Source organism: Jaculus jaculus, chromosome 9, assembly GCF_020740685.1.
Source record: "Jaculus jaculus isolate mJacJac1 chromosome 9, mJacJac1.mat.Y.cur, whole genome shotgun sequence".
In the NCBI taxonomy this organism is placed as follows: domain Eukaryota; kingdom Metazoa; phylum Chordata; class Mammalia; order Rodentia; family Dipodidae; genus Jaculus; species Jaculus jaculus.
Genome location: NC_059110.1, coordinates 129,211,661 through 129,435,844, shown reverse-complemented (window position 1 = coordinate 129,435,844; position 224,184 = coordinate 129,211,661). Strand labels below are relative to the sequence as shown.

General features: G+C 42.5%; 1 protein-coding gene across 3 annotated transcripts; it reads left to right on the top strand.

Annotated features, from left to right (window-relative positions):
- The first annotated feature begins 64,483 nt into the window (after positions 1–64,483).
- Positions 64,484–208,295, top strand: Map2k6 (mitogen-activated protein kinase kinase 6). Of its 3 annotated transcripts, none has more exons than XM_004655144.3 (12): positions 64,484–64,769; positions 161,695–161,761; positions 172,865–172,913; positions 173,874–173,987; positions 177,532–177,651; positions 178,112–178,228; positions 179,032–179,083; positions 181,887–182,014; positions 183,460–183,537; positions 184,894–185,033; positions 201,620–201,665; positions 207,645–208,295. In XM_004655144.3, exons 1-12 carry the CDS (start codon positions 64,754–64,756, stop codon positions 207,720–207,722), a joined length of 1,005 nt encoding a protein of 334 aa, XP_004655201.1. In that variant the 5' UTR covers positions 64,484–64,753; the 3' UTR covers positions 207,723–208,295. The 3 variants fall into 3 exon arrangements, with proteins under 3 accessions (XP_004655201.1, XP_045015246.1, XP_045015247.1); XM_045159311.1 differs by lacking the exon at positions 64,484–64,769 and adding an exon at positions 122,701–122,807; XM_045159312.1 differs by lacking the exon at positions 64,484–64,769 and adding an exon at positions 157,842–157,958.
- Positions 208,296–224,184: the final 15,889 nt, after the last annotated feature.

The window sequence follows — 224,184 nt, the reverse complement described above, 5'->3', positions numbered from 1 at the left end:
TAAAAATCAATTGCAAAAAAGATTTTAATAGGGGCTGGAGAGATGGCTTAGCGGTTAAGCGCTTGCTTGTGAAGCCTAAGGACCCCGGTTCAAGGCTCGGTTCCCCAGGTCCCAGGTTAGCCAGATGCACAAGGGAGCGCAAGCGTCTGGAGTTCGTTTGCAGAGGCTGGAAGCCCTGGCGCGCCCATTCTCTCTTCCTCTATCTGTCTTTCTCTCTGTGTCTGTCACTCTCAAATAAATAAATAAATAAATAAATTTTTTTCAAAAAAGATTTTAATAAAAAATAGATAAATTTGGTTAAAAAATGTTACTAAATTTACTTTTGTCCCAGCTTTGCCCTAGAACTGCTCACTGATATCTTTAATCTGCTTTAACTTCTGAAGTCTGTCCAGCATTGTGTTTCCTGAGTTGATCCATGTAATGTCCTGTATCAGTCTGTCTTTTTCCACGTTAGGTCTTACTTCGAGGTAGCATGACCAAGAGGAGGGCATGGTGGTGCACACTTTTACTTAAAGCACCCAAGAGGTTGAGGTAGGAGAACTGACATGAGTTGAAAGCTAGCCTGAGTTTACAGAGTGAGTTCCAGGTCAGCCTGGGCTAGAGTGAGACCCTACCTCAAAAAAAAAAAAAGAAAAGAAAAAAAAACACAAGAAGGCTGGGGAGATGGCTCGCCAGTTGCTTGGAAAACTTGATGGCCTGGGTCTGATTCCCTAGTACCCCACCATAAATCCAAATGCATAAAGTGGCACATGTCTCTGCAGTTCGTTTGCAGTGGCATTAGGCACTGATGTGCTCATTCTCTTTCTTTCTCCTTGCAACAAAACAAATAAAAGATTTTTAACAACAACAAAAATACAAAACAAGCATAGCATGACCAAAGCCAGTTCTCGAAAATTCTCATTGCCTGACAAAATGACCTCTCCTCTCAACTTCACACACTCTATATTACTCCCCTTTAGGAAAGAGAGAGAGAGAAAGAGGGAAAATGAGCACACCAGGGCCTCTTGCTGCTGCAAACAGACTGGGTGCATGCACCACTTAGTGCACCTGAATTTACATAGGTACCAGGGAGTTAAACCTGGGTGGGAAGGATTTGCAAGAAAGCCCTTTAACTACTGAGCCAACTCCCCAGCCCAAGAGCTTTTGCTTATACCAATTTAAATTTATCTCTCTTATGTATCATAGTATATGATAAATGTTGATAATACCACCCTACTCAAACATATAGAAAATTCTTAAGGGCTAGACTTCCAGCTTCATGTCAGAGTGCATAAATCCTTGGATTTAATCCCCAGCAACACACACATAAAATCTTCTTATGGGGTGAATGACAAAATTATGACAGTAATGAGCTTGTGAGAATAAAATAAAATAGTAAACACTTTAAAATACAAATATTTTAAGCCAGGCGTGGTGGCACACGCCTTTAATCCCAGCACTCAGGAGGCAGAGGTAGGAGGATCGCCATCAGTTCAAGGCCACCCTGAGACTACATAGTGAATTCCAGATCAGCCTGGACCAGAGTGAGACCCTACCTCGAAAATCCAGAAAAAAAAAAAAGAAAAGAAAAAAATAATAAAATAAATAAATAAGAAATATAAATATTTTTACAAATTAATGTGAGGGCCATGTGAGATTTTACTGTCTCTGAGCAAGCTGTTTCTCACACTGCTTTGTATCTTGTGAGCAGGTTAGCTACATGATCTCAATCTAAATTTCTATAGTTACCAGTTTTTAGTACCAAACAAGCAACTGACGGGAAGATGTTTCTTTCTGCATGTCTGTATGTAGAAAGCAGAAACAAGTCACATTGCTTGGTTGTCATGGTGGCAACCGAAATCCCCACATCTCATTAGCAGATTGTTCAGACAAACAAAAATCACATGGGAGTACGTGCATCATCGTTACTCTAGCTTCAGCTTTAACAAGTGCCTAGCTGTATAAAATGAACAGCTAACCACTATTGTTTGACAGGATTTAATGTGGAGAAAGAGACTAAAGCTTGCTACCCTGAGAACTAAACTCCAGCTGTGAGGAACAGATTCTGTGTCCATTATGTTTTTGCTTGCTAGACACCAAAGGTTTATTTTAGTAGAATTTCTAGGCCATTTTGGTACAATAAGGGCAAAACTACTAAATCATTGTAGCAACCTTTTGTCTAATGTCAAGTTAACATATAATTTTTCATGATTATGAATACGTTGAAAATTATATATGCCATTCTAAAATCTATTATTAACTAAACACTTATTATTTGCCACTTCTGCAAGCTAAGAAATGTTCCAAGAGAACTCATGTGTGACTTCTGGAGTAGGTATAATTTCAAGGAATTTCAAATTGGTAGCTTGTTCTCGATAAGGCAAGATAAATAAAGCAACACAGATTTGGCTGACAAAATAGAAACAGAATCAATTGTCTGTAATGCTAGAGTTCCTCTAGCATGCAAACTGTGGCAGAAATTAATGTCATATAGCTTGAGGGAGAGATGAATAATTTTGAGAGGTTGGAAGGGAGGTAGACAAGGAAATGAATGAGGATAATTTTAGTTTGACTTTTATAGCAATAACAATTACTAATGTCACCATTATTTCTATTCCACAAAGAAAAAAAAAATCAAGCATTTCATTTGTTTTTTTTTAAATTTTTTGTTTATTTTTATTTATTTGAGAGTGGCAGACAGAGAGAGAAAGAGGCAGATGGAGAGAGAGAGAATGGGCGCTCCAGGCGTCCAGCCATTGCAAACGAACTCCAGATGCGTGCTCCCCCTTGTGCATCTGGCTAACATGGGTCCTGGGGAATTGTACCTCGAACCGGGGTCCTTAGGCTTCACAGGCAAACGCTAAACCACTAAGCCATCTCTCCAGCCCAAGCAGTTCATTCTTTGTGCTCCTTCAAACAGAAAAATTTATCAATAACCCTAACATTTGAAAAATATAAAGGCAGATTTGATACTTGAAACTCAATTACCCAACAACTTGTTTGTTCCAGTGTCTTGGTTGTCTTGGTTTTGGTTGTTGGTGGTGGTTCGTTGCTTGGTTGGTTAGTGTCTTTGTTGTCTCTTTGACAATGGGTCTTATGTATACCAAGCTGGCCTCTAACTTGCTAAGCAGCCGGCAATGACCTTGAACTCCTGTCTATACTTCCCAAGTGCTGGGATTACATGCATGTACCAGCATACCTGCTTTAAGTGATAGTGGGGATCATGCATGCTAAGCCAGTTGAATTACATCTCCAGCCCTGTGTTTTACTTTTATAAGGCAGGGTTTCATGTAGTCCAGGCTATCATCAAACATGCTATTTAGACAAGTATGTCCATGAACTCCTGATCTTCCCTCCTCCTTCTTAATGGAGAGGTTTACAAGCTCGAGCCTCCATACCAACAAGTACATGAGAATTCCAACAAGACCAGGTGCGGTAATCCTAGCACTCAGCAATTACTGAAGCCAGAGGCATATGAATTCAAGGTCAACCACATCTACATAGACCCTATCTCTAAATCAATCAATCGTCAAGTAATCAACCAACTTAAAAACTACAACCTTCCAAGTGAACTAAAAAGTGGCACACACCTATAGTCCCAGCACTTAAGAGAGTGGGACAAAATCACTTGAATCCAGGAGCTGGAGACAGGTACAGACAATTAGTGAGTCCTGCATCCCCCAAACAAACAAAAAGCAACAAACAATGAAAGATAATATTTGTTCCCTTTTAAATTATATGGTGCAGATTGTAAAGAGCTCTAGGAAAGTGACTGGGGCAACTCAAAACTCACTGAAGTGCTGAAAAGAAGAAGTAACAATGGAGGTTGAGGAAGTGGCTCAGCAGTTAAAGGCCCCACTTGCAAAGTCTGTGTGCCTGGGTTTGATTCCCCAGTACCCACATAAAGCCAGATTCACAATGCAGTGCATGCATCTGGAGGTCATTTGCAGCGGCAAGAGGCCCTGGAATACCCACATTCTCTCTCTCCCCACTTTCTGTCTTTGCAAAAGAATTATTTATTTACAAATTAAAAAAAAAAAACACGATGTAGGGCTGGAGAGATGGCTTAGCAGTTAAGGTGTTTGCCTGCAAAGCCAAAGGATCCTGGTGCAATTCTCCAGGACCCATGTAAACCAGATGCACAAGGGGGTGTGTGCATCTGGAGTTCATTTGCAGTGGTTGGAGGCCCTGGCTTGCCCATTTTTTTCTCTCTCTCCCTCTCAAATAAATAAAGAAAGTATATTTTAAAACACATGATGTGACAGTGGAGTGTTCAGCACTAAATGTGGCATATCTATCATACCACTCAAGTTCAAGGACGATTGCAGAAGAGGTGAATTTAAGATCAAAGGAAGGGGATGATTGCTTTGCGATACTGTCCTCCAGACACAAAGTGGCCTTGATATTCAGGACCTCACAGTGGCTAATGTTACCTACAAAGACCTGCATAATAGGAAGCACAAAAAAAGATGATATTAAATTAGAAGGGAGACTAGTTGCAAAGAAGGAATTCAGTAGAGGGGGAATTTAGTTAAGGGAAAAGAGAGGGTTGGGAGACAGGATTATGATCATGCTATATTTTGTTTATATTTATGGAAAGTTGTCAGGAAAATGTTGAAACAAGAAAAGTGAATGAAAGCTAGAATTACTTTGCAACTTCCATAGGCAAAGGAGAAAGTGGTGTAATTAGAAGGATGCATTAGAAGGCAGAGAGGAATCCCCTCTGTGGGTATAAAAACCGCAGAGTTAGCAGTTTACCTAAGAGAATTAGGTAAAGACTGAGAACAGACACCTCAATTTGTTTCCTTTCCTACTTTGGAACAGAAAATGGGCTCTAAATTGATAAAAGTGAAATAACAGAAAAATCAATGAAACTTGAGATACGTGAGGAGGCAGGGAAAGAAGACCTATCGATTTCAAATAAGTTCATGTGTCAGGCACAAATTCCATACCCCAGCTGTTCACAGGTAACCTAAGACCCATTGCTGCTCACTGTAAAATGTGAAAAAGAAAACAGATCGCTTTCTTAAAAAACAAACAAAAAAGACCAAAAGGTAGACACTGAAAACATCAGAACATAAAAGCTTAATTCCAAAACATATATTAAATACATTAGTGAACACTAGGAACAAGACACATTAAAATATGTCATATCACTCTTCTTTTCTCTTTAAATATTTATTGATTTATTTGGCAAACATAAAAAGACAAAGAGGGTGCGAGTCAGAGAGAACAGGCACACCAGGGCCTCCTGCCACTGTAAACCAACTCCAGATGCATGTGCCACTTTGTGCATCTGGCTTTATATGGGTGCTAGGGAATCAAACCTGAGCTGTCAGGCATTGCAAGAGAATGTCTTAACTGCTAAACCATCTCTCTAGACCCATACCCATACCTCTTCTTTCTTTTTTAAAAAAAAATCTGATCTTTGAGCTTATGTAGAATTTTATAAACATGATATAAATTAATTTCACCACCACAATTAATTCAATCTTTTATGATGCTTTTGTGGAAAGGAGCCTAAAATAATGGCTTGATATCAGCATAGCTAGGCAAATTCAAAGCTAATTGGATTTCACACCCAGGTCTTTTTGTGTATTTTTTTTCATAAATTACATTAATGAAGACAATTCATTCTGACCAAATCCAAGAATTAAACAAAAATTTATATAATATATAAAATATGGTCGAAGATAGGAATAGAAAATTAAATTATTTTATTAGACAGAGTTGAACTCTGGGCTAAAAGCTAAAACTTAACAGAAATATAGGGAAATGTCTACATTCAAACTGAACAGTAAAATTACATGAGTAAGAAATTAGACTGGATTCTTATTTAGTATGGACAGAAAGATCCAGATGTCTTCATGCCAAGTGGGATTTGTCTTTTGTTTGTTTGTTTTGAGATAGAGTCTTTCACTTTGTAGCTCAGTCTCGCCTGGAACTAATTATGTTGCCCAAGCTGGCCTCAAACTCATGGCAATCCTACCAGATCAGTCCCTCAAATGCTGGGGTGACAGCCAGGAGTCTTCCAAAAGCACATTTATAATATATCACAGGTCCATGCAAGTATGCCTTTTACATTTCCACTTGAAAACTACCTTCATCTTTTCTCTTTCTTTCATTCCCTGTCACTACTCTCTAGAATTCACTATTTCCCCAGAATAATCAGAATAATGAACCTTCAGTAATGTCTATGCCATCCTTCTGGGTGTGTTGGCACACACCTTTAATCCCAGCACTTGGGACTCCAATTTAGGAGGATCACTGTGAGTTCAAGGACAGCCTGAGAACTACACAGTTAGTAAATTCCAGGTCAGCCTGGGCCATAAGGAAACCCTACCTCAAAACTTCACCTTCCAAAAAGGGTCTACATCCTAATGTTAGAAATTGGGAAGGTTATCATCTTAAGTGGGAAATTGGAATTAGTATTACAGATGGAATCAAGGTTTCTCCACATTTATTCTCATGGACATATCCTCATGTCATAAGGACGTCTAAAAGGGCAAAAAAGATTGAGAAAGTGCTGAAACTAATGAAACCAGCCCATCAGAGACTCCGGACTTTAAGAATAAGAAACTACCCAAACTAATCCAGATCCTGGTTTGTAAATTTGTCCTCAAGATAGAGGAAGCCAGAATGGGTCAGTGAGAACTCAGTCTACCATATTGGCTATAAAAGGGGGGACAGAATGCAGGGCCCCTAGACATTGGGAAAGGCTTGGAAATCCACCCTCACCTAGAGCCAACAGAAATAAACAGAACCTGCTTATGACCTTTATTTCATCCCAGAGGGCCCTGTGTGTTACACATTAAGCTTTTAGAACTATAAAGGAGTAAGGTTGTATAGTTTAAAGTCATTGAGGTTTTAACAACTTGTTATAGTCATAATAGAAAATTAGCAGACCCCTTAGAACTCTTATCATTGATTCCCATTCTCTGTATGATAGCACTGTGATATGTAGAACCTAGATATCATTTCTTTTTAGAATACATGATAATGAAAGAAGGACATAAGATAGTAAACTATCAAATACAGTGGATTCAGAAACTAAGTCACTGATGTGCCTTTATTATTATATGCTACTTAGAACTACCTTCCATAATCATTAGGTGTTCTAAATTTGTGTGTGTATATATATGGTGTGTGTGTGTTGTAGGCCATCCATATTGCACATATGGAGGCCAGAGAACAACCTTGGGATATTTTTTTTTCTCTTTTCTACCTTCTTTTTAAACAGGGTCTTCCTCCCTGAGAGCTTCCAGGTTCTCTGTGCCCAATCTCATTGCTAAGGCTCATATTTGGGTTACAAACATGTGACATTTTGTATCTGGCTTCACATGCATGCTGGAGAGGGTCAAACTCAAGCCTTATAAGGCTTATAAGCAAATGCCTCTAACCATTCCCCAGCCCATTGATATTTTAATTTGTAAAGTAGCCATCTCCTCACTGACTAGGTTGCTTCAAGGAGCTCAGGAAATGAGTTGCATAAAATAACATAATTCAACTGTTCAGCACACACTATGTGCTACATGCTGTTCCGTATGACTTATATAGTCTTTTGTTTAGTCTCTATGAGGATGATGTGAGTGTGTCCTTATTTTTCCATCAGTGAAGTAGAGAGAAGCTAAGTAACTCCAAAGACTAAGAAGATTTACGATTGCAAACAAAAGGGACATCATGTAGGAAGTAAGTACACAGTGAAGAAAAAAGTTTTCCATACTAATAATTCCCTGGAAATACTTTTTGTTTTTCATTTGACTGATGATAACTTTCCTCTCTTTGTTCCTTGTCCATCTCCATCAGTTACTTACTTCAATAACCTGTCTACCCACTCAGTAAATGTCTGCGAGGAGCACATTGTATGCCAGGACGTAAGTACGTGGGATCGAACCATGGATGAGACAGACACAGGACCAGTGGTCAGGCAGTCTGTCATGAAAATGGGAAAGAGGAAGTCGCAGAGGAATGGTCCATATAGTCAGAGTGACACTCTGGAAACACATGAATGATTCATCTCACACAATGCCCTGGGCAGTACAGGAACTGACATCTCATTTAAGAGCTGAAAGCTGAGTGGGAGCTAAGCACCAGGGAAGGAGAGAGTACCCTGGAGAAAGACCTTGATCTTCATCCACACCAACATTTTTTTCCAACTTTCTCTGAACTCAAATAGATCCTGATTCAAGGTGCATTACCAAAATATAATTTGACATTGAGAGGGAGACAGGAACTTTTTTTAGGAACTTAGGGTGACTGGGTCCCTGAAAGTAAAAAAAAATTAAAAAAAAGCAGGAATATCTTTGGGCCTTTGAGGTCTCCACTTTGCTAGAGATCAAAGCAGGATGTGACTTGTTACCCTTTACCTAGATGCTTTTCCACAAACAACCTGGGAGGTCTCTTCTAGGATTTAAATCTAGTCCTAACGTGGTGGCTGGTCAAGTACAGCGCCCAGCCCTACCTAATCAGCTGTCCCACTGGTTCACCTGGGCCAGAAGGTAGGTCCCACCACCATGAGGTTATAAATATGTTTGCATGGGGAGGACACGCCCCCTCTGTGGTTCGCCTGAACCTCCAGCTGCGTGTTTTCCCTGTTCTCCGCCCAGGCCCCGCCAGCAGAGCCCAGGGCGGAACACCGGGGCTTTTTATGCCCTCCAGCTTCCCATACTACAGGAACTCTTTGAATTTTTCTTTCTTTTCTCTCCACAGTTTTTCCGGGCCCAACACATGGACTCTGAAGCCATATGGGTGTCTTTCCTTGGTTCTGTGTTTCCCTAAGTAAATATAATAATTTAATAATTATCTTTCTCAGTCTTACTCAATTATGTGAAATTTTCAAATATTTTAGAATTAACAAATCCTTGTAACCCACTTACTATTTTAACTAATACTCACTTAGTCCAAATTCTTTCTATTACTTTATTTCCCAGATGGTTAGAATATAGTGGTCTGTTGTGAGTTTAAGCCTAAAATAAGTAACAAGTGAAAAATAAGAAAATGTTTTCTGTTTAAACTCATTCCTGCGGTTTCCTTCTCTTGCCACTAGATGGTACTTGTTTGCTTGAGAGAGGAGTGCTGGTGAGTTGCACCCAGGGGAGACTAATGAAATTAACCAATCAGAAGAGCAGAACTTGAAGAAGTGACTATCCAAAATTGAGTGATTCTAGTTCTTAAATTCATTCCTAAATATTGAGGCAGCCATGTCCTTTCTCTTTGAATATATATCACTTTAAGAAACTAATTTTTTTCTTTTGGATTTTCAAGGTAGGGTCTCACTCTAGCCCAGGTTGACCTGAAGTTCACTGTGCAGTCTCAGGGTGGCCTCAGGCTCACAGTGATCCTCCTACCTCTGCTGCCTGAGTGCTGGGATTAGACTTTCTGTCCCTTTTTCTTTAGATACCTTAATCATTCTTCAAATTTCATTTCAACTAGTATACCTACCAGGAAGTTTTCCTGTTACTTTTACACCATTATAAAATACCTTCTACAGATTCCCCTTTCATTCTTTCAGCAAGTTGAGTAATTTGTTTAGCAATAAAGGCAGTGAGCATTATTCTGAAGAGCTATGACCATGTTTGTAGCACGGGGGGACCTTCTTCCCTATGCTTCCTCGTGAGCCTTTCTTCCTCAGTCTCTGATCTGTGGCATGCTGGCCTCTGGTTTGCAGGCATTTCCTAAGACATCAGCACATCCTTCAATATTTAGCAGATTGCTATTCATTGAACCTGATTTTAATGATGATATCCATCAAACTACTATTCAAAATTCAAAATTCAAATTCAAAGATTAGGGCTGGGGTGGTAGCTCAGCACTTAAAGGCACTTCCTTGCAAAGTCTTTGGCCCAGGTTCGAGTCCACAGGACCCATGTACCAGATGCACAAAGCATCAGTGGCAGAAGGCCATGGCACACCCATATTCGTTCTTTCTCTCTCTCTCTCTCTCTCTCTTTTCTTGCAAATAAATAAATAAACATATTAAAACCCTCAAAGATTAGCATAATGTTACGTGTGGTCCACGTGAAATTTACTGGTTATATTTGTGGAACCAAATTATCTTTCTGCATAGAAGTGGCAGTCACAGGAGTCCAGTAGCACAGTCAGTTAGCGATCTGCACTTACACAGAAGTGGCTCCTCTTTCTCCTATTACATATCCACAATTGATGGAGTATAGAATCTTAAAGCATAACTATGAGCTCAAAACAGAGAAAGCAAAAACTTCAGAGACCCACAATGAAGAAAATCAAAATCGAGAAATAGGAGTTGAGGTTTTAACATCATTTATTTCCAAAACTGTGGTCCTAAATCCACTTAAAAGCAGCTATAACTAACCATATATGTATGTATGTATGTATTATGTATGTTGTATGTGTGTACTGTATATGCATATATATACATATATATAACATACATAACTCTATTCTTTAAAAAATTTTTTTGTTCATTCTTATTTATTTATTTGAGAGTGACAGAGACAGAGAGAGAAAGAGGGAGAGAGAGAGAGAATGGACGTACCACGGCCTCCAGACACTGCAAATGAACTCCAGACGCGTGCTCCCCCTTGTGATTCTGGCTAACGTGGGTCCTGGGGAGCCGAGCCTCGAACTGGGGTCCTTAGGCCCTCACAGGTAAGCGCTTAACCGCTAAGCCATCTCTCCAGCCCAATAACTCTATTCTTGTATGTATATCTCGAAAGAGTCTTTAGCTTTCTGAAGCCTTAAGGAACTTGTTGAGAAGCTTAACTTCTACCCTTGCCATCTAAGTTGCATGAGGATCTGGGAATGGTTAAACTGCAAAGTCTCAAGCTATAGAACTCCAATTTTACATCATCACTTGAAACAGAATCTCAAGCTCATTAACATAGTAATTTTCAGGTACCCACAGAAGCAAATATAAAAAGTTTTGATGACAGCTGCCTAACTCAGGGTACAAGTGAACCTTACAGAATAAACTGGAATGACTAAATAAATAAATAAATAAATCTGCACTGCATAAAGAAATAATTCCCAAGGTAGAGTAAATTGGCAGAACAAATCCAGCTGTCTGCACTCCCTAAATCCGTGTTTTATCCTAAGTTAATTAAACAACTTGAAAGTGACTACCAAAGAAAAAAATCATAAAATAATTGAACTCATAAAAGAATAAAAAATTATAAGAAAGATAAGATTAAAAATGAAAACATTTGAAAAATAGGAATTTATTGACTTAATACACTTGAAATATATATTTTTTAAAATTCATCAAGCTCTGTTACTGTTCTAGGTACTAAAGATTAAAAGGTGGTTAGTGGGCTGGAGGCATGGCTTAGTGGTTAAGCCGTTTGCCTGCAAAGTCAAAGGACCTATGTTCAATTCCCCAGGGCCCATGTTAGCCAGATGCACAAGGGGGTGCACATGTCTGGAGTTCGTTTTCAGTTGCTGGAGGCCCTGGTGCACCTATTTTGTCTCTCTCTCTCTTTCTCTGTCAAATAAATAAATAAATAATAATTTTTATTTAAAAAAAGAACATTTTAAAGAAATAAAAAATAGGTGAATAACACATAAAAATTCCCTATTAACATGCAGCTTATATTTTATTATAAATTTAAAACCCAGTAAATGAGTTAAACAGATGATCTAGATACAATAAAAGAGATGATTTATTAAGCAGGAAAATATGTCTGAAGAAATTACAAGCAGAATTTTAAAAAATAGAGTCATTTAATTTCCTTAATGATTAAATAAGGAGATCCAACATGTATCTAATAGAAAATTTATGATACAAGGAGAAATACTGTATTGAGTAAGAGACTGATGAAAATGTTAGGGAAACTAAGTAGATATTAACATATAAATGACACATTATAACCAAGAAAATGAAAATACTGTAACATGAAAGAAGTCAGAGTTGAAACAATCTCCAATTCTATTTTTTGGAGGAATTCAATAGTTAATGATTTTAGCGTGATTTTAAAATTAAGTATGAATGACAAATTTTTCAAGAGTGATAATTTCTGAATATCTTGTCATTGCATTATTTTAGAATAAGAAATTCTGACTTGCGAATGCAAACCCATGGCAAAGTGGTTCATGAGGCCCTAGATTCTATCACCAGAACTGAAAAAGAAGAAAGTATTCTTTTTTGAAATGAAAGAAAAGAGATATATGGATATGTTAGTTACAAAATAAGTCAACCACAGGAGTAATGAATATGTTTGTATGTATATAGCCAGGAAGGAATGGAAGAATCAGGAAAGCACTGAATATTCAGTAGCCATATAAAGCACAAATATTTGTGAAAATCCCACTGAGGCTCTATAAGTCCTCTTTTGAAGATAGTTGGGTAACCTCCATGATTATCAGCAAGTTATAAGTCACAACCATAGCCAGGTACACCAGTCCCTGAGTCTTTCTGGAAGAGAAAATAAGAATTGGCAGTGTACACTTTCTGCTTACTGACCCTTTTTTAACTTGATCTGAACTCTGGTCTTTGCAATCATAATGCTAGCAAGAAAATTGAGGCAAGAGAGCAGAAGACCAGAACACATGAAAATTTTGTAACATCAAATTCAAGTAATTTGGGTCCTTCTATACCAATTGAACCCTTTCCTAAATACACCAGTAACATATCCAGTCTATTTCCTCAAGCTTCTTGCTGTAAACTTTAAATTCATTCAATAAAGTGTGATTTCAGTATTTTACTTTGGTCTGTGATCCTCTCTAGGCTGCTGTCCTATGGGTGAATTTACAGGCTGCCATTGCACCATGACAAGTTCCCATTGGCATTTCATTTAAAAGTAGAGAGATAGAACTTCAAAATTACTGAAAAGGTAAGAAGAAGAAAATCATTCAAAATACAGGCATTATGGACTAATAGAATTAAGAAGTAAGAGTATTTAACTCATTCAAACTTAATTACCTTTTCTCTTTTTCAAGGATATACCATAATTTCTTTTCCATTGGCATGTCTTCTCACAATGATTCATTATTGACTGTATGGAAGACTGGACTCAAAGAAGGGTTTTAAAGCCAAATCCCATGTCAGTGAAAATGAGTACTTTCATCCACTAACAAGATCTGCCAAAAGACACTGGAAATGAGAAGAAACAATATTAGAAGCACATGTCTGTCTTTCTTGATCCAAGTTTTCAATGCTTTAAAATGTCATCAGGGCTTTAAAATTCTTAGAGATTTCAAAAATCTAAGTATATATATGGTGTATGTGTAGTGTGAATGTGATATGCATGCAGATGCATGTATCCCATGCACACACATGCAGAGCCCAGAAGAGAATGTGGGGTGGCCTCCTCTATCACTCTTCTTTATTATCTTGAGACAGAATCTTTTTCAAAAATATTTTATTTATTTATTTATTTGACAGAGAAAGAGAGAGAGAGGGAGAGAGAATGGGCATGCCAAGGCCTCCAGCCACTGCAAACAAACTCCAGACTTGTGTGCCCCCTTGTGCATCTGGCTAATGTGGGTCCTGGAAAATAGAATCAGGGCCCTTTGGCTTTGCAGGTAAATGTCTTAACTGCTAAGCCATCCATCTGGGCCCTTGAGACGGAATCTTTTACTGAACTTGGAGTTACCATTTTGGATTGGACTGGTTGAATTGGCTGACCAATCAGCCTCAGAAATTCTCTGGTCTCTACTCCTTACAGGACTGGTCTTTTATAGGTGTATATAGCTACACCTTGCTTATCTTATGTGGGTGCTGGGAATTGAACTCAGGCCCTCTCATGCTCCGTGCTTGCAAGGCAAGTGCTCTTACCTATTGAACTGTCATCTCTCCAGGTCCCCAATTACATAGTTTAAGTGCTAAATACGTATTTTAATGTATATTAATTTGGTGCTTTAAACCTAATCATTTTACACATACGAAAGAAAACAGTTACTTTCATACCATTAATTCAAATAGGAATGCCTAACAATTTGCACAACTCTGTCAAAGTTTATCCAAATGAATTCCACAAATGGTCATCGACTTGTTACTATTATATGTACAAGGCATTGTGATAGAGGATGCAAAATCTAAAAATTATCAGTGCTCTCAGGAAACTTAAATGATATACACAAAGTATGATATCAGTGGATCCTCAACCAGGCATTAGGTTCATCTGATAATTTTTTGTTTGCATAGTATTATTTAATGTTGATTATTATAACCCATCCAATATCTGAAGAAGAATGTCTGGGTTATGGAATTTGTGTGTGTGTGTGTGTGTGTGTGTGTGTGTGTGTGTGTAGATGGATGTGCCCATGCACGTGCTTGCAAAGGTCACAGGTCACAGGAGAATATTACACGTCCTCCTCTATCTCTTGTTCCTGTGTTTCCTTGAGATAGAATCTCTCACTGAACCTGAACTGCTCCTTTTTCTGGTTGGACTGGATGCCCTGTGAGCCCCAGTGATTCCCTTTTCCACATCCCCCACAGGGCTGGTGTTACAGGTAGACATGGCTATATCTAGCTGTTTACATGAGTGCGGGAAATCAAACTCAGAGCAAATCAGGATCTCTCAGGTGCAAATGCTTGTGTGATCAGCCTTTTGGACCATGTCCCTAGCTCAGAATCTTGAGAACTATAGGCTTAAAAGGGGCTTTCCAATGATTCTGCTTTCTTAGTCAAGTTTGTGAGTCATCATGAGAAATACTGTGTTATTAATACTTTGGAGAGTGTGTCTGTATTAGTCAGGGTTCTCTAGAGGAACAGAACTGATAGAACGAATTGGTATTATAAAGGGCATCTATTTGATTAGTTTACAGTAGTCCAAAAATAGCTGTCTGCAGGTTTTAGCATCTAGGAACCCAGTGGTCTCTCAGACATGTCAGTGGCTGGATGCCTTAGCAGTACCAATCCAGCACTGAAGGCCTGGAGGGTTTCTGGAGAGCCATTGGTCTTCAGCCCACATTGGAAGGTTGAGGAAAATTGGTTCCAGTGCTGACAAAGGATAGCCAAGCAGGGTGGATGTGGGAACAATGTAGGTACTAGAAAAGAGCAAAGAGCAGCCAGGTAAAAAGCCCTCATCAGTGAGCAGCACAGGCAGCCACGTGAAGAGGAGGTGTGACCTCTCAGAGCTTCCTGATACATAGCCCACCACCAGGGGGCTGCTCCTCTGGCGGAGGGACTCACTCTAGAGAAAGGACTTCCTCCTTCAGCGCATCCTTCCTGAAAACAAGTTCAGTGACCCACCTAAGAGGCAGGAATATCACTGGATTCCTAAGCTGATCCAGTTGACAACAGAACTTGACCATCCCAACAATTTATGTAATTGGAAATCAGAGCAGCTACGGATGGTCTGGGGGGTCAAGGGTTCTCCAAGAGTTCAGAGAACTAAATCCCTAAGATAATGTTTGGAATCTGTAGGATTCTGGGAGGAGTACCTAGGAAAGGATTAGACAGAGCATATCAAAAAAGGGAGTCTATAAAGGGCGTGATAGTGCATTAGATCTGATCTCTGTAGCAATCAGCTGGGCTACTGAAGCAAGAAAGTCAGAGACAGAGCATCATCATGAGCATGGCAGTGCCAACCCAACTTTGTTGATGCACACAAATATCTCAATTGTTCCTTTATTCTCAAACACTAAAACCACAGACAACATTCTTAGTTGGCGGCCCATGCAAAATAGGACTTGGTTTGGATTTGGTCCTTGGACTGAAGTTTGCCAACCTGCTCTAGAGATGCTCAAGTAGGAGGAAGGAATAAAGAAGCATTAGAGGCAAAGGAAAGATTTTATTTGACTGTTTATTTACTTATTATTTTTGCCATGTTAAGGACTGAACCTAGGGCCTCAAGCGTATGAGCTACCCCCCCAGCCCAAACTCTTCACATGATGAGGGAATCAGTAAGATGTTACAGCTCTGAGATGGCTAAAAGGTTAAGGTGCATGCTTGCAAAGCCTGATGGCCCTGGTTCAAGTCCCCAGTACCCACTTATAGCCAGCTGCACAATGTGACACATGCGTCTGGAGCTCATTTGCAACTGCAGGAGGCCCTGATGCCCCCATATTCATTTTCTCTCTTTCTCTCCCTCTGGTGTGTGCACATGCACTTGCTCCCTTCTTGCAAAACAAACATATAAACATATTTTTAAGAGATGTTGCAGCTGCTTCAAAGGAAAAGTCAAACACCACACATACCAACATAGCAACCAGAAATGTTGAAACAAACTTACTAATGGATGCAAAATTGGCCAGGGCAATGATAACTTGTGTTCCTCTGGGGAAAAAGAAATTATTTGCATTTCTAGAGGCAAGAATCATCTGCCACAGATGGTACAGGGACACATGCCTAGAAACCTAGAACAACAGTACTCACAAGGTAGAGGCAAGAGGGTCACAAGTTAAAGGCCAATTTGGCCTGCATAGTGAGGCCATAATCCCACCCCACACACCACTCCCTCATCTGTCAAAAAAACCCCACAAGGGTTGTCTACTGTGTTAGGAAAAGTGGGAAAGAAACAAAAGGGAAGACTTGGCTCAAGAGCAGAGACAGGCTTCATTCAGGAATGCCTGAGAAGGGCGCTGACCAGCCATGGTCAGAAGCCCCTTCTCTTACAGACTAGGGGATACTCATGGGGCTATGGGGGATCACTGGAATCCCTTGGTTGCAGAGCAGTCCACCTTGCCTCAGGGCTTGGGCCACTACAGCAAAGTGAAAATGGGGATGGATGGTCAGGGTAATTCCAGGAATGTGATAATTGGGAGGGGTGGTTGGGTCACTCTTGGGAAACAGAGATACAATGAAATGTCAGAGTCCAGAAGTGGAATCATTCTGGTTCTAACATACTAGTTATTCTAACAGAGTAGTTATCTTATTGTTACTGGTATAGAATGCCTGACAAAGATCAGCTTAAAGGAGAAAGGGTTAATTTCAGATGACAGTTGGAGGCTACAGTCCGTCATGATGGGAAAGGCGTGACAACAGGGGTTTAAAGAAGCTGGTCACACTTACATAGCCCACAGTGAGGAAGCAGAGAGTGGTGAAGGCTGGTGCTCAGTCAGCTCTCTCCTTTCTATACAGTCCTGGGCCTTCTCAGCCCACGGAATGGTGCCACCCACTGTTAGGGTGAGTCTTCTGAGCTCAATCAACCTACTTAAGATAATCCTTTACAGACCTGCCCAGAGGCTAACTTCATGTGGATAATCTCTCACAGGTGATTCCAGGTCCTGTCCAGGTGAAAATCAGCATAAACCATCACAGGTCGCTGAACCCTGATTTGTGCCGTTTGCCGTTTTGCAAAGCTGTAAAATGTCTCAAAGACAATGAGAAATTCAGGTTCTGTTCACAGCTGTACTAAAGAAAGTGTGAGGGAATACTCATAAGGCTTCTTGGTTATACAATCAGACATGTTGCAATATCAAGCATGTGACTGGTTTCAAAATATCAAATTGATACCTTCATACTGCTTTATGGGGAAAGCAAAAATGATTTCTCTCCATTTTGTTTACAAAATTTTCTAACATTTTCATAACATAATAGCCACGGAAACATTCCGGCTCCTTTGTCCCAAAGATACTTCCAGTATTAGCCTAGAGAATGGTGCAAGGTCAGAGGGAAAAAAGTGGGATTCAAGATGCAAGTTCAAATCACAGGCCCGGCACACACTAGCTGTGTAATTCCACAGAAATAAATGAACATCTCTCAGTCCTAGTTTCTCCCTCTGTAAAATGATAATATTAATGGAATCTTATTTATAGTGTTATTGTGAGAATTAAATGAGGTAAGACAGTCCTAGCTCACAGCCTGTCACAAAGGAATCATGCAAGATTGTTATTTTGGTTTTAGATCAGTCCTTGATAACCTCTCATCTAAAATTTGTCAACACGCATATTGCAGTTACCTTCTTGGTGCTGGGACAAGACACTCAAAGCAGCTCATGGTAGGGAAAGGTTTACTTTAGGCTTACAGGCTCTAGGAGAAGCTTCACTGTGGCGTGGAAAAGCATGGCAGAGCAGATCCTGGGCATCACATCTTGCTGCAGCAGCTGGGAAGTAGTAGCCAGAATGAGCTGAGTTCCAGCAAGTGGGGAGGAGCTTTGGATATCACCCCCAAGGTCCACCCTAAGCAATATATTTCCTCTAGGAAGTTTCTACCTCCCAAATTGCCACCAGCTGGGGATTAAGTTTGAGACTAAGTCACACACACATAGGCTGTGGGGGACATTTCACATTAAAACCACCACAATGCTTATCATTTTAGACAGTCTTGATGAAGCTGTTGCTTCCTATTTTTATGTCACAGTTACGTATTATTAGAGAAAGTTCTGTCTTGGACAGAGGGAGCTACCAACATATTTAGTTCTCTATGTCTTGGGTGAAATGGTGAAATGTGGGGTCACAAAATCACCATGGTTTGCCAGCTACTGGATTGTAATTTGGTCCCTAGAAAGGGGAGAAGACACCACATACCTGCTATAGGAACCCACATGTTCTTTAGTTTATACACAAGTCTTTTCTAAATGTCTCCATTGAAAATATATACATTCCAGCCTGCATTCAGCTGTATTAGACTCATAGAAGGACATTACAGTTGTTAGAGTTTGGTATCAGGATAGAGGCACCAAAACAGTTTCTTGTCTGCAACTTTATTGTAAGGGATAAGAGATAGTGGAAAGGAGAGAGAGAGAGGAAAAGAAAGGGAAGAGAGATGGGAAAGAGCTGAGAGGTACATGCACCAGGAGCAGGAAAGACAAAGAGAGAGGGAGAGGGGGTCAGAGAGGGAAAATGTTCTTTAAGGGAGGGACCTTGGGTGATATGCTGAAGGGTCAGGGGAAGGGAGTCCCTCTTCTCAGTCCAAAGGTGTCCTCAATTACTCTACAGGAGGTGGTTCTAAAAATCAAGACCTAGTCTAGGCATGGTTAGGTGGGAGAAAAGAGCTCAGGGATTCTTACAACAATGGCCACAGAAGAATTAACTTTGAAACAGATTTCATTCCTAGTAAATAAAACACATTTAATTGCACCCTCTCTGTTCAGTTTAAAGCACATTAGACATGAAGTAATTAGAACAACACCTGTAATTGTAAATTTAACCAAAGGAAAAAGTATCATAACTTTTTTTTCTATCCCATAAAAGTGACTTTTTTTCCTGAAATGCAACATATTTTGTAGGAAAGCTGGCATTTTTATTCTATCCACTTATCACTGACCAAATTACCATTCTAATTCCTCAAATCAGTGGTTTATTGGTTTGGATTTTATTTTCCATTTATGGCATATAAAAGCCAGTGTAGAATTATAAAAATAACTTGAAGATGCAACTCAAAGCTCTTAAGAAAAATTTTTGGACAGAAGACATCTCCACTTGGGTTTTCCATGAAACAAAACCCCATTAACATTGACTTTTGAAATACCCTTTGTTTGACATTGGATTGTCCTATTGGCCAGCACAGGTAAATTGAATTATCTGTTTTCTTCATTCTATTACCAACTCGGCAGGCCCCTCATCCAGGAAACCCAATCAGAGTTCAGGGAACCCAGGAGGAGAGAATGGCCTTGGAAAAGCTAAAATGGTGAAAACAGCTTGAGAATGCCATGAGGCAAGGGTAATTGACGTGAAAGATATTTTCATCTCCAGTGAGTTGGTGCCAACTCGGGACAGAGTTAGGAAAACAGTGCATGGTGTGCTGGAAAGTGATACTGAATGGAACAGGTGAAAGAAGATTGAAGTAAGAGTGGAAAAGTGAGTCAGACACCAGGTCACAGCATCAGCGTGTGTCATGATAATTGTCACAGCACTGCCTGACAAATTCTGTTACTACTTAACAGTGAAAAGAATTTCTACTACAGATATATGCATCTTGTGGAGAGCACACCGTACTGTGCGCTTAGTTAGGAATTCCAACCCAGCTCAAAAAAACCACTTACCTGTAGTTTAGGCTGAAGGACAGCAAATTCTTGTTCCTGAAAAATGTAACAGTTTGGGGCTGGAGAGATGGCTTAGCAGTTAAGACACTTGCACATGAAGCCTAAAGACCCAGGTTCGATTCCCTAGGACCCATGTTAGCCAGATGCAGTAGGTGGCACATTCATCTGGAGTTTGTTTGCAGTTCTTGGAGGCCCTGGCGTGTCCACTTTCCTGCTCTATCTTTCTCCCTCCCTTTCTCTCTCTCTAAAAAAAGTACATATTTTTTAAAGTGTAGCAGTTTAAGTGTCCCACTTCCGCCACACACACAGCAGGATTGTGGTTACAAATGTGGGTGCCCAGGTGCAGCTGTTTGTACGGGAGCTAGAGAACTGAACCCACTCGGGCTGCCTCAGGCCCCCAATGCTTGTGTAGTAAGCACACCTGCCCGCTGAGCCACCCCCTGCCTCTATTTCTTATACTGCGATGGTGAGCTCCTGCCTGGACATGCTGCGGCAGTAGCTTCTCTGGCTTTATGTGCTTCCAAAGCACTGTAAGCAGCACGATTTCAGGAACAAATGAAGCAATCACTCAATGCAGTTAAAATAGCAGTGTAATTCTGAAAGACACGGCTTTTATGCTACCCCGGTTCTTTCATCTATTTGCGTGGCTTCGACTGTTACCTCAATAAATGAAGCTCTCCAGTCTGAAACCTTGAAAGCCCAGTGCAAATAAATCCCTGACCCAGCTTTCAAGCACTAGAGATGCATCGCCATCAAGCATTGACCATTTCCTCCAGGGGATTCGTTTGGTTGTCAGTTTGTTCATTTTGCAGTGCAAGAGATCAGACATGATAGGCAAGCTTTCTACTACCGAGCTACAGGCCGGGAATCCCTCTGTCTGTTTTGACAGAAACTGTCACCTTCATGGAAATCGTTAACTCCCTGATGATCCAATTCTCTGTTTGTGACATCACCCCACTCACTTTTTCAGCCATGTCACCAGAATTCAAAACATAATAGAAGGACTAGCCAAAATTGTTTTTTGTAGCATTTTTAATGTTTTATTTATTTAGGAGAGAAAGAGGCAGATAGAGAGAGACAGAGAAAGAGTGGGTGTGCCAGGGCATACAGCCACTGCAAACGAGCTCCAAACACATGCACCACCTTCTGCACCTGGTTTACGTGGATCCTGGGAAATCAGACATGGGTCCTTTGGCTTTGCAGGTAAGCACCTTAACCACTAAGCAATCTCCCCAGCCCCACAATTGTTTATATATATATATATATATATATATATATATATATATATATATATATATATATGATATATGATAGGTATAGATATATGCATACATATTATATATATATTCTTGCATTAAATGTATACAGGCTTATCCTAGCATATACTAATTTCATGTAACAAATGTAAAGCCTTTGGAAAAATATATCATTTGATTTTTATCTATGTTCATAAATAACAAGAGTGTTATATATAGTCATCTTTGAAAAGTATTTGTTTTGTATAAACAAATGCTCACACTTCATCTGTAAATACATAACTTTCCCTGATATTCGTCCATTCTCCCTCATATGTGTGTGTGTGTGTGTATATATATATTGACAACTTCTATACTTGTAGAAAACAAACCATGGTATTTCCCTCCCCTGCTTTCCCCCATTTTCCCCTTCATAACTCTACTCTCTATCATATTCCCTCCCTCTCTCCATTAGTATCTCTTTTAATTTGATGTCATCATTTTTTCTCCTATTACGAGGGTCTTGTGTGGGTATTGCTAGGCACTGCGAGGTTTTAGATTCTAAGGCCAAATTCTGTCTGGACAGTTGTATGTAAGGTGTTGTACCTTCCTTTGGCCCTTACATTCTTTCCGCCAGCTCTTCTGTAATGTTCTCTGAGCCTTGAAGAGTGTGCATTCTCTCTTGGGTTTGATCCTCAAGTACTAATGTGAAGTCAGGGGTGCAAAGTAGCACATGTGTCTGGAGTTTGTTTGCAGAGGCGGGAGGCTTGGTATGGCTATTCTCTCACTGTCTCTCTTCTTGCAAATAAATAAGTAAATATAAAAACATTAAGAAGTGGAGCCTGAAGTGGTGTAGGATTCTGGGTCCACAGAATGATTGAATTCCATAAAGATGCAGGAGATCTCAGGCCCATGAACCCAACTTCTGGGTCCTTATCTGAAGTAGCAAAGAACTGGAAAACACAGATGTTGAGAAGGGTAAATCATGAATTATGGAGTCTATTTGAGGGACAGTTAGGATCCAGAGAGAAGACTAGCAGGAAGCCTCAAGCCCCAAAGGGGTTTTCCCCATTAAGGGGGACAGAAGCTCACACACTTGTGTCCAGATGGGTGCAGAGGAAAGAGGGAGACCATGAGGAGATTTACACACATGCTCAGGCTCCTTTATGTGGATTAAACATCCAATTAGGATGAACCTTGTCATCAAATTCAGGTGCATAAATGAGAGGCCCGATGGGTTGGTGGACTCAAGAGGCTGGCTGAGGAGGGGCCAGGCCGCCTGGGTGTGCTAAGTGAGGAAGAAGCAGGAAGCTCCTGCTGGGGAGCGTTGCTCGCAGACATCTTGGATGATGCTTGGTCAGACATGAGTTCTAGTCCCTCTAGGGGAGGCAAGGGTGGCATTTCCTTGGTCCCTGGCTGACTGCCTATACAAAAGCTGTCTTGGGGCTGGAGATATGGCTTAGTGGTTAAGCACTTGCCTGTGAAGCCTAAGGACCCAGGTTCGACTCCCCAGTACCCACGTAAGGAAGAAGCACAAGGTGGTGCATGAGTCTGGAGTTCATGTGAAGTGGCTGGTGGAGTGCCCCTTGTCCCTTTTTGTATCTTGCCTGTCTCTCTCTTAAATAAATAAATAAATACATTTTTCCTTAAAAAAAAAAAACAGTTTTGCTCCTATTCTCCTTCAGTGGCATCGTCTGTGACTTAGACATAGACTGGCGCTGTGGACTGAGGCTTGTGCTCCTGCCCAGCCCGAATTCCAGTGTGTTGATGCTGGCAGGTAGGACCTGTGAAAGGTGGTGGTGTCGTGATCATGGAACCCTCCTAAATGGGTTCCAGCTATTGTCCAGAGGCTTGGAAGAGATCAGAGCTTTCCGCTTTTCTTCCTGGGAGGTCACAATGAGAAGATAGGAATCAGGAGCCTGGAAGAGGATCCTCCCCAGACACTGGATCTGCGGTACCTTGATCTTAGACTTCTCAGCCTCCAGAGCTTTGAAAAACAAATGTCTGTGGTTTTAAGCCATCAAGCCTGTGGAATTTTGTTACAGAAGCCTGAGCAGACTGGCTCTTCACATTATTTTCTAGCTCCCCATTTTCATGACACTCACTGAGTTACAACCTAGACATGACCAGACACAAATCCTTCAAGTCATTCAGTGCCCAGGTTGTCTTTCTGAAGAGGCTGTGGAAGGGGAGTTTGAAATCAGCATTTCAAGAATGGGCATGCGTAGAAAACCCTCCCTATTGTTTGCTCCTGGTGAGAGAGGTACCTTGGAAGACAATTGCCTTATGCCGGAAAACTCTGTCCCCTCACCCGTGCAAATAATTTCTCAAGCCGAGTGTGCATTATCACAACGACAGACGCTCTCTGTTGCAAAAGGGGGATTGCAACACTTCTCTTCCATGTTCAGCAGATGTGCACCACTCTTGGAAGAGTTAGGTGACCTTCCCCCAGTACTGATGATCCGTTGACTAATTAGCTTCTACTTGAAAGCACAGAAATGCTTTCTCAAAATCAGATTGGAAGTTTTTTAAACAAAATGAATCCAAGCATCAGAGCTCTCTAACCCAGTCGATACCAGGGTCCTTGGTAGTGTTGTTACACATTGGGAACACAAAGAAACAGGTCAGTGAGTCTCTGGGACTTTCCAACTTATTAAAGCATTTAAATGGTAAATGAAGTTGTACTGATTCCCTGTGTTTGCACTCAACAGTTTAAGAGACAGAAATATGACTCAACTGGAATAAAAATGTGCTACCTTGAGTCAAATCGGAACATGGTTGAACTTTTAATTGGAGTATTGTAGCACTCAGTTAACCATTGGATTAAATGTCAGATCCATCCTTAATTTACAAAATCAATGTTTGTATCTGTAATTGGAGTGATTTCTTTGATCATGCATTTTTAAGTCAAGGGAATACTTAGACTTAATTAAAAAGAGAATGCCAGTGGGTGAGTTTGTCTTTAGAAAAAGCCTTCTTGCATATATATTAAAGCAGATAATCAGCTCAGTAAAAATCTTATAGTTGGAAGACATAGTCACAATTTAAAAGTGATTATAATTGTGCAATGTGAATTCTTGATATTTATCCTGATGGGAGAAAATTGCTTTATAGATAACAACACAGTCTGTGGTTTTACTCTACATTAGTACCTCAGGGAATTTTTAAAAATTATTTGAGAGAGGTGGGGGGCAGATAGAGAGAGAGAAAATGGGCGCACCAGGACCTCTGGCAACTGTAAACAAAGTCCAGACACATGCGCTACCTTGTGCACTGGGTTTAAATGGGTACAAGGGAATCAAACCTGAGTCCCAAGACTTCACAAGCAAGCACCTTAATCGCTAAACCATCTCTACAGCCCTCAGGGAATTTTTCTAGTGGTGTTTCCTTCCACTTATTTTTATCTTAGAAGGGTAATTCAGTAATATAGTTAAAGGTAATTTTAATACACAGGTTTTAATTTTTTTGTTTCTTCCAATTTAGTAATACAGCAGGAGAAAACTGAATTTCTCTACTCTTCTTTTGGCTCAGCTAATAGCCAACTCTTCTTAAGGGCAAATTGCTTAACCTTAGACTCTTTCATGTATAAAATATGAGGTTTGATCTGTAATATTTGGTCAAGTTCCAATATTCTACCGTTATGTAGTTTGTGAAGCACTTGTCTAGAATGTATAAAATCTTGAGTTCAATCTCTTTTTAAAAGTTTTATTTTTTTGAGAGAGAGAGAGAATTGGCATGCCAGGGCCTCAGCCACTGAAATTGAACTCGAGATTCTTGTGCCACCCTGTGGGCATGTGTCACCTTGTGCTTGCTTCACCTGTGGGCGTCTCTCTTGCATGGAAGCTGGAGAGCTGAACATGGGTGCTTAGACTTTGCAGCTAAGCTATCTCTCCAGTCCTCAAACTCTATAAATTAAAGTCTTTTTACCCCCCCCCACACACACCTCAAGCCAATCTTTTCTGGCATGTGGACATGTGTGCCCATTTGTCTGTATGTAGGCACCTGGTGCCTGTGCATACATGTATATGTATGGGCCAAAGGTTGACTTCAGGCATGACTCCTCAGTCTCTTTGTAGCTTTTTCCTTTTGTTGTTGCTAATTTTTATTGACTTACTTGCACACGTGTGTGTATGGGCATGCCAGGGCTTCTTGCCACTACAAACACTATATATATACTTGTGCCATCTTTTGCATGTGGCTTAGGTGGGTGGCTGGGAAGTTGAACATGGGCCTATGGGCTTTGTAAGGAAGCACCTTTAATTGCTAAGCCATGTTCCCAGCTCCTCTCCCCAGATTCTCTTACTGAATCTAGAGCTTGCTGACTCTGCTGAACTAGACAGCCAGCAAGATCCAGGGGTCCTTCCCAAGTGCTGGGGCTACAGGCTCGTGCCGCCACCACGCTCATGCTGTTAGATGAACGCTGGGCGGCCACGCGCTCCTCATTTGTGCTGGGCAAGCACTTTACCCACTGCAGCATCTCTCTTGCCAAGCTTTGTATTATTTTTATTTTTTTCAGGTAGGGTCTCACTCTAGCCCAGGATGACGTGGAATTCACTATGTAGTCTCAAGGTGGCCTCAGACTTACAATGATCCTCCTACTTCTGCCTCCCGAGTGCTGGGATGGAAGACATGTGCCACCATACCCTGTTGATCTTTTATCTTAATATGTTGACATCTGACTTCTGTAAAGCTAGAATAATGATGAGAGACTTAAAAATACTCGGAAAAAAAAAAACTATTGCTATCCTGTCTAGAGCAAGTTATCAGACAATGTCTTTAAGCTCCTTTATAACTTCATAAGCCAAAACACTGTTTTGTAGTTACTTTCTTGTCGCTGGGACAGAACACCTGACCAAAAGCACCTGATGGGAAGAAACAATTTATTCTGCCTTACAGTCTCCAGGAGCAGCTTCAAGATGGCAGGGAAAGATGGTGGAGCAGAGGCTAGACATCACTTCTGCCACAGCAGGGGAAGACAGCAGCAAGAGCAGGAGCTGAGCTCTGGCAAGGAGGAGCTGCCTAAAACACCCTTAAGCCCACTCCCAGCAAAACACCTTCTCCGGCAAGGCTTCACCTTCCAAATTGGCACCATCTGGGGACTAAGCATTCAAAACAACAACACCACATATATGTGTGTGTGTGTGTGTGTGTGTGTGTGTGTGTGTGTGTGTGTATGTATGTATGTGGGATAGGGGCATCTGATTCATACCACCACACAGTGATCACATTACAAATGATTTATGTGTACAGAAGTGCAAATTGTTCCTTCGGATAAGCAATGTACCACTACGATAACTAAACATAATGTGATCTTCTCTAGGTGAGTGTGAATCCAGGAGCACAACCAGAAGATAGAAGAGTGGAGGCTTACTTATCACCTGCAGAAGCACTTGAGTTATTCCAAAGCAATGCCCTCTTCGAACAAAGGAAACATATATATGTACACACACACACGCATGCATGCATGCATGTGTGTATTTGTGTGGGAAAGCACTTTGGAAGTAGCCACATCCCTGAGCATGTTCAGTTTAAGATGTAGATCACTGACCACACTCAGTTTAAGGCCATGCTATCTTAGAAGGGAAGTTTACTGGTGGGATCAGACTTCTTTTGTCCAGGTTCCTGTTCTCATTGATAAAAGAGTTTAGAGATGGAAATAGAGGACCAGCAAGCATGTGATTTATTTCAAAGAGGAAGTATCTTTGAAAGGAAAGCATCTACGCTACTGGGGAGCAGCGCAGTGAGTCTCACTAATGACCATATTGGGGGAGATGGAATGTTACTGTTATGGGCTCAGAGATATTGAGGAGAAGGGAGTGTTTAGTAGGGATCATTTGAATACTTCCAAATCTTACTTATTCATTTATTTATTCAATTAATTTGAGTGCATGTGAATGTGTGAGTGTGAGTGTGTGTGTGTGTGCACGCTCGCATGTACTCCCCAGCACTCCTGGTCTTTTGCTGCTGCAAATAAATGCCTTACATGGATGGCTGGGGAATTGAACCCGGGTCATCAGGCTTGATAAACAAGTGCCTTTAATTGCTGAACCATCTCTCCATGCCCTTGTTCCTCCTTTTAAGATAGCTAAGTTGTACTTATTGGTTACTTAGGGTGCTGATATTATTAGGATGTGCACGACCAAGCCAATTATCCCTTAACTTTACCATTACTTCTCAAAGTGCCCCCAGATTAAGGAATAGCAGTATACTTGTCACCTGGTGGAGCTTTTGGGAACTGCACATATTCAGAGGATTTATAGTTGGCAGTGACTTTAAGGAACCAAGAGAGCATTTGGAGAGCTTAGTGCACTTCCTTTCTAGTTGGCTGAGAGGGACAGATGTTGTGTCTCGATGTATATAGAATAAGTTAGGCATAAGATAATGAAGGAATTGGCTTTTGGCCCTGATCCCTGACTTCCTGTGTGGTAATCCTTTCTTAATTGTTTAAGATGGAAAGATTATGGATACATTCCTGGATGCACTTATTTCAAGGTCATGAAGCAGGTTTGAAAGGTTAAAATGGTAGTTGGGAACACTGCTGGGCATGCTCAGTTCATGTCATAATGGTGACAGATAAAAACTACTGGCTGTGGTCAGCTTCTTTCTTCCAAAACTGTGTCTGGCTGAAAGCAATGGAGAAAGTTCACCTCTGAGGGCACCTGCCTCTCCAAGCTGGTGACATCACTTGTATTTGTATCTACTTGTAAATTCATTCTCATTATTTTAAGATATACATGTATTTACTTGAGAGAGAGAATGGTCCTACCAAGGTGTCCTCCTGTTGCAAATGAATAACTCCTGATGCATGTGCCACTTCAGGCATCTGGCCTCATGTGGGTATTGGGGAACCAAAGCCAGGCCATCAGACTTGGCAAGCACACGCCTTTAACTGCTGTGCCATTTCTCCAGTCCCTCATAACTTCATGCTCAGTACTGCACTGCTACATATGCGTAGTCTTTACATTTTCCACTGGAACAGTAATAAGGTCTTACTGGTTTGCCCATTGATAAGTTAAGTATGTTCTTGGCTATGTGCTCATCTGATATTTACGTTAAAGCCATACCTTTAGTCTCTCCAAAACTATCCTTTGTCTGGGAATGCAGCTCAGTAGCAGAGCATTTTGCTTAGTGTGTGTGAGGCCCTGGGTTCAATCTCAACACTGAAAAAAACAATCCTTTTATTTACTAAATCACTATATTATCTTGAGGATGAAATGATGAGATGCATCACCTGGCACAGTTATAATAATTATAATAATTTTCAGTTTACAAATGTGCTTGGGCTTCATTTTCAATACTTCCCAAATCCATGAAGGGGCTGGAATTTCATTGGCCCCTAAAATGCCCAGGATTCAGAGACTCTAGAAAACTATCTGTAAAATGAACAGGAAAATCTGAAAGGGGCCATGCCTGTAATCCTGCCTCTTCCAAAGTCACCCACTTACAGAAGATTAATGTGTGACATGGATACTGCCCCATGGGAGAAGATACAAGAGGCAAGCGTGGGAGGCAGAGGGAGTAGCTGAGTGATAGGGCATCTATTCCGCGTGTAGAGGCCCTGAGTCAATCTCCAGTACAGAAAAGAAGGATTTTTTTTTTTTTTTTTTTGACAGGCTGCCCTTGAACTCTCTGTGTAGCCAAGAAGTACCTTGAACTTCCAAGTGCTGGGATTACAGGTATTACTTCCACACCAGGTGGATTTCGTTGGTGCTGGGAGTGCTTCCCCGTCCTCATGTACCCTAGACAGGCCCTCTGCCCACTCAGCTACATCCTCACTTTCCAATTGTCTGAAGCTTTCTCCTTATAGCTTATGTGCTCATTAAAAAAGGCAGACTTTGCAACGTAGAGGATTGAAGAATAGTGTGTGTGCGCGCGCGCTCTCCCATGGAACACAGAAGTCTGAGCTGGTTAGGGACAAACATACCTTTGTGTAAACAGGACCTGATCACAATCTTATCACAACAGGAATGGATTTTCTACTTATAAGACTGTTTTCATCAGAAGACATGACTTCAGTTAATTGAGATGACTGAGAAAAGTGGCCACAGAAAAGTCCAGAAAGAATTTCTCTCCTACAGAGCGTGAAACACAAGCAAACAAATTCAACTCACAGTTATCAAATACCACATGCCAGGCGTGATTCTTGGCTAGATAAAAACTCGTGTTCTCGGGAGGTTTGCCTCTTGGGGGGCGGGGTGGGAGCAGAGTAGGAGAGACAAGCCAGAAGTAACAGGAAGGGTCGAGGTTCAGACGCTTTTGAAAACGGCAGGGGAATGAACACACCCAGCAGGGGGGGCGCAGAGCTGCCCTCAGGGAGGGGGCTGTTTGGGCTGTGCCCCTGGAGGGGAAGAGCAGTCCCTGAGGACGAGGGGGAAGCTCTAGGTAGATAAGACCCTGAGGCAGATAAACACCTGGGCGAGAAGAAAGACAAGACCAGGTGGCTGAGCAGAATTCTTAAGATCTGGTAACAGTGGGCAGCCAAGGAGCCGAGAGGCTGAGTGTGGAGGGAGAGAGACCCCAGGGACCCATGAGCGGTGGGGACTGGAAAGCGCCTAGCCTTGTTGGCTCTCCCTGGACCCAAGTAGGGAGACTCTGGAGAAGGTCAAACAATTTAAATTTAAAGGCACAGACCTGGGCTGGAGAGATAGCTTAGCGGTTAAGTGCTTGCCTGTGAAGCCTAAGGACCCCGGTTCGAGGCTCGGTTCCCCAGGTCCCACGTTAGCCAGATGCACAAGGGGGCGCACGCGTCTGGAGTTCGTTTGCAGAGGCTGGAAGCCCTGGCACGCCCATTCTCTCTCTCTCCCTCTATCTGTCTTTCTCTCTGCGTCTGTCGCTCTCAAATAAATAAATAAATAATTTTTAAAAAAAGCACAGACCTTTTCCCCAGCAAAGTCTGATAACACTATGTACATCTGTTACTGTTACTGAATCTGAATGAGAGAAGGTTTCTTTAGGCATTGAGGTATAAAAAACAAAACATCACTTTCAAGATGGGGGAGGAAAAGTTTGAGGGGGCATCTTCCTTTTTTCCCCCTTCTTTCTTTCCCTTCCCTTCCCACTTCCATCTCCCCATTCTCTACCTTTCCCTTTCCCTTTCCCTTTCCCTTTCCCTTTCCCTTTCCCTTTCCCTTTCCCTTTCCCTTTCCCTTTCCCTTTCCCTTTCCCTTTCCCTTTCCCTTTTCCTTTCCTTTCCTTTCCTTTCCTTTCCTTTCCTTTCCTTTCCTTTCCTTTCCTTTCCTTTCCTTTCCTTTCCTTTCTTCTCTCCTTTCTTTTCCTTCCCTTGCTTTTTTTCCCTTTCTTCTTCTTGTGATAGGGTTGAATCCAGAGCTCCGTGCACACTAGGCATGCACTTTACTCATAAACATGTTACTTACAGTGGGGTCATTAGGTTGGTAGAAGAGGTATTACCGGGAAGCTTGTTAGAAATGCAGAATGTCTGTCATGCACAATGCCAGGCTTGCTGAATCCACACTTTGAACAAGCCTTCAAGTAATCTCTACTCATACTAAGTTGGAGTGTCTACAAAATGCTTATGGAAAAAAGATATACAATAGGTTTACCTGATTGTAGCTGCTCTGCTATCCTATTTATAAGGTCATATTTTATTTTGTTTTCTCTGAGCTAGGTTCTCACTCTAGCCTGGACTGACCTGGAACTCACTTTGTAGTCTCAGGCTGGCGTCAAACTCACAGTGATCCTCCTTCCTCATCATCCTGAGGAGGTCTGGGACTAAGGGATTGGGGTAGCATGCCCCAGTTTAAGATCTTATTTTCAAACCATGAAATTATTTAGGAATTGGCACCCATGAGCCCTTCAGAATGCTAGATAACACAATTCAGGTATCTCAAAAATAAACAAATAAATAAATAATTTCTGGACTAAAGAATCTGGAAGTGAAATGTAGCATTAACTTTGAATTCACCTGAACATAAAGCAACACAGCCATGAGAAATTATTGTCAAGAATTAATACATAATGTAAAATGATATGGAAGATGGGAGAAATATTGAAATCTTTCACAGGAGATAGTCCTTAATACTAACATTGAAGGAAGTTGTGTTCTAAAATAGTCTACCATTCATAGGTCAAAATCAGAATCATCTGACATTCATGGGTTCACTTACAATACCACAAACAAACAAATAGACAACATTAAACTCCAAAGAAATGTCACAATGACTCCTATATCTTAATATTTTTGTTTATACTTCTGCTTAAAAACAAAATTTAACCTTATAGACACATTTTAGGAAATGAATCTTTTTGTGGTAGAAACATGAAGAACAACATTTTTTTTTCAATTTCACTTCCTGTTATTTCTTTTATACCAAAATAAGTAAATTTAACATTTTAATTACAATAGCATTTATAGCCCCTTTTTTTTTATCAATCCGTCACAAATCTTTCATCTGTATTTATGCAAAAAGGGTGCATATGCATTAGTGATATCTGCAATTATGGTTAATGTTGACAATAGAATTATTTAAGTTTTATGCCTTTATAATTCTTCCTTGTCTAAGTTACTTCAAAAGAGCACATGCAATTTAAAAATAATCTAGTAAAACAATCATTACAAGTACAAATATTAGTTAATTATAGGTGATAGAAAAAGTAGTTGTTTTCTACTTTAGATCTTAGAATAGTTTTTACTTAAACATTTTAAAGAAAAAAAAGTGACATTTGCAAGAAAGTGGAAATCATTATGTTATGCAAAATTAATCACACTCAGGAAAAGAAATGTTTTCATTTATTTTTTTTTAAAATACTTATTTATTTGCAAGCAGAGAGATAGAAAACAGACAGAGAGAGTGGGCATGCCAGTGCCTCGGGCCACTGCAAATGGATTTCAGATGCTTGTGCCTCTTTGTGCATCTGGCTTTATATGGGAACTGGGGAATCAAACTTGGGTTGTTAGGCTTGACAGGCAAGCACCTTAACTGCTGAGCCATCTCTCTAGCCCAGTTTTTTTTTTTTTTAAATCATATATAAAATCTAGAGGGGAGTGTGTGTGTGTGTGTGTGTGTGTGTGTGTGTGTGTGTGTGTGTATGTGCATGTATGTCTAGGTCATGAAAGTAGAAAGGGATCTGTGAGAAAAAAAGATCTTAGGGAAGGAGGGGGAGCAAAACAGAGAGAGTAATGGAATGCCTGTGTCCCAAAAGCAGAAGGGGAACTATATGGAAAGACAGGGGCCAGGAAGAGGGAGTAAGGATAGGTGGACGTAGGAGGGGAGGCGGAGGAGAGAGAATAAAGCAAAGTGCCATCAGTATGAAAATGCATGAAACTCAGACAAAAAGCTTAAGCCAGACATGGTGGCATATACCAGCATCGCCAGCACTCACAGTGAGTTCAAAGACAGACTGGTCTACATAGTTAGTTCCAGGCCAGCCACAGCTACGTAGCACTGATAAACTATCCAAACTGTATTCTAGGATTTTAAAGAGTCTTTCTTTCTTTTTTATTTTTAAGATTTGTTTTTATTTATTTATTTATTAGAGACAGAGAGAGAGAGAGAGAATGGGCGTATCAGGGCCTCTAGCCACTGCAAATGAACTCCAGATGCATGTGCCACCATATGCATCTGGCTTACACGGGACCTGGAGAATCAAACCTGGGTCCTTCGGCTTTGTAGGCATGCACCGTAACTGCTAAGCCATCTCTCCAGCCCGAGTTTTTCTTTTTTTGTGCTGCTGGAGAACAAGCCCAGAGTTTTGTATATGCTAAGCAAGTGCATGGAGATATGATCCCTCTTGTTTTGTTCTGTTTGTGCGGCACAGGTTCTCAATGTGTAGCTCAGGCTGGCCTCGAGTTCCAGATCCTCCTGACTCTACCTCCCAAGTGACAGGATTATGGTGTGCCCCACCGTGCCTATCTAAAAGACAGTTTTGGCCTCAAAAATTAGTATTTGCCGACTTGTTGTTCTTGGGCCTCCGTTCTTTGGCTTTAAGTAGAGGAGCCGGAGGAAGAAATCAGGAATGAAAGTATGTTTGCGGCAGAGTGTCTTAGAGAGAGCCCTCCCTCCCACATGAGCTCAGACTCCCAAAAGAAAACCATCTCAGTGTAAAAGCAGTCTTCCAGACTTCCCCAGGGTCCATCTTTAGAGTTGCCTTGGCAAGGGAGAGAAGAAAATGGAATGAAGATGTGATTATTATTCTTGACAAGACATGATTACAGACCAGCAGCTCTGCATCCTGTGTATGGGCCATGGAATCCCAGGCCTTGAACTGTGTTTGCAATCTTCCTCACGTGTGTGCTGGCAGATTAAGGGTTCTTTCAGAAAGAGGCCACCATTATTATAGGCATTAGACAATCCCTCAGTGCCTTTTGAGAACAATGGCCTTATTCATGCTTTTTCTTATTGCTATGACAAAATACCTGACAACAACCAACTTATGGGAGGAATGATTTATTTTGGCTCATGGTTCCAGAGTGTCGAGTTCATCGTGGAGGGAAGCTCGTGGAAGTGGGAGCCAGGTGGCTGGTCGGTCCTCCCACCTCTGCCTCCCCAGTGCTGGTGTTAAAGGCGTGCGCCACCCTGCCCGGCTGACCTCACATATTTGAAACAAAGCAAACAATGCTTCCAAATGAATAGCACAATGGCTCTAAGTAAAAGCTCAGTAAGTGTGCTAGGAAAGAGGTAAACAAAATAGAAAGGGCACTGGGAAGATTGAAGTGATCTGTATTTCAGCACAGAGAAAAATATGAAAATGCAGCTGATGTGAAATCTAATATATATTTGATCCGCTAAAGGAGAGGAGTAAAGGAAAGAAAAAGGTCCTATTCGAAGAGATGATGGTGAGGATTTTCCAGAAAAGCTGAAGATGTGAGTCTTCAGATTTAAGTGGGTAAGTTAATTCCAAGAAGGCAAGAAAGATAAACATAACCACAAACAACAGAGTCTGTGACCTGAGAGGAAGCTGTTGTAAACACATTGATATCAGAGAAGGCAGGCTTTACAATAAAAAGCATTAGTAATGCATGGGGTGTATATTTTTAATACTGCCTAAAAACGTATAAAGAAAAAAAAGAAAGACCCACAAGAAGAAATAAAAAACTATAAATAATATTTTGAAGTTAAAATCAAAAACTGAAGTTCTATAACAAATAAGAGGAATTAAAACTTGGAGGAAGAGGGCTGGAGAGATGGCTTAGCAGTTAAGCACTTGCCTGTGAAGCCTAAGGACCCACGTTAGCCAGATGCACAAGGGGGCGCACGCGTCTGGAGTTCGTTTGCAGTGGCTGGAGGCCCTGGCAAGCCCATTCCCTCTCTATCTGTCTCTTTCTCTCCCTCTCTCTCTGTCACTCTCAAATAAAAAAATAAAAATGAACAAAAAATATTTTAAAAACTTGGAGGAAGAGTGACACATAAGATATGAAAATATGAATAGCAAATGATCAACTAGTAGATATTTGTAGACCATACCTTGCAATATCAGTGAAATACACATTCTTTTCAAGTATGTAAAATGTACTTAAATATCCAGGACATTCCTATAAACTCAATACACAACTGTCTACATTATATATAGATTCAAAATGCCCATTGCATCATTATTTATGAGCCCAAACCCAGGAACAACTGAAGCATCAACATTAGAATGGTCAAAATTTGAGGCAGATCCTTAAAAAAAGTGGTGTCGGGACCACACATGCTGGCGCAAACTTACCTGAAGCTCCAGCACTCACAAGGCAGAGGCAAGAGGATCGTGCATTGGAGGTCAGCCTGAGCCTTGTGACCGTGTCCTTAAAAAAAGTATTAAATGATGAAAATCAGACATGCAGCACAAATATACTAAACAAACCTAACTTTGAGTAAAATGCACAAACAAGAAAAAAATACAGTATTACTTTGATTTCTTTGAAATGCAATAAAAAGTAGATTTTAAGTGGAAGTCTAAACAGTTCTGTTTGATAGTGAGAAAACTACAGTGGTGATTTTAAGTAAGAATGACAAGATAGGGGCTGGAGAGGTGGCCCAGTAGTTAATGTTGCTTACTTACAAAGCCTGCTAGCCAGGGTTTGCTTAAAATCAGATGCAAAAAGTGGCACCAACACCTGGTGTTCATTTGTAGTGGTAAGATACCCTGTTGGATCTACACACCCATGAACACCTGCAATTGCAAACATGTGCACACACACGTGGTAAGATACCCTGTTGGATCTACACACCCATGAACACGTGCGATTGCAAACATGTGCACACACACACACACAAATACACATGTTTTAGAAAATTAAAGATAACTAGATAATGAATATTTATAAGGGGTGGCCATGGGTTGTTATCAGAAAGATGTCATGGGGGAGAGGTTTCTGCAGTGTGATTTTTTTTTTCTTTGTTTTGGTCTTTCAAGGTAGGTCCTTGCACTAGCCTAGTAGCCCAGGTTGACCTGGAATTCACTATGTCATCTCAGGCTTGCCTAGAACTCACAGTGATTCTCCTACCTCTGCCTCCCAAGTGCTGGGAGTAAAGGCATTCTCCACCACATCAGACCAAGAACAATGTTTGATTTCTTAATGTGGATGGTTGTTTACTTCCAAGAATTTGTCAAAAGTTGTTTGTATCCATTGAATGAAGGTGTTTGCATCTATGTCACATTTCTTTGTGCATTTATTGTATTTGCATTTGTTTATTTATGTATGCAGTATGAATAGTGTGTGTGTATGTATGCATGTCCATATGCAGATGCACGTGCCTTATTTCTCTGGGGCAGAGTCTCTCACTGGACCGGATGCTGTGTGTATTTTTGGCTGAGATGGCTGATCTGAGATCCCCAGTGCTCCTCCAGTGCCCGCCTGCTTCAGTGCTGGGGTCACAGGTACCCGAGAAGCCATGCCCGGCTTGTTACATAGGGCTGGGACTCGGGTCCACATGCTGCGTAGCAAGTGCTCTTACCCACCATGCCATCTTCCGTGCCCCTCTTTTCTTGCTTTTGCATTTTAGTATCTGAACCATTTTTAATTTATCTTAAATATTTAAGTATGGTCCACAGTTTTTTTTTTGGGGGGGGAGGGTTCAAGGTAAGGTCTCACTGTAGCCCAGGCTGACCTGGAATTCATTATGTAGTCACAGGGTGGCTGTGACTACATGACAGTCCTCCTACCTCTGCCTCCCAATGCTGGGATGAAGGATGTACACCACCATGCCTGGCTAACTTGTGACCCTTTTTCATATGCCTATCCAGATATCATCATCCTCCTGATTTAAGCAAGTGCTCTATACACCCACGAAGACCAGTGCCAGCTGGCACGTCTGATTTGACAGTGTGGTGATTAGAATACGAATTCCTCTATAGCCTCAGCTAATTTTTTTTTTTATGATTTTTGAACTTTTGCCATGGATCTACGATGGAGTGAGCCAGCTTTCGCTGCCGTGATGAAACTTCCCCTCAAAGCTATAAGCCTGAAATGAGCCCTTTCTTCCCATAGGTTGCTTCTGGATGGGTGTTTGTCCCAGCAATCATATAGTAACTACAACAATCAATCTTTCCCTCACTCATTAATTTGCAATGTGTTTACATCCATTAGATACTAAATTAAACATGCAGCTGAACTGGGTTCTGGGTTTTTTTAGTCTTTTTCGCCAACCTGACTACTCTCACACCAATATCAAGATGGTTTAATTAGAGCTTTGGAATGTAGCGTCTCACTCAACAATACTAAAATTTTGGGCCTGATGGTTTGTTGCTAAGAGTTGTTTAGTGCAAGGTTTGTTGTTTAGCACGATCCCTGGTGTCTAACCTGCGGGGTACCAGCACTGCTCTCTGTTTCTGTTTCTAGCCCTAGCCCCAACCCTGACTAGGGCAATTTAAAAGATTCTCCAAACACTGCTGAAGCTGTGGGAGAGAAAAGTGATCCCAGCTGAGAATCAATTCTTTAGGAATATATTTAAGTGTCTGGAAGTCCTTTCTTCCTGCATTGTTCTCCTTTGCCTCCCTATTTATTGATTCTCCTCAATACATTTTCTTTTAAAAATTTCCCTTATTTATTTATTTTTCACTTTAGAGAGAGAGAATTGGCACCCCAGGGTCTCACACACTGCAATCGAACTCCAGATGCTTGCTCCATCTAGTGGGCATGTGCGACCTTGCACTTGCCTCACCTTTGTGTTTACATGGGATCTAGAGACTTGAATGTGGGTGCTTAGGCTTCACAGGCAAGCACCATAAGTGCTAAGCCATCTCTCCAGCTCTCCCCAATACAATTTTAAAAAACATATTTATTTATTTATTTATTTGCAAGCAGAGAAAGATAGAGAGAAGATAGGCAGAGAGAAAGAAAGAATGGGTGAGCCAGGGCCTCCAAACCTGGTCCTTTGGCTTTGCCAGCAAGCACGTTAACTGTCAAGCCATCTCTCCAGCACAGACTCTGTTTACTGCAACTGTAAATCCTTCCTCCCTTAAATTGAATTTTGTCAGGCACTTTTGTGTCAGCAATGAGAAGTGCCTAATATACTATTCAAAAAGTTGACAATGGGTGCTGGGGAGATGACTCAGTAGTTAAGGTCCTTGCTTTCAAAGCCTGTTGGCCTGAGTTTAATTCCCATGTATCTATGTAAAGCTAGAGAGGTAGTTTTTTTGCAGCAGCAAGAGACCCTGGTGCATCCTTTACACATGTATAAACATATGCAAATAATTATTTTGAGTTAAATATTTATATTTCTTCAAGATTTCTTCTGTACCTTCCAGGAATGTTCTATAATTTTTCTCATGTGAGCTTGATATTCACTGCTAGGTCAATATATTAAAACTACTGATTCAGTCTATTAATTTTATAATAAAATACTGTATGAATGTTTCATTTATAGGTTTTCCATTCATCATTTTGTTCTCTCAAGTTATACATATCTCCTATAAATCACAGTATCCAATAGAAGTTTTTGTTTGGAAAAATCAGAGTCAGTACGTATACTGTTCAGTATGGCAGCTGTTACCCATGCACAGCTATTAGACACTGAATTTGGCTGAAATGACTCCAGAACTTTAAAAATTTAAATTTTAAAGAATTTTAAATTTTGTTGAATTTTAATAAATTTACATTTAATGACTACCTGTGGGTACTGGCTACCATTATTGGACAGTTAGTTTTACCTGCTGGTTTTTAATCCTTAGGCCTTTGATTGCCCACTCTGACCTATTTATTGAAGATAACACTTCCACACAATTCTCAGAGTAATTGACAGCCTTCATTATATATATATTTTTTCTGATGTTTTTAGAAACACTGCTAATGTTTCTCCATTAAGTTAGACAAATTCTGAAGTTGTATATGGCAGCTCAGGTCTCTAACCCAGCACTCGGGACTCTGCAGCAGGAAGACAGCCTGTGCTTATAGATAGTGAGATCCAGAACAGGGCTACTTTGAATGAGACCCTGGGTCAAACAACAAACAAACAAAAACACATTTGTATACAATGTATGTATGTGTGTGTAACATTTGAATATTTTCAGAAAGAGTACTTAAACTTTTCAAATGTTACATATGCCTTTATTTTTGTCTCTGTGTCTTCATACACATACACACACACACACACACACACACACACACACACGATTTATTTTTATTTATTTATTTGAGAGAGAAAGAGGGGGAGATTGAGAAAAAAAATAGGGCACACAAGGGCCTTTAACCTCTGCAAATGAACTCCTGACACATGCGCCACATTGTGCATCTGGCTTATGTGGGTCCTGGGGAATCAACCTGAGTCCTTTGGCTTTGCAGGCAAATGCCTTAATTGCTAAGCCATCCTCCAGGCCTCTATCTGGGTATGGCAGGGCCTCTAGCTACTGCAAAAAAACTCCAGATGCATGTACCATTTTGTGCATCTGGCTTGACATGGGTACTGGGGAATCTAACCCAAGTCATTAGGCTTTGCAGGTAAGTGCCTTAACCACTGAACAATCTTCTCAGACCTCTTTTAAACTTTTTATTGATAATTTTCATACAGGTACATAATATATTTTGATGAAAATCCCTTCCCATTACGTTCTCTTGTCTCCCCTCTTTCCAGTGAACCCCTTCTTTCCAGCTAGTCCCTCTTATACTTTGATATCCTTTGTCCCTCTTCTCCACTATCAATGACGGAGTGTTGATGGGCCCAATGTTGGGCAGCTCCTATGCAGATGACAACAGTGGTTGTGAGGTCACACATGCCATGACCACTTTGTGTCTGGAAGACCCTGGTCCAAAGTACTTTTACTTTTCCCCATCCTCTGCTCTTACAGTCTTTCTGCAGCTCCTCTGAAATGTTTCCTGAGCCTGACATCTTACTTAGCATTGAGCACTCAACAGACTTATTCTCAACACTTTGATGAGTTTTGAGTCTCTACAATGCTTACCACCAACTGCAAAAAGAAGCATCTTTGACCAAAGATAACAGGGGCACTAATCTATGAGCATAAACATAAGTTTTTAGAGGGCAGTTGTATGGGTAGAATATCTATTCAGTTAAAGAAGAACACTAGCTTTCCTCGTAGGGCCTATGACCTCCCTAAGTTTTCAGTACCAGGCCTGAATTCCTTCCTGTGGAGTAGGCTTCAGGCTCAGCCAGAGAGCAGCTGGCTACGCTCATAACAGACATGCCACTATTGCACCAGTGGACACATCTTGCCTGGCTCGTTGCTTGTGTGGCTTACAGGGCCCACTGCTGGTTCAGACTGTTGATCACTCTTCTTCCACAGAAGCCTGCGTTAAACCTTAAGCACTGTGACATCTTACCAATAGGGAGGAGGCTCTCACCCCAGTTCCAGCTTGATCTCTCCGTAACCTGCAAGGCAGCATGTGGTGTCTTCAGCAGGAGGATCTTACCACCTACTACTGAGTCACTCTTGCGGTTTTTACGCCAGCTGCTTAGGTGTAGTATCATCTAATGCCCCTGCTGAACGTGGGACTAAGAGCCGATAATCTCTTCATCCACCTCTTCCTTCTCTCCTTCTGTTGTCCAGTGCTTGCCTTGAAGTCCTTTTTCATGTCTGTTAAGGTCACTGAGAAAATCAGTAAGCTTATTCAACCTTTTCCATAAAGTCCCAATTCTCCACTTAAATAACTGTGTATTATCACTATAATTTCTTTTTATAATTGCATAATGCTTTAGTCAGGTTCACATTGCTGGCAGAAAACACCCGACCAAGAGCAGCTTGTGGGAAAAAAGAGGTTTATTTTGGCTTACAGACTTGAGGGGGAAGCTCCGTAATGGCAGGGGAAAATGATGGCATGTGCAGAGAGTAGACATCACTCCCTGGCCAACATCGAGTGGACAACAGAGACAGGAGAGTGTGCCAAATACTGGCAAGAGGAAGCTGGTTATAACACCTATAAGCCCACCTCCAACAACACACCGTCTCCAGGAGGTGTTAATTCCTAAATTGCCATCAGCTGGGCACCTAGCATTCAGAACACTTCAATTTTTTGGGGGGGCACCTGAATCAAACCACCACATATAGTTACCTTACCATGCTATAGAACATCGGAAGTTCATTCAGCTGCAGCCTTGGACCTGTTAACCATTCTCTCTAGCCCCCCCCCCATACCCTTCCCAGGCTCTGGTAATCAGTAGTCCATTATCTGCTTGTTTGAGATAGCCTTTTGGCCTCCACATGACTGAGGACATATGGTATTTGTCTTCTGCACTTGAGTTATTTCACTTAGTATAATGTTCTCCAGTTCCAACTAGCCTGCTGCAAATGACGGCATTTCATATGTATCTCTCTCTCTCTCTCTCTCTCTCTCTCTGTGTGTGTGTGTGTGTGTGTGTGTGTGCGTGTGCATGTGCATATATATATGTATATGAGCAAGAAAAAGTAAAAGAGAACTAGAAAGAGAAACATCTGTCAGATTTGCTGCCCCTGCCAATTTCATAGGGTAACATTTTCCCTTTTATGGTTTTTAAAAATTTATTTGCCATCTTGAAGATCAAACCTAGGACCTTGTACATGCTAGGTTAATTATTCTGCAGTGAGCTATATCCGAAGCCCTCCTTTTACTTTTTCAAAAAAAAATATATTTAGAAAATTTATAAAAATATAAGTTTCCACTTTAAAGTCTCCCATGTTGTTCTTCATGTGCAATTCTCATGACCTGGGCTCACTGGTCACTGGGATAAACAGCTCTGTGCCACCAGGCCTGGCTGGTGACTGACTTTCTTTTGATGATGTGTCCTTGGGTGTCAGGTGGATAACCTATGCTTTCTTGGGGTCTAGGAGAACACTCGATGTAGTATCCACACAGCTTCTCTAGCAGCAATCAATGCCTGCGGGCCATTTGTCAGCTGTCTATGAGCAGGTCAGTGTCCACATCTGTAGAAATTATGGAATTACACCATCATCTGGCTGCAGCTCTCATGTGGGGTAGGATAACTGGCAGTTCTGGGTATGGTGTGCCTTTCTGAAAGTTTGTATATCCATCTGCTTCTGTAGGTCACATGGCATATACCAAATGGGGGCAATGCAGGTCGTGGACCAGGCCCTTCCGGTGCCTCAGGTCCTCACGGGGTCAGGCCGTGGACCAGGCCCTTCCGGTGCCTCAGGTGCTCATGGGGTCAGGTTGCATGATGTGGTGGTCAGAGTCTAAGGCCTCTGCAGGTGACTTCTCTTGGCGTCTGGGGTTGAGCTGTTCAGGACTGCTCAGCTGCTTCCAGAGACCCCTGCAGCCTCGGGTTCTGAGCAGAAGCTTCTGTGATGGAGCTACTTGTCTTGTTCTGTGGGACCGGGGCTGCTCTACGGCCAGGCTACCCAGCTGTTTGCCAGGAAGCAGAGAGGGCAGTTGAGGCCACATAGTTATTTCCTGGAGACTTCAATGGGCCAAGCCACACTGGGTGAGCTGTCTGGCCGCTTCTCAGAGCCCAGTGTGTGTGCAGTGCCTCCTGATTCCCTGGGGACCTTACCTGTAGGCTGAGCGTCTCAGGTTGAGTTGTTCAGAGGCTCCCAGGCCTGTGGGAGGGTGCGCAGGACTACTTGGCAGGTTCGCAAGAACCCAGCCAGGGGGAGGAGCCTCAAGACGGTGCTGCGTGGCAGGATTTGGGGTCAGGGGTCAGCACAGCATGGGCTGGGCTAAGTTTCCTGGGTCAGGCAACTTAACAACTTTCCCAAAACTATTCTCAGGGCCTGTGAGAGCTTCAGGCTCCTCCAGCAACAACTGCATCACTTGTCCATGGTGTGAGTGGGAACTGGGGTGGGGGCTCCCCGTTGATCCGTTTCCTGCTGAGGAAAGGCCACTGGGGTCACCGGGCATATGGTGAGAAAAAGGACCGATGCTGTGTGCTCAACTCACTTCTCTATAAGATGCCCAAGTTTATCTGCCTTGGAGGGTCCTTGCCACTTCCTCCTGTGCTCTGGGGCTCTGCCTCCAAGGCTCCAGTGGAAGAGCCGTTGTTTTCCCCTCTGTTCTGGTCCTTTTTTGTGGAGGGACGTTTGCAAGGCAAGTCTAGTCAGCCCTTCTACTGAAGCCACTCTGCAACATTTCCAATTATGATGTTTACTTTATGCATACAAAGACTATTGCATGTGTGTTGAGAGAATGGAATGACCTGTCTAGCATGACAGAAATCGTAGACTAGAACACAACTGTGTTCTTTTCTACAGTACATACATATGCATATTAATATGGCATTATCTCAGAAGTTCTGTTTGTTTTACATTTAGTTCTTTTTAAAAAAATGCAGCAAAGGTGTTTGCCTGTGAAGCCTAAGGACCCAGGTTCGATTCCCCAGGGCCCACATAAGCCAGATGCACAGGGGTCTCATGCCTCTGGAGTTCATTTGCAGTGACTAGAGGCCTTGGGTGTTCATTCTCTCTCTTTCTCAAATAAATAAGTAAATAAAATATTAAAAAATGGAAAACCACTATGACAGTAATGACATTTTCAAAACTGGGAAAAAAATACTCATCCTATTTAAATGAGTTATAAGTTGAGCCGGGCGTGGTGGCACACACCTTTAATCCCAGCATTCAGGAGGCAGAGGTAGGAGGATCGCCATGAGTTCAAGGCCACCCTGAGATGACAGAGTTAATTCCAGGTCAGCCTGGACCAGAGTGAGACCATACCTCAAAAAACCAAAAAAAAAAAAAAAAAAAAAAAAAATAGAGTTGTAAGTTAAACATGTTTTTTTCTTAAACCAAAAATATTTTCTCGTGTAAATCATTTTCCAGTCTTTTCCCATCTTCATTAATATTATTATTTTTTAATTTTATTTATTTATTTGAGAGCGACAGACACAGAGAGAAAGACAGATAGAGGGAGAGAAAGAGAATGGGCGCGCCAGGGCTTCCAGACTCTGCAAACGAACTCCAGACGCGTGCGCCCCCTTGTGCATCTGGCTAACGTGGGACCTGGGGAACCAAGCCTCGAACCAGGGTCCCTAGGCTTCACAGGCAAGCGCTTAACCGCTAAGCCATCTCTCCAGCCCTTCATTAATATTTTTGCATAGTTGCAAAAAACCAAGATTGACTTAAAAATAAATGGGTAATAAAAATTCTGTGCAATGAAGGAATTCAGTGGCAAGGAATTTAACTGCTTTGCATTTTCACATAAAATGCAACCCATCATACCAGGGGATTTTCAAAGTCTGGTCAGATGCTTCTTGGAACTTCAGGAGCTGATGATATGGGTCTTTCAACTGTCCTGTTTTTACAGAGGCACGTTAAGTAATTAAATACCAAGCCTGCAGCACACCTGCCCAAGCTGACATGCTGAGCTCCAACTATCATCTACCAGACACTTCACTGAATTCTTTTTTTCAAAATATTTTTATTTACTTATTTGACAGAAAGAAGGAGGGAGAAAGAGAGAGAGAGAGAGAGACAGACAGACAATGGTCATACCGGGATGTCTAGCTACTGGAAATGAACTCCAGATGAATGCGCCACCTTGTGCATCTGGCTTATATGGATCCTGGGAAATCAAACCTGGGTCCTGTGGCTTTGTAGCCAAGCACCTTAACCACTAAGCCGACTGTCTAGCCCACTGATTTCTTCTTTTAAATTAACTTCTTCATTTGATGCGTGTGCAGGTCAGAGAACAACTTTCAGTTGGTTCTTATTTACCACCTCATTTTGTGGCAGCGTCTTTCGCTGTTGAGTGAGTGCAGCTCCACAGTGCTGGACGAACATCCAAACCCGACATGGTTTGTAGGAGGCAGGGGTTTGTTACACGCTTAAAGATCCAGGAGAAGTTGCACCAATGGTGGAAGAAGCTGCTTCCATACGTCCAGAGAAGCAAAGCCACTAACACCAGCAGGCAGCATCACAGGCAAGCACCCCCAGAGCTGACACCCCTATGCATACCTTTGGGCTGGAATTTAGACCCACCTCAGTGACAACCCCCCACCTCACCTCCACCCTGCCTCTAGCAGGAGTCCGCCTGCTAGGGGGTAATGCTGCAAATGCAATTTTAATAAAACATCTGAGTCTATGGAGGACATCCTTTGAGACTACCACATTGAACTTCCAAGACATTCTACCACCCAGCCTCCCTTCTTCCTCTGGGTGTGCTTGCATTACAGAAGCCCACCACAGCTTACTGATTCTATGTGGGGTCTGGGGATGCGAACTCAGGTACTGGAGAGTTGTGAGGTAAGTGCTGCAGCCACAGAGCCATTCGTTTCAATGAGTTCAGAATGTAGCAGTTACAACTCGATTAGATAAGGATCTGTGACCAACCATGATTCCATCCTGATGCTTTCCCTTCCTTGCCTTTTCTTCCATTCCTTTCTCCTTCCTTCCTTCCTTCTTCCCTCCCTCTCTTCCTTCCTCTGTCCCTCTTTCCCTTTTTCTTTCCTTCTTTTGTTCTCTTTCTTTCTTCTTCTTTTTCTCCCTCCCTCCTTCTCTCTCTTTCTTTTATTCTTCTTATCTCCCTCTCTCCTTCCCTCCCTTTTGCACATGGAACATAGGATCTTGTGCATGCTGTGTAACTAATCTACCACTGAGCTATACTTCTACCCTCTACATACAACTTTAAGAAAAACTTGCTGTGATTGTCTCCTGTTTCAATTGGCCATCTGAAATTGATTTTAAAATCAAATTTCTTCCTACATATGACACAAAGGCAAATCTCTTTGGAAGAATGAGATCATCAAATGAGATGCTCAAACTTATTCTAATCCCTACTCTTATCTTGTCTGCAACAGAATGAATGAATGCATCAACAAAGTTAGAGGAAGAACTAAACAGGCTGACTGCCAGTTCTCTGTAACCATACGTTCCCTCTTTGTCTGCAGAGACTGTCTAGGAGATCACAATAAACTTTAATTTTCACTGGCCCTAAAGCATTCTTCTAGTCTCAGGTTTGGTCCTCATAGTTTCTTTCTAACTACTTACATGAGAGAGAAAGAGAGAATATGAATGGGCACCACCAAGACTTATTACTGCTGCAAGGGACCTTCAGATGCATGTGCCACTTTGTGCATCTGGCTTTATGCAGACACTGGGGAGTTGAACCTGGGCCAGCAGAATTTGCAAGCTTTAACCACTATACCATCTCCTCAGCCCCGCTCCTTGCATTTTCATTCTTTGCTCTTTTTTCCCCCCAACAAATGTCTCTAACCAGTCACAAATGGGATGCCTCCAACAGTTAGATCAACATGTGTAAGCATGTTGTTGTCTTAGGAGCTAGAATCCTACTAGTAGTTAATAAAGTACATTATTAAAATTTTTTTTAAATTTTTTATTTATTTATTTTATTTGAGAGCGACAGACACAGAGAGAAAGACAGATAGAGGGAGAGAGAGAGAATGGGCGCGCCAGGGCTTCCAGCCTCTGCAAACGAACTCCAGACGCATGCGCCCCCTTGTGCATTTGGCTAACGTGGGATCTGGGGAACCGAGCCTCGAACCGGGGTCCTTAGGCTTCACAGGCAAGCACTTAACCGCTAAGCCATCTCTCCAGCCCCATTATTAAAATTTTTAAACCAGCCTTCATTTTTCTTTTTCCTTAAGACTAAGTGGTGAGATTTATAAACTCATACTCTCTCCTGTTGTGGTCATCCTTGGTGATACAATATGGCCACAAGTTTTAGTAAGTTGAGCAAAGGTGTTTCTGTGCCTGTAGTGAGGGTTCTCTAGAGGAAAAACCACTAGAATGAATTATATTAAAGAGGGAATTATTGGATTAGTTTACAGTAGTCCAATAGCAGTTGCAGGCCCAGGAATCAAGGAGCCCAGTAGCTGCTCAGTCCACGTGGCCAGATGCCTCAGCAGTCCCAATCTGGCAATGAAGACCTGGAGGCTTCCTAAAGAGCCACTGGGTTTTGATCCTCATGGGTCTTCAGTTGACGCTGGTCTTCAGTTCACGCTGGTCTTCAATCCACTCTGGAAGGCAGCGAGTAGCTCTGGCAGCCAAATGGGAAGAAGGAAGGGGTTTTTTTCACCCAGAGCTTCCTTATATAAAGTCCTGTTCTGAGCAGGGTCACCGCAGCGCTGGGGCAAGGACTCACTGTGGGCAAAGGACTTCCTCCTTCAGTTGATCCTTCCTGGAAGCAACCTCAGACACTCACCTGAAAGGGATTTCTGTGGATTACTAAACAGATCAAGTTGACAGCACCTTAACCATCACAGCAACCAAAAGCTTTTCTTTTTGGAAGAAATGCTATTAAGGTTCAATTTTTAAAAAGAATTAACTTAATTTTAAAAATATTTTATTTTTATTTATTTACTTGAAAGACAGAGAGAGAGAGAGAGAGAGAAAGAGAATGGGTGCACCAGGGCCTCCAGCCACTGGAAACGAACTCCAGATGCATGCACCACCTTGTACATCTGGCTTTATGTGGGTCCTGGGGAATCGAACCTGGGTCCTTTGGCTTTGCAGGCAAGTGCCTTAATTGCTAAGCCAACCCTCCAGCCCAATTATCTTATTTTTTATGGTAGACAGGGTCTTACTAAGTAGCCCAGGCTGGCCTCAAACTCACTGTCTTCCTGCCTCAGCTGTCTGAAGTCTGTGATCGTCATCATGCCTGACTTCAAAGTGAAGTTCCTCCTCGTGGCTTGTACACAGACACACGAGAGAGCGAGAGCATTTACAGCTGTTACATAACACGCTCCTGGGCAAAGGCACAGTGTTTCCACATGCAGAACTTTGCCCTGGGTGTGGAATGTGATAGGAGCGAGTTTAGGCAGGACTGTGCCCCCAACCACAGGGGAACTTTAGGGAGAGTTTCTGGAGACAGGCAGAACAACCTCCAATTCTGGCGTTTGGCTCACTCAGGTTAGATTTCACAAAAAGGAAAGAGAGCTATATAGTGACTTTGTCTCTTGCAAATCGTTGATTTCTACACTTGCTTGTCAGGCACTTGTGAACATTTTAAAATGAGCTCTATTTCTACCTGTGCCATAAGGGAAGGAAGTAGTTCTCCTGCATGACACTGATGTGACAAGGAAAGCAAGCCCTACCTATGTAAATATCCAAGGACAAAACAGAGCCAAGATTCAGGGCTCCTTTTGAACTTTGGACTCTCCTCTGTTGCTACCGTGTGCTTAAGCAGTATGCTGTAATCCAGGATAGAATCACAAGAGGAGTTGGAACATAAGGCAATTTTACTCTGGGCCCTACACATCTCCACAACATAAAACAAAACAAGCTAAAGACTGCGTCATGCCAAGAGGATTAATACATTGTCCTTACACGACCTTCCTCTTCCTTCCATTTGAAGAAAACAGGTGGCTTGTTCCAGTCTCACAGAGATTCATGCTCTGATCTGGAAACTTAGACTAGGAAGGATCATAAATAGATCCAATGAATACCTGCTTTCCCAAGAATGAATGATACTTACGCTCAGAAGCTAATGCCCAAATCCTTTTAGCCCTCCATCTTCCACAACACTCACTGTTAATTACTACTTGTCATTGCTTGTGAAGGATTGCCGACATCCACTTTCTGAATCTCCAGGTGAAATTAATACCCGCCGTGGGCATAAGTCCTGAGCCTCACAGCACTGCCAATACAGTGCATCTCTCCATGCAGATTTAACCAACAGGAAAATAAATTTTGTCTTTTTTCTTTTTTTCATTTGTAGCATTCAAAGGGAGCTCATAACCTTCAGGGAAATGGAACTTTGTTCTTGGAGTAGTACAAGCACGTCACATAACTCGTCTATTCCAACGAACACAGAAATAGAACTGACTGTCTGCATACAGCATCTTGAAAAATGATTTCTGATTATGTGATTCTGCTTCCAAAACATTACACACAATGGATTGAAGAGAAAACTGGAACATCTCCCACCACAGAGGACCCTTATTCCTCAGTTATTCACCTTCTTATATGATTTATTTTTAAAGGCTGTTTTCAAGACACAAGGTTCACTTTATTTTTTTTTTAAAGATGCACTGATAGATATTTGCTCATGCACAAACACTTATCTCTTTTAGAATCTCAGCCAATGTGAACAATGTAATCTTAAAACAATTTTATTTTCTTCACTAGTCATCTACTCAATATGAACATTGGCTATCAATTCTTGAGATAAATTGATCAGAACAATTAGCTAAAGGTTAAATACTTAGGTTCTGTTTTGCTTGTGCTGATGGTGTGGTGTATGGTGGTGTGGTATGTGTGGGGGGCTGTTGTATACATTGCATGGGTGTGTGCCCAGGCAGCACCCCATGTGCTTACCTGAGTGGCTTAGCAGTGGCACCTCAGGTCTCAGGTCTCTGCTTCCCTACAGGACTGGTGTTACAGATACTCAGAGCCACACTCAGCCATTTATGTGGGTTCTCAGGGTTGAACTCAGAGCAGTCTCCAGGCCTCCTCAGGTCCTTCTGCTTGCACAGGAAGTGCTCTTCATTACTGAGCCATCTCTCCAGCCCTACACATGCATTTTTAACTAAGTAAAAAAAATTTTGAAGTCAGTGCTAAGCGTGGTGGTTCGCACCTTTAATCCCAGCACTTGGGAGAGACAGAAGTAGGAGGATCACTGTGAGTTTGAGGCCACCCTGACACTACATAGTAAATTCCAGATTAGAGGTCAGGCTGGTAAGAAAGTGCTTGCAAATCCTGTCTGCCCGGGTTTGATTCCCCAGTATTCACATAAAGCCAAAATGGTACATGTGTCTGTCTAGAATTTGCAGCAGCAAAATCCCCTGACAGGCCCATACTCTCTCTTCCCCCTCCAAAAATAAATTTTAAAAAATGTTCAGCAATCATAATGACTGAGAAAATAGTAATATTATGGGGAAAAGCAACAAAACATTCTATCTATAAATTGGGGCTTTAAAAATTTTAATATATATTTATTTATTATAGAGAGAGACAGAGAAAGAGAAAGAGGCGGAGAAACAGAGCATTGATACACCAGAGTCTCCAGCCACTGCAAACAAACTCCAGATGCATGCACCATCTTATGCATCTGGCTTACATGGGTCCTGAAGAATCAAACCAGAGTCCTGACTTAGGCTTACTTAGGCAAGCTCCACAACCATTATGCAATCTCTCCAGCCCTAAAATTTGTTATGAATGAATAAAAACTTCAGGATATTTCTTTTGACTTTCTCAAAATCTTGAAGATTTTTATAGAACTATTTTTACATCTGAACCTCTCTTAACACAAAGAATGTTTATTTTCTATTTAAAATTGCATAAAACATTTTATTTATTTACTTACTTGTTTGCATAAGAGAAAGAAAGAGAGAGAAAAAGACGGAATGGGCACATCAGAACTTCTGGCCACTGCAACTCCAGATGCATGCACCACATCGTGCATCTGGTTTCATGTGGCTACTGAGGAATCCAACTCAGGCCCACAGGCCACAGTTTCTATGTTTTTATTTGCTTATTTTACTTTAGAAAATTTTCAGGTTTATGAGATAGCTCTTGCAATGTGTCCCAGGCTGACATAAACGCTGTATGACCTAGGTGTGTAATTCTCCCATCTCAGTCTCCCAAGGGCTGGGGTTACGGGCATGTACCATCACATCCAGCTTACATACGTGTTTTCAAACTGATCACAATGGAAAGTAAAATACTTAGCTAAAAGGAAAGTTACCTAGCTTTTCCCTTGCTTTCTTGTTCTTTTCTTCCTGCCCTAAATTCCAAAACATCCATGTGGATACTTTCGGATAGGTCATAAATTATTTCAAAAGCAGACTCAATGATAAATCATTTAAAAAATATTTTTAAAAAATATTTTTATTCATTTATTTGGGGGGAGAGTGAGAAAGAGAGAGAGGGAGAGAGAGAGAGAAAATGCATGTGCCAGGGCCACTTGCCGCTGCAAATGAACTTCAGATGCATGGACCACTTTTGTGCGTCTGGCTTTACAGTGCCTTCTGGGAAATCAAACCTGCACATCAAAGCGAGCGCCTTTAACCACTGAATCGCCTCCCAGACCCTCAACTGATAAATCTTCTATGCTAAAATTTTCAAGTTATTTAGTAAAAATACAACAACCACTAGGAATGGCTACAAGTAAAAAAGTGAATAGAAACGTTATGAACATAAGACGCAGATAGAAAAAGTAAAACAGGGGAGTTAGAATATTAAGGTTCTAATGCACTGAGGTGATTGGAAAACATCCAAATGGTGCCATCAGCGAGTTTCCTTAGTAAAGGCACCTACCATCACCCTGCGGGCGGTCTGCTTTCTGTTCCTCTCATTAGCCACCACTGCGCCCCCTGCTGTTCGCTGTGTTCATCTGGCACTACACGGCCTAATGCCTACGTAATGCATGCCTGAGCTGTTGTGCTGTTTCCTAAGTCCATTTCACCCCACGGACTGAAACTATTTTCTCCAGATGGCCTCCATTTCCTCCAAATAAGCATCCAACAGTGTTTCGATTTTCTGAAATTAAAAATATTTCTCCTTCTTTTCCCTCCCATTAGACTAAACATTTCTGTTCATATTTCTTCATTTTGCCTGGTGACATTTCTCCTGGTTTTTTCCCTATTGCTTGTTAAAGCACATATTCTTACATCCCAGCTTAGTATCTACTTAAAAAAATTTTTTTTTATTCATTTATTTGAGAGAGATACAGAGACAGGCGGGGGTGGGGGCGGAGAGAATGAGCACACCAGGCCCTCCAGCCTCTACAGAAGAATTCCAGATTGAGCCACCCTGTACGTGGGTACTGGGGAATTGAGCCTGGGTCCTTAGGCTTCACAGGCAAATACCTTAAGTGCTAAGCCATATTTCCAGCCCAGTATCTACTTTTTAAAAGAATGTTTTTATTTATGAGAGAAAGTGAGACAGAGAGAGAGAAGTGAGAGAGGGAGAGAGAGAGAAAGAGAATGCTCCATTGCCTCCTGCCACTGCAAATGCATTTCAGATGCAATGCACCACTTTGTGCGTCTGACTTTATGTAAGAGCTGGAGAATAGAACCTGGGCCAGCAGGCTTTGCAAGAAAGTGCCTTTAACTACCCTCTCTGATCATTTTAAAATATAAAACAGACTACTTGGTAATGATTCTTTTTCATTTCTTCTTGTTATTAGCCCTAGGTCAGCACCATATAATCATCAGTTCAAGTTGCATCAGTGAGAGCTCTTAGTCTTCAAACTAGAACAAGGTCAGCATACCAAACTAAAATCTGAATCCACTTGGTTCCCCCAGTGTTGAACACAATGGCCACAAACTCTAGGTACATGAATTCATGGGGTGAAGGGGTCTTTCTTGACCTTTGGGGCTGCTTTCTGCTTCCAAAGGTCTAACATTTAAATCCTAAGCTTAAGAAATATATATATATATATATATATATATATATATATATATATATATTAGTTAGGGTTTTGCTCTAGCCCTGGCTGGCTTAGAATTCACCATATAGTCTCAAACTAGCTTCAGACTCATTGCAATCCCATACCTCTGCCTCCTGAGTGCTGGAATTAAAGGTATGTAGCACCATGCCTGGTGAAAAATCTTTGAAACATAAAATTGGGATTCAAATTTAGCAGTAGCTCTTTACTTCTTTTCTGTTTTTTTTCTTCAAATACTCTACTGTTACATAATATTAATAAGATAATTTTCAGTTACATGATTATATTAATTAAAATAAATAAAATCCTTTTTCTTTTTTTTTTGTTTTGGTCTACAAATGCAACCATTAGCCAATCTTAAAGGAGAATTAAATGAAAAAATCAGTGTCATTTTATACTGATCAGCTTTATTCTGTTAGTTATAAAATTTTCATTCTGATACCAATCCAAAGAGAGGAATATCAGGGCTGGAGAGATGGCTTAGTGGTTAATCTCTTGCCTGTGAAGCCAAACGGCCTCATATACAGGCTCAATTCCCCAGGATCCATGTTAGCCAGATGCACAAGGGGGCGCACGCATCTGGAGTTCGTTTGCAGTAGCTGAAGGCCCTGGCGCACCCATTCTCTCTCTCTCTGTCTCTCTTTCTTTCTCTCCTTCTCTCTGTACTCTCAAATAAATCAAAAAATTTTTTTAAAAAGAGAGTAATATCAATGACAGGTTTATTTCTTGTTTCTGTGCAACTGTGCTCCAGAAAACTTAATTTTCTGTGGACTTTCAATTTTGTCTTTAACTTGTATATGTCACTTCCCTAACAAACTTCTCAGAATATTTAATCGTTTTTCTTCTTTCTTTTTACAAAATACAACAGGTCAGTATGACCTGAATTGTTCATGTCTATGAATGAAGCCCAGAATCATTTATTAATATCAATGTAAACAGATCAAGGAAGCTTGAAGGCCTCAACACCGTGTCCTTTATCATGACTTCTAACTCATCCTCCAAGAATGTAGCATTTACTGGATCTTCACAGTATATTGTCCAAGGTACAGAGTGCACAGTGCGGGCCCAGTGTGGACCTTGTTAGTCATGAAGCGAGCTTGTCCTATTAATTACTGATAGACAGTGAAGTAAAAATACTATCCAATTGCTATAGACTAAAAAGAGCATTAAAAAACCTCTTTTTGTTTACTTATTTATTTATTAGAATCAGAGAGAGGGAATGAAAGAGGGAGAGAGAAAGAATGGGCACTCCAGGGTGTCTAGCCACTGCACATGCACCACCTTATGCATCTGGCTTACGTGGGACCTGGAGAATCAAACCTGAGTCCTTAGGCTTTGTAACAACCACCTTAACAGCTAAGCCATCCCTTCATCCCTAAGAAGGGCATTTTTATAGAACTCTTATGAACAACCATTGAGCTCAAGACTAGATTGGGCAGGTTAAAGGAAGGAACTAGAAATAAGAAGAAGAACTGGAACAATACACAGTTGAGATCTGAATCACAGCTTATTTTCATCTCTGGTGAGTGGCAGCAACCACATGAAGTGATGATAAATTGGGATGTTGAGGCAATTTATTTCATGGTGTCTTTACATGTTTAAAATGACACAGTGTGCTGGGAAGAGACCCTGAAAGAGCAAAGACGTTATTACGTTTCCCACAAGCTGTGCTATTCACACCAGGAATCACATGCTATACGTATCACAGCTGGAGGTCTCCATCACAGCCTGACTACTTTCAAAAATGGAATCTGATAGATTGAGGAGTTTCTCCATCAGTTTACTACTATATTTCTTTTGGGATAAAATGATTGTCAGAAACATTTTTACCACTGATGTTTTTCAGTTTGTATTTTATATTTTGATTTTTTAATAATTCCTTTCTAGATATGTAGACTTAATATTCAAACATTCTAGGATCAGAACACCCAGAAAGATACACAAGAATCCAAAAATAGATGGAAGTTTGACAGTGAAAGAAAACTAAAAGATGTTTCTTTTGTTGCAAGATTCATTATCTTTTTTTTTTTTTTTTTTTTGAGGTAGGGTCTCACTCTAGCCCAGGCTGACCTGGAATTCACTATGGAGTCTCAGAGTGGCCTGGAACTCACAGTGATCCTCCTACCTCTGCTGAGATTAAAGGCATGTGTCAGTACGCCCGGCTAAAATTCATTATCTTATGAGAAATATCCAGTCATTCTACCCAAAAAATATTTATAACACTCTTTGCAATGCTCTATAGGGACAATAAGAGTATTCTTTAGCATTTTTACCATTTAATTGTGGAAGTATAATTCTTGTATTAGAAACAGTTCAAGTACAGTATGATCCTCAAGAAAAGAATATATTTATCAATGACCATGGGCCAGACACTTCCTTTTGAGACAGTTAATTCTGCTGGCTTTTTTTCCCCCTGCTATTGATATAGTCATAGATGTTGTATAAATTAATGAGAATAGTTGTGCTTCAATAAAACTTTATTTACAGTAATAGGCAATAGGCTGGCTTTGGAGGAAAGGCTATAAAATAATAACCTCACATTGTGAAGGAGTTCTCTGTACTCTTTCTATAATTGAATATGTAGTCAGTGTCACTAGGAAATGCATCAATCATTCCTCTTCCATCCTGGCCTATTACCTTGGACTTCTGAAATGGCAGTAACAATGACAGTCTTTGTGTAAGGTTGGACAAGGAGGCAGAGCGCAAATGTGAGGGCCTGGCAGCATTCTTTCTGGAAGAAGCTGCAGAGTGAAATATTGAGGGGTCTTGGTGGCAACTCCTTTCAGTTGTCCTGTATCACATGTTAGTAATGAATTAAGATGAAGCTTCACAGGTATTTTCCAAAGGAGCTTCAAATTTGTTTGTGACTGGAAACTCACATTCAGAGAGAGCACAATGAGTAATTTGGTTTTCTTTTTAAAAATTATTTTGTAAGCATTTTATTGAGCATTTGAATACATAAGCATATTATAAGTTGATTGTGTTTCTCTCCTGCTGCTCTTTGTCCCCATCCTCACTCTTATTTCACTAACCCCCCCTTGTCTTTCCCAATATTCCTTCTTCTGTGTTGTTGTCTCATTCTTTTGTCTTCCATCCTCTGAGTAAAATTATTGATGGGATCAATACTGTGCACGTCTTATAGGGTTCTCAGCTTCTACTGTGAGATCGTTATTTGTTGTTTTAACAGATTTTTTAATATTTTTATTTTTAACTATTTATGAGAGAGAGAGAGAGAGAGAGAGAGAGAGAGAGAGAGAGGATGGGTGGCACACCCAGGCCTCTAGGCACTGCAAACAAACTCCAGATACATGCACCACCTTGTGCATCTGGCTAACATGGGCTCTGGAGAGTCAACCCTGGATCCTTAGGCTTCATAAGCAAATGTCTTAACCGCTAAGTCATCTCTCTAGCCCTTTATTTGGTTTTATATAGCACTATATACTTTCTTCTTACTTTTCTGATTCCAGACAGGGTGGCACTAGAACATGAAGAAAATGAACGAGAATTGTATCAGAGAAAAAACTGCACAGATGTATATGTGTATTCATACATGTATGTAATATATGTGTCTATTTCCATATATGTATATGGACAAGGATACTGATCAGATATTAGGTGGTAGGCTTGATTAAATACTATTTCAGTTTTATTTCTCTTTAAAATTATTTTATTCATTTATTTATCTGAGAGAGAGAGGGAAAGGTAAAGAGAGAGAGAGAGAGAGAGAGAGAGAATGAGCACGCCAGGGCCTCTCACCACTACAAACAAACTCTAGACACATGTGCCACCTTGTGAGCCTGGCTTACGTGAGTACTGGGGAATCAAACTTGGGAGTGTAGGCTTCACAGACAAGTGCCTTAACAGCTAAGCCATCTTTTACGCCCTCACTTTTCTTTCTTGACTGAACTGAATTAGAAATCATCGTGGTGCCCCATATCACTTAATTTAATGATTTTCGGTGGCTCTTTGCTTTCCAGGGCTTAACACTCCAGACGGATGGAAGAGACACTGAAGCTTAGATAGACTTAAATAGGGTTACAATTCCATTTCTCACCCGTCGTTGAAGAAAATCATGAGGGGAGATGTCCATTCTTTAAAGAAAAACTCCAACTCTTTGGACTGGGGAGATTTCTCAGTGTTTAAGGCACCTGCAAAGCCTAATAACCCTGGTTCGCTTCCCCAGCACCCACGTAAAGCCAGATGCGCAAAGTAGCACAAGCATATGGACTTCATCCACAGTGGCTGGGGGCCCCAGCCCTCCCATTCTCTCTGTTGTCTTTCTTCTATCTCTTTCTGCTTGCAAATAAATAAGCAACCAATATATTTTTTTAAAAAAACGGCAAGATTTTTGTCAACCATTTCATGTTAACGTTCCTATCCCAGTCTCAATGTGATTTTGGGGAGAAGGTTAAGATAGCATTACACTGGAGTTTCACACTTCTTAGTTGCTAAGAAATGTTGAACACTTATATTGCTCACTGTTATTCAATGAGAATGTAATTCCGTAAAGACTGGATAGACTGTCAGCATTTCCATAAGATATGTCAAGCACTGTTAATTTACAAAGGAGGGTTTGTTAACAATAATTTGAAACTCTAAGTCTCTATAAGAGTCTTGACATGTTAGTCAAAATTTTTTAATTAGATATAATTGAACAGATTTTTCTAACAAATTCTGACACTAACATATCTTTAACTTGTCATAGAGATATTTAATCTAGATTAAGATGAATTCATTTGGTAAGTAACAAATCCATGCACATATCAGATGAGCCAGTACAGGCTGACTTCAAAAGAGAAGCCTGGCATATGCCAGACCTGGAGAGAACCTGATGTAGATGAAACTGTCCATGGAGAGTGTAGAGGCAAGAGTTAAGAAAAGGCAAGCAAGGCGATCTTCCCATAGGAGTGGGTAAAGAACTGCAGGAAATCTGATTGGCCATTAGCAGAACATGTAAGATTTGTACCAAGTTCTGTTACTGTGAAATATTAGTAGATATATGACTAATTAGACACTTTCCTTTTATGCACTAACAGATGTCAGCAGAATTAAAAGGAGAGAATTAACTTTTACAGGGCATAGGGATGTGGTGAAATACTTCTTCATGTAAGAGATGAGCTGGACATGGTGGTGCATGCTTTTAATCTCACAGCTCTGAGGGAGGCTGGGGTAAGAGGAGTGTTGTGAGTTCAAGGGCAGCCTGGGCTAGAGCAAGTCCCTACCTTAAAAAAGAAAGATGAAGAGATGGTTTAGCAATTAAGGTATTTGCCTGCAAAGCCAAAGGACCTCAATTTGATTCCCTAAGACCCACGTAAGCCAGATGCACAAGGGGGTACATGTGTCTCGAATTCGTTTGCAGTGGTTGGAGGCCCTGGAATGCCCATTTTCTCCCCCTCTCCCTGTCTCATTCATAAATAAATAAATAAAGCTTAGAAAGAAAGAAAAAGCCAGACGTGGTGGTACAGGCCTTCAATCCCAGCATTCTTGGGAGGCAGAGATAGAAGGATCATGGTGAGTTTGAGGCCAGCCTGAGACTACATAACGGATATCAGGAGGTCAGACCCTGGGATGAAGCAAGACCTGACCTTGGGGGAAAAAAAAAAAAAGAAAGAAAAGAAAATGAAATTCTGAAGTAGTGGAGGCCAGTAAAAGTCAGAGCCGTGGAATGAGAGTTCGGTGAGTTAACATCTACAAGTATCTATGTGTGTACGTATTCTGTAAGTAGTGGCAGGTGAATTCCCGCCCTAGCTGAATAAGAAGGCTGTATTGAGTAGACTGCTTACACGCAGTTGTCTTATATTAGATGGAAGGGAAGCAAGGCTAAGTAGACGTAGCTGTGCCTCACTGGGGAGGGCACAGAAAGCAAAGATGAATCTAAGTTGGGGTTTCCAAAACTTCCACAGTCAATGCCTGTTTACCATGATGCTTGATGTGAAAAACAACAGAAATGTTGTATCAGTGCTACTTGACAGGCGGTTCCCTCCCTAAGTGATTTCCTGTAGGCTGCTCCCTAATATTCTTCAGTATAGAGATAGAGTTTTCTAGAGTCTAGAGAAGTACACAGTTAGTGCTTGAAATTGTAGCTTCAACTTCAGCCCGCTCCTGTTCCTCATTTCTGACACCCGGCAGGTACGTCACTCAAAGCGTCCTCACGTGCCGAGGCACACTGGACGCTGGGGCGGGAGCAAAGAGCAGCGTGAGCATTGCTGGTCTCTTCATTCAGTCCTTGCTGTCAGGATGGTCAATGGTTGTCTTTGCAGAACTAAGGAATGGGAACCCATTGATTCCCTGAACAGAGAAATGCTTAGCTGTTGTAGAAAGAAAGGGGGGTGGTCTGGAGAGATGGCTTAGTGATTAAAGCACTTGACTGCAAAGCCTAAGGACCCAGGTTTGATTCCCCAGTGCCCACGCAAACCAGATGCACTAGGTGGCACTTGCGTCTGGAGTTCATTTGCAGTCCTGTACACCCATTTTTTTTCTCCATCTGCCTCTCTGTCTTTTAAATAAATATTTTAAAGAATTGGTTCTTTCTTGAAATCTTTAGTAGTTTTGATAAATATGAGAGCCATGGAATGCTAAAATTAGAAGGGCTTTTAGGGTAAACCCCTTGCTTTACACTGAGACTAAAAGAGTCATTGAAAGGTGAAGCGACTTGCCTAAGGCAATCCGGATTATAGCTCAAATCTCGTAGATTCTACTGTTTTCCTCCCGTCAAGGTGTACCTTCGGGCTGGGGAGCTGGTTCAACAGGTAAGAGCACTTATTCAGGAATGGGGACTTGAGCTGGAGCTGTAGTGCCCACTTAAAAAGCTACAGTGGGGCTGGAGAGGTGGCCTAGTGGTCAAAGTGTTTGCTTGCAAAGCCTAACAACCTGGGTTAGATTCCCTAGTACCCATGTAAAACCAGATGCAGTGGTACTTACATCTGGAGGTCATTTGCAATAGCTGGAGGTCCTGGTGTGCCCATTATCTTTCTCTCTCTCTCTCTGCTTGCAAATAAATATATAAAATTGTTTTTTTTAAAGCCATCATTTTCACACATGCCTACAAATCACTGTCCTGAGGGTGGTTGGGGTGGGGGAAAGATGTGGAGGCAGAGGCAGAGGCAGGGAAATTGTTGAGTCTTACTGGTTGGCTTGGCCAGTGTGACCAAAGCCAGAGTCAGCTCAGGGTTCAATGATAGAGCCCATGTCAAGGAAACGACATGGAAAAGCAGTAGAGGAGGACACCAGGCATTCTCTCTGTCAGCGTGTGCACCCAGGTGCATACAACATGCATACGCACTGCACACACAGTAATTATATCTTACCAAATGTTGTTAGCTTTAAATCAGAAATTGAGCACTAACATTTCATGGCATACAACAGGGATTCTCATACTCAATTCTGACATTTGAGCTAGATAATTCTTTGTATGGGGGGTGGCTTTCTGTGCACTGTGGTCTGATTTTATTTCTGATTATTCCTTATTAGATGCTACCATCACCCACTCCCCAATCCTTCCCCGTTGTGACATAAATGTCTTCACAAATGGTCCCAGGAGACAAACTAGTTGAGAACCACTGCTATTGAGCTCCTGGGCTCCAGGTGTCATTCCTGCCCCATGGATGACGCCCAATGCCACCACTTCCCCCACCCAGCATAATGCACCAGAATGACTCCTTCAGAAACCAGTGTGATCTAATCTAAGGGACTCTTTCCAAGAATTTCATACCTCTGAGCCGATAGCTTAGGGTTTCCCCAGATGTTCTTTCTGGTGGCCCTAGAGGTGTGAGCTCCATTATGGAATCTAGCTAATCCAGGCTAGGCAGTGTGGCAGACCCTTGTTCCATCCATTCCAATACATGATGTGCTAAGTGCAGAGATAGTACAACATCTCCTCTCTCCACTGCTCTGTCTAGCCTTCTACAGAGAACATGGGGTCAGCTCTGTGACGTCTTAGAAGAGATATAAATGTAAGATGTTACAGAATTAGAAGGTTCACTTGCTTTACGTGAAGCATGGTTAGAGGGTTGCCAATGTAGACATCACAACACATCGAGAGTGGTCAAGAGCAAATTGGACAAGACCAGATGTGTTCGGGTTGGCATGGCTGTAGACTGACAAATCTGAACAACTAGATAGACGAGGAAAGGATGTCCCTGGCATGGGAGAGGCACACCTAAGGAGAACCTGGTTTGAGCACCAGCATCCACATAAAAAGTGGGGTATGGCTATAACCCCTGTGCTGCAGGCTGAGGAAGGATCTCTGGTCAGCTGGCCTAACATAAGAATGTGGCACTCCAGGCTTAGTAAGAGATTCTACTTAAGGGAAACAAAGTGGAAAAGCAATAGAAGACACTTGACTTCCTCCTCTGTCCTTCACATGCATGTGCATGTGGGTACGCATCTACACACACACACACACACACACACACACACAGAGAGAGAGAGAGAGAGCCAGAACTCCTGCCATCTCCAGGCTATGGTATCAACACAGGATAAGAAGTAAAACTGAACAGCAGGCAGGGCCCAGGCCTTGAGGAGCCAACTGTGCAATACCAAGGAGCATGGAAGGCAGCTATGCTCTCCCCTATGCCACCAACGCCCCACCAAGAAGTTTAGAATTGGTCCTGAGGAGAAGAAGAATCTGGGAGTGCTGTGTGTCGGATTTGCATTGCAGAAGGATGTGAAGGCATTCAGAAAAATCACAAAGATGATGGGTCCAACTTGAAAGCACATTATCTCACTACAAACACTTGGTGTTCCTATAAAGAACAATGCTGCCAGAATTTACTCCTGCTTTCTTTAACAAAAAATATTCTCACGTATTTTTTGGAGAGAGAGAGAGAGAAGAGAGAAGAGAGAACGAGAAGAAAATGGGTGTGCCAGGTGCCAGGGCCTCTTGCCACTGCAAAGAACTCCAGATGCATGCACCACCTTGTGCATTTGGCTTTATGTGGGTACTGGGGAATTGAACCCAGGCCAGAAGGCTTTGCAAGCAAGCATCTTTAACCACTGAGCGACCTCTCCAGCTCCACTCTTGCTCTCTCAGTCCTCTGCAGGAGGGATTCTCCTCATGGCACTGTGAGCTCCAGGAAGACCGGGTGAGGAGAGGAGCAGAGAGCAGAGAGCAGAGAGGTTCAGCTTTGGCTGCCATGCAGAAAAGTGTGAGGAAGAAAGTTTTTCACAGCAAGGGAAGAACATTTCCTTCAGGAAGCTGAGGCCTCCTTAGAGGTTGAATTCCCTGCCATTCTAGTTTCCTACTTGGAATTCAGAATACACTTTCTCCTAGGAAGAGAAGCGATGCATTTTTCTATTTTTACATTATATAGTTTGGCTGATTTATGGATGGAAGGCATTTTGTGTATGCATATGTGTTTGTATATGTGCAGTAACTGTGAGTATCCTATTGTTCTGGTGAGAAAATGAATGGCAAGTTGGCTTTCAGAACACAATCCTTTTGCCAGCTGTGAATTATGTGGCTTATGCAGAGAATGTTCAATCTGATTGATGGTAGCAAAATGCACCATAGCTGTTGAGATTAGAACTCTTCTATAAATGAGACTGGGCCCATTTAAGTGCAATATGGCTGGTGAAAAAAATACAAACAGAAAATTCTAGGTGGTAGTTCAGGTCCTGCATGGGCTAAGCCAGTCTGGGCTAGGCTCAGGCGCTTTTCCCAGGGCCTGCAGGGAGCCCTGTCCAGGTTTCCAAAGTGAACTGGGCATGTTAAAATTGGTCTTGCCCATGTATCTCCTTTCAGTGAGTCTTAGAAAAAATGCTGTCTGAAGAAGGCTCTGAGCCTGTGTGCACACTGAAGGCAAGAAGAAACAGCATGGGTTTGTCCAGAAGAATGGTGGATTACAAAGCTAGAAAGTCCTTGCTTTTGTGCTATGGGACAGAAGTGTCACCCTCTTAAAGGCAAAGGCTGCCTAACCTTCCTGTGGTGAGGTTCCTTTGATTAATTCTCAAGAATGTCAGTAGAGAAGCCAATTGTCGTGACGCATGCCTCCTTTAATCCTAGTCCTCCAGGGACAGAGGTGGTAGGATCATTGAAAATTTGAGGTCAGTCTGGTCTACGTAGCGAGCTCCGGGACCGGCAGGGATATATAGTTAGACCCTGTCTGCTGTCGGGGTGGGGGAAGGGAAGAATGACAGCAAATGGAATCTGCTGCAGTAATCATTGTTGGCACCCCACAACCCAGTATGTTTCTTGCTTTAAAGAGCTGATTTTCTTACTTGGAAAGCTGAACTAGGAGGGTCACAAATTCCAGGCCTTTCTGGGCAACAGAATGAGTTCAAGGCCAGCCTGGATAACTTAGGTAGATCTTGTTTCAAAATAAAAATTTAAAAAAAAAAAAAAAAGGCCAAGGCTATTGTTTAGTGATAGAATGTATGCCTGGAATTCACAAGGTCCTAGGTTTGAGCATCATCATTGTAGGAGAAAGAAAATAAAAAAAAAAGGGTTGATTGCAGCTGACACTTGTGGCCTTCTTTCTGATTCATACATTACTCAGATGGCCTGGCTTCCTAGAATTCATAATAAATTCCCAAAGTTTTCATTCACACCCATCACATCCAGCGAATCTTCTCTCAGGGAGCCTCTTTTGGCCTTCCACAACTGACCTGACCTACCTACCTCCAGCCGCTTTTGAGTTTCTACCTACTTAGATCTTTGAGGGCAAATTCACTCTCTAGAAACAATGCTTTGAGTGGGTTAAGCCCCATTTCAAAACCTTGCCACCACCTTCCATGGACCTTCAGAATAAAGCCTGAGCCTCTAGTTTACCTTTTAAGGTCTACAGAATACCTCCCTACCTTTAAAGTCTCACCATCCTCACTGCGTTCACATGCAAGGCATTATGGAACCTTTAGTGTTCCCTGAATGGGAGGTCCTCCTTCCTGCCACAGTTTATTTGTCATTAAGCCTGAAACATTCAATTCCTCCCTATTTACCTATTTTAATTATTAATTAATTCATTTGGGGAGTTTTTTACTTTTATTTATTTATTTTTTCAAGACAGGGTGACTCCAGCATAGGCTAACATGGAACTCACTCGGTAATCCCAGTCTGGATTCTCCTAACTAGCCTGGAATTAAAGGCATGTGCCATGATTCCTGGCCTTTTAAATTTAATTTATTTATTACTTATTTGTGACCAATGAGGAAAAAAAAGAGTGGCAAGGTGACGGGGAGAGAGAGAGAATGGGCACACCAGGGCCTCTTGCCAATGCAAAAGAACTCCAAATGCATGGGCCACTTTGTGCACCTGGTTTCACATGGAAACTGGGAATTCAAACCCAGGACATCAGGCTTTGCAAGCAAATGGCTTACCCATAAAGCTGTCTCTCCAGTACCTTATTTATTTATTTATTATTATTATTAATTATTATTATTATTATTATTATTATTTTTGGAGGTAGGGCCTCACTCTAGCACAGGCTGACCTGTAATTCACTATGTAGTCTTAGGGTGGCCTTGGACTCAGGGCGATCCTCCTGCCGCTGCCTCCAAGGGCTGGGATTAAAGGGGTGCGCAACCATGCCCTGCTCCTTATTTTGTTTTTTAATAGTACAAAACGTTGTTATGACCTGTCCACATATGCATATAATGTACTTGGTAGCATTTGCCCGTTACTATTTCTTATCCCCTGCCTTTTCCTTTCCACTTCCTTAATAGGTCTCCCTTTGCTTTCCTACTCCCCTCCCCACCCAGTTGCTCCAGTTTCCACACGTGAGAGAGGATGTGCAAAACTTGTCTTTGTGAGACTGACTTATTTCACTTAGCATGATTATCCCCAGTTCCATTTCCCTACAAATGGCATGAACAAATGCTGAGTGTGGTCTATCTCTTGGAGTGGTTCCCCTCCAGTCCTTCCAGAGAATTCTTGTATCCTTAGCGTCTTAGTAAAGGGGGACGACGTTTTTCTCCACCACCATGCTTTCTAACCCTTAGCTCTGATCCGGGCAGGAACAAAGGCTAATTCAAAACCCCTAGAAAGACACCTCTGGCTTCACCCGGGTTCTCAGTAAGCATGTCTTGATGTTACTTAACACAGCCAACATATTTGACTTTAGGCAAGATGACTATATTCACCCTCTCCTCCACTCCTTTCTCTGCTAACCCAGGGGATTTTTCTCACCACCCCCATCCACTTCAGGTGAGAAAGGGCATATTTAATAAAACTGGCTCTGAGTATAAGAAACACTTTTTTCTTTGTAACTGTAAGAAATGAGAATTCCTGAATATCCCTGCCTCAGCCCTGCTCCACAGTGAATTTCAGTTTCTCTTACTAAATAAAACTTTGTATCTCCCGGGTAGGGCTAATCACCACCAAATTCTCCCATGCATGAATTATTTTTTTCGTTTTAAATTAGACGTCAGAGTGACACGTGTACAGGCAGAGACGCTTCACAGGTGTTGAACTGGAAAATCAGTTTATCTGAACACCCACATGGACCTCTTAGGGGTGCCCAAAGCAATTCAGGTACTCCAATATTCCCTAGCTGTGGGCTTTTCGGGAACAAAAATGCCCCATTTCATTAGCCTTGCCGCCTGTCTCCCTTCCCTTATGACCAAATGCGCGTCTGCCTTGTTTATCTAAATGCAATCTCTGCGGCGCCCAGTCATCTCGCTCAGCGACTGGGTCGAGCACGTTTCCTTAAATCAGAGCCCCGTGGACTAGACATGGGAACTACATTACCCAGCAAGCCCAGCGCCCTTCGCAGGAAGGACGTCTGCGCACTAAGATACTCAGTTCCAAGTTTGGAGCTTTTAGCTGCCAGCCCTGGCCCATCATGTAGCTGCAGCACAGCCTTCTCTAACGTTGCAACTAAGGGGGAAAAAATCACTTTCCAGACTATTTTGCAAGGTGTGCATTTCCATCTCGATTCCCTGAAAGTCCATCTGCTCCATCGGTCAAGAGAAACTCCACTTGCATGAAGATTGCACGCCTGCAGCTTGCATCTTTGTTGCAAAACTAGCTACAGAAGAGAAGCAAGGCAAAGTCTTTTGTGCTCCCCTCCCCCATCAAAGGAAAGGGGAAAATGTCTCAGTCGAAAGGTAAGAGCGTGTTTGCATTACTTGCAAAAAAATGCAAAGGGTTATGCATGCATTTATGAATGCATGGATGCAATTTTCGCCTGGCGATTGCATTTTTAAGTTTGAGGTTTTCCACAGCTCAGTTGCATTTCCTGTTTAGTGTGTGTCTTTTTTTGCAGACACAGAGAGTTCCTGTAAGGCACGGCTTGCAGTTCAGCTGTGCATTGGCGTTATTTGCATTCTTCTGCTAGGATTACTGAGCTCTTTTTGCCTTTTGCACAGTCAGGAGAGATGTAGCAGGTTGGTAGCGTCTAAATGTGCAAGGCTTTATGTAATTGTAAATTTCTTTAGTGTGCACACGGACACATTCCGAGTGATTTTATGTGCAACAGGAACACAAACTTTCAGAAAGTCTTGAGGTGGAGATGAAAGGTAAAACTCAAGCTAAACTGCTGGGAAATTAACGTACTCGTAAGGTTCTTTGGGGGAATGAACCACCGCTGCCAGTGTTTAGCTAAATTTGTATTGATTTCGCTTGAACATTAGGTAACTTTTGATTTTTAAGGGAAGTAGAGGTGAAGTGCAGACAGCAGCATGTTATTCAAAAAGCAGACTAAAGGAGTCCTGTTCTTCTGAGAGTTTGCACTGTACACTGGTTACTTACAGCGGTGACGATGTAGACGTGTTTGTCCATTTTAAAGATGCTTTTGTACCTTGGTGGGGGAGGGCTGGGGGAAAGTGTGTTCTTAGGCATTACAGCAACACGAGGGGACTGTACCGTTTTACTGATAACCACAGTGAAATATTTTAAGTGAGAATTTCCATGTATTTCATGAGATAGTCTATAACAGGTCAGAAGTTCAGTACTATGTTGCTTTTTTTCATTTTTCTCAATTTAATTTAATTTATTTTTAATAAAATTGTATTTTGCAGACTTATTGTTATCTGGGGAGGGAAATTTTGTTTTTTAAAGTTCCTGACATGGTATGAGAAAGCTGTGCTTATTAGATACCTATGGGACCTTTAGTGACTTGTTTCTGGAGGATTCCTTTCTTCCCAAAGAGAAAGCACAAGCCATTCCACTGTGTGTAGAATGAAGTGAGTTGGCTACTACTGAAAGCTAGTGAGCACCACTGGAATAAGTGCTGGTGACTTAAAATGTCCAGTAAACTGTTTGCCCCCCTCTTTACCATTTCTTAATTCTACCTGATAAAAGTCTTGTATCTCAGCCCAAGAAAATAGCAATATGTTGCAGTTTAGAGTAGGACTGTGGTTTTTCCTGTACAATTAGGGGAAGATGGAATTCTCTGAAAAGCTAAGAGGTCTGGTAACCCTAAGAACTGGCATTTTAAGGTGGAGATAGTCTTCAAGTCTGGCTAACTAAAAGTCTCATAAATGAGCAGAGAAATAACAGTTTGGAAGAATCAGTCGATGAGACAACATGTTGGGGAAAAAAAGATGGCATCCAGTTGCTTTGTATTTGGTAAATATTCACTCAGTCATCCACTTCAATCTAATATGTATACATATGCATGTGTAGTATATATATACATTATTGCATATATGCTCATGTCTATATATGTGCATGTGTGTATATATAAGTACATGCTTGCACACACACATGTATATATATGTGTGCGTGTGTACACACACACAGAATTTTGGTCACACTAGAATATTTAAAATGAAGCCTTTTCCTTCAAGGGACCTACTGTGTGGTTGGTGAAAGCCAGTATGTGAAGGACTCCCTAGAACATGGGATAAAGGGACAGGTATTGAAGAGAAATATCAAAGTTTAGAGTCAAAAGTGATTCTTTTTGGCAGGTTGGATTGTCAGGCAGTTGCATGAAGAAGGTGGTGTGTACTTTGATCCTCTGCCTTCATTTGGACCTTAGGGTCTAAACTAAACTCTATATAGTCTTCTGTTCTGCATAGAGTTTTTGATTCACCCTAAGTAGAGCTGCACAGAAAGTCACGTGGCACTTTTCCTCTGTGGATGTGCCTATAGTGGATCAAGTCTTTCAAATCAATTTCCATTCACCCAGATGAGCTTTCTCAACTGGATCCCATTTGGAAAGTGTGTCTGCTATGAACACAAAGTTCTTGTCCAAAAGGAAAATTATTGGTGGAAAGAAGTGAGCGATCATTTTAGAGATGGCAAAAGAGCCTTGGCCTGGATTTATATGTGGAATTGGCCTAATTCAGCTAGGCTATCCTCAAATGGCCAAAACTTTCTTTTTTCTTTCTTTCTTTTTTCCTTTTTTTTTTTTTTTAAATGCAGTTCCAGACTTCTTTCTAATACTCTAGCCAAGAGAAATGGGAGGAAAAGTGAAAGGTGGATACATTCTCAGTATTGAAAAATTTAACAACATGTTCAATTCAAGGACCTTTACGAACTTTCTAGATAACTATAATTCAGCTTTTCAGACCTCTAATTGAAGGCATAGCAGAGGCAAAGAATTACAGACTGCCTGGGAGCAGAGACGACTGGGCTGCTTCTTTCCAGTCATACCAACGGCGAGATTCCGAGAAAGAATTTCTTAAAAAGAAATTTTGTTGTCTACAGTTGTAACTTCAGGTGGTGTGCTTTTCATCTTGTTTATATTAGCTGTCTGGGGCTGAGCTGACGTTTTTCAAATATTCAAGCAGTAGTACGCCTTTTGAGGAAATCTGAACTATAAGTTAACAGGAAGGGCACCCAGAAAGTGCAGGAATTCCTGCACATCCAGGAAGACAAGCTACAGGAAAAATGTGTCATCTACACAACCCGGGAGAGAAAGCCATTGTTATCAGCCAGAGTGTTCTTTTGAGAAAGGGAGGGAGAGGTCTGACATCCCCTGGTTCCACCTGAAAATGTTCAAGAAGTTTCACTCTGTGGAAATACAGTTTTTCTCATTTCCTATTTTGCCTTAAAATATGAGTTTATTTAAGTCACGTAAGAAATGCTTATATGGCAAATTCAGAAACAGGTGGTAAAATGGTCAGAAAGAGCTTAACCCCACCGAGCTCTTTGCTTCTACCTCTCATTCATCCCATGCTGGGGAAGGAAATGTGTGAATGCTTCCTTCTGGGCAGATTCCTTTGTCAGCTTCTGTCAGACAGACTTGTCATGTTTAGACTGTAATCTGAGCCAGCATGCTTCATAACTAACTATGTACATCTCAGGACACCAAGTCAGAATAGGCCCCTTGGGTGTCCTGGGCTTCATGTGTGTTGTGCTGTTTCCAGTTCTTTACAGCATGATGTATGTTAGAAGGCTTTAGGAGGTTCTCTTGCTGGAAAATATAATGCTGATATAAGGATTGCAAATCTCATCCTTTTGTGTTACACATATGAACACCATTTATTCTATTTTCCAGGATTTTAAAACCTGAAAAATCTATAAGGAATATTCTTAAACTCAAAAGATTATATAAGTAGTCGATGTTCATTACAGATTATATTTAATAGAAAAAGAAAATACAAATGACTACTTACTGTAGAACACATGTTGATACCTATTCTTTCAGTCTTTTTTTTTTTCTGTCCTGTACATTCACATCTGAATAGCTCAAGATATGTGCAACTGGAAGGTCTACTTAATTATCTTTTGTTTCACTAACTGCGAAATAATTTCAAGTTAATATATATTTACATGCATAATTTCCAATCCATTGCTTTTGCTTAAGTATAATCTGAATGTGGCCACAAGCATCATGATAATTCAATATTATACATACAATGGCCTCAGACTCAATTCCAGGAAATCAGCTACAGGTTATGAATGTCCAGTCCTCCCCCACTTTCCATTATTTTCTTTCCATTAGAAAATAGTTTTTTCTATTGCTATAAAAATGGCACATACTCATTGAAAACATTTAAACCAAAGAGAAATTACTGCTACGAGTAGAAAACTCACTTCCAAGTCAAACTACACTGAATGCATTACTAGTAATGTTGAAGGAACTTTTGATTGACAGTCTCCATATATATACACAGTGCACCCTAATCATAATCCCCTCTCTCCACCCTCCTCTTCTTTCCAACTCTTTCCTCTTCTACTTGGGTGTCATCATATAGTTGTCATCATATATGGCATCATATGATTGCTGTTGACATTTGATGGGTATTTTCACATGTGCATATATACTCACATGGGCTGTTTTACCATATAGGATATTTTGCAACTTGTCCTTTTATACTCTGCCATGAATCTTAGCCTTCTTCCCATATTAGTGCACATAGAGTCACCTCACTCTCTTCTGCAATTGTATACCTTAATTTGCAAGAATATACCCATTTGTTTACTCACTCTCCCATTGAATTTTCATTAATTCCCATGTTTAATTTCAGTTATAACCTATACTGCAAAGAATTCCTTGGGCATATATCATTGCACACTTATCCAATTATTTATTTAGGATAGTTCCTGAAAGTGGAAGTCTTGGGTCAAAGGACATGCATGGATATATTGGCCACACACCCTCTGGAGAGGGAATGTTAATTTTTATGGTCTCCAGTAATGTTTGAAAGTTCCTCTTGTCTCCTTTTCTGCATCATGGTAAATTTTTCCGAGTGCATTGCTCTTCACAAAAGTTCTGTTTTTCTTCATCTGAGTATAATAATTTGAAAAATAAATCTTTGCCAATTTGAGTGAAGATATTCATACTCTCTTTCTACTTGCATGTTTTAGCAGTGAGTTGAAAATTTCATTTATCGTGCCATTGATGTTCCATGTGATTTATTCCCTTTAAAATATCTTTAAAATTGTCATATAAAGATAAAATTATTTTTAAAGTTAGGCCAGAAAATTCCAAATTATAGAGGTTGGTAGTTATGGGTTAGAGGTCTATGCATCTAAACAGTTTTAATTCTTGGATAAGTTCTAATTTTATTTTTAACCAAAATGTATTATGTAAATGGAACATATTCTATAATGAAAACTTATTTTATGTACACTGCCTGTAGCTATCTAGAGCCACATGAAAATGATAACAAAAATGTAATAATCTGAATTAAATTCTGGTTTGGGAAATGCCACATTTTTGGGCATTTCTGAATTATTAGTTACCTTACAGATTTTTTTTTCATTCTGTAAATGATTTTTGTCTGGAGTGCATTGTCATAGAATAATTAATTGTTTAAGCTTCAGTTGCAAGCACGGAAAGTGGCTAACTTATTTAATGGGTTAGAACAATTACAGCTACAATTGATTTTCATAACCTCACAAGTTATATATCCATCAGGTGTGATGTAGTCTTCGCATATCCTTAGTGAATGTGTGTCTATACATCCCCATATTGTATGATCAGACTTGAGGCCATGAAAGGAGTTTAGTCCAGGTCCTTCATTCTATAGATGAGCAGAGGGAGGCCTTGGCAGTAATGCTTTGCCTGCAGAAATTAGAGTCATAGGTAAACGTAACTACTGATTCTTTGCCCAGAGTTCTCTCACCAAGCCACACACCGGTGCTGGAACTCCACATTCACACTCCTCCTCCAGCAACATCACTACTATATTTTAGAGGCTTCATTTTTTGGGGGGAGGGGAGGGGAGAGCAGCAGGCTGACTAGGGAAGGCTGATGGGACATCAGGAGAGATTATTTTTCTTTGCACAAGAAATGGTGATACACGATTTAAGGTGGTGGGCCTTCTTATGAGTACTGTGATATTCTGCAGATGCTACTAGTTCGATTGCCAGCGCCTACTTCATTTAAGCTATGAGGTGTAAGCCCTAGAATTATTGTTTGGTTTTTCTGCTCTCTCATTTGGAAGACCCTCCTGGGTAAGCATACATTAAAAAAAACAAAACATAACAAAACATTTATTAACTTGCAAGAGAAAAGAGCGAGAGAGAGAGAGAGAGAGGAGAGAGAGAATGAACATGCCAGGGCATCTTGCAGCTGCAAATGAACTCTAGACATATGTGCTACATTGTATATCTGGCATTACTTGGATGCTGGGGAATCAAACCTGAGCAGCAGGGTTTGCAAGCAAGTCCCTTGAACTGCTGAGTCATCTTACCAACCCTTAGGGAAACTTCTCACGTGTATTTGCTATGCTAACTCTTTCAGTACTGTCCCTGTAAATAGTAGGGGCTCAATAAATGTGCAGCTATGAAATTATTTTTGACTGGTGGGGCTAACTATCATTTTTCTCCTAAAAGATTAGATGCGAGCAAATTGCAATACAATTACCTTCTTATGCATGCTTTCTTGTTCGCATTCATAGGCTCATTCTGTTTTTGCTTGATCATTTGGAAATTTCAAGGATAGCATAAAAAGGAATTTAGGATGTTTGAGGAAGCCTCATGTCTCCTACATAGGTCCTCTAAACAGATATAAAGTTTGCGTAATCCTTTGCTAACTTTTTCTCTTAAATATATGCTGAGCATGGGTCCCAGCAGCCTAATAGAAAAGGCACCGGTCTCTTAAAAATATGCTGAGAATTGGGGTTTTGAGAGATGTCTCGTTTGTTGAAGGTTCTTGCTTTTGAAAGCCTGCTAGCCCAGCCACCCACCCACCCATGTACAGTTTGATGGGCATTTGTTTTCAGCAGCTCGAGCCCTGCTGCACACATGTATGCATGCGCGCGCACGCGCACACACACACACACACACACACACACACACACACACGAATATATAATAAAAGTTTTAAAAAATAGTCTGAGGATATTGCTTGGTAGCTCGAGCAGGTGCTTAGCGTGTGGAACCGAGATAACTTGTCCAGAGGAGACTGTTAGGCCCAAACTGAATTTCTCTGTGTCCCATGCTGGTTTCAAAGTCTGTGGACACAGAAGAGTTATCAGAAGCAGTTTGAAAAACATTACCAGCCAGCCGGCTTCTTTCTGATAAGGCAGAGAGATCTGTGGGGATAGCCCTAAGTGCAGTGATTTCCCACTTCCTCCCTGACGATCCCCACTGCCACGGCCCGCCCCCACACCCGCGCCTCCGTGTCCTTGCATCATCTGCCCCCACTGAAGTGGCCCCTACGCCTTGCTACATGTGAGTCCAGGAACCTCATCTTACCATGTTGAAGAGGATATCCAGATTGTAATCTACGCTCAGCACAGTTGCTCATAAATTCCTGTGATTCTGTCAGCTGTGCTGTGACTTCACGGGTGGAAGTGGCACTCATCTCTTGGTCATCCATTTTTCTTTGTACTGTGCACACCTTTCATCAGTTAGATCCCTGGCTCAGTCTTAGGATGCAGATTCCCGCACTCCCATGGTCCCCAAAACTACCATCATTGTCATCATCTCCACGATCATCTTTAGTACTTACCAGCCACTTTTCATTTACAATGCTTAAAAAAATGTGTCTATTCATTAAAGAGAGAGCATATGGATGCACCAAGGCCTCCTGCTGTTGCAAGCAAACTCCAGATGTATGTGCCACTTTGTGCTTCTGGCTTTACACTTTGGTGCTAGGGAATAGAACCCAAATAGTCAGGCTTTGTAAGCAAGTACCTTTAACCACTGAGCTATCTCTCCAGCCCCTCATTTATAATGCTCTGTAGTGTACATAAACCCTGTAAGCACATATTCTTATCTTTAATTTATAAGCAAGTAAACTAACTGTTAACATTTCCCCCCACGGATTGAGGGTAAGCAGTGGAGACAGGAGACAGCCAGGTCTGCCTCACAACACGGTGAGGTCCTTGCAGCCAGCAAAGATAGCCTCTGGGTCAAATGCAGTTCAACCTTACCTTTTTCAGTACAGCACATGAGCTAAAACAGATGTCCCCCTGTTTTTTGGGTGTGCCAGGGATCCAACCCAGGGTTTTGTGCATATTAAGAGTATTTTATCTCTGAGGTATAGCCTAGCTCTAATTTTTATTTTTATTTATTTAATTATTTTTTCCAAGTAGGGTCTCACTGTAGCCTAGACTGACCTGGGATTCACTATGTAGTCTCAGGGTGGCCTCGAACTTACGGAGATCCACCTACCTCTGCCTCCCTTTTGCCTCCTGAGTGCTTGGATTACAGCCATGTGCCACCACACCTGTCTGTTTTTTATTGTTTCATTCATATATTTGAACCTAGTCCGGTTTGTTAATTCAGTAAATGTACGGTATGAGTAGTGATCGAATTAGAGCAATTGGCATTTCCTTCACTTCAGATACTGTCTTAGTCACTTTTGATGCTGGGGCAAAATATCCAACAAAAAATTAGTTTAAGGGAAGAAGGGCTTATTTCAGCTGATGGTTCTAGGTTAAGAAGTGCATCGTGGCAGGAGCTTGGAGCAGAGCTGGTCACATGCAGTCCCGGGCGCGGAGGCAGGGAGCGAAGAATGCCGGTACTTAGCAGTGATCTCTCCCTTGTGTTTTTATACAGTGCAGGATCCCAAACCGTGGAATAGTGCTGCCACAAATTAAGGTGGATCTTCCCAGCTCAATTAACCTAATCTAGAAAATTCTTCACAAGCATGCCCAGAGGCTAATCTCATCTAGATAAATCTCCTGGAGGATTCTAGGTCCTGTCAAGTTGTTCATCACCATAAACCATCACAGAGAGTATCCTTTCTACATACTGAGGACCTTTAAATCTTCTCCTTTAGTTATTGTGAAATATATGATGTCATAGATTATAATTACCCTACCTTTATAGAACAGCCAAGTAATTCTATCTAGCTGTTGTTTGGAGCCCATTATTATTATTTTTTAAGTTTTAAAAAAATAATTTCTATTTATTTGTTTACAAGGAATAAGAGAGAGAGAGAGAGAGAGAGAGAAGGAGGGAGGAGGGCATGCTAGGGCCTGTAGCCACTGCAAATGAACGCCAGGTGCCTTTGTCCCTTGTGTATCTGGCTTACGTGGGTTCTGGCAAATCAAACCTGGGTCCTTTGGTTTCTCAGTCAAACAAACACCTTAACCGCTATGCCATCTCTTCAGTCCCCATTTTCATTTTTTTAATTACAGAGAAAAATAAATTTGATATTTCATGGCACATGACAAATATATCAAATTCCAACTCAGTGTCCACAAATAAAGTTTTATTGCATTACAGCGAAGGTCACTTCTTTTTGTTTGTTTGTTTATTCTTTTCCGTGGCTGCTTTTTTCTCTATCATGGTAGATCTGAGTAGTTACAACAGAGACAGTATGTCCTATGAAGCACAAAGTATTTACTGTTTGTCCTCTTTGCTGACCCTGCCTTTATGACTTCACTTGGGTGAGTCGTGGGGGCTTTGCAGGAGAGGGCTCCCAGATTGCATTCCACTTTGGCTTTAATGGGAAGCTGTTAACCTGTACCACTACGGTCCGATCTTCCTCCAGCTACCTCTTGGGCCAGGCCCACAGGAAATGTCTGAGTGGTGTTTCTCCTAACTGTGAGAATTTAGGTCATTGTTCACTTCCGCTGAAACAAGCCACCCATCTCTTTTACTCCATCCTGGGGTCCTTCCCCTCAGCTGTTCTCTTCCTCTGTGTGTTGCATTTCTCGTCTTTCCCCTTTGTGGAGAAGCAGTCTATTAATTCTTCCCCTCACTGTCTTCAGCCTCTCCTCCTTGACTCTACATTTTGTTTAGAAAGCATTAAAAACAACTCTCACACCATCCCCACGACCTGGCTTTGTTGCTTAGGGACATAACATAGCTCAGTGGCTCCATCATTTCCTTTGTGTGAAGATAAAAGTCTTCTTCTGTCGTCAGACATTCTCCATGTTACCCACACAGGTTTCTGGCTATGTCTCCTACAAATTTAAGAACTATTTTTTCTTTCATTCATACCTAACCCCTGGGGGCACTACTGAAAGACATTTTGGCTGAGTTGTGAGCGCGCCTTTGCTCAGCGTTACTCACATCGTATGCATTGTGCGTGCTTAGGAAAGAAGGCTGTGATCAGGGATCTGAAAATGAAGGAAGGTGAAAGGTACGTGAGGGCAGAGTAGCCTGATGGGAGGAGCTCACATCTGTTTGTCATATCCAGAATGAGGCTGAGGCACCATCCATACAGTGAAGGGCAAATTCCTTCCAGCCCAGATGGTGTCATTGCTGTGGCTTCTTTCTATGTTCCTGATACTGGGACACATGTGAATTATATCCTCCACATGCCCAGGGAGGTGATACCTGGCTTTGTAGATGGAAAACCCAAGGCCAGAGTGGTTAAGAACTGGCCTTAGATGCCAAGGTGATGGTGGCCGAGGAGTCTTTCATTGAGGTCAGCCTGACCCTACAATCTGAGCTCCTAGTGACTTCCCTGGAGGTCTCACTCCAAAATAATTGATAAAACCCACTGCATAAAAGAAATGGCTAGAAATAGAAACTGTGATCACATTCTATAGGAATTTAGCCAGATTCAGGCATGTCTGGTTCAAGTATGGTCATGAAGAAGGACTGCGCTGAGTCTAGTCCCCCGTTTTTTGTTTTTTTATTTTTTTCTTCTGTTTTGGTTTGTAGAGGTAGGGGCTTGCTCTAGCCCAGGCTGGCTTGGAACTCACTAGATAGTCTCTGGTCAGCCTTGAACTCACAGGATCCTCCTACCTCTGCCACCCAAGTGCTGAGATTACAGATGTGCACCACCACGCCCAGCTGTGTTTAGCTTTTTATTAGTTCCTTTTGTTGTGTCTCTTTAAGTGTCAGTTGAACTTGGAATACTGAATCTGACTCATTCAGGTTGAATTCCATGTGTACGTTTCCATCTGGCTGAAGGAGGCTGATTACCATTTGTCTCCTGACAGATGCTGATGAGGGTCTCCTGGAAGTTGGGGTTAAGGCATCAGATACCATGTGTGGGTTCCATTTGCTGCTTCTAGGCTGCATCACTGAGAAACCAAGTAGAACTGAGCCTTCCATGTATCCTGCACATCCAAGTTACATTGCTTTAAAACACCATGGCCACCTTGGTTCCTATTTGGCTTGGTGATTTCCTTTCTTCCTGGTTATTTCTATGCAAATATAACAAGTACAGTTTCCCTGAGCTATGAATGAATCTCACTGTGCTCTCACACTGGACTGTATGACAGAACCTGAAGTTGCATTTTTGTGGTAAAAGAGCCTAGATAGAGTTTGATCGAATTTTTTTTCAACTATCTATGTATCTATCATCTATACATTTGTCTATTATCTGTATATCCTCTACCCATCTACTTATTTATTTCAGAATAGGGCTTACTATATACCCTAGGCTAGTCTCAAATTCATGGTGATCCCCCTGCATCGGCCTCTCGAGTGCTGAGATTACAGAAATGCACCATGTGCCTGGCTATGAATTTCCTTTTACACACACACACACACACACACACACACACACACACACACACACACACACATTTTGTTTTCAAATAGGCCCTCACTCTAGCTCAGGCGGACTTGGAACTCACTCTGTAGCTCCAGGCTGGCCTCAAACTCATAGTGATCCTCCTGTCTCAGCCTCTAGATGCTGTAATTAAAGGTGTGCCCCACCACAACAGGCTCAAATTTCTATTCAAAGCAACTAATTCCTCCTTGACTCCATCTCCAGCTAATGCAGAGCAGTCACACCTGTGCCTTAAATAGATGGTCTGGATGTTGCGTGCCTGGTTGTGTACTTCCTTTCTTCTCTTTCCGCCATTCCCACATGAGGGCCATAAGCTAGACTGAGGTTTAAGGCTGGAATCTGAGGAACCAAGGAAACAAAATAAGAAAAACATGGGGTTTATTTATTTATTTATGCAAATAGGTAGGGTCTCCCTGTAGTCCAGGCTGACCTGGAATTCACTATGTAGTCTCAGGCTGACCTCAGCAGAGAACGTGGGCATTATTTTGCAGTAAATATGAAGAACCAACAGAATTTCTCAGGTATTTGAAAACTTTGTCAAGTAGACTTCCCATTGTATTTACTCCTTCCTATACTCCATTACCCCTTTGCCATTTGGAAAAGACAAACAAATAACAACAACAACAAAAGAAAACCAAACAACAGCAACCCCCAAAAGCCCTGGACATACATACCTCAAGAGAGAACCTGGACAACAGGTTTGTTCAGGAAGCTGGGAGAATGGCCCAGTGCATAAAGTGTTCGCCATTCAGGCCTGAGCACCTGAGTCTGACCCTCAGAACCATGGCAAGAAGCTGGAAGCACTGCTGCCTGTTACAGTCCCAGCACTCTTGATGGTGAGATGGGAGGTGGAGGGAGACCAGAGTAACCCCGCCTCCAGAGAGCTGGGCTATTGAGGACAGACCTAAAGTTGTTCTCTGATCTCCACATGCGCACGGTGGCATGTGTGTACATGCACACTCACACACTCACACATACACATCTGCACCAACAATTATTTTTTATTTTGTTTTTTCGAGGTAGCTCAGGCTGGCCTGGATTTCACTATGTAGTCTCATGGTGGCCTTGAACTCATGGCGATCCTTCCACCTCTGCCTCCTGAGTGCTGGGATTAAAGGCGTGCACCACCACGCCCAGCTGCTTCTTCTTCTTCTTCTACTTTTTTTTTTTTTTTTTTTTTTTTGAGGTAGGGTCTCACTCTATCCCAGGCTGACCCTGAACTCACAATGTAGTCCCAGGTTGTCCTTGAACACACAGCAATCCTCCTACCTCCACCTCCCAAATGCTAGGCATGTGCCACCATACTCAGCCAAATAATTAATGAAAACAGATTTGCTTAGAACCATTGAACAAGTGTGCTTTTGGTCAATGGCTGTATTTAAGTCATTGTGTAGGTACAAGTAGACCCTAGGCAGTTTTCTCTTCTATTTATTAACTATGAAGTTCTGGAAAAACCTTTGTAATGTTCATCTTTGAGTTCTTCACCTTATAAACAGAGACTGACACTTATTGGTGTGGTCATGCACATGATCATGTATGGAGCATGGTTTGACCAGACCTTATGGTTCATTTATTCTATCAGGGTTTATTGACTACATGTCTACACTTGAGGTACTTTGCTATAATAACCTTTTGGCAAACAAATTTGCATCACTCTTCCTTTCCTTAAGCCTTTAAGGGCATTCTCACATAGAAGGACATAAGAAAGGACAAAAATGTGCAGAAATAAAACTAGAGTTCTAGATACATATAGCATACTTACTATGAATCACAGAGCCCCATCTTTATAATGGATTTGGGAATTATTGATGTTATTTTTTTTTTCATAGTAAACAAGGACTCAAGATCTAAATCTAGGGATGAAAAGGAATCTTGAATTCTAAAATCCAGTGTCCGTGGATGAATGGTAATATAGACAGAGCAATTCCTTAGAAGGACAAAAAGAAAGAGAAGGGAAAGGGAGGGGGGGAGGGGAGAGAGAGAGAGAGAAAAGAAAACCTAAGAAAATGCTCCTGGAATATATCTGAAACTTAAAAGGCCTTACTTGTATTTTCTACTTAACTTATTACTTATTAACTTCCTTTAGACAAATGCTGTAGTAGTTGCTTATAGGTTAATAAGTGGAATGTTTTGTGTTTTAGGTGTATTTTTTTTTTTTTTTGAGTGCAGAAACTCCAGGAAATCTACAGGTTAATAGTTAAACAAGAATATCATATCAACCAGGTTTATAGACACACTGTAATTATATAAGCAAGCTGTTGGTTCAGTAGTCAATGTCTTGCTAGGTCAGGGAATATTTTCCAGAGCATGGCTACAGTTGTAATTTTCATTTTTTATAACCTGTTAACCTGCCAATATGACATGCCCCCTTCTTGATACATTTCTCTTTTTTTTTTTTTTGGAATCAAATTGCAGTCAGGAAAATTGGAAAATATACTTCCCAGTGGTGTTCTGGAAGGTTCTAGTAAGTTTTGGAATTTGCTCTCTCAAGCAAAGTATTAAATGCTGGCAAGGGAGTACACACATACATACATATAACACCTTTTAAATCACATTTCTTGGAAACTGCATATGTGTATTATAGTCATATATAAAATTATATATAGGTTACATGTCATTATATGTATAATTTCAAAAAAGTTGAGAGATAAATTATGATTATTGTAATTGATAGATTACATTACTTTCTTTTGTGATTTAGGTTTCAAAACCAGAGGGACTTTTTGTTCTGGGGCTCACAGTGCTTTGTTTCTCCATAAACCCAGTTCTTAGTCACCCTCTTTCCCCTCAGTGACTTCATTTACTCAGAACGGTGGGTGAGAGGCGTGAGCTGAGTCACCCCCAGTCAGAGCTCTGCAGACCAAAGGGCACTTTTCTCTCACCTTGCTGAGTCGTTACGGAGAACTGATGACGCAGCCAGGTAGACAGGACCTGCCAGCCGGATCATCTTTCTCAGTGGACTTGCCAACACTTCTCACTGGAGGTTTCGTTCCTGAACTAGCTTCTATTTTTATAGGGAAAGTAAGGGGGAAATACAGATTTAATTGTTGAATTGGTATCAGAAAATGATTGAGAAACTATGGCATATTTGGGTTAAAATATATCTTTTTTCCTCCCATCCCAACTTTCTCTTGCTGGTGTAGCCTATCCAAGATCAAGTAGCTAGTGAGTGTTGAGGGGGTGTGAGAGGTGGGGATTGCTTCTTGGTTGAAGTTAGTGGGATCACTGACCAGATAAATAGATCACCTGCACCCTTCTCTGTGTTCAGTGGATACTAATACGGGGACAGGCTTAGTAGCTAAAGGCACATGCAAAGCCTGATGTCCCAGGTTTGATCCCAGTACTTGCATAAAGCCAGATGCACAAAGTATCATATGTATCTGGAGTTCATTTGCAGTGCAAGAGATTCTGATATGCCTACTGTCTCCTCCCAAATAAAAAAATACTAAAAAACAAATATGGATAGAGTCATATTTCCACCCTTAAGAAGTCCATAGTGTAGTAGGATGCATTCGTGTGCTAAGGTTACAGGCACAAAGTACCACAAGTGGAGTGACCCAGACAATAGAAGGGTACTGTCTTAGTTCGGGTCAAGCTGGCCGTAGCATGGGCTTCTGAGGGCTGAGGGGAAGCCTCGGTCCTGTGCCTCTCCCTGAGCTTTGAGAGTTTGCTGGCACATCTTTGGTGTTCCTTCCCTTATAGACTCACCAGAGAGATCTCCGCCTCCTGTTCACATGGCATTCTCCCTGTCCGTGTGTCCGTATTCAAATTTTCCCCTTTTATAAGGAAGCTAGTCATACTGGAGCAGGGTCCCACCCTAATCTACAATGACATCATTTCAAGTAATTATATGCAACCACCCTGTTTTCCTGCTAGATCACATTCTGAGGTGTTGGTGGTTAGTACTTCAGCATATTAATCCTGGTGTGTGTGTGTGTGTGTGTGTGTGTGTGTGTATAGGGAGTACATAGTTCAACCCATAACATGGAAAACAAATCTGTGTGACTCTGCTAAGCAGGTAGGGCATAGTGTAAGATGCTTCGGGACACCGAGGAGGTGAGGCTCCTGACTCAACCTGGGAAGACCAGGAAGTCTGTTGGCAGAGGAAATAACTTCACTTGACATAGCAGAACTTGATGTGGTTCTCAGGAGAGAAAGGAAATTAAGCAACAGGCCTGCTCTCTGGGCCTTGAGTGGCTCATCATTAATGCCAGGCTGGATTCTTCTCAAGTGGGGTGCATTACATTAGGAAATACATATGTACACACACACACACACACACACACTTGCTGTGTTGATTTCCAAAGATTAATTAGTATTTAGTATTAGCAGCAACAGATCACGCTCAGTTGTTGTCACAGACAACTTCGATGCATGGGTCTAGGGGCAGAACATTCTTCCCATTATAGCAGTTGGTTATTATCTCAATGGAAAAACAAAAAAGCTTAGGGAACAAGAGGAAGGTCCAAGGATCTGTAGCCAGGCAAAGCTTATTTTTAGAAAAGGTTTGTAATGCTAAAAGCACAACAAAACATCTACTCAAGTGCTAACCAAGTGTAGCAGTTATCTTCTTGCTACTGGGACAAAACAGCAGCTTATGAGAGAAATGGTCTTATCACAGGAATACGGTTTTGAGGGAAAGTTTCATCACGGTGGAGAAAACCGTGGAACTAGCTCATAGCTTTATATCGCAGCAGCAGAAGCAGGAGAGAGAGAATGAGAGAGAGAGAGCGAGAGTGAGAGCTAGCGAGAGAGACAGAGAGAGAGAGAGAGAGAAAAGGAGAGTAATATAGAGTAATAAGAGTGAGCTAGCTTGCAATACTCAGTGCCCGGTATTGATAAACCTCAAAGTAAGTCCACCCCAGAAATATATCTCTTCCAGAAAAGCCCACCTCCCAAACTCCACCATCTGGGGACTAAGTATGAGGCATCACCACAAACACTTGAGGATACAGGCGATACTTTACATTCAAACTGCCACACCAAGCGTTTGCAGTATTGATTAGTTTTTGTTTATTTTGTGGTGCTGGGGATTGAATCTAGGGCCTTGTACGTACTAGCCAAGTGCACTACCTTTGAGCTGCTCCTCCAGCCTTTGATCATTAACAAAAAGACCCTCTTAGTTGGGTGTACATTGACTTATGCCAATAAGCAAGTACATCTTTGTAATGTCATGTGGGTATAGACAGCATGAAATTACACAACAGAAAAGCAGACGCCACTTCCCACCCTCCCCACGAGGGGACGATGAGGAAAGGCGCCGCGCCTGTGCTGTGAGGTGACTCGAGGGCAGGAGCTCTCCCACCTTGGGGGAAGTGACCGTCACCCATGCTCTTGTCCCGACAGCAGGCTGATGGTGCCAGATTGCCAGTGTGGGGGCCACAGAGAGGCTGGGCAAAGGCCCGGGCGTGTTTTAGAGCTTGGGGTGGTGGTGGTGGTTTTGGGTCAGGTGATCCAAGTCACAAGAGGACAGGTGGGCAGTAAAATCTAGGTGGAAAGTTAAGAATGAGGTAGGTGAATACAGAGGGAGAGGAAAGAAAGAAAGAAAGAAAGAAAGAAAGAAAGAAAGGAAGGAAGGAAGGAAGGAAGGAAGGAAGGAAGGAAGGAAGGAAGGAAGGAAAGGAAAGAAAGGACAAGCAGAGAAGCCAATTGGAAAGTACAGATCAGAGAGCGAAAGAGTCCAAGAAACAAGGCACTGAAATGCAGGCAATTGCGTACGTGTTATCTGCACGTGAACCCTGCCGTCCAGACCCAGCCTCTACCTCCCCCGCCTCTTTCATGCGCAGATGCAGATTGTTCCCCTGGCCACTGTGTGGGGATGCACTCGGCAGACACCTGGGTGGCAGGGTGCAGGGCAGGCAGAGAAAGAGCAGCAGAGACTAGCGGGGGCTGCTTTCGACCTAGCCCAGCCTCCTCTTCCATGCTGAATCCCTGTGTACTGCTCCTCACATGGGACCCAGTGAGTTCCAGGAAACCAGGAAGGAGTGAATCATGATGGTCATCACAATGGTCTCTTGGTTTAAGAAGAAACTGGCTACTATTTTTCTCTCTCAGGTTAGTGGGTGCCCATGGTCTAATGGAAAAAGTAGCTCCAGGCCCAGACATCGAGGTCTATGGCACTGATGAGTAGGAGAGATGCATGTCCTGGAGGAAGGGCTCTGTTCTAAAAACAGAGAGCTTAGGCACATGAAGGCCTATAGGCCATCTCTATGTGGACATGCATCACATGCACATGTATGTCTGTGGAGGCCACAGATTAAGGTTGAATTTTTTTTTTTTTTTTTTTTGAGGTAAGGGCTCACTCTAGCCCAGGCGGACCTGTAGTTCACTCTGTAATCTCAGGGTGGCCTTGCACTCACGGTGATCCTCCTACCTCTGCCTCTCAAGTGCTGGGATTAAAGACGTGTGCCACCACACCCGGCAAGGTTGAATATTTTTTAATGTCAGGGGCGTTAGCAATTAGAAACAAACTCTAGATGCATGTGTCACCATGTGCATCTGGCTTACATGGGTTCTGGGGCACTGAACCTGGGTCCTTCACAGGCAGGCACCTTAACCACTTAGCTGTCTCTCCAGCCCTGATTCTGGTCTCCCTACCTTGCCTGTTGATTCTCTCACTGTAATCCACTGATTCAGCTAGCCTAGCTAGCTTGCTTGTTCTTGGGGTTTCCTGTCTCCATCCACTGAGATTACAGAGTGGGCTGCAATACCCACCCATCATGTAAGAGGGTGCTGGAGACCCAAACTCTGGGTTTCACACTTGTGCCACAAGCCCTTTATCCACTAAGCCACCCCCCAGCCCTAATAAGCACTCTAGTTACAGCTTTGTGCTAGGGTCTGTCCTCAAACAACCGAGAGGTGGATGATAGTCCCATGTTACAAAGGAAGAGATCGGAACTTAAGGAAATAACTTGCTGCAGATCACAAATTAGTGCATGCAGAGCTGGCATTTGAAAGTTCTTTTAAATTACTTTTTAACTCTGTCTCTCTCTTTTTTTTTTTCTTTTGGATCAATCCAGGACCTTGTACATGCCAAGGAAGTGCATTACCACTGAGCTATAGCCCTGGCCTTAGTTCATGTAACTTCTAAATTCCATACTACTTTCTATGCTTCATGCTATGTTAAAACAGTGGAGAAGCAATACCGTCATGATGTAATGGAGAGGGAATCACTAACCACATACTCACCTGGTATCGTAGGTTATGGAGACAGGAAAATAGCCTCAATGGAGAGATGCTGAAAATGGGGAAGAATAGATGTAAATATAGCTAGTGTAGGATTACAAATACATGCATTCGTTGTATAGCATGTGGTTTTGTTTTACCTCCAGCAAAAGTACCTTTATTAGGGAGAACTCCATTGAGTCCAACTGTAGGAGGTGCCACTGGGTCTGGTAGTTATTAAGTGATACCATCTCTGACCTCCCTCCTTTGTTCCTGCTCTCCCTCTGTCGAATCCCACAGCCCACTTTTCTCTGGGAGTCTTCCCTCCTCTCTGCCTTTTTGTGCGGACCTACATTTTGCTCACTGACCAAAATGCACATGGGGCCTGGGGAGATTCGGTGGTTAAAAGTGCATGCTTGCAAAACCTGCATGCCTTGGTTGAGTTTCTCAGTACCCCTGTAAAATGAGACGTATAAAGCGGTGCACATTTGGAGTTCGTTTGCAGTAACAAGAGGCCCTGGCATGCCCATGCACATACTCTCTCTTGCAAATAAATAAACAAAAATGTTTTCAAAAGTGTACATGGACACAAAAAAGCCATTATCCCCAAATCTAGTCAACTTCATATTTCCTGTTCTTACCACTCTTGGCTTACTGAATATGTCAGAAAAAAAAATCTAATGAGTGACCATTTGATTGACTGGTTTTAAATGAGGTATTCCTCACTGTGTTCACAAATTCTCACATCTGTTACTGTCCACTTAGAGGTGCTCTAGAGCCGGGTCATCTACATAGGGGTAGAGATGGGACAAATACATTGACATAATAAACAGGCTGGAAGGAAATGCTTCGAAAGAAATGAAAGCAACGTGCACGGTTCGACTTTCTTTACATGAAGCCATGGAGGTGTTGTGAGCTGTGATGTTTCATATCGTTCATTTAATAAGGGGTTTTTCAAAATAAGAACTTATGTAAAATTGCAAGCTTCAATAATAATGACTTGGCTATTGAAGGAGATGCATCTCGTTCGGCTGTCTCAGGCACTCTGAATGGAAGAGGCTAAGAGTATGGGCATGCCCCATTGTGCTCTTGCTAGTTGCCTTTATAAGGCTGCTGGAGCCATAAAATAACAGTATCATCTGATGAACAGGTTGAGGCAATAGCCATGGGCCAAGGGCAAAATCGAGAACAGCTCACTGGTGCTTTCCAATAGCTAAGTGACGAAGGCAAAGATGTCCAGTGATGTGACGGGCAGTTGTCTCAGTGTGTTGTGTGTATTGCAAATAGTCTAGGCAGTAGATACCAGTTAAGGCCTAATGGCAGGGCTTTGTAGTCATGGATTATGTCTTCTAGGGCCTTTGAAATTATGAGGGCTGGCCACTTCATTTTAGAGATGAAGCCATTATAGCCAAGACAGTTAAGTCAGTAGAAATGTGGAGGTTGAAGTGCAATCCATATGGAAGAGAGACAGATCTGAAATTTACATCTGGGTGCATCTTGATGCTAAATCAGACTTTGACTGATGGGGGAGTCCTTGTATTCATCCTGGATAGACAGAAGTTTACCTTTGGGGCTTAAAAGTATGAAAGGAAGAAAGAACACCAAACATGGCAGAAACCAGAACTCTTGTTTATTCAGTCCATCAGCTGACTGCATGGCTCTGTTCAACCAAGCACGCAGCCATCCATCCATTTATTCTTCCCTCAGACGGCTGTCAGCTCCTTCTGTGAGTAAGTCACGATGAGGTCCTGAGGAGGACTCAGAAAGAGGAGTCTTACTTTTTGAGGCCCGTATTCTATAAAGCCCCCAGATGTGTTTACCAATACTCGTGATTTAATGATAATCCATGGATCTTAAAAGGTATATGAGAGATGAAAGGTGGATGAGAGATAAAAGGTGAATGAGAGATAAAAGGTGAATGAGAGATTGGGGGACTGGAGATGAGAAGGTAGTTATAGAAAACCCACTTTGGCATGTTGGCACAACAAGCTGGCAGGAGAGTCCAGGAATCTTAGTGCTCTGTGATAAGGAGTGCAGACTAGGTGGGTGGCACTGGAGGGAGGTTGTCCTTGCAGGACTGAAATAGGCCACAGAATTCTACTGGAAGGGTTTCTTCCAGAATAATCTTGCATTTTAGACAACTATGCATCTATGTCCCTTAGCAACAGGTTTTTGTTAATATTTTGAGCTTAATATAGAATAGAATAAAGAGCCAAACTGGCATTGAAGAGCTTTCCTTTCACAAGTCTGTGACTAACTTTATCAGGAGAACAAGAAGGTACCAACCTCTGTAGAGAGGCAAGTTTGCACTGTTGCTTAGCTTTGGGTGTAGTTTTCTTTAACTAGCGTTGGGTGAGTCAACTCCTAATAACATTTTGAGCTTGCTCTTGGCCCTGTTCAACAGGGCATGCCTCGAGCTCTGATTATATGGTTTTCATTTCCATGGGCCTGTCTCCCACCTGCTTTTTGGTTTTTAATGAACTGACTTGACATTTCCTCCTGCTAAGAGCCAGAGCTCACTGGCTTTCAGCATGTGCTTCCGCCATGACGTCATAGTGCTGTTGTCTTGTTTGAACATCTGCCATTCTGGACCTTTGATGAGGCAGAAACCTGGCCTCTGTGTTCTGGAGCTCAAGACCTCCTGGACCTTTGACAAATCAGTCTGACTCTTGGGCAAAGGAGCATGCTCCAGGTCTCTAGGAAGTCATATCGGAAGCTTGAAAGGGAGCACTGAGATCGACAAGGGTGATGATGAATTTCCAAACCAAACAAGATGGTCTTCAAACCTCACCTGCAGTGAATAGGACTTTTGTATTTTTTTTTTTTAACTTGAAATTTACAAAATCTGTGTCCGTGTCTTTGCTTAGTTCCCAGCAACAGACTTAGCAGCTCAGCAGAGGCAAACAAATGGACAAATTATCTGTATTTTAAAAATTATTTTTATGCTTTTTGAGAGTAAGAGAGAGAAAGAGGCCGGGAGAGAGAGGGGCGGGGGCCTGGACCTTCTGCCTGCTGTGAATGAACTCCAGACACATGTACCCCCTTGTCTGCAAGTGTGACATTGCACACTTGCATCAGGCTACATGAGACCTGGAGATTCGAACATGAGTTCTTAGGCTTCACAGGCAAACACCACAACCCCTAAGCCATCTCTCTAGTCCAGTCATCTGTACTTTTAACCAGGTCTTATCCATGTCATTTAAACTTTTGGGGCCTTGCTTTCCTCTTTATAACTGATGGTCATGTTTCCGTGGTTCTAAAGAGATACCTAAGGGTGGATAGATGGCTCAGTATTTAAAGGCAGTTGCTTGCACGACTTGCAGGCTTAGGTTTAATTTTCCAGAACCCACACACATAAAGCCAGTGACAAGAGACCCTGACATACTTATGCGCATGCGTGTGCACACATGCGTGCAACACACATATTCAAGTAATAAAAAAAAGTAATGCTTAATTTGGGAAGACACATTACAGTTAACACATACAGAAAGTTCTGAGATTCAGCTCAAATGCAAAAGCACATAATTAAGATTCTTGTGGGTGAAATACTTCACACATTTCACTAAAGTTTCATTCCATTTGACTCAAGGGAATCCTTCCTTCTCTCTCTCTCTCTCTCTCTCTCTCTCTCTCTCTCTCTCTCTCTCTCTCTTTCTTTCTTTTTTGATAGAAGTTTGGAAGAAATGAACTGCTTAAATCATAGTCTCATGATAACCTGAGTTAAATACATACCTGATTTCTGTGGGGTTTTCAACAAATAAGATGAAATGTTAACCATTTTCATTCTGCTGAGATGGCTGGTAAACCACGGAGATGGTCGAATGAGTGCTGTATAACTCGACCAGGAATGTTTGTGAAGTCTTCAAGAATAGGGCAGTATCACTTTGTGAACTAGTTTACCTCCGATGTTCCTGGATGTTGAAAAAATTAATAATAATCTGAAATGTATTTCAGTCACTTGGGATTGATTAAAAAAATAGAAATACTACCAGCAAAGATAGATTGTTATACACCAGACAAGTCTTTAAAAGAAGCGAACAGCTGGTAAATTTCTCTACCTCTCCTGAGACAGAGAGTATTGAAAAGATAAGAAATTTGTACATTAACAGATCTCATCTAAATTCCATCCTTTTTCCTGGAGTTTCTGTTGCCCTTGCCCCCTCTCCAAGAACACAACCCTTTAATCTTCTTTTGCTAAGGAATTTATTTCTTTTCTCTCACAGATATACTAATGAGTGGGATAGTTGAATGAGAACTAATGAAGAAATGCCACGATTATGTTTTTGTGGTAATGATTCTATGGCAAATATTCTGCATGTATTGTTATAAAGGTTACCAAATATATATAATATATATTTTGCTTGGGTTACTTATGCCTTGGAAAGATTTTTTTTAATATTCTATCTTATTTTTATTTCTTTATTGAGAGAGAGAGAGAGAGAGAGGAAGATAGATAGAGAGAATGAATGGGTGTGCCAGGACCTCTAGCTATTACAAATGAACTCCAGACACATGTGCCGCCTTGTACTTCTGGCCTATGTGTGTCCTGGAGAATTGAACCTGGGTTCTTTGGCTTTACAGGTAAGTGCCTTACCTGCTAATCCATCTCTCCAGCCCAAGAATTTTAACAAATACTTTATTTCTATTGTTTTTTATTTATTTTATTTATTTTTTTAAAAAATTTTTTTTTGTTCATTTTTTATTTATTTATTTGAGAGCGACAGACATAGAAAGACAGATGGAGGGAGAGAGAGAGAATGGGCGCGCCAGGGCTTCCAGCCTCTGCAAACGAACTCCAGACGCGTGCGCCCCCTTGTGCATCTGGCTAACGTGGGACCTGGGGAACCGAGCCTCGAACCGGGGTCCTTAGGCTTCACAGGCAAGCGTTTAACTGCTAAGCCATCTCTCCAGCCCAAGAATTTTAACAAATACTTTATTTCTATTGTTTTTTAAAACATATATATATATAATTTTTAGGGCAGGGGAGAAATTGTATACATGGGCACACCAAGGTCTCTTGCCATTGCACACAAACTCCAGATGCATGCATGACTTCATGCATCTGGCTTTACTTGAGTACTGGGGAATTAAACCTTGGTTGGCTGGCTTTGCAAGCAAGTACCTTTAACTGCTGAGCTACCTCCTCAGCCTAAGGAGTACTTTTATTTTAACTTAGTTTTCAATCTTTTGTTTTTAAAACTCAGCTTGGGGGTTGGCACAGAGTAGGTGGTCAGCCCTTATCGTTGGAACACAGTGTTTTAATCGGTATCCAGGGCAAGCTTTATGCAAACATATCAAGTACAACCTTTCCTCTCACTTTTCATAGGAGAATATTTGATCATATATATGGAATCCTGTCACATCCTTCTTATGAATGCAGCGCTTTATTATAATAAATACACCTGTGCTGGTTTGAGTGCAAAACGTCCCCTGTAGGTTAATGTGTTTGAACGCTCAGTCCCCTGTTGTTTGGGGAGGCCATGGGAGCTTTAGGTGGTGAAACCTTGCTGGAGGAGTTATGTGACTGGAGGGTGTGCTTTGACTCGTTACGACAGCCCAGCCTGCTAGCTCTTCTCTCCTTCTGCTTCTTCCCTGCTGATGAGACACGTGTGCCAGGATGGACTCTTCTCTGGCGCTGCCTGCCAAGTGAAACTCTTTTTTTTTTTTTTTCGGTTTTTCGAGGTAGGATCTCATTCTAGCTCAGGCTGACCTGGAATTCTCTATGTCGTCTTAGAGAGGCCTCAAACACTGAGAGGTAGGTGATCCTACTACCTCTGTCCCCTGAGTGTTGGGATTAAAGGCATGCGCCACCACACCTGGCCTAAACTCTCTTTTTTTCTCTTTTCCTAAGGTGCTTCTAGTCAAGTATTTTGTCCTAGCAATATGAAATTAGCTGATATAACATAAACATAAAATTCATTTCAATAATTTTAAAGTATACATGTCAATGATTTTTTTTGTTTTGTTTTTGATTTTTGTTTTTGGAGGTAGGGTTTCATTCTAGTCCAGGCTGATCTGGAATTCACTATGTAGTCTCAGGGTGGCTTTGAACTCATGGTGATCCTCCTACCTCTGCCTCCTGAGTGCTGGGATTAAAGGTGTGCACCACCACACCTGGATTTCAGTGATTTTTTATGATATTCATAAGGTGATATAAGCATCATTCCAGTCTAGCTGCAAAACATTTTCACCATTATAGAAGGAAACCCTGTGCCCATTAAACAGTCAGTCCATGCACTCTGTCTTCCTTGTTTCTGGTAACCACTAATCTACTGTCTGTCTCTATGGATTTACCTTTTCTAAATATTTCCACTGAATGGAATTCTACATGTGTCCCTTGGTGTCTGGCTTCTTTGTTAACAAAAGGTTTTCAAAGCCCATCCATGTTGTAGCATGTAGCATACATCATTCCTCTTCTGGTGGCTAAATAACATTTTATTATATTGATGAACCACATTTTTCTCTTTTTATTTCTTATCAACATCTAGTGTCAAGAGAACCTCTCAAAAATCCTTTACATTTTTAAAAAATTTATTTGTAAGAATTGAGAGAGAGAGAAAGAGAGAGAAAAAGAAACATGGACATGTCATGGACTCCTGACACTGTAAACAAACTCCAGATGCATGTACCACTTTATGTATCTGGCATTCTGTGGTACTGGGAAATTGAACCTGAGCCAGCAGGCTTTGAAAGCCATCTGCTGAGCCATCTCCCCATCACCCCTAAAAGTAATTCTCAAATAACATCAAAATATAGCTGATAGAACTGAAATCGAGTATTCATCTATGGGGATTTGCATGGTTTAGGCAGCTTAAAATAATACTTTTTTGGAGGAGTCATGTGGGTTTTTGTTGTTGTTGTTGTTGTTTGTTTTTGAGGTAGGATCTCACTCTAGCCCAGGCTGTTCTGGAACTCTCTGTAGTCCCAGGCTGGATTTGAGCTCTTAGTAAACTTCCTATCTCTGCCTCCCAAGTGCTGGGATTAAAGGCGTGTGCCACCAGGGCAGGCCAGGGGAATCTTGTGTACATGTGGGGTGTGTGTGTGTGTGTGTGTGTGTGTTCATATGTATGTGGGCATGATTGGTGTGACCTCTTTGTGCATCTGGCTTTACATGGGTCCTAGGTAGTGGAACCCAGGATACCAGGCTTTACAAGCAAGCGCCTTTAACCACTGAGCCATCTCCTCAGCCCCACGTCTGCCAATTTTAATGTTTGGGAATTGCTGAGCTAATTGCTTAGGTGGTTTTCCTGTGATGTCCCTAGCTGTCTCTGCCCTTCCTCACTCTCAACAGCTGAGTTTTACCTATGCTAAAATGTCCAACTCAAATAGACATCCTACCCCCAACTTGAATCCATACCTGTCCTCATCTATAACCTCTGACATATCTGAGACTTCAAGCATTCAGCTTTGTAAAGATGGCTTACATATGATACCATGTAAGATCAAGGTTATCATTTCCATTTCTGAGATGAGGGAGTTAAAATTTGGAGAGATCAAATTGCTTCTTTGGCATACATCTGTTGGTAAGTTGGGGTGCAGTGTTTGAATCTCAACATTTCTGACCATGGACATTACGTGCGTTATCTTTGAACTCTGTGTGCCAAGTCTGACAGCACACCCTATCTTGTTCCTTGTAGCTAGTGCTTTTATCCCCCATTTTTTTTGTTTTTGTTTTGGTGACAGGGGCTTACCACGTAGCCCAGGTTGGCTTTGAACTTGCTAACTAGGCCAGGCTAGGCTTAATCTTATGATCCTCCTGCTGTAGCCTCCCAAGTGATGGAATTACAGGTGTGGACTACTTTGCCTGACTTTCTTTCTAATCTTTTTTTCTAATGATCTTTTTTGTATTAAGTTTGTATTCTGAGAACATTATCCTGATCCAGCTCCTCTTCTGGCTGAAATAGCCAATGTAACTACTATGAATAGAAATAGCATTTCGTGAGCCATTCCATTCAAACACCAGACACTCCATTCCATGTAAGTAATGTTCTCATTCTATTTTGTTCCTCCCCTTCAGTACCTTCCCCATGTCTTCTTCTGTTCATCTTATAATAACTTTGTAAGGTAGCTATTTTTATGACCACTTAAAAAGGGGAGAACCCAAGGTTTAGAAAGGGCTAGACACCATCCAGTGTCCACACAGTTAGGGAGAGGTTGAGTAGAGATTTGAATCCCTGCATGTTATCACTGTGCCCTACCCGCCCCTCACCCACTTTCCACTCCATATCAGTTCTCTTGGGTCTTACTATATTCCCCTCTGGCTGCTGTCCACCAGACCCCAGTACCACCATTCTCTCCGACATCTTACAATGTGATATCTGCTGTTTCCACATGACTGGCACCGTCATGGGCTCACTCAAGACTTTCTTCACTTATCAGTTTCTTTCCATTTAGAGAACTTCCTCAGCCATTCTCCACCCGTTTCCCTCCATCTGAGAATGTCTTGATGTCTCCTTCCTTCAGTAGCTTTATCGACAGCTTTCTTGTAGGAATTAAAAAGGTGCCGCTTCTTTCTAATCTCCACTGCTTTGGATCAGTTAGCATTCTATTTGTTTTTCTCTATGCCACATGTATTCATTATTTTCTTCTGGCTACTCTCAGTTTGTGTCTTTAACTTTCAGAAGTCTCACTTTGGTGTGACTTGGTATGGTTTTCTTTAGTTGTATTCTGACTGGATCTACCTAGTGAACTATAGGACTATAAATCTATTCAAGTATGTATTTATAGACATGTGCAAAGTTAGGAAGTTTAGGAAAAGGTCAGTCATTATGTTTGAATATGTATTTCACCTTGGTCTCTTTCCCTCTTCTTTGTGACTCCAATGACATAATGTCCCTGAGGATCTCTTATTATTCTTTTTCTCTTCCTCCTCCTCTTCCTTCTTTTCTTCCTCCCCTTTTTCCTTTCAGTACATATTTCAGATTGGATTTCTTCCTTTGTATCCTCTACTCTGCTATTGAGACCATACATTCATGTAAAATTTGATTCATGTGTTTTTTAGTTCCAAATTTTTCATGGTTCTTAAATATTCTGTTAGTTCTTTGCTGAAACATTTCTTTTTTTTCTCCTGTCAATTGTTTAAAGCATATGCATTTGCTTGCAGAAGCATTTTGTGATGGCTGCTTTAAAAATCCTTGTCAGATAATGTTGATTTCTCTAACCTCTCAGTGTTCATGATCTTCCATTCACTTTGAGATATTTCTGTTTTATGAGTAGTGAATTTTGATTGAAACTTGGAAAATTTGCATATTATACAACTGGTCTTAATTCATAAATATATCATAATATTTTAGGTCTCCTGTGGTGTACTGTGGTGGGTGAAGGGAATTATGAATTTTTGCCAGACAAGTCTAGATTTTGCTTTTTGTACTTTGAAGTAGAGTCTTGTTCTACCCAGACTGACCTGGAATTCACTATGTAGTCTCAGGCTGGCCTAGAATTCATAACAGTCCTCCTACCTCAGCTTCCCCAATGTTGGAATTAAAGGTGTTTGCCACCACACCTGGGAGAGAAAGAGAGGGGGTGGGGAGAGAAAGATAGAGAGAGAGTGAGAGAGAGAGAGAGAGAGAGAGAGAGAGAGAGAGAGAGAGAGAGAGAGAGAGAGAGAGAAATGTGTGTGCCAGGGGCTCCAGCCACTGCAAACAGACTGCAGACACATGCACCACTTTGTGCAGGTATCTAGCTTTATGTGAATCCTGGGGAACTGAACTCAGGTTGTTAGGCTTTACAAGTGCCTTAACCACTGAGTCATCTCTCCAGCCCTCAAAGTCTTGATCTTCCACTTGCTTTTATGATGCCTGGAGTGATGTTACTTGTAACTACTGAATGATATTGATGTAGGCTCCCCAGGAGATTTCCACTGACACCTCCAGGGTTGGAAGGGAGAGAGGCACCTGGACATTGCTCCCCACATGGTCTTTATTAATGTTGTGGATGAATGGCCCTGTTATCACTGCATGAGATGAGAAATCCTGACTTCCTTAGACTTACCCTCACACCATCCCAGTGGGGAGCAGTAGTGATTTTTTTTAATGATATCTCTTATTTTGCGTGTGTGTTGACTAACCTTACTTATCAGAAACCCATTTAGTTATCTTTCTACACATTCGATTATTTCCCTGTTACCTGTTCTTGGTCCCTCCATCTTCTCCTTCCTAAGTGTGGACACGTTTCAGAGAGTTTTCTCTTGAGGTTCCCCCAAGGGAGCGTTACTTCCCGAACCTCTGGGATTTTCCTGTCTTCATTCGACTTCCAGATCTCTCCCCTGAGGCCCTCCCTCTTCTTGGAGCTTTAACTCCTTCAGTGAATCCTCTTCACAAACTGCAGCACCAAGGCTTGTGCTTTTGCCTCCGTTTCCTCCTAGTTTTGTTTTCTCACCAGTTTCATAGCAGCAGTATTCTCATAAGCCCGTAGACATTAGCTCATCTGATTTCTTTCTCCCTGCCATCCATTTGCCCACCAACATTCTTTGGTTAACATTTTATCTAGGGTGACAAGCACACATGAATTCTGCTTCTGCCGCTTGTGAGCTGCGCAGCCCAGAGTGCTCGCCCTAACTTCACCAAGTCTCAGCTTCCCCATCTACGAAGTGGGATGATGATGTTAACCACGGAAGCTTGGTTCAGGGACGGAATGAGATCATTTGTGTGCAATATCCAAACGTTCTTGAGACCTTGTAAAGGCTCAATAATTGTAGCTCTTGGCTGTTTATTAACATCAAACAGTATATTCTATCTTATTGCTCAACCCCAAGCCTCGGAGCTCCTGGCTTGGTGTTCTAGGATGCTTCATAATCTCTCCATACCTGAAACCATTCAAGTTCTGTCCAGCTTAGTTTTCCACTCCCTAGCACACATTCTTTCTTCTTACTTATTTTCCCCCCACCACTTCTGTGTTGTATCTCTCTCTCCTTTTTTTGGTGTCTATTCTCAGAATGACAATTTTTCCTTCCTTCCATTCAAACCTTGTGCATTTGTTTAGCCTCAGGTGAGGTTCCAGCTTACTCTGTGGTTCCTCTTGCCTGTCCCTGGTCTTTCCCCTTTTGGACTTCCCTTTGAACTGAAGTAACCGAGGCACAGATTGTGGAAGTGTAAGGCATCATTGGCTTTCCCACCCTTGGCCATGTTAAGTGGCTTCTGTGTGGTGATGGAACCTATTTATAGTAGTGAGTCTCTGCCTTCTCTGTGGCATGTGAATCCGCTCTGACTTTTAGTTGCTCTTTTGTGTTACTCGCCATTCGGCTGATCACAGTTTGAGTGCTCAGTCATGGGAGGTTCTGTGATAGGAGTTGAGGGAAGATGGGAAAGGACCAGTTTTGTGAACTTACATGCAAGCTTGAGAGTCTCTTTCATGATTTCCCTATGTGTCCCACTTGCCTTACCTTTATCTCAGTTAAGACTTCACTTGTCCCTGGAATTCACAGACTGTCATGAAGGGGAGGGGGAGGGTCAGTGACAGTGTCAAAATTCAAGCCAGCATAGGAGCCACAACAGGACCTAGTAGTTATATTAATATTATTGAATACTAATAAATTAATAATTACAGTAATAAATAATAAATACAATATATAAATAATAAATATAAATAAATCTAATAAGTAATAAATACAATATTAAAATAAAATTAACAGGGGAACAGGGTTGAGGAAGCTTCACAAGGGAAGTGACATTTGAACTGGGTACAAGTTCATCACCAAGTGCAATGCATTTTAGTCAGTTTGGGGAGCCTGGGGACAGAAAAGAAGGCAGAGACATGTCCTGTGTGGTATGTAAGTTCCTTGGTACAACTCGGGTGTATCTGGAGTGTATCATCCTGTTATCCTGAATGCTGGAAGAAGAGAGAGAGGCAGTGGAAGGAATGACGGAAACTCATATTGTTTTTGGAACTGCAAAGTCCATACTCTCTTCTCTCTCTCTCTCTCTCTCTCTCTCTTGATGTAGGGTCTCTTATTCTAGCCAAGGCAGACCTGGAATTCACCATGTAGTCTCACGGTGACCTTGAACTCACAGTAATCCTCCCACCTCTGCCTCCTGAGTGCTAAGATTAAAGGCGTGCACCATCGTGCCCGGCCATACTCTTCTATTTTATCTTGGTGTATGGAGCGTGTTGTGTGAGTGTGTTCCCGTGTATCATGTGGGGATGTGTACCACAGCACACGTGTAGAGGTCAGAGCACAACTTTGCGGTCAGTCCTCATCTTCCACCTCACTTGAGGCGGGATCTGTGATTGTTCGCCATCTTGGCTGGGCCATGTGCTTCTGGGAGATCTCCCATCTTACCTTCCACCTGGACGTAGCATACTGGGATGACAAAAGCCCATCACAGCTTCTAGCTTTGGTGTGGAGTCCGGAGGGTTCAAGCGCAGGTACGTGGACTTGGTTGGATCCACTGAGTCATCTGCCCAGCCTCTTCTCCTAAAATCCCATGCTGTTTCTGCGTAGAAGGGCACAGTAGAGCTGCCTCTAAGGGATTTTCACACAGACCGGTCTTTGTATCACTGGACTACAGTTGGATTACTTGCGTGTGTTTCTACCTCTCCCTCCGTGGTTTGCTATGTGATATATATTGTGAATGGAAAGGCAGGTCAGAGGCCGAGGTTGTGTGGCACCATTTGCACACTTTTGGACAGGGTAGGGCAGAGGGCTCTATTGGTCCTGGTTGATTTTATGGCCTTGGGATAATTTTCAAGCCAATGAAAATTTCTTGCCAGCAGCTATAGAAATTGAATCTTTCTGATTTGGGTAAGGACAAATAAAAATCCATTGAGAGGGCTGGAGGGATAGCTTAGCAGTTAAGGTGTTTGCCTGCAAAGCCAAGGGACCCAGGTTCAATTCCCCAGGACCCATGTTAGACAGATGCACAAGAAGTGGGGGGGGGGGGCTCACACGTCTGGAGTTCATTTTCAGTGGCTGTAGGCCCTGGCATGCTCATTCTGTCTCTCCCTCTCTCTCTCTCTCCCCCTCTTTCTCTGTCAAATAAATAAATAAATAAAAATAAAATATTTAAAAAAATAAAATAGATGAAAGTTTAAGAAATCCATTGAGAAGGGCCGGAGAGATTGCTCCATGGTTAAGCCACTTGCCTGCAAAGCCTAATGACCCAGGTTCGATTCCCTAGTGCCCACATAAAGCTAGATGCACAAAGGGGCCCAGGCATGAGGAGTTCATTTGTAGTGGCTGGAGGCCCTGGCATGCCCATTCTCTCTGTCTGTCTTTACTTTGTAGCCTCAGCTTGTAAATAAATAAATATAAAATATTTTTTAAAAAATCCATTGATAGGATTTGGGTAGCTCTTTTCAGAGTGTAGCCAGAGGAGGTAGAGCTGGAATAAAGTCCCGAGATGCAACGAAGGAGTCTGGTGCACATACGGAGATCTGCTGTGCCATGGCAACAAGGGGGATGTGGTCAGCATCAGGACCACTGCCTCCCTAACCAGATGGATATGCTACCAGCATTGTTAGATGCCACTATGCATCTGTGTTTTCTTCATTCGTTTTCACTAGGGACTGATTCAGACTTTGTAGGGATTGACCTGGAGGCATTTACTTGCTGCAAAGGATGCTGGGAAAATGAGTCTCTAGCACTTTTAGCCTCTGCCAAGGGCAGCATGATCTCAAGAAGTTGGGGATGTTTTCCAAGCCAGAAGGGGACTCAGATGGCAAATGCATGCCAGTGTCCACCTCCATCCCCAAGCCATCTGGCAAATGTTTGCCACCAACTTTCTTCCACTGGACTGTCATGGGAAATCCAAAGTCCCTTTGCACAAGGAGAAGGCTTTTAGCAGCTCTCTGAAAGGGGGAAGGAAACTTGACTCAGAGAAGTTAAGCAGTGGAGAGAAAACTCTTGAGTCTTGGATTACTTACTGACCTCAAAAGCAAAAAGGCTGGCTCAGCCTGCACAAGGCGATCCATGCACTCATTCTGGCTCACTCAGCAACAGCAAACATTTGAACGTGGACAGCGTTGATTGTCTCCATTCATTAACGGGGCGCAGAAGTCCAATCTCATTGTAGATGCATGCCGTTTGCTTCATGTGAAGGACTTGATGAAAGAGATCAAGTGTGCTTTCTTGTTTTCATGTTTAAATGAAGTAGCTCGTGTCAGAGTTATGTAACCTGTGGGTTGGAAAGCCAGGGTTAGGACCCTCCCACCCCACTTCCTTGTCCATAACTTTTTTCAGCTATCATGACCATTTCCTATAAGAATTGTCGAGTGTTTATGGAATCAATGACTTGTGTCTGAGGTTGTAACCATAAGCATATTAAAAGCTTCTCTGGTCTTGTGTATAATATGATGACAAGCCATGCTTATTGGCTTCATTTTTCCTGAGCGATTACTTGGACAAGAGGATAGGTGGTATTTCTGTACTCTGGCTTTCAGAAAACTCTGTGAAGGGCTCCTTTCCTCATTGTGAAGGATTTATACTACCCACTTCATTTTCGATATGTTATCAAATGTATTATCTTAGGTTTAGTTCAAAATTATTTTAAGTCCTCATAAGAAGTATGCCATATTGCCTAAGAAAACGCATAGATATATGTATATACCTAAGGAGTTAAGGAACTTTAACAAGCAAGAAAAAGGTTTTTTTTTAATTTTTTTTACCCTACAACAAAGGTATTTTGGGTATGTAGCATGCTGCCTCACCAGCTGCTGCTCCTTTCATGTTCCGTATTTATTTATTTATTTTTTACTTGTAATTTTTTTTTTTTTTTGAGGTAAGATCTCACTCTAGCTCACTTTGTACTCTCAGGCTGGCCTTGAACTCACCACAATCCTCCTACCTCCACCTCCAGAGTGAGTGCTGGGATTAAAGGCTTCACGTGACATTTGCTTTCAGGCTTTAGTCTCTGCTGGGGATTAACAGAAACAGGGGTGGGGGAGGGTGGATCTATCACTTTGCTTGAAACCATCAAGTTTATATAATCAAGCTAATATTTGGCAATTTCCTCTTAAGCAACAAACTCCTGCATTCCCTGTGGGAATGAACGCACCCGCTGAGGAGACAGCCGGGACTTAGGCTAGCCAGCACGTTTTCTTTTGAGTGAAGCACAGGGAGCATAATTTACGCTAAGTGCAGAGAGCTTGGGTTGCTGGAGGAAGACTCATGTTACCCGCGCTAAGTCAGTAGTTGCAGGAATAACTGGGCTCACTCACTCTCTGCACCTCAGTTTCTCCTGCAGTGTTTGTTGAGTCTTTGCCGGGTGCAAGATCCATCCTGTGGATCAGCTCGCAGATCCTTCACTAGCAGAGTTCAGGGGTGTGAGTGATCTCCTTGGAGGTGGTGGACTTAGCAGGCCGCAGAGTGGGCATGCGATCATAGGTCAGGGGCATTCCAGGGACACCAGCCTCATTGCCTCTGTGTGTCCATCCTCTGTCCTTCCTCACCATCTCACTGTCCCTCTCAAACACCGGCACAACCCATGAACCCCCCCTGGCCCTTTCACGGTTGCTGCATCAGGAGCTCAGTGGTGGAATGGGTGCTTCAAAACACAATCGATAGATTTCTCAATGACCTGCCTATGTGTGATACTGAACTGTGTAACACTGTGACGAGCTCATTAATCCGTTCCCCAACGCAGGGGCACCGGTGGGGTGATTTATGTAACTTCGTGCTTCGTTATTATCTTTCTTTCCTATTTGCGAAGGAGCCATATGGGAAAGGGAGTTCCGGGAGTTGAGTGCAACGGCGGTGTGTGAGGCGGTTTAGTGGAGGTAGGTACTGCAAGAGGTGGTACAGGAAGGATGGGTTAGAGTCATGGCTTCATTCGGGGTCTTTGGAATCTTTTGGAAGGGTGAACATTAGCGGACCAGAGGGAAAGATGATAATGTCCACCGGAACCAAGAGATGCTTACTGAAGAGAAAGCTGGTCAAGGGCAGGGAAACGCACGACTTCTTGCAGGAGGCTGAGGTCACTCGGCCTTGTCAGCACCACCTCGGGGGCTGCACCGGGGCGGCAGCACAGAGACCAGAGCGGCTCTTCGACAAGGACGGAAAGGACAGCTCACCTCGGTGTTGCCGCCGCATGCCTCTGCTGTTCCAGTCTGGATTTCCCAGGACTCCTGTCCCCCCACCCCATTAAATCCGGCGATGATCCCTTGTCTTTCCCTGTAGGGAAACACCCTAGCGTGATTGGTTTAAAACTCAAGTTCAGCCCACTAGGCGCTGAGGCCTAATTTAAATATGGTCTATACGTCTCTATGTGAAAAGCATTTTATCCTTGTCATGCAAAGGCCATCTAAGTTCTGTATTTAGGAGAAGCGATTGTTTGGCTGGTCTGCAGTGTGCAGAGAGCCTGCTACAGGGTGGTGAGGTGTGGCCTGTTCTGTTCCCAGCCTGGGTTGAGTGTGTCCTTTCCACAGCCAATCTCGTGCTGGCTCTGCTCCTAATAGCTTTCTTCATCCTCGGCTATATTTTCCTTCTGTTTATTTTATTTTGTTTTTATTTCTTCTGCCAGCCACCTCTCTATTCGGGATCCCTGTGGAGGACGTCTTTAGCCATCTACTTCCCGATGGAAGGTCTTTCCTTCTGGACAGTAATGCTAGCTGTCTGCAGGGTTGGGTGTATTCTGGGAATTTTCTGTCATCCGGATTCTTCATACCTGACTCAGAGGACTTGTTTGAATTGTTGGCTATACAGGTGTCTTCCTTTCCTCTGTACCCCTTCCGTCTTCTTCCCTTGAGACTGCAGGCTTCACACTGAAGTTGCTAAAAGACAGGTTTCCTTGATGACTGAGAGGTTAAGGGAGAGTTGCTGCACTGCCTGGGTATAGCTATTGCATTTTATGGGCCATGGTGTAGCTTTAGCCAAAGAGAAGGGAAGAGGAGAGTCTTTCCAAGGAACCCCATCAATCCTCTGATGCCAGGGCAGAGGCTATATGAAAGCTTGCTTTGTCTGCCATCGTTATCAAGTTTGGAGCCAGGCTGCCTGGGTTCCACCCTTGCCCTTCCACTTCCTGACTAGAGTCATGGGAAAATTACTTAACATCTCTACTTTTCCTTTTTTCTTTCAATATTTTGATTTATTTGAGAGAGAGAGAGAGAGAGAGAAAGAGAGAGAGAGAGAGAGAGAGAGAGAGAGAGAGAGAGAGAGAATGGGCACGCCAGGGCCTCCAGCCACTGTAAACCAACTCCAGATCATGCGCCCCCTTGTGCATCTGGCTTACGTAGGTCCTGGAGAACTGAAACAGGATCCTTTGGCTTTGCAGGCAAATGCCTTCCGTAACTGCTAAGCCATCTCTCCAGCCCTGACATCTCTACGTTTTAGTCCGTAAGATGGAGATAATACTACCAGGAAATTAGGTTAACATGAGCATTATATGCTATATAATGTGCATTATATAGGATGTAATATGCATAGGTTACTAACATATGGAAAATCTTTAGGGAAAAGTTGTTTTTGTTTATTTGTTTGCAAGCAGAGAGAGAAAGAGAGAGAGAGAGAGAGAGAGAGAATGAATGCTCCAGGGCCTCTAGCACTGCCAATGAATTCCAGATGCATGCTCCACTCTGTGCATCTGGCTTTACGTGGGTACTAGGTAATGGAACCCCCATCTTTATGCTTTGCAGGCAAGCACTTTAACTCCTGAGCCATCTCTCCAGCCCTAGAAAAGACTTTTCTTTCTTTCTTTTTTTCTTCTTTAATTTCTTTTTTTTTTTTTTAAACAAGGAGGTGCCATATAGGAGCTTGCTATTGTCTTTTATTTTTATGGAGTTCTTAGGTGCATTTTTGTTTTTAAGCATATATTCATTGTCTGTAGTGACGGGTTTTATAAAGACATTTTTGTCAAGTGTTCTTTGTACTTTGACCACACTCCCTTCCTACTACCCTCTTGTACCCTGTCCCCTGCCCTGCACATTGAGTTTTGAATTCAAGGTAAGCTGGCCCTTGTTCCCCAGACTCCTTTGAACTTTTCACTGCAGGATATATATTTATTTTAAATGCAGAATTTTATTTGTACATTGATTTGATTTGAAATGGAAGCCTAGTAAGTTCTTGGCCTGATTCTGAGGCAGCAGCAATTAAAAGGTTTAGACTCCTGGGCTGGAAGATGACTCAGTGGATAAGGCACTTACCTGCAAAGCCTAACGATTCAAGTTTGATTCCCCAATACACACAGTGGCGCATGCATCTGGAGTTTGTTTGCAGAAGCTGGATGCCCTGGTTCACCCATTGTCTCTGTCTCTCTTCTCCCTCTCTGTGCTTGAAAATAACTAAATAAATTTTTGTTTTTAAAGTTTAGTCTCCAAACTGCCCGGGAACAAGCAGTGGTTCATTGTGCCCCTCCTGCTGCAGGAGAGGAGTTGCTCTGGTCGCTCTCCCTGCCCAGGCTGGAAGCTGTTCTGGCCGCCGTCAGCCCCGGCTCATGCTTTGCTTTTATGCAACATTCTGGAAGTGGAACATGGGAGAATCAAACCTAACATTCATATTTGGAACGATGAAATCTTTTTTTTTTTTCTTATTCTTTGCATGTGTGTGCTTGTGTGTGCAGGTGCATATGCACGTGTGTGGGCATGTGTGTGGAGGCCAGAGGATAGTCTTGGGTATCACCCTCAGGAATGCTGTTTACCTCTTTTTGAGGCACAGTCTCATATTGACCTGGAGCTTGCCAGTTAGGCTGGACTGGCTGGCAGTGAGCTCCCGTGCCTGCCTCCCAGGGCTGGGCTCTGCAGGCCCCTGTCACCATGTGCATCACTTCTTCATGGGGCCTTGGCACTGTGCTCATGTTCTCCTGCTTTTGAGACAAGCCCTTTTCCCATCCACCTGTCTCCCTAGCTCCTTCATTTTTTTAAAAATTATTTATTTATTTATTTGAGAGCGACAGACACAGAGAGAAAGACAGATAGAGGGAGAGAGAGAGAGAATGGGCGCGCCAGGGCTTCCAGCCTCTGCAAACGAACTCCAGACGCGTGCGCCCCCTTGTGCATCTGGCTAACGTGGGACCTGGGGAACCGAGCCTTGAACCGGGGTCCTTAGGCTTCACAGGCAAGCGCTTAACCGCCAAGCCATCTCTCCAGCCCATTTTTTTTTTAAATATGTTAAGGATCTGTATTTCACTAAAAAAATAAAATAAAATAAAAAAATAAAAAAAAAAACTGAGCAAGGAAGTAAGTAAAGCCAACTTTATTTCTCCAAAGACAGAGTTAAAAAATATTAATTTTATCATTTCAACATTTTTGTATATGCATATAATGGATTTGATCTTATTCCCTCAAGCTATTTCCTCTCATCCTCTTCTCTCCCATTATTACCCTTCTTTTCCCCCATTAGTCCCTATCTTAATTTTATAACTTTTTTGTTATTATTTTTCTAAACCCATTGAGTTAAATTGGGGTTGCTTTCACGATCATGGGTGGGAGGTTATTTACCGTGGAACTTGGCAGTGGCTATACCACTGATGAACCTGACTCCACTCTCCTGGCCACCACGAGCTACCATTAGAGACTCTGAGAGGTGTGGGGTCTCCTGTGTCCCTCACCCATCAAAGGTGGTGTTTTGATAGGCTTCATCGTGTGCAGGAAACCCCAGCTGCTGTGAGTTCATGAATGTAACAACCATATTGTATCCAAAAGAGACATTGTTTTTAAAGCACAGTCTGTACCAGTCACTAAGTGCAGAAACAAAACTTTGACTTCTGCGTACATGCAGCCTAGATGGTAGAATGTGCACAGAGAGGCAGTAAAACGTAAGAAGCACTCGGTGACAGAAAGCTCTGTAACATTTGTGGGCATTGAGGCTAGAGCACTTTATTTAACCTTTCAGGGACATGGGATAGGTGGAGGAAAATCTTAATTTATATTTTTTTGTGGAGGGCGTTTATTTGAGTTGGACACCAAGCATTGAGGAGGCCTGCGTGAGTCAGGTGGGAGTGGGAAGCGTATGGGAGACACAGAGGACAGCGGTATTTAACAAGAGCACAGAGCCTCCAGGCAGGCAGGCCGTCTGAGAACTGCAAGGGCTCGTCCTCGTGGAAGTGAGCAGAACAATGGAGAGACGTGCTGGAGCTGGCTTGCATACGCTTCTTGGGAGGCAGTTAGTAAGTAGCCAGCAATTTTGTAAGCTAGTTGTTAAATCTTTGCCAGCTTGAAATCCCCAGTGGAGGAAACATCTACATGGCAAATGCAGCATCTCAGTCCTTCTTCCCTCCTGCCCAATGAGTCTATTGGGATGCTACCATTCCTAACACTGTCCACTACCTACGTTAGGTCCCCTCTTAGTAGGTGATGGGCAGTATGGTGGCTTGAATGTAAGATGCCCCCTCCCCCATTGATTAACGTGTTTTGGGTACTTAACCCCCGGCTGGCAGTCCTATTCAGGAAAGCTAAGGAACCATGAGGAACTAGGGACTTGCTGTAGGAAGTGGTGCAGAGGTGGGCCTTGGGGTTATATAGTAAGGGCCCTCTGCCCTCTTGCTGTTCTTGCTCTCTCTACTTCCTCCCTACCGATGTGCCCGACAGCGTGATGGTGGCTTCCTGCTCCTGCCGTGCTCCTCCACGCACCCCTCCACCATGGTGGATCTCCCCTCTGCACTGTGAGCTGACTCAAACCTCTTTCTTTCCATAAACTGCTTCTGGCCCACTCTCTCCCCGCCCCTCCCCGCCAACCCAGCAATGAGAAAAATCACTGGTACAGGTAGTGAGCGCGGAATAGTTAGCAAAGCAGAAACATGGCCAGATTTGTAATTGTGAAAGGTGCTGCTGTGTTTCGGGACTTGCCTTTAGGAAACAGATCCAAGCTGAGAGATTTGCAAGCAGGAGGTTTATCATGTGGTCAGCTTTGAGGTCTCATATTGGAAGGTCGGCTTAGGTAGCAGGCTTGGGCAGAAGGAGGAGTTGACGAAAGAAGCAACTATACTTGAACTTTGCCTGGTCCTTCTGAGCTGAAATGGCCCATTCAGGGTCCTGTGTCGAGGTACAGGGTCAGGCACTGAATACAGCCTTCCCCTGTGATCACAGCACAATGGCTTCCTCTTACAGAGGCTCATTCTTGGACAGGCCTCAGCAACTAGAGGTGAGGATGCTGGGGTTGAAGGTGCACCCCAGTGTAGGACACGGCTGTTTGCAGCTGCAGTTTGAAGCATCTGTGAGATCCGTGGGAGGTGGAGGGCTAGGAGGCTGGCTGGGAGAATATTATGATGATCCGTGATAGAGACGGTGAAGGGCCGAGTTACGCTAACGGCAGAAGGATGCAGGAGATTGGGACGGTGCAGCCGAGGGAAGGTAGCGTCGATGCACGGACTAGTTTATTACAGAGGTCTCACATCTGAGGGAGGGGGGACTTGCCCCCAGGGCATATTTGTCAATGCCTGGAATCCTCACAATAAAGTTTCATTTCTATTGAAAAACACAGACATGTTTTGACAGTACACTGAAGTGAGCAGGTAGTAAGTAAATTACTACTATAGCAAATGTTTTGCAAACAAAACAAAACACACATAAAAAATAGAACGAAGCTGGGCGTGGTGGCTTACAGTGGTTACCCCAGCACTTGGGAGCTGGGTGAATTGTAAGGCCAGCCTCCTGTATAGAGTGAGTTTTAGGTCGCTCTGACTAGAGTGAACCAGACCCTGCATGAAAAACAATTTTTTAAAAAGTAGAACTAGGACAACTTTGGTGCTGAGGATGTGCCAAAGGCACCAAGTGTGTGTTTAGCCTGTGCAAGGCCCCGGGTCCAATCTTCAGCACTAAATCAATAAAAGATTTTAGCAAAGCTGTGAAGCAGACGATGGCCATAAGTTCAGTTCCACAATACCCAAAAGTGTTTGGGGAGGCTAAACTTTAGGCTGCTGAGAAGCGCCACGCAAGATAAATAAGCTGTTTGCTTCTTAACATTGACACATGTAGTTACCACCCCGTGGGTAAGAACCTGGTGTTGTCTGTCATCTGTCGAAAGATGGTTATTGCAGAATGGCGGGCCTGCCAGGTGCTCTGAGATGTCCAGGTCACCGAACAGGTTGGACTCCTGGAGATCCCGTGACTGTCTTTGCTGGGATTGACCTGATGGTGCAGAGATAGGTGGCAGAGAGAGAGAGAGAGGGCGGCTTGCAGATTTCTGGGATGGGGGCAGAGCAGAAGTGAAATACAGTAAGTTCTGGACTAGAAACTAGATCACAGGCTAGAGAAATGGCCTGAAAACCTTCTCTCCAGGGCCAGATGGTAAAGAGTGCATGTAGGTAAATTGTCTAGTCCTGAGGATCTTCGTTGCATTTTTTGTTTTTGGTACTATCATATGAAAGCAGGCAGATGATGTACAAATGAATTTTAATTTTTTTTTCCAGTAAAGCTTTAGTTACCAAACGAGGCAGTGGACTTTGACGTAGTTTGAATCAGACATCCCTCATAAACTCATGTGTTCTGAGTGCTTGGTCTGCAGATGGTGGCAACAGGGAGATTGAGTTGCTGGTGCAGATGCATTGCTGGGGGCGGGTTTATGGATATTACAATGAGCTCTTCTTGCCAACTCTCCTTGGCTCACCCTCCTGCTGCTGTTGTCCACCTGCTGTGGCAGGGGTGGTGTCCAGCTTCTGCTCATGCCATGCTTTCCCCTGCCACCATGAGGCTCTCCCTTGAGACTATAAGTCAAAATAAAAACCTTCCTCTCCTCAGCTGCTTCTGATCAGGTGTTTTGTCCCAGCAGTGCAAAATAACTACCACAGGCTACATTCATCCCTCAAGGAGTACTTGGCTGACCCCTAGGCCAAGGGATCAAGAAGCAAAGTACACTTGAAAAAAAAAAAAAAACCCAGCGGGGCATGGTGGCACCTATCTTTAATCACAGCCCTGGGGAGGTGAAGGTAGGAGGATCGCTGTGAGTTCGAGGCCAGCCTGAGACTACATAGTGAATCCCAGGCCAGCCTGGGCTAGAGCAAGATTCGGGAAAATGGCTCAGTGAGGAAGAGTATGAAAGAGTATGTTCTCTGCAAGCACATGAGCCAGGGAGACCCTGAGACTGTCTGAGTTCAAACCTCAGTACCTACATAAAAAAGCTAGGGGTGGGGGCTGGAGAGATGGCTTAGCAGTTAAGCACTTGCCTGTGAAGCCTAAGGACCCTGGTTTGAGGCTTGATTCCCCAGTACCCACATAAGCCAGATGCAAGGTGGTGCATGCATCTGGAGTTCGTTTGCAGTGGTTGGAGGCCCTGATGCTCCCATTTTCTCTCTCTCTCTGCCTCTTTCTCTGTCTGTGTCTCTCAAATAAATAAATAAAAATAAAACAACAACAACAAAAAAGAGCTAGGGGTGGCAGTACACTCCTGTAACCCCGGCCCTTAACCCGGCCCCTTGGGAGGAGTAAAGATGAGAGGAGAGGACTAAAGACCACAGGTCCATTGGGGCTCACTGGCCAGTCAGTGTGATGGGGGAAAAACAACAGCTTCATGTTCAGTGAGACTCTGTCTCAAGGAAACAGCGTGGAAAAGTCATAGAAGACGCTTGCTGTTCTCCTCTGGCCTCTGAACATCTGTGTACAAGGCACATGCATCTGCACACATGCCACAAACACACCACGCCACACAATCTACACTCACATGCGTGTCCCCCACTAAAGAAAACAGTGAAGAATTGTGCTGTCTGTGGATTGTATATAGATAGAGATGGATGTCCAACTCTAAGATTTACGATTAAGGAGGCCAACAACATCCATTTTCTTTCCTTTAGTTCTTTCTCTTTCTCCAGCCCACCCTCTGCTTTCTGAAATTCTGAAATGCATATATGTGTATATTTGTGTTTTTATATGGTACATTCATTTGTAATTGACTAATAACTGATTTTCTATTTTTTTGGCATTTAAGATAGTAATGAGGAATCTTTTCAAATCCTCCTTAGTCCATAATAAATACAATTATTTTTCCCTGGAGTGTAGGTCTGAGTCACATTTTTTTGTTTTTTCTATTTGCTGTTGACCATGGGTGAGTTCTGAACTTTGCCTGTATATTTGAATCACCTGGGGAAATTTTAGACCTGGGAATTCCCATGCCACATGCATAATAATTATAGAGCTCTAGGGACTGGCTTAGGTATCCTTAAATATGAAGCTCTCTGGGGGAATTCCCAAGGTTAAAAATCACTTCTTGGGATTTAAAGAAGAAAAAAAAGATGCCTCCAACACTTATTTTAGATGCTGAAATAAGCAAGAAAACTTACCCGTGAAGTGTTAGGGCCTCAAGTAATAGAAATGAAAAGAGAATACTTCCCATTTAAAGAGCTGAATTCAGGTGCATAGGTTTCTCAGTGACAAAGTCAAAACTCTGTTTTGTGGTTTGACAGACACAATAAAAGAAACATCACAGTGTTATCGTGACATGGCCGATAGTTGCATTTCCAACCAGGAGCTATTTAAAAAAAAAAAAAAAAAAACAACAACAACTCTCAGTGAGTCTGTGATAGCCTTTGAGGCTGGAGAAAACTTCCAGGTTCTAGCAATTAAGTCACTACACACAGGAACCAACGTTAGCAGAAAAGATAAGATAGTCAGGACATTCAGAGGGAATGGCCTTCTTACATCATCTTGGGTACATGCATATCTGATGACATTTTTTAAGAACATAACATAAACTAAAGGATTTTTTTGTTTAATATAGAAAGACATATGACAAAGATAAGAAACATTTATAAAAATGATGTTGGGGCTAGAGGGATGGCTTAGCCGTTTAGGTGTTTGCCTGCAAAGCCAAAGGACCCAGGTTCAACTCCCCACCCATGTTAGCCAGATACACAACAGGGCACATACATCTGGAGTTTGTTTGCAGTGGCTGGAGGCCCTGGCATGCCCATTTTCTCTCCGTCTTTCTCTGTCAAATAAATAAATAAATAAAAATAAAAAAATATTAAAAAATAATTATGTTGCAGTTAATTTGAAAATTTGGATAGGAGTTTAGTAATATTTTGCAAGTAGCATGTTTTTATAGGTCTCCCTGATGACATTTTACCTAAAACATCATTCTTTTCATGTTATAAATGGGAAGTTCTTGGGGCTGGGGATGTACTTGGTAGTGTGCTTGCCTAGCATGCACAAAGTCCTGGGCTAGATCCCCAGTATGGCATAAAGTCGGCACAGTGATGCCCCCACACACCTGTAATCCCAGCACACAGGAGAGAGAGGCAGGGAGATCAGAAGTTCGGGGTCATCCTCAGCTAGATAGAAAATTCAAGGTCAGTATAAGTTATAAGAGATCCTGTCGTCAAACAAAAGAAACAAGCACAGTAGTAAGGTTCTAACTTGATGGCGCTGGCTCACTGAGGCATTTAATAAGTCCTATTTCTAGTGCTTTTTTTTTTCTTAAGCAAGTGGGGTGTGGTAGCCCATGCCTTTAAGCCCAGAACTCAGGAGGTTGAGGCAGGAGGATCCCTGTGAGTTCAAAGCCAGTCTGGGCTACAGAATGAGTTCCAGGTCAGCCTAGGCTAGAGTGAAACCCTACCTCATAAAAAAAGACTTAGGCATAATATATGTATACATATATACATGCATACATATGTGTGTATATATGTGTGTATGTATGCATGTATACATGTATGTAAGTATGTATGCATTTATATAGAGGACACTTATGTTTGTATAACATACATTAATTTATGATTGACTAGTAATTGATTTTCTATTATTTTTTGGGAATATGGGATAGTAATGAGGAATCTTTTCAAATCCTCCTTAGTCCATACAAATACAATTATTTTTCCCGGCAGAGTGTAGGGGACACTGTTGTGAAGGGATTTCCAGTTGATACTAAGTGATCTACTCTTCCTTCTTGGCTAACATTATGGAACGGCCACAGCATCCTGAGGGACAATGGAGAGACCAGACCAGAGGATTCTGTTCACTGCAACTGCGTTGCTGACATGTTCCCAGTGACAAGAGATTAGTTCTTCCACGAAGGCACCCAGAGCTAAATCGTTCTAGGGATGGCTAAGTCAGTTGTCCACCATCTTCGGGGTTTGTGTGACGGCCTTGTGTTTGTTTCCTGATTCCCTCGGCTTTTTCTTCTGATCACCTGAGGGCTTCCCTAGCCCTAATATAATGACGTCATCAAAGAGCATGAGGAGACTGAGCACTTCGCCCCTGGGTCTCGTTATTATTTTAATTACAAACATCTTTTTAGGATTATTCAGCAAACTTCTCAGGTTTCATAGCAAACTATTGGTTCTTGTTCACTCTCAACCCTAAGCTAGCCAATGTAGGGGTGGGGTTTCTCTGTAGGTGGCAAAGAAATTAACTTAAATTTGGGAAGGATTAAATTATGATTGTTGGGGCTTAGAGATGGCTTAGCACTTAAAGCGCTTGCCTGCAAAGCCAAAGGACTCAGGTTCGATTCCCTAGGATCCATGTAAAGCCAGATGTACAACGTGGTACATGTGAGCCGGGTGTGGTGGCGCACGCCTTTAATCCCAGCACTTGGGAGGCAGAGGTAGGAGGATCGTCGTGAGTTCAAGGCCACCCTGAGACTACAGAGTTAATTCCAGGTCAGCCTGGACCAGAGTGAGACCTTATCTCAAAAACAACAACAACAAAAAAAAAAAACCAAAGTGGTACATGTGTATAGAATTTTTTTGCCATGGCTGGAGGCCCTGGTGCACCCATTCTCTCTCTCTATTTGCCTTCCTCTCTCCCTCAAATAAATAAATAGATTATGATTGTTTTCGGTGTTTGCAGGCCATGTGTGGTATCCTTACCCCTAAGACCCTGTAACATCCAAAACACAGGCGTTGGCCTAAGCCGTGTATCTCAGGCCACCGCCCAGCATACACTCACTCCATTTCAGCTTCTGAGCCCAGAGCTTGCCAACGTCTCTGCCCACACCATGAACAAAGCTGTGATTTTGTTAACAAATTGAGTGGGTAAGCGAACAGTGTTTGCTTCAGAGTCTAATTTGGAAAATTGTTAGAATAATTATTAAATGAGATAACTAAATGTCATGGTTAATCTTGACTGTCAACTTGATGGGATCTAGAATCATCATGGAAGCACCCCTGGGTGTGTCTGTGAGGGCATCTCCAAAGGAGGGCCAACCTCCCCTGACTGTGGGCAGCACCATCCCACAGCCAGGGTCCCAGGCCGAACTCAGAGGGGAGAGCAGTGGACAGTGGCGTGCCAGCGCGGTTCCTCTCTGCTGCCCCGCTGTGGACGCAACGTGACCCGCTGCTTCAGGTGCGAACTGATGTACGTGAAGGGCCTCACCACCATGCAACAAGGGACTGCTCCTTCAAACTCGGAGCCAGAATAAGCTCTTCTTTCCTTTCATTAAAAATACCATTTACTTATTTGGAAGCAGGGGTGGGGGACAGAATAGGCATTTCAGGGCCTCCAGTTGCTGCAAACAAACTCTAGATACATGCACCAGTTTGTGCATCTGGCTTTACATGCACACTGGGGAATTGAACCCGGGTTGTTAAGGTTCTGTAGACAAGTGCCTTAACCACTGAGTCATTTCCTCAGTCCCAGTCATCTTTTTTTTTTTTTTTTGGTTTTTTTAAGGTAGGGTCTCACTCTGGCCCAGGCTGTCCTGCAATTCACTATTTAGTCTCAGGGTGGCCTCGAACTCATGGCGATCCTCCTACCTCTGCCTCCTGAGTGCTGGGATTAAAGCCATTCATCTTTCTTTAAGCTGCTTTTGTAAGGTATTTTGTCACCACAACTGGAAAAACAACTAATATGCTAAATAAAGTAAAAAAAAAAAATGTAGCCATAAGTATATCACAGGCTCTCATCTAATCGTAACTACTTACATTACTGTTGTTATCCTAGTCTTTTTAGTATCATTAGATGACCCCTGGGGCATTCTGTTACCTAAACTCCTTGATGCCGAGATCATGACTTCATTGTAATAAACATTATTTTTCTAATTTTCTCTTGGTTTGGTTTTCCTCCATTATGAGAAAGCATGGCCTTGTAATTCCACACCTTGTCCATTCATATAAACATCTGAAAGTAATGGACACATTACTTACTGGATAATTTGATGAAGAAATACGATTTAGTGCTAAAAGTACTTCTGTTAGGGCTGGGGAGATAGCTCGGCAAGTAAGAGGGGCCTGATTCGCCCTACATTTGATACCCAGCACTCACATAAACAGCTAGGTAGGCCATGCATACCTATCACCCCGGGCCCCTAAGGAACAGAGACCAGAGAATCATTGGGGCTCATGAAAAATGACAGCTCTGGGCTCAGCGGGAGACTTCTTCTCAAGGAAACAAGAGGATGAACATAGAGGGGAACACCCCCAAGCCTTAGCTCTGTGCATGGGGCGCAGTATGTGTATCAGCACACGAGTGTGCAGGTACCACACCCTCACCATTCGCCACCCCCCCCCCCCACACACACAGAGGATTATTTTTATTAGAATGGGAGTGTTACTCTGACTGTGTTGGCCTGGTTAGGTTATGGAAAACTCCTCAGAATCTCAGTGGCTTAGCACATGAAAAGGTTACTTTTTTTTTTTCTTGTTTCCTGTCCCACACGCACCAGCAGAAATGAACCAAGCCCTGCTCCACACACACCGCGACTCGGGAGCCTGACCTCACGGAGGCCGCGCTGCGTGGAGCTGTACCCTCTGGAATACGTGGTCTCCTTAAGTAATTGTGTCCTGGGAAAGAAAGGCATGGGCAAATACAGCTCGACCTCAGCCCGGGCATGACATGTCACTGCTACTCGTGTTTCCGTGCTTAGAGGGGAGCACGTGGACACCCCGGCTAAGGAAGACTAGGTCTTACGGGATTGCGCCCGGGATGCGGGTGGGCGGAGCTCTCCTTCGCCACACTGCTAGTGTTCGTTCAGAAGGGAAGGACTGATGCAGAAGAGGAGGGGAAGGGAGGGAGAAGGAGGAAGAGGAGGAGGAGAAAGAGGGGGAGAAGGAGCATCGGCACACTAGGGCCTTCTGCCGCTGTGAATGAACTCCAGATGTATGTACCACTCTGTGCGTCTGGCTTTACCTGGGTACTGGGGAATTTATTAACCCAGGCCACCAGGCTATTAGAAGCAAGTATTCTTAACTACTGAGTTGTCTCTCCAGCTCATCGTCTTCAATTCTTTCTTCATTTACTGCTTCATGTTTTTGATAGAATTATTCTTCCTTTATTTATTTATTTGCACTACTGTGCGTGTGTGTGTGTGTGTGTGTGTGTGTGCGTGTGTGGTTGTGCCAGGGTTTCTTGCCACTGCAAATGAACTGCCAGATGCTTGCATCACTTTTTCATTAGGCTTTATATGGGTGGCTGGGGAATTGAACTTGGGCCAGCAGCCTTTGCAAGCAAGTGCCTTTAGCCACTGAGCCATCTCCTCAGCTCCAACAGTTCAGATTCTTATCATGTTTCTAAACTTAGAATAAATGAGTAAGAAAATGATATAGCAGAAAAGATATAATCAGATCTTTACAATTTAGAGAGTCAGAAAGATTTAGTATTGTAACTTCACAAGTACCTTCCTTTGTCTTTCAAATACTTTTAACCCAATGAGCATCAGCTCTGGATGATGTTACCCCACACAGGACACTGGGAACTGTCTAAGGACTTTTTCAGTTGTCAAAGTAGAGTGGCGTTTGCTACCAGCGTGTAGTAGGTGGAAGCCAGAAGTGCTAGGGACATTGCATAGCACAACCTCTGGTAATAAAGGATGAGCACGCTCCAATGTCAGCGGTGTTGAGACTGAAAACTGTGTTTTTTTTCACTGACTAATTACTTCTTTAGGATGCCAATTTCTTGGGAAGCCTTTGCATCCTCACGTGGCTGCCATGGTTTTGATCTGCAATATCATCTTCCAGCTTATGTTTTAAACATTTTAAATTAGGTTGTATTTATTTTAATTTTTCAATTTTTTTTTTCTTTTCTTTTTGGCTAACTTGGAACTCACTCTGTAGTCCCAGGCTGGTCTTAAACTCAGAGCAATCCTCCTACCTCTGCCTCCCAACTGTTGGGATTAAAGGTGTGTGCCATGGGTTAGAGAGATTGCTTAGTGGTTAAAGCCCTTGCCTACAAGCCCTAAGGACCCATGCTCAACTCTCTAGGTCCCATGTAAGCCAGATGCACAAGGTGACACATACACACAAGTTGGTGCAACCATCCGGAGTCTGATTACCATGACTGGAGGTCCTGGTGCACCAATTCTCTCTCTGTCTCTTACTCTCTTTCATTAAAAAAGGCCAGTCTGTTGGGCTTGCCTAAAAAAAAAAAAGGCATGCACCACCATGTTCAGCCACATTTTATTAAATTTTACTTATTTATTTTGTAACTATTTTTTGACCATCTCCATGCATATACCCAATGTACTATGATCATAAACCTCTCCCACCACCTTCCTTTGACCCCCTTCCCATTCCCTTCCACTGAATTCCTTCTTCTTTCCAACTACTCCTTATTCTGTTTTGATGCCATCATTTTCCCCCCTCTCATTATGTAGAACTTGTGTAAGTAACATCATCCACCGGAGGCCACGGGTGCCATGGCCACTTTGTGTCTGAAGGACAGTACTGCAAAGCCCTCCTCACCTTCCTTTGGTCCTTACATTTTTACCACCACCTTTTCCGTGGTCTCTGAGCCTTGGAGGGGTGTGACAGAGATGTCTCACTGGGATCTGAACACAACATGGTCATTTCTTCTCAGTGCTCTGATGAGTTTTGAGTTTCTCCAGCGTTCACCAGCATCTGAAAAGAGAAGCTTCCTTAGCCAAAAGTGAGAGTACGGGCTTGTATTTTGAGCACTGGTGATCAGCCTGTGGTGCTGTCTCGGGAGGCTGTAGAACCTCTGGGAGTTGGTGTCTAGCTAGAAGGACTAAGGCAGTAGGGATGGGCCTTTGGAGGTGAAAGCCTAGGTCCTGCTTCTGCTGCCCTCTTTGCTTCCTGGTCCACCATACTATGAGCAGCTCTGCCTTGTGCTCCCACCACCCTTGAGACAGTTCACTATGGCTTCCCGGCTTTGATGGGCCAAAGCCCCAGAGACCACTAGCCAAAGTAAGCCTTTCTTTTCTGTCAGTTATTTTTCCTAACAGTGATGCACAAGTAAGGAATATGCTGTTCCTGACCTGTTTCCAATCTTTACAGACTGTATGCACCCAGAGCTGTAGTTCCCAAAGGAGTATGCAGTGCGCTGATTTGCCAGCTCTGTGACTGTGAAGTAGACGTTTTCAGGCTTTGAGTAGAATCCCTGACAGTATTTTCACACAGCTTTATATATATCCTTCTCCAACTTTACACTTCATATGAAGCCCTGAAATATTTCACATGGGTGCCGGGCCTGGTGGTGCACACCTTTAATCCCAGCACTCGGGAGGTGGGGAGGCAGAGGTAGGAGGACCACCGTGAGTGTGAGGCCACCCTGAGACTCCATAGTGCATTCCAGGTCAACTTGGGCGAGAGTGAGACCCTACCTTGAAAAATCAAAAAAAAAAAAAAAAAAAAAGAAAAAAGAAAAAAATTTCATACAGATTACCTCAGTCAACATTGTCAACACACAACTTCCTATGGTTTAAACTGACAAGTGTATCGTCAACATACATAAAACATGTGATTCCTTCATGAAGCCAGCAATGCTAGCTTTTTGGAGACATCAGGAAGACTGAGGAGAGGACTTCTGGGCACAGAAGAAAGAATGTGGGCATAAGAGTGGTAGTGTGGATGCAAAACTAGTTAATATCAGTAGGTGCTACTGTGATTATTGGGGTTATTCTTGTCATCAGGTAAAAAATCACTTGCATCAATAAAAGGTACATGTTCACGTATATCCTTGTGGAGTGTGACGCCAATCAATGGTGACCATCAAGTCATGCAACATGCTCCCTGCATGAATGGTTCCAGACTGCATCCAGATGTTTGAGAAAACTTGTTGGAACAAAATGACTGAGCTTCAGTTTTTCATTAGGTGGGCATATTAGTTACTTTTCTCATTTTGCTGACCAAATACCTGATAAGTAGAAACTTAATGGGAAAAAATACTTCAGTTCACGGCTAGCAGGTAGTCCATCAGCGCAAGGAAGACGTGACTATGGGAGCAGCTCAAGACCACTCAAGCCTGGGACAAGGGGTGTGAGGTGGCTGGTCACGTTGCATCTGCAGTAGGGAGACAGAATGGGATGAATGTTAGTGGGCAGCTTGCTTTCTCCTTTTCCTCTTTTTATTCAGTCCTGAACCCCAATGCCGTGGGATAGTGTGGTCCACATTTGGGGTGGTTCTTCCCCCTCCATTAGCCCTCTCTGCAAATGCCTCACAAACACACTCAAAGGTATGCTTCATTAGTGCCCTGTACAATTCTTCTTTTCATATATGTGGAGAGAGAGAGAGAGAGAGAGAGAGAGAGAGAGAGAGAGAGAGAGAGAGAGAGGGCCCACATGGGCTCACCGTGGCCTCCGGGCACTGCAATTGTAACTGCCACCTTGTGCGCATGTGCAACCTTGCGTGCTTGGGTCACCTTGTGCGTCTGGCTTATGTGAGACCTGTAGAATTGAACATGGATCTTTAGGCTTCGCAGGCAAGCACCTTAACCACCAAGCAATCTCTCCAGCCCACCTGAACATTTCTTGATTTAATCAAGTTGACAATCAAATTCAACCATCAGAGTCGGTCTGTAATGATAAGAGCTAGTGTGTCTAAGGAGCTTCTCCGATGATGCTGAGAGATGACACCCTCTTTTGTTTGTTTGTTTATTTATTTTGACACAGGGTCCAGTGAAGCCCCAGATTGTTTCAAATGTGTTGTATAGTAGTTGACAATGACTTTGAATTCCTGATCATTCTGCCAGCACCTCCTGGTTGCTGGCATTTAGGTGTGTGCCAGCACACCTGGTTTACCCTCCCTCTTTAGTGGAACTATTTGGAAGATGGTTTGATTGTTTTGGGGGCATCTCTAAGCTTTGAACTTCTTTGTGGCAGGCTAGCACTTGGGTTGTGAGATGTCTCGTTCTGTAATAGGATGGCCTGGGCTTTGGGACGTATCTCGTTTTAAAGTAAGGTAACCGTATTTCTTCAGGATTTTATAAAAGCACTGATTTTAGCAATTGGCTTGGATTAACCTTCTTGCTTGTAATAACCAGATTTTGAGACTCATCATGGTTTGGTCTGCTCGGGGCTAACCACCTGTGGCTTTCGTAAGGTGGGCCTAGTCATTGGCAGGAAAGGTGTTGCTCTGGGCACAGGCGTGCTGGATTGGAGCCATTGTCTGCTCGGGGACATCTAGCATCGTGGGAGGTCTTTGTTCTAGTGATTTTTATCCACTGCCTCCTTTACTGCAAAATTCTGTTAGCAGTTTCTACCCAAACATGTCTGCTCCTTCTGTCCTCCTTTTTTTGTTATAAATTGCTTTCAGGGTTGACTATCTTTATGGATTTTTTTTTTTGCATTTATATGTTTGTGTGTGGTGTTATGCACACTTGTATGTGTGTGGGTGGATGTGTGTGCAGGAGTGCATGCATGAATGTGTGTGTACCTATGCATGTATATGCATTTTTGTGTGTGTGTAGGTGAATGTGTGTGCAGGTGTGCAAGCATGAATGTGTGTGTACATATGCATGTGTATGCATGTTTGTATGTGTGTGGGTGGATGTGTGTGTGCACATGTGCGTGCATGAATATGTGAATACATATGCATGTGTATGCATGTTTGTATGTGGGTGGGTGGATGTGTGTGTGCATGTGTGCGTGCATGAATGTGTGAATACATATGCATGTGTATGCATGTTTGTATGTGGGTGGGTGGATGTGTGTGTGCATGTGTGCGTGCATGAATGTGTGAATACATATGCATGTGTATGCACATTTGTGTGTGTGTATGCAGGTGTGCACACATGATTGTGTGTGGAGGCCAGAGGTTGTTCTCAGTTGTTCTCCACCTTATTTTTTTGGACAAGACCTTTCACCAAACCTGGACTTCACTGATTCGGTTAGTCCAGCTGGCCAGCAAGCTCCAGGGATCCTCCTGTCTCTTCTTCCCCAGAGATGAGATTACAGAGACACAATTGCCATGCCCAGTTTTTATGTGGGTGCTGGGGATTCAAACTCAGGTCCTTATGCTTGTGCAGCAATCACTTGACTGACTGAGCATCTCTCCACACCCCACTCAAAGTGATTTTTATCCACATGTTTCTTCTTAATAAATCCTGTTGTTTCTGTGTGGACATCTTTACCACTCCTGACTTCCTTTCTGTGTTCTAGATTGCTTTGAGTGTTAATCATCTTGGAGTTTATTCTGAACTGACCTGTCCTTACAGATATACTTTGACAGTTTGCAAATCCATTCCTTGTGCTCCTTCCAGGTGCCTCCTTGTGCTATGAAATGCCCCCACTGCTTCTCTTCTCCGTGAGGAAAAAAGCCAGCTCCCTAGCTTGCAGATCCAGCCTGACTTAGTGCTTCCAGGGCCATGCATGTGGAGCCCTCTCACCCCGCATTCTGTGAGTGTTGTTGCCTTTGAGAACATGCCCTTGTCCTGCAGTCTTTGAAAACTGTGGCTTCATCCTTTCTATTGAAGTGCTCTTCCCTGTGAGACATCATTCACCCCAACAGACTTCCTTAGGACCTCTCCACTTTTTCGGTTGAAAGGTACATTTGGGAATTTAGAGGATGAAGTTATAGCTCTCCACTTATATCTTTCATTGCTTTTTCTTTGGCAGTAGGGTTTCACTCTAGCCCAGGCTGACCTGGACTTCCCTATGTAGTCCCAGGGTGGCCTTGAACTCGCCGTGATTCCCCAACGTCTGCCTCCCAAGTGCTGGGATTAAAGGCTTCTGGCTCTTCTCGTTGATTTTGTGCTCTACCGAGAACTTCCATTACTGAGCAGCATTATAATGTCTTCTGTCTCTCCAGTGCCTGTTGGTGTCTTTATCTCCGACTCTGAGGGATATTTATCTGGAAATCTTCATTGCTTGGTCCGCAGCAGGTGTTTGTATGAATGCTTGAATGAACTTAAGAGAACTTGATTTCGGGTTCTCCCAGCACTTCCTCTCTACTTACACGGTGGGTGAGGTGATGTCAATGTGAGAGCCTCAGGCATTTGTGAGTCAGCCTCATACTGAGTCCTTAGCTGGTGTTGATGTGGAGGAGGGGCTTGCTGGAGGAGTTGTGTCACTGGGGCCGACCTGGAGGTTGAGTCGCCCAGCCCACCGGGTGTGCAGCGCTCGTTCACGCTGCAGTGTCATGTGATCCTCTGGCTGCCTACTCAGCCATGTCCCAGAGGTGAGGACGTTCCTTCCCACACCGCTGGGATCAGGTGCTTTGTCCTAGTGAGAAGGCGACTGCTCCAATATTTATTTATTTATTCAGGTGTTAGGGGTGGGATCATGCAGGACCTTGCGCATGCTAGACAAGAGCTCAACCGCTGAGTCCTTTTGAAAATTTTAGTTTATTTTTAAATATTCTATTTATTTACAAGGGGGGGGGGAGAGACAGGGAGGATGGGTGTCAGGGCCTCTAGTCACTGCAAACAAAAGATGTATGCCCCACTCTGCACATCTGACTTTATGTGGGTACTGGGGAATCGAACTGGGGTCACTGGGCATTGTAGGCAAGCAGTTTAAACACTGAGCAATCTCCAATCCTCTGAAAAAATTTCTTTAAAACAGAAAATTTTACTTCAACTTGTTTAGGCTTGTCTCCAATGTGCGATCCTCATCTCTCAGCCTCCTAAGTAACTGGGATCACAGGTATGTGATGCCAGGACCAGCTCCTCTTTTAAGTCTAGTATGACAGGGCACTCCAAGTGTCCCTGAAACTGGAAACCAGCCACCTACCAGGATTAGGAAGCTTCTTAGAGATTCAGGATCTTAGTGCCACATCACAATCTGTATCCGGCCCACATCCCAGACACTGGGGTGCATGTGAAAACCAGAGAAAATGGGCTCTAGGCTAGTCCCAGGTTATGCTTCCACGATTACCTACAATGAAATCCCTTTAATTAAAAAAAAAATATTTTCTTACATTATATTATTTATTTGGGACAGAAATAGAGAGAAAGAGGCAGACAGAGACTGCAAGAGAGTATTGGCATGCCTGGGCCCCTTGTCCCTGCAAATGAACTCCAGATGCATGTGCTACTTTGTGCAGCTTGCTTTATGTGAGTACTTGGGAAGTGAACCAGGCCATCAGGCAATGCAAGCAAGCTCTTTAACTGCTGAGTCACCTCTCCAGCCCCATTTTATTTTTACAAAAATACTTTTGCTTTTGTTTGTTTGTTTGTTTGTTTGTTTTTGGAGGTAGGGTCTCCCTCTAGCCCAGGCTGACCTGGAATTCACTCTGTATTCTCAGGGTGGCCTCGAACTATCAGTGATCCTCCTACCTCTGCCTCCTGAGTACTGGGATTAAAGGTGTGCACCGCCACGCCCAGCTGCAAAAATACTTTTCTTTATTTGTGTGTTGTGTACTTATGGGTGTGTCTGGTTCTCTTGCTGCTGCAAATGAATGTGAGGTGTTTGTGCCACTTTGTGCCTCTGGCTTTATGTGACGGGGAGGGGACTGGGTCTGGATGGGCCAGCTTTGCAAGGAAGTGCCGCTGAGCCATATCCCCAACCTTACAATAACTTTAGAAAATATTTTTATTTATTTATTTGAGAGAGACAGACAGAAAGTGGTAGATAGAGAGAGAGAGAATGGGCACACTAGGGCCTCTTTCCACTGCAGGCAAACTTCAGATGCATGCACCACTTTGTGCATCTGGTCCTACGTGGGTACTGGGAAATTGAACGTAGGTCCTTAGGCTTTGCAGGAAAGTGCCTTACCTGCTGGGTCATCTTTCCAGCCCCTTATAATAACTTTAAAATGCAACTTTCTCTTTCTTCTTCTCCTTCCTTTCCTAACTTTCTTGTTTCTTTTTAAAATGTGCAATCTTGGTGACTGCCCTAGACCTACTGGATCAGAATTAGAGAGAGAGAAGGAGAGAGACAGAGATAGATGAGAGTGAGTGTGAGAGAAAGCAACATATAGAGAGAGGCAGATTGCATTGTATTTTGTTTTGTTTTTGTGTAGGGCCTTACGCATGCCAGGTAAACACTCCACTACTCTGAGATATAGCCCCGACTGAGACACTATACTCTAAACAAATACCCCAGGCACCTCGTCTCACTTTGAAGTCTTCAAAATCACATCCCAAGACAGGTCTTAAATCTTGAGTCCCCTCAACACTAAAGAGACCCATACTCAACATCAACGTGTACCTCGGCAATCTCCCTGTTAATGTTAACAGCATTCGTTCTCTTGATTGCTGCCTGCCTTTCTTTTCCACCTACTGAAATACTCCTCTACCAATTATTTAAAAAGTGGACAGTGTCTCTGAGCTTTAGGGACAAAAAAGAACAGCAAATTTTATTTGCACTGTAGCTATTGCTGGTGCCTTCCATTTCTCTGCACGTGGATCTCTCCAGTGCGTGGTCCTGAGTCTGTGTGCTCACCTGCTGGTTTCTGGAGCCTGGCTCTTTCCTCATTTCTCTAGCAACACACACCTCAAAAAGACCATCAGGGACTTTCTTGTTTTCAAGGTCACTGATTTTTGAAGTGCTTTAAGGGAAACCTCTTAGAGGTTGGCAATAACCTTAGAAAAACTTATGTATTTGGTATTGACCTCCGTTGATGATGTGTAAAATTGAACGTGGATGTCGGCCTCCAAGCCAAAGAGAAGTTGGACTTTAATCTATCTTTACTTGCCAACTCCAGGGCTGGAAACCACTCAGTTCCTGGAAGTTTTCACACTTAAAAACATGCTTTAGGAACTGTAGAGATTGCTCAGTGGTTAAGGTGCTTGCCTGCAAAACCCAGCAACCCTGGTTCATCCTCCAGAACCCACATATAGCCAGATGCACAGAGCAGCTCATTCACCTGGGGTTACTTTGCAGTGGCTGAAGGCCCTGGCGGACCCATTCTCTCTCTGTTCTGTCTCTATCTATTTGCAACTAAATAAATAAAAATATTTTAAAAGACATGTTTTACAAATTCATCTTTTTTTCTTTTTAGCATTAAGTCAGTTACTTTAATTCCCAATTCCTATAATAACTGAATTCCTTCAGTGGAATCACTGTATGTATTTTTTTGTGGTGCTTAATGCTCTGTGGTTAAGAATGGGCATGCCAGGACCTTCAGCTGCTGTATACAAACTCCACATGCATATGCCACCTGTGCATCTGTCTTATGTGGATCCTGGGGAATTGAACCTGAGTTCTTTGGCTTTGTAGGCAAGCACCTTAACTGCTAAGCCATCTCTCCCCTAACTTTGTGTTTTAGAATACACCTACAGTCAGAGTTGCTAAAAAAAAAAAAGTCATTTAAGAACCTGTAGTCGAAATCTTTAAAATTTGAGGGAGGGGATATACTAGATTGAAGGGAAATAGAAAAACATGTGCAGAGAATTTAGGGCATTTTTCTGTGGAACCTTCTTCAGTCTCTCCCTTTCCTCCCTGCTTCCCCACTCTGCTTCTCCCTTCATCATCTCCCTTCTTCTTTTCCTTCCTCTTCCCATTCTTTTTCACATGCTCAGAAAACACATTCCATTTGAATAGTAGGCTCCAGGGATAGAACAATAAACCATATCTGGCATCTTGCTTTTGACATGCTTCCACTATAGCACAGGATCGCCATGACTTTAAAACAATAGGGCTGGGGAGGTGACTCAGCGGTTATAGGAACTTGCCTGCAAAGCCAGCTGGCCTACGTTTAACTTCCCAGCCACCCACACAAAGCCAGGTGGGCATTTGTTTGCAGTGGCCTGAGACCCTGGGGTACATGCACACATGCACACGCACAGGCACAGGCACACACACACTTGTGTGCGTGTGTACATCCATGCACAAGTGAATTAAGAAAACAATATAACAAATCACTAAACGTACAGAGAAAGTGAGGGCCCCAGGAAGGGTGTAGTGAGTGGTAAAGTTGGGTTAAGTCTACAGTGGGCGGAGATTCATAGTAAATGGACATTATGATGATGATAATTATTGGTTTTTCAAGGAGGTAGTGTCTTGCTCTAGCCCAGGCTGACCTGGAATTCACTATGTAGTCTCAGGCTGGCCTCGAACTCACAGTGATCCTCCTATTTCTGCCTCCCATGTGCTGGGATTAAAAGCATGCATCACCATGGCCTGCTAAACGGGAGTTCATTTGAGCTGAATGTTGAGTCTCCCCCTGGCACAGCCTGGGGACAGAAGTAGATGTGTTGCAGGCATTGCAGCGCCATGACCTGGACATGGAGGTGTGAGATTACCTGGCACAAGTGAGGAGCACTGAGAGACGAGGATGCAGAAGTGACGTGAGCAAGAGAGAGCCACGCAGGGACGGAGGCGGCACGCCCACATCTGTGCGGCACACGGCGAAGACCGCGGGCTGGAGAACCTCTGCGTCCGTTACTTTACCCATTGCTGTGACTAAACGCTCGGCAGGAAGCCAAAAAGGTTTATTTGGACTTACAGTTTCCAGAGCATGCAAGTCATCATGGCAAGGGAGGCATGGCAACAGGAACCGGAAGCTGGCGTTCTCACTGCCTCCAGAATCAGAAGCAGAGGAGGTAGAGCTAGGCTATGAAAGCTCAAGGCTCTCCCCAGTGACTCCTTCCACTGGGGACCAACTGTTCAAACATATTTGACCCACAGGAGCAATTCTGAAAGGTGAGCCATCAGCAAGAGAGCCAGTGCCGACATTTAGCGAAGACTGCAGCATGGAGTTCAGCAGAGAAAAGTCGCTTGGAGTAAAGATCCTTTGGAACCAGGACATCACAGGTGAGAGGCACGAGGAGAACCAGGCTTGGGATATAATCTGTAGCCAGGTCAACCTCTCCTGAGGAGCCAAGGAAGAGCTACTTTGAGAAGTGGGAGGAAACCTCTGACACAGATCTAAAACATTCCCCCACACTTTCCAACTAGTGTAAGAAAGTCCTTTTGGGGCTGCGGAGATGGCTCAATCAGTAAAGCGCTTGCTATGCAAGTGTGATGACTGGAGTTCAGCTCCCCAGAGCCCACCTAAATGCCTGGTGGGCGTGGGGGCTGCCTGTAATCCCAGCATGCCTGGAGCAGAGGTGGAATTCTGGGGCAGGCTGGAGAGCTAGGTTAGCAGAATTGGTGAGCTCTGGGCTAAAGTGAGATACTCTTATCTCAGTAAAAACGAAGAAGAGATCAAGGAAGACCCTGTATGCCGACTTCTCATCTTCACATACACATGTGCATGCCTGTGGATCTGCACGTGTATGTGCCCACGTGCATATGCAAACCACCACATACGCAAGTAATAAAAATATAGACAGAAGGATCTTCCTTTTTAAAGTGACAGGATGGGCATTCCCTTATTCCTTCACCTCCCTGAAGAGCTCTGAGCACATCTCCTCCCCTTTCCACCTGACAGCTCTTGAAAAGATGGGCAGACAGCCTTCCTGGCCTTCCCAAGCCGTGTCACGCGCCCCGCTCCGCCCGCGGTGGTGCTGACCCCGTGTGTAGCGCCCGCCGGTCACCCAGCGCGCGCAGAGGAAGAGCAGCCAGCCAGGCCAGCGGCTTGTCTTCGTCCTTTGCTCTTCCTGCGGGGTTTCTTCCTGCCAGCACTGACAATGGACTCTGTGAGATGTTGGTCACCGAGCCCCAGGGCGGAAGCAGCAGCTCTCTGCGGCTGCTGAATGGCCTGGCTTTGTCGGGCAGCCTGTTTTCTTGACTGTTTATGGTGCCTGACAGGGTGGGTTTTGTTCTGGGATGAGCTGGCGTGAGAAGCCGGGCTGCTGAGAAAGCGGTGGGACTCCACTTCCCTCTGGAGCTGTGTCCAAGGCCCCCTTCAGAGAGTTGTGATTTAGCGTCCCCAAGTCACTCCTTTGCCCACTGGGGTTATCTGAGGCCCCTGTGTCCTTGTCCCAAATCTACTTGTGATAGGAGAGAGAGACTGCCACAACATCACAGTTTAACAGTTGGAAGGATTCCAGACTAGCAGGGGTCCTTTCTAATAGTGAGTCACACTTTAACCTCCATTGCCTTTTGAAAAAAAACAAGAGCTACAAAACAGAAGAAAGAAAACAGAAAAAGGCGGCAGCCGTGCGCCACTTCTCGTGTGACCTCTCCCAGGGTGGCTTTCCTTCACAGAACACGTGATGTCAGCTGTCGTCAGAACTGGCATAGAAATTTGAAAGGAGGCGATTTGGAGAGGAAGGTGAAAGGAGTGGGGTTTTCAGTGCCCATTTGGAGTGAACCACACACACTGAGCTTGGAACTCGCAGATATAAAGCCCAGTGGTCAGGCTCCTTTATTTGTGGGCCCTGGGGCTGTGGCAGAACCCTTCAAAAGGAAGGCTGTGCGTGCAGCCAGAGGGACACCTGACAAGGGAAGACAGAAGTTCCATCAGTCAGCAGGGAGCAGGTTAGCACCTCCTCTACCCAGGGACAGGACTCTGGTCAGCTGATCTGAGTGGGAAGAACATTCTGGAGGGGAAGAGATGCTTGGCTGGGTTCTGTGGGGTTCAAGCACATACAGTCCCTTCTGAGAGCAACAGAGGAGCTCACTGTGCCATGAGCCCCACAGGATATGTGCCCAGCCGTCCACTCTTTGCTGTGCAGTCCTCATTAAGATGGTTACTTCGGGTGGACTCTAGACCAGCAACCCACAGGACTTCAAACTCGAGTCCCAGCTCATGTCTGCATGCTGTGGATAGTTTACCCTGCAAGTGTGATCTTGCCTGTTGTCTCAGCTTTCTTTCTGGGTTGATCTTTCATTCCCCTCCTTCATATATTCTGGGGTCCACCCATGTGTTTCTCAGTCCTTCCCACCTTCCACTCCCTCCTCATGTGCTTACCCTATTCCTTTTCCTAAGAAGTCATGGACTTGAGACCAAGTGCAAATGGGATCCTGTGTGCCGCTTTCTCACAGAGTCCTTACTGTTCAGGAATGCATCCCGGAAAATGTACAGATGCAGTCATATGATGTCTTGGATTGACTTCAGAGAAGTCCGCTAGGAGTTGGGGGGTGTGCATGAAACAAAACCAGTTAATAATTGATAATTACTTAATGGGAGTCATGGGTACAGAGGCATTCATTACGTCATGATCTTTGGTATGTTTGAGATTTCTTATGATTAAAGACCAATCAGAAACAACATTATTTCTTTATTTCCCAAGCCGGTGGAGATCTGACCCACATATGTTTGAAGCTTCCTTGTGGTAGGTGCTTTGGACATCTGCTTCCTGTTACAGCTGTCGACGAGCAAGTAGAACTCGGTCATTACGGTACCATACATCCTGATTTATCAGGCGCCAATTCTCGGAACACTCCTGTGCCCCACATTCCATCCAGGTTAGCATTTGCTCCAGGTTTTTACTTAGTGTTCAAACAAAACCTTGCTATTTATTAGTTGCATTCATAGAAGCAGGGTCTTGCACTGTGTGCTTTCGGCTTCTTCTGTTGCCTCTGTTAGTATGTGGGACACACGTACAGTGATCACACTGTTTTTGTCAAGGCAGGGACCCATCAATTGAAAGGAGCCAGCAAATGACTTGTCTCACTTTTTCTTGCCTTTCATGGACGGTGTACGAGGCTGGTAACATCTGTGTGCTCAGGGCTGGGTAAGCTGTTCACGTCCTAGGTACTGAAGTACTTACCACGGCTGCTCCTGCTGACTGTCAGTTTCACCAGCCACTTGGGCTGAGCTCCAAGCTGCACTCTGTGAGACCCAGTGTTCAGAGGCTTTAACATGACTCAAAGCATGCGAGCATGTGCCAAGAAAAATCACTCTGCTTATGTATGTTATTTTATAATGTCCTGATAACCAAAAGGAAGTTTTTGTTTCTACCTTTCCCTCTCATGTACATATATGTGACTATGCCATGTAGGGCATATCTTAATTTATCTATTTAAAAAAATTCATTTTGGAAATAACCTTGAATAACTTTGAATTGTATAGGTTCACCAATATATTGAAACTATTCTGTTGACTAATAAATGCATACCTATTATATACTTTTAAGATTTTTTTCATATCACTTCTCACTGATGAAACTGCCCTTGTTTTGGTGATAAAATGTGGTCATTTTGTTTACGGGTCAGAAACACAGACTCTGAAGTTGGACTTTTGACTCCATCACCCCATTCTGGGACAACTGGGAGCCAGCTCCTCTTGAGTTTCAATTCTCAGTGTCTTAATTTCCTCATCTCTACAGTGGACATAGTATAGTTGACTGTAATATTTTCAAGAAGATTGAATGATTTATTGCAATTATTCTTAGCATAGTGCTTTCACATTATAATTTCCCAACCAATGCTTATAATTATCATTATTTTTAAATTTTTATGTGTGTGTGTGTGTGTGCATGTGTGTATGTATTGGCATGCCAGGGCCTCTTGCCACTGCAAACAGGACGCTAGATTCTTGCTCCACCTTTTATGCCCAGCTTTCTGGGTGCTGGGGAATTGTACCTGGGTTGGCAGACTTTACAAGCAAGTGCCTTTAACCACTGAGCCATCTCCTCAGGTCCTACTTAGTATCATTTTGTATTGTTTATGTTCTCTACTGGATTCTATGCTTACTCAAGAGAAAAAATGTTTTGTTCATTTTTTTTTTTTCTCACAGACCTCCATAGAACCAGAGGCATAATTGTTCCTTGATGCTTGTTGAGTATGCGAATGAAGGAATGGCAGCTGTTTTAGTGGCTGGAGCTATCTGAGATATTCAGGCTGTGATCTGTGTATGCATGAGATTGACTGGGCCATGTTCATGCCGAGAGGTCACATTCATCTTGTCTTTGTTAACACTCCAGCTGAGCTAATTGAAATTAACACCTCCAACACAGTGGGGTGTGTGTGCGTGCGTGCGTGTGTGCACACACACACACACACACACACACACACACACTAGGCAATAGGAATGCACTGGGCCTCCTCCTCTATTACTCCTCTGCTTTTCTTTTTGTTCCCTGTGGGATAGAGTCTCTGACTGGGCCTGGGGCTCTCTGTCTGTTGGTTAGATTGGGTGACAAGTGAGCCCCAGTGATTCTTCTGTTTTCCATCTCTACCTCCCCACGGTGCTGGGACTACCAGAATTCATTGCCATGCTTAGATTTGACGTGAGTGCTGGAGATAAGACTCAGCTTCTCATACTGGTGCACCAAGCATTTCTTACCTACCAAGCAATTTCCCTAGTCCCCACATATTAAATAAAATGTATTGCTACATTTTATTTATTTAGGAGAGAAAGAGAGAGAGAAAGGGAGAGAGAGAGAGAGAGAGAGAGAGAGAGAGAGAGCAGATAGAGAGAATGGACATGCCAGGGCCTCCAGCCACTGCAAACAAACTCCATATGCATGCACCACCTTGTGCATCTGGCTTATGTGGGTACTGGGGAATCGAACCTGGGTCCTTAGGCTTCTCAGTCAAGAACTTTAACCTCCGAGCCATCTCTCCAGCCCCGTATTCTTACATTTTGAAGACCTTCCCTTATTTCTGTTGTTTTATTGACTGTTTTTATTTTCTATCAAATGCCATGTCATTTGAACCTTAAACCTCAGCACGGATAGACCTTGATTCATTAAATTTGAGATCCCCAGTGTCTGTGCTTTCAATCATTAAACACATTCATTAAGCAACGTACCGTACACTCGGCAGCCAACGTGATGAAGAGAGGCTACTTCCCGCAGCCTTCTTCTTGCTGACTTTGTTGCCTGCAAGGGTGACACAATGGGGGACTTGGAGAGAGGGTCTGCCCATGGTGCTGATGACATTTGGCACCCCCAGTCCTCTCGTCCCTTCCCTCCTCTTCTGAGACATATTGTTCTTTTCTTTCTCTGGGAGTTCCCTTGTCTGGACTTCTCTCCTTCTCAGGAGAACTGGAAAAGTCAATGGGTCAAAGGACACTGTCTTGCATGGGTCAGCTTTGCAGGAATCCCAGCCGTGTGGAGCGCGTAGGGAGATGTTTGTTAGGAAGTGGGCCATCTGCAGCCAGGAAGCTTTGAGATCATCTGGAGGGAAAGTGGGAGGATCGTGGCTTGTGTGGAGCTCTGGCATGCCATTGTGGTGAGCTTCCTTCCACTGTGCTTTGATAGTGGCTTCCAGAGGAGGGCTCTGAACAGTGGTTTTAGATTTAGATGTTTTGACCAGACAACTGGGAGTATCCTGGAAATTCTATAGTATCAAAGGGTTACAATGTGTATATTTATATAATAATATAATAACTCCCAAGTCTTGGTTCTCCATGTAGTCTTAAGACTAGAATGGGCAATTGTTTTCCAGGCTGCTGTAGCTGGTTGGTGTCTGGACTTCCTCCTATTTCAGTCTGAACATGATCTCAGATTTGCATCTTCATTTAGTTATTTTCAAGTTAAGGTCTCACTCTGCCTCTGGCTGACCTGGAATTCACTCTGTAGTCTCAGGGTGGACTTGAACTCATGACAATCCTCCTACCTCTGCCTCCAGAGTGCTGGGATTAAAGGCGTGCGCCAGCACTCCCAGCAGTTGTTTGCATTTACAAAGACCCTCCTGGCATAACTCAGTGTTCCTCCTCCTAACCCCTCTGTTTCTGATCAAGTTGGGGCTCTTTACTTCTCTTATCTGGGTCCCTTGCCAGGTCCTCCCCATCTGTTTCCCTGTGTCCAGTCTCTCCTCCATTTTGACCCCTTCCCCCTCTGCCAGCAGAAGGAATTAAGCAACCATTTTTTGGCCTGTCATTCTTTTCAGGACTGAGAAGAAAAGAGTGAACTAATCACTATTTATGCTCCCACAGAGCTTATTTCCAAGTGCCAAAGATCATTAAAGCCATATACACCAGAAATAAGTATCATGTTTATAAACTGTGTGTTACAAAGGAAACAAATAAGGGTCTGGGATGGAGGATGAGGCAGACATACTTTGCACAGGGTTGATAATAAGATTCTTATTGATTGGTAGTTTTAAGCTGAGACCTAAAGGAAAGGAAGGGCTTAGAATGGAAAGAAACGGAGTTATGACTGGTCTGAGCAGAGTAAACAGTTTACAGAAAGACTCCAAGATATGTCAGAACTTATTGGACTAAAAGAACTGGAAAGGGAGCTGGGAGAGGCTCAGTAGTTAAACATACTTGCTTGCAAAGCTTGCTGGCCAGGGTTCAATTCCCCAGTACCCACATAAAGCCAGATGCACAAAGTGGTACATGCATCTGAAGTTCCTTCACAGTTGCAAGAGACCCTGGTATGACCATATTCATTCTCTCTCTCTGCTCACATGTAAAGATTAAAGTAATAATAATAATAATAAAAGAACTGAGAGAAAAGAATGTAAAAGCAAAGGGAAGGGTTGGACTGGTTACGATGTACTCTTCTAGACACAGAATGGCCTGGATATACATGACCTCACAGTGCCTGGCACTACCTACACAAGACCCTCATAATAGGAGAAAAATATAATGACATCAAAATAAAAGAGAGACTGATTGAGAGGGGGAGGGCAGGATGGAGAGTGAAGTTGCAAAGGGGAAATTTTGGGGGGAGGAATTATCATGGTTTATTGTCTGTAATTATGGAAGCTGTCAATCAAAAATTACAAAAAGAACTCAGGTATATGATTGATACATAGAGTTCCTGATAGAGAATCATCCAAGAAATTGGCAAGACTCACATCACACAGATCCTGGTAGCAAATACGAGCTCATGAGAAGGAGGGCATTTCACCCTAAGTTCCGTGGGAAACCATCGAGACGTTTTAAGCACAAGAGCAGCTTTATCCAGTTTTATTGTGCATTAGGCAGAGAGGATGAAAGAAACAAAAGTATGGAGACCAGGTGGGAGGCTATTGTGGAAGTCCACATGAGAGGTGATGGTGGTGTAGCTTAAAGCATTGTCAAGTAAAGTGGGGGAAAATGTGTATGTTTGAGAGAAGTTTTCAGACAAAATTAGTGTGATCTCCTATTGGAAGAGACCTAATGGCACAAAAAAGGTGTGGTGGTGTGAATGCAAAATGTCCCCCTTAGCCTCATGTGTTTGTGATTAAGCCTCATAGCAAACACCCAGCTGGTGGCCATTTGGGAAGAGGAGCCTTGCTGGAGGAGGTGTGCCACTGGGGGTGGGTGGCTTTGGGGGGTTAGGGTAGTCCTGTTCTTTCTGCAACCATCCAGCTACTGTGGCAAGATAGGATGGCCAGCCTCTGCTTTGTAGTTGAAACATCCCCTCAAGACTTAAGTTTCATGTGCTGTTTTGTGTGGGATGCTTTGTACCAGCAGTGAGACACTAACTGCAACAAGAGAGAACAGATTAAGCCTGGTGGGCTTGAGCCTGTGAGTAGAGGTCATCATTTACTGATAGGACAAGTTTGACTGAGTTTTGACAAGAACAAAGCAAAACTAAGAGTTGCATTTTGCATGTATTTAACTGCCTGACATGAGTGAGAGGGAATGGCAGAGAAGTGGCTGAAATACGAGTCTTGTGACCAGATCAGTAGTCCAGGTTGTAGTTTAACCTAGAGCCATCGTCTGAATTTGGAATTAGTAGCTGTAGCAGTGTGCAATGGACACTTAAGTAACCCGAAGTTAGGAGTGAAACATAGAACAATCCAGTGTAGGGGAGTGAGGTGGAAGAAAATCATGGAGAAAGAGTTGTCTCAGGAGGACTATGTTAAGGAGACCACGCTTGGTGTGGCAGGGCCGTCAGAGAGGTTGTATGCTGTAATATTCATTCACCACAAGTTTCTACATTCAACCAACATCCACTTAATGTTTTAGGGTTCTGTAGGTTTTGGTATGGGTCTCCCCAAACCAAAACAAAGATTTTGGAGTAGGTCTCAGGCTAGCACAGGGAGCGGCACTCATGCTTCATCCTCCGCTTCCTCTGCAACGTTAACGGGGCCCTGGGAGATGTGAGAGACACGACTCCTGCTCCACGCTCTCCTCTTGTCTTACGGATAGGTCCTGGTTCTCCCTGGTAGTCTCTGCCATCTGGACCCTGGGCAGCCTATTCAGTACCCATGGTTGGGGAGTGCAATCTGCGCCCATGTCCCTTGTCCGGGCAGGGCAAGGTAAGCAGTAGTTTCTTCCCATTTTCAATACTCACTTTTCAACGGACTCAAGCATTCACGTCCGAGTAGAATTTGAATCCACCTGAGAGCCGTGAAGTCCTTGGAAGATTACGGTTTATTCATTTTGTATCATCTGTCAATTGGCATGAGGCAAAAACTGTAGAAAGCTGAAAGGAATGTTCAGATCCATGATTTTGTGTGCTTTGAACATGATGCTCATCTCTTTCCTCTGGGGCTGCAGGGTCTAGCAAGTATGATTTACTTTAGAGGAGAGCAACCTAGATTTTGGCTTCTTTCTTCATTCCAGGGCAGGACGCTTTTGAAATGACTCGATTCTAAGTTGTATAAAGCTGCATGGCTTGGTGGATAGTTCTCTAGCTCACTCTTTTAAAACGCCAAGTATATCTCACACGTGTTCCTAACGATGCTTGTCTGCAACGTGATGGGTCACTGAGCAAGCAAAATAAGCATATGTCTTCACAATCAGCACTTGTAGTACCTTGGAATATTTTGCAACTGAAAAAAAAGTGTATAGAAAGATGATTAATGTCTGTAGAAAATATTCACAATAAAATAAGGGATAAATACAATACTCAAATTATATACACAATATGGTGATAATTGAATGAGGACACCGAGGATCTGTGTAATCAAGATTTGTTTGCAACACAGTAACATGCAAAAATATTAACATCAGTTTTGCCTAGGTGGTGAAAATTGAATATTGAATATTTTCCATATGCTTTTTTGATTTTTCAACTTTTATGACACATATTTTTTCCTTCTCCTCCTCCTCCTTTTTCTTTTTATTTTTTGAGACAGTGTCTTGCTATGTAACCCAGGGTGGCCCTAATCTCTTTCTATAGCCCATGCTGACCTCACAACTCTACAGGATCCTGCTTCAGGATCTCAGGTGCTAGGAAGCAAGCATGTGCTACCATACCCGGCACAGTATTTCACTTTTTTTTTTTTTCTGTAGGTAGGGTCTCACTCTGGTCCAGACTGACCTGGAATTCACTCTGTAGTCTCAGGGTGGCCTTGAACTCACGGTGATCCTCCTACCTCTGCCTCCCGAGTGCTGGGATTAAAGGCGTATGCCACCATGCCCGGCTGATATTTGTTTTTACCAGTGACATTTGATTCTTTGAGTATCAGTGATCAGTAGCTTTTTCTGTTCTTTAGTGCTGAGCAGTACAAGTCATCAGGAGTCTTAAATCTGAAATACTTCTTAGCTATTTTAGCCAAGAGGGTTAGAATGTGTGTATACATTGGTCAGGTGAGGGCGCGGAGCTGCCTAACCATGCAAAATGTGATTGTTGCTCAAGGTAATTTTAAGGCATGCCCACTTGCCCCCTGTCAGGCCCCTTTGATTCTCCCACCTCTGTCCGAGGCACCAGTGGCTTACAAGGAGGTGGGCACCACGCTCTTCTCCTCTGTGTGCCTGCAGGAAGACTTTCTGAATGGAGCTTAATTTTCAAGACCAAAATAGATCAGTGAGTCATTCGGACATCTTCTGAATCAAAGATTTAAAAACCAAAACATGTAAACCAATGCTCCTATTGCCTTAGCTGAGAGCACACATACAAATTTTGATTTCAAGGTGAGCCAAATGGCTCTGGCTGAGGGTAGCCAGAGTGGTAAAGAGAGATGGCTCCTCATGTGGAAAGAACACGTGGCCTGGTATGTTACAGTAGGTCTAATATGTTGTTTTACTTATCATTATCCTTTGATGGTATTTAATATAGTGTTGGAAGCACACAAGTTGCTGCACGAATGTAAAGAGACCAGAGCAGAATACAATTTACAAATATTTTTACTTATTTATTTTGAGAAAGAGAGTGCACACCAGGGCCTCTTGCCACTACATTGACAACTCCAGTTGTATGTGCCGCTTTATGCATCTGGCTTTACATGGGAATTGAGAAGCTGAGCCCCAGCTGTCAGGCTTTGCAAGCCAGTACCTTTCACCACTGAGCCATCTCCACAGCTGAAGATATAGCTTCTGGGGCAGGGTTCTGCACGTTGGATTGACAGGGGCGGCTCTATTTCTCAGTTCTTGTCTTGTTTCAGTTCTTATTCTGTTTTTCTTTGTTGTTCATTTTTATTTATTTGATAGTGACAGAGAGAGAAAGAGGCAGATAGAGAGAGAGAGAGAAAGAGAGAGAGAGAGAGAGAAAGAGAGAGAGAGAATGGGTGCGCCAGGGCCTCCAGCCCCTGTAAATGAACTCCAGATGCGTGCGCCCCCTGTGCATCTGGCTAACATGGGTCTTGGAGAATCGAGCCTCGAACTGGGGTCCTTAGGCTTCATAGGCAAGTGTTTAACCACTAAGCCATCTCTCCAGCCCTCAGTTCTTATTCTTTTTAATCCCCTTCCCACCCTAGTTTTTCAATGATATTAGGGATTAAACCCAGGGCCTCTACATGCTAAGCAAATGCTATGTGACTAAGCTATGCCTCTACCCCTGCAATGTCTTTCTCTGCTTTCGAAAGCTATCTGTGGGGCCAAGGATATGGCTCAGTGGTTATGTCACTTGCCTGCAAAGACTAAGTGCCTGTGTTCAATACCAGCTGCCCATGTAACACCAGATGTGAAAGGTGGCTTGTGCGTCTGGTGTTTGTTTGCAATGCCTCTAGGCCCTGGTGAGCCCATTCTCTCTCTTTCTATTTGCCCCTCTCTCTAAAATAAATAATAAAATACATATTTTTAAAAAACTGTCTGGTTTGGATGCTCATCAGGTTACCCTTTGAGGCACTAAGTGAAACCCAGATTCATGACCTCACCTCTGTTAGCGTAGCAGTTGTCTGCCTGGCCACGATTTACGAGCCCCATCGCAGGGTTCGCGCTTTGGGGTGCTCCTTCCCCCGCCGTGCATAATGGCTGCACTAGTTTCCTTTGTGTCCATTTTTTTTGTCAGATAGATAAATAGCACTGCTGATGGACCCTGCATGGATTTAAGCTCTGGACAAGTTGATCTCTTTCTATTACCACAGCTGCTCCAGATGGTGGCGAAACTTCTGAGGCCCAGAACGCGGCCTTTGGGAGAAACGGAATAAAATCCCAGAGCATGCTGACATTGACAAGCTGCCTTGACACTTGCTCTTTGCCTTCTGAGATCTCTTTCTTCTTTAGAGCAGTTTGCACTTCTGTTTCCTTTATTCCTCCAGGGACTCTTACTCTGTCCCCTTTCCTGTAAAGAATGAGAGTTTAAAAGACAGCATGTCTAATTCACCGAGGATTTAGTGCCTCTTAATTACTTTAGAAGTTTGAAAAGTCAGTCTCTTGGAGCCAATGCATGGAGGCTCCAACTGAGACCAGCATGTGTGTTTGGACCAAGGCCTTGATCCGATCCCTGCCTCAGAAGCAGGAGTACAGTCAAGGAGACTGGGAGAGCCCGTGCGCGTTCTGCACTCGCGAATGTGTTCTTTGGAATTCCCTCATGCCCTGTACATTTAAGACCAAGGACCGGTAAGCTGAGATGAAAATGGTTGTAAACTTTTCTTGGGTCACAGAGTGCTCTAAGGAGATGACAGCGGAGAACCCTCTCTCTACACATACCCCCACAGGAAGAACATTTGCATATCACTTCAGAAGTGCTTCCCCGTTATTGATGCTCCTAGTCCCTCTTCCTTTTGTCCTTTCCCTTTGAAACCGTGTTGCTTTTTATTTATTTATTTATTTTTATTCTGAATTTTACTGTATGAACAAATCATGTGCTGGTCCCATTCTCTTTGTGTTATCCTCATAACCCCGCTTCCCTGCCCCATTCTACCTGGACTAGTTAGTATTTGGTGGGACTGTTAGTATTTACCCGGGGGTTATGAATGTACTAGTCAGTCTCCCTCTCTCCTCTCTCTCCCTCTGGTGTATTACCTCTCCCATTTGCTGATGTACCTGATCTCTCAGCCCGAGGAGTGGTCTTAGTGGGGAGGATATGTCGTCTAAATTAATCATGATGGACCCATGTCATCGTTGTCATCTCCTCCTCTTTCTTTGAAATTGCTTTAGGCATGAATATATGGGCCTGTGACACAGGGACAGTCCTCCTGGGGCATATCGGTGGTGCCAGCTTTTATCACTCTTCAGAAGAAAACCATGTATCCAGTGAGGACATTGCCATCTTAAAACTGGTTTAGATGTAGTATAAGACTGAGAAAATGAGAAAAGGAGAAACAAAATTAAAAAAAGAAATACCCTATGAGGCGTATGGAAATTGGCATGTTAATTTGAACTCATGATTTCTATAAAAAGGATGGGGAAGTCAGGCATGGTGGCACACGCCTTTAATCCCAGATTGAAATCATGATGGCAGAGGTAGGAGGATCACCGAGAGTTTGAGGCCACCCTGAGACTACACAGTGAATTCCAGGTCAGCCTGAGCTACAGTGAGACCCTACCTTAAAAAACAGAAAACAAACAAACAAGTATGTGGATTCCTTAGTTTGTATCAGATGTATCCCTAATTACATTTATAAACGTGTGTGTGTCTGTGCATGTGGGTGTATGTCCTCATATAATGGTTGTTTTATTTACCTTCTTATTTCAGGGACAAAAACTCAACCAAAAGCAACCAATAAGAGGACAGGGCTCAATCTGTCTTGCTGTCTCAAGGGAAAGATTCATGAAGACAGGGAAAAGACAGCAGAGCAGAGGCCGGATATTACTTCCTGTAACAGCAGGTGGCAAACAGAAGGACAGCGAGCTTGAGCTAGCACTGACTGGGGACTAACAAACCTCAAGATTCACATCCAGTGGTACCCCTCCTCCAGCAAACCTCCACCTCCCAAATTGTTACCAGCTGGGAACCACATTAGGAGGACATGAGTTTATGGGGGTCATCTGGCTCAAGCCACCACAATGGTGGTTAGACGGACACCTTGGCTGGAGACGCTTGCACTAAGACTAAGCATCATTTCCAATAAGCACGGGTTTCTGTCACCTCTCTCAGGTGGAAAGGGGATTGTGGATCTCCATCATCTCAAAGGTGCCATTTATATTGACTTGTCCCTTTGTTCTCATGTGGTTACCCACTGAGCAAAGACAATAGTCAGTTAATTGGTAAGAGGGAGCCCATCCAGCTGGACTCATGCGTAGCCTCCATTTCTACCACCTGCAATGTTCCTTTTGTGGATTTATTGTGTGAACTTTGAAGGACAGAGAGGAAGCCAGCTGATATCCACTAGTGAGTCAATCTTTCTACCAAGTATCTTTGGATCTGCTGAAGCATATGGCTTGAATGACAGGGCAGAATTTTTCAGGTTGCAGCTGAGTTCACTCTGCCTTTGGACTGTATTTCTGCTATCTGCTGATTTTGCTATCCAACAGGATACTGTGTTGACACAGCATGAGATGGAGCATGCAATAGGCTTGTTTTTATGTGTGGTCCCAAGAAGCAGGAGGGATAAGGGGAGTGAGACAGGAAAGAATGGGTTACTTTTAGGGGCAGGGCATTTGTTACCATGAGATCTTTTCAGAGACTCATGAAATGTTTCTCAGATCTGTGTGTCCAGGAGACTGGTGGGGCTATTCCTCAGCTCCTGTCCATTATTGTTCATCAATCACAGAGGGTCCCACACTTAGCAGCCCTACAGATTCTGGCAGGTGTCAGAGAACTCTGAGAACAAGAACCTAGACACAGAAAAGGTTATCTGGTACAGCCAGAGATGAAGTCTTGTCTAATCACAACTGTTTGGAAGCTGATCAAAACTTAGTCTGGACTGGAAAGCTATTTTTGGAACTGAAGTAGAAGATGGGTGGAGAGAAACTGGGAAGGGCACATAGATTATGTCCCATGCACACATGGCACTCCAAATATTCCAATGAGGAAAATGTAGGCCTTGAACAAGATACACCTGGCTCCACTCTTATCATGTAATACTGTGGTTTATTGACCTGCCCATTCTAAAGTTCATTTTCTCATCTGTACACTGGGGATAGCAACAACTTATTATGTAACTGAGAGGTTAACTGTGGTGATATCTGCAAGTTACTTGCTTTGGGCTTAGTATTAATGTTAGTAATCTACCCCCTGCCCATGCAAAGCAGCAGATGTCTCATAGGCCAAGGGTAAGGGAAATAGATAGAAGAGTGGGGTTGGTTTATAGGAAGAAGACATGGGACCAAAATAGAGAGAAAGAAAGGCGCTTCATAGCTAGATGCCAGAGGGGTGTGTGTGTGTGTGTGTGTGTGTGTGTGTGTGTGTGTGTGTGTATGTTCATGCATGCACATGCGTGTGTGTTTTGCAGAGAAAGAATAAGTAAAGATTTTGCAAGTTGTAGGTTCAGCCTCGCTACTAGAGTAGAGGAGTCCTGATTAAAGATAATTGGGCTCAGGGAAATTCAAAGACTTCCACTAGGCTATCTCTTGGTTATTCCTTAGGGAATAAGGGATTAGTTACTGTTTCATCACCATGACTAAGTTAATACCTCTTAAACAAACATCCTAATGGGAGAATTTATTCTGATATATAGTTTCATGGTTTGGAAGGCATGGCAGCGGGGACTACTTGCATCTGGGTGAACCTAGTAGCACAGAGCTGTGGACAGAAGTGGAGTCGTCTTGGAAGCCCCAGATCTCATCTCTGTGGTCCTATATCATCTATCTGCCAGCTAGGCCTCGTGTTCCAGACTTATACAACTTTCCTGAACATCACTATCAACTGTTCAAACGCATGAGTCTGTGGTGGAAGGAGAAGACAACAGCACTGGTATAGGCATTTGAATGCATGTGTAGAGTCTGAATTATAGCTGGTGGGCAGTTTGAAAGGAGATGTAAGCATCCTGTTAGAGAGACTTGGGATCCACCTTGTTTTCTTCTCCCCCTATACTTACAAGCTCATCTGGCCCATGCACTTGTCCTTTCTGCCAACTTTGTAGACATCACAATTTCCCTTAATCATTCTAGAAGCCATGTACCAGTGCTGGGTATGGACGGAAGTAGGATAATTTTTTTCTTTCCTAGCCCACTGCTAGAACATCGTAAGGATGGTGTAGATATTTGAAGTGAGGACAAATGCAGTTCTTTCTTTAGGTTTCCTTCCTGGTGGCACCGTTGGCTAATGTGGTCCCTCTGCCATGACACTTCCCCTCCTTGTGCCATTTCCAGCTGGAAAGGCCCAGCCAGGCTGCTTTCTAGCTTCTTGAGAAGAACAATCTATTCAATCCTGAAGCTAAAGACTGCTGGCTTGAGCTGATATCCATGCCCATGTATGTGTTTCCATTTCCCTTCCTAGGTCAGATCCAGCTGTGTTTTGGCCTATGCTTGCACAATCATTCAATTCACTGAAAAATAATGTGATTGTGCAAATCCTCACAAGGAGTGACCAGGGACTGCAGCCTCTGGCAGAATGTCTAGGACAGGAAGCAAACTTCAATGAAAGAGGCAACTCTAATGGCATAGCTCTTTATTTGATGAGAGAAATGTCTTAGGCTCAGTGAATGGCCTACTTATTCCAAGTATTATTAAATGTAACAGAGTGTCAGTACCACCACAGAATTTAGGCAATTTCTTGGGAGGCTTATGCAACAAATTTGGATTTACCATGAGACTATTTGGGAAGCTCAGCCACAGAGATGAACTTTTTCTTTCGATACTATCTCCCTAGTTGTACCATTGCTTGGCTGTGCATACTCCAATGAGAAGGATATGAAGAATTAGTCTGAAATTCCTGGGTTGAATATTTTCATATTTGTTTATACCAGTTAAGGAATAAAAGTATATTTTCCAATCATTTAGCAATCTTGGGGCTTTTATTCTTGAGAAATAGCATTCCAAACGACGAGCATCATTCCCTAGAATTTTGCATTTCTCCTGCTCAGCTCCTTCACACTACTTTCATTTTCATTCTCAGCACATGCAGCACTACGGCCCCAGTCCTTACTCCTCGTGGCTACCTCCATGCCCCTCCTCTTTTTTATGGGACATTCCGTTCTTCCTACCAGTCCTAACTTGTTTGCAACTTGGCACACTTGGAGAACATGACTTTTTGCAGAGTCTCGCTCACTGGAGCAGTACTGGTTTCAGATTTTTCTGTGAGCAAAGCTTTTGGTCCAAGAGGTTTTGGATACAGAGGTAATATGGGAAGAAAGATTAATGCGTTTAACTTCAGAGCATGTAGACTTTGGCATAGAAGAAGGAAGCTGTCTTGGCATCTTTCACTGGAGCTGCTGGGCATGTTTGGAAAAATTCCATTTCATTCTTCATTCTTTTGGATCTTGAAATGAGAGGCTACAGGAAGAGTTAAGGATACAGACACTGATAGGGGAGAAGAGGGTGGGAATGACTCAAGTAATCCTCCAAAGGAAACTTTTATCACAATAGCTCAACAAACAAAATGCTTGTTTGGGGAGCTGAGGAAGTGACCATAAATCTAGATGAGTATTTGTTTGCAGTAGGAAGAGACCCTGACACATACATACATGCCATATACACACATATACAAACAAATAAATATTTTAAAATTCTTACTGAAAGGTAAATTCATCTAATCAAACTTGAGATGGGAAATTATAAGAAGAACTAAATGAATTTAAATAGTATTTTAATATACTATCTGATATACACAAATAGCAACATGCCTATATAATATGATAATTAAATAATAGCAGTGGTGATTATAAAGTTGCCATTTGTGAGAAAAAAAAATACTAAGGCTTTCTAGATGGGAATACTGGCCATCAGAACTTGAGAAAAAAAATGAGGCTGGAGAGATGGCTCAGTGGTTAAAAAGTGCTTGATTATAAAGCCTGACAGCCTGGGTTCAAGTCCCCAGTATTTACATAAAGCCAGATGTACAAAGTGGCATATGCATCTGGAGGATGCAGGAGTAGGTAGCCCTGGCCCAACCATTATTTATTTCTACTTCTCTGTCAGATAAGCACATACGTAAATAAACAAATATCATTTACAAAAGCACTTGAGGAAAAAAAATAGTATCTAAGCCTGCTTCGGAATCTGGAAGCTATCATTCCACTCTCCGTCTCTGAGATGCTCACGACTCCACCTTGTGTAAATGGAGTCAGACTGTATTTGCTGTTTTGCGATTAGCTTATTTCATTCAGTGTACCTTCTCCCAAGAATCATTCATATTATAGCTTGTGAGATTTTTCCTTTCTTCCTCAGGCTGAATGATCTTCTGCGTTATATATAACTTCTACTTTGTTTACCCATTTGTCCCTCAGTAGCTACTTGGATTGTGTCCACCTTTTGGCTATTGTAACTAATGCTGCTACAGACACATTGGCATTGTGTGTGTGTGTGTGTGTGTGTGCGTTTATTTATTTATTTATTTATTTATTGAGGTAGGGTTTCACTCTGGCCCAGGCTGACCTGGAATTCATTATGCAGTCTCAGGGTGGCCTTGAATTCATGGTGGTGATCCTCCTACCTCTGCCTCCCAAGTCCTGGGATTAAAGGTGTATGCAACCACACCTGGCTAACATTTTATTTTTTTTGAAAGTTAGGTATTAGTTTATTAGAGCTGCTATTACAGAGTATGATATATTGAGTTAATTTCACAACAGAAATTTATATTCTCACAAGTCTGGAGGGTAGAAGTCAGAGATCAAGGTGTTGGGAATGTTAGTTTGCTATGAGACCTCTGTCCTTGGCTATAGATACTTGTCTTGTCTATGTCTATCCTCCCCTTTCATATCCGTGTTTCTTTTCCTTGTAAGGACACCAGTTATATTTTAAATTCACTACCCATTCAAAGATGTCTGCAAATAAAATACTGATGGTTAAGACTTCTGCATTGGATGTTGTGAGGAAACAATAGGGCATGGCCTTTCCTTCAAGTCTTTTGGATGTATTTCTCAAGGCACATGCAAACCTTATTAGTATTATTTTTTTCGAGGTAGGGTTTCTCTCTAGCCCAGGCTGACCTGGAATTCACTATGTAGTCTCAGGGTGGCCTCGAACTCACAGCGATCCTCCTACCTCTGCCTCCCAAGTGCTGGGATTAAAGGTGTGCACCACCTCGTTTGGCTTAATTCTTATTATTTAATTATTTAATTAATTAATTTTTTTTTTGTTTTTTGAGGTAGGGTCTCACTCTAGTCCAGGCTGACCTGGAATTCACTATGTAGTCTGAGGGTGATCTCGAACTTATGGTGATCTTCCTACCTCTGTTTCCCAAGTGCTGTGATTAAAGCCATGCGCCACTCGCCCAGCCACACAAATCTTATTTTTAAACTTTATTTTAGGAAATAGTTTATTTTTGTAGAGTGGATATGAGATCTCAATTACATAAAGTACTTAGTGGAGGTTGGCTTTAGAAAACAGATTTCAGTTAGTTCTATAGAGTTGAGTAGTCTGATCCCAGGGTATTTGGCCAAAGAAATCAAGTCCAGAGTACTTAAGCAGTCACCAACTTTCTATTTAACATAACACTCAGAAAACAAACCTAGGATCTGTAGATGTTGGGACCTTTGGACTCACCACATACTACTTGTTTTCAATCCTTTAGCATTCTAGAATTTAATATTTTCAGGCTTTTGTGGCATTGCATTTTGTTTATGTTTTAAATTTTTTAAATTGTTTTATTTATTTATTTGAGAGGGAGAAGACACACACACACACACACACACACAGGTATATATGTAGAGAAAGGGGTGCATCAGGGCCTCCCACCATTACAAATGAACTCCAGACGCATATGCCAAACTTGTGCATCTGGTGGGTACTGGGGAATTGGACCTGGGTCCTTAGACATCACAGGCAAGTGCCTTAACTCACTAAATAATCTCTCCAGTCTCGATGTTTAAAAAGTTTTAAATTTATTGTTTATGTTTTAAAAGTTTGCTGGAACCCTAAACACTCTTGGCAGAAATATAAAATGGAACTGCTGCTCTGAAAATCACTGTGATTCAAAGGGGAAAGTGTGGGCGGGGGGGGGGAGGGTATTACCATGGGATATTTTTTATTTTTATTTTCTTAAAATTTTTTTGGTTTATTTTTATTTACTTATTTGAGAGCGACAGACAGAGAAGGAGGGAGGGAGAGAGAGAGAGAGAGAGAGAGAGAGAGAGAGAGAGAGAGAGAGAATGGGCACACCAGGGGTTCCAGCCACTGCAGACAAATTCCAGATGCATGCGCCCCCTCGTGCATCTGGCTAATGTGAGTCCTGGGGAATCGAGCCTCGAACCGGGGTCCTTAGGCTTAACAGGCAAGCGCTTAACCACTAAGCCATCTCTCCAGTCCATTTTTTTAAAAAAAATTTGGTGTTTTTTATAATCATGGAAAATGTTAATGAAAATTGTGAAAAGGAAAAATAAGAAAACCATTGTGACAGTCTCATGAAAGATACACATGTTACTGTTAGGTAGAGCAGTTTTACTCCTAGCCATGCACTCAAGAGAATAAAACACTTTACACAAAATTTGGACATAAATGTCCATAGCAGCTTAACTCCTGGTAGCTGAAGATTAGGAACATTTCAGATGTCCATGCGCTGGTGAACAGCTCAATTGGTAAAGGCACTTGCTGTGTAGCTGTGAGGACCTGCATTCTGACCCCTCAGAGCGCACACAGATGTCTCTGTAATCCCAGTGTTTGGGAAGCAGAGGTGCGTGGGTTCCCTGCAGGGCACGCAGGCTAGATTAGCCAAGTCAGTGAGCTCTAGGTTCAGTGAGAGAGCCTGTCTCTGTACATAAGGTGAAGAGCGACTGCAGAGGAGACCCAAAGTGGACCGCTGGCCTCCACACAGACGTGAACATGCCACCGCCCACACGTGTGCATTCCCACACAAGCAAGCATGCGTGTACACATGCACTCCCCACACGGCATCCTCTAAATGTCTGAGGCCTTTGAGATCTGGACCCCATGGGGAATTTGGGCAGGACAGACTGTTAAAGTGATTGTGCTCAGTGTCTCTCTCAACTTCCCTTCACGGCACACTGAAAGTGCCCTCTCCCTTTGTGCCTAGTTCCTTCTTGTTTAAAGAATGCTTTCTTGTACACTACCTCTCTGCACTGTCCTCTTGTCCTACGATGCTCAGTGGCACACTACCCAGCATTGCTGTGCCCCTCTATACCCTCTTTCTGTTTTGACTCTATTTTTTTTGTATATCTTATTTTTAATTGTGCAAACTCAGTTTCATTTATGTATCCAATATGCTTTGTCTGTACTCATCCCTCATGTCTCGTCCCTCCTCCCGCTAGAGTCCCTCCCCTACTTTCATTTCATTTGTTTTATTTATTATTTATTTTTTGAGTCAGGATCTCAGGGAACCTACTCTGACCTTGAACTCACGATACATCGGAAGCCAGCCCTCAATGCTTGATCATCCTGCCTCTATTTCCCATATGTTGGAATTATAGATGTATGCTACCATGCCTTGTCCTCATGTTTATAAAAAAACTAAATTATGGGGCTGGAGAGATGGCTTCTGGTTAAGGCGCTTGCCTGCAAAGCCAAAGGACCTTGGTTCGATTCCCCAGAACCCACATAAGCCAGCTACACAAGGTGGCACATGCATCTGGAGTTCATTTGCAGTGGCTGGGAGCCCTGGTTCACCCATTCTCTCTCTCTTTCTCTCTGTCTCTCTCTCTCTTTCTCTGCCTCTTTCCATCTCTTGAATAAATAAATAAAAATTTTAAAAAAATTTTAAAAATAAAAAATAAATTATGCATATGAGAGGAAACATGGTATTTGTCTACTGAGTCTGGCCTACTTTGCATAATAGGATCTCCAGTTCCATCCATTTTCTGGCAAATGACCTGATTTCATTCTTCTTGATCATTGAATAATACTTCACTCTATAATTTGCTACATTTTCTTTATCTGTTCATCTGTTGATGGACATTTAATTTGGTTCCATAACTTGGCTATTGTGACTCAAGTCTCTGGCCTCTTTAGAACTTTTGTCCCAGTAGCTTCTTTTCTTCCCTTGACTATTGCTTAAATTTCCTATCACTTAACAACAATAATAGCAACATAATAATTTGAATAAAAATAAGCATATAAACTTTCCTTAGATCCTTATTTTTTTCCTTCATTAGTATGTTCTGTCCTTTCTCATGACAGTTTTTTTTTAGAAGCCTGCAGAGTTTTAATTAATGTAAACTTTTTTTTTTCCTGTTTTTGGATTTTGGAGGTAGGGTCTCACTCTAGCCCAAGCTGACCTGGAATTCACTATGTAGTCTCAGCGTGTCCTGGAACTTATGGTTATCCTTCTACCTCTGTCTCCAGAGTGCTGGTATTAAAGGTGTGTGCCACCATGCTTAATTAACTTTTTTTAGTTTTTATTTTTTTATTTTTTGGTTTTTCAAGGTAGGGTTTTACACTTGCCCATGCTGACCTGGAACTCACTATGTAGTCTCAGGATGGCCTCGAACTCTCAGCAATCCTCCTACCAGTGCATTCTAAGTGCTGGGATTAAAGGTGTGTGCTATCACGCCTGGCCAACTTTTTAAAAATTTTATTTAGGTTGATATGATAAAGTCAAGAGCCTTGTGCTAAATTTAAATCTAAAATGTATCACACCTGGATCCATTTGGCATGTGAAAGAGAAACTACCTCAAAGTGGAAAGCATTTCTCTCAAATGTTTCCTCGGCATAGATTAGGAACCCACCATCACAAGCAGGCACAGCCTGGCTGGGGCTGGAAGCAGTGAGATTGTTATTTGGTGAAAGGCTTTGTTTATTTTTTTAAGCACTGGAGATGGAACAGTTCATTGGAGAAAAAATACCACCATTGATATGAGGAGACATGAGGTAGTTCTTACTACTCAGAAAATGCCCTGGGAGGGTGAGACCATCCCTAGAATAGATTTGTCTTTTTTTTTTTTAATTTTTTTTGTTTATTTTTATTTATTTATTTGAGAGAGACAGGCAGAGAGAGAGACAGATAGAGAGAGAGAGAATGGGCGCGCCAGGGCCTCCAGCCACTGCAAACAAACTCCAGACGCGTGCGCCCCCTTGCGCATCTGGCTAACGTGGGTCCTGGGGAATCGAGCCTCGAACCGGGGTCCTTAGGCTTCACAGGCAAGTGCTTAACCGCTAAGCCATCTCTCCAGCCCTAGATTTGTCTTTATGCATTCACTTCATTTTGAAAGTCAAAGGAATCTCAAAGACCCCTGGTTTGGGATAGTTGACTCTTCTCATGGGAAAGGGGAAGTTCCAGGTTAGGTTTTACTGTCAGCATAAAGCCATCCGTGAGCCCATGAAAAGACTAAGAGCCCTTTGCCTTGATCTTGGGAGAAGTTCTCCCCACACAGTACATAAGCCTCCCTAAGACACAGCGTCTCACCCAGTCACAGCTTTTCGAGTAGTCACTTGACTCTTAACCCTCCTGCTAATGTAATTTATGTCAGGTACGGACTAGGCTTTTCTGTTTCATCAAATGACTTCTCAGGGAAACACTGTAGAGTTTGTCAACATGTCACAGAACTATCTAAAGGTAGAAAGCATTTTCTTCCCCCACCCCCACCCCAGGGTCTCTGACCTTTCCAGTATCAGGTATGAATTCTCTCCATTACAGCAGGCAGAACAAGCAGTTGGTTGTACCGTTTACAGCAGAGAGTAGAAAACTTTATGAGCTTGTCTATGAAGCTGATACAGCACTTCTTTTATATACCTGAAGATCATTTACTGAGAAAATTAGCTGACCATGGTTTTTCATTTTAGCATCAGAGAAACTAAGCCCAGAAAGGTTAAGAGCTCATGACAGAACTTCTTGAGTCTAGAGCCCCTGGCAGACTTAGGTCATGTCCTCACAATTCTTGGTAAACAACTTTATAACCTGCACGTGTTATGTGGAGAAGCCTGTCATATGAGCAGAAAGGCTGGACAGTGGATTTTATCCAAGACATTTTTCTTTGGATCCCAGCATTTATATATAGCCCTGACACAATACAGTAGTCATCCTTCCACAAGTGTGTGGACGTAGGCTTGTGATGGACTGCTCCTAGCTGGACAAGGTCTGTGTATTTGGAGAAGGCCCTTGACATATTAAAACTAATGCCTCATTCAGTTGTCGTGATCATTAGATATATCAGTCATGTGAAATATGAAAACTGTGCCTTGTATATAATCCATATATAAATTCAATTTTATTGTTATTATTTTTTTCATGAGCAGTGTAGCTGATCCACTTACCCAACAAGTTTATTAGTTGCTTAGTTGCTTAAACATCTCTTTTCTTTCTTTATTTTATTTTTTTTTTTAAAAAATTTTTTTAACTTATTTGAGAGCGACAGACACAGAGAGAAAGACAGATAGAGGGAGAGAGAGAGAATGGGCGCGCCAGGGCTTCCAGCCTCTGCAAACGAACTCCAGACGCGTGCGCCCCCTTGTGCATCTGGCTAACGTGGGACCTGGGGAACCGAGCCTCGAACCGGGGTCCTTAGACTTCACAGGCAAGCGCTTAACCGCTAAGCCATCTCTCCAGCCCTGCTTAAACATCTCACAGATGTTGCTTTTCCCATTTTAAGGATAAGGCTTAGGGCTGGAGAGATGGCTTAGTGGTTAAGTGAACTTCATGTGCAGGCATGAGGGCTTGAGGGACCCGAGACTGCCCCAGTTCAAATCTGCAGATCCCATGTGAAGCACTGGGTGTGGCCATGCATGCCTCGAACCCCAGAGCAGCAGAGACCCAAGAATCTTCAGAGCCCATGAAGCTCTGGGTTTAGGGAAGGGAGACTCTGGCTCAAACCAAAACTGGTGGAGGAGTGATGGAGCAGATCCGCCAATCTTCCACTTCTGGTCTCTGCAGTCAGGCAAGAATATGCGGCACTTCAAGGGACCTTACACATGCATACGCCCCCACACCACACTGCACCTTACTCCCCCCCCACATTACCCCCCCCACAAAAGATAAGGCATAGATTTAAAAGTTTTTCAAGTCCTCACAACTAAGCTAATTAGCCCTTTCCAATGAGCCTCTTTTTCACAGGGTCATGTTAACTTGCTTTCTCATTTATAACCTAGTTGGATCTGTATGCCATCTGATCATTTCTATGCATGTATATGTATATATGTGGCATTCTTCCCTTAGTCAATTATCTTGTTCCCCAGTAATAAAGATGCAAAAAATTCCATTCGTCACATTCAGTCAAAATCAATCCAATAAAACCCTACAAGGTAAAGGAGGTCTTGTAACAACATTATTGTACCAGGGATCAGTACAAACTCACTGTATTTTTTGGTTAGACAATAAAAGCATCTTAGGAACACACAGGGAACAGCAAGAGACACTACAGAGCACATCACTCACTCAAACAATCCACCAATCTAGACTCTTCACTCACAGTCCAGGGGTCACATAGGGAGTGGAACATTGTTCTGCTGCTGATGGAATTTATGTATTTTTTTTATTGTGTTCAGTCTTGGAGATGAACTCATTATATGTTTAAAGGTGACTGTCTGAAATAATTTCAAGACATATTACCCATGACTAGGGAACTCCACTTTTTGACACAATGACATATGGCAACATTTGTTAATTTCTGTGATGATGGATTATTCAGGAGGAAAACCTGAGGGCTCCAGACTTTCTATAACACCATGGAATTTTCCGGTGAATGTCAGGCAGCACTGAAGTCCAAGCACACTGGCAAAAATAAAGAAAAATAGATAAAAAAAAAACCTACACAGAAAACAAGTCGTTCGTTTTTATAGATTTGCTTTCTCTTCTCAGAAAATCTTGTATTTAAATTTTATGGTTTCCCAGGAGCTATTTCTTAGTCTTTGCTTTTTAATTGACTGTCATGAACCGGTAAGGAAAAAGGGTCATCAGTGTGGGATGCCCCTAATCCAGGGAAATATGTAGTAAAAACAAAAGGCAGAAGTCACAGTGGTCTTTTTGCCTTCTGTGCTTCAAAACCACCGCTTTCACCAATGTCTGGCTTTTCTTTAAAGAGATCACCAAGGGCCAACAAGGGGATTGGAGTTTTCTAGCTGAAGAGGCTGAATGACAGGCAAAGAACGCTGCCATGGTTTTTGGCCAGTGTTTCTTCAGCCCCTTGTGTCTCGGTGGCAGGGACCGTGAGGCATTGCAGAGTGTGCCAAAAGCACGCAGAAGGAGTTTCGTGTCTTCCTTTTAATTTTCCCTCCCACTTGGCGGTGTGTTAGGCAGACTTGAAAAGAGGTCAGCGGTTCCCCCTTCTCTGCTCCAGCCTAGATTACAAGATTAGCAGGTGGAAGTGGGATGACTGTGTGGTCACTGATGATGAAAAGAATGTTGCTTCCGGGCTGGAGAGATGGCTTAGCGGTTAAGCGCTTGCCTGTGAAGCCTAAGGACCCCGGTTCGAGGCTCGGTTCCCCAGGTCCCACGTTAGCCAGATGCACAAGGGGGCGCACGCATCTGGAGTTCGTTTGCAGAGGCTGGAGGCCCTGGCGCGCCCATTCTCTCTCTCTCCCTCTATCTGTCCTTCTCTCTGTGTCTGTCACTCTCAAATAAATAAATAAATAAAAATTAAAAAAAAAAAGAATGTTGCTTCCTTATGAAAACGTGTGTGTATTCATGTGAACCACTGAGTTTAGCCAGGGCATGGGCAGCCAGGGGGATTGTTTACCAGAGCATGGGCAGCTAACAGTGGCTACTGCAGTGAGTATTTCTCACTCCCCTGGCAAGTGCTAGTAATCCTTAGGGAGGGATGGACAGAGCTGTGCCCTCCTCCATCATCTGTGGTGGAATGTTAAAGTGTAAATTTTTCATAACAAAAAAAAAAAGGAAAACCCAAGTGTGCACGTGTGTTCCAACACTGGCTACCAAGGAATAAATAAACCAGTATTAGCCTGGTAAAAATATGGGCAAATGACTTGAACAGGCAGTTCTCAAAAAACAAAAACAAAAACAAAAACAATGCCATCAGGAGACATATAAAAAGCATTTAGGTTTCTTAAGTATTAAAAAAAAAATTCTGATTCACTTTAAAATTTATTTATTTGAGAGAGAGAGAAGGAGAATTGGTGCACTGGGGCCTCTAGCCACTGCAAATGAACTCCAGATGCAAGTACCACATTGTGTATCTGGCATTATGTGGGTGCTAAAGAATTGAACGGGGGTCCTTAGGCTTTATAGTAACTTTATAGTAAATGAGACCATTTGCTTTACTGGTAAAGCAGTCTCACTAAACAAAATTATTGAACTTGAATCTGCTCAAGTTCCCACCATTAGAGGCATATGTCAATCACCAACGAGAAACACAAATAGCAGAGTCCAGAGGGAAGACAAATGACCTATATATCTTTTTTAGTTTTTTTTTTTAAATTTATTGTGTGTGTGTGCATGCACATGCCAGGGACTCTTGCCCTTGTGGCTTTATGTGGATAGCTGGGGAATTGAAACTGGCTGGTAGGTATTGCAAGCATGCACATGCCTTTGACCACTGAGCAATCTCCTCAGCTCATGACTGCATGTTTTTTTAAAAAATATTTTATTTATTTATTTGAGAGAGAGAGAGAGAGAGGAAGAGGCAGAGATAGAGAGAATGGGCATGCCAGGGCCTCCAGCCACTGGAAATGAAATCCAGACGCACGTGTCCCCTTGTGCATCTGGCTAACTTGGGCCCTGGGGAATCAAACCGGGGTCCTTAGGCTTTGTAGGCAACCACTTTAGCCACTAAGCTATCTCTCTAGCCCATGACTGTAATTTTAATAATTTCTTCTCTCCCTCCCTCTCTCTCCCTCCCTCTCTCTCCCTCTCTCTCTCTCTCTCTGTCTCTCTCTCTCTCTCTCTCTCCACACACATGTATGTGGAGGTCAGATTGATGCTGACATCTTCAGTTGCTTTCCACTATTTATTGAGATGGGGTCTTTCACGCGAACCCAGAGCTCATTGACTGGGCTTGTGTAGCTGGTCAGCTTGCTCGGGAGAGCGCCTGTCTCTACTTCCACAGTGCTGGAATTACAGGCAGCCCACCAATGTGCATGTATGTGGATGCTAGGAATAGGAACTCCAGTCCTTACGCTTGAGCCCCAAACATCTTATTCACTGAACATTTCCCCAACCTAACGTGTGTGTGTGTGTGTGTGTGTGTGTGTGTGTGTGTTTAGTAAAAGCTTGCATAAAGCTGGAAGGCAGGGGAAGCAAAAATAAATGACAGTCCTTAGATTAAAAAAGAACTAAGAAATTCATCGATCATTCATAAGGCATAGACTTAATTTTGATCTAGTTTTACATAAACAACCTAGAATACTTGAAATATTTCTGAGACAATTAAAATTTTAGACACCAAGCAGATATTAAAAAAATATTTGTAGAGGTGTGATAATGGGATTGTGGTTATTTTTAAAAATAGTTTCTTTAGACGTATTTGGTAAAGCACCTAAGGGTGAATAGACTTGATATTTGGGGATATGTGTGGAATATAGATGAAACAAATTTGACCATGTGCTGATATGTTCTGTAGTTGGGGATGGTGTGTAAGGGTTGAATATACCTGTTTCTTTTTTAAACTTTCTCATAGATTTAAGATGTTCTATAGTAATATGGCATTAAAGAATAGATAAGTGGCTAGAGAAATGCTTCAGTGGGTAAGGTGCTTACCTGCAAAGCCTAACAACCTGGGTTCCATTCCCCAGTATCCACATAAAACCATGTGCACAGAGTGGCGGATGCATCTGGAGTACATTTGCAGTGGCTGGAGGCCCTGGTGTGCCCATTCTCTCTCTCTCTCTTTCTCTCTCTGTCTCTCTTCTCTTTATTTCTACTTGAAAATACATAAATAAAATATTGTAAAAAGAACAGATAAAACAGAACCAACTGGAACGAACCATACAACTTTAGACAATACTTAACTGGTAAATGGCTATGATTCTCAATGAGCCCAAAGCATTTAAACCAATTGACCCAGGGTAGAGCATGCATAGTGCAGTATCATAGGCAAGGATGGATCAACTAACTACACAGGAAAAGTGGACTGTTGACATTACTGATGACATGTGTGTTTTTCCCCAGACTCTATAAAGAAGGCATTATGTAAGGTAGCAATAAACATTCTTACAGAGATGAATTTCAGAGACTTTGTAAAGATGGACGTCATCATGGTGGAATGCACCTTGGTAAAAATTAGATGGAGCCACATGTTAGCTTTCAAGTGCTGTGAGAAAAGACCCAAGACAGTCAACCTACAAGGAGTAAGAATGCATTTTGACTCACTGTTTCTGAAGGTTTGGTCCATGGTCACTGGGAAGTATTGCTTACCTTGTGAAGTCCAGAAAGCTGAGAGAGAGAGAGAGAGAGAGAGAGAGAGAGAGGCCAGGGCCCCAATACTCCTTCAGGGATATGCCCTCATGACCTATTGTAGAAGATCAGCTACTTTCTCATTGCTGGGCCAAAACACCCAACTAGAAGCAGCTTTGGAAGGAAAACATTTATTTTTGGCTTAGAGTTTATTTTTAAATATTTATTTATTTATTTGAAAAAGAACAAGAGAACAAGAAAGAGGCAGATGGAGGGAGAATTGGCATAGCAGAGGTCCCAGTCACTGCAAACAAACGCCAGACACATGCACCACCTTGTGCATCTGGCTTACATGGGTCCTGGGGATTTGAACATAGGTCCGTAGGTTTCATAGGCAAGAGCTGTAACCACTAAGCAATTTCTCCAGCCCCTGACTTACAGTTTTGAGAGGAAGTTTCATCACTGTGGGGAAAGCATGGCAGGCGCAGGTAGCTGGCTTCACATCTGCACATCAGCAGGAAGGAAGAATGAACCAAGTGCAATAAGTAGGGTTGAAATCGAGCACCCCCAAGGCCCACCCCCCCAAGTGACACACCTCCTTTAACAAGGGCCACATTCCCAAGGCTCCACAACCTTCCCAAACAGCTCACCTCGTTGGGGATTAAACATTCAAATGCACGAGGCTATGGGGGGGACATTTTACACTCAAACCCCCACATCTAGATTCCTTCTAGTAGATCTCATTTCTGAAAGGTTTCACTACCTTCCAACAGTGCTGAAAACTGGAGATGAAGCTTTCAGCACATGAATCTTTGGGAGACTTTAAAGAGCCAAACTATTAGAAAGTCGGAAGAGAGACTGAATAGGCCTTGCCTGGAAACTGAAAATACGAAGATCCACACCATGGCCTCTAACCACTGCAAATGAACTCCAGAGACCTTGTGTGCCTGGCTTACATGGATGCTGGGGAATCAATCCTGGGTCCTTAGACTTCAAAGGCAAAAAAGCCTTAACCACTAAGCCATCTCTCCAGCAGTTAAGGTAAGCCAGATGCACAAGGTAGCACATGCATCTGGAGTTCGTTTGCACTGGTTGGAGGCCCTGGCTCACTCATTCGCTCTGTCTCTTTCTCAATCTCTTTGTCTCTGTTCAATAAATAAATTTAAAAAAAATTAAAAAAGAATTTCTTTTTTGGGGGGGGTGGTCAAAGTAGGTCTTGATCTAGCTCAGGCTTACCTGGAATTCACTATGTTGTCTCAGGGTGGCCTCGAACTCACAGCGATCCTCCTACCTCTGCTTCCCCAGTGCTCTGATTAAAGGAGTGTGCCACCATGCCCAGCTAACAAAGACCACAATTTAAATGACCATTATGACCACTTCCCTTCTGACCAAGAGGGAAAACAAAAGTTACTCCCTTTTAGATTTCCTTGGTCAGAAGGGAGGTGATCACAGAGCTCATTTAAATTGTGGTCTTTGTGGAAGATGTGTAGCTCAGAGTCTGAGCGCTTGCTCAGCATGCATCATGTTCGAGCCTGGGCTCAATCATAGGTCTGAGAAAGTGACCTTGACCTACAGGGAAAAGGAAATTTACATCTCCTGAGTTGGGGAAACTCAGCCTTCTTAAAAGATTTTGTAATTTCATTGCTGTTTCAAAATCTTTACATTTTGATAAGTATCAAACACACTCTAAGGCAGACAGTCTAATGGGCTGCTGTCATCAGGCTTCAACACGCAGAACTCATGTCTGACCCTACTTCCTCGAGAGCTCCGTCTTTCTGTTCACCCTGCCCCCCACAGTACTTTGAAGCAAATCCTAGAAGCATATTATTTCAGTCACAAACATTTCAGTATTTATCTCTGAAAATGAAGTCTTTTAAAACCCAATCAAAACTCTGTGTGCATTTTGAGAAGCTCAGCTGCATCCCTACATTTCTTTGCAATCTGTTTCCACATTTTTTTAATGTTCAAGCTCTGTTTTTAACACCCCTGTGACTACATTTCCTTTTGATACCAACTCATGAATGGAACAGTGCGTGAATAAGGGAAGAGCTGCGTGGAGCTGGGCGGCGGGGATTCCCCACAGAGCCGCTGCCTGCTTCCCCTTCTGACGGGGTCTAGAACACAAGCAGAGGCCCTGGGCCGCAACTTACTTGTAGGTAAAAGCTCTTTCAAGAGCTTGTAGTCAGCACCAGATTGCTAACCTGAAAAAAGAAAAAACAAAACAAAACAAAACATACTTCAGCGGTGCCAGCTCTAAAAGAAGAGCTGCATTCGCGTGAAGCTGTAAGAAAGTCCTTCCCAGGCTCTGCACATCTGGAGTGTTTCTGACAGGACCAGTGATTCTCTGCCCCCTACTGACTCTTGATCCTCATTTTTTTCCAAATAAAATTGCCTTCTCTGTATTTATGTTCATGCCCGTAGATTAGGCTGCTCTCACCATTGGCCAAAGGAGCTTCCTTTTGCAGACGGTGTTGACTCCTGGGGAGACTAAAAACTTGTCAGAGTGCTGAGGATAAAGTGACTGTTAATGTACCTACTGCTAAATGAGACCGCTCTACCACACTGTCCAAGGCTCGGGTAACACTCAGGAAGAGGGGTTCAAAGCATGTCAGAGCCAGAGGATGGGGAGGAGTGTTTTTTAACACTGTCTTCTAGACATGAAGTGGCTGGTGCATTCATGGTCTCATAGCAGCTCTGTTACCTGCATAAGACTTGCATAATATGAGCCCATCGACATTCTGTCCTATATGATGGAGGAGAACAATAAAAAAGAAAGAAATATCAATGTAGAAGAGGGACTAGTTGGAAGAAGAAGGGTTTTAGTGGCTGGGTAAGTGGGGAGAGGGACAAGAAAGGGCAATAGAAGAGGATTAATTGAATTAATGAAAACATACTATGTACATGTATAATATATATATGCATACACACACACACATATATATATGTTCTGAGGTTGCACTCCCAGAAATCCTTAGTCTGTAAAGTTGGAGTCTTTCCCATAGTCTGTGGGAACACTGAGCGTATGGTTCAAGATGGATGAGCTGATTGCAAATATAATTTTAGCATAAATAACATAAGGGAGGAAGAACAGAGGATGACATTGGGAGATAGAAGATGATTATAACAGGGGAATTCTGCTTACCTCATATTTTAAAAATATAAGCACTGATGTAGAAGGGAGAGGAGGAAGTATTTATGGGGCACTTGTCATAGGGTTGACACTGTGAGAATTCTTCCCACGTGCTCTAGCAGTTAAATCTGTCTGGGGCCTGGGAGGTTGTCCATCAGCTCCAGGGTGCAGATGTTGGGACTGAATTTCCCATAAGGAATCTTCTTTAAGTCATATTGTAAATATGTAGCATAGCTGGGATTTGAAATGCTATTTTATTGTTTAACTTTTTAGTGACAACCTCCATACATACAGACAATATAGGATGATCATGATCCCCTCTCACTCTCCCTTTTCCACTTTCCGAGTCCCTCCTCCACTGAATCCTTTCTTTTTCCCAATTAGTTTTTCTTGTATTTCATCTCATCATTTCCCCCTTCCTATTACACAGGTCTCATGTAGGTAGCATTGTGAGGTCATGAATATCTAGGCCACTTCATGTCTGGAAGACAGTATTGCAAAGCACTTGTCCCCTTTCTTTGGCTCTTACATTCTTTCTGCCACCTCTTTTGCAGTGGTCCTTGAACCTTGAAGGATGTGACAGAGATGTCTCATCTAATGCTGAACACTCCACTGTCCCTTTTTCTTAGCATTATGTTGAGTTTTGAGTCGCCCCAGTGGCCATCTCTATCTGAAAAGAGAAGCTTCTCCAACCAAAAGTGCAAGTAGCAATAGCATATTGGCATAAACATCAGTATTTACAGGGGAGTTTGGTGGGCATAATATGTCCATTTATCCAAACAGCAGTGGCAGCCTCCCCCTCTAGGGCTTGTAACCTCCCCAGTCATAGGCGTTTCATTAGGTTTTCAGTATCAGGCAGGAGAGAGGGACACACGTCCAATCAGAGAGCCGATTGTTTCCCCCATAACAGGCATGCCATCTTGCACCAGTTGTAGTTACACTTGGCCTGGCTGTCTAGCTGTATTGCTTGCAGGACCCACTGCCTGCTGAGACCGTTGTTGACTCCCCCAGCCCCCACAGGTTGCCTAGCTCTTCCCAGTATCCCAGCAGCCAATTACCAGGGAGGAGGCTTCCAGCTCACATACAGCTTGAGTTTTGAGTATCCTGCAGCCCAAGCATGTGGCATGTCAGCAGTAGGGTCTCATCATCCAGTTCTTGTAGGTAACTGAGAGCCTTGGCAATAGCCTGTAATGTTTTTTTTGGTGGAGGGAGGGTTCCAGAGGCCTTCCTGACCAACAATTCACTGCAAGGTATCCCATCCTGGCACAGAACCTTTCTTGCAGCAGCTACGAAGAGCCATTTTTAAAAAAAATTTTTGTTTATTTTTTTATTTAGTTATTTGAGAGCAACAGACAGAGAGAAGGAGGGAGGGAGGGAGGGAGGGAGGGAGGGAGGGAGGGAGGGAGGGAGGGAGGGAGAGAGAGAGAGAGAGAGAGAGAGAGAGAGAGAGAGAGAAAGAGAAAGAGTGGGTGTCCAGTGCCAGGGCTAAAGAACTCCAGACACATGCTCCCCCTATGAAGGGCCATTTTATTGATGCTTACATGGTAGTATTTCTGCCTCACCTGAGGATTTTCTTTTATCTCTATCTTCCTCTCTCCCATCCCATCCTGTTTTTTTTTCTCCTTCTCTCATCTCTGACCTCTCTTGCTTTCCATGTAATTGGGCAAAATGGCTAAGAAAAGAACAGCTATTTAGTCGACAAATATTTAACGGTGTGTAGGCACTGGACAAAATTGCTGCTGTCCTTATATTCTTATGGGGAAGGCAGATAATAAAAGCAATAAGTAGATGCAAAATAAATAAACGCAACAATAAAATAATGATTGAAAGGAAGGCATAAAAGAAACGATGGTTATGAAGATCTATATTGGGAAGGTCTGGGAAGGCTTGCTGGGGGTTGTGATAAGTGTTCTGAATTCAGAGGTTAAATTATTCTGCACAAGAGGTTAGAGGGGACAGTACAGTGCACAGGTAAAGCTCCCAAGAGATTTAGGGCCTCCAGCCGCTGCAGACAAACTCCAGATGCATGCACTACTTTGTTTATCAGCTTTGCGTGGGTCCTGGGGAATCAAACCCTGGTCATTAGGCTTTTCAGGGACACACCGTAGCCACTGAACCATCTCTCCAGCCCCACTGAAGAGTTTTAAAATGAGCTTTTCAACTTTTCCCCCTCTGAATGTGGTGTAATTCCATCCAAATTTTGCATCCTGCTTGGAGTCTTGGGGATGTGCAAGATCCAGTGTTGGGGGGCATAAAGAGTCCCTGTTCTTTTCCCCATGGCTTGTCCTCTGCATCCATTAGATTCCCTGCTTATGATCCTTATAATTTAATAACATCTAATGACACTTCTTTCACCAGTTTTACTGCCAACTGCACTTGGAATTTAAGCTCAGATGCCAGCTGTAAGGAGAGGGCAGCCAAGGCCTCCAGGTTGCCAGTGACTTGGCTGGAAGTCCCATTCATATTGGGAAACAGATTTTTAAAATAAATTTGGCTCTGGAAGCATCAACCTCCTTTGGTGAAAATGTCAGTAGTCACAAATCCTCAGCATCTCGCTCTCAAACCCTCAGTGTGGGGTTCTCATGCTATTTGGGTTGGCATTGGAGTATGACCTTCTAGTTTATATAATAAGGCACCCCAGAGAAGGCCTTTGGGCTAACCCTCTCCAAGTGGGTGTTGGGCAAGGCCTCTCATGTACTCCTTCATTTCCCCTATCCTCAAAGCTCCTGAGCATTGCTGTGACCTGGTAAACAGTTTCTATTGGCAAAGTGAGTCTCTCTCCCAATCTCCCTCCCCCTCTCTCTCTGCCTCTCTCTTTCTCTCCTCCGTGCCATTTTGCCCCCAGACTGGATGATCATAACCCAGCTTCGGTTGTCGATGCATTTTGCAAATCTGTGTGTGTGCTGGGAGCACATTATTTTCAGAGAAAACAGGCCTGGGTGTGACCCGCATAGGCTGAGGTAATTCAGGCTGCATGCGCCCAGTCAGGCTGACAGGCTTCCCTTGGATCAAGAAAAAGACAGACAAGAAATGTAGAGAATTCTGAGAAGGCTAGCATGCATGCCACCTAATGTACAGCCCATTTTCTGACTTTTTATTTTTTCACTTTTGCTTTAGAACACCGAGGGAGAAAGAAGTCTATTCACATAGTTGGCCATCTAACTTTATTTTCACTTTATTTTACTATACTCTTTCCCATTAATTTTTTTTTTCATCAAGGTGTTTAAATGTTAGTGTAATATTGTTGGTGCATTTTTCTGAGGTGGGGGTGGGAGAACAATTGATTGCCCTGAAATAAACACAGCTGGGAACCAACCATCTAGTATTTTCCTTTCTTTAAAGAAGTGAAAGAGGCATTTATAGACAGGCTAGAGAATATTTTCGTGTCCAGAATTACTTCATAGGTTTATAGCTTCAGGCTTGGTGAATGATCAATATCCTTCTCGGGTATCCGATGGACCCACTTCCCTTCTTCCCCCGCTGAGCGGTGCTTTCCTGAGAACAGTGAGGTTCGGCCATCCAGACGTGAGCAGGAGGTGGAGTCTGCTCCGTTCTCTCCTTCCAAGCTGAAGTGTGCGGTCTTGCAGCTTAGTAAAGGGTGGCTTCTCTGGGGGGTTCATCTTCTGGCCTTTCCCTGTCACTGCAAACCTCCTCGCTGACGCTTTTGGAGCTGGGCAAGTAAGTGAGCTCTGGCAGGCCAGTGTGCGCCCGTGAGTTTGGGGTTATTGATGGACTGGAGGGAAGGGGGGCTGCTTTCTAACAGTGGAATGCCACGGGGCTTCCTATCTCCTGGAAGCATTTCCCTCTTCTTGCTGTCAGGATTTGGGTTGTTTTGCGATTTTACACTTAGGAAAACTTTGAATTCTATGCAAATGCCGTACTTCTGTATAGTAAGGGGTCAGATCTGGAGGCAGGAAGGTGTGTTTCCCCTTGGGTATCAACAATGGGGCGGGGAGTGGGGTGCCCTTAAGGTGAGAACCAAGGCTCTCCCACTTGGAGAGCTTTGTTATTGCTTTGTTATTTTACTCCATTTACCTTCCCCCACCCTTGCTGCTCTCCTTTCCTTCTTCCCATCCTCTCTCTCTTCCCTCCCTCCTGTTTTCTCCCTCAGTCTTTTTTCTCCTTCCCTCTTTCTTGTTCTCTCCTTCTACCTCTTTTCTTGAATAGATGCTTTGATAATCCAATATGTTACCATGTAATAATTCATTATTTCTAAGAATTGCTTCTAATTAACTAATTGCAGTGCTAAGTGCTTTCAAAGTTTTCTTTTATTTAAACAAAAAAACAGTGGTTTTCCTTTAAACTTGTCATGTAGAAACAGAGTTAGAATTGAATAAGATAGATATGTTGGAATTTAAGAATAATTTCTGCTATGGTTTGTTTATATGACCACCAAGAATCTTTTATTTGAGAGCCCAATAAGGTTGTGCTTTTTGGGAATTTGTATTGGAAAATGTATGTATCTATATGAACAAGTTGAATCTCCATCCAATTTCTCCTGGCCTGTCCCATTTTAAATTGCATTCCTTATATTTGTGGCTGGAATCCACGGGTTATGCTTCCATCATTGTATATGGATTCTCACAATCAGATACCGTACCAAGCGGCATCCCTGGTGTTCAGTAAAAAGCTCTCAGTCTTGTTGATTGGCATTGCACTGTGTTGATTAAATTATTAAAATATACTCCATGGACTTTTATTAAAAATAAATTTTGTTTATTTTCAAGGAGAGAGAAAGAGAGAGAGAGAGAGAGAGAGAGAATGGGCATGCCATGGCCTCTAGCCACTGCAAATGAACTCCAGACACATGTGCCTCTTATGCATCTGGCTTATGTGAGTCATACGGAATTGAACCTGGGTCCTTTGGCTTCGCAGGAAAATGTATTAACCATTTAGTCATCTCTCTAGCCTTCCATGGACTCATGGGCCCTTGAGTTCTGGAAGTAGGAAAGTAAATGTTGAGTGTTGGATCTTACAAAATGCACACAATGAGAAGATACAATTAAGATTTATTTTTAAACTAAAGATGTCTGTAGAAGGCTTTCTCTTTATTGATTACTGAGTAGTATAGTTTTCCCTAGTTTTATATAATCTGAAAGACTTAATCTAGATATTGGAATTCAAGGGAGTACTTAGAAAGTTTCAACCATATATATATCTGATAACACAGATTTGTTCATGAATTTCTTAATATTTTTAAATGAGATTATATGTTGTTTCTTTATGTAATAAAAATTGAAGAGTACTCATGTAGTCCCAGTGTTTTTCCTGTATCTTACTTGTTTTGATTCTCACATGGGTCCAAAGAGGTAGATGTTGATGCTGCTTTTGTATTTCTTGGTTGAGGAAATTGAGAGTGTGATTAAAAGCCAGTTTGGTGGTCACTTGGTTAATGCAAGAATCAGATAAAATAAACTGGTTATTTTGAAACTGAAATTCCATGTTTCCCCACCCCACAGTATCTGGCCATAGCTACACTTCTACCATTATAGACTGGTGAAAAGAACTCCAGTAAGAGCGTCAGGAGACCTGGGTGCAGGTTCTGAGGTCATTATTGCTCTGTGATTCCCGAGCAAGTATCTTATGCTTCACGTGCTGTTCTTGTGCTAAATTTCGTTGTCGCTTTAGCATCTACCCAGGGCTTCTATCATGTCTGATATGTCCACTTGCAGTGCAGAGCAGAGCTGAGAAAGAAAGAACTGAGGGCCTCATCCCCCAACCTTGCTTTGGTTTCCCTTGCTAAGTGCAAGAGACCCAGGACCCACATGCAGGAGGAAGCTCCAGACTCCAATCTGCTTCCTGAGCTGGCATTTCTCAGGTTTTTCCTCTCTGACTTGTCAACAGAAGAACTTGAGCCAAGTTCCATTGTAGTTTCATCCCAGGGATGAAAAACATCAGGTTATACTCCCATCTGGCCTATGAGGAAGTGATAACCTCCTTGCATGTGGTATCATAATCCTTTTTGGAACAAAGCAAATATAAATAAGTATTGGTTTAAAAATGATCTTTCTTTGGTTTTACTACTTGTCTCAGGCAGGTGTCTGAGGAATGAGACAGGGCAGGACAGTTGAAAACTTTTCTCTTTTTTTCTCTTTTTGCCCTTAAGTCTAACAACTGTTAATAGACCAGTTTAGAAAATTGCAGGATACTGATATCACGGTGATAACTATATTTTATGCAATTAAAAAGGAGAAAAATTATGAAAATGTGGTGCATATACACACATTGGGGTTTTATTCAGCTGTAAAAAATAATTCTTATGAATTTTTCAGGAAAATGGTATATTGGAAAGAATTATACTAAGTGAGGTAACCCAAGCTCAGAAAGACAAAAATCACATGTTTTCTCTCATGTGTGTGTCCTAACAGCTCAGAACACAACTTTTTAATGCTTGTATGTATGCAAATAAGGGGATGGGAGACCAAGTAATGGCTATGGTTTGAGAGAGGAGACCATGAAGCATGAGAACATGAGGCAGGGAGAAGGGGAAGGGTAAAGGAAATGTGCAGTGTGAACGCGGAAATGAGGCTAAGCTGGGGGGAGGGGGCACAAACAAGGGAGAGGAGGGAAGATGAAGAACATAAAGAAATGGTTTGAAAACAAAATGAAACCCAATTATATGTTAATAACTAATATATATAATCATATATATCTTTAAAACCTGGGGGTGTGATGGCTCAGTGGATAAGGCTTGCCATGCAATCATGAGGACCTGAGTTCAAATCCCCAGAATCCATGTAAAATGCCAACATGGTGGTGCCCAACCCCGGGAGGTGGCAACAGAATCTTTGGGTCTCACTGGCTAGCTAGCGTGACTGAATCAGTAAGCTGTAGGTTCAGCGTGTAACCCTATCTCAAAAGAAAGTAGGGCGAAGAGCAGTCAATTAAGACACCAGACATCTGGCTTTGCGTTTATGTGCACTGGTGCACACATGTGTACACCTAGACATGTGCAAGCATACATATACGTGCACATCCATACTATATACTTGTGCAAAAAAAAAAAAATTAAACAACTATAACCAAAATCACCTGCCATCACCAAAGAAATTGGGATGACAAACTCTCAGCCGGGAGAAAGGCAGCATCTCCTTAAAAAATGAGAATTTTTTTTGTTTTGTTTTTATTGCTGGAGATGGACCCAGCGCCTTGCACATGCTAGCAAGTGCTTTACCTGACATCCTCGCCCTGGGCTGTTGGTAATGCCGCTCCTGCCTGCAGCCCACAGTTGAGGAGCACTGCTCCCTAGGGCTTTGGATTTTGTCGTTTGGCACTCATAACTGCTGAGAAGCAAGTTGTGTTCTGAGCTGGGGGCTGTGAGTGTGTGCCCCAGACTCTTCCCACTTGCCAGCAGTCTGCCTTGACGCCCTTGCTGTGACCAGCCTCTAACTTTTGCCTTGTGTCTTCCCCATAGGCAAGAAGCGAAACCCTGGCCTTAAAATCCCGAAAGAAGCATTTGAACAACCTCAGGCCAGTTCCACGTAAGTCAGCAAGAGGAACACTCTGACCTAAACAACTGTGCTTCTTCTATCTGTAGCAGGGTTCACCTTTGAGCAAGAAAAGCCCTTTACACAGGGAAGTCATTGGCTCACTTTCCTCGGGCCGGAAATGATCACAGTCTGTCAGTCGGTCTGTATTAATGGGAAGCTAGGAAGTCAAGTGTCTCATCGGTTGAGGAAGAACTAAATGTACCAAGCATTTGGCAGTGGAGATCCTGGATAAGGCCAGAAAGTTCCCTTACTTTTTCCTATAGATCTGAATGAATAGATGGATGTCTGTGGAAGCTACTGTTATGAAGTTAGGTGGAGCTGCAGTGATGGTGTTTGATGCGGACCCACATGCTGACAGCTGCATCCTGTCTACGGGTGTAGAAGGCAAGATGTAGTCCGTATTGGCTGAGGTGGGCCTTTCTAGTGCAGTGGGACATGTTCTCTGCAAGCCTCCTTTTATTCATTTATTTATTTATTTTAGACAGAAGGAGAGAAAGAATGGGCTCGTTAGGGCCTCTAGCCACTGCAAACGAACTCCAGATACATGCGCCACCTTGTACATCTGGCTGTCATGGGTACTTAGGAATTGAACCTGAGTGTTTAGGCTTTGTAGGCAAGCACCTTAACTGCTAAGTCATCTCTCCAGTCCTGAAAACATCCTTCTTTTTATAAAAAAAAAATTTTAGGGCTGGAGAGATGGCTTAGCGGTTAAGCGCTTGCCTGTGAAGCCTAAGGACCCCGGTTCAAGGCTCGGTTCCCCAGGTCCCACGTTAGCCAGATGCACAAGGGGGAGCACGCGTCTGGAGTTCTTTTGCAGAGGCTGGAAGCCCTGGCGCGCCCATTCTCTCTCTCTCCCTCTATCTGTCTTTCTCTCTGTGTCTGTCGCTCTCAAATAAATAAATAAATAATTAAAAAAAATAAGTATGTATGCTGCTATAGCTGGAAAATTACTTTAAAAAATTTTTAATTAATTTATTTGAAACGAACACAGGGAGAAAGAGTCAGATAGAGACAGTGAGTATGAGTATGGGCACACCAGTGCTTCCAGCCTCTGCAAAAGAACTCCAGATTCAGGCACTACTTTGTGCATCTGGCTTTAGGTGGGTACTGGGGAGTTGAACCCAGGCAGGAAGAGTTTAACCTCTGAGCCATCTTGGCAACCTAATAAAACTCTTTCTTGTGTCTCTGTGGGGGCAGGAGGGTCTTCTGTCCAGCTGGAGGTTCAAATGCCAACACATGTGCTCAGGAGGAACCTGAGGCTACGCACCACAGCGGAGGAGCTGGAGCGGCAGAGAAGGTCGGGGGGAGTGCATCTCAGTGGAAGCCTAGGTTTCTAAGCTTTTGCTTATGTCTACAGAACCCCTTTTTGTGAAGGGTGTTTTACCTTAGCTCTGATTCACCCTGTCTGGAAGAGCCTCCCCTGGTGTGGGGATGTGGTCACGACGATGACGTTCTAGGAGTTGGGTCTCTGCATGAATGAATGTGGAAGAACAGAGCAGAGCGGAGGGATGGTCTTCTGTGATTGGGGTGATTTCTGGAGGGGCTCACGGCAAGTGGGGTGCCCCTTTCGTGAGGCACAATAGGATGAAATTCTCTGTTAGTGCTGTCAGGTTGGGCTTTGTTGGGAGAGTGTTCCTCTGAGTCCCTACACTGTGACTGTGCAATATACAACCTTTTGGTCTCTAAATACTTTGTAGACAGCTTACAGACAAATATTTGGCTTACTCATGTTCCCTGTACAGTACTTCATGGGCTATACTTTATTGCTTTTTTTTTTTTTTTTTTTTGAGGCAGGGTCTTGCTCTAGCTCAGGCTAACCTGGCATTCACTATCTAGTCTCAGGGTGGCCTCGAACTCATGGCAATCCCCCTACCTCTGCCTCCCAAGTGCTGGGATTAAAGGCAGGCGCCACCACTCCCGGCCATGGGCTACACTTTAAAGACTTTTACTCTGAAATAGTTATATATGCATAGGACGTTGTAAAGAAACTGGGGAGATGGTTCAGCAACTAAAGGCACTGGCTTGCAAAGCCTGACAGCTGGGTTTTGATTCCCTAGTGCCCACATAAAAAGCCATGTGCACAAAGTGGTATATGTGTCTGGAGTTCCTTTGTATTGGCAGGAGGCCCTGTGTGCCCGTTCATTATCCTTAACAAATATATATATATATATATATATATATATATATATATATATATATATATATATATATATATATATGTTATACAAAGTAGGGTCTTGCTCTAACCCAGGCTGACCTGGAATTCACTATGTGGTGTCAGGCTGACCTCTAACTCATAGTGATCCTCCTACCTCAGCCTCCCAAGTGCTGGGATTAAAGGCATCCGCCACTGCGCCAGGCAATAATGTTTTTGTTTGTTTGTTTTTCAAGGTAAGATTTTACTCTAGTCCAGGCTGACCTGGAATTCACTATGTAGTCTCAGTGTGGCCTTGAACTCATGATTGATCCTCCTACCTCTGCCTCCCAAGGGCTGGGATTAAAGATGTGCACCACCACTCCAAGTGATAAATATTTTTTAAAAGGAAATAATCAGTTCCTTTAATTCATCCTGCACCATTTCATGTTAACATCCTATACAACTGCAGAATATTGTCAAAATCAGGGAAATAATATTGTTGTAAACCATTGAACTTATTTGATTGACTAGACCTGTGTGAGTGGGTGTGTGTGTGTGTGTGTGTGTGCACGCACGCACGTGTGTGTATGTGGGGGTGTAGCTCTACATGGTTTTTCTAGTGTGTAATCTTGTGATCTTATTATTTTTGTCTACTGTTTGAAGTAACTACAACCATAATCAAGGTCCTCAGCTACAGAACAATGTGAATCTCTTACACGATATTTCCTAAAAGCCAACCTTGCCTCTTCCCCGCGTACCCTGCTGTAACTCTGTCCACCACTGGTCTGTTCTCCGTTGCCATTTTCCTATGTCATGGTTGTTGGATATCTCCTCTTTGCATGTGTATGTTTGTGTGCACGTTCACATGTGTTCATGTGTGTATGGAGGCCAGAGGACAACCCTCCTTGTCATCGTCAGGTATTCTGCTTCTCTCTCTCTCTTTCCCTCTCCCTGTCTGGCTTTTGAGGGCGGGGTAGGGTTTTGAGGGCGGGGTAGGGTTTTGAGGGAGGGGTAAGGTTTTGAGGGAGGGGTAGGGTTTTGAGGGCGGGGTAGGGTTTTGAGGGCGGGGTAGGGTTTTGAGGGAGGGGTAGGGTTGTGCTCTGGCCGAGGCTGACCTGCGTGCAATTCACTATGCACTCTCAGGCTATTCTTGAACTCACGGTGAGCCTCCTGATTGGCCTGCTGGGTGCCAGGATTAAAGGTGTGTGTCACTACACCTGGCCTGTTTATCTCTTTTTGAGACTGAGCCTCATATTGTCCTAGAATTTACCATATTAGGCTATGCTGGCTGACCAGTGAGCTCCAGAAAGCCTCCTGTTTCCCAGTCTCCAGCACTAGGATTATAGCCTTATGCCACCACACCCTGAATTTATGTGAGCATTGGGGGTCGGAACTTGGGTCCTCATGCTTCCAAGCCATGCTCTTTAGGCATTGAACCTAAAGCCCTGTGTCTCTTTTCAGAGAATGATTGGTTTTCATTCAGTCTAATTTCCCTGAGGTTCATTCAAAGTGTTGTAAGTATCAATAGCTCCGGGGTGGCTCTTGAAGTCATGATGATCCTCCTACCTCTGACTCCTGAGCGCTGGAATTAAAGGTGTGCGACACCATGCCCTGAGGGTGAGGAATGTATTCTGCATAAATTGGGAAGGTCATAAGGCTTCTCCACTCTGTTGTATTGAGGTGGTTGATTACACTGTCTGTTAAATGTTGAACTCACTTTGCCTACCAAAAATAAGTCCCATTGGGCTGGAATATATTTTTTGAGCTATCCCTCCCTTGATTGTTCATATCATTTCCTTTTTAAACTTTTCTTTATTGACAGCTTCCATAATCATAGACAATAAACCATGACAATCCTCTCCCCACTTTCCTCCTTACAAAGCCACCTTGCACCCTATCCCCTCCCCCTCTCAATCAGTCTCTCTTTTATTTTGATGTTATCATCTTTTCCTCCTCTTATGAGGGTATTGTGTAGGTAGCGTCAGGCACTGTGAAGTCATGGATATCCAGGTCATTTTTGTGTCTGGAAGATTGTATTGTAAGCACCCCTACCCTTCCTTTGGCTCTTACATTCTCTTCTGCAATGGCCCCTGGGCTTTAAAAAGTGTGATAGAGATGTCTCAGTGCTGAACACTCCCCAGTGCCACTTCTCAGCACTGTGGTGACTTTTGAGTCATCCCAGAGGTCACTGCCATCTGAAAAGAGAAGTTTCTGTAACCAAAAGTGAGAGCAGCGTTAGTATATGTGTATGAACATTAAGAGAAGTGCTTACTGGGCAGTTGGGAGCATGCCATGCATTTAGCCAGACACCAGCAGGCATTACTCCCCTAGGGCTCATGACCTCCTCCACCATGGACTTTTGGCTAGGTTTTCAGTACCAGGCATGTAGTCCCTCCTATGGAGCGGGCATATTATTTCATTTGACCATCCCAAGAGACTGTGAAGACAGTCATCATTCCTGTCTCTTGAAGAATGACACAGCATAACTGTATAAGGGTCAGCTGCTTTATGCAAAGTTCTTCAGAACAAATTCAAGGCTGGGTTTATATTTGTGTTCTAAACTTCACTAGTTGGCTGGGCGTGGTGGCGCACGCCTTTAATCCTTGCCCTCGGGAGGCAGAGGTAGAAGGATTCCCGTGAGATCAAGGCCACCCTGAGACTATATAGTGAATTCCAGGTGAGTCTGGGCTAGAGTGAGACTCTACCTCAAAAAACAAAAACAAAAACAGAATAAACCTCACTAGTTCAGTGTATTAGGCAAGATAACTAGTTGTGCCAAGTCTTAATTTCCCCATTCCCCTTCTGAAAGCTAAGGAATAAACAATGATGCGGTTGTTATGAGAAATTAGATGTCATCCATATTAAGCATCTAGGCCACTGCATGGTCCTTTATGATTGTTTAGTAAAAGATAGTTTCAAGTTGTTTAGTATTGTGGCACAGCTTCTTCGCGTGTGTGCAAGCATGCATGCATGCGCACAAACATGTGATCACATGTGGGTGAGTGGAGGCCAGAGGTTGATGTTGTCTGGTGTTTAATCCTTCACCACCTTATTTTTAGATTTTTTTAAGTTTTTGTTTACTTTTATTTATATATTTGAGAGTGACAAAGAAAGAGGGAAGGAGAGAGAGAGAGAATGGGCACACCAGGGCTTTCAGCCACTGCAAACAAACTCCAGGTGCATGTGCCACCTTGTGCGTCTGGCTTACGTGGGTCCTGGGGAGTCGAGACTTGAACTGGGTCCTTAGACTTCACAGGCAAGTGCTTAGCCGCTAAGCCACCTCTCCAGCCCCACCACTTTATTTTTTGAGATCATGTCTCTCACTGAACACAGAGCTCCCTGATTTGGCTAGTTAGCCAGCAAGCCCTAGGGATTCTCATGTCTCTGCCTCCCCAGTGGTGGGATTGTACATATTTGCCACCCAGTGAGAGCATGCTGGGTTCTGAACTAAGGTCCTTATGGGTGCACAACAAGCACTTGCTTGACTGAGCCATGTTCCCAGCCCCAGTTATTATGCTAGTATACCTTTTAAGTAGATGACTGGTATATAAACCTAGGAATATCAGAGATGGAGTTATGCTCTTAGACTCATATTAGAAAGAGACCCTGGCCAGAGTGGGCTTGGCTGGCAGTGAAGGATTCTCTTTTTGTAGAGCTGAGCGGCCATCATCTGGGTTCTAAAGTCATCACTGCATTAAATGACTTTAAATCACTGAATGCCTTTTCTCCTCATGAAAATAGAAATAAAACACCTGTTGGAGTTATAAATTTGAAGTGGCTAGTTTGCATAAATGGTCGAGAGCGTTATATGGCTCAAGTGGGTGTTTAACAGAAGTGTTTAAATCAATGAATAATACTTGCAATAGTAACCAATGGACTGATTGCTCATCTAATTACAAATAAATAATTATGAAAATAGACCAAGGCTGGCTGTTTATATAAAACACAAGCACTAGGTGACCTTTGGAATGCCTTCGGTTTTCCAGGGAAAGAATTTTGTAATTAGCTTGGTTCTCTCCCCAGAGGACTGAAGTTTTGAATAATTGACGAGAACATCCACCCACGGTGTAAACCTCCTGCAGAGCATCAAGGCCTCAGGCAGACTAGTCTGCCCAGCCTAGGACAGAGAGGGCACAGTGTGAACTAATCCAACCCCAGCTGTCGGTCTTGGCCCCTTCCATTGGCGCTTTTGGCACAGTTGATGAACCCAGAGGCGAGAGGCTTGGGTGGATGAATCATTTTCATTGGAGGAGGCTGGGTGATGGGCAGGACCCAGATGGGTATCCTGGGAGCAGGAAAAGGATGTTGTTCACTTGTCCTGCTTCCTTCCTCTTCCTCTCCCTCCTGAGATCAAGGATGAGATCCTGGTGAGTTGAGGTTTAGTTTCAACTCTGGTGACAGTTAGAACTTCAGAAAACCACCAGACATTTCTGGATTTCATTTGTCTTAATGTGGAACCATGCTCTCCTATCAGGTTGAGGGAATATTCGGTAAAATATAGAGCCAGGGAGAGCAAACTTCTTGGAAAAAGTCAGATACTAAATATTTTCTGCTAAAGTGCCACAGTGGAATTTGTCACGTCTTTCCTTTCCTTGGTTTCCCTTCCCTCCCTCCCTCCCTCCCTCCCTCCCTCCCTCCCTCCTTCCTTCCTTCCTTCCTTCCTTCCTTCCTCTCTTCCTCCCTCCCTCCTTACCTTTCCCTCCCTCCTTACCTTTCCCTCCCTCCTTACCTTTCCCTCCCTCCTTACCTTTCCCTCCCTCCCTCCCTCCCTTCCTTCTTTCTTCACGTCCCTCCTTCTCTTCCCTTTCTCTCCCTCCCCTTCTTCCTTCCATTCTTTCTTTTTTCCTTTCTTTTGTATGTGTGGGGTATGCATATGTGTGTATGTGTACAGGTACATATGTGTGGGATACATGCATGCATGTATGTGTATGGGAGCATATGTGTGGGATGTTTGCATACATGTATGTGTATCCATGTGTATGGGTGCATGTGTGTGGGATGCATGCATGTGTGTTTGTGTATGTGTATGGTCACATATGTGTGTGATGTGTGCACACATGTGTATGGTCACATATGTGTGTGATGTGTGCATGCATGTGTGCGCACACATGTGTATGGGCACAATGTGTGTGATGTGTGCATGTGCACATTGAGGCTGGAGGCTGACATTGTGTGTCTTTCTTAATTGCTTTCCACTTTCTTTTAAAAAATATTTATGTATGTGTGTATGCATGAGAGAGACATAAAGAGAGAAAAAGAGAGAGAGAGAGAGAGAGAGAGAATGTGCATTTAGGATCTCCTACCACTACAAATGAACTCTAGACATATGCCACCCTATGCATTCAGCCTCAAGTAGGCATTGGGAATTTGAACTGGGCCATCTGGTCCTGCAAGTAAGTGTCCCCAACCGCTGAGCAGCCTCTCTAGCCCCTTGGCCTTATTTTTTGTGACAAGGATTCTCAGTGAACCTGGAGCTCCCTGATTCAGCTAGAAAAGCTAGTGATCCTCCTGTCTCTGCATCTCCAGTGTTGGAATTACAAGTATGTTGTTCCCAGCCTTTTTTTTTTTTTTCCTTTTTCTTTATATACGATCTGGTAATGTGAACTCAGGTCTTCATGCTTGTGTGGCAAGCAGTTTGCAGACTGAGTTGTCTCCCCAGTCCCTGCTGTTTGTTTCTTTTTATATGATTACTTAAATTTACTTATATCCTGTGTAGCTGGGCCAGAGGCTATTTGCCAAGCTGTGGTGTAGAATGTAAAATGTTAGATCTGGAAGACAACCTTATCCAATGCCTTCTTTTGAATAAGCCCCAAATAATTACTGACCTATCTTATTTCCCTCACACTTAAAAAAAATACTTATTTGAAGCAGAGAGAGAAGAGAGACAGAGAGAGAGAATGGGCGCATTAGGGCCTCTGTGCACTGTAAAGGAACTGCAGATGCATGTGTTACTTTGTGCATCTAGTTTTATGTGGGTACTAGGGAATTGAACCTGGGTCATTAGAATTTGCAGGCAAATGCTGTACGTAGTGGGCCACCTTGCCAGCCCGCCCCCACCCCACGCCCAAGCTGGAGCTTTCTCAAAGGCTGAGTGCTGAATAATTAATGGTAAAGGATTTGGCTCTCATTATTATTATTTGTATTAGTTATGTGTTTTGAGTGATGCTTGTCTTTATTTCAAAGAGCTGTCGCAGTGAGCGCAAACACATTGTGATGACTGAATAAAAGCAGCTTTTGGATGTTGTCACAGAGAAATTTCATTCTTCTGGAAATCTTAGTTTCTGAAGAAACTTCCCTGCGTAGAAACTCCATTACACACAAACACCCCTGCCAGGTGTGTGTGTCTTCTCAGTCTGTTTTGCTCTCCTTCCTTCCCAGTCCCAGATCAGAGGTTAGGCTGGAAAAGCTTTAAGTGGTATGTGCATATCAAGGAGATTTTTCTTGTTCTTGTTTTAGTTGACACATAGCGATTTAGATATCATTCATTCTTACATTTTCACAATTTGTTTCAGTTGACTCTAAGATCCTCCTCTTCAAATAAATTTAGAGATGAGGGAAGGCTTGCCATTCAGATCTTATATAGATGCCTATATGTGTGTTTTCATTTCTATTTTATCCTTACTATCACACCAGAAGGGAGAGACACTGGAAAAAAATGATCACTTAGCAAGTGATTCTTTTCTTTCTTCTTTCATTTTTATTTCTTCTGCCCTTCCTTCCATTTCCCTTTTTATTTTTCTGGCAGGAAAGGGCATCCAGGGAGCTGTGAGTTGCTGGAAAAGTCACCCTTGGTAAGGCCACACCAGGGTCTCTTGCCTTTGTCTTCTGTTCTCCATTTCTTAGATCATGCTAAGCCGATTTTTCTTGGCGTCTCCTACCTTTCCTTGTCATGAGAGTTGTGCATTTGTCTAAGAAAATGCCTTTCTTGGCTCCTAGCTAGGCACAGAGCCAAAGCCATATGCTTTTCTCTTCAGTAGGTGGCTACTCATTGAGAACACCCAGGTAGCAGAACTAAGTACACAAGCAGAGCCCTGCAGAAACACAGGGTCAGCCAGCCTGTGGGTCCTGGCATGACTCCTGGGTAGCATGTTCATTGTGTGCAGAAGGAGTGACACTGCATTGGGCTAGACAGCCTGGTAAAACACAATGCTGAGATGGAATCCGGAGAGCTGAGTCCACTGTGACCTAGGCAAGTTATTTCACCCCCTGAACCTCCTTTTTCAGCTATCAAGGTTGGGTGTCTATGTGTGTGTGCTTATTTGGAATCCTTATGTCCTATAAATTTAGTGAGTTAACAGCACCGTGTGCCAGTTGTTTCTTTAAAAAATAATGAAGAAATTGGTGAACACATTGGATATTTTAGTGCTTTTGGGCGAAAGAAAAGATCTAAGTTTATTGCCATGACATTATCGTTGAAATCAGGGCATCTTAAACCTTGCTCAAGAAACTTGTATGTGATCATAGGTATATAGGTACTTCAAAGAGGAATAAAAACTAATGGTTTTATTATAATAAGTCATAAAGAAATTTATGTAATTTGAAATAATTCTTTGGTATACAAACAATTTTGTCATTTATTGTGAGGTTTATTTTTGGAGTACTGGGTATTGAACCTACGGCCTAATGCATGCACTGTGTCATTAACTTACACCCCCAGTCCTAATTTTGCTATTCATTAGAGAACACATAAAATTCACATGCTAATGAGATGCATGGGTCTGTTTATTTTTACACAAAGCATTAAACCTTGGCTGAATATTTGATTCTGCAGGACAAAAAGCATCTTGAGTGTTTTTCTAAGTTCATTGATTGGCATTTTATGGTTGTTATTGCTGAAAATGCCACTTTGCATATATATGGGTACAAAATGGTAAAAATAGGTTCAGGACCACTTCAGAAAATTGGTAGAAGAGGGTTTTCGGCCTCAATGACCCTACTTTCCTGGTACCAATTTTCAGTTTCAGTTACCTTCCTGTTGCTGGGACAAAAGACTGGACCAAAAGCAGCTGAAGGAAGGAAACATTTTGGTTTGGCTGTCAGTCTTGCGGGAAGCTTCATGTCGGCAGGGAGGGCAGGGCATGAGCTGCGGCTGGACATCACCTCTGCTACAGCAGGTGGAAAACAGCAGCAGAAGAGTGAGCCACACCCTGACAACCGGGAGCTGGCTGTAACACCCATAAGCCCATCCCCACTAACCACCTCTCCCAGCAAGACTCCACCTCCCTAACTGCCATCAGCTGGGGACAAAGCAGTCAAAACACATGAGTGTGTGGGGGCCACCTGATTCAAACCACCTCATATGCTGAGACACAGTGGTAGGAAAATGTTGATGGTTTGATTCCCCATCATGAGATTATAATACTTGTATAAAGGTAGAAAACCTTTTAGATAAGGTAAAAATGCTGCTGTGAAATGCATACTGTAGTCTTGAATGTGAACTGAGGTATCAGCCAGACAGTGTTCATGCTGTGTGGACTCATGTGGGCTCACTGCCAAGTGCCAAGTCTGTGATGATGTCACTGGATGCAATATGGATGAACGCTGCCAGAAACACCTTAGATTCATCATATATTTGAGTTAACTTTTGGTAGTTGTGTGTTTATATTGGGTTGTGACCCACAATTTAGCAAGCTGTGTCCTATCAAACATACATTACGCAGCTCCTGTCTATTCTATATTTACCATATGCATTCATTTGGCTTGTATATATTGAATATTCCTTCCCACTCCATAAGGCATATATACTAATATCCTAATGGGAAAGAAGAAATGGAGGCTCAAAGAGACAATGTGATTGAAACCGAGATGTGTTTTATTCCTAATTCCACACTATTCACACTGTTCTGTTTTACTTGACTTGCAATCTTACACCTGCTTCGTAAGGGGAAAAAATCTCTCTAGTTGCATGATTTGAGAATGACATTGAGTAAATTTCTTTCCCTCGTTTTCTTTCTTAGACCACCTCGAGATTTAGACTCCAAGGCTTGCATTTCTATTGGAAATCAGGTGAGAAAAGTCATACTTCCTGGCTAATTTCTTGACCATTTTATAATATGCTTCCAAAATTAATCCTGAAAATAAAAATATGTCCTATCACAGACTGACAGGAAATGGGCCCAAACAGTTTCAATTTAAAGGGAATTTTTTTGTATTTTTAATTGAAATCAGGCTCTTGTGGGGTAATGAAAGGAGAGTAGACAGCTATTTTATTTTAATTGTTTTTGTTTATTTTTATTTACTTGTTTGAGAGTGACAGACAGAGAGAAGGAGGCAGAGAAAGGGAGAGAGAAAGAGAACGGGCACACCAGGGCCTCCAGCCACTGCAAATGAACTTGCATATGCATGTGCCCTCATGTGCATCTGGCTAACGTGGGTCCTTGGGAATCGAGCCTTGAACTGGGGTCCTCAGGCTTCACAGGCAAGCGCTTAACTGCTAAGCCATCTCTCCAGCCCTAGACAGTTGTTTTGAGAGGGTATTTTTTTACAAAGCCACATAGATGTACTAGTTAATGTGTAGATGGCTTCATCTGCATCCTTCTTTCTAAAACTGTAGTTATTTGCAAGGAGAGAGAGGAAGGGAGAGAGAGAGAGAGAGAGAGAGAGAGAGAGAGAGAGAGAGAGAGAAACAGGCATACCAGGCCGTCTTGCCACTATGAATGAACTTCAGATGCTTGTGCCACTTTGTGCATATGGCTTACTTGGGTACTGGGCCTCAGGCTTTGTAAGCAAGTGCCTTTAACCACATAACCATCTCTCCAACCCCATCTTCATCCTTTGAAGGCTGAGTTGGATTCAGTTGCTGGAGATAAGCAGGTGGCCTACCACTGCAGCCCAAGCCTAGCCCGGTGCTTCTTGCTTTTAGTGGCACTTAGAAAGACCTGTGTCCCTCCTGTCTCCCTTAGGACACCGGGGGAAACCAGACAGAGGAAAACAAAGTCAATGCCATGATTATTTTCCCTCTCACAGAACTTTGAGGTGAAGGCTGATGACCTGGAACCTATAGTGGAACTGGGCCGAGGTGCATATGGGGTGGTGGAGAAGATGCGGCACGTGCCCAGTGAGCAGATCATGGCTGTCAAGGTAGAGTTGATGCTTCCTAATTGTTTCACGTCTGCAGGGAATATGTTTGTCCATCTCCACTAGAAAACCTTTATCACAGAGCAACATGAGTGAAAAACAAGAATTGTTTGTAGGGAACATGTGTGGAAGATGCTCTCTCAGTGTGTGTGCATGTGTACTTTTTAGTGATTTTCTTTTCTTTTCTTTTTTTTGCTTGTGTTTATGTGTGCCTAAAGTGATGTGGGTAGAGTATGTGCACATTTGTACCATTGTGGTGCCCAGTGTTCTTGCTTGTGGCTGGATGTTGGGGTACCTGCCTGCGGTGCGGCTCGAGCAGAATTCCCTGTTCCCTTGCTCATCTGTCCCTGTCTTAACTTTGAGGCAGAGGCACTTTGGGATGCCAGAGCTTGCTATTTTGTTCACAAGCCCAGGCTAGTCTCTGGCCTCTGCTCCCCCTGTTAGCCTGGGTTACGGGTGTTCATGACCACACTGAGCAGTTTAGGTCTCGGGCCGCATGCTTGTGCAGGAAGCGCATGCGACCACAGAGCCGTCCCAGCATCCCTACGTTTCAGTTATTTTCTGTGTAGGTCTGCTTTGTTCCCGACCTTGAACTGGGTTTGCAGTTACCACGCCATCAGTCACACTTGGAAGAGTTAGCAGTGCTCTCTAACCTCAATGCCAGGTCCAAAGTAAAACTGCCTTCGTTATCCTGTTCTGTGTTTTCAAGCCCCCACCTAAACAAAAGTCGCTTATAACTGCCCCTCAGGGGAGGCAGAGACGGGGTGGTCCCTGGAAGTTGCTGGCCAGCCATTCTTGCCTCACTGGTGAGCTCTAGCCAAGGAGAGATCCTGTCTCAAAAAAAAAAAAGAAAGAGAAGAAAAGACGGACATTTTTGAGTTTGTTCTCTGTCCTCCACACATGTGCAAATACAAGCACACACTTAGCCACATACCTATGTGCACACGCACCCACACACAAGGTCATGCACACACACATGTAAAGAAAAAGAAATGTCCCTGAGAATCAAGAAATTCGATTTGAATGAGACAGTTGTGTCCCTTTTTGGAAAAAGAAGGGCAGAATATATCTGGAGCAAATTTGCATAGTTTTTGAGTTATGACCAACAATTTGGAGTTAAATCTGCATGTCTTGACTACATGAAGGGAGAATCTTTTCTGCCTGTCTTTATTTCTCTTTTTTTTTCATGAGTTAATGAGTGTACATGACTATTGGTATGTGTGAGGGCACACGTGTGTGCAGTTATAGGTGCACATGCACGTGGAGGCCAGAGGTTGATATTGGGTGTCTTCGTCATTTATTCTCCACCCTATTTTCTGGGCCAGGTCTTCACTTGAACCCAGAGCTTACCGACTTTGCTAGGCCAGCTACCTAGTTTGTCCCAGGATCCCTTGTCTCAGCCTCCCAGGCACTGGAATTACATGTGTCCTGCAGGTCCGCCAGGCTTTTATGTGGGTACTAGGGGTCTGAATTCCAGTCCTCAAGCTTGCCTGGCAAGCGCTTTATCAACTGGGTCATTACCTCAGCCCCATGGATCTTTGAGAGCCGATTTCTCTGGTTAGGAGACCCAGGTTAGGAAAGGCTGGAGACTCGATCCTTTTGTTGTTGGAGAATGGAGACCCTTTCTCCTAGTGTTGCGAATGTTCCAGTGTGTTCTTCCTGACTGTAAGTGAAATAGGCAATTGTGTGAAGACCTAGTGAAACTATATTTTCTTGTCAGTTAATGACATAATCTTGCTTCTGGAAGATTCTGTCTGCTGGTGTGACAAGGTTTTCTTCTCTGAGAAGCACTGGTTAGGAGAGAGTGGGTTCATTCCTCATGGCTCCCTTCTGTTTTGTACATCTGTACCAGCTTGTATAGTTGTTCAGGCCCAGGTTTTTTTTTTTTAGTCATGGGTTTTTGCATGTGTGGAATCAACCAACTGTGGATCAAAAATATCGAGGCTCTGGCAAGATGGCTCAGTGAGTAAAGCACCTGCTGTGCAGGGTGAGCTCCTGAGTTTGCTTCCACAGAAGCCACATGACAGCTGGACGCTGGGCTGCAGAGATGGCTCAGTGGGTAAGATGCTTGCCTGACGAACCCAAGGACCCAGGCTCGACTCTCCAGGTCCCTTCACAAGGCAGACACACAAGGGGACGCACGCTCAAGCGCCAGCACACAGGGCGCACGTGCGCACTAGGCGGATCCGGTGTCTGGAGTGCGCCTGCAGTGGCTGAGGCGCCGGTGCGCCACTTCTCTCTCGTTCTCAGATTGATGAAAAGGCACTCTGTTGGGTTTTCCTCCAAAACTAAAAATAAAATAAAAATAAAAACTAGGGGCTATGACGGATGCCAGTAATGCCGTTGCACCTACAGTGAGAAGGAAGGCAGAGCTGGGCGATTTCCCTCAGTCTGTAGGCCAGCCAGCTTGGTGAAGGCAGTGCTTACAGCAGCAGTGAACCCGAGACCGACTGCAGGTGGGGTGGGAGGCACGGGCTGATTCACAAGCCTGACCTCTGACATCGACACCCACGAGCACACACGCGTGTTTTGTTGTTGTTGTTTTGGTTTGGTTTTTCAAGGTAGGGTCTCACTCTAGTCCAGGCTGACCTGGAATTCACTATGTAGTCTCAGGGTGGCCTCGAACTCATGATGATCCTCCTACCTCTGCCTCCCGAGTGCTGGGATTAAAGGCGTGCGCCACCATGCCTGGCTTCACACACATGGTTTTGAAAAATAATTGTTCAGACTTTCCTTTCTTGTTACCATTCTCTAAATGATACATTATCTATATTCTATCTCTATAGCATTTATATCATATTAGATATTGTCAGAAATTTAGAGGTGATCTAAGTGTGTGGGAAGATATCTGCAAATAATTCAAGAGACATGAGCATCTATAGATTTTGGTGCTTTGGTTAGTCCTGGAACCAATTCCCCAGGGACACATAAAACCAACACTAGCTGTGGTGACTTCAGAAAGATAGGTTTAGTCTTTTTCTTCCCTTCTTCCTTCTCTTCCTTCCTCTTTTCTCCTCCTCCTCTTTTTTTTTTTTTTTCAAGGTAGGATCTCAGTCTAGTCTAGGTTGACCTGGAATTCACTATGTAGTCTCAGGGTGTCCTCAAACTCATGACAATCCTCCCACGTCTGCCTTCCAGGTGCTGGGATTAAAGGCATGTGACACCATGCCTGGCTAGGTCTATTTCTTCTTAGGACCCCAAATAAGCATGAAAATAATTAATATCGTCACCTTTTTGTATGGAACAGATGAAACACAGCGAACCAGACTGTTTTCATAATGTGAAAATACCTTCCCACACATTTGCTCATTCTCTGAGCTACACAATCAGTTCCCTTCTAACCCAGGACTAGCCAGGAAGTCACATGGCTGTCTTCATTCTCCGTCTTTACTAGGAATAGCCAGCACTCAGGTGGGATGCGTGGAAGGCTCTTGTTAGCAGGGAGAAGTGCGCTGTTGTCAGGACAGAGGGCCTCACACCCCTTGCTTTGTAACTGACTCCTCCTCAGGGTAGTAACCCTGTGCTTTTCCATCCATCCCTCACTCAGAGGATCCGAGCCACCGTCAATAGCCAGGAGCAGAAACGGCTCCTGATGGATTTGGATGTTTCCATGAGGACCGTGGACTGTCCGTTTACTGTCACCTTTTATGGCGCGCTCTTCCGAGAGGTACGTGTTGAGAACAGTGACTATCAATTAAATGCTGATTGTGTAAATGTCCTTGCTATCTGCTGGTTGCTCTTGGGAGATGAGCTTGCCTGTTTACAAATTACTTTGGGACTTTAAAGGGAAACTGTCCCTCCTCCCCTCACCCCCAAGGGAAAGCTTAAGCAAGAAATAGTCCTTTGGGGACTGGGGACAAGGCACAGTGGCTCGAGTGTTGTCTAGGATACACGAAGACTCAAGTTTCCTCCCTAAAACAGTGTGCTGTGAGCATCTAATCCTCCTGGAACTTGGGAGGATCAGAAGTTTAAAGTTTAAGGTCATTTTCAGCTACAAGGTAAGTTTGAGGCCAGCCTATCTCAACAAAATATGAAAATAAGGAACTGTCCTTCAGGAGGGCCAGGATCTACTGTGCCTCTTTCCTGTTCTATCCTCCTTAACAGCCTGTGAGTTCATTTCTCCCCAGGGCGATGTATGGATCTGCATGGAGCTCATGGATACCTCACTAGATAAATTCTACAAACAAGTTATTGATAAAGGCCAGACGATTCCAGAGGACATCTTAGGGAAGATTGCAGTTTCTGTGAGTACAACGTGGACCCCAGAATGGGAGAAGCCCTGGCTTTGTGTGTTTTTGCATTCTGACCGCCACCCAACTCTGATTTTTTTTTTTTTGTATTTTTTAAAATTTATTTATTTATTTATTTGAGAGCGACAGACACAGAGAGAAAGACAGATAGAGGGAGAGAGAGAGAATGGGCGCGCCAGGGCTTCCAGCCTCTGCAAATGAACTCCAGACGCGTGCGCCCCCTTGTGCATCTGGCTAACGTGGGACCTGGGGAACCGAGCCTCGAACCGGGGTCCTTAGGCTTCACAGGCAAGCGCTTAACCGCTAAGCCATCTCTCCAGCCCCCAACTCTGATTTTTGAGTTGAATTTACCTGAGTTGGTAGGAAGATAATAAATGGTTTAGTTGCTGAGCCCTGTGTGGAAGATGTTGTTACTCAGTAGGTTTTGGTAAAGGTCTCCAAGCAAGGCATTCATTTACTATGATGTCCATTCCATTATATATGTATATAATTTACATGTGTGTGATGGAGGGTGTGGGTATGGGCATCCTAGGGCCTTTTACCATTCAAACAAATGACAGATGCATGTACCAGTGTGTGTGTGTGTGTGTGTGTGTGTGTGTGTGTGTGTGTGTAAGTCTAACTTTAAGATGAGTGCTGAAGAATTGAACTACTACTATGAGCAAACCTCTTTGACCACAGAGACACCACTATTTGAGGAAATAGGTTACTCAGTGACTTTGAGTGAGGGATAATAAACCTGGCTATATTTAGCATTCAGTCAGGGTAAACAAATCTACTTTGCATTGCTCTTGCAGATTGTGAAAGCGTTAGAACATTTGCACAGTAAGCTCTCCGTCATTCACCGAGGTAAGTGTCCCTGGAGCACTGTTGGTTGCTTATTTTAATAATTTTGTTTCTTTTGCCCAGAGCCTTCCTTCCTCTCTCCTTCTCCTCTATATAAGGGTAGAATTGGATCAGTGTGGTAACAAAGGGGTTTTCTTTGGAACTATAGAATAACTAAAGTAGTTAGGTCAGTTTTTTGTTACTATAACAAAATACCTTAGACAATCAACTGATAAAAAGGGAATTTCATTTTAGATTACCATCTTACAGGTTTCAGTCAATGGTGGTTTGGCCCTCTTAGCAGAGGGTGGGGCAGGGGAGATTTTGAAAATGAACTTCATTCAGGAGTGAAAGGGAGGGGATGAGACCAGGGCATCAAAGCAATTCCCTTTAAGAGTGTACCCACCAGGGGCCCAAGATTTCCCTCTAGGCCACACCTTGTAAAGGTTCTAGCCTATCTTGATAGTCCCAGGCTGGGGATTGACCCCTTTCACAGATAGGCTTTTGGTGGACACTTAGGATCCAGAGTGGAGCAGGAGTTGTTTTGTGTTGGCTGACAGCAAGAGAAGGCATGGGCTTCTGTGATACCTGCATTGAATTGTAGATGCTTGCTGCCAAGCAGGGCTGTGAAAGCGCGTCACTGAGAATGGTAGAGGACACGAGAAAAGTTCATCTCGCGTTGGCCACCATGCTCAATGTGATTGCAAAGATGTAATCATATGATCTGCCAGAACCGGCATTTTAATAAGACCCATGGGTGGTTGCTTCTTGGGCACATTAAAATCTGAAAAGCTCTGGAATGTTGCCGAGGTTGCAGGAGGCAGGGGAAAATGATCTGTCTCTTTCTTCCCTTCCTTTTTCCTGTCCTTTTACCTGGCTTATTATCTCCTCATGCATATTTCTTCCCCTGGTCTGTCTAGTCACCCATCTTTTCACATCCCATTCTCCATCCATTTATCTCTTAAAAGAACTTTATATGCCCTTCTTTATTTTTTCTGTCTTTTTATAAAATATATTTTATTTATTTATTTATTTGCAAGCAGAGAGAGATAGAAGAGAGACAGAGAGAATTGGCACACCAGGGCCTCCACCCATTGCAAATGAACTCCAGATGCATGTGCCACTTTGTGCATCTGGCTTTATGTGTATACTGGGGAATTGAACCCCGGGGCTGTTAGGCCTTGCAAGTAAGTGCCTTAACCTCCAAGCCATCCTTCCAGTCCTTTTTTTTTTTGGTTTTTCAAGGTAGGGTCTCACTCTGGTCCAGACTGACCTGGAATTAACTCTGTCATCTCAGGGTGGCCTTGAACTCATGGCAATCCTCCTACCTCTGCCTCCCGAGTGCTGGGATTAAAGGCGTGTGCCACCACACCTGGCTCTTCCAGTCCATTTTTAACACATTTCTAATAAAGCCCTGTAAAAGATGTCCTGAGTTATCTGAGAAAATTCTTTGTAAACTTGACATAAGTATCCTCAGTAATACAACAAGATTAATATAAAAATTATTAAAATGACTTAGAGGTTAGAGAGTACCAAATATGGAATAAAATATGGAAGAAAGGTAAGGAAAATGGGAACTGATGACCACTACTAGGGAGATTGTAGTCAGCAAAAGCACCTCACAAAGCAGAGACAGACTAGATTTTTTTTTTTTTTTTGAGAAAAAGTAGTGCAAAGTGCTAGTAGCTGACAGAAACTTGTGTTTTGGTTAATTCTTGAAGTCTATGGAAATAATGTGAAATGCTAGAGGTGGTTTCAGTCACTCCTCTTCCTCCTTTACTTCTTCTTGTTATTAATAATTGGTAATATTGAAAACTGGAGAAACAAGAGTTTCTGAGATGAGAAAAAAGTGATGATATAGATAGGAAAAAGAACACGCATTCCTAGAATCATGTATGTGACTTTAAATGCTTACTTAAAAATTCTGAAATATTCAATTTTTATTAGAGATCATATATATACATATATATGGCATAAAAATGACAAAGTGAAATTTATTATATCAGCTTAAGAAAAAATATAGAGATATAACTTATTGTTTATTTATTTTATTTTATTTTTTGGAGATACAGTCTCACACAGCCCAAGCTGGTCTCAAACTCACTACGTAGCTAAGGATGGCCTTAAACTTCTGATCCTCCTGCCTTCAGCTCCTAAGTGCATGCCACATACCTGGCTAAAATAAAAATGAATCTTTTAAAGTGCCTACTCTATATATATCCTTTGAGGAAAGAGTCACTAATGGAGAAAAATTAGCTGATTTCCAATCCCATTATCCAGAGCGAACAATAGCTTGTCTTTTGGGGGCATATGAGAGTGTGGGTGACATCTCTGTAGTCTGAATGATTCATTTAAACTGTGTTCAGTAATTGATTCACCTTCTCCCATGACCATGCCATGATCTGGAATGTCTGGGTATATAACATGTTACATTATGTGAGTCTATGATATCTCTTGTATGAGATTTCAATAAAAAGCAGACCACAGTGGCCACGTTGGGTATATCATTGCGTTACAGTCTTACCCTAAATGTGCAAGCGATCGTTTTGAATGGGACATTTGCTTCTGAAATAGTGATTTTAAGTTCTTATGACATGCGTGGGCTCAATGGGAATGATAAAATACGTAGTGGGAACAGGTCTTCACGTTTAAGAGTTACCATCTTGCAAGACACACACACACCATGAAGAGAAATCAAGCTGAATGTTAAGGAGCCCTATGTGGCTGCCAGCCTGGGGTGAGGGTTGGGAGAAGTTCAGCACCCTCTAGTGGCAGAGAAGGGAATCTCCAAGCAGGCTGGATCAATGAGTTCTGTTTTCGCCCCCAGATGTCAAGCCTTCTAATGTGCTCATTAATACTCTGGGCCAAGTGAAGATGTGCGACTTTGGAATCAGTGGCTACCTGGTGGACTCTGTGGCTAAGACGATTGACGCAGGTTGCAAACCATACATGGCTGTAAGTACAGCACCTAGGGGTGGCTGCTGAGATTGTACCTGCTTGCCAACAAGACCAGGATATAGGGATGGTGGATAGATATGGAAAACTGAAATGTGTTTAAGATTCAAGATATACCCATGTTGCTTTCCTAAGCTTCTCCAGTCTGAAATCTTCAGGCGCTGGCTTCATCCTTTTGGGGTTCATATAACAAAATGCCACCAGTCAGAGAGCTTATAAACAGAAAACATTTATTTCTCCAGGTTTTGTAAGCTGGAAAATTCAAGATCAAGGTGCTGGCAGATCCACTGCCTGGCAAGGGCTTCTTCTCTGGAATATAGATGACACTTTTTGTTGTGTCTTTCTTTACCTGGTAGAGGGGCCGAGGAACCTCTCTAGGGCTTCTTTTGTAAGGGCTCTAACCCCATTATACTTTTCCTTAAAGACCCATTTCTGTCACAAAGGCATCGCCTCCTTTTGACATCACATGTGGGATTAGGTTAATATGTGGATTAAGCAGGTATGCAATCATTCAGACCATAGCATATATATTACCTTTAAGAATCAAGTCAAGTTGGAAACACATATAAGTAATATATGTAGCCTGTACACATTTTCCACACTGAATTGCAAGTTTTCTAAGGGTGGAATACAAAGTAGAACTTAAACTACCCACTCAAGGGAGCTGTGTGAGAACACCTCACAGCTTGTGCTTTAAATCTGTGGCCATTAGCAGAGACCTGGAGACTTGGGAATGGACTTGTGTTTGGAACGGAAAGCTTCTTGTCTATGCTTACCTACAAGTCCCGTAGGTCCATTAACACCAGAAAGTCTCCTAAGAACTCTCACCGATTCTTTGGACTGAGTTCCAGGATATGGTGATTTTGTAAAAATATTTTTATTTATTTATTTTTAAGGAGAAGGAGGGGGAGAGAGGAGAGAGAGAGAGGGAGGAAGGGGGGGGGGGCTATGACTAGGCATGCCCAAGCCTCCTGTCACTGCACACGAACTCCAGATGCACATACCACTTTGTGCATCTGGCTTTACATGGGTACTAGGGAACTGAACTCGGGTCATCAGGCTTGCAAGCAAGCACCTTAACTGCTGAGTCATCTCCCCAGCCCAGATGTTGTCTTTTTCTTTTTATTTTTTTTAAACAAGGTTGATTCTAGCAGAGTAGCCTTGGAACATGTACCCTGTTTCTACTTCAGGGAAAAAAAAAATTAATTTTGTTGTGAAGGGACCTGGATCCATTACTGTCTCTGAGATAAGATCAGCATAAAGAAGGCAAACCCCATGGAGATAATGTGTTGTATTGTCGTTACTCTTTGGCCCTGGAGGCGTGTTACCAGTGTAAAATAGCTCACTTGGCAACTGGTGCTATCTCCACCCCAAAGATCTTTATTAAGCTATAAATGTCATCTCAGTTGTTCCTCCAGTTTCTAAGTTGCCTGTCTCCCTCCCAGCCTGAAAGAATAAACCCGGAGCTCAACCAGAAGGGCTACAGTGTGAAGTCTGACATCTGGAGTCTGGGCATTACCATGGTACTGTATGCTCGTCATCTTCAGTTATGAGGTTTGGATCACGAAGCTCAAGGGGTAGGCTTTAGGACCCAGAAGCAAATATCCTCCGTGCTGCACTTGGGTATTCTTTCCTGCCTGGCATCACGGGTGACTTTTGGGTTCTAGCTGCTTGCAGTGTGGTATACTAGCCAGCCTATATGTTTTTCTCTTTACTTTGCCTCTGACGAGTTGCATGTCCTTGAGTAACTGATACACTGCCATGGGCTGTCTGTCTGATAGAGAGGGTCTTAATATACTCCTTTTAGTGTAAATTACATTATAGTCAAGACAAGAGGTTTAAGTTGCACAGAGAATGCTAAACGTGCGTGGGCCCCACAGGGCTGTGTTATACGAATGGACATTTGTATGGTAGAAGATTTGACCGCCGCGGTCAGGTTCGATCTTAAAACCATTATAACAGATTGGATGATCTCCCCAGGACAGCCTGCAGTTAGTTGTCCTTGATTCATAACTTTGGTCATCGTAAATTTTCAATGTATCACCAGGGTCTGGAATTATCTACTGTGGTCCTGGCTCCTTCCCAGGAATAGCAGCTGATTAAATCCTGTGAGTTATTCCATGTCCCTGCCCAGAACACACGTGATCCTGTGACAGCAGAGTGGCCTTTACTCATGTCCAAAAAAAGATCAGTCGTTTGGTCCTAGACTACTTTTTTTTTTAAAATAAATTTTCCAGTTCACCAGGAGACCGGCAGGGGGCAGCAGTGGTACACCTCTGCGGTCTTAGCATACACCATTGCTTCTCAGAACAAACCTTTGAAAACGTGGTTGTTTCAGGTCTTGAAGTTTAACGTTCGCTTAAAATTTTTATAAAATAGTATGTCATGTTTTATCAAGGGATTCACTTTTAGATAGGCTCTGATGGTTGTCTCTAGTAAGAATATTTCAAAGCACCTAGCCGACATTTTGTGGAAAATCACTAGATGGCTATTAGGCCCCCATCCCCCGCCACTAATTAGACTTGAGCTTCACTTCGGGTTCTCCTAGAAAGAAGCACAGCTGTTTCCTTGAGGAGGCTGACTTTAAACTTTTGCTTTTATTTACTTGCAAGTGTGTGTCTGTGTGTGTGAGAAAGAGAGAGAGAGAGAGAGAGAGAGGGAGGGAGGGAGGGAGGGAGGGAGGGAGGGAGGGAGGGAGGGAGGGAGGGAGGTGGGAAGAGAATTGCCCCACTTTCTATGTTATGTTTATGTGAGTGGCTTGGGGATTGAACCCAGGCCAAAAGGCTTTGCAAGCAAGTGCCTTTAACTGCTGAGCTATCTTCCTCGTCCCCTGGACTCTTTGGAAACCATTGTCTTCATTTTTCCTCTGTCTCTTGCAGATTGAGCTGGCCATCCTTCGGTTTCCCTATGATTCGTGGGGAACTCCCTTTCAGCAGCTCAAACAAGTGGTAGAAGAGCCGTCGCCCCAGCTCCCTGCAGACAAGTTCTCTGCAGACTTCGCTGACTTTACCTCACAGTGGTAAGAGGACCGTCCCCCCAACTTGCACAGTGCTAATGACCACGATGGGTTCTCACAGATTCCCCGTCATGATCCATCACACACACGTCCATTCCAGAAGCATCTAGTGGCGTATGTCCTTCATGCTGGAGATGTGGAGAAGGAGATGATGACGGCTGTGTCTTAGTGATAAGGACATTTGCATTTGGGTTTGATAGCGACAGAGCTTTCCTTGGCTCTTGGGCGGGTGATGTTTCAAGAGTTAAGAGTGCTGAGTGCTTCCAGTCGCACGCACTTCCACTGAGCCTGTGGCCTGCAGGCTCTCGTCTTGTTAGTTTTGATGAATGAAATCCACAGACCTGAGGATGAAGTTTGGAAAGATTTTCTTATAAAGTTTAAGAGAAGGAGATAAGGCAGTGGGGGTGGGGGTTCCTGGAAATGGGACAGCCCATCCTGAAGTCCTGATTGGGGTCTTTATAGGAGTTTACTGGATGGGCAGTCTAGCTAACTCTAACCCTAACCCTAACCCTAACCCCTACTTCAGGTGTCCATAAACCACCAGATTGTTAGCAAAAGGAATGGATGCATTTGCATTTCTAGGAAAGGGAATGATCCTTTTTAGAAAGAGGTTATTCTCTCTTCTAGAGAAGGGGGAACTCCACTAGGAAGAAGAGATAAGCAAGGCCAGACCCTTGTAACATTTCTGGCTTCCAGAAAAGTGAGGCTGTGAGACTTTCTTTAGGCAGACAAGGGAAAATCAGCTTCTGCCCTACAGGCTCAAGCACATTTCTGTCTCTAGCCACTTGTAGTTTACTTTTGGGCTTCAAATCGAGAAGGAAAATACATTAACATTACAGTGTAGAAAGACACTATAGCCAGGCCAGAGATGGAGATATATATGGGTATTTGGAGAAAAATATAAAAAAATTTTTCTGGCAAAGATAAATCCTAAACTATGCAGATAAGGGATATTTACCAAGTTAAAGGGGAGTAGGGCAGGAAAGAAGGAACATAAAGCATAGTTATGTGACAAAAGCAAGGCAGTGCTGTCAGAGCTGAAAGCCACGGGATAGTGATATTGATAAAGAGAAAGGTGACTGGTTAGCCCTAGTGGAGATATAGAGATGGGCGTACGTGCAGATTTACTTTGAGTGAGAAGACAGTGGGAATTCAAGAGCACTGTGTAGATATCTACAAGTCTTCCAGAATGTTGGCTTCTCCATAATTCTTGATAACCATGGATCAACACTCCCATGAGAAACACTGTAGACAGTTTTGGGAGTTTGGGAAGTAAACCCAAAGAAAGTTCCAGGAGAAACATAGAAAAGACCATACTAAGGTGATAGGCTTTTTGTTTTCATGGAAACAACTGATGTGATCATGGGAGTCCAAGGGCATCGTATTGTCCAGATGGTAACGTAGTTTCTGCCTACACCATGTCCATGATGCCACTGAACCTGATTAGCAAGACCTCAGGGTCTAAGGTTGAGATAGAAGAATCAAGATAAGCGGTGTGTGTGTGTCTGTGTGTGTGTACAAGACTTTATTTTTAATGGCAGAAGATACTGGTGGGAGCTGAAGCCACGACGGGAGGAAAAGCACTGGAATTCTGGGTGAGGAGAAAAGGGAGAAAGGGAAAGGAAGAGAGAAAGGGGGATGGGAAGGAAAGAAAGTGAGAGAGAGAGAGCACGCACCAATACAAAAGAGCCAAAGTGGGAGACAGAGATAGAGAAGGTTTTAAGAGTTGTGGAAAGAGGAGGAAGAAAAAACCGCCTTGAGAGGGTAGGACCTTGAGTGGTGTGCTGAGATGGGGGCTGAGGGGCGGTGGCACTCTCTCTTTTCACCCCAGAGGTATCCTCAGTTATAATAGGAGGTGGTTCTGAAGGAGAAACAGTAGTGAGACAGCTTTGTATAGGCAGTTAGGTAGGGACAGAGACCCAAAGAGAACAAGGAGATGTCACCTGGCCTGCTCTGTCAGGACTAGGGCCTGTTTTTGATACAGTTTCACCTAAGATGGCTGCCAGCAATATGCCCCAGCAGGAACTTCCTGCTTCTTCTCTCTTGAGTCAGCCTTCAGTCCATGAACCAAACAAGTCTTGGCTCCTCCTGCTCTTGAGTCCACGAACCAATTAGGTCTCTCCTTATACACCTAGCCTGAAAACAAGGCTCACCCTAATTGGATGCCTGATCTGTATGAAGGAGGTTAATCATATGGACAAACCCTGTGATTTCTCCTGAGGACTGTTGTGTATGTCTGTCTTTCCTCTTCTCAGCCTGACTGGGAAGGGGGGAACACTTACTTGGGCTTGGGTATTTTCCTGCTTGCCTTGTGTCTTGCTTTGGGGTACGTTCTCATTTTGTTAAGTCCATTATGGTTCTTTGATCTGAGTCCTCCACTATTTCTTCATCCTCTCTGGTCTGATGCTTTGCCTTCCATATGTGGGTGTGTGGGCCTCCTCCAGAGCCTTACCTTCTCTGTGATGACCGGTGTCTCCATGTCACCACTCCCTTTCCAGCCAGACAGTGAGGAGCATTCTCCTCTGGCTTGAGTCTTTCTGCTAGTTTCCTCCCTGGTTCTTAATTCCCCTACAATAAATCTCCTAATTCACAATTTCTCCCTAAATACACTTGATAATTCACAATTTACCCTTCTTGAGATTTGCTTTCTTTTTTTATAATGAATATAAATATTTTCATATATGAAAGTTAATGCAGATTGTGCATGAACACAGAATACAGTTGAGATAAAATTAGGTTATGGGTGAGGAAAAAACTACCTTTTTTTTTAAAACACAGAATACAGTAGAGATAAAATTAGGTTATTGGTGAGGAAAAAAACTACTTTCTTTTTAAAAAATTGTTTTTGTGTTTTGAGGTAGGGTCTTACTCTAGCCCCAGGCTGATGTGGAATTCACTATGTAGTCTCAGGCTGGCCTCAAACTCACGGTGACCCACCAACCCCTGCCTCCCGAGTGCTGGGATTAAAAGCATGCACCATCATGCCCACTGAAAAAACTATTTTCTAGAGATTATAGTATATTAAGTACAACGTTGAGACTCTGGCATTCCATTTTTCTTTCTTTTTTTTCTCAATTTTTATTAACATTTTCCATGATTATAAAAAAATCCCAAGGTAATACCTGCCCCTGCCCCCCCCCACTTTCCCCTTTGAAATTCCATTCTCCATCATATCCCTTCCCCATCTCAAATCAGTCTCTCTTTTATTTTTATGTCCTGATCTTTTCCTCCTCTTATGATGGTCTTGTGTAGGTAGTGTCAGGCACTGTGAGGTCATGGATATCCAGGCCATTTTATGTCTGGAGGGAGCACGTTGTAAGGAGTCCTACCCTTCCTTTGGCTCTTATATTCTTTCCGCCACCTCTTCCGCATTAGACCCTGAGCCTTGGAAGGTGTGATCGAGATGTTGCTCAGTACTCCAGTCACTTCTTTCCAGCACTATGATACCTTCTGAGTCATCCCAAGGTCACTGCCATCTGAAAAGAGAAGATTCTCTACCCAAAGTGAGAGTAGCGTTAATATAAGGGTATAAATATTAAGAGAAGCCGGGCGTGGTGGCGCACGCCTTTAATCCCAGCACACGGGAGGCAGAGGTAGGAGGATCACTGAGAGTTCGAGGCCACCCTGAGACTACATAGTGAATTCCAGGTCAGCCTGAGCCAGAGTGAGACCTTACCTCGAAAAACAAAAACAAAAACAAAAACAAAAAAAATATTAAGAGAAGTGCTTACTGGGCAGTTTGATAAGCATAGTATATACATTTATCCAGACATCAGCAGACGTTACCATCCTAGGGCTCACGACTACCCCTGTTTAAGTTTTCAGTATCAGGAATGTATTCCCGCCATGGAGTGGGCTTCCAGTCCAATTGGAGGGCAGTTGGTTTCCACCATGACAGACATGCCACTATTGTACCTGTTGGCTCATTTGACCTGGCTGGCCAATTATGAGGCTTGCAGTGTCCACTGTTGAGTATCTTCCCTGGTGGTGTATCTTTCTCCCATTGAACTACATGTAGAATGGCTTCTTCCAGCTTCTGTCAGCTGGTCTACATGGAGGAGGTTCTCAGCTCAGTTTCAGCAGTATTTCTCAGTGTCCTTGCAGCCAAAGTATGTGGAGTCTTCAGCAATAGGGTCTTACCATCTATTCCTGGTGGAAAACCAAGGGCCTTGGCAATGGCCTATAATGTTTTGGGGGCATCAAGGACCTCCCTGGCCAACAACTCACTGGAGGTATTCCATCCCTGGCACTGAAAAGTTTCTAACAATGATCTATGGCTCCTGAGTGTTCCATTGTCTGAAACCGGAGGATTCCATATAATTTATTTGCAGCCTTTTAGATTTTGATTAGCCCTCCCTCCACCTTTCCTTTATTCAAACTCTTCCCCTGACCTCACTTTGGGCCTTTTCACCCCCGCTAATCTATTCTTCTACTTACATATATACAATAATATACACTACCAACCTATTAAGTACCCTCCTCCCTTCCTTCCTCTTCCCTTTATGTCTCCTTTTTAACTTACTGGTCTCTGCTACTGAGTTTTTTCCTTCTGACAAAGAAGCCCAATCATCTGTAGCTAGGATCTACATATGAGGGAGAACATGCAGCACTTGGCTTTCTGGGCCTGGGTTACCTCACTTAGTATAATTGTTTCCAGATCCACCCATTTTCCTGAAAATTTCATAACTTCATTTTTCTTTACCTATGAGTAGAACTCCATTGTATAAATGTGCCACATCTTCATATCCACTCATCTGTTGAGGGACATCTAGGCTGGTTCCATTTCCCAGCTATTATAAATTGAGCAGCAATAAACATGGTTGAGCATGTACTTCTAAGGAAATAGGATGAGTCCTTAGGATATATGCCTAGGAGTGCTATAGCTGGGTCATATGGTACATCAATTTTTAGCTGTCTTAGGAACCTCCACACTGATTTCCACAATGGCTGGGCCAGATTGCATTCCCACCAACAGTGTAGAAGGGTTCCTCTTTTTACACATCCCGCCAGTATTTATGATCATTTGTTTTCATGATTTTAGCCAATCTGACAAGAGTGAGATGGAATCTCAATGTAGTTTTAATCTGCATTTCCCTGATGACTAGGGACGTAGAACATTTTTTTTTAGATGCTTATATGTCATCCGTATTTGTTCTTTGGGAACTCTCTCACCCATTTTTTAATTGGCTTGTTTGACTGTTTATTATTTAACTTTTTGAGTTCTTTGTATATCCTAGATATTAATCCTCTATCAGATACATAGCTGAAAAATATTTTTTCCCATTCTGTAGGTTGCCTCTTTGCTTTATTCACCGTGTCCTTTGCAGTACAAAATATTTGTAATTTCATGAGGTCCCAGTGGTTAATCTGTGGTTTTTTTGCCTGAGCAATTGGGGTTATATTCACAAAGTCTTTGCCAAGACCAATATGTTGAAGGGTTCCCCCTACTTTTTCCTCTAGCAATTTAAGAGTTTCAGGTCTGATGTTAAGGTCTTTAGTCCATTTGGATTTAATTCTTGTGCATAGAGAGAGAGAAGAATCTATTTTCATCCTTCTACAGATACATATCCAGTTTTCCCAGCACCATTTGCTGAAGAGGCTGTCTTTTCTCCAATGAGTATTTTTGGCATTTTTATCAAATATCAAGTGGCTATAGCTACCTGGACTTATATGGGGATCCTCTGTTCTGTTCCATTGATCTACATATCTGCTTTTGTACCAGTACCATGCTGCTTTTGTTACTATGGCTCTGTAATATAGGTTAAAATCAGGTGTGGTGATACCTCCCACCTTATTTTTGTTGTTCAGTATTATTTTAGATATTTGAGGTTTTTTTGTGATACCAATTGAATTTTTCGATTGGTTTTTCTATTTCTGTGAAGAATGCCTTTGGAATTTTGAGGGGGATTGCATTAAATGTGTAGATTGCTTTTGGTAAGACTGCCATTTTCACAACATTGATTCTTCCAATCCAGGAACAAGGGATGTTTTTCCATTTCCTAGTGTCTTCTGCAATTTCTCACTTGAGTATTTTATAGTTTTCATTGTAGAGATCCTTTACTTCCTTGGTTAGGTTTATTCCAAGGTACCTTATTTTCTTTGATGCAATTGTGAATGGGAATGATTCTATGATTTCATCCTCTGTATGTTTGTTGTTAGCATGTAGGAATGCTACTGATTTCTGTGTATTTATTTTGTATCCTGCTACATGGCTATAGGTGTTTATCGTCTCTAACAGTTTTCTGGTAGAGTCTTTTAGGTCCTTTATATATAGAATCATGTCATCTGCAAATAATAATAACTTGATTTCTTCCTTTCCAATCTGTATCCTTTTTATGTTCATCTCTTACCTTATTGCTATGGCTAAGATTTCCAGTACTATATTAAATAAAAGTGGGGACAGTGGACACCCATTTTTTGTTCCTGATTTTAGTGGAAAAGCTTCCAGTTTTTCCCTATTTAGTAATATGTTGAATATTGAAATATGTTCCTTCTATTCCCATTCTTTGTAGGACTTTTATCATGAAGGGATGTTTGACTTTGTCAAATGCTTTCTTTGTGTCTAATGAGATGATCATATGATTTTTGTCCTTCAGTCCATTGATATAATGTATTAAATTTACCGATTTGCATATATTGAACCATCCCTGCATCTCTGGGATAAAGCCTACTTGGTCAGGGTGAATGATATTTCTGATATATTCTTGTATTCTGTTTGCCAATATATATATTTTTAATTTTTATTAACATTTTCCATAATTATAAAAAAAATATCCCATGGTAATTCCATAAATTTGTTGAGAAGTTTTGCATCTATGTTCCTGAGGGAGATTGGTCTATAGTTTTATTTTTTTGTTCTATCTTTGCCTGGTTTTGGTATCAGGGTGATGCTGGCTTCATAGAAGGAATTTGGTAGGATTCCTTCTTTTTCTATTTTATGGAAAACCTTAAGAAGCAATGGTGTTAGTTCTTCCCTGAAGGTCTGTTAAAATTCAGCAGTGAATCCATCTGGGCCTGGACTTTTTTATTTGGAAGATTTTTGATAACTGCTTGGATCTCCATGCTTGTTATAGGTCTATTTAAGTGATTAATCTCATCTTGATTTAATTTAGGTTGGTCATATAAATCAAGGAAATCATCCAAATTTAAGATTTTTGTACTTTGTGGAGTATATGCTTTTATAGTATGTCCCTGTGATGTTTTTGAATTTCTCTGGCATCTGTTTTGATGTTAGCTTTTTCATCTCTAATTTTATTAATTTGTGCTCTGGATCTCTCCTACTTCTCCACTGCCATTTTTTTTTGGCTTTTTCCTCCCTAGGCTGCTTTGTCATGGTACCTATGCCGCCATCTTAGCCAGAAGTCCCGAGATTCGCTTTCTTGATTCTTTGCTAAAGTGGAAAAGATCAGAAAGGTTGGGGCTCACAGGCTTGGGGTCAAACCACTGCACATTAGCCTCCAAATCAGTCATTAGTTCCAGGATCTCAGACTTAGCCTTGAGCATGGCCAGGTGTGAGGAGGGGTCTTGGAGAAGATGAGAGCTCTGGGACTCTTATAATAGTCATGACCATTGCAATATAGCTAGAAAGAGGACATTTAAGTATAAAGCACAAAATGAACTTAGATTATGAGAGCATCCTGCAAAGCAGATGAAAACTGAGAGAAGGAAGGGAGTTTAGAGCTGATAGTATCCCAACCGTTAGCCTTGGAGAGGACCACTTGCTGCTATAGGATGGGCTAGAACTCTGGAGGCTTTCTGAGGTACAGAGAAAGCTGAAGCAAGACTAGCATGGCCTTATTGCTCCTTGGAAGAAATGCTTTGAATATAACTGTTTTGAGGGGACATGTGACATGGGTTGCTTGTGAAATTAAGACCTTTTAAACTTCAGTGGGTCCTCAGCCCCTTCTACCCCTGGTACTTTTCCTTAATGATTTACAAGGCTGACCTACAGTGGTTTGTTTTGGTTGAAAGATGAGAGAGGTCTGGATTATTTAGCTCTAGAACAATGTAATTTGGTTTCTGGGACCGTGAGGTATGTCCCTTGGTCTTTCTTGAGTGATTGTGCTGGATGAGTTGGTACGTCTACAAGGGTGAAATGGGGTCATGATTTTGCCTTCTGAATTCAATAACTTGTTTTTTGTTGTTATTTTATTTTAATCCTCACCCCCCATTATCCTCAAATGTTTAAAGGTCACATAGGAAAAGGGGTGAGTCATCTTGGATTATTCACACCGTGAGTTCTCAGGAGGGTGCTCACAGGGAAGGAATTTATCTAAGGAAGCATCTTCAGGCTTCCTTCCTATTTCCTTTCTCCCTCCTGTGCCCCTTCCTCCCAGCAGTCTGTGTATTTCAGGAAAGGTTGGTAAAAACAGTGCTGGTGTGTAAAGTGCGGGAATGCTGTCTTTTATTGTGAATCCATGGTTTAACTCAGTGGTCCTTAGCTCTGGGTTCTCATTTATAGATCTTAGACAAGTTTTCAGAAGTGTTATACCCTAAGCTCCACCCTTGCAGAGAGCCAATATTAGTATTTTTTCAAATTTTTGGAAGTTATCCTTGTAAAGATCAGACATGGTTTCTCAAATGCCTGAGAGACCTTACATGAGAAGTAAGTTCTATGAATATGTTGCCCACAGCTTTCTGTTCTGAGTGTTTCTAGAATTCTACAATTTGTTTAAAAATGTTGTTCTATTATTTTATGTTTATTTTATCAAATTACTTTTCCCTCTCATTTAGAATCCTCCCCCCCAACATCTGAGCATTAAAACTTTTTACAGATATATTTGTTAGACTTCAGGGTTTGCAATGGAGAACAAACATGGACAGTTTCTTGGATCTAATACTTTATTATAACAAGGGAGAGAGATAAGAGGGACAAGGAAAGAAAGAAGGGACAGAAAGGGGGTGTATGAATGAAAGGGAAAGAAAGGGAAAGAGGGAGGAGGGAGAAAGAAAAGGAGATGGAAGAGAAAAGGAGGAAGAGGAGAATGGAAGAGGGAGTTCGCAGGAGTAGGAGAGCTGAAAGAGAAGGTGAGTGAGGGCCAGGGAAAGGGTTTTATGGAGAGGAGAGAAATTGCCCATGAAAGAGCCTTAGGGTGGAGTGCAGAGGTAGAAGCTGGAAGAAGGTGGCCTGCCCTCCTCTTGTGCCAGAGGTGATTAAAATGACCATACCAGGAGGCAGTCTTAGAGTTAGCATGTGGTAGATGAGAGTGGGGATGGGTAGAGAGCTTTGAGACTCTTAACAGTTTTAGATATGAAAATGTTAGGGCTATGAGTGTAGCTAAGTGGAAGAGCACTTGCCTAGCATGCTTATGATAAGTCCTGGATCCCATTTCCAACACTAAAACAAAAACAAACAAACACAAAAAGCCCCCTTGAGTTAATAATAAATGTCTTCTAATTTTAATATATAAGATTCAGAGAGCTCTCAATATATTTCTTCCCCCACCTCCCCTGTGTCTGGGCCATGCTCCCTCTGGGCCTGGTTTCTGCAGCTAACCCTGTTACAGTAATTGCGATTTCAGTGTTATCTTCTTCCATCTATCCCTGCACATCCAGACTAAGCCCAGGATCTTAGAATCCCTACTTACTATTACTGCAATTGACTGCACCTTTCTGTCCCTGAGGAGGGAGGGGAAAACTTCCTCCCGGCCACCACCTGTTAATTCTAGAATAGACAGGAAACCCAGTCTCACTTTCTCAAAACATTTCAATAGGCGGTGCAACCAACCTGGCTACTGCAGGCACCTGTCAATCCTCCTCTTCCACACTCCCTTTCATTCTTTTCTCCCAAAGAAACCTTTATTCCATCACCTAACTAGTTCAGAGCCCTCTTTCCCCTTGTTCCAAACCCCACCACTCTCTTGCTTGCTATTAAATAAAACCTTCTGCCCAAGAAACTGCCTGGCTCTGTCCTCTGTGGGGAATGTGACAGATGCATGCTTATGTGTGCACAAATGTGTGGAGTTCCAGGTGCCAGTGTTATTTTTCTTTCTATACTGACCAGTGTGCCTCCGCTCTCTCCCACCATGCTCATGTTTCTCTAGGGCTGTCCCTCTGAGGTCTCCTTTTTATTTCTCTGAACTTTAGTCCCGACTATCATAGAGTATTCATTGGAATGTTCTGAGCTATTGATACAATTCAGTTTTACTAGAACTGTTTCTTCCATGAAGTCTAGTCATTCAGTGTCATTTTTTCCATTTGGCAAGTCAGTTTGATTTGCTTATGGGAATTGATAAAATAATAACAATAGAAACAAAACTCAAATGACTTCACTTTGGAAGTCATCATCAGACAGATCTTAAAATTTTCAGTGGGGTACCTCTTTTGGAATCTGGTCCACAGACATATGGATGTTGTGAAGGAATGAGTCACTTCTGTGGGTATTAGAATTGGGTACCCTCAGAGGAGCATTGATTCTGACTTTTGTGAGCATTCTTACTTATCCTTAGTTGGATTTTATAAAGGACAGCCTGCTGTTCCCAGGTCAGTCATGTTCACATCCACCATAAACCACCAGAGTATGTTTTTTTGTGGCCCACCTCAGGATGAATTTAAGATATTTTGAAACCATCTGAGCTGAAAATTGTACTCATTTCTTTATCCTCTTTGTATCTTGTGACTGCTTTAGAACTCTACAGAAGAAATATTGTTTGTCATATAAATCAATAAATGGGTACTTGCCTCCACTTAGTAATAAGAATTGCTATTTCACTTGTTTTACTATTGATAGTTTTAAATTTGACCAGGAGTGGAGGTGTAAAGAAAAAACTGGGGGATGGAAAGAGGGCTCAGTGATTAAGGTGCTTTCCTGCAAAGCCTAATGACCCAGGTGTGATTCCCCAGACCTGTGTAAAACCAGATGCACAAAGTGGCATATGCATCTGGAGTTTGGTTGTAGTAGCTAGAGGCCTCAGTGTGTCCATTCTTTCTCTGTGTCTGTCTCTCTCCATTTATAAATAAATATATAAATAAAAATATCAAAAAAGAAGTTCGGCTTGCTACTTAAAAAAATAGAAGAAATGGGCTGGAGAGATGGCTTAGCGGTTAAGCGCTTGCCTGTGAAGCCTAAGGATCCCTGTTCAAGGCTCGATTCCCCAGGACCCAGGTTAGCCGGATGCACAAGGGGGCGCATGCATCTGGAGTTCGTTTGTAGTGGCTGGAGGCCCTTGTGCGCCCATTCTTTCTCTTTCTCTCTCTCTATCTGCCTCTTTCTCTCTCTGTCGCTCTCAACTAACTAAATAAAAATGAACAAAAAAAAAATAGAAGAAAATGATGTTATTGGGAATGGCTTACTCTTGCTGAAAACTGGGATATAGCTTCTGCACCTAACTTAAAAACAGTTTTTATTTATTTGTACATGTGTGTGCATGTGTACATGCCAGGGCCTTTTGGTACTGTAAACAAGCACCAGGCATTTGTGCCATTTTTTTCATCGACTCAGGCCAGAAGGCTTTGTAAGCAAGAGCCTTTAATGACTGAGCCATCTCTTTAGCCTACATTCTAGTTGTGCTGAAGGGTTAACAAAGGATTTTATTGAGAAAAATGGATTCTTGGTGATACGGATTAACAGCATGCATACAGTTAGAGTTTCCTCTCAGAAGAAGACATTGATACGAACTAGGAGCAAAGTAGTTGTGTGTGTGTGTGTGTGTGTAGGTAGGTAGGTAGGAAGTTAGCTAGGGACTAAGCCAGAGATGCCTGTCCCAGTGAAACTAGAAATCAAGTCTGATTCAGTGTTATCCAAGACGGTTGTAAGCAGCCATCGTAGCTTCCTAACTTTCCAGGCTTTATACCTGTGGGCAGGCACTTTCTGAATCAGGTTCCTTCCTGGGTGCTCATCAAGCAATCAAGAGTCCTTTCTATAAAACTGAACCTGGCAATATGGCTCATTTAATTCAATGCCTAATATATATCAATGGAGCCTCCTCTGAGTGGGTGAGAGAGTCTCCTTCAGTCTTTTTCTTCTCCCCTCCCAGTTGTACTTGCTCAGAAGGGAGGGACCCCTTTGGCTTAGGCCATTTATGCTTTTACCTCTCTCCTGTTTCCACTGTGTCTTGATAAATTCTCCATTTTCCTTTTCTCGGAGTCTGTGGTTTTCAATTCTTTGCTAAACATGAACAAGAGCCTAAGGCTTGAAAGTTATCAGCCCTGGGGAGTTCTGAGCTCAGAGCTCAGCTTCTTTCTTGCCTCTTTCCTGGAGCTGCAACATTCACAACAGCCATGCATTTTTCACTTCAACTTTTCCCTTTATGTTCATTGAAGGAAGTGCCTGGGAATCAACTACCCACTGCTGAAGTAGCTAGATTTGTGTTTGTTTATTTACTCCCCCTCTCAATCCACTTAAGAGGTCTGGTGCCCTTTCTGTCCAGCCCATTGACATACTGGAGTGTGTTGGGACCCATCCAGATGACGATAATGTCTGACTCACAATAGCTAGTCAATCAAGTACAGCCTATTTCTTTTTCCAGAAAAGACCAGTGAAAGAGGCAGTGGATATTTGTTTAGCTTTTGACAAATGAGAGGTCCACAGTGTGTTGGTCCTGTGAACGCAACAAATAGCCCTTCTTGGAAGTGATTAGGGGGATTCGACTAGGCAGAAATCCTATGGTCAGCCCAGACTTTTAGCTAGCAATTCTCCAGACAGCAGGAAGCCGTTTTCTAGTGTCAGCTATGGTCAGGAGCGTGTGTTGTGGCATTTGGAACAGGAATTAGGGCAGTTAGCTAATTGCATGCTTGAAAATGACAAGCCACTTGAAAATTCAAAAGTCTGACTTAAATCCAAAAAGAAATTGGTGTAACTTTGAACTCCAATGTTGTTATTTTATACTGAATTTCAAGCACTTCCTATTAAACATGGAAAATTTGCTTTTTTCCTCTGGACATTATCTTGGGTACTTTGCTATTCTTAGTGCCTGTTTCAAAGTGTACTTGATTTAAAAGATAGAAATGTGTTATATAAGTTATATTAGACCAATGAATTGTTTTTCTTTGGTGTATCTTTTTTCTCCTTTTTTTTCTACCTCTCCTTCCTTTCCTTCTCTCTCTTTCACTTCTTTCCTCTGTCCCTCCTTCCTGTCTTCCTTGTCTTTTGAAGCAAGTTCTCACTCTATTACTCATGCTGTCCTAAAACTCACTATATAGCCCAGGCTGGCTTTTAACTTGTAAGTCCTCCTGCCTTAGCCTCATGACTGCTAGGAAATACAGATGTGTACTAACATACCTGGCTATGGTGCTAAGTCCTTCTCTTTCTTTCTTTTCTTGCTTTCTTTTTTTAAATCATTACTCTGTAGTAGAGGTTTTAGCTGAACTTTCTTTTCAAATTAGGAGCCAGTAACCTCCAAGGTTTCAGGAACCTTAAACACTTTCTAATGGATTGGCTTGGCATATATATATTTTTTTAATGTAGATTAAGAAAAAGAGAAACATTTCTGGAGAAATTTTTGAAATCTATGCTGGAAGTTAAGATAAGTCATCTTGTTTCAAAATCACTTCCAATTAAAAATCGGAAACCTAGGTTGGGTCGTTGGATCAATGGTAGAGTGCTTGCTTAACGTGCTAAACTCTGGGTTTCATCCACAATGTGGCAACAGCAATGAGAGGGAAAGGGTGGGGGGAAGAGAGGGATATATATATATTGATTGAGATTAAATTTTTAATCCTCTCTACCTATTGGGAAGAGTCATTTCATTATTTAATGGATACAGAGTCAAAAATCAACAATAGCAGAGTGGTCCTTGGTTGGTAAAAAGAACCCATTGTTTTAACTAGTTGAGAAATAAGTTGTTTTTTTTTTTTTCCACCTTGCTAATGGTTGCCTTGATTCTGTCTTTGGCCTAAAACAGATAGTCATGAAATAGTGGACCAAGGTGCTAGTGTTTCAGACTGAACATTACTCCCTGGAATAATGAGTAGAGATTTAATATTGCATTTGCACATCTTGTTACTGATTTAGCAAGTTAGATTGATTAATCTATTGGAAAGAATTTCTAGGTTTTGGTACGTTTTGAACAGTACCTGGAAACTTAGGGATTTTGTACACTCTTTTAAAAAGTAAAACATCTGCCGGGTGTCATGGCACACGCCTTTTATCCCAGCTCTTGGGAGGCAGAAGTAGGAGGATCATCATGAGTTCACGCCATCCTGAGACTACTGAGTGAATTCCAGGTCAGCCTGAGCTGGAGTGAGAACGTACATCAAAAAAAGAAAATCCCCTAAAATAAAAGTAAAAAGTCTAGAATCTGTATAATCCAGCAATGCTGTCAGGTCACATTCATGTTTTTGTGCTTCTTTTTATATGAACAAACTCTTGAATTTAGAAAAATATGTGCTTACTGAAAGGTAGAGGAGGGGATCAGGAGGCAGGAATTGTCAACTATAACAATGTGCTCAAACGTCTTATGAACCAGCTGTTGATGATTCTGAGAAATGAATTCTATCTCAGAAAAGAAGGCAGGATGTCACAATAAAGAGGGATTCTGTGTAGCACATAGCCCAGGGTTTCTTGTGATTTGGCTTTACATAGGTGCTGGAAATTGATCCTGGGCAGATAGGCTTTTCAAGCAAGCACCTTTAACCACTAAGCCATCTCCCCAACAGCCCACCATTTCTTTGTTTTTAAAATAAATATTTTATTTATTTATGAGGAAAAAAAAAGAGGCAGATAGAGGGAGAGGAAGAGAATGGGCATGCCAGGGCCTCTAGCCATTGCAAACAAGCTCCAGATGCATGTGCCACTTGTGTATCTGGCTTATGTGGGTACTAGGAAATCAAAGTTGGGTCCTTAGGTTTTGCAGGCAAGCACCTTAACCACTTAAGCCATCTCTCCAGCCCCAGTCCAGCGTTTCTTGATCTTTGCACTGTGACATTGTAGACTGGGTTGTCTTTGCTGAGGAGGACCAGCCTATGCAAGGTAGGATGCTTATCAAACACTTGGCCTCCTCTGATGAGGTGCTGATGATAGCCCTGCTAGTTGTTGGTGACAACCAGAAATGCCTTCCTCCAGGTATTGACAAATGTCCCTGGGGGTGGATGAACCAACTGAGAATGAATCACCAACATTGAATTTCATGATATAGGTACATGAGTCCCACGTTCCATTCATTTCGCTCAGGCACACATCCACATATCAATCACACATGACAGTTGATAATTCCTCTTTGTAATGTACTCTTTATTTTTATCTTCAGTTGAGATGGACTTTCTCTCATAGGTGGTCTGGTCCCTGAGGTCACTAGGCTGTAGGTCTGCCCTCAGTTCCAGGTTACAACCAACTTCTGTCCTAACATCTACCTGAACCCTGTCTCAGGTTCTCTGGCTTCTACCCACAGCATGGCCTGGAATAAACTGGTAGGCTGCTTTTAAGTTGTTTTGGTTCAAAAGCTTCTTTTTTTCTTTTCTATTTTTTTTTTTTAAATTTTTCATTTTGCTTAAAGCCACAGTCGCTTAGAGTATCTCAGTGGCTCCTGGACCTTGCTCCCTTCACGACAGTTAGCTTATGTGGGAGCATGCAGAACTTATGTCATGCACAGTAGGTCTCACTTGCTCAGAATGTTTCATTGGCACAAATCAAGCAACCTAATTATCTGTCATGTTTTGCTGTCTTCAACTCTAGTCACAATTCCCTTTCTATCCATGTAAGACGTTGTGGTCCTGTGGGTGTAGGTGTCTGTTGATTGCCTTGCAAATCATAGTTTTCAAAACTAGCCTTTTCTACATTTTATAACTTGGGCTTCTAACTCCAAATAAACTGTTTCTTTCTTTTTATTTTTATTTTAAGGCTGGAGGTGGAAAGAGGATAGGGATGTATTGAGGACAGGAGTGATGGGCTGGTCTGTTTCATCTTGAACTTTTATGAGGATTGTCTCTGGTATCAGATGCTATTAAATGTCTGGGTATACAGAGAACTGAACAACCACTTGACTGTAGTGAATGACCACAAAGTATTTCTAAGAAGAGTAATTGTTAACTGACTGAATGTGCTGTTCTCTTTTATCCATAAAGATACAATAAACATGTAGAGTTACCTTGGTAACGTTATGGGTTTATGGTTTCTCTCAGGCAGGTTTGTTTGGGAACATATGAAACAAAGTATATATTCAAGAGAACTACAAACAGAGAGAACCAAATAGCTGAAGACAGTGAAGAGATAATAAATGTACTATATGAAACATTGATTTATTTGCCTGTGGAGATGGATAAAACCTACCTTGAAGGAAAGTAGCTATGAGACTTCAAATATGGTTGTGGGTCTGAAAAGCTAGTCTAAATGTTAAAGTATTAAAGGAAAATAAACACTCCCTTACCCCCATGCCCCATGCCCAAACATTGTTCTTTCTATTAAGATAATTCTAGGATAACTGAAACATAATTTATAATTGTTGGAAGTTCATATTAAAAGGAAGTCCATATATTCTGTACATTTTAGAAACTGATTATGGCCAGTTTTATATTGGTTCTGAAATCCTAATTTAATGAAAAATGGTATATAAAAAATAAAACTTCAGAAAACAAGGTTCTAAAATCTGTGTTTAGAGGAAAATAGTCAAATGAAACATTTTAATGTGATTAACTTTTTTTTTTTTTCCTTTAAGCTTGAAGAAGAATTCCAAAGAACGGCCCACGTACCCAGAGCTTATGGTGAGTCCTCAGGACACAGTGTGTGTTAGTGCTCTCACAGCAGGTGACGTGGCCATGACTCGGGTTATGATTAAGTGGCCATTTGGGAAGAGTTGCTCCATTGAGATAAGGGAGACAGAAGTTGAACTCAACATAGAGTGAAGTGTCCTTCATTATTATTCATCCTTTTCAATATAAGATTGGAATACATCACCAATATTACCAATGTTTTTCCAGCCTGATAAACCCACTATGAGATAGAACAAGTTATACCTATGAAATGTGTGTTTTCAGTGTATGAACTGTATGTTTTCAAAGATGACAGATAGTCGATATCACAAGTTACTGACATAAAATTTAAGAAAGCAGGATCTTAGAGATCTCACTGAGATTAAATTTACGTACCATATGGCTGTTCAGTTTTAAAATAAAATACCTAGGATGAATGGGATGACTTTCTAGTGGGTGGAAGGGGAGGAAATAATCACGACTTTTCTCCTTCGGGTGTTCAGTTTGGTGGAATAAAATACAACAGTATTAATACAAGTTATGCTGTGCTGTTCCTGCATTTAGAACTTATCATCTGTTCTATTGGTGAAAGCATATGAAAATAAAACCTTACCATTGTTGTTTTAAAATAGTCTCTCTTAAATTGTGGCAGCCAGCATTTTGAGCTAGTTACAGATAACAATGAATTGAGCTTGACAATGCTTTGGTCTGCCTAAGTATATATTAATTGTGAGATGAATACATCTTAGAGAAATATACAATATAAGCCATGTGAGAATTTATGTTTTCTTTCTCCCTAGATTTGTCTCAGTGACCAAGGTTTTAATTTTAGCAGCAGCAGGGAGAGGAATGATCATGTCCAACTTCCAAAGAGAAAAGAGCAAACACTGAGACTCCTAGAGTAGTCAGCAGCAAGCATGACATGTTTGCTCCTGTCATATGCTAGCCGCACTTTCACTGTCTAATTCTGCTTGGTAGATCATAAGAAGGACACGCTCTGGTCATCACTTAATAAAATACTACATTGGGGTGTTGAGGAAAAAGAGCACACATTTAGAAATGTCGTGAGCAAGAATTAGAGAAGTATTGACAGGCAGGATCAATAGTTTCCATGATTGTGATAAGATCTGATTTAAGTCTAGACCATTTTCTAATTGGATGCTTTGGATTTATGTCATCTCTTTGGGTTTCCCTTTAAAAGTGCAAGTCTAATAATGGTACCGAACTGCCTGTATATGCTGAATAGGAAACGAATTAAAAAAAAAAATTATGAGTGGAAATAAAAAAAAGTGCAGCATGCATTTAGTGTTGAACATTCCAGTGTCACTTATTCTCAGCAGTTTAAGGAGACTTGACTCACCCTAGTGGTCACCACCATGTGCAGAAGCAGGGATGGAAAGAATATCAGAGCCAGAGGATGGGGAGGAGTGCTGTGGAGCACCGTCATCCAGGCATGCCATGGATGTTGTGTTCATGACCTTACAGTAGCTGTCTTTACCTGTCCAAGACCCAGGCAATACTGGACCCATCACCATTCTGTCATGGATGATGGAGGAGGCTATGAAGCTTTCTCCCTCCTTGGGTAGCTAAAGGCAGCTAATGGTGACTTGGGTAGCTAGAAGAATTTTTAGGTAGTAGTGTAGCTATTGGTAGGACCCATATTCTCTGGTAAATAATTCCCTATCTGTGCCCACCAGGCTATTCTTTTTAATTTTTTTTAATATATTTTTTTTCAGAGAGACATAGAGAGAAGAGAGGTAGATAGAATGGCCTCTAGCCATGCCACGCTAACTCCAGATGCATGTGTCACCTTGTGCATCTGCTTTTAATGGGCACTGGAAATTGAACTGTCATCCTTAGGCTTTGCAGGCAAGCACCTTGATGCTGAGCCATCTCTGAAGCCTGCACACAAGCAGTCTTAATTAAACTCAGTGGGGCATGCCCACACACTGGAGGAAGACAGAGAGATCAAAGTAGTGTTTAGAAGAATTTTTGTGGTGGGGTCAAGAGAAGATAACAGGAAGGGAATATACCAATACATTATTCACATGTATAAAATTGTCAACTAGAAATAAAGCACTAAAACAAACAAAAAAGCAGCTTTGCACTGAACAGTTTTATTCCACTAAGACGTACAGTTGAAGAACAGAGGTCATAGTGATTGAGGCATCTTGGCATTTTACATGGTTGCATTGAACACGAGCTCCCTGATTAGTGTCATTTTTTGTTGTTGTTGTTTGTTTCTTTCGAGGTAGGATCTCACTCCAGTTCAGGCTGACCTGGAATTAACTATGTAGTCTCAGGGTGGCCTCGAACTCACAGCAATCCTCCTACCTCTGCCTCCCAAGTGCTAGGATTAAAGGCGTGTGCCACCACGCCCGGCTCTAGTGGCATTTTTAAAATGGCCAGTTAAAGGCTTTTCCATGTGTAATAGTCCTTTTTGGGGTGTGTCTAGGTGACCTTTAGGTGATTTGAAAGTTAATTTTATACAAAGTACAGAAGACATAGAGTGATTTCTGTAGGGTCCTATGGAGTATGGAATATCCAAGTCTCTGTTTATAATGCTTTTCTATATCTTTCAGGCTATTTCAGAGGTAGAACATACTTTCTTCCTTCTGAGTAATCTCATCAAAAATTTCATCAGGAAATATTTGAAAAATGTTTAATATACATTGATGGTTGATGTTGAATTCCACCTTTCTATTACTTTTGAACAAATCCTGAGACTTTTTTTGCGTGCATATAACTGTTGTGTAGAACCCACCCCGTACTCTTTTAATGCCGTTACTTTTTGTGGCACTGGAAATGGACTTGCCTTTTCCTTGCTTTCCTGTAGAATGGAGGTTTCAAATGGAAAGTCTAAGTCCAAACTATGTGATTTCAGCACTGGGTAACACGTTCTGGTGCTGGGTGAATGCTATCTTAATTATAGGAATTTGTGTAGGGCTAGGAAGGCAAGATTACTTTTCCAAATAAAGGACATTGTTATGTAGGCTTTGGCCCAGAGATGAGCTCTTATAGAAATCCCAAGTGGTTTCCTCCCTCATTCAAGTTGAGGGATGTTTATGCTCTCTGTCCCTCTCATGTTCCAGTCCTTGCAAGCTTCTGTCATGTAAGATTTCTACAGCAAATATTAGACAACGTTTTTCATAAAGGTCTAGCAGTATTTGAGGCTTTATGGGCCATGCAGTTGCTGTTATGCCTGGACTAGACAATGTAGCCTCAAAGTAGCCACATTCCACATGTGAAAGAGAAAGAAGACGTGGCTATATTACAATAAATCTTTGTTTGAAATGTCCCACAATAGGCCAGACTTTGTAGTTTCTGATTCCTACCTGCAGTTATCACCTCTAGAAATGGTGACCAGGTCATTCAGGTAATTGGCCAGTGAAGTGATTATATTTTGCAAATATCTTAGAAAGTTCTAAATTTGAATGGCAGTATGATATGTGCATGGGATAGTATTAGAGACTTATTGGCGATTGTGGCCTGCCCTCCATTCCTAGCAGAGGGTCTGTGGATCTCTATGCTTCCATCTGGCCCCACAGGGACTCCAAGTGGTTCTGAGCCCTCCTTCCTTGTCCTCAGCTCCACTTCGGGAAACCCACCCTGAGACTATGGTCTGGGGATGATATGTAGATCCTCTTTCCCATTTCCAGATTGCCATCCTTCCTGCTTCTAGTTTTTTGTTAACAGAAGGGATGGAGCATTTTCCAACCTTCTTCAGCCTCCAATCCCACACAAGGACCTGAGAAAATGGCCCAGTGGTTAAGAGCTCTTGCTTGCAAAACCTGTCAACCCAGGGCTGATTTCCCGGTACCCATATAAACCAGATGCAAAGTGGTACATGCATGGCACATGTGAACAAGCCCAACCACTCCATCCTGCCCATAGACACACACAAATAAAGACATGAAAATTTGTAAACAAAACCTACACAAGAAGGCTACTCACACTTCGCATTGTGACATACCTGCCTGTTTTCCTCTCTCTCTCTCCCGCCTTCACGCCTGTTTTCTTATCCACCGCCCCACTCCCTCTCATCTTCACAGCCTTTTCTCAGCTTGGGAATGAACTGAAAGGCTTGAAGGTTTGTTTTTTTTTTTTGAGGTAGGGTCTCACACTAGCCCAGGAATTCACTCTGTAGTCTCAGGGTGGCATCAAACTCACAGTATCCTTCTACCTCTGGCTCCCAAGTGCTGGGATTAAAGTTGTGCACCACAATGCCTGGTCTGAAGATTTTTTTTTTTAAATTAAGGATTTCATATCAGGTTGTTCAATTTATTCAAATTTGAGCTCCATTTAACCGGCTAGAAACAGCAGAGGAAGAGGCAAGTTGGGGTTGTCAGACGGTGGAAGCAATGATCAAGACAATTTGGGGTTTGGCATGTCCTGTGTTGATAGTAAAAAGCTTTTTGAGTACATTAAAAAGATCTGCAAATGTCAGGAGGATGTGGGGAGAGTAATAACCATGATGGTAAATCACTTGGTAAGTGTGTTGTATAAGTGGTTAGGATAGTAATTGAATGTGCCGCTTACTGCTCTTTGGCAGATGAGGAGGCCCAGGGTACGTCTTGGAACCTCAGTCATATCACAGACATAAAGCTTGTGGCTAGCATCCAGCTCATATCTTCTGATGGGCAAATACAGAAGAGCTCCTTTTGTTTTCTGAATCATTATCCTCAATGGTGACCACCTACTTTCCTTGGGGTTTTATTTCTTGGTCCTACTCCCCCGTTGCAGTGTTCCCTAAAACTTCCATGGGTGGGCATTTAGTTCCCCACAGTGCTGACTCATCCAGCCCTCTGCTGTCAGGTTTAAAACAAATAGAATTAGAAAACCTACAGTGAGGCAGGGTATGGTTGTAAGCGAAATCTCTCCTCTGGGAAACAGAGTGAGTCATCTTTAGTTCTGCATGAGAAAATGCGCTCAATGAACTGTTCAACTAGTTATTGAAAATAATACCTCCGGATAACTGGAGACAGGGGTGCGGTGGGTGAGTGGAATATAAGTTACTAATTTCTACCTGAAGGAATCCACTTTTTTTGGGCTTGTCTGTTTGGTTTCAGTTCCCACTGTAAGGCCAGTGGGTTGTAATCTGACATACGTATGTCTTTCTAGTTAGAGGTGGAAGAAATGTTCTGGCGTTGACTGTAACCCAAATGCGCCATTCAGAAGAATTGTCTAGATGAACAGAAAATGGCTTACTGGACTTCTCGCTTGTTTTGAAATGTGTGGCCTCTTGTATTATACCTTGCCCTTCCTCCCACAAAGTGTGAGACACTTTTCCTTTTCTTAAGGTTCATTTAATTTGAACTCTATGTGTAGAGGCCACTTTTTTCTTTTTCAAGCCTCACTTTCCAACTTGGAATATTTTCCCCCATACTATAGTTTGGCCATCAATATTATTTTTCAAATGCATCTACTCTTGGTCAAGGAGACTTAGTGTAACTCTTAACTGTGGGTGTTACATAGAACAATGGCCTTAAAGGTTTCAATCCCAACCATCTCTTCAAAGTCAATGGTGATGTGCTGATCATTTACTGTTCAACAAAGTTGAATCTTGTTTCACCACCCTTTTCCTGTGACATGAAAGTAGCAACATCTATGAAATTTCTGATAATTTTACTGCTGTGTCAGTCTAAAATGACTTTGTAGAAGGCAGGGCTATTTGTGAATCTGAGCTTCAGATGATCTCTGCCAATCTTTGCATTTTATTATAGATGAATCTACAATGCATTATTACATATGTTCCTAAGCAATAGGATCTTTGTATTGGAAACCAAAAGCTATCAAAATGTGAGGCAGCAAATCGATATCTTGAAATATGTACAACGTTAACTATGTGGATGACTGTGCTACAGACAGGAGAAGTCCAGCTGTCCCTGATAGGGACATTGAACCATTTACTGAACAAATCTATTAACTTGTTAACCTCATATATAATCAATGACAAGTATTAATACCATGCATTTCTCTTTTCTTTCTCAGCAACATCCATTTTTCACTGAGCATGAATCCAAAGCAACAGATGTGGCATCTTTTGTAAAAGTGATTCTTGGAGACTAAAAGCAATGGACTTAATTGGTGGACCCTACTGTGGATTGGTGGGTTTAACGGGGTGAAGTGAGTTCACTACAGCGCCAAAAGAAAGTCATCTTTGAGATAACTGACCCTTGCCTCTTTGAGAGTCTTCTCTCCCTATGTTCTTTTCTTTTTCCTCTCCTAAGGGGGCCTTGGAAACTAGTATAAAATGAACTCTCTAGATGGATGAAATATGATAAAGGCTTAGGACTTAAAAAGGTGATTAAATATTTAATGATGTGTCATACGAGTCCTTAAGCCTCTCAGATTTCTCATGTTCTTTATAAAATGAATGCGTTGGCCCTGGCGAAAAAGGTGCTACAGTAGTGATGAAATTGTAAGTAGACTTGTAGTTCATCTCATTTATTATTTTAATATTTATGTGTAAGCGCTTGGTTGGAAAGATCTCCACTTTATGCAAGAAGGAGATAACAGGAGAAAAAGCTGGGTTGACAATATTTATAGGGCTTTTATTTTTAGTTCAATTATGTCTGTGGTCCAGAAGAAATTATTTAATATGCATCTTTAAGAATATTATAAAAATAACCTCAGCAAGAAGCTCTTGTGAAGTGTGTGTTGCAGGTGTGACAGCCACCATGGCCTGGGGCGATCACTGCATCTTTTCACGACATGTCAAAGAATCCTGCTCTTCCCCTGATTTTGGAAAACATGAGAGTCACTTGTGTTACACCTCAAAGAGTAAATGAAAAAGAAAAAAAAAGTAACAGTCCTCTTGGCATGTATGGTATTAATGGAAAATGATTTGTGATGAGATTTTTATATTTACCTCTGTGCATGTGTGTGCGTGTGTGTGTGCGTGTGTACGTGTGTGCGTGCATGTGTGTGTATTTGGTCAGTCAGGTCCTGCCAAGTGCTTCTGTGAACACCTACATTTAGTCAGGAAGACATCTGTTTGTCATGAAGGGAGATATGGTAAAATACAGAGAGAAATGGTGCCTTCTGAGTCTGTCTTTCCACAGTGGCTCCTGTCCTCCACCCCAAGGACGGCCTGTGTAATTCCTGTCTTCTCCATCTTCCTTCCTTTCTTCTATGATCAGTGAAGTCACATTACTCTTTGGGGAAGAGCTATGGCAGAAGCAGTTAGTGGGCTTTCAAGGGGATGAAAAGGTCGTGGGGAATGCTGAATGGCTTGTAGGAACCAGCTACCAATTTTTTACAGGCTTAGTTGGTACATCTTCCTTGTGCAGCCCATATTGGCTTCCCCTAAAGTCCTAGTAGGTTGATGGAAAACAGAAGTCTTTTCTTGTGGCTAGACAGCCACACATTTGCTAGCTTGAGTCTTGCTAGCTTGACCCCGAATGGTCAAGGAATGATCTGATTGGCAGGGAAAATAAAGACAAACTATAATAACCAGGAATCATTGTTTTGGGACTTTATGTTTTAGGAGGCTGCTACTAGAATGCAGAGCATGTTGATTAAAAAGAAGAAAGCGGGTGGGGGAGGACCTCATACTCATTCCCATCCTTGAAGTCACCAAATACGTAGGGGAATGCTTCTTGGAATTCTTTCTTCCGCCCCCTTGGATTTTGAAGTTCAATAACATATTTTTCTCTGTATCTTTTGTTTGTTTGTTTTTTGTTTTTCGAGGAAGGGACTCATTCTAGCCCAGGCTGACCTGGAATTCACTATGTAGTCTCAGGGTAGCCTTGAACTCATGGAAATCCTCCTACCTCTGCCTCCCGAGTGCTGGCATTAAAGGCGTGCGCCACCATACCCTGCCTTCTCTGTAATTTTTCAGTCTTGTTCATGACTCTTGCAGAGGACCATTGCCCAGAGTGAAGTGGACATTTCTAAACTATTCTTTTTACTCTGTTCCAAGAGATACTTTTTCTTTAAGCATCAGTTCCCTCTGTCTTAAAGATACACCTGTTTCCATTTATTTCTAGCCAGAAAGGAGGTATTATTCTTTTGACGGTGGCCATCCAATTTTTCACCCATCTTCCTAAATCTGTATTCCTGCCCTACTCACGCATCTCATGTAAACAGAAAGCAGTGAGGAAAACAAAACCCTCATGTCATCCTATTACAGTTTGGTTAGAAGATACAACACAGCTCACTTTCTGGTTTGGGTCAGATTCTTCTACTTGTGTTTCTACTTTGAAATATTCTTTAACACAGAATGCTTTTTTTCATATGGATGCCTGTGATGTCACGAGCCAAGGGCCTGAACTCACTAAACCATCACAGCTGGGAAGAGGTGTTGGATGGCATCATGAATGCATTTGCAACCATTGTGGAGCTTGTCAACACTGTCAGCGTTGCAGTCTTAATCCCAGAGACTTGACTTTCATCAACCCAAGATGGTGGTACCTGGGAATTGGAACTTGAAAAATTTTAAATACACTTTCATGTGACTCTGATGTGCATGGGATTGAGAACATGAGATTAGCACCTCTTAGGAGAACTGCCTCAAAGAATTCATTAACTCACTGTTATTGTAACAAGTGATTGAAAGGAGAAGGAAGAGCTCTGTCCCTTCCCCATCTTTACCAGTGGGCTCCCACAGAAGAGGCATGTTTGTAGGACAGCGATTTGCAAACTTAAAACACTTTTTTTTTCCCCCAGAGAAACTATATTCTACCTGTAGTTTGTTAGCATGATGGGTCTAATGTTAGAGCACAGTTCTGTTCCTGGAGAAAGCAAGCGACTTTAAAATTAATCAGCCCCTGATTGGGACATTGTGGTAGAGCGCAAGGTTTGCCGTGTGATCCCCAGTATGGGAGGCAAAAAAGGTAAAAATAAAAAACAAAACAAAACTATGAAGTGTATATATAATAAAAAGACATCTGTAATTAGGGACGATACTCGTACCATCACAGACCATCTGCATATCAATCCTATTGCTATCAGTTGGCATAACTCTACATAGACATCATGCATATTTGTCCAAATGTATTTGGTTTGACATGATAGAAATGTCCACAATGAAACCTTAATTCACAAGTCTCTCCGTATATGTGTTTAGAATGTGTGTGTGTGTGTGTGTGTATATGTATACACATATATATATGTGTGTATATATATATATATACACAATATATATACATACATATATGTATATATATATGCATATATATATACACACACACACACACACACACACATATATATATATATATATATATATATATATATATATATATATTCATAATGGATCCATATATACATGCTGTAAATCAAACTTAAATGTAATCAATGGTTGGAATATACCATACGCATATATTTAAGAGATGTGTCCAAATATAAAGTGAATGATTTTTAAGATAATTATATAATGTCTTTTAGAAGTCACCTTGAGAGTTAAATTTGGCTTCTTTCAAAAATTCCTCCCCTCCTCCATGTATATAATAATTGTCTTATGACTCTGCTTTAAGTTTTAGTGTTTTTTGTTACTTTTTTAAATCTCTCACACCCCAAATCTTTAATAGCTATTTTCTAGTTTGGTTCATCTGCTTGGTTTATCAGATTTAATACCAAATTATGTTTGGTAAGTTGTACGAATCTAATCTGCCCTCAGAGCTGAAGTTTTACTATCATAATTCCAAATGTGATGCTTCATGCACACCTCTAAAAGTGTGTTTTTTTTTTTTTGTTTTGTTTTTTTCCGAGGTAGGGTCTCACTCATGGTGATCTTCCTACCTCTGCCTCCGAGTGCTGGGATTAAAGGCATGTGCCACCATGCCTGGCTAATGTGTGTTTGTGTTTTTAAGAAAAGCCACCCTTGCTGGAATAAATGTAGGTCTCCCCAAAGGCTTCTTATAGGAGAGAAACTCACAGGGATGGAGAATATATATATACATGTATTAGCAATGCTCCATCATTCTAAAGACTATATTTGGTCACACTGAGTCAGAATGATATGATGAATTGAGCAGTTGGGTCATCTGAAATGGAAAGAAGTATGTGTAAATATTGCTCAAAATTGTTTGTGTATTCTCCAGCGCTAATAAGAAATTCAATACAAGAGGTTTCCTATCTTTCTTTTTTGGTGGTGCCATTGGTTCTTAGTAACTTTTCTCATGATGTCATTAGTTCAGCATACTCAAAGAGTTTAAAAGTTTTCTCAGCATTAAATAATGAAGTTCAGGCTACTTCACCATAGTAGTTTGAGCTGTGTCTCACAGATGCTGTGCCTTCTGTTCACAATTTACTGTATCTTACTATGGCTGTGCATTATTGCAACATAAGGCTTGGGGACTCTGGGTGTGTGCTCTGTGAAAGTGTACACTGTCCATGGTCAGCGACCTTCAAAATTGAATTCTTGGTCACTCAGTCTTCCATATGGTTCCATTCTTTGTTTTCTTGACATTGTTTTATTTTTGCCTCCTTTTGGCTAATTTACCCTTTAGTGAAGTCCCATCAGTCTTTGTATTTGTCAGTTTCACACCCCCAGATGTCAGAGTGTAGATAGGAAAAATATAAACCCTGGCATTAGAAGAGGCCAGTACTAAACTAGCAATGTCCTTGATGTCTCCAAATAAGCTTGATTTAGGATCTTTGGAATATAGTCACAGGGAGGAAGAGCTGTGCTGCCATTTCATAGTTTAATCCTAAAAATTCCTTTTCTAGGCTGGGGAGATGGCTCAGTGGGTAAACGGCTCTTGCTGCTCAAGCACAGTGATCTGAGATCGGCTCCCCAGGTCTGTCACGCCAGATGCTGTAGCTCTAGGGTCTGTAATCCTAGTGCAGCCATTGTTGAATGCACCTGCAGACATCAAGAGACCCTTCCTCAAATATGGTGAAAGGTGATGACCAACACCCGAGGTTGTCCTCTAGTCTCTGCATGCACTATGGCATGACACACGCATACTCACTCACATACATTTATTTTCAAAGTTTTTGTTGACAAAAGGGAGAAGCACTTTGTTTCTACCAAAGATGTCTAAAAAGTATTTGTTTTTTCCGGAAAGTACAGTGGATATCTAGTCCCTAATTTCCTACAAATATCCTTCCTGACTATAACTTGAAAGTAAACTTGACCTTGAAAGTAAGGTTTCTGTATCGATATAATTCATCAGAGCTGGTATTCAGATCTAGTGAAATGAATCAAATTGCTAGTGTGCTGGGATTTTGCTTTCTTAACATCTGTTTCTGACTTTAAAGGGATTTGCTGGCTCAAGAAACCTACTTAGGTTGAAATAGCAAGTGAAAAGATAACCTGAATAAATGTCACCTTCATGGTGCTTTTTTTCTTATATACTTTTTAAATGGAAGGTACAGTTTTTAATTAAACTCCTAAAAATATTGATATCAAGATGGTAAAATGTCTGAGTACAATCTAGAAAGAAGAAGCCATCCATCTGATATGATGAATAGGCAAAAGCTATTTTTTTCTAGGGTGTCATGGTCTTCCTTTGTTGACTAGGCATATGCTTTAGCACAGTTAAATGTTCTGGGCTAAAATATCTAAAAGATGCTCTCTGATTTTTATTTTTAGCTTTGATTAAATAAAAATTAAATTAAAATACCTTTCAGATCTATTGAAAAGCTTTATTGGGGGAGTGATTACAGTTTATAGACTTCATAGATCAATAACTCCAGGATGTGGACTGTGACATCCTAGATTAGAGTTGGTATGCTTTTTAAATTTTATTTATTTACTTATTCTTATTATTAGATATGGACATACTTTGTATATAAACATCACATGTTGGTATCATCCCTCCTCTCTGCCCCTTTTCTGAAGAACGCTTCCTTACTGGGGATGCAGGTCAATCCCATAGGGACTGTGGGCCATACATTGTGGGGTGGAGGAGAGGCAATGTCTCTGTGCAAAATGTCCCAACTTGTGGCCCTAACAATCTTACCACCCCCTCTTCCACAAAATTTCCTGAACCATGATGGGAGCATTTTAAGCCTACTTCAGTGATGGGCACTTAGGAGCATCTGGATTCTCTGGTTTGGTAGGTGTTGAGTGTCCTAAGTATCTTCCTCCATCACCCTTGTGCTGATATCAGACTCACTAAAAAGCAGTACTCTTGCTCATTTCCCCAATTCGTCTGTAGTTTCATCTGGGGCCGGGGTGGAGTGTGCTGGGTCATTTATCTCCTCATGTCCAGCTCCCATCTGAAAAGGAGAAGCAGATTCTTCAACAGAGAATGAAGTCAGCACCAGTTAAATAGGATATCCTTTATTAATTTAGAGAGAATCTAAAGGGTTTAGACCCTCTTACAGTCTAAGGTTAGTGGGAGCTTCACAGTGGAAAGCAGAATAATTATCTGGATATGACTCTGACTTGTTTCCCAATTCCAGATATTGTTTCCTTTGCACTGAGCAGATCTGCCAGGCATTCCAATAGCAGCTGATTATCCCACCATGGATGTGTACCATGTTGTACTTGTGTGAGCACCACATCAGGTTGTTTGCTTCAGAATTGCTTAGACTTTGAGTTGCTTAGACAGATGTTGACCACTTTCTCCTGGTAGCTCATGTGGTGCCTTCCAGCACTAGATGGGCTAATTGTTTGGGGACTGGATCTCCTCCAGATTACAACTAGATCTCTCCATGATCCATTCCAACAGCATTTGGTGTCTTCAGCAGTAAGGCCTTACCATTAGCTTCTGGTGGATAATCAAATGCTCTGACAGAAGTTTGTCTTGGGAGATCTAGTAGGTCTCTCTGATCAACAGCACATTGTGAGTATAGACCTGGTACATCCTGGCACAGGGAATTATAGGCCAAATGGATTAGATACCTCAGTGTAAGACCTGAAACTCTTCAACTACTGGAAGAAAAAAACAGGAAGCACCCTCCATGTTATAGGTCTGGAAAAAGACTTCCTGAACAAAACCCAGTATCCAAGGAAATTAAACAAGCACTCAACCAATCTGATCTCATGATACTAAAAAGCTTTTGCATAGACAAACATACCATAAACAGAGCCAATAGATTACCACTGAATGGGAGAAAATCTTTGAATGGGAGAAAAGGTATACCACTGACAGAAACCTAATATCTAGAATCTACAGAGAACTCAAAAAAAAACTAAACAACAAAAGAAAATCAAACAACACTCCAAAAGTGGGGCAGAGAACTAAATAGGGAGTTCTCAGAGGAAGAATTACAAATGGCTAACACACACTTAAGAGTAATGTTCAACATTCCTAACCATTAGGGAAATGCAAATTAAAGCAACTATAAGATTCCATCTTACCCTAGTAAGGATAGCAAACATTAAAAAATCAAATGAAAAGAAATGTTGATGAGGCTGTGGAGAAATAGGAACACTCATTCACTGTTGGTGGGAATGTAAGCTGGTGCAACCACTGTGGAAATTAATTTGGAGACTCCTGAAAAGGATGAACATAGAGTTACCAGCATACCCTGCTATTCCCTTACTGGGCATTTACCCCAAAAGTTCTACATCTCAGTCCAGAAATATTTGTTCAACCATATTTATAGCTGCTTGATTCATAATAGCTAAAAACTGGAAGCAACCCAGGTGCCCAATATTGGATGAACAGATAACCAAGATGTGGTATATCTACATGATGGAATTCTACTCAGCAGTAAGAAAATGACACATTAAAATTTGTATAAAAATGGTCGAACTTGTAACAGATCATTTTAAGTGAACTCACACAATCACAGAAAGACAACTGTCACCTGATATCACTCAACTGCAGTTCCTATCCTGGATCAGCCCAAGTTGCTGACATAACTGAATAGCATCGTGAGGCTTGGACAATTGGGAGGGTAGGGCTTGGGGGAAGGGAAAGGATGGGGTAGTACACAAAACAACCCAAATTGAACTGGCACCATAGAATCCTATATCTTGGAAGTCAGACTAAGAGGTGGAACCCTCAAGAGGACCTTAGAGGGAACACCTGAATCGAAGAGCCCTGGAGAGAGTGAAAAGAAACCTAACCTCAAATTTCTCCTGTTTCTTCTTTGGCTGTTTCTTTTTTCTTTTCCCTTGGCACTGGCTTGTAATTCCCTGTACCAGGGTATGCTTTTTACATAAGGTCAGATCATCAGTATCTTTGGCTTTGTGTTTCCTAGACTTGTTGCATCTTCTCAACTCTGCTATTGTAATAATAATACATCAGTAAACAATATATGAATGAATAAGCATGGTGCTTATGTTCCAATAAAACTTTATTTATAAAAACAAACACCAGACCATATGTTTGTCTCATAGGTCATGATTTGGCTGTTAGACAATTAAGCATAACATTCCAAGTGACTATTTGAGTAGAGTTTTTCAACTTCATCAATGTTTAGCTCAGCTGCTATTGAAACATGTTAGGAAGATGAACATAGGAAAATGGAACCAGAGAGAATGGGGAATTTTTTTTAAATATTTTTTAAAATTTCTTTTTATTTATTTATTTGAGAGCCACAGACCCAGAGAGAAAGACAGATAGAGGGAGAGAGAGAGAATGGGTGCGCCAGGGCTTCCAGCCACTGCAAACGAACTCCAGACGCATGCGCCCCCTTGTGCATCTGGCTAACGTGGGACCTGGGGAAACCGAGCCTCGAACCGGGGTCCTTAGGCTTCACAGACAAGCGCTTAACTGCTAAGCCATCTCTCCAGCCCAGAGAATGGGGAATTTTGAGTCCCTGGAAAGTTGTTTGTTAATTTCTTGAGGTTAAATATTTACTATCAGAATTGAGCAGATGGAACAATTTTCTATAGACTCATCATGACTTACTTCTGCCATTCATATGTAGTTACCAACATAATTTGAAAATAAAGACACATTCTCTTAGATATTAAGAGTATCTTTGCCTCTTCTCTTCTTTGCATTTTCTTTCTCTGTGGTGTCACATGGATGCAAGGAAAAGTATGAACCCAGACATGAACTGCATTGACTCCTTGTTACCAGAACTGCACTAGGACTTGTGAGCCCAGACTTGCTCCAGGAGAAGACAGAGACAGCGCCTAATATTTCCCAATGCATCCATCTCAACCTCCCCCCTTTTTATTAGAAAGCAAGAAAGAATAGTTTATACTCAAATTCTCAGGTAGCCTTAAAATTCCCAAGTTCTCCCTATGATCAACTCTCATACATGCTGCTTAGTGATGTGGCTCTGAAGTTGTGGGGAGAGGGGGGAATCTCTTGTTTTTTTTTTTTTTTAATTATTTTTATTTATTTGAGAGTGACAGACAGAGAAAGAGGCGGAGAGAGAGAGAGAATGGGCGTGCCAGGGCCTCCAGCCACTGCAAAAGAACTCCAGATGCTTGTGCCCCCTTGTGCATCTGGCTAACGTGGGTTCTGGGGAATCGAGCCTCGAACCAGGCTCCTTAGGCTTCACAGGCAAGCGCTTAACTGCTAAGCCATCTCTCCAGCCCAAGTGTCATTAAATTTCTGTTTCAAAGGATATGTGCAAAATGTCTTTTTTTTTTTTTTTAATGTGAGTCTTCTTGGTTGCCCTCTCAGGCCAAACTTCTGGTTCCCCATGGAGCCACCACCCTTCCTCTGGTGGTATATGAAGGCTTTGCTTTATGGATGATGATTTCTCCTCCTGGTCTTCCAGGACAGAGCCTTTATTACTCACTATATGATCAGACAGACATATCACCAATAGAATGACACATGAATCCTTAAGAAGGCATTTTGAAGGATTTGATCTGGCTATTTACTTGAATGAAACTTTTCTTTTTTTGCTTCACATATGGGAAACAGAAAAACCTGAATTCCAGGACATTCAAAATGCAATTGTCCTCCCAGGGGAAGTACATCCATCACTCACCACCTGCTCATGATAACTGCCAGGAAGATGTGTCCTATTCCTGAGGTTTAGAACACTGCTATTTACAGCTATGCAAATATCATCATGCCATTGCAGATTTTCTAAAGCAGCTTTTGGAATTGAGGCTTTAGTTGGGGTTAATCTTTTCAGTTCCTGATCCCAACACTCCCTTTAAGCATAATTCCTCTAGCTTCCTCTTCCAGAAGTGACGGGGATTCTAGCCTATGTAGAGACACATCAAGAATTTTGTAGTAGGGTTTTTTTTTTTTCTCTTTTTATCTCCTTTTCTTTTCCCCTCCTCCCTCTTTCCCTCCCTCTCTTCTTTCTTTCTTTTCTTCCCTTCCTTCTTTCCTCCCTTCCTTCCTTCCTTTCTTTTTCTTTCTTTCTTGAGACTGGGTGTTACTCTGCAGCTCAGGCTGTCCTGAACTCATGAGGTAGCCCCGACTTGCTGTGAATGCATGGTAGATCCTGAGTGCTAGGGTTACCAATGTGAGCCACCATGCCTGCCACGGAAGTTTGTAGGGAACCTGTATTACTGTGTAACACAACCTGCTAATAGAATTTACAGATACTCAGCCTGTTGTTGGGACTCTTGATCTTGTCATCACAGGTATTTTTATTTGAACATGGGTATTGCACACTTGATTCTTGGGGGTAAGCAGTTAGAGTTTGAAAGATCTGCATAGTATTTTTCCTTACAGTTTTTAGTACAGACAGAGTTTTTCTTTTGTGGACAATTCACCGTGATAGGATCTGTGTTTTCCTCAGTTTACATGTTGCCTTTGCGATTCAGGGTCTCTTTTAAGAAACGAGGCTTGGCTGGGCTGAAGGTTGGGTCGGCACAGGAGGGACAAGTGCAAGCCCTACTCGTGCTTTCACTGCGTGACACAGAACTTAGGCCTCGAACCAAGCAGTTTTTCATGTTTTTCCTCATGCATTTGCTTCTCTTATTATTCTTTGGCATATCACAGATGAACTGGGCTGACTGAGTACTTCCATTGAAAAGAGTTGATGTACATTTCTCAAAAATCAAAACATCAAGTTGTGAACCAGTTTGGATAAATGAAATACATTCTTCCAGTTCTAAAACATATATGAGAAAATTAAAAAATATTTTGTTTATGAATTTGAGAGAGAGAGAGAGAGAGAGAGAGAGAGAGAGAGAGAGAATGGGCACACAAGAGCCTTTAGCCACTACAAATGAACTCTGGATGCATGTGCTACCTTGTACATCTGGCTTATGTAGGTACGTGAGAATCGAACATGGGTCCTTAAAGCTCCATTGGCAAGCACCTTAGCCACTAAGCCATCCCTCAGCCCAATAAGAGAATTATTTTAGCAAAATTCTCATTCTTATAATAGCTTCCTTTTGGTCTTAAGAAGAGTGTCTGGGAGTGGGGAAGATAGCTCATTCAATAAATGTTTGCCTCACAAGTATGAGGACTTGAATTCAATTCTTAGAACCCACAATAAGCATTTAGGTGTGGTGATATGTGTCTGTAATCCCAGTGCTGGTGCTGGGGAGATTGAGACAGGCAGACCTCTGAAGTTTGGTGGGCATCCAGTCTGGTGTCCTTGTAAGGTGTGAGGCCAATGAGAGAACTTATCATCAAAATGTAGATGGTGTTCCTGAGGGATAACACCTGCAATGACTTCCACATGTACATGCACCTGCACACACATGTGCACCCATACACACATGAACACCCCGTATACACACACACAAGAGCAACTGGGTCGAGCATTACTGAATTCCCTTAAGTAATATCCTATTGTGATCAGAAATGATTGACTAGCATTATTTGGTCATGACTAACCATCTAGCAGCCTACTAGGTCCTTCAGCGAAGCAGGGCAGGCTGCGGTTTTCAGGGATTGTTACTGGGGCTTGGGAGTTGAAGGTATAACAGTGACAGGAAGCCATGGTTGGGGCTGGGAGAAGAGAAAAGTATGAGTAGTGCTAGATTGGAGCCCTGGAGGCGCCAGCTGGGGAAAGGAGCTGGTGTGCAGGCGCACCCGAGAGTGTATGTGCAGCCTTATTCTATTGGGTGATCTTTGGAGAAGGGCTCCTGGGAGGAAACAGCCAAACCTGTGTGGTGGCTTCCATTAAGAAATATAGAAGAGGGCTAGAGAGATGGCTTAGTGGTTAAGGCATTTGCCTGTGAAGCCCAAGGATGCAGGTTTGATTCCCCACAACCCATGTAAGCTAGATGTACAAGGGGGCACATGTGCCTGGAGTTCGTTTACAGTGACTGGAGGCCCTGTTATGCCCATTCTCTCTCTCTCTTTCTCCCTCTTTCTCTGTCAAATAAATAAAATAAAATATTAAAACAAAAAGAAATACAGAAGATTCAGAGAACAGTATTAATTTAAACCTCAGACCATTTTCTTGTGTTTCCCTAGTGTTACTGATCCCAAAGGGTTGCCATTTTAAACTTACAGCATCCCTCATGGAATTCAGCAAGTAGAGAGACTAGGCCAGTTTCCTCACTTAGAGATTATGCCGCATGTCGAATCAGCTACTTTTTCAACAGACATCTGAATATGAACTCCAGGCTCCCTCGTCTTTAGCTCTGGTGGCAAACAGATTGAAGAAACGTAGGTACAAAGAAGTTAATCCGGCTGGATTTATAATTCTAATGCCTAACATGTAAAACTGTTTTTGAATTCTCAGAAGCAGTGAAGTATAGGAAAGAAGAAGATGTTCAATTTTCTTGTGATCCCAAGTTGTTGGCTATTGTGTGTTCAGTAGTTCCAGAAGTTATTGGTGAGGGACAGCTGTAGATTCACAAGGTACCCTGGATGTGTGAGAGTGTGGGACAGTTCAGTTTGCCCATCTGACCTTCTACCAACCTGTAGTCAGAATATTTAGCTGGTAGTGTTGTTCCTGTTAATTTTAAGTCTCTGTGGCCTTGGAATTAAATGATTGCTTGAAAACTCTACATTGCCTCCATAGCCAACCATGTCTGTAAATCCCTGGCTTTTGCTCTATTCAGTATGCTTAAAAGGGTTAGGAGAAATGGGACAGCAAGTAAAGAGGACCATTGTACTTTTAAGCAGAAATCATTCAGAGTAAATATGTGAAGTCAACATGCAATGGTATGCCGCACAGATCCCTAAGTGGGTTATTCACCAAAGCAGTTGAGAATAACTGACCCATGCTCACCCTGTCATTGGTAAAGTGGCATGGATAGGCTTATAGCATTTACCTTCTCATTGCTGGGACAAAACACATGAACAATAGCAGCGTAAGAAAGGAACGGGCTTACGGTTACCTTACAGTTCCCCTGGGAGGTTTCATCATGCCAGAAGAAGCATGGCAGGAGGAGACAGGCTGGCGTCACATCTCCGCATCAACAGGGGAGAATCAGGGCGAGAGTGACCTCAGTGTGGCAAGTAGGGCTGAGCTATAACATTACCAAGCCCACCCCCAATGACATCCTCCTCCAGCAAAGCTCCACCCCGAAAGGCTCCATAATCTTCCCCAATAGGGCCACTACCTAAAGATTAACAAGCGTGAGCCTTACTTACAGATACTATAGGGGCATTTTACTCTCAAACCCCCTCAAGGCTCTTGGTGAGCTATGAAAAATCTCTAGGTTTGCAGAGGAGGGGCTTATACCTTTTGTTTATGCGTCTGTGTAGAAAAGGTCATGCTCTTCAGGAAGTTTTGCCATGGACCGAGCATGATGTCAGACTCAGCTGACAGAGGAACTTCTGGCTGGGTTTCTCAGAGCTGCTGTAAGTGGACAAAGGTAGTGGATACCTGGTCCACCTGTTAGATAAGGAAACCTCCAATGTCATATCTGTTAGGAACTACTTGTGAGGGAATGCTTCAGCACCAGCTGCACCATATCACATGCCTTCTACGCACATACAAAAGTTGGTGCCTGGTTCTGGTGGTGGGCAATTTAGCAGCTTGTGTTTCACAGAAGCCATTTTGGAAATTGTTTCTGAAATTTACATTGAGCAACAATTTGTGGACTTTTCATGCCATCTGTATAGGAGCCATTTCAAGAAGTGTGATCAAGAGCATTTATATAATTTATCTCTTGTAAGACCCCCTGTGTCTGATTTACTCATTAGTTCAAAATTTATTTTCTGAGTAATTTTCTATATGAAATGAAGTGTGATTTTAATAAAATAATGAGTATTTGTAGAGGAACTTGTTTTCTTTCTATAATTCATTTACATAATAAGAACATATTTTCTACTATGCAGAACCACCAAATTGGGTCATTTGAATCTAAAAGAGACAGTAGAGATTTAGTTTCGTTTTTTTTTTTAGCTGTAATATCTGAATAAGTTTCAGTATGCTCTGTGGAAATGCAGGTGAGGCCTTAGGCAGGGTTTCTCTGTGGACATGAATTTTACGGATTTTTAATGAAATGGAAGGCTCCCTCAGTTTCCTTTGTGTGACAGTCTCATAAATGAAAATGCGATTTCCCTTTGTTAGCCACGTTTTTGGTAGGAAACAACAAAACAAGCCTCTAGCTTTCTTTACATTCTGTGAATTTCATAAGGGATGCATTTTATCTGTATGCATGACTGTTTCCCTATAGTGTACCCCAATTTTATTTTGATCCTGTGTTAATGGTAAAGAAAGCTCTTAGGTCAATGGAAATATGTCTTGACATCCAGATGATATAAGCTCACATGTTAACTAGGAGACTGCTCCCTTTTCTTGGTACCTAAGATGTGCTGAAAGGAAATGAGAGAGGGGCGCTCTCCTGCCTTCAGCAGTCCTTTCTCCAGCGCTTAAGCGTAATGTGTAGGGAGTCTGGAGTAGAAGAATGAGCACTATTCTGTGGATTCCTTCACCGACGTCTTCATTCTTCCAGACACATGCCACACGTCAGTCTTCCTTATATGGATCAGTTCTTTGCAGGACACGGGATCTTTATGAATGAGGCAGGAATTCTTTAGAAGGGTGCACATCCAGAAGCATGTGGAATGTTTCCATGCCTTTGAGGAGAATGTTAAATTGAAGGTCTGCCTCTGGGAGCTTTTGACGTGTAAGCTGCAGACATGAAGAAAGAGTTGAGGGCATTCACTTTGTGATTTTTCTGCATGGCAATGGCTGGAGCAGCTTTCTTCAGGCAAAACCCCCAAATCTTTGTCACTCTATGGCAAATATAAAACAAAACTTTCTTCATCATTGTGTGGGGAAAAGGGAAGCTGGGATGTCAAATGATAACTTCTATATGCCATAGGATCACATTTTAAGAATGCCTGTTTTCCAGGCATGGTGCTGCTCGCCTTTAATCCTAGCACTCAGAAGGCAGAAGTAGGGGATCACTGTGGGTTCAAGGTCGCCCTGAGACTAGTCGTATATGATAGGTCAGCCTGGGTTAGAGTGAGACCCTACCTCAAAAAAATTAAAAAAAAAACAATGAAACAAAACAAACAAAAACCCTGTTTTGGAGGGCAGTATGTCATCTTTACTATTTGGCTGTGGTGGTCACACACATTCTTATTTTAGCTTAGTTTTCCTGTTGTCCAGGTTGTATGTGTATTTTTCTTTCATTTTGAACTTAATAGCATATCATAACCACTAATGTTATCTCCAAATCCTGAAATCAAGGCTCTAAAATAGCCCATGATATTTGGAAAAGCCAACTTTCCTGGGTCCCATTCTTGAGAAATTCATCTTTTGTATAAACACCATTAATGAGGGATACATAACAGTCTACATGACTGGCTTCTATCTGTCAGTAAACCAGGGGTTACAATAATTGCCAAAGATGGGGGCATTTTGCCTTATAACTGCCTAGTTGATGCTGTGATGACATTTCCTAATGTAACATCTTGCGCATCGCATAACTCTTGTCATTTCCATCCTCCATCCTGACTTGAGAGGGCATGAAGGTGAGAATAAGCTTCTGATATGTTATGATGTGTTGCTTTGAACCTGTACTTTTGACTGAGAAAATGTCAGAGATCGGGGCCAAATAGCCGTTTCTAGAGCTCCTGTGGCTCCCTGCTCACCACTTCAAGAGGAAAATGAAGCTGCAAGACTAAGTTAAACTTGAACTCTTCTTCTGAGGAGAAGGGTTCATGTTGACTTCTCTCTCAGGATGGGCTTCAGCCCCAGACTGTCGCTGAGGAGAAAGGAGCGCGTTGTCCTCACAACTATTCTCCTGTAAAACATGAACGTGTTTGTATGTAAGACTTCACACTGTGTGTGCTGTGTTCAATGTTGTTTCAATCTATGAACTGTCTCAGAAAACAAATTAAAGGTAGAGAAGATGGCCACCATGATGAAACAATAAGAAGCAAGCACTCAGCCTCCTCTTTCTGTCCAAGTGCTAGCTATGCTTTCCTGGCTGGGACAAGTCTCATCTGCCGTGAGGAGCAATGGGTCCTTGAAATGACTGGTGTGTTGATCTCATAAGAAAATGTGCAACCAATAAAAGACATTTTAAAAAAGCGGAATGGGTTGTGTTCATTTTCCAGAAATGCTGTGTTTATGTGTGAAAGACTCTCCAGGTAGATTGTAGATGTCATCCAGTGTTATAGACCTTGTGTAGTATGGACAAGAGTCTAGGTTTGAGTCCCAGCCCAGCAAACAGTCATATCCCAACAATACCTTCCAGGTGAAAGTGCAGACTTTGTGACTTCTCCTTCTTTTCTTCCTGCATTCTTCTCCCATCTCTATCACCCCATTCCCAAGACAGAACAGAACCAAACCTATCAAGAGAACAATGCCATCCTAACATGTGAGAAATCAT

What these genes read in the sequence shown, in the direction of transcription:
- Map2k6 (XM_045159311.1), top strand. Translation starts at nt 122,747, where the DNA reads ATGGAGTTCAGCAGAGAAAAGTCGCTTGGAGTAAAGATCCTTTGGAAC. An exon ending in TTGGAACCAGGACATCACAG is followed by an intron (nt 122,808 to 161,694) that starts GTGAGAGGCACG and finishes TCTTCCCCATAG; the next exon opens with GCAAGAAGCGAAACCCTGGC. An exon ending in TAGGGAAGATTGCAGTTTCT is followed by an intron (nt 178,229 to 179,031) that starts GTGAGTACAACG and finishes TTGCTCTTGCAG; the next exon opens with ATTGTGAAAGCGTTAGAACA.